The sequence below is a fragment of the Camelus dromedarius genome, chromosome 4 (assembly GCF_036321535.1).
Source record: "Camelus dromedarius isolate mCamDro1 chromosome 4, mCamDro1.pat, whole genome shotgun sequence".
Lineage (NCBI taxonomy): Eukaryota > Metazoa > Chordata > Mammalia > Artiodactyla > Camelidae > Camelus > Camelus dromedarius.
Window position 1 is genome coordinate 77,447,777 of NC_087439.1, and position 288,358 is coordinate 77,736,134.

Sequence of the window (288,358 nt, forward strand, 5' to 3'; positions counted from 1 at the left end):
CCTCTGTTAAGTCAAGCAGTCAAGCAGTTCCTAAGCAGCAGCATAGCTCCTATGCTAACTTACCATGCTCATTTGTAGAGTCCAATGAGTCCAGATGGACTTCGATAGTTGGGCTCTACTCAGGTCACAGCAGGCAATGTAAGCGTCATGCTCACATCAGTCTCCCTTGCCCTATCCCCAAGTCCACGAGGGCAATGCAGAGGAGACCCAGGTTAATGCAATGCACTCAGCTTATGGAAACTCCTAACTTTATAAGGGAATTGTTGACAAACTTGCCCAACATTCACCCGTGAGGAAGACACTACCTAATTGTTTCGAATGTAAGCAAATCTCCTTCACAAGTAGGTGTAGTTTTCTATCCTTAGATGTCTCTTGGGGGGAGTGATATCTTCATAAAGGAGACATGTCTTTAAAGCTCTCTGGAGGGAGTGACTATTTTATCTTTCCAGGGATGTGTGCTCTTACAACCACTCTTAAATTGCCTTCTAGCCTCAGAACATGCACAGAAATAAATGTCAGATCAGGGAGAATGATGACCCAATACCATCTTCCTCTCAAATATGGATGTGATGACACCATTAAGATGAACTTTATATTAGATGCTTGGTGAAGTGGTATAAATGACGCTGGGCTCCTGGAATTCTCATGAAACTGAGCTACTATATCAGTCCTGGCTACTTATCTCCTAACTTTAAACTGAGAACAGAATTTCTGTTGTGAAGTCATTTTTATTTTGAGTTTCTTTTACTCAAAGCAGAACCTAATCTTTACTGATGCAATGGTGGGTTTTTTTTTTTTTGTCCCTTCTTTAAAAATATGTCAAAATAACATAATCGAGTATCAGTGTACTTGCAAAGTATAGAAAAATACAAAAAAAGTTACAATTCATATAACTAAAAATAATATTATTAAAAATTCAATCTAATCAGTCCTTTAAATGATATTGCAATAGTATATTTATTCATATATATTTGTCTACATTTCTTATTATTTTATAAACAAAGTGGTTGAAATCAAATATCTATGTTAAAAGATTTTTAAGACTTGAATCAAAACATCAAAATTGTTTGCTTGAAGTGAATTTCACAAAAGTTTACTAAGAATGAATGAGAGTAAGTTCTTCAAAATATTTTGTTTGTTTTATTAGATTACTAGTGAAATTGAACATCTTCATATGTTTAGTAACTATCCATATTTTTGCTGAACGCTGACACCTTAGTTTTTTGTCCATGTGTACCTTGAGGTGTATAGCTATGTCCATTTGCTTTTTCCCTTTTGCAGTTAGCTGGGTTCATGTCATGTACCTCTACCCAACCAAATGAAGGCAGAACTGGCTTAAGTTAACTCCCAGGCTTGAATTATAATTAGTTTTCCATGATCTTACCCCTTCCAAATAGATTATACCTTTGGATATACATTTTTAAACTTATATACTATCAAAACTTCGTATCTTCACGCTTCATCAGATTATGAGCATAAATCACTGTCTCTAATATATAAGGGCATCCCATCTATGCTCATGAGTAATGTATTTCTCTAGTCTGCTCACAGATGCCTGCAGCCCATGGAGTCACAGAAAGAAACACCACTTACTGCCAATGATGTCAGTGTTGCAAATGTCTTAGGTGATGCAACTCTGAGAAGATTCCTATTTCCCTGGCTTTCAAAAGCACAAAACCTTTGAGCTATCAATCCATTTCAACTTTATCATTCAAGGATCCCTCCGCGTCATTCAGCTTGATTGTTTTATCCCTATAAATTGTTTTTGATTTATTATTATATTGTTCTTTAACTTTCTGCTTACACATTTTACTTTTCATGGCACAGAAATATTCTTTGGGATCAGTGCAGGGAACTAATCCCATCATGGTCTCTGCTATTGCCTGCTCCAATAATAATTATATTTATAATAAGATAAACTATGATAATCATTTGATAGTACTTATATAACTTACTAATAACTATTGTTTTAAAACTATGCTTAATAGTTTATTATTTATAATTAATGCATTTAAACTTTATTTTTAGCTTATTTCCCTTCTGCTTCTCTAAAATATTTGTCTTATATCCAGTTATTTTTCCCTCCTCTGAGTCTAATTTGATTTTAAACTTATATTCTGTTTTTCACTCTGAAGATGCTGACAGTTTCTGGTGGGAGCTAAAAAAGAGGTTATCATTTCAGAATGAACCAAAAGAATTTATAGGGTCATTCTTTCAAATCTTCAGAAGAATCAAGGTATTGCTATTTTGCTTTAAAAAGTATAAAGAAGAACACAAGTACAGGGAAATCTTATTAATCTATCATTGCAAATGAGCCTAGATAGGATAGGCTGATCATATAAATTTGAATAATGGTAATATTCTGTCATCAGCTTTCAAGGGTACTCATTAGGTATGACAAAGTCTCTTACTTGGATATTGAGTTCCACGATATTAAGGTAATCTACTAAAATTGAAATATAGATATTACCTATTCCAACTTGAACAGTTTTTATAACAGGTTGCATGAGAAATGTGATGTAAGGATTAAAGAAATTGTGTTTGTAAAGCACTTCAAACTCAACTGAAAGATATAACTTTATAAATGCCAACTAGCCATTATTTTCATATTATTACATTTTGTTATTTTGCAATTATAACTGAACAGTGCTTGTATACAAAATTTACCTTTCAAAAAATAATTTATACAGCTAATACTTGTGAATATACATTCAATGTTAGTTTCTGATCAAAAAATCTTCTAAAGTCAACACCAGTGTCACAGTTTCATTGCCAAACAACAATTAAGAATTAAACAGTTTAAACGATGATTATTGTATTTTGAAGCAGAAAACTAGCATGTCCATTATTTCACAAGCTTAATTCCCCCTGTGATTAAAAGTCTACTAGTAGAAAATGAGATACTTAGTGACTTTCTTAATTCTTGAAGTGATAATACCCTCATTTTACAACAGAGATTAGTTAGTAACTTGGGGTCAGAATCTATTAGATACTACTGTGGATTTAAACTGGACACACCTCTCCCAATCACTATAGTATAATATAAGAAGCTCTGCATGCAGAGATCATTAATTTCACAGACTGCCTTGCCCAATAGCTGCAGTTGTTAAATTATGCCAATGTAGTCTTGGACATTTTGCTCGTTACTTGGTTAGTATATATGTTGCACTTTAAAGGCTAGCTAATAACAGTCTGTCTTCTGGAAGGGTATAAAATAAAACTAATGTGTGTTTTTAAAGTGGCATGTAAACTGACTCTTAACCTATTATAATTTACTTTATTCATTTTTCTCTTTTGCAATAAGTCTGAGTTATTCTTAAAACCTACCAATGAATTAATGGTACTATATATAGACATAAGTTTGAGGTTTTGTGATAGTTAAGCAATACTGAAGTCAATTTCCATGTATTCAACAGTAATCAAATAGGTGAGTTCACCATAGTGTTTGTGTTTGGTGTCTGACACTTGCGTAATGTTTATCTAAGGAGCTATCTCACTTTTCTGAAAAAAAAAAAACAAAAAACTGAGTGTCTTGTGGTGCAACAACTGACATTATTCATGTTTATAGTCCATGCATATCTAATATAGCATATAAACTTCAACATGATAGCTATGAGAAAAAAGAATTATCCTTTTTCCAGTTATTTTTCTGAGTCTGAACATGTTTCCATGTTTCTTCACAACACTGAAGAAGGAAGTTAAAATCATTTTATCATTTAAGAGCAAGTCAATATACTAGGTTTCTTTATAAATAAAAACTATATAAATAATTTGGAAATAAACTTGTCATTAGACTTTAAATCAAAAATATTATAAATAAAATAATGTACAAAATAAAGAAAAAGAGACAGAATAATTGCACTGGATGGGGCCTCAGAAGCCAAGATTTACCACTTACAGTAGGATTCCACTTTAAAACAACTCAACTCAACAGGTTTACTTCCAACATGAGAGTATGAGGAGGTCTTCTGAACTGCTTCCCCATAAAATTGATGAAAAGTGTATATTGGTATTTTAAAGCCTCTGTAAATGGTCCTAAGGGGTAATAACAAATGAAAAATCCATAAATATGTAAACATTCAGTTAGAAAGGTAAGAATCTGTGTCATTTGAACCAAGAACTTTCCATCCCTTTCTTCTCCCAGATCAGCATGGCAGAGACTTCACTCTGGATTGCTAAACTCAAGAAAACTAAGATCTCTTCTTCAGAACCCAGATGGAGGGTTTTCTTTCTGGGAGGAACAGGATGCCAGCATTTCTCATCTTGTCCCCACACTCTGTTGCTGAAGCAAAGCTTCAAAAAGTGTGGTAAATAGGTAGAGAATCCATTCTTATCTCTAATCCCCACTTTTGAAATGGAAGGTATACTTCGGGTATGGTATGTTGAGAATACTGGTGCCCTGATCACTCTTGCCCTAGCTTCTGAGACAGTCATTTCATGTCAGGAGAGGCAAGCCGAAAGGACTCCAGGCTGCTGCCCACCCCAACAAGTGCTCAGCTCCTAGCATAGAGGTGCCATTCACAGAGAAGCTTGGTATTGCCCTTATCCTCAGCTCCAAAGCTCAGGCTCAGAAATGTTCCAGGTTTTTAGAAGGAGAAAGTGAGTAAAAAACAGATAGACCTTGATCTCTTCATTTGCAACAGAGAGTGAAGAAGTTCAAGCCTAAAGTCACTCTCAAGGACAGTGCAGGTTGTGGTGAAATAAATGTAAGAGGAGATCCAAAATAGATGAAACTTTAGGCTAGCTACTTTTCAGCTATTCCTATAAACTTGAAGTAACAAAGCTGAAAGGAATCTTCTTAGGGTCAGAACAAAAATAAAACAGTAATCTCAACTATTCCCTGAAAGGAGCCCCCAAGCATATTGCTGAAGTGCTGCCTAGTATTCCCATTAGCTAAGAAATCAGCAGTGTGATATATGGAGAAAATACATGGGTAAGGTAAGGTAAGGTAAGGTGAAGTGAGATAAGGTAAGTTTTGTTCAGACAGGAGTTACAGTGCTGATGGCCATACATTCAATATGAATGAAACAACAATGTACCTTCAACAAAGTCTCTTTAAACAGAAAGACCTATGAAACAAGGTTATGTATTGATCGATTGACAAAAAATGCTGTGTCCTGGGGTTTAGAATTTAACCCTGTATTTCCCCTAATGGCAATAATTCAGTATTTGCTAATTCAGATTTGGGAGCAACTTTATACTAGTACCTAGTTACTACAAATAATGTGAATTAACTGTAAGCAAAATGTAGTTTTTTAAAAAAATTTGCATGCATATGCTTTAAAACTTAGAAATTCAAAGACAATTTTTTTATCAGCAGGGATTTTACGAACGTGTTTTATTTAGGTCAGACTTACGGCATGTATTTCCACTGACTTTCAATATATTTGATTATGTGTTTTTACACAGCATTTTCCCTCAAATAACCTTTAATCACTGATATATGTTATTTTTAAATTAGTATAAAGAAAAATGTATAACTAATTTAAATACACGTGGGAAATATGCAGTCCAATTGCATAAAGCATTTTGAGAGCAACTGGCAAGAGCAGACATTCAAATTTCAACTCATTATTTAATATACGAAAATGTTCTTTATTTTAGAGTAAAATTGTATTCATTGAAATTTTAAGGAAATGATGAAGAAACATGGGCTGTCCTGATTTGTCTAACAATTAATATATTAATTCATTGTGAAATACAGCTTTATTGCCTGTTATTTTAAAATAGTACAACTTCATACATCGAAATGTAAAGCAAAAGGGCTAATATTTGGAATAAAATGTTTCTATAATTTTTGAGATTTAGTGAGTATTACATAGATATAAGCTTACAAAATTAACTGTGGAAAAAAAGTTAATTTTCTATTAGAATAGAAACATTAATTTGCGTAAAGTGTTACCTAAAAAGTTACATTAAGGGAGCAAAGATAACCAAGACTAAAAGATAGTACCTTATCTGAAAGGCTCTCAGATTTCCTCTATTTTATTTTTTAAAAGTCTTCATAAACAGGCATGGAAAACACATGTAAATGTTTTGATTCTGGTTTAGTAACTAAGCTTTAATTCAATATTTTTAGTTTTAGTTTTATTTTCATTCATTTTTTTAATTTTATTTTAACTTTCCCCTGAGGTGTATTTGCACACAAGTTGGTCAGCTAGATAAATGAGACTCATTACGGATAGCAGCAGTCTCCTGTTACTCTCTCTCCCTCTTCCAAAAGAAATGACTTTCATTTCTTTTAGCTGGAGAATTTGATATTTGCCTCCATTTCTTTAAATTATATACTTGAATTTTCAAATCTTGATTTTTCAGATTTAGATATTAACTTTGACTTTCCCTTCCAGAAAAACTGAATATAGCTGTCTTTCTTCTTTTATTCCCCTCACTTTATTGATGGCTTCCACTTTCTTTAACAAAGTTCACTCTACAATTGGATTAAATTGTTCCCAAATTCATTATATTTCCTTCCATGGAAAAGAAAATATGCTTATGTCATTCCACTCCTCATGAGACCTGTGTGGGACAGGCTCTTGTGCCAATAGCTAGAGAAGAATGTCTATTAAAATTGTTTTATTCTAAGAGCAAAAAAATGTTTGGGAAAAGCATAACATTAGCAGCATTCTCCATGCTATGTTCCTTCAAATGTGGTATTTTGATTTAAACAGGTTGCTTTTTTTAAAAAGGTAAGCTAAGATATAAATAGGACAGGAACTGAGCTTGGTGTGAGGAAGAGAGATCTCATGATCCTATCACAGTCAATGTATAAATTAGGCACTCAGTAAATACTTTCTGCGCCCATGAATAAATTGAAGAATGCTCTAGTGAAATTAGTACTAATTCAACATGTACCTTTCAAAGTAGTATATTCTATATTTATTAAATGGTATTGGTATTCATTAACTTATTTTTATAAATCTTGAAGTTTGATTAGCTATATGTTTTTAAAATTGTGTTCCTATTAAATTTTTAATCTTTCCATAAGATTCATCAGTCCAAGATTTCATCATAAATTCATCAGTTCACCAGTTCATCAATTATGCAGTCTTATAACTCAGGTATTGTTTAGTATTCTCTTCCAGATTTTTAAATTTAATTTAGTTTGTGAATGTGTTTGCATTTAAGAACTACATGTTACAAATAAGACTTTTGCCTTTTAAATTTGAAAGCTTTAAGAAAGAAAAAAATGCTATACATGTATTTTACCCAGATGATTGACCAAAGATGTTGGCATTCTCTGTCTAGATAGGCTTTAAACATTTTGGTTTAGCTTAAGATCTAAATAAAAAATGTGTCACTGTTTTTATTACTATTCATTAAATGTTTTCATGTGCATTAGAAAAGGCTAGATTTTTAAAATAAGGCCATTCTTTGGTGTGTCTCAATTCATAATTACCCTTAAAATGACAGCTCTGTTGGTTTGAATCCCTTGATACTAAACACATATGCCAGACACCTCATACTCTTCACAAACAATAAAGTCTGCACTTCAGCTGTCAGGTCAGCAACTGTCTATACAACATCCGCTTTGCTGTCTGCCATGGGCTGCCAAATTCCCATACAGTGCAGTCACACAGAAGTTCCTCAGCTTAAAAAAACAAAAAACAAAAAACTCCCTAATTTATATTGTAATACTCTTAACTGTGCTAATGCCAGTAAAACAAAGTTGAGATTCAGTTTTTATAATAATTCTTTTAACTTTCTTAACATTTTCTCCATTAAAGTGCAGTTTCAAAATATTTTCTTAAAACATTTCCTTTAACTCAGTATTCAAGTGAGCACTCCTTTAGGTAACTGTAAATAAGTAAAGCAAACTATGAAAAAATAAGAGAAAGTGTTAGCCAGTAGGCAACTGAATAATCATTGCATTCTGTAAATATAAGCCACTCTATGGCATATTTGGAGAACAAGAATTTCAGATGAATATATGATAAAAGGTATTTGATTTATTTCATCTCGTTTTCTTTATTGTAGTAGCAATAATTATGTGCTTGTCACCAGCACTGCATTTATCTCCTTCTTTCTGCCATTTTGGCCACCCTGAGGCTGAATTTCATAAATAATAATCAACCTGGCTAATGTGAGATTGTCTCTTGTTAAGGTAGTTAAAGAAGATATGCAATCTCCACATTCTCTCTTAACTCAAATAGGTCTGTGTGTTCAGGGATGTATATACCCAATAAAGGCTAGGATATATGAATTACTGTCACAAGAAAAGTGGAGAATATTAACTATTTCAAATGAACTAAGAAACAGATGGAGCCATTAAAACTTTAAGAAGTGGCCAAATATTATTAATTCATATAGTAGTATTCATTATATCACTACTGATCATACCAGATTCCTTTTTATAGTATTAGATGTGATGTGCAAGGCTGTAGAGTTTTCAACAAATTGCCTTATGAAGAAATCTCCCACTGCTCTAATGAAGTAACTGAAGTATCAAAAAGGATACCTACCGCTGACCTCAGAATTTGTTACCTGCCACTGTATTTTAGGAAAATGTATCTTCCTGTGTATCATGTTCTACTGCTTGATACAAAAGAGACAGCAGAAATATTAATCCAAATAATACAAAAAAGGGTTTGTTTATTTATTTATTTATTTCCTTCCAGTTCTATATAAAAAAGTCATTGTTTGGTTTCAAATAAGTAGGTATTGTTCTGCCATGTTGGCGTGCTAGTGTTACAGGATAATAAAAATTGGAGTAATTAGAAGTAATTACTTCTAGTTGGTTTTGTATAGGTTGCCTAGGAAATGAATGACAGTTCCAAATGTGTGATAGCATTATGAATAGTGGGAATAGGGTGTTATTACTGTACTTAATATGATTTAGTGAGTCTACTATGTATAAAATGTTGTTTAAATGGTTTATATACATTTCCTTTAATCTTTCCAATAAATCCAAAGATAGATACTGCTATTATTCTTTTATGTTTAATAGTCATGATCAGATAACCAAGCAAAATTTTCAGCAATTAAGATGCATGAAATATCTGAATCACTGAATTCCAAATATACATAAAAATATTAGTTATAGCTATTTTTCTTAACTCCAAAATTGTCATTTGGCAGGGCCAATTAATAATGAACATATATTTAATGACCCAGCAATAGTCACTTCTTGTCACTTTCTGAGAGGCTTTCCTTTTAATTATGTATTTCCACTCAACCATTGGGGAAACATTCGGCATTATTATAAAGTACCTCAAATGTCAATTTCTAAGGCTTTCCCACTGGTGTAAGGCACACCAATATTGTTCACAGTAGAATGGATGACATGTTGTTACTTGTTACTAAAAGGTTTTTCTCTAAATTTTGGTATTTAAGAAAAGTGAGACTGGTTTTCACTTCAGATACCTTAAATGAAATGTCTGCAGGCAAAGTGAGGGAGTATGTAGCAAAACAAGCTTTTAGGATCTGCTTTGATTTGCCTTCAGAAATGCTAACGCTAATGATTTACCTAATTTATGAAGTAACAGATGTTCTGAGAAAGTAGGTGAGCTGTGCTGATTTTCCATTTGATTTGGTTATGGTTGTTTCCATTATGGGATGAGGAATCGTTATCCTTTCAGAATGTTTGTACACAATTCCAAAACCTTTGAAAATTGAAAGATTGGAAAACACACATATACGCATATATGTATATACATACATATAATGAGTGATCTAAATTTTTGTGTAATATTTGGCAATAGGGTTTCATGAACTATTTATATGCTTCCAAATATTAAAGTAAATGGAAATATATGGATATATGTTTTTAGTAAAATTGCTCATATTTTTCATTTTTTATTTCACTGTATTTCTATGCTAAATAAATACTACTTAGTCAGTTTGCCTTTAAAATGTTACTCTATGGTCAGAACTGAACTTGCTTGTTCCTTTCTTTCCTTTTCATTTTTTCTTTCTTCTTTCTTTTTGCTCTTTAGGCATTTTATTCAATAAAATCAGTAACACAGGGTTGTTATAGTAAATGTAAAGCATGGTGAATGGATACTGAAATAAAACTATATTGTTTCTAATAAAAGAATTGTCTTTATTAAGAATGAAAAAGCAAGCCACAGTAAGGGCAGAGAAACAGCCAAACCTCAAGAAGGATTAGAGACAGGATGGTTAATACCTCTTAATACTTTCAAGCCTTTCCTCAGTCTCTTTCTCCACTTCTCTTTGAATATCATAGCCCTTCACATCTCCTGCCCACATGTAGTCTCAACCATATGGTAACAGAGTGTCTATCACAATAACTAGGACACAGTGAGTGCTAATTATGTGCAGAACTGTGTTCTTAATATTTCACATGTCATTGAATCCTAACAATAAGCCTATGAGGTAAATATTAATGTGATCTGGATTTTGAGAGGCAGCATATTGTGGAAATTAGAAATAGATTGCTTTGACTTAAATTCTATCCCTGCTGCTTACCAGCTGTGTTATCCTATGCAATCACATAGCATCTCGGTACCTGGCTTTCCTGTGCTGTAAAGGAGGTAATACTTCTTGAAAGTTTTATGAATGCTATATAAAAATTTGCCAAATAAAAGCATTTTAAACATGGGAAACTAAAACAGAGCCCAGGATTGTAATCCAAGCAGGCTTACATAGAGATTGTAACCTCTACTTTATACTTCTGTTCTGATCAAGAGTTATAATCACAGCATCCATGGACTCCAGTGTATGCCTCCCAAAATTATTTGAGCTCTGAGGAAAATATTAGAACATATATTTATGTATATTTCCTCTAAAACTTAACAAAGATACTGATATATATTAATATTATATATATGGCTTGCCACCAGTACTCTCATTGGCTCCATGTGACCGGCCATCATGTATCACAAGTCACAAGAGTCCCTAAATATAATTTCCACAATGTGAAGCATCCTCCATTTGCTTCTGGAGCATTGCGGTATGCCATATGTATATGCCTGGGGAAGTCTATTTAAGGACAAGTTTTACTAATTTTAACTCAACTAATTCTCAAAACATGGTCATGCAGCTTAGAAAATTCTTCAATAAAACCAGAAAGTGAATATTACAGTAAATACAAAAACGTGAAGAAACAAAAATGGATCAATTTACTATTTATCCTTATCCTAGAATATACTCTTCATCAGCTCCATTACAGTAGCAAAGAATACTAACAGCTTAAACTGCTAAATCTAGAATTTTGCAAATATTTTTGGAATAGGCATTTGGAATATGGATGATCCACTAGTATGAAGAAAGCACTACATTATTCACAAGAACTATTGCAATAAGAAAGCTAAAGCCATCTCCAGGATATCATCAACATGGCTGAATTCCTAAAATCAAGATATTTAAATATAGCAAAATCTTTACAGAAATTTAATGATGAAATGGGAATAACAATAAAAATTGTATCATGTAGAAGTACACTGAATGTTTCAGTACAAAATACTTATAAGAATAGTTACACATAAAGACACTACTCATTTTAATTTCATATACAGAAAGGTATTTCAAATTTTGTAGGTATTTTTAACTTTGAGTCATTGATGAAAAGTGGCTGTCAATGGACTACTAGTGAGAAAATATAAATAACACAAGCCTAAACTGTCCATTAAAGATAAAAGGGAAGTTCTGACAATGTTTCAGAAAAAATAAGTTGTTAAAAAGAAATTCATGCAAAGGAAAGTGTATTTTAAAAACAGGTAAGTTACAGAAAATTATTTTGCCTATTACTCCGATATCTGTAAGTTTAAGATTGTCTTTATTAATCCTGTGAAGGTTTTGTTCCATCCTTATTTGTTGTTTGTCTCTGTCTCATTCTGAACGTAGTTTGAGAGCTAAGATAGGTTGTGTACAATCACTTTTCTTCCCTCTTCTTCAGGAAAAATTTTGAAAGTTAGTCTTTCACATCACTGGTAAAATGTTCTGCATTGTCAGTTTTCTTCACAGATAATAATATTGGTCATTTATTCTAGTTGCCCTATACTTTTCCCTTAAATTCTCTTCAGCTTTTCATCCATTTTTCTTTTGCCTTTTTCTCTCCCTTTTAACTTTTTACTCTATGCTTTTAATCATTTTCAGAAATTTTATAAATCATGTATAATATATTCTTTTTCAAAATTGCCTGTTTTCTATATTAAAAATTGTCAAAGAAAGACTAATTTCTGATTCTTCAGTACAGTGTTTATCTCCTTTTATACTACAAAATATTTGAAATAAACTTATAGGGTAATGTAGTGACTGTCAATAATGGGGGACACAATAACTTAGTCTTGAGTAAAAACACATTCTCCTCAAAAAGATATAGTTTTCTCATTTAATTCCCTATTGTCTCAGATATTAATCCACAAGGTATTCTGATAGGTAAAAACATTGTACAGATTTTGCTGCAGAGCCATTAAGTTTCATATAAGCCTTTCCTGAACTAAACTGGAAACTATTTTTCCCACTACTGGCTCTTTCTAATGTGAAGATACTTTATTCCTGGATAATTTAAAGTGTATTCTCCCATTAGCAGAATTAGTGAATAAAATAATTAATACACACAATAAATTTCCCATATTCTAAAGCTTTCTCTCCCTGAAATTCTAAACAGGACTTCCTGCTATTCTTGATTCCTTCTCCCATGACAAATACTGTTTTCTGCATATTTTATACATGTATATACATATAATATTCATTTATACTGCCCTAGACCTGCACTTAAGAATTTAAGGACTGCATCACCTCACTATAAAACAGTACGCAGCAAAAAGCATCTAAAGTGCATATAATGACTCTGCCATTTAGTAAAATGCAGTATGGTAAATTGTGAACTTGGTCCTACTAACTCAGCAATCCCTCATAAGGAGAAGATAAAAGAGAAAGAAAGAAAGGAAAAAAGAGAAAGAGCACAGAGAAAGAAGCACTCGAGTGGGGAGATAATTTGACCTGGTTTCTGTCTTCTGGAAGACTGAGCCAATGATATTTAATGAACAAAATAGATACCCTCCCCGGTATTTTGGGTCAAATATGATGAATTAGCTTTAAAACATTATATGTGAAACACTATCATGGTAATATCTTAAGGCAGAAGTACAAAAAAAAATCAAAATAAGTAATATGATTAAATATGTAAACTACTTATGCAAAACCAATTATGTGAAGTCAATTAAATATGTAAAATGTAAAGATGTACTTACGCTATCATCAAATCAATATCTATATTACTTAGGTTTCTCTAGTAAAATCTGTTAATTTTTAAAAAACTGAATATTTCCTGTCATTTCAAACTTTGGTATTCCTCTCCTTTCTTCATCTTTCTGCTCAAATGTATTCTGGCAAAAATCCCAATGTGTGATCCAAAGATAATCCCAGCTGCCACATCAGAAGAAGAAGACTTGGGTATATAAAACTTTAAGAAGGAAACACCCTTCTGTTCCACTCCATAAATTTTTTAGAAGCTGACATCTAAATGTGTCAACAAAATTCCATGAGCAAGAAAAGGCAATCCCAAGAGAACCTCCAGAATACAGATAACAACAATAAAGATACCATAAGTACACCGCAGAGTATACTGTCAGCAGTAATTCCACATGTTAGAACTCTGAGGTATTTCATATATTCTGTATATCTTTCTTTGCTACTACAGTAATTTTACCTCAGACATATATTCATTATGTTAGAGTTCATCCTTTAAAACATATTTCATTTAAAGGTAAACCGAGAAACAAATCAGCTTATGATACAGTAACACCATATTTACATTAATGGGGAAATGCGTGTGGTCTCAAAAACTGTTAGCAGAAACAATTTGAAATGTAACACCAGAAAAACTTATATTTATTTTTACCTACCACTGGTGTTTCAAATGTACTTGTAGAAGAAAGGTATAAACAGTGTAATATGGTATACTCAGTTTTACAGTACTATCTAGTGGGAAATACAGAATTGTTAAATGTTAATGACTAACAACTGTAAGTGTGTGTGTGTGTATGCACATATATATTTATTAACATTGACCTCTTCATATAAAATTATATCAAAGGGAAAGCTAAAAAATTGTTGGACAATTATAAAACTGGAATTTCTTCATGAAATCATGCAATATTAAGAATACATTTATAATTACTTATATATAAAACTGGAACAATCAGTTAAGTGTAGTTTAAAAAAATTAGTTATTTTTTTTCACTTTCGTGTTCAGTGCCAAGAACATATATACTCTTGGGTTTGGTCTTCTCTAGCTAGAGAAAGATGTTTGTAAAACACTAAGTATTTCATCAGAGAATGAATATAAAGACCCCGAACTTGGATTACAACATTATTTATCTGCCTAACATTAATTACTACTTTATTAGTTATATAGAAATAGTTTATCAAGTTATTTGTTGACTATAAAGAATAATAGGCCAATAATCTTAAGTAAATGTTGCAGTGAATAAAATTCATACAGGCAAATTAGACCCCTTCACTCACTATCACAAATAACCTACAAAAAAAGTGCACTCTACAAATTAAAACCCTTGATTTGGGCTTTACCATTTACTTTCTGGAGGGGTTATTTAACCTGTTTATTGTCTACATATGTGCTCTATTTCCTTGATTCATACTAAAGCAAAAATTGATTTTAACATCTTGATACCATGATGGAGGGACTTTTGAATAATGTGATTTGAGGAGGTTTGGAGGGTATTTTGTGTGAGGGAAGTAAGATATATTGACTATTTGATGACTAGAAGCAGAATGTGGTAATTATTAGTGCTATTTACCAAATATTGGTTATTTCCCCCTGTTGAGCAATTCATAGGATTTCACTTCATGGACATTCTGTGACTAAGGGGTGCACTATAGGTAGTTCTGGTCACTGAGCCGTAGATGACTGGAGCATAGAAATGCTGGTATGCCATACTCTGCAGCTTTCTTTTCTCTTTACCAGAGCAACTGATAATATCGTCTGGGGTCTTACTTCCATAAACCCTTATGAACAATAACATCATATTGTTTTGATCATTTTCAACATGATTGGTAGAAAATGTCATCTTATTATACTATCAATTTGAACCTTTTTATCATGAGTAAGGTTGAGTGTTTTTAGAAGTTTTGAAGTTTGTATATTTTATCTTGAAATGGTTCATTCATATCACTTATCTAGTCTTTTTGTATGTTTCTTGGTAACTTGTATAAAATGGAAATATGGTATGCAAATATTTCTCCAACTTTATTATTTATTTGACATAGTCTTGCTGACTTTTAAGTCATAGACTTATTTTAAGGCTTACAGTTTTTCTTTTTTTTTGCTTACAATGCCTTCCCTCATTAAAACATTATAAGTGAAGTCTCTCAAGAATTCTTTTTCCATTTTTGTGATTCTGTATTAAATTTAAATTTTTGATAAATCAGGAATTAAATTTAGAATAAATAGGTGATATGCTTCATTTTTTATTTATTTAAATCTTCTTTCAGTAACATTTTAAACATTTCTTCATATGTATATTGAACATTTCTTGTTGAACTTACATGTTATGTTTTCCTTCCAATAATAAATAGAGTATTTTTCACGATTTTGTTTTTTGTTTGATTCTTTAAGAAGAATATTGTTTGGGTATTCCAGCAAAAAGTATATAACAATACTAATACTAATTGAAATGCCCCATGGGTTTTGCTATAAAGCACAATACTAACTTTTGAGTAAACACAGAGATAGGTAGATAGGCAAGTACATAGGTTCATAGAAGGACAGAGACCTAGTACATACATACACACACACACAGAAGAAAAACAGAAAAAGAGATGATCATATGATATTTTGACATTTTATATATCTGTAATATATTTTTACCCTAAATTATCACTGTATTCCTAGTAGGAGCACTGCATGAATATGCTGCATTATTCCTTGTGGATATTTGATTTAGTAATGTATATCCTTTATCATAACTGATATTTGCCTATCACTGCTGTTTTTGCCATATTTGTGTGTATGAGTGTAATTAAATGAGTGTTCTATTTACTTCACAGAATGTGTTGGAACTGTTCTGTTCTCTTTAGTGGCATTATTTATAAAGTACTGGACCTATCGCTTCCTAAAAGATACGGTAAAATTCACTTTGAAATTAAATTTTGCACTCTCACCAGCAAGGGATTAATATTCATGTTTCCCTATACCCTTACAAGCATTTGGTATTGTCATTTTTTCTGATTTTAGCTATTCTATTGTCTGTCATGGTATCTTGTTGTTTTTAATTAATAATTTCCTAAAGATAAATGATGTTAAGTATCTTTTCATATGTTTGCTTGATATCTGTATATATTTTCTGGTGAAGTTTGTCCAAATATTTCATGCGTTTTTAAAACTTAGGTCATGTGTTTTTCATTGGGTTTTAATAGTTCTTTGTATATAAATTCCTTATCAGATATGTATTTTGCAAGTATTTTCTTGAAGATGGTGGTTTGCTTCTTTATTCTCTTAAAAGTGTTTTAGAAGAAAAATTTTAGTTTTAATACAAGTCCAAAATTCACTGATCATGTTTTTGGCTATATATAAAAACTTATACCCTAATTCAAGTTCTTATAGTTTTGATTTTTTTAATTAAAGACTTCTTTTTTAAAAGCGGTTTTAAGTTCACAGTAAAATTGAGAGAAAGACTATGTAGTCATCCCCATTATCAACATCACTCACCAAAATGGTACATTTTTCTTCAAGAATGAACCTACATTGAAGCATCATAATCATTCTGAGTCCATAGTTTACATTATAGTTCATTCTTAGTGTGGTACAATCAGTGGGTTTGGACAAATATATAATGACATATATCCATCATTATACTAACACAGAGTATTTTACTGCTCTAAAAATCCTCTGGACTCAACCTATTCATATCTCCACATCCCATTTATGTAAAACTTATATACTAAATTTATAATTAAAATTTGTATAGTAAACCTATATAGTGCAATCTTGTTATAATCACTTATTAGTTCTAGGAGGTTTTAGTGAATTCTTTGGGATTTTCTACATAGAAAATCATGTCATTATGAATAAAGACAGTTTTATTTCTTCTTCCTCAGTCTGTATACATTTTATTTTTGTTCCTTGTCTTATTGAATTAGCTATGACTTCCAGTCCATATTGAATAGGGATAGTAAGAGGGAATTCTCTTACACCCAATCATAAAGGGAAAGTATGATTTCTAACTATTAAGTGTGATGTTTGCTGAAGACTTTTTTGTGGATTTATTAAGTGGAGGAATCTCCCATCTATTCCTAGTTTACTAAAAGTTTATTTTTGTGCATGTTTGTTTCATCAAATATTTTTCTTTGTATATTGATATAATCAAATGATTTTTCATCTTTAGCCTGTTGATGTGATGGAATACATTAATTGATTTTCAAATGTTGAAACAACCTTATATATCTGGAATAAATCACACTTGGTTGTGGTGTAAAACTATTTTATACAACTTTGGGTTTATTTCACTAATATCTTGTTGAAGAATTTTGCATTTATGCTCATAAGAAATATTGATATATAGTTGTCCTTCATTTTAGCATCTTGGTTTTGTTATTAGCATAATGTTGGACTCTCAGAATGAGTTAGGAAGCACTCCCTCTGCTTTTATTTCCTGAAAGAGATGCTTTCTCTTCCAGGAACAAGATGCTTCTTATTTCTCTCCCCCCAAAAAAAAGATATCTTTTATTGCTACTCCTCCCTAAGAAGCAGTAGATTTTTGCCTTGGTCATTAAGGGCAAGAAGGTTCCAGCCTTCTATCCACTGGCTGAGAGATTTCTTCTTATTAGAGAAAAGTCAAGTAATTGGTGGTGTTTTATCTACTCACTGTTTACAATTACTATTTTTATAATGTCTGTATTTTAATGATTTCTATTTCCAAATCAGAACTACAGCAGTCGTTTAGTCTGAGATCCACAATTACAGTTATTATAGGTCAGGAATTAATGACCAGCTTGGCTGGACAATTCCACTCAGGGCTTCTTAAGATGTTGCACTCAAGTCAGCCAGGCTGTAGCCCTTTGAAGGCTTCACTGGAGTTGGAGGATCTCCTTCCAAGGTAACTCATTCACATGTTTCACCAAGTTTGGTGCTAAATGTTGGTTTATACTCCTGGGCTTCTCCACAGAGCTATTTGAGTTTCCTCACCAGCTGATGACTGGTTTCCCCAAAATTTAGTGGTCCAATTTCTTTATTCCTAACTTAGTACCAGTTTTTCCATTTACTTCATGGTTGATTGAAGTTGGCTCAATTGCAGTTTCTTAATGAACGACTCAGAAAAACCAAATCTCATGAGTTCTTGCATATCAGAAATGTCCAACAATGTGGATAATTTCCGTCACATTTTTTTTCATTCAGTGCTTTAAAAATATGGCCCAACTGCTTACTAGTTTACTAGTATACTGTTTAATATATTGTGAAGAAGTATGAAATTAGTCTTGCATTTCTCATCTTTCAAGTCAAATGTCTGTTAGTATGAGGGTCACTCTGCATTTTTTTACCCCTCTAAAGTACAGGGTGCTGTTCACTTCAAGTTTTAAATCTTTTAGTTTCTAAAATCTATCTTGCATTTTACCTTTGACTGTTTTTTTCTACCACATTATCTCAGTAATATACTCCTAAGGCATTGATGATTGATGATGTGCATATCTGATCTTCTAGTTAACTATTTCTATCATATTTGCTCTGATAATTTTAAAGTCTTTAATCATTTTCAATTTACTTTCTCATTTTCTTTTCTATTATCTCATCTGTTCTTTCATGTCCATTACTATGTTCTAATACTGTCTATTCTAATTTGTACTTGCTATAAAAAAGGCCTTCTTTTCTGGAATTCTTCTTTTCTTTCCTGAATTCTGCCAACCATATTTCATATCCTCTTGTCTCACCTTATTTTCTCTTAGGTCTTATAAATCTGATGAACTTTTGTATTCTATGTGTAGTGGATTCGATATTGTTCTCCCCAAATTCATGCCCACACAGAATTTCAGAATTTGAACTTGTATGGAAATAAGATGCAGATGTCTTTAAGACGAGGTTATATTGGATTAGAGGGGGCCTTATAAGAATGGTGATTTTCCTTATAAGAAGGGGACAAATACTGAGACATAGGCAGAGAAGGCCATGTGAAGATGGACACAGTGATTAGAATGATAAGGCTATAGTTTAGGATTGCTGGGACACATTACAAGTTAGAAAAACACAATGGAGTTAGCCCTGCCACCACCTTGATTTCAGATTTCTATACTGAGTCCTTCTGTGGGTGAGTAAATTCCTGTTGTTTTTAAGCTACCAAGTCTGCGGTGATTTGTTACTGAAGCCCTAGGGAGCTAAAATACTGCATGTGATGCCTTTTATCTTTTTTTAAATGCATGGAGTATTGTTGGCACAATACTTTTAATCTTTTCTCTGATATTATTAATCTGTTGAGTTTTATAGTTCTATTTGTCTCTCTTCCTTTTTTCTTTTTAAAAATCTGTTACTTTAAAATGTACTGTGATTTATTTTCAATTTATTAACCATCACTTGGTGAAGTGAGAGCCTGCGTATTCAAGAAGGTCTCCCTGTTTACTTTTTAATTGAATTACAATTTATTTGGGTATAAAATTTCCTTTTGTTTTTCTTAAAATATTTTTACTTTGCTCCAGTTCTAGCACTCATGTTTTTTCACTGCAAGTTTATCTTAGTCAATTTTATTTGTGTTTTTCCTGTTCTAATAATAGCAGGAAATCTTCTTTCCCATGAAGTTGAATAACACCAATATCTACCTTCATGTAAATCGTTCTCTATTTATTCTAGAATATTATGTAATTTTCCTCCTACAATTTCAGCTCTTTCTTCATTTCAAAAATGTGTTTTTCTTTCCCTAATGTATCTGTGAATATACAGTATTTTCAATTAGTCCTATTCTCTTCACAGTACTATTGATTATGTTCAGATGGATCTTCTTATTCATAGCTTCCAATGAATTCCACTAAAACACAGGTATTGTGTGACAATTTGCTCTATATTACAGAACAGGTGACTATGATTAATAATTTTAATTATGATCACAGCTCCTCTTCTACTCTTGATTCTGTTTGGCCTTTTAAGTAAGAAGAATCATTTATAACAAGTCATATATTCTATTCTAAATCTACCCTTCATCCTTCTTTTTAGTATGAAACTAGGTATATGGCTAATCAGATATTAGAGACATATAGTGCTGTTCAGGATTCACAGCTGCTGTCCTTATGCAGATTATGGTCAAGGAGGGGATTAAGGACTTGATCCAAAGACTTTCCTCAATGAAGACAGTCAACAGAGTCAAAAATCACAGAAATAAATACCACTTCTGAGGAGGCAGCAAGGTAACTGCCACTAAACCTGAAGTGTCTCCTCTTATTTTCTAGTTGCTTACCAAGCCCGTTTAGATTATGTACTATTCTTTCTTAATTTCGATTTTTAATTGACAACAACCTCTCACTCCTTAGTATACGTAAGAGTACCTCTGACCTTTTCAAACTGAAATAACATAATTTAGTGATTCCATGAAAATAAATAAGAAATATTAATCCGAAAGTTTGATTTGGTATGGTGGATGGTTTGCAGTAGATAGCACATGATGTGAAATAGTTCAAATAAGATGAGGTTACAGTTATTCAGGTGTGAGAAATGACACTTAAATTAGAGTGGCAGTATCCAGGACAGGAAGAGATGATAGAACCACTGCGTTTGACTGATGAATCCATTCGCAAATCAAGAGCTCTATTATTAGACACAATTTTTAGACATTATTGGTAGTTACTAGACACAAGATGCCTAATGTTAAGAACTAACCCAGAATAGTCTGCCTTCTAAAACACTGGAACTTTTTGTAAGTGCGGCAATGCCTATTTTGGGAATTTCACTCTTGGTATTCTTGAAACCAGCGCAATATTGCAGAAATCTAACACATCAACTGTGGTAAACAGACTCCAGTTTTGTTTGTACATCAGCTTAGAACTGGCTCCGTACTGAGCATTTCTTATTCAGGTAACAGGAATTCTACTTTGTTTTTGTGAACCCCCAGTCTACATATTTCTAGAATTGGCAATCGTAATACCCTACTGCTTGTTATAACACTGGGCACATGACCAAATAGAGGTTGAAGATGTTTAAACATCTTCCTGCCCACAGGATTTGGTCAAAATTGTAGACACATAATACAAAGACTATTAGAATATTTTACTGGAAATTTTAAACCAAATTCAGAGACTGCTTTCTCTTTGAGTAACTCTTTAATTTTCTTATATTCCCGAACCAGTATTATTCATTCCTTCAATGCTTAGAGGAAATCCCCAAAAATGAGAAGACTGAAAAAGACAAACTGATGACTAGAGTAAAAAATGGCAGTAATCTGATGACTGAAGCAAGATGCTATGTTGATGGCTTTGAAGATGGAAAAAGGTGTGTGATCCAAGGAATGCATTTGGAGAAGATGAAAATAGCAAGATAATGGATTATCCCTTAGAATCTCCAAAGAGAAGTAGCCCTCCTGAACACCCTGGCTTAAGCTCAGGGAAACTGATTTCAGAGTTCTGGTCTCCAGAACTGTAAGATAGATAGATAGATAGATAGATAGATAGATAGATAGATAATAGATAGATAGATAGATAGATAGATAGATAGATAGACAGACAGGCAGACGGAACACAGCTTTAATAGCAAGGTTATACTAAATTTTAATGATGGATTAGATTGTTTACCATAACTTTCTATACTTTTGAAACTTCTGTTTTTTAATGATGTAGGGATTTTCTATTCCTTGAAACTTTGCTCTATAGCTTTAGAATTTTATTGGATGGTGTTAAATTTTCAATATTTCTACCAATATGAAATCTTTTGAATATACTTTGATGAGTGTTACAATTATGCACCTCTATATGGTGTGATTCTGATTTTCTTTATTAAATAAACTATCAATCTCTTGTGACATTCCAACTAGAGGAGCCAATCAGTCAACATTCCTGACTGGAATTCTAGAGGATATTCATGATTCCTTATGAGTTTGTATATATAAATTCTGAAGTGCAACTTCACAGAGCAGAAACAGATGAAGAGGTCAGGTTGTTATAAGCTAATGAGAAATAAATTGCTATAATCAGTGACCTAACATTGCCTGAAGGATTTCTTTCTACAGTAATGGATTTAGCTGGCAAAGGGTCTTAATGTTGCTGTTTAAAAGTCTTGTTTGGCATTTATAATATTATTCTAAAGCTTGATTGCATCATGGACAAGTTAATCCATAACAAAGCACTTGCCTGAAGTGATTTGATTTTAATGTTTCATGAGTAGCCAGTTGTATGCGACTAGAAGTGTAATTGGCTTACTTCCTACCAGTAGGATGACTTCTTTTTGTTCTTTTATGAATCAGTTTTTGCTCTGGTCTTGTGGGCGATACCATATCATATGCTTTTTGTTTTTCGGGGTTTTTTTATTTTTCTGGGTTTTGTTTTTTGCTGTAAGAAAAAATGTTTACAGCTCATAAATCTACTAATTTAAACACACTTTTGACAATTATTCATTGATGATTTACTTCAAAACTTAAACATTGTTTTCTAGGATCAATAGGGTACTTCTTATTTGTTGACTTTTTTAGTTACTCATTTAAAATATTTTCTTTGCACCTAGAGGTGATAAAAATAATTCTGCTATAGATTAAAATTAAAAAACAAATAAAACAAAAACTTAAATGAAGAGGTTATTACAGCAGTCATAGGAAACTATGATTTCATTGTAATATAATCAGTATAAATAATACTGTAAATAATGTCATATATTTCCATTTTTACTCCTATTAGGCACACAGTAGGAATGCAGTTTCTGGTCCTCTTGGATGGATTATATAATTATATCTCTTCAACAAACAGGAAATTTGTTGAGGTAATTCACTCTTGCATTCTATTGCACTGATAAAGTGATGGTCAATGTTTCAGATGGCAATTGCTGTGTCAGCCAGGGTCTATGAGAATGAGCTGTAGAGAAGAATTTCTAATTGATCTGCAGTCAACATGTAGCCTGATTGAAAAGCAAACGTTTATTGTTATGAGCCACAGAGATCTCATTTTTTTTTAAATTACTACAGCACAACCTAGATTATTCTACCTAATAGATCCATTATAGATAGATAGATAGAATTATTTTAATCATGTAAACTGAGAGGATTAATCTTTTCCCAGGTACCTAATTTGAGATTTAGTCTACTTAGGCTTTGCTCTTTGTCTTCTAAATGCAGACTTGAAATAATAGCATATAAGGTGTTATTTCACATGACATAACTCTAACCTTTCCCATTTTAGTTTATCCTTTCTTATAGTTCATTATGTATATGGAAGCATAATAGGATACACTGTATAAAAAGAAAACCGTCATGGAACTCATAAATCCAAAATCAGGAGAAAGCACAGGGTCATACATGAGATGTCTAAAAAATATCCCCTTCCTTCAAAACTAGGGAGGTGCACTGACAAAATTTAGTAAATTACTCTACTGATATTATTTTAAGGGCTTCTATAAATAGCTCTACAAATTTACACAAAGAAAAATTTCAAGTTTATTTTGGAGGATGAATAGAAAAGCATAATTTGAGACCTAGAATGTACTTTATAACATTTAATAGATATCTCTTTTACTGATTTGGGCTGCACTTATATATTTTCAGCCTTGTTAAACCTATAAAAATACTGGTTGAAACATCAATAAAATAAGTAAACTTTAATATATAAATACATTTTTATTTGGAAAGAATTTCTACATAAAATATTTAAAATGATGTTAGATAAGGAATATACATGAATGGGATAATATTAATTAGAAAGTCTGTGTGTATTGTTTGTTTGTTTTCTACCTATCATAGATGTTATAAAGGTAATGTAAATCATTATGATTAAAATTTTCTCCCAGGTTCTGACACTGACTTGTGTTCTGCTAGAAGGACTGTAATGTAAAATTTTGGAAAATAAAAATTTAAATTATAAAGAAATGATTGTTTGATAAAAGAGCCACAGATTTTGTTTTCCTTTTTAGCACAGAGAACGAGTGAAGAGTGAGGAGTAATTTTTATCAAATGAGTGTTTACAAAGAATTATGGCCTTATAAATTTTATCCTTATATAAAATTGACATAATTTTATATATCATGCCAGTGATTTTTAATTTGTTATTAATCTAGGATGAGGGGTGGAACTGCAAGATGCATTTAATACATGTGTGTGCTGCCACCTGAATTGGTTATCCAACTAGTCATATAAATTCTGGGCAGAAACCATGTGAATGTGTTCACATACACATAAAGAGGAATCTTCTTTTATATGAATTGCTTTTAGAATTTATTTATATTCTTTTAATATAGAAAGGTCAAAATGTATTACTTTTTGTCCAAAATGTAAATAGAGCCACAAATAACAAAAAGTTATAAAATTTTCTTTGTCATGTGATAAATAAGAGATAATTTTATTTTAAAAATTACTTAATATCAATTGTCCCATTAAACTTGGAAAAAGAGAAAAATAAAATTGAGAATCTGCCTGGTAACTTTTATCTATTTCTAAAACTCAGCAAACATCATTTCGATTTCCAGTAGCCTCCAATTTATTTTAACTAGATGCGAATCTGTTTTCATATGATTTTCAAAGGCATATATATCCTAGGAGTCATGAAAGACAAAAATCAGCTACTGCAGAAGGGCTAAGCAGCCAAGGCAGTGAGGGAAGATGAGAGTATGGTCTTAGCCAAAGTGGAAAGCCCACTGAAGTAATCCCTCCAGTGAATATCGAAACCTGCCCACTGCGGCCTTCAAGAGAGCAAGTTGGTGCTAAATGATCTTCCTGGGAGTGTTTTCAGTAACATCAGCAGAAAATATCTGAGCAAACCAAAGGGAGGGTTGGAATTCTGGCACCTCCACTGTATATGCCTTAATGGCAAATAAAGTGTGATGCAGAGGATTTCTCTTTCAAAGACTGAATCATTTGAACAAGCTACTTCCTGTTAGTGTTCAGGTTTAATGGCCAGGAGATTGCCTTAAAGATAATAAAAGCATGTGGCTTTCTTTGTTGGGACTGACATTACTTTGCATAACAAACCAAAACGAAACCAAAATTAACAAACAAACAAACAAACAAACAAACAAATCCCCTTAAAAATTTTAAGACTTTTATTGAATTTGCATTTAATGAGTAATACATGGTCTCAGATGTTGTTTCTGCCTTGGAGTCTCCTGTACACCAAGTCCTTGCCTTAAAAGCTTAATTTTGCTAATGAAATAGTGAACTAAAGATCCAGTGATTTGCCATTTGCCCATGGATGTCATCCAGATAATGGCTCTTTACAAGTTGGTATTAGTATTTGGTATTAGTATTTATTTGCTATTAGTATTTGTGAGGAGGAAGTACACAGTCCTGTGAGGCACAGGGAGGTCACTGGCAAATCCAGTTTCTTCCAGTCCTGGTTACTCCTCTAAATTTATTACCAACTGTGTTTTTCACCCACTCTTTCTGAGCTTATATTAATTTTACCTTTGGCCCCAAAGTGTGGGTGTTCCAACTCTGAAGGGCATACAAATTTTGAAATCTCACTTTTTTTCTGGTTTCAAGATAAAAGGGCAACCATTAACTGGGTATATTTCCTTATCTCTGTAATTTCACAGGGACCAGTATAATGAAATTTATCTTGTTTATGTATAAATTCAAAAAAAGCTGAGAGAATTACCCAACTAACTCCATTATTTTGGTATGTTTATAGTAAACCCCCTTTATAAAGATCCAGTCTCCATTGTCACGTGTTCTGCCTCTCATGAAACTGAAAATGATAGGTTAGCCAACAACTTTTCACCATATCACAGTGGGAAAGACTCACTGGGTGAATTTCACCCTGACACAGCGAATTCTACATATTCGGGTATGTTACCTGCAATACAATTCGTCCCGATTTCTATTCAGGACTATTTTTTTTTTTTAATTAAAAGGATTTGGAATATAATTATGGTTTAAATTTGTTTCTGTTTTTTTAACTGAAGATCCCAGAGTTAGGAAAAAAGTCTCTAACTCAAATAAGAGTCTTAGAGAAGGCTTCTGGTTGTACTGGTTTGGATCATGGGCCAACTACTTGATAAATAAATTAGCAATCCCAGTGCTCAGTAAAACAGAAGGAAGTGCCATGTGTTTGGGAGTTTCCCCAGGCATCACTACTTTTCCTCCTCTCCCAGAAAGGATAATTGTGTTTTTCATTAGCATACAGAGGGATAAAACGTTGAAAAGCATGAAAAATGATGTCTACTAGATTGTTATGTCTCTCCACTGTATATTTAGTTTGTATTTATTTGTTTTAAGCAGAAAGTTTAAAAACTACATTTTAATATATTGTGAGGATGGTAAGAAAGATAGCTGTCAAAAATGGGAAATTATTTATTTTTATTTCATTTTAAATTTATTAATGCTTCCAAGCATGTTAAGATTATTAATGCTTATGAATGCTTAAAACCACAAATTTTGAGAATTTAATAGTAACACTTAACACAAGGTTATATATGTAGTCTGTGTCAGTTAGATAATAATTTGTTAATATTTATATACCAATTTCCAGTTTTTAACATTTTCCTTTTTGTCTAAAATGTCCTATATTCTATTAAAAGTTCACCTCTGCAATGAAATTTTTCTGAAATTTTGGTTTAATTACTTATCCCTGGCTTAATTGCTGTTTCTTCAACCACCTATTATGCTAGATCATCATATTGCATTTTCAATATTTTATGAGTAGACTTTTATAATTTTTCCTATTATCTAATTATTTATTTTTGTTAGTCATTTATGTTCATCAACACTGAACTCTGGGAAAGTTTTCGGTTAAATCTCAGTGCTACTTTCATATCTGCTCTCATTCAATTTTATTTATTTTTTCAAACTAAAAGTATTCTAATTATATTTATAAGGCCAGTAGGTTTAAAAATAATGGTTACTAACTGTCTGAGGCCATAGGTACCTAAAACAGGAAATATATTACCAACAGTTTAGATTATTATCAATGGAAGGACAAGTATATTTTTATCAACTCTTCTGTGGCATATTAAGTATAATAAATCAAATAAATAACACATTAGGAGTAATCTCAAAAAAGCAGTTATTTTAAGAAAGAAGTTATCAGGTAAAATAATATATATCAAGAAAGTTGATTTTGAAATATAATTCTTGTAACACAAGTGCTTCTTAAAGGAAATGCCAAGACTGAGGCAACAGCAGTATTTTGGTTTGCAGTCAGAGTAACTGCAAAACCACAGTTAAAGCTATCCTTCAATATAAAGTATTAGTAATGAATTACATCATATGGGGATTTTTAAAAATAAGGTATCTAAAGTTTATGCATGTTTGTGTATATATAATAGATATTTATACATGTGTATGCATACACACACATATAGAAACACATAACAGACAAGCACTTACATGAAGAGGATGAAATGTAGTACCCAGAACTTCAATAGATCATGAAATTTATATGCTTACGTCCAATTCTGTCATCTGACAATTCTTCATAACCCAAAGGACATGTATTTTACCAGAGTCTGAAATGTAAATGAAGTTCTGACAGTCTTAGATCAAAGATGGAGGTTAAGGGTAGAAAGCTTATTCAGTAAGTCTCCAAGGAAGAAGTCAGAGTTATATAAACAGCTAAAGAAAATACTTCCACATCACAAACCGGGCTAAATTTATCCTTGGCAGGAGGACTCAAAGGTAGCCTTAAGCCAAGGCTGTAAATTGGTTAAGAGACTTGCATTTAGTTAACACATTTGACATTAGGATGTTCTACGTAGTACCCATAGCAAATCTCCTTGATAAGGTATGAGCCAAAAGAAATTACCATCAAAAGGATTTTGACTCCTTAGTCCCCAGAGACAGGATCTTTAAATGCTTATTTGAATTACTTACTGATTCCAAATTCAGAAGAAGCAAGTTAATACTTATATTAATGAAAAGACTGAATTAGAGATGGCTGACTAAAATCCATTAAAAAAGCAATCAACTTTGAAGTCTACTTTTAGATCCTGTTGTTAAGAGAAAGAAAAAGGGGAAATCTATGATTTAATTCTCGCTTTTTTATTAAAATTTAGAGTGTAATATATCATGTCCATTAAGAACCAGTGTAAAAGACAGTCATCTTAATTGTATTAAATAAAAATGCTTCCATTTACTCAGTTGAAAAAGAATCTTTTATTATGTGTATATATCATTGAAAAATATAAAACTTTAGGTATGGAATAAAATTGGAATAAAATAATACAAATATCAAAATTTAGAAGTCATATGAATACAGATATTGCATCTTATATATCCATACATGGCATTTTCTGTATACATGGATGCCAATCAGTGTATATAGGTAGGTTCATTTATGTGGTAGAACGTAAAGAAACCTATTTTAAGATATGGAGCTCTTCTCACATACCGTGAAGTTCCTTAGCTAAATCTCAGTTTTGTCTGTAGTCAAAATGATAGAAGTGCTATTTCATGTCTGATTGTTTCAGGAATGGTATCACTTACCAAAATACTCTGGATTCAAGATATGCTTAGTATAAATATTGTGAAATTAAATAACAGAATGATTCCCTGTATCTATTTTGTTTTCAGAAAGAAATATGATTTAGTAATAACTCAGTTCTTCCTTTTACATTTAAGTAATAGCAATTAGGGTTGTTCAGAAATCAAAGAGTAGGTTCCTTCTCAAGTCCATGCTAAGTTCCAGGTTTTAAGATGGTTCAGTGAGCACAAGCTGTGGTCACACTATCTTGTGCCAAACACAGAAGTGAACAAAAATAAGTATAGCCTAAGTGACTATTCAAACCAGGAAAATTCTCAGGTGGACAGACAGTGTAGAATTCCAGTGGAGCTGAAAGCAAGCAAGGTAGAGTGAAATAGCCCTGAGAATGGCAGTCAGAGCCTATGGGAGAAACCATGGCCCAAGATGGACACAATAGAGAGACAGCTTAGCTTAGCTCCTGGGGTTGTGGGAGCTGAGAGTAGAAGAAGGTAAGAGGCAGAAGGCACAGGACAGGGTTTGCACATGTAAATTTTCTCCTGAGACAAGACAACTCCCAGAGGAGACCCTGTCTGTAGGCACAAGCATTGCCTATCTGATGGGTAATGCCAAGAAGGACTGTAGCAAGTGAGCAGTAGTATTATTAGACAAAACAATGTAAGGGAAGAGTCCATACATTTAATGCTGGTAAAAAGGCAAGCCAACAGTAAATACAGACTATATAATACAATTTAACACAACATATTAAAATAACAAAATACAATGTGATTAAATTGTTGAGAAAAATATCACAAATCCACAACCATAGTGCTCTCTCTCTCAAATAAACAAATCAAGACAAGTAGTGTTTGGGAAACTTAATAATAATAATAAAATAATTTCAAGGTAATACATTAATTTATTCATTCAAAACATTTACTGAGCACCTACTGTATACTAGATGGCATTGTAGAGCACTGTGGAGACTACAGAGCATAAGATGACCTTCACTGTAACGAGCAGACATTATACAGCTGTGTGGTTAAGGATACAGACTATTAAGTCAGTTATCCTGGGATCATATGTTATAATGTAAAGGTAGTTAAGTTACTTACACTTCTTGAGGTACAGTGTCCCATCTATAAAATAGGATTCATTATGGTATTGACCTCACAGAGTAATTGATCAAACAAGATAATATACTTAAAGTTGTTAGAATAAGAATCTTCCCATGATGAACACTTCATAAGCTTATATGTCAAGTTTTCTTTTCAGCACTTACACATACATATATACATATGCTTTTGTGTGCATAAATATATGCACAGTACTTAGTTTTCTATATGTAATACCTAAATAAATGCACAATATAGTTCTGTTAACCAAATGTATATAGCAAGGGTAAAAATAGCCATATTCTGATTCAAATGAAATATGGTAACAAATCAACACCCAAAATACACCGAAATTTTACCAAGTGTTTAAAAATACTACACATGAAACAAATTGACTTTTAAATCACCCAGGTACTGTGATATAGATAAAGAACAATTTTACTGTATGTCTGTCAAGCAATGTGGAACGGCTGGAGGATGGACAGTCTGTGGGGAGGGAAAGGGCATGAGGTAAATAATAAGATCATCAGAGGACAAGCTTTCATAATGAGAAGGAAGATCGAGATAATACTGCCGGTTAAAAATGAATAGGAAACATTTATTGGATGTGAATACTTACCATGCATTTAGGGAGACAATGTTTTATATAAATTGACCTATTCAATTATCAAAAATTTTAATAAGTTGGGTACTATTATTACCTCCATGTTACTGATGAGGAAATGAAGACACATATAGATTATCTAACAGGCTCAGAGGCACAGTGAATTTATGTGATATACTCAGAGGCAACATACTGTGGAAAATGGCAGGGTTAAGCTAAGATACCAACACAGGTAGTCTGGCTCTAAAGATCTCTCTCTCTTAATCACTGTGATAAACAGCTACTTATTCTAATACATAAATTCTTTATTATATACATTCACAAAACTTGCTTTCGAAGCAGAAACTGTCACTTTGCTCTGCTTTTACTATGATAGGCACTTCCACAGTCCAAGAAAAAAAAATTTTATACTAAGGAAAACAAATAATAATAATGTTATCTAATCTGGTTCTGGTCTCCAGAAAACAAATCTCTGACCTTGTTCCACAGACTTCGACCTCTTAGAAATAACAACTTTTTTCCTGATTTTGTTCTGTCTCGATATATTTGTGAATATAATAAACATCTGTGAAAGTTGCTCTTTTCCTGCTATGAACAGAATGATAAAAACCTGGTATGTTTGGCATTTTTTTTTCTTTTCTTAAGATTGTTCTTTTAAAATAGTTTTAATTTAGAAAACCAATCCTTTTGAACTTTAACTCATTTTCATTCTTTGTTGATGATGTTTGTTTCCTCAGATATTCCTAATTGAATCTTTTATCTTTGCCTTCCTTTGGCTATGTCTACGTCTGGCTGTGTGTGTGTGTGTGTGTGTGTGTGTCTGTAGGTGAGTGCTGAGAAAAACAAATTGGGATCAGAAAGTTTAAGGCCCAGTTTTGGGCAAGAAATATTAAGAATAAAATAATATATGTTCCATCATTTAATCTTTATGAAAAGTCACAATTTTGATATAGATCAAGAGCTTTGGGGGCATGAAAATACTTTGCTCCTTTAAGTGCTATGTAGTAAATTGCCTCTCTTTGTGAGATTAAGAAAGATGAATCTCTTGATTTAAGAGAAATTGCCTTAAGTGATTAATCACACGTGCGAAAATTCACAAAAATTAAATTTACCATGCTCCATTATTTACAATACATTGCAGACCTGTTTTGTCTTCCTAGTAACTAATGTAAATGTATAAGGGACTTTTTTGTCAACTCCTTTTACTTCACAGCCTGTCTTTAAACATTTGTGTATAACCTTTAACCCTTAGAACTGTGTTAACTTTAACCATTCATAAACATGTCTATGGTAGAAACTAAAGTTTCTCAGCAAGAATTCCAGTTCTCCCCTTTCTGGACACGAGGCATTTTTAAGAGTCTTCCTCTGTTACAGTGAGCTGATATAACAAGTGTCACCCTAGACACAAGCATTTAATTCTGATAGTCTGCAGCCACAGTGGAAACCCACCAGGATAAGGAAGTGAAACGGTGTCCTTCTGTGGCAGATGGTTACCCTGAATATCACATGGAATTGCAGCTGTCTATACAGAAGCAATAAATACACTTTTGTTATTTAAACCATTGAGTTCTGGGGTTGTTTGTCATAGCAGTTTAACTGTCTATCTTCACTTGTAGATTATTTATAGAATTTCCTCAAGCTATAAAAACATTTATTGTTGGAAAGAATGTTAGTTTAAGAAAAATACATCCTGTTATTCATTTAAGTTGTAGATGACCTCTCTAGTGGCTTAAAAAATAAGTCTTTGTCTCCTATGTTCTCTGACCATAAACTTTGTTAAAAAAAAACCTCTGAGCAGGAAATTAGGGATTAGCAGTTCAAAGCAGTGATCACTTATGCTACTACTAGAATAAAAAACAGAGAGATACCACTGGGTATATCTGATCTACACACAACTGTGGAATTTGGTAAATTATACAAGAGATAAACTTGATAGATATAGGCCCCACACACATACACAAAGACATAGATGCACACCAGTATTCAAAAGCTCTACCTTTTAAATATAACAATGTATCTAAACATATTTTCCTCCCATATTTTTAACTGTATTGTTAAGTCTAAGTGAGTGGACATTTGTAATAGAAGTGCTAAGTAAAGATTTTTGGAAAAAAAGATTTACTGCAAATTATTATTTATTTATTTTTTAACAATGTTTGTGTCATTTTTTTTTTAAATGTTTGTGTCATGGACTTCTTTGTGGATCTTTGAAGCCTAAGAACTCTTTTTTAAGAATAATGGTTTTAAACGCCTATGATTAAAATTATAGGATTACAAAGAAAATTGTATTGAATTAGATTAGGATTACAATTAGATTGAACTGGAGTTACCAAGTTTTAAAAACAAATGTGTAATAGCCTGTGCTTCTTTCTTAACCCACTAACAATATCTATCGTATGCCTAGTAACACCACAATTTCAAGAGTAGTGATATCCATAAAGCATTTAAAAATATTCCACCTCTTTGGAATATAAAATTACCTGTGCTTTCAATACGTGACAAATCCAAAGTGTTGGTAATATCACCATGTGTTTTTGTTTATACATGTGCCTAAAGTAAATGCACACTTTTGATGTAGCTCAGTGAACATAAAATATATTTTAATGTGTTCAATTATTCAGCTCTGTGTATCAAAACACTATAACTTAGTGGCTTCAAAATAATTATATTTTATCTCTCAGAATTCTTTGGTTGACTGGACTCAGCTGAGTAGATTCTTGCTTGTATCTCTCATCTAATCAGAGGTCAGATGGGGGTATGGTCTTCTGAAGGCTAGTGAGAGCCCAGTGCAGACTGGTTTGCCTATTATTCAGGCTTGGTTTCCTCTGTCATGATGACTGCATTCCAGCAGGGAACCTTCTGAGAACAGGTTCTAAAACCTTAGCAAAAGTTGAACTGTTCTTAAAACCAGTGTCAGAAAACTCAAAGTTTTACTTACACCCCAATCTATAGGTCAAGCAAACCACTGAATCTTTTCTAGAGTGAAGAAGAGAAAAATTAAGATCCATATATCAATAGAAGCAATTTTAAAGCACTTGCAGTCATCTTGTTCTATCACACTACGCAAGTTCACACATGCCTTAAATTCTATCATGGACAATGAGCTTAAGAAAACCTGATGTAAAGGAGGATGTAGTCATAAATTAAAGTTAAAACTAGCAAGCTACTTTGTAAAACTTTCAAGTTTTAGAATTGGCAGTAGGAAAGGGAAATTAAAGAATAATAAGTAAGATCTTCTAAGGAATAAATTGGTATGAGGTGATTGTTGAAAATAACAGCACTCTGTACTTCTAGTTGTACTGTTATGAGGGAACAGTGGACAAATAAAGCAACCTAAAGTTAGAAGAGTGAAATATGTACTTGATTATCAGTACCCGCGAGAAGAAAATAGCTATTAGGAAAATAAGAGGGAAAAATACCAACTTAACCAAACCAAAGTTAAAGATACAATAGAGATTAAAACAGCAAAGAAACATAAAAATTAAATATAATGTAAACTAAAGGAATAAATCACTGTTTTATTGTGTTACTCCATAACAAAGAAGCTGAAGTTTCATAATAAAAGACTAAATGATCATTCTGGGGAGAAACTGTGTAATGTTATGCACTTCTCAAGAACAGTCACTTGACTAGAAAACAAGTTTGAAAATAAGTGTCTGGGCAATATGTCAGCTTAGATATTTTTAAAGACTTGAGACTTGAGGACTTTAAAGGCTTGAATTTGTGTGTACTGTCAATGAAATACAAAATGCTACAACCATCTTGAGAAATAATTTGGCGATTTCTAACAAAGTTAAACATACACTTACTATATGAACCAGGAATATCATTCCTAGGTATTTGTAAAAGTGGTATGAAAAATGTCTGTCAATGCAAAGACTTCTACTCTAATGTTCATTCAGCTTCATTTAGATACAATCCCATGTTTGTCAAATTATACATGGAAAAGCAAATATTTTTATATCCATATAGCAGAATAGTCAGCAATTCAGAAGGACAAATTACTGACACATACAACAGTTTTGATTAACCTCAAAAGCATTATGTACAGTGGAAGAAGGTAGAAAAAAAGGCCAAATATTGTATGATTCCATTTATAATAAGTTTGAGAAAAGTCAAAACTATAGCAACAGAGAATTGATCAGATATTACCTAGAACCAGATATAGAAGAGGATTGACTATAATGATGATGAAAATGTTCTACACCATGATTGTGCTATATAAAAATTCAATAATAGAGTAAAATCAAATCTACTTAACTGTATCCTTTAATACATACTCATGTTTATATATATATATATATATATATGAATTATATATATGGATAATCATATATTTATATATATACAAACACTTCTGCCCTCTCTCCTCACTCACTTGCCCAATTGGAGAGTTAGAAAAGTAGAAACTTGGCATTTATATTCAAAGCCTTTCCTCTCCCCTTCTCCTATTGGGAAAGAGATGCTCACAAAGGGATCCATTCTACCTAATAGGAGGGGACAGCATTTGCTCCTGTGGAGGAAGGCCTGCTTAGGCCCGGATCTGCCTAATCCTAGAGTTAGTATTATGGAATCCATTTGCCACAGCTATAAACTATAATCATTCTCAAATATTATACTTATCACCAATAAAAGTGATATTTAAATAGTTACCTGCTTTATTCATTCTAATCTTCAAATGGATCAAAATCAGAGGAGGGAAGAGATCTTGTGTAAGCTTGGCCACTCTCAAATTCTTCTAACATTTAATATATAAATTTGGCATTAAAGACTTTTTAAATTAGAATTTAGGAAGCAAACTATGAAGAGTATCTCTTAGTGGCCCAGTGCAAGCATGTGTGTGAATGTATCTACAAATATATATGTATATGTACATATATATTTAAGTTGGATTTAAATTGATTAAAATTGTAGTAAGAAGGAAGAAAGGGTTAAGGCTAAGGTGCTATCGCCAGTTTGCTGAGCAAACAGTTGAAGCAATGTACTGTTGACAATTCTTAGCATTTATGTGCTATCTCCACGCAGGTAATACACTTACATGACTCTAAATATTCCAAGTCCAAAAGAGAAAATTACAGTAATAGATGAAAAGAATAAGAAGTTTAAAATATTGGAATTTGAAGAGGAAAGCTAAAAATAATAACTCTATTATTAGAGACTCTAATGAGTGTTACCACATGGAAGTAACAACCTGTATTTAAAATGCAGTAAAAATGGGTATTGACAATAAAATGGATTGATCCTATAGCTTTTTCAGAGGCCAACCCAAATGCTCTTCATGAAGTCTTTTGAGGTCTAGCTCAAAATAACTTTAATGCTGATTCTTTGTACAAACTTTATAGCTTTTATAGCAAGATATCTTGTATAATAGTGATTTATGTCCATACTATATAACCTCTATCTAACTTCAAGAGGTTATAATGCATATTCCAATAAAATAAATCATGACCTAATAAAAACTCACTGATAAATGCAAATGTGTAGGTCAATTTTTTCCCTAAATTTAAGTGTTTATGATTGATTCTTTTTAGCTCCTTGAAAGAATATTAAGGAGTACAATAAATTTAAGCTAAATTGGTAAGCATAATAATGTCAAAAAACTTATAAAGCTTAAGTGATAAATGACTCAATGAGAAGTTGAATTCAAAATGTGTTAAAGTGGAACAATCTCATCAATGTAGGTAAGGAATCTTATTATCATTTGGAAATATTTATGTAATCTGGAACTTAAAGTTTGACATAAATGTAAAATACTTGACAATTATAGGGATGCATTTTTAAAATGTGTAAAAATGCTAATTATCTTTTTTTTTTTGATTGGTCCACACTTACATGTCTAAGTTTTATATAATTCTCAAGAAAAAATTCATTTTGAAATATTTAAAAAATCCTTAACATTTAATAAATTTTAATAAAAACTCTCAACATATCATTTTATCTGAATATGTAACTCAGCTGTGAAACAGAAACATTTGAAACAATGCTGATGTTATGTGAAGACAAGTCATTACAAACTTGAGAAGATAGTTTGTGTGTGACCCATGCCACTGTAGTCTCAGAGTGAGGCAAAAATTGCAGAACAGAAGCAAATTAAGACATCTACTATCTGATATTATGTTTATAGTTATTTCTGATAGTAATTTTTTGTTCTTGACATTCATTTTTAATTTAAAAAAATGAGCTCTGAGATCTCAACTACATGATGTTGAAACATCAGATAATTGTTTCTAAATTCCCCAAAGAGTATTACAAAGCACAAAACAGGATTTAATTTAGACTTATTACTAATACTGTTCAGTGCTCCATCTTCATATTCCATAATAATACATAAATCTATGTTACAGGATATTATTCTTGAGTATATGAATAAAAACTATTTCTATAAAACAAGCTTTATAATTCTATAAAACATATTTCTGTGAGACATTAACAGACATCCAAAGTGGAGGTGCTCTTGAAAGAACTCCATAAATTTACCTAACTTGAATGTTTGTGTGATTATAAGTCAAGAAGGAGCTCAAAGTAAATTTTCAATGCCATTTGCTACAATGTATGCACTTAAGAAAACCAGTATCTCATTTTCACTTATTTACATGTGGCAAGTAGTTAAAAAAAATTCCTTTCGTATAACTGGATAAAAGATTGTCTTCCTAAAGTGGTTGCTATTTTGAAATACCTTAAGAAAGCTCATCAAAGTTGGAGACTTTTGATATCATCAATTAATACCAACAATACAAAATTGTTTATGACAGATTATATCTAAACATAGTTTAGATAGCAGAAATTATATTTCTATTTCTGTTTTTTTTCGATTCAAAACACAGAATAAAGAAAAAAGATAAAATATTAAGATGACATTCTCTGTTCTACTTTTCCTTAAAGTTAGAGCACTAATGAGTTGTTCAGGGCCTTTCTCATCACCTTTAATTCCCTTGTCTCCTTGTCTTTTGACTGTGCTTTTTGGCAAATCTTCAACTCTCTATTAAGCCAAACATATGAGTTCTCTTAAACTTTTGCAGCTGAATAGTACAGAGAAGAAAAAAAATATAGCAAGGGCGGTAAGTACCAGTGAGAATCTATAGCCTGTGACAATAGTAATTATTCCCATTTGCCATGGTTTTCCCTTAGTACCCATTTAATGCCTCCTCACTTGCTTTTCACTTGGTTTTTTAAAAGGAGGTTTTCTGGATGAAAAGCCCTAATCTTGTTCTACCATCTAGAAACCTATCTATATCCTTTTTATTCTAACTAAAGTCTAGCATCTCTATCCCCCACACATGCCCAGGGCTAATTTTTTGTTTATAGACTTTCTTTTTTAAGGTAGTTTTAGATACACAGCAAAATTAGAAGGAAAGTAGAGACATTTCCCGTATATACCCTCAAAACACACATGCATAGGCTTGCCAATACAAACATCCCCCACCAGAATGGCACATTTGTTACAACTGATGAACATACACTGACTCATCATTATCATCCAAATTCCCTAGTTTACATTATGATTCACCCTTGGTGGTATACATTTTGACATATGCATAATGACATGTATTGACTATTATAGTATCATACAGAGCAGTTTTACTGACCTAAAAATCCTCTGTATTTAGCTTATTCAGCTCCCCCTCCTCCCTAAATTCTAGAAACTACTGATCTTTTTACTCCACAGTTTTGCCTTTTCTACAATGTCATATAGTTGGAATCAAACAGTGTGTAGCCTTTTCAAATTGGGCTTCTTTTACTAGTGTATTTAAGGTTCTCCCATGTCTTCTATGATTTGACAGATCATTTATTTTTACTCCTGAATAATATTTCATTGCCTGGATATACCACAGTTTTTTCATCCATTCATCTGCTGAAGAAGTCTTGTTACATCCAAGTTTTGACAGTTATTAATAAAGCTACTATAAACATTCATGAGCAGACTTTATGTGGACATGAGATTTGAATTCCTTTGGATAAACACCAAGAAATGTAATTACTGAAACATATGGTAAGAGTATGTTTGGAAGTATGCCGATCACTTCCAAAGTGACTGTACCACTTTGCATTTCTGCCAGCAATGAATGAGAGTTCCTATTGCTCCAAATCCTCTCCTGCATTTGGTGTTGTCAGTGTTCCTGGATTTTTGGTGTCAGTGTCCTGTATTTTTGCCATTTTAATACGTGTGTCGTAATGTCTTATTGTTGATTTAATTTGCATTTCCCTGAGGACACATGATGTGGAACATCTTTTCATGTTCTTATTTGCCATCTGTATAGCTTCTTCAATGAGGTATCTGCTGAGGTCTTTGACCCATTTTTAAATTTCTTTTTTTTTTATTGTCGAGTTTTAAGGAGTTTTTGCATATTTTGCATAACAGTCTTTTACCAGATACTTATTTTGCAAATATTTTCTTCCAGTCTGTGGCTTATCCTCTTACTCTCTTGATATTGACTTTCATAGAGCAGAAGTTTTTTGTTTGTTTGTTTGTTTGTTTGTTTGTTTAAGGAAGTCCAGTTTATCAATTATTTCTTTAGCATGTGTATCCATGTCTCTTAGCCTGTGTATTCAGGGGTCTACCTCACCCCTTTGCCTACTGGAGTGAGCTGCCCACAGGATCTTGCCTTTGGTATCATATCTAAAAAAAGTCACTAACTCAAGGTCCTGTTATAGGATTTTTATATTTTTGTGTTTACATGGTCAGGTCTATAAATGATTTTGATTTAATTTTTGTGAAAGGTGAAAAGTCTGTGTATAGATTCATCTTTTCTTCTGCATGTGCATTTCCAGTCATTCCAGTACTATTCATCAAAAAGACTATCCTTGCTCCATTATAGTGCCAATTTGCTCCTAAAATTCTATCTTATTGCATGAGTGTGATAATTAAAAAATAAAATTTGGGGAATCCTAGGTATTTACAGCAATTGAGATTTATCCCTGCTAGAACTGTATTTACCTCCCTGAACCAAAATGACAATGTTTTAAAAAGTAGGTAACTGAATAAAATAAGAGTTCTATCAGGATGTAAGTAGGGATATGGTAGGAATAGATGCTGAATAAGCAAACAGAAATGTCAGCACACTTTCAGAATTCTTTTTCCTAATTCAAGTAGGCTATATTATTCCATATCACCTAAAGAATAAAATTTATAAAAGATTTTGATCTGATACTAGCTGACTTCTCAACATACAGAATTGCTGACTTTTTCTTAAAAAGTTCCTACTCTTCCTTGCCTCCATGCTATTTACACATTGGTTTGGGTTACAATCAGGGACTTCTTTCTCCCTGGTTTGGTTGGAAATTTCCTTTCTCATTCATGACTTATACTTGCTGGAACCACCTTTTAAAAGTCCAAGGGTGATCCTTCATTCTTCTCCCATAGTACCCTGTTTATCAAATCACAATCACATTTATGTGATTACAATTATATAATCACAATCAATGTTCAACTTATTTGCCTGTCTTTTCCAATTTTGTGAATTTTTTGAGTACAAGAATACTATCATTTACTCATAACTCTCACATACCAAGCTCAGTTTTGACACACATAGTAGGCTGTCAATTTTAGGGCAATAAATATTTCCTAACTCCTGCTTTGAAAGTAAAACTTAGCTAGGGACTGAGAACTCAAAGACATTTAAGAAATAGTCCCTGCACTCTTTGGTGAAAGAAACGATGAATGAATTAATTGGAACTAGTTGACGATTGTTTCTATTTGAAGTACTGGCCGTAGGGTATTGTTGTTGTGGTTTTTGCTGTCTTGGAGACAATTTTCAATTCCTTTCTCAGTGACTAGATATACTCTCCTGTAGTCGACCTTGCAGAAATGTGTATACATATTAGCTTAGTCAGAAGCAGAGTGAGCTTTGAGTATTAGCATTCTGGAGCTTCTAACATCTTTTATAAACCCTTTCTTTCAAAGTGTTAAAATCATAATAAATGAACTGCCAACATTTCAATCATTTCAGCATTATGTGAGTACAGCACAAGGTGATTCTGTGAGTATAAAAACAAAATTGGGTTGGAGGCTGACAATGGGAGTATATATTATATGATGTGCAAAATTCTTGCAAAACAGTTATAAATGAAAGATACCCTTAGAGATTCTTTTAGAAATAGAAAGAAAATATCAATGGAAGATACCAAGTCTATCTTAAAGGATTCTTGGTTGAATCCACAGTTAAAAAGAACAAAAACAACAAAAATTTCCTATAAGATAAAAATTTGAGTGCAGCAGTAGGACATTTTATCTACCAGTTCTAAACAGTGTAGGACATGCTGCATTATATAGATTATGTTGTAATAGTTTAATTGCATGTGTCCCAGTCCTTAAGAATGAAGCTTAGTTTTCTTTTCATCACTGTGTTCATAATAACTAATAAGTTGTCTGGCACATGGTGGGTTTCATTTTATGTTTGTTCAATGTATAGAAATATGAATGAGTACAAACATTCAGAAATCTAAATTTTGAATTCCCCATAAGTATAAAAGTAGTATTTTAGAAATTGCACTAGAATTTCAATTTCTTTATATCAAAATTATAAATCATAATTAGAAGACAGTGAGAACTGAGTACTGAGACTATAAAAGTCAGGCAAAGTAGATGGCACAAGAGGAAAACAAAAAATAAAGTAAATTCTAAACCTTAGCCTACAATCTAATAAAATATGCAATAAAGAAGGAAACTAAAATATTTGTAGTAATTGTTCCAAACAATATATTGCTTAAAAAAAGAATTATGTAAAAATAAAATAGTTAAAATAAGCTGGTTCTACATAAACATTAAAAATTAAAATATTTGGTTAAAAAGTATGTCTCCATTCAATGATTTATTCTTAACTTCATGAATCTTAAAACAAAATAAGCTGGTTCTACATAAACATTAAAAGTTAAAATATTTCGTTAAAAAGTATGTCTCCATTCAATGATTTATTCTTAACTTCATGAATCTTATAAACAACTAAAATTAACTAGTAAATGAAATGAAATCAGCTGAAGAGGGAATTGGAAGTTACATGTAATGGTAGCGTACCTTCTATCAGACCAACTACTCCACAGATAACAACTAAAAACTCTAGACAAAATATAGAAACCTGAATGCAATGTTGGGTGACCAAAGGGAAGCGGATTTGAAATGTTATACTACACTTGGAGAAAGGAAAACTATGGGTATATTTACATATTTAAAGTTTCTTGTCTGAAAATCGGCAACAATCAGCACTATGTAGGGCAGAAAAATCGTGAATTGACACTATCAGATAGACATTATTCCCACTCATTTAAACAACCAGAGATGAGTGCTGCATTGAATATAGCAGATGAAAATTAAGGTGAAAATGTAAGATGGAACATATAGCAAATTTAGGATAAAAACTGTGCTTAGTCTCCTCATTATCCCCACTTTGCATTTAAATTGGGTGTAAATTCTGGCTGATCCCTGAACTATGTGTGTAAAGAGTAACTCCAAAAAGCCCACCTAAGGCTAGAGAAACAAACTTAAAATTTCTTTGCATTGCAAGGGAGACAGAGTTTAAATTGAGTCCAGCCTGGTTAAATGACTATAAAAAATAAAGAGAAATAAAAACATTTTTTGGAGAAAGAATATCACTCAAAATATCTACCATAAAACACAGATATCACTAAAGATAAGAAAAATGGGAAAATATCAAAAATAACTCAGGGAAAAGCTACATAAGAACAATTCTGAGATTATTCAGATATTTTAATTAAAAGACAAATATTTTAAAGCATATTACATAACATGGCTTAAGGATACAAAAGAAGAAATGTTTGTAGTAACTGAACAAACAGGAATTCTCAGAAGAGAAACAGAAATTATAAAAATGAACCAAACTGAAATTCTACATCTGAAGAGGAATTAATGTAGTGCAAAATACATAAGAAGACAATTCACGAACTGAGACATGAAAATAAGGAAACAATAAAAAGAAAAAAAAAAAACATAAGGGATATGTGGGGTGTAATGCAAGTATCTAGCATATGAGTAATTGGATTACCAGAAAATGAATAGGATGTGAGCAATATGTTACAGAGACAAAAGCTGAATATTTTTTTCAAAACTGGAAAAAATCAAATCACAGATATAATGGGTATTACCAACATAAATACAAAGAAACAACATCAAAGAATATCAAGTAGTGTTATAATACAAGGACAATTTTCTTTTTAAAAAAACAACCACAGGATTAAAAAATATCACCTTCAGAGGAACAATGATAAAATTGACAAATGTCTTCTCAGCATAAAGAATTGAATCCAGAAATAAAAATGGAATAAAAACTTAAACTGCTCAATGAATATAACTGCCAAACTCTAATATGCCCAAAATTAAATTAAATGTAAATAGATTAATGGGGGAGGTTATGCATGTGTTGGGGGAGGAAGAATATGGGAAATTTCTGAAACCTCCCTTCAGTTTTGCTGTGAGTCTTAAAGTGCTTTAAAAAAATTCTGTGTTAATATATGTTCAGGTTTCTTTAATACAGTACTGCTCGAAGCTTTTAATGTGTATTGTTTATCTGATGTCGGGATATGTCATGCAGTATCTCCTGGAATTACTTGCTTATTATGCCTTTTTAAATTTCTCAAGGATATTTTTTCAGAATTAGTCTCATATCAATTTCTAATTGTGTGTAGTTGAGAATTAGAAGTAAAGCTATAATATTATATTTATCTGAAATGTGCTGACAGATAGCGCTTGTGTATTGAACTGATGCTAAATGCCTTGCTAAATTAAAGAAGCATCATTCACATTCCTACTAAGTCTAAATAACCAGCTTGCCATTAGCTCACCAGTTTTTTTTTTCTTCACAATAGTCTGGCAATAATGGAAGAACATTTCATCTGTTTGACAAAGCCAAGTTATACATAAGATCTGTGTTTTATATTATTAAACATAATAGGAAAACTGTTCTAAACACAGATTGACTCCAAATACCCAAAGAAATAACAATTTGCATGTTTTCATATTCAGACATGACTTTTCAAACAAATACGCCAAAAGGTTTCTGTTGGAAAATGTGACAGTTTTTTTGCTACAAAATGATTGGATCATTGCCCTAAGATGCAGGTGAGTACTGCTTGAGACAGAAAACTGACAAAATGCTATTTATGTCACTGCTCCTTTCTGAGCCAGTCATCAAGAGTAAAGATTTGATATATCACATAACTGCTAAGATTTGATCACATCTACCTATCTCACCTGTCAAAAACTCAACCTGAATAATGAGGGGGAAAAAATGATGTGCATTGAACAAGTTTTCCCAAGAAAAACAGACCAGCCACAGAAGTATGGCCCTACAGGATACTTGTTTTATTATTTTCTCTAGAATTGAACAAGGTCCAAATAGGAAACAGGTGGCACACTCTAATTAAGATAATTCAAGAAAGTTTAATAAAGGGACTATTTACAAAAGTATAGGTGGATATAGGAATAATACAATCACTCAGGCTGCTAAATAGCAAAGTGTTCTTATCCCTAGGCCCAGAGGCACAGGGACAGTTTGGTTACTGAAACAGAGTAGGAAAGACTACTTTGAAAGGTATATGATATAGTCAAGCGATGCACCCCAGTGCAACAGCACATGCATGTTACTATGGAAATAAAGAAGTTACTATGGAAATAAAGACCCTAGCCTTACTCATTCCTTTCTCTCATCTCATGTAGGAGCTTCCTTTGGAAGAACCCAAAGGAATCCTAAGGGTTCGACTACCCATTTACATCTATCACCTACAGTAAAGAGCGGGTGAATAAGGATAAAACTAAAGGGACTGATGGAAGATAAACTATAGTGATTGAATAGTCTCCTTTAAAATCCATCATATGTTCAACTAAATGAACAAAGGAAAATTACTTTGAATTCCATCATTCTGTAATCCCCTTAAGTATAGGAATGCTAATTTCTTTTCTCCTTTTTTCTTTATTTTTTTCTATTTTTTCTCTATTCTTTCATGGTCTCTCATGCTCTGTTCTGACTTCAGATGTTTGGTATGACTAATTATTTGTTTTCTGATTTATTTTCTATTATCTGGCTTGGATTGAAGTAATCAGATAAAAAGTTAAAAATAAAAAACAGTAGTTTCAGACTACCAATCAAAGCTTCATCACCAAATTTAACAGGGTTAAGTTAGGGCTGTGAGTTAAAGAAGACCTGAAAAACCTTGGAATTTTAGTAGTTTTCTTAGCCTTTCACCTTCAAACCCCTTTATGAATAATTTAGGCATGTTGGGTTTTTATGAAATGGTATGTATTTTGTGATGTTTTACATATATAATAAAATTGTTGCTTATCTATTTTCAGAAATTATTTTGATTACATGTATAAACATATATGCGCTATGCATCCATATTCAGAATGTGAAATTTAGTTACATGTAAGGATAAGTAATTCATTACTTTTGAAATTACTGAATTAATTTACCTCATTATTTGAAGCCTCTCTTTCTACTTCAATGACCACTCATATTTCATATATTAAAATATTCCTGACAACTAAGTGTTCTATTTTATTAAGTTTTTTATCACCTGCCTTCCCCAAGTGACACTGTCTAGGCCAGATGCTTGCTGAAAAAAAAAATGCCTTAGCACTTTTATCTCTCCCATTTTCCCACCACTCTGCAACAGGAATGGTGATCCCACTCTCTATCTACACAGCACTGTATGCAAGTGGGAGCTAGGTACATACTGTTCTACTATTGGAGAGTTTATTTATTGGTTTGGGCATTATGTTCAGTATTGATAGTAATTCTTTAAAAGATTCAATGGTCTGTGATTTATGTCGACAATGTTTAGGATGATCTTAATTCCAGATCACCCCAAACTATTTTGGCTCAGCCAGGACGATGCCCATTTATAGACTTCACAGTCTAATTATTAATAGTGATACAGTCCCCTCTCACTTTCAGGAGTCCCCAGGTTTGGATAGTAAAGTATATGATAACCATATTTAAAGATTTTTAAAAATTTTAATAGATATTACATAAAATAGTTGATGGTCATAAACATTCAAGGAATGCTGGGTAAAGAAATCTGAATTTTTAATTGATTTACTTTTCATTTTTTAAAGGTATTTTCTGAGAATTCACTATGATAATACACATTGTGATTCAACCTTTTTTCCAAAGGTTAATTTGGTATGACACATTAGCCAGTTTTATTTCACACAGGAATTTTGTTCCAGGTAGCGTCTCTGTACTGATGTATAACACTTCAGGATATAATGACCTAGTGGGAGTTGTGGGAACACATATCTGCTTTGTTCCTAGACATGTCCCTTATCCTTATGCTTTCTAGTCCTTCTGCTACATTTTGGCCAGTACTTCATTTCTGCCAGTCCCTACTGTATGCAGCTAGGGTGACCACATAATTTTATCATTCAAACAGGAAAATGTTTGAGAGTAAAAGGAAACACAATGAATAATTAAACAGAGACAAAAAGCTCAACCCAGGACTGTCCCAAGCAAACTATGACACATGGTCAGCCTATGTGTGCAGCACATTTAGAAATCTAGTATCTGCATACTAGATAGATGAGGGGAGGAAAGTACCTTAAATAAATTAACTCATGTCTTATAATTGGCTTCTTCCAAATTGATTTATTTCTGTTTAGGTTGTTTAGCTTTGACAGATTCCCTTTGGGTACTATGAACTAGAGCTAAATACCATGCTATGTGTATTCTGATGTACAAGATATGCTCATGAACATGCTGCCTCATTTAAAAAACTCTTATTTAGAAAGGCTCTGTATAGGGTGCTCAGGTAAAGGTACAACTTATTTTTAATACCAAGATTAATTAACATTCCAAAAGGTGAACAAAACAATCACATCAATATATGGATTATATATATAGAAATATCTTAACTTCAACATATTTTCTATTTTGTGTACATCACCACCACCATTTATTAACAAATCTAAAACAGATGAATGTGTTAAGCATTTTCAGAGTCCATTAAACAAACTAATCCTAGCCTAAACATCACAGATTAAAGGATGAAAATTATACTCACCTTAATGCCAAAAAACTGGACAAAATCAATAATAAATTCTGGCCTGGGAATGACATTTACTAACACACTGATGCTATCTTTAGTAGAATTCTAGCCTGAAGAAAAATGGGTCCAATTGTTAGGAATTTATCACATTAGTTAACTTTGTTTAAAAATGTGTAACAATACTCTTAATAAATAAAATTTTAAAAATTAAAAAGATGCATATATTAACTGCCATATTTTAACCCCCCAATTTTTAAAACCTTGCTCTAAATTCTTGAACACAGTTTTGCTTAATTAGTATTCCTATGGAAAATCTAATATATCATTACCAAATACAGATTTAATTCAAGATCGATTAGTTATGTATAAAAATGTATATATTCATTAGATGAATATAGCTGATATATTAAAAAAATAAGTCAGTAAAACAAAGAGAACCCAAATGGAATATTAGGAAACTAAAATGCTTCAGGTGCACAAGCCTCATTAAAGGTTATTAAGAGTGAAAACAGATTGCTTTTAAATGGTGGCAGTTTTTTCCTAACAAGCTCCCACTGACTAAAACACAACTAATAGTGAATCAAATGTTCAGGTCTTTTAGCCAAACTGTCAGTTTGTTTAAAGGCTATATACTTATTAAGGCAATACAAAATCTGGTGCTGCACTGATCACTGCCTTATAGAATGTCAACTTCTGAATACTGCCAGTCTCTAGAAAAGGACTACTGGGTCAGGGTTCATGAGAGGTTAACTTCATACTCTTTTCTAAGAGTAGGGTTCAATACATGTGAAAAATAAAAAAATATATGAATCAATGGCATGGAGTTTTACAATTGTAAATATAGTCAAATTTCTACTGTAATATTTTTTCCATTTCAATTGTTAAAGAACAATACTTTAAATATGTTTTTTGAAATACTGTGATAATACTTATTTGCAGATAGTTCACTGAAATTCCACGGTGTAGACATGGATCAACAAAACATTATAAAGATACAATGTATGGGTAAATAACTTTAAATAAGAGATTTAATTAAATATATATAAATTATATATATATGACATATGTGAGTAAAATATTCTATACATGAATATCCATCTATCTACCTACCTATCTATCCTAAGATGTAAACAAAGGATTCTGCAGATCCTAATTCTACTGGAGAGAGAAAGAAAAAGAAAGAGGTAGAGGGAACTATATGAGAACTCAATTTGTTTTCTAGATGCTAACACTCATAAATAGCTCTTCAGAATTCCAAATCTATACATTGCCTATATACATTGCCATCAACTAAGACATACGTATCTGGATTCTGCAAATCTAGTATCCTTCACTCCCTATATAATTTCAGAGAAGAAACAGGGTCATGTTTAATTGGCTTAACAACATTGCTTTTATTTTTTCCTCTAACTGACAAATAAAAAATAATTGTTTTTCTTCTCTTCACACATGGTTAATAGAATCATCTACCAGGAATAATGATGTCAAATTAAATATAATTTTGAAAAGAGAATAATGTTAAAGAATGTAATGATTAAGTAAGCTAATGATTCTGTATATTTTCCAATCATTTGGATTTTATGTTGGCTGGGTTGTGTAGGATGGACAGCTGCGTTGGATGTTTTCTTATCAGTGTTCTGCAGTATAGCAAACAGGATGTTTCATTTGACAAGTCAGAAGAAGAAACCCTTCAATGTACATGGGACTCTGGAAACTTACAAAATGAGAATACTGAAAACATCTGAAAGTCACTGAAAAAGTCTCTGAAATACTTACTTTGTTAAGCACAAAAAAAAAGTAAAACTTGCAGGGAAAAAAGGTAAGAAGAATTTACAGCACCACAATATATTCTTTGGAAAACATATATTCTATAAGAACAATATCTGTCTATTGTTGAAAATTTGAAAATTATATGAATGAACTGAAAACCAAATAATATCTCCATCTAGCTTTTTTTCAAAGAAATCAGCCATTGGCAATTTTATGCATTAATTCTCAATTTATCATTTGTCTCTATAATGAAATTTTACTAGCTCCTTATTATCTCATACAAATATTATTTAATCAATTTATTTAGCTTGTATCCTATTCTTAGACAATGATGTTCATTTTTATAATTTTAAAGAAATGAGAAGTTTCATTTTAAAAAAAGGTTTACACATGTATGTGATTATTTTTCGAAAACATTTCTAGACATGATCACATTTTAAGAGTTTTGACACATATTGCTACATTGGCCTTTAAAAAGAGTGTGCTAATTTAAACTGAGATCATATTTCTTGCACCTTTACACATATCAGGTATTTATTTAATGTGAAATGTTATATTACATAGTGCAAAAAATGGAATCCTGTTATTTAAATTTGTATCACTGATTTTTTCATGATGATGAATGTCTGTGTCTTGTCCAAGTATAGTTCCCCTCTTGAAATGATCTGCCTATCCCACCCGTTTATTTAATTTAGAAGGCCTTTTTTCTTATATAAAATTTAATCATACCGTAATATATGTAATCCCTTTTTGTATGTGTCTTGTAATTATATTTTCTGAACTTGTCTTTTCTATTTTGCCTTGCATTTTACTATTTCTGTAATCATATGGATTATTTATGTTTGTAGTTTGTAGTTTTTATTGTTTCCTGTGAAATATCATAAATGTGTATACATAGACACATGTATAATAACAAAAACAAATCTTTGTACTTAGAGAAACAGAATATTATCAATAGTTTTGAACTCATTATGTACCCCATTCTACTTGCATCCTTGTCCATCCCTCATGGTATAAACGCTACCCTGAATCACTGACAATCCTAAGACAATCATAAGACATGACATGAATCATACGACAATTGCATCTTAATCATTACCTAATTTTCTGTATAGATTTCCTATATTTGCATGTTTTCCTAAGTAATACAATGCTTGTCTTTAAAATATAACATAAGTGAAACTAGGACAGGTATGTAGTTTATAAGGCCCAGTGAAAATAAAAATTGTGTGGATCTTTATTCAGAGCTCACTGAGAATTCTAAGATGGTGACAGCAGAACCTTAAACCAAGAGTGGAGCCTTGTGAGTCTACACAGGTCACACATCCAGGCAGAAGGCCTTGAGTGAAGGCATACCATAGTTCCCAGGTGGCCTGATATTTTTGTTTCTGTTTTTGAGCCCTTCTAGTCAAACTTTAATAAATTCATCAATGAACTCAGAGAGTCATTTTCAGTGATGTAATTGCTAAGAACATATCAAATTTTTTTTAACCCATTAAACTCTTAATGAAAACTTGGATTATTTCCTGGGTTTTTGACTTGCCTCTACCACAGGTCTATATTTATATGTGCAAATGTTTCTTCAGTGTACATAATTAGGAATAACCTGGTCTCTAACATTTGAGGGACCTGGAGCAAAAGTAAAAATGGAGGCCAAATTACTCTATGATAATTATTTCCAGGTTACAAATAAATGTAACAAACTGTTCAACTAAATATCTGCTATTATCTTATCTTAAAAATATATTTTTAGCTGTACAGCTCCATGTAAATCAATGAAGTTAGAATACTCCTCACAAAAATAAACTCAAAATGGCTTAAAGACAAACATAAAACAAGATACTGTAAACCTCTTAGAAGAAAACATAAGTAAAACATTATCTGACATAAATCTTAGCAATGTTTGCCCAGGGCAGTCTACCCAGACAATAGAAATAAAAGCAAAAATTAACAAATGGGACCTAATAAAATATATAAGCTTTTGCACAGCCAAGGAAACCAAAAGCAAAACAAAAAGACAACCTATAGAATGGGAGAAAGTATTTGCAAAAGATAAGACTGACAAGGGCTTAATTACCAAAATATATAAACAGTTCATACAACTTAATAATAAAAAGACAAAACACCCAATCCAAAAATGGGCAAAGACCTAAACAAGCAATTCTCCAATAAAGACACACAAATAGCCAATAAGAACATGAAAAAATGCTCAGTATCACTAATTATCAGAGAAATGCAAATCAAAACTACAATGAAGTTATCACCTCACACCAGTCAGAATGGCCATCATTCAAAAGTCCACAAATGACAAATGCTGGAGAAGGTGTGGAGAAAAGGGAACCCTCCTACACTCCTGGTGGAAATGTAGTTTGGTGAAACCATTATGGAAAACAGTTTGGAGATTTCTCAAAAGATTAAAAATAGACTTTACCATATGATCCAGCAATCCCACTCTTGGGCATATATTCAGAGAGAACCTTAATTCAAAAAACACATGCACCCCAATGTTCATAGCAGCACTATTTATAAAACCCAAGGCAGGGAAACAACCTAAATGTCCACTGACAGATGACTGGATAAAGAAACTGTGGTATATTTATACAATGGAATACTACTCAGCCATAAAAAAACAATAAAATAATGCCATTTGCAGCAACATGGATGGACCTGGAGATTATCATTCTAAGTGAAGTAAGCCAGAAAGACAAAGAAAAATACCATATGATACCACTTATGTGTGAAATCTTAAAAAAATAGGAGACAAATGAACTTACTTACAAAATAGAAACAGACTCACAGACATAGAAAACAAACTGACAGGTACCGGGGGGAAAGGAAGTGGGAAGGGATAAATTGGGAGTTTGAGATTTGCAGATACTAACTAATACATATATAAAATAGATAAACAACAAGCTAATACTGTATAGCACAGGGAACTATATTCAATATCTTGTAGTAACTTCTGGTGAAAAAGAATATGAAAACAAATATATGTGTGTTCATGTATATGACTGAAGCATTATGCTCTACACCACAAATTGACACAACATTGTAAGCTGATTATACTTATATATATTATATACATATATCAAAAATCTTTTTTATTATTACAGAGTATTTCTTATTTGCCACGTATAACTCTTACAAATATCACACTAAATCATGAGTACTTCTGGAACCACAAATTAGAACATGATGGAAAGAACATGGTTGCCCAAAACTATTGGGAATTTACTATATTACTGTCATCTAAACAAAAGGACAAGTTACTGTATTTTCCTTAACTAAATCGCATCTGCTGCTCAAATGCTCCCCCGACTCAGAAGCAATGTCTGTCTCCCTTGGTAGCTAGCATCCCAGTCCATAAACCACACAGCTAACTTTAATTTTGTTGAAGCACAGGACAAGAGACAGGAGATAACTTTATCTTTAAGTTTCAAAGTGTTAGTCATGAGATTTCACGTTTGCCTGGAGATTTAGCTACTGGATAGTCTATATGATTTAAGATGAAAGCTTTGGATCATTGGTACCATTTTTGGTCTCTTGGAGAAATTAGAGACTAACAGTATTAGGTTGTCTTCCAGGTGGGGCTGGAGACTAAATGTCAGCCACCTGGGGATATGTGTTGAGTCCCAATAAAAACCTCTGGACATCAAAGGCTTAAGTGAGCTTCCCTGGGTGGCAACACTCCAGGCATACTGTCACACATTGCGACTAAGAAGAGTTACTGCTGTCCATGATTCATGAGGAGAAGACAATTGGAAGCTAAGCTCCATGTTTAGACTCCTCCTGAACTCTGCTCCATATTTCTTTTTTTTTTGGCTAATTTTAATGCTTATCTTCTGATAATAAACTGAAACTATGAGTATTATAACAACTTTCAGTGAATTATGTGAGTCCATCTAACAAATTATTGAACCTGAGGGTGGTTCAAAGAACCCCCAAAATTGTCAGAAGTGAGGGAAGTCTTGTATAGAGACTGTGCCCTCAAATTTTGTTGTTTGGCTAAACTCTTTACCATAGCTTCTGCAGCACTCTTCAGAAAGTCATGACTTTCAGATTCAGAGGGTTTTTTTGGTTCTAGTAATACTTAGTTGGATATAGTTCTGCTGAGATTCAATAGATAAGATGTCTTCCTCACGAAAAATAATCATTGTTAAGTTACCCATAAATTAGCCATAGGTTCAGCTGACAAGGAGGTTAAACTGAGCCACCTGTCTTGGGTGAAGTGTCCCCCAAGTCAAGGAAGTAAATGCATCAATAAAGGGGATAAATAAGTTGTAGGCCAGCTGTTTTCACAGCAGAATTTAAATCTATTCCTCCCATTCAGTAGTGAGAATTTAATGTATCTGCTATAGCTCTTAATTCTTGGTATCAGTAGCCAATAAGGTAACCACTGTTTCACAAAATCAAACAAATAAATATATTTGAGGCTTCTGTGAGAGACAACCTATGGGACTGGCTGAACTATTGGTTTTTACAGTGTTTTTGCTTTATATCCATTATGTTAATCTCTTCAAAGTGAAAGCAATCAATATTATTTTCATTCACAAATGACCACTATGCTCAACAGTATTACTTCTCACTCTCAGCAAATTCCATATTATAAACTATTATAAATAGTTATAAATAAGTTATTCTATAATAGAAAATTATTATTCATAAAGTGAAGCAAAAATATTCATAAAGCAAGGTTGGTAATTACTAATTATAGTCTTGTTAAGATGAAGGTTTATAACATTTTGCCTTTCACAGAATGTTTCTCATAAACATATGTCCACTGCCTTGGGTTAACCTGCATTCTAAGAAGTATCTAACATTTGAATCATTTTTCTTCCTCTGTAAGTCAATAGCAATTAAGTACAAATTAGTATTCGTTGTCTGAAACGCTTCAGATAAATAGATCAGAATCATAAGGAGAAAAATATTTTATAGCAACATTCAAACCATTAAATTTCAAAATACAAAACCTTCTGAGGCTTTGATAAAGACCCTGTCTTCCCCCCATGGTAGATGATCTTTGGTTAGGATTATAAAGATGACCTGAATGGTGACCCATCTTAGTGACTCTGAGAAGAGTACCTCTTCCTTGAAAGGTTTTAGAGAGAACTAAGATCAGGAAGGATTCCTTAGCCTTTCTTGGCACTGGACATATTATCCTCAGCCAATCTGAATAAAACATAAACATCCTATTTCCACATCCTGCAAATTTGTAAGTACCTTGAGATACCTCAAAAGCTGTTAAGGTGAGGGGATTGGATCAAACAAGTAAAAAAAAAAAAAAAAAATCCTAAAACACCAAGCAAATAAACTGATATATAAAGGAATAACAACTATTTAAAGAAACTAAAGAAGACAAATCAAACTTAAAATTAGAATATGGTACGGATAAAACACAGTTTGAAGAAAAAAGGATTAAGCAAGCATTGTGCTTTTCAGTTGCTCTAGTATACTCCTGGAATAACATACACAATATAGAAAAAGAAACTTTGTAGTAATTAAAAAATCCTATAATCAACCAAGATATTTATCTGGCAAAGTTAATAAAAAGAGGATATTGAAGGACTCAGAAACTTAACAAGCACTGATTTCTATTTAAAGAAAGTAAATGCAATTAATAATGAAAATATAATAACAATAAATAATAACAGATGATTCTGATGTTTACTATCTGTTAGGCACCTAAGTAATTTTTTTAATATCTTAATTTATTTAATCCCAACACTACCTTTGGTTAGATAGTAATAATTCGGACACTGAATAAACTTTCTGGTAGGCTTATGCCTAGCTGTTGGGCCCATATTCTTACTTAAAAAAAAAAAAAAAACACATAGTAGTAATTTTTAACAAATACTTCAATATAGGTAATATAATGAGCATAGATGGTTTTCACAAACTAGTTGTACAGCTACAGTACATTCATGAAAGCAATTGAACATATAATGTGATTAATTTTATTGGATAATATGTGATATAATATGATAAATATAATCAGAATGATTAAATATAAAATTTGAAGTATGTGTAGGAAAATCCAGTAATAGTTTGAAATTAAAATATGTAAACTGTTTTAAGAAAAACCTAGGAATTGAAAGGAAAGCCGTTGTGGAATTCAAAAAGGAAAATGTTTCTGATGTCCTATACCATTATAGAAATAAAAATGAGCAAATACAATGTCTTTGTAGAACAGAATATTTGTTGTTTAATACTTACTAAAAATGTTTTTTGTTTTACTTTTATTATTAGGAATCAGAATGAAATCACTACAAAATTCAAAAGCAAAGTAAAAATTTCAATTTCACAGTGGATAAAAGAGATAAGGATAACATAACAAGTATGCACATGGTTCTTTTTTTTTTTTTAACACTTAACAAAACTTCCACCCAACTTAATAGCAGGAACTTCAGAAAAGAAAAAAAGCAACTAAATATCCATTAACATATTATACATATTCATTTTCTTTATTAATTGGGGAAACGCAAATTAAAACTTACAGTAAGTTACCATTTATATCTAGTGGCTAGGAAAACACTTAAGAAATGAGAACATATTCAGTATTGGTGAGGAATTATAAAATTATGGTAGGAGTGTAAATACTGATTGCAATTTTGGTAAATAATTTTTAATTTTCTTGTAAGTTTTAACATTTTAATATTATTATAAATTGAATGTGTCCCCAAAATTCATATGTTGACATCCTAGACCCAATTACCTCAGAATACAATCTGATTTAGAGATGGGGTCTTTACAGAAGTAATTAAGTTACAATAAGGTCACTAGGATATTCCCTAATCCAATATGGCTGGTACTCTCATAAGAAGGGGAAATTTAGACTCGCATACAGATAGAAGACAATGTAAAGAGAAACAGTAAAAACATCTACAAGCCAAGAAAAGAGGTCTAGAACTTATGAACCCCTCAGAGCCCTCAGAAGGAAAAAAAGCTATCTACACCTTATACTGAATTTCTAACCTCTCTCAAGAACCGTGAGAAAATAAATTTAAACTGTTTCAGCCAGCCAGTTTATGGTACTTTGTTACAGCAGCCTCAGAAAACTAATACATATACCCAACAATTATATGCTATACATATTGCCCAAGAGCAAGAGTTGTTACACTGAGTCTCATGGGCCAAATAGGCACTCATTCATCTATCATTGTCCATGCCTCTTTCTCACCACAATGACAGGAACGAATAGCAGTGACAGACACCCTAAGTCAGGCGAAGCTGAAAATATTTACTATCTTGACCTTTCAGAAAATCTTGAAAACAGGAGCAGTGAAATATTTCTGTGATTTGGAAAATAGAAAAATAAGTATAATAACTCAAATTTCACAGACAACAGAATGGATGGGTAAATTATGCTATATATCCAGTGCTATACTCAGAAATTAATAACTACCTCTCCTCCCCAAAATTAATGTACACGTGTGTATAAAACTTCATTATACATTTTCCTGACATAAAGAGTATATATACAGCACAAATTGTAATGAATATATGATATACTTCATTGTAATTTCCACAGTCAGTTGAACTCACAGAATGCCCGTTTTCATTTTTACTCCTTTTTTTTTATATCTGTATGAAAACTTGGCGACAATCCATGAGTAAGTGGTTCCTACGTGAATGTTGATGTTTTTGTTTACACCAAAAAGTCAAAAGTGAAACATTACTATGTGGTTTATGTTCCATAATATTGAAACAACAATGTGTTTTAAAAATACTGAAAATGTAGTCATTAAACTTTTTATGCTACTCACGAAGTAATAGCTACTGGCCAATATAGTTTAAAGTTTAATCTGAATTGTTAACATTTTACCCATCATTTTCTTAAGCTGAAGCAATAAACATAACAAATGAAGCTCTAATTTGTAGCATTGGCCAGTTTTCTTGGTATAGATATTCCCACCATGGCCTACTTCAACTCTACACACGTCTGTGATCCTGAGGATTCCCATTTTCTCTCAAGCCTTTTCCAATTTGTTAACAATATTCGCTGAATCCTTCTTGCAGATTTCTGGCTGCATCTGTCCCAGGTAAACAAGTGCCCATGTCTATTTCTTCCTGATTTCAGGTTAGCTGGTCTTTTACCTCCATCTCTAGTGGATTCAAGAAAGCTTGTGGATGTGTAGATTGTCCTGTTTGCTGCTGTTGAGAGGGGGGGTGTGATGTTCTTTCCAGCTTATTATATCCTTAACAGACACTGGAAGCCTGGTTAGGTTCTTTCAGTAGCTTTCCCTATTAAGTGACGTTTTCTGAGGTCTTGCTCCACCTTCACCCTGCTTCTAGAGGAAAAACTTTCCTTTTTCAGCTAACATATGACACATTTAATCAAGGCTAGATATTTTAATAGGCAAGGGAGTAAGTGGACAGGACATAGGTTACTGCCATAAATATCTCATCTTTTTCTACAAAAAAAAAAATTTCAAAGTAGCACATGATGCATTTCGTTTTAAAACCTTCCATTTCTCCTATATATCTTGTGAATCCTTTGGCATGATAAATTGTATTTTTATAGTTCAATCCGTGGCCATGTTTTTGTTGTCAATAATACAATTAGAACACTGCTTGGTGCTGAGAGGACGATAAAGGTGAAAAATCACATAGTCTCTGTTCTCCAAAAAATTGTATTAATTTGGTATTATAATATTAATACATGTTCATCCTAATGAGGCTCCTGAATACATACCAATATTGCATATGTGCAGTAATTTGGTTTAAATAGCCATACTTTTATTTACTAGTGTTACACATTTTTTGCATTCAATATACTTAGTTTCATCTAATCACTACATTAAATTATCATCAAATTATGCCTGCCTCTGTTGTAGAGTCTTAAATGCAAACATCTGCAGTATTGTTTTACTGCTATTTCATGCTATAATAAACATGTCAAAACAATACTGTCTTTCTTCCACATATACCTCAAACTAGTATTTATCTCCAGTTGCTACCTTAGAGTGTCAGTAGTGAAAAAGCAAATTAAAATCACTTGTTTTCAAAGAAAGCAGAAAAACAGAATTATTGTCATGGATGTATTTTTAGTTGAATTTTATATTTCTTGAAAAATTAATAATTTTATTTTGAAAATTCTATTAACAACTATCTCAAGGAGACCAATCAGTCCTCCATGCTGCACTGTGTTGGTAATTAACAGTTGTGAATATCATAACCTTTGAAGTTTCTCCAATCCTTCCACATTAGCACTTTCAAAGGTTTTCAGTAATGACAATGTATCAAACCACTGTGACTGAGAGACTGCTAAAATGATAGAATAATCCTAGGATTTTATATATGGATTTGGATGTTTCACTAAATTTAAGTAAATTTAGCTTAAAATGAAGTATGTCTTTCAATAAATAAATTCTGCTCTTAATTATAGCATATGACACAGGAAAAATCTGGCTCTGGATATCACTGGAATACAACTAGAGATGAATTCATTAATGTCACATTTTAGCATCTGCATTAACTATTGGTTAGAAAGTAGCTCACATATTGTATTCAGTTTTGAAGTTTTGCGTATCTTTCAGTTAATTTATTCCTTTTTATTTTATGTTTTGTTGCTATTACAAATGGATTTTATCAATTTAATATTCCAATTATTTTCTGCTGATATATAAAAATAAAGTTGATTCTGTTTTATTGATGTTGTATCCTGAAAACTTGCTAAATTCACTTACTTCATTTGGCAGGTTTCTTAAGGTTATCTACATAAACAACTATGATGTCTGCAAAAAGTTTAATTCTCCCCTCTCCTATTAGTATGCTTTTTTCTTTTTCATGCCTTATTTTAATGACTAAAACACACAATACCATGCTTAATAGAAATGGTAAAAGTACACATCCTGCCTTTACCCTAATGTTAGTTAGAAAGTGGCTCATATTTTGCTATTAAATATGAAGATGGATGTAGGTCTCTGCAGATCTCTTACATGAAATGAAGGAAGTTCTACTCAAAGGTAGATGATCTTTCCTCATGAATGAGGGCTGAATTTTGACAAATGCTTTCTCTGCAACTTGTGAAAAATCATATGGCTTCTTGTCTTTATTCTGTGAATTTGATGAAAAATTGATTGCTTTTCTAAAAGTGCTAAAGCAAGCTTGTATTTTTGCAATGAATCCCACTCAGTCATGACACATTATCTGTTTATATATCACTGGATTCCATTTGCTATTTGTTAAGGATGCCTGCATTTATATTCATGATGGAAACTGATCTATAATATTTTTTCTTTCCTCCCTTTTTTGTAATGATTTCTCAGGTTTTAGTGCTGGGATTACACTGACCTTCTAAAACTCACTAGGAAGTATTTACTCCTCCAAAATTTTCCCAAAAAGCTTGTATAAAATTGTTCTTCTTTATTTCTAAAATATCTGATAGAAATCACCAGTGAGAACTTGGGCCTGAAGTTTTATTTGTAAGAAATTTATTTTTGTAATAAAATCAAATTAATAGAGATAGAACTCTTTTTCTCTTTTATATTGTAATCTTGTGTGTTCATTTAAGTGTGAAATGTCTTTATATCATTTACATTGTCAAAATTGGTTGACTACCGGTTGTCAGCCTAAAAAAATAATTCTGCCTTCTTTCATAGGAAAAGAGTTGTAGCTGTGCGAATGGTTATATGAATAGTGGGTCCATGTGCCCCACTTTTGGTCATGTCCAATTTAAATTTAAAGCATTCCACTAGCTAGTCCTCTATTTCCTCTTGCCTAGGGATTGATTGCAAATGGAAAGATGGCTCCACTCCAATCAATCTTGAGGTTTAGCAAAATGTTCTAGTAGGTGATATAAGAACATAAGTCACTGGTTGCATTTATAAAAAAGAAAAGAAAGAAATACACATATCTTATGTAACCAATATTTCTTGCAATTTTTTGTTTCATTAGCTTAGTCCTAGGCCCATAACAACCCTATTATAACAAAGGATCACTTTTCCCCATTCAATCACATGAACCACCAGAGCAAAATAAGATTATAGCAAAAACTGAGAAAGCACACATATCTAGACTGATTTATGAAAAGTACCACTTTTGCTTAGTCATGTAAGTATTTCCTTCTCTATGCACAAGTATTCTATCTAGTCCCAGATCAGGAAATGGAGAGTTGAAAATTTTACACAACTATTTTCTGAAGTTGCAAATGTGATGACTTCAGGAATTACATTTAAAATTTATTATGTATTGGATATAACTTTACCTCTTAAGGTAACAGTTAGTCATTTAGCTGAACCACCAAAAACAAACAAACAAAAAACAAACTCCTTTTATCTATGCCCTTTTTAAGGTAAATGGAAAGGTCCAGAGTCCATTTTGTTAATATCACACAAATCGGCCTCACAAATAGTCATGCTCCACTTGTTCAGCTTGTCTATTTTTGTACAGACACATGTATACTCTGGTACACAAAGGACATTGTAAGTTGTATGCTTAGAAACTGATCAAAGAAAAAAGATTCTGTTCTAAATTAAAATTTGTTTCCTAAACTTCTAGAATTTTTATAAAAAAGATATGCTGAAGGAAAAAAGGAAGTTTTATAATATCTTAGGTAACATAAAAATATTGATACTTACACATATATATACCATCTTTAAAAATATAAAATTTAAAATTTCATGTTTTAATCTCTGTGGAAACTAAAATAATATAGGCAGTTATTTTTCAGTTTAATTGTAAAAATAGATATAAAAGAAAAATGACACCAATAAAACAAAGGAAAAAGAAAGTTAATGAATATGCAAAACAATATCTTTATGTATTGCATTCTTTGTTTAACATACTATTTGGGAAAACAATATTTATGAGAAATTTCTGGAAATTTTTAGGAGTGGAAAATATTGGAAGATTTCCCAAGGAAAAAAATTGTTGCTAACAAGGACACACCAATATTTATTATGTTTCCTACTAATTTTCCTGAAAGAAATACTTGTCAAATATCAAATACTCAAGAACAAGAGCAATTATTTAACAAATGATTACAAAATGTGTTGTTTCTGACAATGCTTTAAAATAACTCATGACACCAAGGAGCCATTTATCCAGAAATGCTTAAAAGTCTTGGTTTGACATAATGATCACCTCATGGTCCAAAGTGGCTAAGGTTTTCCCTTTTAAAAAAAGATCTCCTGAGAAGAAAGAACAAGTTTTACAATAACACATTCTTTCATGAGTGTATAAAGTTTTAACCTTAACCAATGCTAAATCAAGCCAGCTTAAGTATGATCAGAAAGTATAATGAATTTACTGAAAGTATTTGAAGAGTAAATGTCTATTGTTGCTGATTCTTATTTCTACTGAATTTATTATTTACTCTTTTCAGCAGAGAAACTGTTATGTGAAATATTCAGAAGAATGGATATGTGAAACATTCCTAAAAATATAATTTTATAGTACATTTATTTTCTTAGAGTGTCCTGAAGACATAAAATTGGTATCAGGAAGATAATGTTATAAGGAACACACAAACAGCATCACAGAAAAGCAAAACAAGGAAGAGAGTCACAAGCAGAAAAGTCCTTTTTGATCTGTACAATTATGATGATGGCTGTCTTGAAAAAGACCCAACTCATGATGTCATGGAATCAACAATATACTGATACCTTATGAATTGTTTTCATTCTGAAAACTCATGAAATCTCAGTATAACTTATCTCTAAGGCATTACCTCAGACACAATACCCAACAGATGAGATACACTATATACCCACAATTTGCCACATTGCCTACAAGAACTAAGATAATATATTTAAAGTGTCTATTACAGTAGCTAGTATATGATTATTACAATAAAAATAATAATTTCTAATACCTAAACAGTGCTTTCATATGCTTCACACTTACAGGAATAAAAGGCATATTCATTTATTCCACCCAGCAAAACTACATGGTAATACTGTTATTATTATATTGGTGAAGTAATTGAGAGTCATAGCTTTAAGTAACTGCCCCAAATTACATATCACATAGATATTTAAAATAGAGCTGGGATTCAAAGCTATTTAAACAAATATCAGAGCCCATAAAAAAGTCACTAATAAAGAAAACAATATGATGGGACTCATACTCATTCTTGCCATTGTCCTTCCAGGAAATGTGTACACTGGCTCTTGCATACAACTACTGCAATTATTGTTTGTGTGTATGAGGGTTTAATTCCTTCTAAGAAACATACAAGCAGCCTCCTGCCAGTGTAATTCAGCTTTTTGCCCTTTATAATAGCAATAAAATAGAAAAACTCATATTTAAGGTAAATATGCTACGAGATTTAATTTTTACTTTTCATCAACAACAATCAAAAATAACATCTCAGTGTTTAGAATTCAGCATTTCATGAAGTTTTTTTTTCCATTTTGTTCATAAAGTTGTATCGCATCCCTCTGCTTCCTTTTATACAGTTTGATCTTTATAACTGCATGAGAACATTAACATATGCAAAGTGACTTACCTTAAAACTTTGAATTCTTAAAATACTGTAGATTCCATTTACTGTGCTTATTATTATAAGGATTAATATAATACGTACATGTCCATACACAATTATATTAAAGTCTAAACATAAAATGTAAATATTCATGTTTCAATGCTTCAGACATCAAATAAAATTACTGAAAAAAAGTTAATGCATTAGGCTTAAAATAGTAAATAGGGAATTTTTTCCTTTCAACTTTTACACAAATAACACAATAGGTAAATTATTCATAATAAGTGAATAGCTAATTGAACGTGTTGTTCAAGATATTCATTCATAAGCCACATTTAGTAAATAAATTTCATAGAGCACACTACATAGAATTGCCCTTATGTGCAACAGATTTCAATTGACTAAATCTGACATTGTAATGGGACTTGGAAGTTCTTCATGGTAGGATTTTATTTCTATATATATCAGAAATTAAAGGAACGACTTCTAATTAAAAAAAAAATGTTTCTACTGCATAGGCAGAAAAATCTCCAAAATGGCTCAGTGAGACCCTGGAAGTTCTGGTTTTTACCTACAAAACATGTATATAGTAGTTGAGATATAAGCATCTTGCTTTAATAAATTTTAAAATTATATTTTCTCATAATACGTTTTTGAAAAAATATTTTTTCCAGTAAAACATCCCAAGAGAAAATCATTTTGCATTTTTGTAATATTGTATGATATTTCCTACTTTAGAACTGACCATGCATAAAACATAATAAGCCATCTTCAACATACCAATTATCCCTCAAAAAAGTACTTTGAAACTAGAAATTATGAAATCTAACATTTTAAAATGTATTTAATGATGATATGGAAGACAATTCACAAGATATAAATTGGTTCAATAGTTCTCTCTCAAATTTAAAGACGTAAAAACATTAGAACAACAATTAGTAGCAAGCAGAAACAACTGGTCTTGATTCAAAAGGAAATGAAGGCTATTTGTTAGAGAGAGTCCTTGAAATTATGCCTATGAAAACTACTTTCTTGAAGACAACTATCAATTAGCTGAAAGTGTATCCTTTAATCCATTATATATCAGCTAAGAGCTTACCCTGGCAACATATATTGTTATGCATAAATGTTAATTAAATTATTAAAGGAGTGAATATTAATTGAAACTAAACTAGTGAACAAATAAATGATCATTCCCTCAAGAGGCTTAAAATCTGCAGAGAAAACAAATATTTAAAATCAACTACCGTTCCCAGGAAGAATAACATATTTGATTGATGGAATAATAAATTTTATATAGTAATTTCTTGTATTTTTGTAATTGTAATCCTTAACTAAAAGGTAGTGAAGAAATCTTAGTGGTATGGTGGGGCTTTGAGGATATGAGAACATAAAATCTTAGTTACTCAGTGTATTCCACATGTGATTCCATTCTCCATCACAGGTCTACTAATCTCAAAGGGTCAGTGCAGGAGGACTATTGCTCTCATAGCTCCCAGAGACATGCCCTGAACATTCTTGTAGTCTCGGTTTGTTGTTTCTCCTTTGGTTAGCACATGTGAGCTAAATGTTAGATATGAGCTTTTTTAAATTTATTATTTACTATTTATTATTTATATTAACTTTGTTTATAACTTGTTTGGTATTTATTCCTAAAAAGTTTAGGGTTTCAAAATGAGGCATTATTAAGGTAGAAGCAAATGTAAATCTAGCATGGGAAAGAAAATTACTGGCATTGCCTCCAATGGTTCTATATTTAGTAACTGAGATGACTGTGATATGATGTAGAGACCATGAGAAGGATGTTCCGGTTCACTGGGAAATGTAATAAATTTGGATTTCTATAGTTTGTCACTGAGAAATTGCTAATCCATTCTTGAGAAATTATGGCTTAAGATACACATTTAGGCTTTTAGCTAGAAAGACATTGCATTTAGAAACGTGAATATGGATTTAAGCCACTGCCACTCAAAATATGAGTACATAATGTAGTCTAGGGTAAGAGTTTGGGGAAAAAGTGGTTCTGAAGCTAGAAACATGTTGAATGCTTATATTTACAGAAAACATGAGAATGAGAACTTTTGGGGAATCAAAGAGAAAGAGATGTTTGCTGATTAGACCAAACATTACACATAATTTACAATGGCCAAGAAAAGATAGGAGACGTTTTATCAGAACGATTTGAAGATGGGGTAGTGAAGCTTCAAGTGAAAAAAATTTAATAAAAAAGTGTTGTGTTGTCAACTAGATTGCAGGAAAATATTGTGTCATGAGACCTATTAGAAAATGAATATTGCCTATCATATCTTCACAGAAACACATCCACTAGTTCTTGTTTGAAGATGAAATGCTGGAATCTCCAGTATTTTAGCTGACACAATTGCTGCCAAGAAATGACAAGTTTATTAGAAGCGAATGACTATAGAGAATAGATTTTTTTTAACAAATGGCATTTTATGGAGAATGTTATAACAAGCCATTTTACATATGCATATGAGCATGACACCACATTTTACTTAAGAATTATTCCACCTTGGCAAAGATTCCCTCTTTCATCCCTTAAATGCGATACAATTATCTGTACAAATATTACTATGGGGCTTTTTTTCTGATGGCTTAAAGGTCACTGCAGAATATAATTATATGGCAAAAAAAGGAATGCATCATTTCTGATCGTATTTAAAACAACGACAGAGAATTGACTTGTTCATAGATGTTAGTGAAGTTAGTGCCCTTGCTTAAGGCATGCACGAGAGACTGAGAGTACTCAAGGACTCTTGACATTTTTCTCATTTAACAGATACATCACTTTTATTCCATTTGCTTATTCTATTAACACAACTTATTAGATTTGTTGTTAATGGATGACTGCCTTTCTAGAAATTCTTATGTTTCTGATTAAACCTCCAATTAGAGAATTGAAAAAATATTTTCCCACTGGTCAGTTTTTCCTGTACGTTAATATTCACCACCACCTATAGGTAATTCATTTTAAAACAAACTATAAAGTAGAGGACCTTAATAATTCAAGCTCTGAATTTTTTAAACAAAAATATGTGCGAATACCTGTTTAGTTATGTTTCTATCTTGTTCTCTGAAGATTTTTGGCATATCTTTTACATAGCTGGCCATTTATTCTATAAATACAGTTTCTCTATTTCTCTTAAAAATAACTTTTTATAAATAATGGAATATACATATAAACTATAGATATATACATGTGAGGTACAAATAAAGCATGGTTTTACTGTTTTCATATTAAGGCTATAACAGCTTCTTAAAATAGCAATTATCTACAATTTGGATTATGAATTGCTTTTAAATGCAGTACTTCAGCTAACAATTCCTTTCTTGAAAAGTGAGCCCCCTAACCTTTTTAAGAGTGAGATTGACAAAAGATCAAATAACGATAAAGTACTTCTTAAAGCTTTTAGGGATCTCCCTCTTTGTTTAATGATGATGTTTATTTTATCCTTGTGCATATCAGTTAGATGATACCAATACTGCATTTATGGAATATTTCTTAAAGGTCTTTTTTTGATTGTCAAATTACGAAGTATGAATAAAGAAAGAAAGCCAGACATGAGCATCTATACTAGAGGAAAACAAACAAAAAAGTCAAACAGATACCCAGGTTTCAGGCCTTTGATGGCCTTCATTTAGAGAAAGTAAAATTTTTGGAGCCCCTTATCCTGAGTGCAGGGGTACTGTTATTTTCTGGGTTGCTCCTTCTCCCTTCCTCTCCCCTTGCCTGATGCTCATTTCAATCTAAATGCCTAACATATCAAAAGTAAAAAAAAGCAAGTAGGATTTTATCAGACTGAAAAAAACTTGTGTGCAACAACAAAAGAAAATCAAAAAATGAAAAGGCAACCTAGAGAATGGAAGAATAGTTTTACAGATCTTATATTCAGAGAATTCACACAACCCAATATCAAAAAGGCAAACAATCAGATTAAATAATGGGTGGAGAAACTGAATAGACATTTTTTTCCAAAGAAGACATACAAATAGCCAACAGGTACATGAAAAGGTGCTCAACATTACAAATCATCAGGAAATGCAAATTAAAGCCACAGAGATATATCACCTCAGACCTATTAGAATGGCTATTATCAAAAAGACAAGAGATGACAACTGTTGGCAAGGACGTGGAGTAAAGGGAATCCATGTACATTGTTGGTGGGGATGTAAATTGGTGCAGCCACTATGAAAAATAGTATGGAAGCACCTCAAAAAGTTAAAAATAGAACTACCATGTAGTTCAATAATTCCACTTCTTGGTATACTTCAGAAGGAAACAAAATCACTATTTCAAAAGATATATGCATTTCCATGTTCTTTGCAGAATTATTCACAATAGGCAACACAGGGAAACAACCTAATTGTCCATCACCAGATCAAAGAAGAAAATATCATTAATATATATGTGTGCATATACACACATGCACACATATATAGACACACAGTAGAAATTACTCAACTATAAAAAAAGGAAATTCTGCCTTTGCAACAACATGGGTGGACCTTGGAGATACTATGATAAGTGAAATAAGTTGGACAGAGAAAAACAAATACTGTATGACCTCATTTTAACACACACTCACCCACCCACACACTCACACACACAAAACGAACAACAACAAAAAAATTCATTGATTCAAAGAATAGATTGTTGGTTGCCAGAAATGGAGGTAAGGAATGAAATGGGTGAAAGCAGTCAAAAGGTACAAGTTTCCAGTTATAAGATAAATAAGTTCTGGGGATGTAATGTACAGCATGGTTATTATAGTTAACAATACTATATAGCTTATCTGAAAGTTGGTAACAGTAGACCAGAAAAGTTTTCATTACAAGAAAAAAAAAAACTGTAATTATGTGAAGTGATAAATGACAACTAAATTATGTAGTATATTTATCAAATCAATATATTGTATACTTAAAACTAATACAATGTTAATGTCAATTATATCTCAGTAAAACTGGAATATATCTCAATAAAACTGGAAAAAGACACTACCAGGCATCACTTCAAGTTATCACAAAAATTTTTTATGTATAATGTACAGGATACAATTTTTAAAAATAATCAGTCATGCAAAGAAATTTTAAATAGTCATGCAAAGAAGTAACATGAGGAAACATCCAAGAAAAATGGAAGTTTAACAGAACCAGAAACACAGGGGACCCAGGTAAAAAGATGATCAAATTGTACTTTAGAATAGCTATGACCTTTTACAGTATAAAAATAGCATAAAGTATGATTGACAATATTTTCAGAAAACTAAATAATATTACAGATAAAAATTTTAGAACTGAAATCTGTAATAACTCAACAGATTGCTTTAAAGGCAACTTAAAAGAGATTTAGTGACTTTAAAAAAAAACAGTTCTCAATACCTCCAGGTAGCAATTGTGTATGTGAAAAATAGCATCCATATGGTTGATCAGAATTAAAAAGTCAATTAGGATTAAAAAGTAAACTCAACAAACTGGCTGGATAAATTCAATATACAAAAATTATGTGTATTTATATGTCCTACAACATATATATTTTAAAAGAATATATACCATTTAAGTAGAAACCCCAAAAAAAACAAATAAAAAGGAATACTCAGACTAATCCACAGAAAACAATGTAATATTATTAAAATAAGTTTAAAAATACTAAGTAAAAGGATAGATGAACTAAATTCATAGATGAAAAGTATGACAAAAAGTAATACCATTTTCTCCAAATTGTTTGGTTTGAATGTATTTTGAATTAAAATTCCAGGAAATTATGTTTGGCAATTAAGCAAATTCTAAAGCTTAGTGTAAGAAGACAAAGGACCCAGAATAACAAAGAAAATATTAAAGAAGAAACAGGAGAAAGAAAAGAAGAAAGGGTTGCTACACTGAGTAAGAAGATGTATTGTAACATTATAATAGTGGAGACAGTTTAGTCTTACTGTAAGACTAGGCATACACCAACAGAATGCTGTAGAGAATCCAAAGAATGACTCATGCAATCTTGACACTTGATTTGACAAAGATGGACCTTCACAGCAGTGTCCAAACAGAGGTCTTTCCATTAAAACAGTCTGAATAAATTGTAATATCACTATGAAAAAAATTAAGAAGCTAGACCATTACCTCACAGCATACACAAAATCACTTCCCAATGAGTTTTGTATTTTATTGTTATCTCTCAATATCTTATATCATTACCATCTTAAAATCTCAGTCCACCCTATTAGATAATGGCAGATCACATGAAACCAAGATGTACTGTCCCAGCTACAGGCATCCTGTATCACCCAGCTTAAACTGGCAGCTGTCTACAGAAGCACTAGTGAGCCTGGTTGAGGCCAGAAGAATCCCTAAGCCCAAAGTTACGACACTTAGTTTCAAGACAAATAGATGGTTGTTGTTTAAGGCCAATATTATATTGGGGTGGTATGCTATGCAGTAAAAGCTAAATAATAATATTAAACTCACTTTTTATTAAAAACTCAGACTGTTTTTTTAAAGGTAAAATTTTACAATATATAAAAAAAAAAGTACCTTTTATTCACTAGAGTGTAAATTGGTAAAACTTCTGAAAAGTTTTAGACATGTTTTATGAGATATATGTATATATTCATATATACCATGATACTATAAATTTGGATATATATATTCATTCCTGTATGACCTGACAATACCACTTAGATTTATACATCCAAAATGTACATATATGCACCAAATACTACACACCAAGATGTTCACAACAGCAACCCAAACATTAATGATAAATTATGGATTCACATACAGTATAATACTATACAGCAATTAAATAAACTATAGCTATCAAAACACAATAGCTTTCTCCCATTTATATGATTTTGAGAAAAGTAGACATTAGAATTTATTCCATACTTTATACAAGGTTCAAAAATAATCAAAACTAACCTAGTTATTTAGAAATCAGGATAGAGTTTATAGGAGAAATTAGTGTTATATGAAAGGATTATGAGGGTTTTTTTATAATTCTGATAACATTCTCTTTTTTTTCATGTAGATAACTGTTTATATGGATTCCCTTTAGGAAAATTATTGAAATGTGCTCTTACAATTTATACACTATATTTCCTATATAAATTTTTAATTGAACACAATCTAGTGAGACTCATAGTTTGCTAGAAAGATAAAAGTTTCATCTTACTGTAATACCTGAATGTGTGCTACTGCATTAAGAAAGTATCGTTTATAAACCACATTCTAGATTCAGACCATAAAAACAGTTTTTGTACCTCAGAAAGCTCTGCTGTTGTTTTATTCCACCTTCACGTTTGGAAGTTTTCAGAATGGTTTTTTTTTTCTTAATTTAGATTCTGCCTTCATCGTTTCTCCAGGAAAATCATCTTTGTTAACATAATCACATCTCCCTCCAAATGTGTTCCCTACTTGTCTTTATTAAGTCAGTCATAAATGTTTGAGTGTCTATGACAGGCCAGACATTTTCTACGAACAGACAGATAAAAAGATTTGCCTTCATTGTGCTCATGTTCCAGTGGAGCAAAAGAGACATCTAATACGTATGGAAAGACAATCATGATGTGAATTTTTTAAAGTCTTAACAATCTTCCTATTTCCCTTTTATAGAATGAAGATTATTAGAAGCAGATTATCTTCTTGTTTCTGAGATGCTGTAACATCTATCCCTATGGCATATTGGGTTATTGTTCCCGACTCCACTCTCCCTCTATAATAGGATAATACATCCATGACTACTGTGCTGTCAATTGCCTGTGCTTTCTGTGGAAAAGTTCATTTTTCCCACCTCCTTAAACTCTATGCTTGGTTAGTATAACATGTTTTGGCTAATCTGTAAATAAATACAGTTTGCTATTTCCCAGTAGAAACATAAAATTAAACTGCATGATAAAGCTCTGCTTTTCTTGCTCCTGTCTTTCAATTTGAAAATACGTTTCCTAGATAATAGTTATTACTTCCATCAATGTTTATAAAAAAGAATATTTGAGGAGATGAGTCCGTCTCAACAGAACCCAGTTAAGCACAGCTGAGCTCTGTTGACCTGCCATGCAGGTGAACCACAGAACTTCATGTAACATGAGCATATAAGCAACAAGTTTTTATTATATGCCAAAAAGATTAAAGGGTTATTTACTTCTGCATCAGAAGTTGACTATCTCATATTGCATAAATAACAACATGAAAACTAATTTGAAACTAGGACTGCTGAGGTACCAACTCTATCCTTTCCTTTCAAAATTTTAAAAAATATTTCTTACCCTTTGTAAACACCCTTTTATTTCACTTGAGCTACCCCAAAAGAAATATTTTAACATTATATAATTTTTTTTATTGCTTTACATTTCTGAAATTCTTCAAGGATTTTATGTTGAATATTTGTGTCTGGCTAAGATTTAAAACAAAGTTTTCACAAACTTGTTGGAGAAAAAAAAATTTCCATAGATGTAATTAGCTGTGTGAACTCATCCACTTTATAGGATATTGTTGAAAAGGCACTTTTAGCTTAGCTGTCATTCACTACTGTAAATCTGTATGTATTTATATCATTTGCATAATATAAGAAATTCAGAAGCTTTCATTACTCATTCGTGGAAACACAAAGAACATATTTACACAGTTGTAGGTAATATGGTGCTTAAAGAAGCCAGTAAAGTAGAAAATTAAAAATCAGAATTTTTCTGGTTAATTTGATCTCAAGGAATCATGTTGTTGATCACTCTATTGATGAATTAATACAAGAAAAGTGAATAATCTATTTTTCTATTACTCAGTACCTTACAATCAGTGTGTTTACCTAGATAGAACACAGACCCATCTAATTTTATTTTACTGTAGCTCTTTTTCTTTGACTCTTCTGTCCCTAAATACAGACTGTTTTGTGACTGTTCTTTCACCTTTTAGAAATAGTCAACCAGGCTTCACTGTGATTCTGATTGCTTGTATTAAGCTTTTCTGTGTGATCATGTATCCCGTATACAGCATAATTCTCTTCAACAGGCGCAGCTAATTAAGTTCTGTCATCAAGGACACTGCAGCCAAGAGCTAATTTAAAAATTAAATGCTGAAAACAGAACAACATAATTTACTCTACAATTAAACGATTAGACATGAAGGAGCTGTAGCATATTTTGTCTGATTTTATGACATTAGAAAATCTTCACAATGAATTTTAACATTTTTCTTTCTAACACTGGACCTTTTAGTTTAACCTCTTAAGCTGTTTGTCTAATATGACTAGCTTTAGATATTTTCCATTTGCGAGCTTTAAACTCTGTATATGTAAGTTAAAACTTAAGGGGCCTCTCGGCAATATTGTTTCACAGATATTGTCCATCACCTATAAACATGTTTCCATGCTGATGTGAATTTGGAAGTCCTGTAGTAGTAACACCAGAACACGCTGCTTGGCTGTGTGTTCCCCTTACAAACTCACTCTTTTCCCTTCTGTCACAATACATTTTATTTTCTCCTCCCTCAGGAATCAAGGATGCCTAAAAACATCTCTTTAGTATATTTTGTTGTCTGTCAAAATTGGAAAAATGCAGGGACTGTCCAGTTCACTGTGTTTGTTAAGTTTTCATTTTAGCTAGTTTTCTGAAGTGACTGTATATGGACTGGGACTTATAAAGGGGGAAAAGTTCATGAATTTTGGTTTTATTTGAGAGCTATCAATGACATAATGATAGCGAAAGTTTTAATGTTGGGTTAGTATCATTCTATATCAAAGGCTAAGTTAGTCTTTTCATTGATTGGCCACATATTGTCTGAAACAATCCTTTTGTATGTGGTAATGAGAGCATGGTAGGAAATATGAACATTTATTTTATATACCAGTTAACAAAGAATGAGATATGAAATATTCATAGTTACATACCAATATGATTACAAATAAAATCTGTCCCTAGACACAGCTGATAGTAACTGTTAAGCCAAAGTTATTTTTAATACAAGATAGGGTCCTATATTGTTTACAACAAGACAATTAAAGTCAGGTTATTTAATACTGCCTGAGGACCAGTTTGTCCTTTACAACATTAACATGTAATATGAATGAAGTTCGATTCTAGAAGATGTAAGTATCATTAAAACAATCTTATTACTAAACTCTAGTAATCCAGGTAATGTTAATCTTTAGGGAAAAAAATAAGCCACATAATCATTAAAAAATGCTTAATCTTAAAAAGTGTTATTTTTACTACCACCAAACTATGTTTCAACAACTTTATAACAAATTGCTTTTATTTCTTATTAGGTTTAGCTTTACTGAGATCTTTCTCTCTCATATGACTTTTACGGAAAAGACTTTGTTTACTTAAGTTTGTGATCCCGAAAAAGTTTAACTTCAAAACTATTTCCTATTCAGATGGTATTTTTGTAAATCATCAAAAATATTTTTATTGGGTTGCTTATATTTAGATTTACTCCTTTTTCCAGTATTATTTTCCTAGCTGATATTAGCTGAGCCATTGCAATACTGCAGGTTTCATTAAATTAATTATTTAATCTTAGCGACTTAACAAAATAACTAAGTGCAAGTGAATGCTCAAAAGGATGCCTTCAGGCATCAACCCATGGGTCCAATATCTTCAACACTTGACTTCCAAGGTTGTCAAAGAAGAGGAAAGCGACAATGGAGGAACTCTCACACACTCACTTTAAAATTGTTCCAAAGTGACATAACTCATTATATTCACTTCTCACTGGTACTGTATCAAATTACAAACTTATGGCTTTAAACAACACAAATTTATTATTTTACAGTACTGTTAGAAGTCCTGACAACTCCAATGGGGCTGCATTCCTTTCTGGAAGCTATAGAGTATAATCAGTTTTCTTACCTTATCCAGCTTCTAAAATCTTCCTGCACTTCATAGTTCCCATCCATTTTCAAAGCCAGTAACAATTAGCCAAGTCTTTGCCAATACACCTTCTCTCTGGGTTGACTCTCCAGTCTCCTTCTTCCCCATTTAAGAATGCTTGTGATTACATTGGTCCCACTTGGTTATTAAGGTCAGCTGATCAGTGATCTTAATTCCACTTGTAACCTAAATTTGCCCTTTGGCATGCAACCTAAATATATACAAGTCCTAGAAATTAGGATGTATATATCTTTGTAGGGCCATTAGTCTGCCTACAGACTCAGTTTTACCCATTTGGGCTGTTTAAACCTCATAACTTATACCCACCTACAGAAGCCATGAAACATAGTTTATGTTTGGGCAATTGCTTCCCAACAATAAATCTATACTGTATAAAATGGACATAAGAAGTAGACAACCAGCTTTCTCTGCTATAGAAGTCAATTGTTCTATATCCTATAGGCAAGCCATTACACCCAAACCATCCCATTAAGTGCCCTCAGTATACAAACTCCAAACTCCTAATTTTCTATAACATTATTTTACTCAGACCACATATACTCTTCTCCATTCCCTTATGATTCCAGAGGAGCTCCACTTCTGACACTTGTGTTAGATATATGTGCATTGTTACCTGGAATAAAGTCAACATTTTTTGAATTCCCTACAAACATAACATTGGAGTGTTTTGTTCTATTTTTCCTCTTTTGTCCTCTCTCTTTCAAAAGATGTTCTCAATGCCTATTCTGTTTAACAGACTGTGCTGAGATGCATTGTTATTACTGGAGGTTCATTAGCCTGGTGGTAGAGTGTTGGAGAGGGTGTTCCCTAACCTGATTAAGTTCAGCCTTTGGAGTGCATGTTGGACCTGTGTCTTGGGGGATAGATGACCTTCATAAGTGTTCTGTCCATCCTCCAGAGATAGAGCTTTTTTTTCTCTTTTACTCTTTTTACCTTCCCCAGCTACAGCAGGTAACCTCTACTTTTCCTGTTCTACGTCCAGGAAAAAAGCAGATTAAGGCTCTCCCGTCCCCATTCATGAGATAGGGAGGCTGCGGCTAGGTGAAGTCTCCTTCCCCAGCTAGCTAGCTGTAGTATTCCACCTTGCCTTCTGATGATATCCTTCCCCTAGAAAGTAAGGCTTTTGTTTAACGAGAGGAGAGGTCTGGGTGGATTTCATGGTAGTTGCCCTTCCTCTCCTCAGCCAGTACCAGAGTTTCTCTGGATTCTTTCCATTCTCCTTATGAGAACCTACTGTGATTCCTGGAGGAAAAGCCTACAAAGAGTGAGGGCCTCCCATGAATGTGGTCCCCAGGAAAGCGTCTCACTCTTACATTAGCCCACATTCAATTTCCACTAACTTGTCAAAATTGCTGCTTTAATGTCTGCACAGCTTTGGCATTCAGTAAGGCATTGAACGGCTTCTGTTCCAGATAAGTAAATGCTCAAGTTTTGTTTCTCCCTGTAGGTGCCCATCTTTCCAAATTCTCAGTTGGTGGCCTGGCCTGTAACCTGAGCTCTCTGATATGGGCCCAAGAAAAGTAATTGGTTTCTGGTTTCTTCTGCTATTTCTTACTGTAAGGGCAGATTTGACCTCTTCCTAGCTCCTTATATGTACAAGCTGAGGTAGGTACCCTGAAACAAGTTTTTCATGATAATTGCGGATTTTAGAATTTTTTTCAAAAAATACTTTTTCCACAGTAAGATCTTGAAATCATGTGGAATATCTTTTTATTGTGAATATAAATTACTTTTTATATAATGATTAGGAAATGATTTGTTAATGATTTTCCCAAACCATTTGCCATTAACCTATGAAACATATAAACTCTTTCTTAAGCGTACTAAGTTTTCTTTCTGCATTATCAAATATCTTTCTTTTCATTTCTTTTTTTTAAGATTGTTTTCTTCATTGGCTATAATGCATTCTTATTCCTTTTTGAGCCATGTCTTGTGTCTTAGTCAGGATTCCCCAGGGAAACAGAATCAAGAGGATATATATGTATAGAGAAAGAGATTTAAGATTCCTTACAGGGAATTGGCTCATACAACTATGGGGGCTGACAAGTCCCAAGATCTGTAGTTGGCAAGCTAGAGACTTAGGAGAGCAATGGGCTAGTTCATCAACTATCTTTCATTAATCTTTTTTCCTACTTTTCCTCAGTAGCATATACGTTTAATTATTGTAACTTATAAAGAGTTTAGAAAAGTGATATGGAAAGTTTTCATTCCATTACACTTTTTCAAAAAATCTTATCAGTTTTTAATAGATAAAATTTACAACCATCTTGAAAATTAACCTCTCACAAAGTCTTTGAGGTAATTAAATATAAGATCACATTATATTACTTAATTTAATTCAAGAAATATTTCATATATCTGAATAATTTTGCAGATAATCGTAATTTCTGCACATGTATTTTTGGATTACTCTTCTTAATTATTTATGCTACTTTAAAAATGTTCTTCCATTATGTTTTATATGATTATATTACATATGAGAGCAAATTTTTATATATTTACTACTGGATTCTTTACTAACTGTGATATCCATTTTCAATTCACCTTTTTATATTGAAGGAATACCTGTTCCCAAAATGGAGACTAAATTTATGCACCAAGACAGAGAACAGTACATGAAAATTAGATAGTGAATATAACTCAAGCACATTCTTTGAGGAAACAAAGCAGAACAAAAACAGAAATGTTCTATGGATTTTACTAAGCATTATTTCACTTTCATTAGGGCAGGAAATTTTTTTTTCTTTTCTTTTTGACAGGTAAGAAAATTTTTTTAAAAATTGAAATATAGTCAGTTTACAATGTTGTGTCAATTTGTGGTGTACAGCATAACAGTTTAGTCATACATACACATACATCATTTTCATATTAGGACAGGAAATATTTTTTACCAGATAAAAAGATAGTTGCAATCATACATATGCTTAAATTTACTATGAATATCAACAAATCTAATAGAAATGTACAAAACTATAATGCAATTAAACTGCTGTTATATATAAGTTTTAATGTAACCTTAATGTTTCCAAAACTTTGTTCTATTTTCTTGAAGTTGAAATGCAAATTATCTTATATGGAAAATTATACAAGATAGGAAAACATAATTGTTCTGTGAAAATTTTTATTTCATAATATTTAATTACTTTAAAACTACCGTATGTTATACATAGAGTGACCCATGGAGGATCAGTCTCCTCGTTTCACTTACCCATTGTTTTCTGTGATACCTCAATATTTGGTTGTACTTTTAGAACAGCACTATCATTTTTTCTTTCTGCTTCTTGCCAAGTAATTTAAGAATTTAATATAAACTCAGGACTTCATAAAATTAAACGGCTTATCCTCTGGCTCTCTTGTAGAGCTCCTACACCACAGGCTTTATCAGGCAATACTCTACATAATGATGCCACAGCATTGATCTGACTTGCTTGACTTACAGAACTCTCACTATTCATTTTGAATAATACAGTATTCAGCAGAATTTTAAAAACTAACATTTTTTAATGTCTAAACTAATTCATTAGTGAAATAAACCAGACAGAGAAAGACAAATACCAAATGATATCACTTATATGTGGAATCTAAAAAATAACACAAATGAATGTAAATGAAAACAGAAACAGACTGATAGATATAGAAGACAAATTTGTGGTTACCAAAGAGGAGAGAGAAGGGAGGAGCACCAAATTAGGAGTATTGGGTTAACAGATACAAACTACTATGTGTAAAATAAATAAGCAAGAAAGATATATTGTATAGTATAGGGAATTATAGCCATTACCTTATAATAACTTATAATGGAGTATAATCTGAAAAAATACTGAATTACTATGTTGTACACATGAAACTAATATAATTGTAAATTAACTACACTTCAATAAAAATAAATAAGTAAACTAGTTCATATTATGAATTGGTTTATAAGTATCTTTTGGGAGATCATAGCTAACAGTCAATTAGTTTGCTATAGATTTGACTGCCTTTGATAGACTTAAATTTTATATTATTTAGTTCTTGATATTTTGCAAATATTCATGACTTTCTAAAAATATATATTTATCATTTTATCTTTAGAACTGGCTATGGACTGAATGTTTGTGTCACTCTAAAGTTTATATGTTGAAGTCTAAATCCCCAATGTGATGGTATTTGGAGATAGAACTTTCAGGGGGTGATTAGGTCATGGGAGTGGAGCCCTTATGAATGGGATTAGTGCCATTATAAGAAGAGACAGGAGAAAGATGATTCTGTCTACCATGAGAAGATACAATGAGCAGACTGCAGTCTGAGAACCAGGAAGGGGATACTCACCAGACATCAGGTCTGTGGCACCTTGATCTTGGAATTCCCAGCCTCTAGAACTGTGAGAAATAAATTACTGTTTAAGCCACCCAGTCTATGGTATTTTGTTATAGCAGCCTGAACTAAGTCAGAACAATTGGACTATTACGACCACATGACCATTTTAACATGTTTTGTCATTCCAACTAACATCAAAAATTTAAAGAATAAAAGACATAAAAAATCAAAAGGCATTAAACAATTATATATTTTTAAACTTTCCATTTTTACTTAGCTTATGCCACATTTCTGTCTTCAAATATAATAGTAATCAATACAGATATACTCACATTGAAAGTGAGAATCATTGTCTGAGGTAGTGATTTGAAGCAAAATTTATAAAGAAAATCCAAGTAGCACACTACATTCTCCACTTGTCCTATGTAAGACAACCAGGACTATTTGAAATAGAAGGCCTCATTCTTGAATTCTATTAAAAAGAATGCTAGTACATATTGTTCAAATTACTCTAAGTTGAAATAGAATAATTGCAGCCCATCTAATGGGTTCACATTCTCCTTGATTTATTCTCTATTGCTAACTCTCAGTATTAAAAAGATAGGAGCCTTTCAGGGGCGACAACTGCTAGGGTTATTACTTTTCCTTATTGTATGATTTATTTTGTGGAACTATTTCCCTCTTTCCCACTATAATATAGCACACATAAACATTATCAGCATTTGACTACATTTTATAAGAGAATAAGTTAATTTATAGACTCTTAAAAAAGTATTAAACATAGTTTCACTCTTTGAAGCCATTTAGCCAAGATAAAATGTAATGATGTGTTATTATTATCTATTGTGTACTAGATGCAATTTTTCTATTTTAATCTCAGCTTGAATGATCATATAGTATTTTGTCCAAAGACCCATCAGAAATGGAAAAGTTCTGTTATTTATTTGTTCTGGATGCTGTGATAATTGGTATAAACTACTAGCACTGTCCTTGAAAAACTGAAGTGAAAAACAATACAACTTTTTGTTTCTGCTAGCTAACTTCCTCTAGAGCAGGAGTCAGTAAACTTTTTCTGTGAAGAGTCAGGTAACAAATGATTTATGCTTGGTGGATCATGAAATCTTTGTTGTAACTATTCCACTTGGGAATTGTAGTGTGAAATCAGATATAGGCAATATGGAAACAAACTGGCATGTCTGTATTCCAATAAAACTTTATTTATAAAAATAGATGGTGGATTTTATCCATGGCTTGTAATTTGCCAATGCCTAGACCCTATACATTCCTGTCTACTCTATTTTATTTATACCATTTCTTTTACTTTCTCATGGCTTTATTTATTCAACTATATATTGAAATCTCTCAAAGTTACACTTTTCATCCAAGTATCTCCCCAGTACCCAAACTTGTATTTTCAACTGTATTCTCAGCATCCTTACTTTGGTGTCTTAAATTAAATATATCCAAAGCTAAAAACTTGATACATTTTTATTTAAAGCTGCTCCTTCTAAATTGGAAATAAATGGAAACCACATCCTTCAACTGTTCAGACTGAAAACACTAGTTATCCTTTTGCCTTCCTTTTTCTCCCACTGCACATCCAACTGACCAGAAAATTCTATAAGTTCTTCCCTTACAATATATCCAGAATCTTAACTTTCCTCTTCACCTCGTTATCACTCTGATTTTAACCACTGTCTCCTCTCCAATGTATTATAATATCTTCCTAATTTTGACAGATATAATAGTAAGTTTAGAATTGAATACTGTAATCTGAAGTATCTGCCAAATATCAAACGGGAGATATTCGGAAGAAAGTTAGATTTCTGTATGTGATAAAATCTGTTACATATCCTAAAGTGGTTATCACCCGATAGCAGGATAAATGACCTTTAGATTGGCATTTTTTTCTTTATACTTTCCTATTTAATTTTCAAAATTGTCTGCATAGGATAGTTCTTGTTATGTAAAGAAGAAAAACACAAATGTGTCTTTTTTTGTAGAAGAACGGAAAGAATAAAAAGCGAAGACGGTAAATGAGAACTAATCTATGAGAATGTATAGTTATCAAGAGCAGAAGACATAAAATTATAGATACAAAATTGAGGTAGAATTATTCTTGAATGTGATCTCATTTGTTTAAATATTGGAACATCTTTTTAAAATTTTAGTTAGTGCATTCATTATACATGGAATTTCAAGATATTTTATTTGAATTATGCTATTTATAAAAATACAGCCTTTACCAATTATTGATTTCAGGTTAGATCTCACACACACACACACACACACAAAATAAATTTACTGAAATACAAATTAAACAAATTATAAATGTGTCATTTATAGTTTGAAATTTCATGATATTTTCCTTTTTTAATAGACTCCTGCTTTAGTGTTGATTTAGGGTAGTTTCTTCTTCTAAGATGCAATTACTGTTTTCCTAGATCATACATTAGGTTCATCACGTATCCTAATCCTCTAGATTAGTTTCCTGGTATTGTTTCAATATGTGACACTGAACTCACCTGAAAAGTTCTAGGACTCATTGTAGGTGAGATGTAGTAACAGTATGCTAAAGATGAATCAAGTTTAGATATGGATACTGAAATCAAGACCTAACTAGAAGAAAGGAGGAAAATAACCATTTAAATTTTTTCAAACAATATGAATATAGTTATTAACAGGAAGAATTTTGCTATGAAAAAAAATCAATGATTTTGTTTCACTTTTATCATTTCTATAAATATGAATCACTACATTAAGGAAGAGATGAATGAATGAATTTTAATACACTTTTGCTCAAAGATGAATGTTAAGAAGACTAAGTGAAAGAATAAAAACCACATAATATAAGCAATACATTGCCTGTATCAATACCCAAATCTAATCTGACAGTGTTATTTTAAAAAATAGATACTCAATTCAAAACTCAGGATGGTTGAGGATGACATTTAAAATAAGTAAATTTTCCATAAAAATGAATCAAGTAGCTGTCTAGACATTCACTCAACTAAACCCAATCTCCAGTGATTATGCATGTGACAGTTAAGTCACCCAGTGATATTTTGGATTAAATGGCTTTTTTATTATTATTCTTTTCAGCTATATTCTTCAAATAGAGTGAATTCTCACCTTTTTCATGATTTTTATGCTCTGTTTTATTCCTCAATTATTTATTTATTGCCACCATCTTACCTCAGGTTACTATTAGATAATATATTATCAAAGATAATCTTTTTTTTCTTTTCCATTAGAATTTATTACAAGATATTAAATATAGTTCCCTATGCTATACAATAAGACCTTGTTGTTTACAAAGATAACCTTTTAAGTATGATTTGACAGGTTATGGTACTTCTTTTGATTACAATTTGCAAAGCCCAAGATAGAGTGTTTACAAGAAAAGGGCATCTTTATATTCACAGGTTCTTTTGCAAGACAAAGAGCTACCAGTTACTACCCCACATGACTTTCAAAGTAGACAAGCAGAAAGAGGGAGACAAATAAATAACATGGATGCCAGGAGATGCCCCAATTATTCTACATTTTAGTTGATACAATATAAGCTTCTAGTTGAAGAAGCTTTTATCTCTTTTGACAATTTACTTTAAATTGTGAACCACATATATTCTGATCCAACCTTGTAAACAGTGGAAGAGAGATAACTTGTGACATAAAAGGCATGGTGGAGTTTTAGGATTCTGCCACTTCCTCTTATTCCTACTCAGATTTCTGGGAAAACCTTTGTACTAAATAGTGTAATAAACTGATATCAAAAGTCCAACTTGGAAGCACATGGTCATCGTGATTCTAAAAGTAGTTTAGTATGAAATTAAAAAAAAAAACACTATACATATCGATGACAGTACCTTGCATATGTCACAGGAACATGAAGTCACAGAGTAGTGTTATTAATAGTCCCAAATACGTGAATATGAATCCCACTGTTTTCAATGGAAAACTATGTGATTTTGACACTTCAAAATTTGTTGAAATCTCAATTTCTTCACATGGTAGATATAAACAACAATACTTACTTCATAGTTGAAGATAAGTACCTATTAATTTCTGGGTTCATTGTAAGAGTAAATAAGTATTTGTTTCCTCCACTCTCTCTGTCACACAATTCTAGTGTCTCACAAACTCATTCCTATGTCACAGATCTAGGTATTTTAGACTTTGACAGCAGAGATCTCTGCAGAAATTAGGCAATATAATATGAGGGCCAACTTTTGGCTCTACTACTTATGTCCCGTATTACGTTAACATATGATGGGAGGAGGAACCGCCTTTGTTCCCTCATATGTGTAGTAAAGATAATATTACCAGCTGACCAGTCTGTGGATTAAAAGCATGTAACATGCTTTGCACAGTCCCTGGCTTATTATTAAGTGCTAATGCATGTCTATTTTTATTACTCTTATACTCAGAAATTTTGTTCTATAGTTTACTCTCTTTTCAAGTATGGGCTGCTTTAATGAAGTGAGGTTTTTTTTCCAGCCTCAGAAAATTTTCTAGAATCTATTTTTATAAGATTAATCTACTAATTTGAAGAAAGGAAATCTAAGGCATAGGGCTTATTCAAATTTGTGACGTTTGTTTGTTTTGTATTTCTTAGCCATTCCAGAAATGGAGTTTCAGAAAGGATCCTGTTTACCTTCTCCAAAATGATTTATATTTTAATACCAACCAATCCAGAGAAGATCCCATGACAAACAGCCAATTCTTTTCCATCATACAGACCCCATGAATTTGATCTTGAGGCAAGTGAGGCAGGGCTAATATGTCCTGTTGTACCAGATAGCCCACTGGATATATTTGAAGAGCATGGTTTTTAGTAGTGCTTAATCTGACATGCCAAGAAGGGCATATGGAGGAAGAACCTAGGAAAGATGGGCTGCCTGACAGCTGAGATCATTTAAATTTAAATCCAATATTAATAACTTTACCCTATGCTCAGTGGTACCAAAGATTACTAACATTAAATGAATTCCTAAGTAGGGGCTTGCCTATTCATGTCTGTCCAACAGCACCTTCTATCTCTGAAGAGTCAGGTTAAGTAGACTTTCTTAAGAGGACAAATCTTTGGGTGGGAAATAGTCTAGACATAGGATGTTTTCCAGGTTATTCTTGCTAGGCTTTAAACAACATTAAAGCAAATTTTAAGAATGTGTGTACATATATACGTACATGCATATGTGTCCATTTGTACACATATGCATATTTCATATAGGTATGTATAGCTTCTTTCAGGTTATATACATTTTGCAAAATGCCTTATTATCCCTAATATAAGTTCTGGCCACTCACTCATCCTAAGTGACACACTGAACCTTTATCATAGTCTAGAAGCCTTCCTTTCAATTTCCCTATGTATAAACATTTAAAAGGAGAAATTTGATTTGTATCATCAGCATTGTTCTATGTAGGCAGGTATACACCAGCATAATATGCCACATAATATTCAATGTATTCTAATTGGCATTGGACTTGACATTCCACCAAGGATAATCTCTCACCTAAAAATTGTCAAACTAAAGTTTTAAACAGCATAAAGCTGTGACAAGCCATGAACACATAAATAGACATGAGACAGTGAGGCATATAATATAAGGGATATAAGCTAAGGTTTGAAGTTTGTAATACTTTCCTATTAATTTTAAGAAATTAATCACTAGAATTACCCCAAATTACTTATACATCCTCAACTGTAAAAAAAGACATTCAATCACTACAAGAATTTGAATAAACCTTCTAACCCTTCTGTTTTGTGGTGTTTTTCCTAGGCCTACTAGTGGATGGATCAGTTCCTGTGTCCAAATTAATCCCTCAGTTTCCTGGCAGAGAAAGGATACATCTATGCTCTGTGAATATTATTGGGTTCAGAGAACATTAGGGGCAGTGTTTAAGGAGTTGTTGGAAAACAAATAGAAGACAGAAAGAAAAGTGAAGAAGTTGCTAAAGACTGCATGTATTTCTCATTATTGTCCACTTATACCCCAACAATATTTATGTAATTTAACAAAGCCATGAGGGGCAATAGCCCCAACCTCATAAATCACTGTATTGCCACTTGAAAAACTGTATACAAGAGGAACAGCAAGGTTTAGTGAGTTTTTAAATCATAATCAAACTTCCATGATTAAATATAAAACAGGCTCTTAAATCTTACAAAAACTGTGCTCTAGGTTTACTGATTCAAACTATGATTTTCCTTAGGATATTCTTCCCTAACTATGCTGTTTACGAAGGATAGCAGGGTATCTAGCAAGTCTACACGTGCACAGATATTGGAAAAATTTTATTTCTACTGCCTTTCCCCTCTTCACTGTTGATATTCTTCTTCCCGACTTACAGATACTAAATCTAACATGTAATATATAAAGTAAAAACTAAGGTATGATTTCAACAACTTGTGCAAATCATTTTCAAATACGTTCTTCTGTGGTCTATACAGTCAACATACGTATCTGTCATTCAATTCTCCTAATATCATAAAAAGGAAGAGAGCTGTTCTTGTGGTATTTTATGTACCCTGAAAAAAAGGTATATGATAGGGATTGATTCTTTTTGCTTCTATTCTATCCAGTGATCACAGCAATAAGTTTTTCCAAGTAACCGCTTTATAGTTTAAAAACTTCTGTATCTATGCTTTTGATTCTTTTAGCCTTTTTAAGAAAGAAAGGCTAATATTATAACCTCATTTTTAAAGAAGAAAAGATACAGGAGATTGAAATAGGGTAAATGACTTATACGGTGCCACATGGCTATTGAGGATAAACTAGGGACTAGAAACCTTCCTCTCCACTATCCCAGCTCCTTCAATCAAAAATGCTGTCTTACCCAGCATCCTGCTTGTGAAATAGAAATTTCATACCTATATATGTGAATCAACTCATACCTGCTGCTTGAAAATCTTCAGTCTTTGTTATAGTTATCATAATTAATTTATCATAAAAATTAAGTAGAAAAATATAAATAATTTTTAGATATAAAATAGTAATACTAATCACGCACTAAGTACAGAACATATGTCACAATCCAATATTAATTCTTCAAGTTAAGTCTTCTTAGATACATAAAAAAATCACATTACACAATTAATGCTGGATTGTTAACTCCATTTTGTTATGAAATATGAAATAAAATTCCACGTATTAAAAATCGCAAAGATGATTCTATTAAAATGAGTTACAGAGAAATAATCTATGAAATTATATATGTGTAAATATGTTGAATATATGAGTTCTCCATATAAAATTTAGGAAATTGAGTGTTTTTGAGGGATTCCATATAAATTTATCAGCACATACTAATTAATTAAATAAACATACTTTAAATTAGAAATTCTGGGAAAGATACATACAAAGTACATAAAAACCAATTAGACAATGTCCACTTGAATTTTAGAGTTGTCCAAAGTATATCTAAAAATTTGTAGCTTGGCTCTCATTCTAAATAAGACTTGGAAATATTCTAAAATTGTTTATGCCAAAAAGCAAGCAGGACTCCTTTAGTTCAATCATGCATAAAATATAAAAACTTAGCCAGAGCTTTGGATTTTGCTCTGTGGAATTTGTCCATCCATAAGCTAAAGGTTGTATTTTCCAGAGTGTATCCATTAAGTGTAAATTTAATCAGCATACCCAATATTTGCAACAAGGGCATTTCAGAGCGCTAAGAACACCCTACCTGATTAGTTGATCTTAAAGGATGCTTCACCCTTAGTCCTCCAAATGACCACCCTAAGGAAAGCACATTTGCTGTGGAGGTGTATCTTTAGATTATATTCGTACACAACATAAATGAATGACCTGATCCCAATTACACTGAATTCCCCTCAGAAATCTCAGAGCTTGTCAAAGCGAAACATAATATTGGCAAAGGCACCTTTGTTTTTTTCCAGATTTTTTTCCAAGCAGATTGTTGTGCTTAACCAAAGTAAAAGCAAACATACGGCATTGAGAGATACATGAAAAGACTGTACTCTAGAACGCCTGACGATCTTTCTTCCCTCTGCCTGCCTCCTGCCACGTTTTCCTGCTATGGCTTAAGGCTGTGCCTCTTGAACGTGAAATACATTTGTGGAGAACAAGAAGTTCATCACAAAGACTGATCACAAGAACTGCCATCCTAATTCACAGGCCCAGGCCTTTTCAGTAGTGTCAGCTGTCCATGGAGACTCCCAAAGTCTGACGTCAAAGTCCCCGCCTGGAGCTATTTTTCCTTCCATGTTGGCTGGTTTCATAAAATGTCAAATGTAACAAGCCTGCTGGGGTGAGAAGTAATTTAGTCTCAACAAATTTGTGCTTCATTGGCATTTCTTCCTTGTTATTGTTTTATCATTAGGTTTTTGTTAATGAGGCTTGGAGTGGCTCCAGGCTTATTATGCAATATTGGAAATGTAAAACGTTTTCTGGAGATGTTTGGTGTCCTGACATTCAGACATTAGCCCTCAAGAGAGCAGTAGTAAAATGACTTAAGTGCTATAAAAATGAATACAAATAAACACATTTATTCTGCCTTCTTATTAAAGACTATCCCAACCAGTATTTTTCTGACAGACCTATCCTGGCTTGATCCAAAACATTAGAACCCACTGTAAAGATCAGCAAGCCATAGAAGGCAAAACATGTGTTCAGAACTCTGGAATCCAGCAGCCTTGGCCACTCTGCTCTGGAATAAAGAGGGAAGCAAATGGTTTGCTGGGGTTTCTTAAAGTGTCACTCTACAAGCACTGAACTATCTTCCTGAAAGGTACTTTAGCAGAACCGGCTCCATGTTTATTGCAAGATACATGGTGGAAAAATAGCCTCCCCAGGACAAACATTTTGTTCATGATATATGGAAATGGTTGACAAGAGTCACCATTCATGTTTAGGAGTATTTATTTCACATGCGAATCCTCAATGAGTATCGATGAACAGTTGTCTTTACTTTGCTCTTTATACAAAACACATAGGGAAAACTCTCAATTTTATTTAATTCTTCAATCTAATACTTTCATTCTAAGATGAGAATTGTCTGTAGGGAATAAATGAGTCAACAGCAATCAGCCATGTTTCAAGTGACAATATGATGCTAAAATTGGAAGCAGTGGCTAAGTTACTATAATTTTCTTATATTTTTCTTAAAGACTTAGCTAACTCAGAGCAAGTGAGTTCCTTTAGTGCTTCAGTGTCCTTTATCTGTAAAGGCAAAACCTTAGCATATAGTATTTTAAGATTGAGGCATAAGACACACAGAGAAATGAGTCACAGGTGTGAACATTGTTTTGACTATCACTCCTGCTGAGAACTGAGACAGGAAGCATGGCTTATTAAGGAGTTATTCTGTGAACTGAGACTTGGCTTGGCTTTCTTCTCCATTGTAGGTCTTGAATAACTCAGCCAAGACATATAACTTCCCTGTCTTCAGTTTCCTTAACTGTAGCATGTTGAAAGGGCCCTAAATGAACACAGAATTCCTCCTGAAATCAATACTTTTTCATTCTAATTATTTTTAAATAAAGTTTAAAGGAAATATTTTGAGCCTAGTAGGAGTAGATCCTGAGTTTGCCTAACTTAGGCTGTGACCTTAAAAAATTCATACACTAAAAGCACCTCATTTTATAGAATATAGTTAGCTTTAGGACTACTCTATTCTGAAGAAAATCTATCTCCGATGACTGCCTACAGATATCCCCATTGATCAAGTATCTATGAATAATATAAAACAGATATTCAAAATAGAGGATGGAAAATATATACGCTCTGCCTACTTCTCCTCCATAAAAACCTACCTCATCACCACGCTGAAAATCAAATTTTTGGTGAAAGTCAAATCATGAATTGGAACTTGCCTAACTATAACAATAAAGAAAGAAATGATCAATTAAATTATCTTAGTTTCTTTTATTAATATTTATAATAATAGATCTATATCTGAGCGTGCTTCTGGCCAGAAAAATTATATATCTAGGGTTATTTGGATGTACTCAAATAATGCCATCACTTACTATCTCTATTTACTTGTCTTGCAATAATCTAGTCCCTAGATATTAGTGTGTTGTATAACACCACCACAATTTACAATCACTAGTTTTGAAATTCTGTTACTTAATCTTTTCTTTTATTATCTACCAAGTACAGTACTAACTATGACTATAGGAGGTAGATCAAAGCAGTCAGTGGAGATCCTGCAATAGTTGTAAACATGGACATCCAAGAACAGAATTAGGTTTTAAACAGTTGCAGAGGTATCCCAAAACAAAACAAAAAATACTGATTTCTTGAATTTGAATGTTGAATTGTTCATCCTTTAATGACAGTCTAATACTTTACGAATATCCTTCTAACCTTTAGGGGAATAGCAAGATTCATAAATTCTGCCTCCATAAAGAAGAAACAGAAAACCCTGGTCACCACAGAGCTAATATAAACCACTCAAGCATATGACTTGAAAGGCAGTGCACGAAGACGCTGGTTCTGTGTTAGGTATCCATTTGGTTGCAAGGAGAGTAGCAGAAATATCTGGCTTTTGATTTCATCAATGGCCGCAAGCTCTACTCCCTAATGTGCTGGTGCTGGCGCTAGTGGCAGTGGGACTAAGTCAAGCTCTGGGCTGCAAACATGAACATCTAGCCACTAGTGGTAGTTAGTGGGTTTGTGTTGCTGTCCTTTCTGCCGCTTCTGTACTTACCCTGGAGCACTCTTTCCTTGGCATTTCTAACTATTACAGTATCTCTACAAGATTCTTTCAATAAACTTTTCTGTTTAATCAACCAGCATCATCTACTAATATGCCTGTTGATAACAGTGACTAGAAGTATTATGATTACTTTTCCTCAACATATTAAACTTCACAAAAACAAAAGTTCCTCTGGAATCAGAGTGCTTAGGTTCAAATCCTAGTGCTGAAAAGCAATAGATACGTGATTTTAGATAGTGCCTTCATCTCGCTATTTAGTTTCTTCATATGAAAGCTGAAATAATAAATCTCATGGATGGATTTAGTATGACTTATTATGAAGTAATACTGGTTAAGTGTTAGCATAGTGATTGGGATATACAAAGCACTTAATCAAAATTAGTTAGCTGATAAAATAAGAAAAGTAGTAATAACAATATAGTGTGCCAGTCAATAATGGAAATCCATACCTGTATATTTAAATATTCTGTTTTTCATAAATGTAGCTATAATTAAGATTAGATATTCAATTCAAACTTCTTAGGACTATATTATTTTACAGCTTTTTTTTTTCTCTGCAGCTGCTTTGAGGTTATTTATAAAATTCCCATTTTATCCCAACTACCCCACCAAATATGAATCTCTTTTCTTTAGGACTTTTGTAGATTCTATATTAAAATGGAAAATAAAAAACGTATAACTAAGCTTGGTAATATTTTTTGTCCAGCAAGAATTTTTAAAAACTTAGAAAACTCAATTAAAACACACTTAAAAATTTGCAATCAAACTATTTATACATAAAAATTAAATAGATAATGGAGCCCTTGATAACATCTATGAATCTGAAAGCTTAGAGATTAGCCTATTGATTTTAAAGGAAAAATACAACAAAATAAAAAGCAACAAAAATGCACATAAGTATATGTTCACCTACACAGTACTTAATTTCATTTGCTTCATCATTTAAATAAAAATTATTTATATGACATTTATATTAAATTTAAACCTTACTGAACAGAATCAAGAATCTGGTATGAAGCATAATCTAGTAGAGAAGAAATGTTATGGAATCTGGGTATTTAGTTCTTTATGTCAATATAGACTATCAGCAGACATTTAAAATAGATTCTGAAAATGCATTGCTTTATTTATGAAATTTTTTATCCTTAATATCTAGTTCAAAGTTCTAAGATAATAATATCAGTAATTAACCTTAGTCCTAGTTATACTTTTGTTACCTGTTAAAAACCAACATGTTTTGATGCTTGACCTAGGGAGCTATTGCTATTAAAATTCTCTTATTTAAAATAACTCAGTTTACAAATGTCAAAAAAAATTTTTTTCTTTTCTTTTAAGGCTTCTGTCTAGTGCATCATACATTATAAATGTAGAGGTAAATGAGTGATTAACGTATTCCCTAAACTATTGTAACTAGAACATTTTATGCTATAATTAAAAGTTTATCTGCTACAATTCAAGTAATGAAACTGTAAAGTAATGGGAATTACACAATAGAAAATCAGCCTTATTGTGATAGAAAAACAACAAAAAAAGAGTCTCTGGATTTTTGCTCAAGGCAAAAACATAAGAATGAGTACTCAAGGGCACCAACAAACTGATGGAATATTTCCCCTAAGTATTATTACCTTCCAGGTCACCTGTCTTTTATGTTCTTTGTATGTCATTTTTTAGGTCATTTAAGTTTTTAATTGAAAAATACTTTATAATTCTCAAGAATGTTTCTTCATGTTAGACTTTTCTGTGCTATTATATTTTGATTTCTAATAAAGGTGAATTATTTTGAAATTGAAGTGAGAAAATACTGAGAAATTCATAGCCTGCTCCTTTCCTCAGCGGACAGTATTTTTGACTTCATAGATCTCTATAGCCTAATGAAATCCATTTTACCTTTTAAACTACTAGAATTTCTTGCTCAAATTTTATTAATTTTCTAACTTCACATTAATTCTCTATTTTATTATTTAAAATTACACTCATTTCTCTCACCTACCCAAATTGTGAGCCATTAATAGGGAAAATCTGTGTATTATCCTTCTTACTTAATGCAGAGGTTGACACATGCAAGGCACAAAATTTTTAGAATAATAGATAGATAAATAAATAATTGGATGATCACATACTTGTAGTAAATAGCCTGAAAGTTTATTTATGGGCAAAATCTCAACAAGAGCCACTAAACTTAAAAATCCATACTATATTTTGATGCTTACATGAAAATAAAATAAGGCATATTCCAATTTCAGGTTCTTCACATTTATTCTAGATAAGCTTTTTGTTTCCATCTTTTAAAAAATGTCAAATTTATGTGTTTTGGTTTTTGTAATACTGAAATGGGACCTATGTACTATTGAAAAGAAAATGATTTAATGATAGATGAGCTAGATTATTTTCTCTTTTAAATGCATCCTGGAGAGCAACAAGTGTATAAGCTCCATTTATTCCATCAAGACACCATTTTACAGTACTATTGAGTAATTATTTTCTGAATGAAAACAAAAATGAAAATCACTTTAATCTATATGTATAGGCCAGAAAGATCTTTTAGAATTGGAAAAATATTAATATACTAAACATATGTGTATTTATACACACACACAAACACATACTTTTTTTTTAATTAAACCGAATCAAACACAAACTTTGTCAATGAAAGCATGGGTAATGAAGGCAAACTTATAAAAGGACTCACTGATTCCCAGATAATAAAATCAGTATTGCCAGTCACACTTTTTCATCAAATCAGCCTGAAAAATTCAAAGACTATCAGTGTTTCTTCCTTTACCTCTGTGTAAAGGGAGGACGGCAAAACAAAACTGTTAGACTAAAATTGAAGTGAAACATAAAAGGCTCAGACCGATAGTGACCATCAAATGTTTCTCCTCCTTATTTCTCCTCCCATTTATGTTCTCATTCTGTGTATCTTCTGTAACAAACATAACTGTAAGAAGGGTAGGCAACACTAGCTAGACTAAGCAGCAAACACTTTTATTCGAATAATGTTAGGAACTCAAGAGCTGATGGCAAACTAAAAGACCGGGCTTTGGAAACAGGTAAAAAAAAAAACCAAAAGCTTGTCAGGAAACATTACTAACCATGCTTAATGGAAACCATCTGATGAGGACTCTGCCCTAACACTGTAGAATGCTCCTACTGGGCTTTGGGATTGCATTCAATGAAAACCCCTTCATCTGCAATAAATGAATCCTAACCACTCATGCCTCCAACTCTATATTCAAAATTTTAAAGGGGGAGCAACTGATTGGCTGATACCATGTCACATGCGCAAAGCTTTGTCATCAGGGACAGAGAAATGAAAGTTAGTCCTACTTTCACTACCGTAGTGAAATGATAATGATAATACACAAATTGGAGAGTATCTCAATGGTAGGTATATTAATTTTTCTATGGCTACTGTAACAAATTATCACAAATTTAGTGGTCAAAAGCAACAAAAATCCATTATCTTACAGTAATGGGAGTCAAAAGTCCAAAATCATTGTCACTGGACTAAAGTTAAGGATTTTGCAGGAAATTATTTTTTCTGAAATCTCTAAGGGGAGAATCTGTTTCCTTGCCTTTTTCAGTATCCAGTTGTTGTAATGTTTGGTTTGTGGCTCCCTCCTCACATTCGTCTAGCATCCTTTTTCTCTTATTCTCTCTCCAACTACTTACTCTGATACTCTTGCTTTTTGCTCATGAGGACACATGTGTTATATTGGCCCATCTAGGTAATCCAAGATAATCTCATCTGAAATTTCTTAACAATTTTATCTGAAATGATCTTTTTACCGTATATATGGTAAAATTTGCAGGTTGTGCGGATTAGGACATTGACATATTTGGGACCATTATTCAGCCTAACACAGCATGTAATTAGATAAGTAGAGACAACAACAGGTGCTAATAATACTGCCATTTTAAACTCTCATCATTAAATGCCTTGATGAAAAAGATCATGCATATATCTCTGTATCCTCACACCTAACAAGATAACTAGCATATCATAGGGAATAATATGTGTTTAGATGACTAAATGAATGAATAAATGAATGAGTGATTTAATGAATTAATGAATAAAGATGCAAAGATAAGATCTCCAGTTTATAGGAGATTTTGGACTTTCAAATTAATTTTGATAAGGACCAATGGTTCTACATGGACTCTACACATTTGATTTCTAGTGAAAATATTATGACCCACATGAGTTTCCTAAGACTGTTAATATTTGAAATAAAATATGAATGAGGACTATAATCATAATCTCTGGCATTTCTCTTGATATTTGATATCTTCCATAGATTGTGCTCTTCAAAAGCAGAGGCATTTGGGATTTATGAGGCTTATTAGGGATCCTCACATTTTAAGAGAGATATCAGAAAGCAGTATCAGGCTAAGACGGAAGTCACACTGAGATACAGCTCTGACAAAGCCTCAGAAAAACTACAGGGAATTGTGGAGTGTGCATTGTCTGTTCAAGTGTCCCACATAAAGCCAAAGAATTTTAATGTAGCCTAGTAAAAGAAGTAATTAATTAATTAAAACTACTTTAATTAATTAATGTTTTGGAAGTATGGTTGACATAATATTGTGTTAGTTTCAAGTGTACAGCAAAGTGATTCATATATATACATCTCCACATATTTTTTTTGATTCTTTTCCATTATAGGTTATTATAAGACATTGAATATTGTTCCCTGTTTTATACACTAAATCCTTGTTATGTATCTCACATAGTTCTTGTTACATAGTAGCTATTCAATAAATGATGAATTTCACACACACACAAATACACACACACACAATTCAACCTAGATTATAATGTATTATATATGAATAAACTGAGATGTAATGTCATCTGTATTTAACACTTCTACCCCTATGTAATAAAGTTTTTTTTTTAAAGCTGTCATGATTAAATTTTGTGGTTTTCGACTAGGACCAGTCTGTTCCCCTTCTTGAACAACTGTAACTACTTCCCTTTTGTTCTCTCATACTCAGAGCCCTAAAGACCCTAGGGCCAGTTATCAGACAGTTAGGGACCACCCTTATGCCCTAGAGTCCAGGAAATTACTCAAATCAGCCAATCCACAGGGAGTCCTGGAAACCTATCTAAAGTTACCCCGCTTGTACATAAGCTGCCTCCTACAGTTCCATCTTCCTATTACTCAGTCTGGAGGTAGAACCCCTATGAGGTCTTGCCTGGCAGCCTTCTTTTGTTCAGAGTTGTAACAAAGGTCTGCCTTTCATCTATTCAGTGTCTTTGTCCTTCATGCAAAAGAATTTTTCTGTCTTATTAAACAATTGGTATATGAGCAGAATGGCATTGCCATTACCACTAACTCTTTGATAGCTTTGTGAGAGGGACTGCTCTTGGCTTACTAATTGGTTCCAGACCACCTTGACAATGGCTTGGGACAGAACTGCCCTCTGTTGGGCAGGCTGAACTTTAACCTTGATGTCTGCTGGGGAGCCCCTTTTGATTGAGCGAATAGCAGTGAAGTTCATAAGGTATACAGACAGCACTGCCAGCATCATCAAACATGGAACACAGTGGAATGTTACCACTTTCCAATCCTAAACTAGGATGTCCCTGATAAAGAATGGCACCAACGAGTCAGTATACTTGGCCAAACTTCAGGCAGTCATATTAACACTGGCACCATCCGCACATTTGTACAAATTTCTGTGTCATTGCCTAAGAGTTTTTTTTCTCTTAGGGTAAAGAACTATGAGACTCTCTTGCTTCACAGATACCCAAAATATAAATCAAAGTTACATATGCCTATGTATAATAAGGCCACAATGCAAGGCCTCTGTTGGACCTTTTTGGAGTATGAGTCACTACTGATGCTGACCAAGGCACCCATTTCATTTCTAAAAATACACAATAGGCTACTTTAAAAGTCATTTGTTGGAAATTTTATCTCCCAGATAGGTCCCAGGCAGCTGATTTAACTGAGAGACTTAATGGGTTCCTCAAAGAACTTCTGTTTAACTTAGAAAATGACACATGGACTCCTAAATAGGTCTGTATCTTGTCCCAGAACTTCATCTTTCTTAATCCAAGGCCCCTTGCCAACTCATACGTAATATCAACTTTTAAAAATCCTCCCATTGCCCTTTCCTATATTTAAAGTTGGATAAGTCCTCCATAAACACTCCTGGTTCTCTGCTGAAACATATAATTTTACACTCCTATGTCTTAAGGAAATTCTTGTAGAGGTTACTACCACCTGTGCCATTCTAAAACTTAATGAAGATTATTGCTTTGCTCAGGGGGCAACTGGCTCATACTGGTCTATGCTCCCATTCCCCACCGCCTTCTTCTACCCTCCTCCCTCCAACTTGCCACCAGAACCATCTTCTCTCCTGGAGTCTCTAACCATGACCACAGCCACCTCCTTCCTTTGTTACCAACAAATACCATTAACTTTAATGTATACCTTACTGAAGTATCAGTTCATATGAACAATGTAACTGCTGTACCCCACCTTGACCCAAGGAATACAGCAAGATAATATTGTCATGAAACATATAACTCATTCTTTTAAAACACTTTACAACCTCCCCAAGATACTGTTAGAGACCTCAGAAATTTCAGATTGTTTTCTTGGCTAATGCCATATAATAAGACAAGCTTATGGGCTGGCTTACAAGAATTCATACTTCTACTTGTTTTTTCTCCTTTTTACTCTCATAATAAAAAGTTTTCTACACTGTTTAGGACAACTTGTACACTGATTTGGACAACTTGTTCTCTGCTTTATGGCCACTCAAATTATCTAAAATAATCAGGCTCAAAATTTAAGTCAAGACATCAAGGGGTCAATATAAGCATTTTTGTTTATTTAAAAGCTGTTTTGATAGAGTTTTGAGGCCAGGTCTAGAGACCAACCAGTTCTTTTTTGAGAAGTAGATTAAATTCACACTGCACCCACTTCCATCACTGGGCTCTCACAGTCCAGGCCACTATGCACCTGCCCTAACTGCCTCAGGGTCAAGTATCAGACACCTGTGGAGAGTCCCTATGCTGTGGGGCCTGAGAAATCATTCACATTAGCCTGGAAAACCTCGCTGAACCCACCCAGATTGCTATACATAAACTGTCCCCTATGGCTCCAGCTTGCTGTCATCGTATCTTCAGATGCAACCTTCTATATAGGGCCCTGCCAGGAAGTCTTGGAACTATTAGTAATAGGGTTCTGATTTTCTTCTATCCAGTTATCTTTGTATTGCATCCCTCTATGAAAAGAATATTTAAATTTCATAAAAAGATATACAGACATTTTACTGTTCCTCCCACTAAAGTTGGAGAATACATCCCTGTCCCTATACTTTGTTGCTAGTTGGACCTCTATGAACAAAAGCATGTTGGTGGAAGTGACAGCATGCCAGTTTTGAGTCTAACACTTCCTTAAGAAACATTTGATGTTTCAATCATGCTCTTTTGTCACCATCATATGAAAAGCTACCCTGGGATAGCTGCAATTCCTTTAGGCATAATGAACTTAGGTGGAGCCAAGCCTCGCTAGCCAAGCTCAGCTGGATCTATACCTTGAAATAGAGCCATCTAACTTCATTAAAGCTGAGATGTTTCAGCTGACCACAGATAAATGAGAAGTAAATGCTTATTTTGCATGCCAATGAAATTTGTGGTCATTTCTGGCAATTGATACAATTATGACTACACATGTAACTAAGTCCTTTAATTTATATTTGAAAAGAGAAAGGCCTGCAACTTTAGAAATCTGGTCTGGGGTAGCACTGGACAACCATAGCTGACCAAAATCTGAATCTATCTTCTCTTTCTTCATTTCTATAGACTGAAAATATTCTGCAGAAGTAAGAGTAGTTCAACATAACTGGGATGATATCAAATGACACTAAATGATCTTCTTTCCACAGTGAATTTGCAGGCACAAGTGCTTGAAATAAACTATAAATTTGTCAAAGATTCTTTAGTAGTGGTGATCACACTGCAGCCAGGTACGGCTGTTTTATCAAAGCAGACATGATATAGTTCCCTTTCATGTGAGTTAGGGCATCATTTCTCAAACCTGTGGTGAAAGCAATTGATCATTATTCATTGAGAATCAATTGTCTCAAGGTGGAACGTCTGAAGGAACTAGGATGGACTGTGATTGGACCCTGGAAACATCTATAATCACTGATTTCCAGCAGAAGCTGCTCCAGTGGCAGGTAGAGCCCTTCTATAGATTATTTTGAAGTTACAGTATTTCCCAGGTTTGTCAGTAGCATCCGTTCAGGAGAAATTTATTATTTATTTCTTTTCTTATAGGATATTTCTTTCTTTATGGGTCCTCACATGAAAGTAAAAAGGAGATACTGATGCTTCAGTAAGTATGGTAGAAATTCAGAAACAAACAAACAAAAAACTCATGTAGTGCCAGTCAGTATCACCAGAGGTTTTCTGGAAATTATGTAATTTGATATGGGTCTTACAGGGTAGTTGAATATGAAGTCAAAGGGTGTGGGGAGAAAAAATAGGCTAAGAAAAGCAAGAATTTAAATTGTCGGTTTAAAAATCTGTGATTAGAAAATCTAGACTGTCTCAAGTGTTAAGGTAAAGAAAGACTGGAAGTTAAATTTTGAAAGTAATTAAATTTTCATCATGTGCATTAATGCATATAATGCATATATTAATAGACTGTATTAATATTATACCATGAAACCACAGTTTTTAAAAAAACAGTTTGATCATGTTATGCTAAAATAATAAAAAGTAAATTAAATATAAAAAATCAATGAAATTTTGATATAAGAATTGTGATGGGGTTAATTAAAGAGACATATATTAAAGCCATGACAGAATCACTGAATTTCATAATTGGAAAGTATCTAAGGACATTTATTTCAACTAATTAAACATTGTTTAAATCTCTTCTACAATAGATCTAGCATTTGGTTGTGCCTTGTTCTTGAAAACCCCTAGGGACCACTCCCATCATTTTTTCTCATTCGGCTCATCCTTTGAACATTTCCTGCTCTGATATGGTCCGAAATCCTAGTTCAATACTGAGTCCTCTGTAATTTTATCTTGTGCAAGCTGTATACCAATATTTCTCTCAACTATTCATTTTGTGATACAGTATTATGTCCCTGTACAAATAGTCCTATTTACTATGTTTTTTTGAAAGTAGAGTGTTCATACTCAAACTTAAGACTTATGGCTTAACATATCTGGAGGGGAGTTCTCCTCCTCATTATTCTAAATATTTTATTTCAATTTGCATAACATCTTTTTCTTGGCCACAATATATCATCTAAGATTGAATTAAGTCATAAGGTTTAATTCTTTTTCACAGTGCTATCTTTAAGAAAAGTTCTCCTTTATTTACATGTAAAGTTGGTATTTTGTAAACAACTACAGAACTTACCCTTACACCTGTTAAATTTGTACTTGTGACTTAAATCTCTGCAAACTGCCTGCCATTGTTACAATGACATTTGTTATCAAATGTAAAAATCACACTTTTATGTGGTGTGTACAAAGTTAATAGGAATATTTTCTAAATTTTTGTCAAAATATTGAAAAATATTGAGTAGAAAAAATTGTAAAAGAATGACATTTAATTTGAAAGCAATTTATGACCAATTGGATTAAAATCTAAATTTTGCTAAGGAACAATGTACTAGTTAGAATGCAATTTGAAAAATGGAATGAAAGGATATCAAAAAGTTCCTGGAAAATAAAGAGGAAAAAGTAAAATAAATTTCTTCATTTAATCACTACACTTAAAGTCAGTGCTACAGACCTTAGTCTCTGGCTCACACATTCACAAGTAAGTACGTCCCATACACTACCCAGTATTGCTACACAGTTTCTTCCCTCCTGTTAGTTTTCTCTCCCTGTCTAGAGAGAAAATTCCTCAAGGGTAGAGGACATGAACTATAGATTATTGATAATGTCACAGTACCCAGGACAAGCCTGGGCATATAGCATCTGCAAATCACATGTTGATTGATATAACAAAATATCTCATTAAGCTTTATGTTTAAAATTATGTTCATGTTAATCAATAGTTAAGGCCTTTTAAAATTTTGGCAATATATTTCTGCATTCACTTTTTAAAACATGGTAGTATAAAGAATAAAATAGCTTAAGATATTCAAAATATTTAGGCTAGTTTCAAATATATAAAAGCAGATAGAACACGAAAGACAACAAATCTATTAAATGAGCCAGAATATCAAGTTACAGCTTCACAAGCTATTAGAAACTGTGTGGATCCTCTCTCAGCTGAAGTGACTAACTCTAGGTGTCGCAGCATCCTGCTGACAGCTAAGCTCTTACATGACAGTAGTGATTAAACATCATCCAGAAATTTTCTCATTTCATCAAATTGAATCATAATTTTCAAGGCAAATAAAAGATTCATTTGTCGCAAATATTCATAGAGCTGTCCTCAAATGATACCATGAGATTAGATTCCTTCAAACCAAACTTGGAGAGGATGGATTCAAAATCTCAATATAATTTGTCTAAAATGAAAATTAACTCTCTATCCATCTTCCAAGTAATGATAGGAAAAACTGTCTATGGCCACCCTCTTGCCAGATTTTCTCTTCAAGATATGCATATAATAAAATATACAATGTTTTTAAAATGTCTCCTCTAAGAACTTAATTCTTTCCAACTGTGGGGTAAACTAAGGAGCCTCCTATCCTCCTGTGTCATTTCATAAGATGTTGATTTCATTTTTTTTTCAAAAAAAAATAAAGTAATAAGAATTGTAAGAACACAAATAATAAATTGATAGGATTAGAAATAAAAGCTGCAAATACTGTTATGTTGTCTTTTTTATGGCTGAATAGTATTCCATTGTATAAATCTAGCACACCTTCTTTATCCAGTCATCTGTTGATAGACATTTAGGCTGTTTCCATGTCTTGGCTATTGTAAATAGTGCTGCTATGAACATTGGGGTGCAGGTGTCTTTTTGAAGCAGGGTTCCTTCTGGAAACATGCCCAGGAGCAGGATGACTGGGTTGTATGGTAAGTCTATTCCTAGTCTTTGTAAAATAATAAAAAAATGTTAAAAAAAAAAAAAGAAAGAAAGAAAAGCTGTGTGTAAATAAAGGAAATGAGCCTTTCCAATCTTTCAGGCTGATAAATGATTGAAATTTTCCTTTGCACCTACTTGAGAAACAAATTTAAGGAGCCAAAGTCATCATTTTAGGTTCAGTTCAATTCTATCTGCTGGAAGTCCAAAACAGTGCTGAGAGTGGCTACTACTTAGTAGTCCAGATGCTACTTAGAATTGATGCATTCATTTTGTATCACAAAGTTTTCAATGAACATCTATCATATAACATGTGCTGTGTATTACTTGGTGAAACAGTCAGGGAATAAGAAAAGCATGGTTTATTTGCTAATTAATTTAACAAAGATTTGTTTAACTAAGCACTTTTATAAGTGCTGGGGATAATGATTTAACAAAGCAAACAAATTTTTCTGTACACCAGAAACTGACACATTGTAACTGACTATACTTTAATTTTAAAAATAATGAATTTTTAAAAACCAACAAAGTAAACAAATTTTTGTGTATTTTATATTTTAGTGGAGGAGGGAAGACAGAGAAAAATTATAATAGTTATGGAGTGACAAATGCTATGAAGAAAATGAAGCTGTGGGATGAATCAGAGTCCATATATTCCTCCATTATTTTAACAAACATTTATTAAACACATGCTATAACCCAAGTACTTTTTAGGCAAGTAAAACCCGTCAGTTAAAAATAGTAACAAAAACAACAACAGCAACAACAAACCAAATACCCTTAATACAATTTATTGGAAGGAGAAAAGCAATAAATAAAAATAAGCAAATAATATATGATGTTAGGAGATGAAATGTGCTATGGTAAGTTCCTAATATGCAATGTCAAAGGAGAAGAGGAGTTGATCTTGTCAACAAATGAGACAGCCCAAAATGTTGATGGAAGCTCAAAACAGACCTCTGCCACATTTCAGCTCTGCTCAGGTTTGGCCCTAGAGTCAGCAGTAATTCCTCCCAACAGGCAGAGCGGTGAATAGTGAACTCAGTCACTTTGCACAGAAGGAGAAGTAGCAAGAGGTACAGGTATGTATATATATTGATTTCTTGATTGTGTCAGTGACTTAGCTCACTGGTCAGAGGTCTCAAATAAAAAAGACTGATAAATCAGGGCTAAAACAGTCTGGGAGAGAGGTTGTGGTTGATCAAATGGAAATGGATACAAAGCAAGCAGATATGTGTAACTAATGTTTACCTCCATCAAAGAGAATCCATTTCCATGGGAGATCTTTTCAACAAGGTAGACAGGTTGATTATTCCAGTGTTTTCATAATGAGTTCATGACCAAAGTGGTCACTGTAGACGTGAATAAGGCTGTGCATGGATGACTTTGTCCTCAGCAACGCTAATCTAGTTGCTACCACTGCTAAATGCCCAACCTGACAATAGTAGAGACTGTTGCAGAATCTTCCATCTAACATTATTTCTTGGGAACTCCATTCAGTCACTTGGTGACAGGTCAATTAAATATGACCACTTCTGCAATGGAGGAAACAGTGATTATTCCTTTCCAGAAAAAAAAAAAATTCACACTCTGTATATGCATTTGCCTTCCTTGTCCACAATGCTTCCATCTTGAGAGCTTACAAAATGCCTATGATATCTCAATAGAATATGTCATGTGACTTTACCTTACAAAAAAGGCCACTGAGATTAGAGAGGAGTAAAGAAGGGGCTGCTGGGGAGAGTACATGAAATTGTAGGGATAAACTGGGCTAGATTATGGAAGGCTTTATAGGCTCTTGAGTGAATTGTTTTCCTTTCATTCTAACTGTGATGGAAAGTACTGAAAGATTTTGATGGGTGGGGTAACATGATCCGGTTTATGTTTAGAAACTTTCTTCTGGTTGCTATCTGAAAAACAGATTGCGAGGATTGAAACAGAAGTGAGAACAGTTACACAAAAAATGGTGAATGTAAAACTATTAAAAATTAAGACAGGAAAGGAACTTGGCAGATTTGAATGTTTTATGCATACTAAGCACTGTGCTGGGTATTTACATAAATTACCTAATATGTTTAATAATGTCTAAATTAGTTGACTTGTTGCAGGAGCATATTACAATTGAAAGTTTCAATTGTATATAAATTAGTGAAGTGTGTATGAAGATAGAACACAAATACATAGCTGAAAATAAGTGCCACCTAAAACTTTCAGAATTACTCTTACAAAGATTAAGGTTCAGTACAAAAATTAATGAAATGATATTATCTCAATATGCAAATATGAATAAGTGGTTATGCTCAGTATTAGCATAGCAAAAGATTATTATAATAAGCTCTATTATCTGAATTAATGAATGACTCACCACACTTGATAAGGTCACATGGAGTCTCAATGCATCTCTTAACACAATTGTATCATTCAGCTCTATGAATCTCCTTAGTTAATTAATTATGTATATTTTAACAAGAAATGAAAATCACAAAGAGACTACGGTAAGTTGCCTGTGGAAATCAGACAAAAATCAAGAGAAAAACTATTCCTGATTTAGTGTATTACCAAACTTTTTTTAATATTTTCCAATGATTCACCATGTAGATATTTAACGATGGATAAGATAGTTAAACATTTCTTTGATATAAATCCTCACATTTTATTTCCTAGTTAAGGTTCCTCAAATTTCTTGTCTCACAAGGATAGTGATTAATAAAATTACATATGAAATGACCACATGTATAAGATCTATGATGTCCTCACTTGCTGAATAACTATATTTGATTATTGTTTTACTCTCTACCTCTGTAAAATGAATATAGATCATTCCCTAAAAGGAAAATAGTTTTCCTTGGAAATAAATCCATGCACAATTTTTTCAAATCATTGTTGCAGATAGAACCTGGAAGCAAAACATATTACAATGCCAAATGTGTTTCTCAAGAGACCAAACAAATTAAATCTTCAGCAGGGAAGCTACATAAAGACTGGATTGCAACAGCCACATTCTGCAGCCAGATTTAAAGCCCTACTCATAGTTAGACAAAACTGTATGGTCCAATCAAATCATTTTATTATTCTTGCTAATTACCCTAAAACCACTGACCTTTTTGAAGTATTTTTATTTTTCTATTAAACATAAGTAGTTAAAAATAACCATGATTGAAGTCATCATTACCAACTTCTTAGCCATTATGTACATTAAAAATCATTTATTCACCCTAAACGGAGGAAATTGCAGACACAGGTTACGGCATAGGGCAAAGAGGTTGCTGCCTACTGGGGAAAAAAGATGCTATCTAGGGACCAAACAAATAATTCAAAAAGAATCCCTGTTCAGTATATAACTTTTAAAACTGCAGTTCTCAGATTTTGTGCCAAAGTACACTAGAGCATCACGATGAATTAACAGGGGCACTGTGGGATATATAAAAATTTCGAGGAAAACAGTGACACCTATTGGACATCATGCAAATTACAACCATTAGCTTGTTTGGATTGAACTACTTAATAAACAGAATTGTTAGCCTTTTGTTTTGTTTTTATTTGATTTTCAGGAAAAAATATCGAGACTCTAAAGGTGCCGTGACTTGAGAGATTTGGGAACCACTGTTTTATATTAATTTGAGGAAGACGTGCAGTGAAACCTCCAACTTGACCAGTAGCATGCCAGGGTCAATTTAAAAACAGAGTTACAGTATTTTTTAAAATATATCCTTTCCTTCAAAGATATCCAAAATGTGTTACTTAATTGTTAATACGGGCAATACCAAAAATAAAATAATAGACTAGGATCCTTAGCAAGTACCAAGAAAGGAATAAGCCAATACAATTTAGGTAGCGGAATATGGAGAATTAAACCATTTCTGTTTCTTAACCTCTTAAATTCGTCATGTGGCACTTGGTATTGTCTAAATTATCTCTTCAGATTATTGAAACACTCAAGGCTCTCAAAAGACCTCAGAAGAAGATGGAGATTAATAAATGTTAACTTGAGTGTGTGTCTGTGTGTCTATGTATATGTATATATATCTATATCTATATCTATACATCTATATCTATATCTATATCTATATATCTAAGAGGCTTAGGACAGCCTGTACATTGCCAAAATTTAAGGTAGGATCTTCCTTTATCTGGGACAATTCAAACTTTACTTATCTCAAATATCAGAGTATATATCCACAATATCTCTTAGAGATTTTAAAATGAAAAAGAAGATTCTTTCTTCAGTAAGTGACATAAATGCAAAGTTTACTGTCAACCAACCCAATATTGACATTACTTCAGAACCAAGAGAGTATTTTATTACTACTAAGAAATAATAACAACACAATGACCCATTACATAGGATTTAAATGTTAGTCATTATAGGCATTCTAAGATTCAATATACTTTATTTGTGCAGGTTATCTAGCTCATCTCTGTTGCTAATGAAAATTATTTCATTTTATACTACTTTACTTTTCACTTATAAGTAACAACTTATTTAAAATTAGCATATAATTATTTTTGAATTTACATTATAACATCATTAGAAGTAATACTAAATTTGCTGGTCATGGAAACACTATGCCAACACTAATGATCAAAATAAATGCACTTCAACAAAGAGTTTGTGAGGCTTAATTTCTGCCTTCTTTCTGTTACACTCTCATATTTGAGAACTTCAGATTGATTTTTCAAAAAGTATGTATTGACAAATGATATAATACTTTAGTTTATGCTAATTAAATGACATACTACAAATGATATTTTATAACTTCCATAAACTTTTTCATTAACACTCCAGACTCCTGCTGTTTTCAGCAATAAGAGCAAATACTTTGGATGCCAGAAAATTAAAACACTTTGAAAAATCATATAAAAGCACTAAGTTTTTATTATCATTAGAAAAGACATCTCACTTTTTCTCATATATATTGATTAGAAGTATCACACAAAATGTACATGTGACATGCAAAAATAAAAATATCATGAAGTTATTAATAACTTTATATAACAAATTTGAAAATGTAGATAAAACTGCAAAATCCTAGAAAAAAATATTGACACTAGCACAAAAAATAGAATTTTAAAATATTTGTATAACTATTAAAGAATTTGAATCAGCATTTAAATCCACATGCTTACCATTCCATGCCTAGATATCTTCACCAATAAATTCAACAATGTAATTAAGGAAGAAATACTACCAAGTATATACAAATTCTCCAAGATGAGAATAAAAGAAGAAAATTTGACAAATTATTTTATTATGCCTACATTACTTTGGTGTCCTAAATGTAATATATAAATGAGAGGCCATTGCAGAAACATAAATCCAAACAATCTATCATATATAGAGGTGTAAAACTCCTAAACAAAATATTGCAAATTAAATCCAGTGACATGAGAAAGCAAATAGTACATCAAGAAAATGCTGGTTTTATTCCAGGTATGAAAGACTATTTTCAGATTCAAAAATATGATCACGGCAACAAGTAAATACCCATCAATAATTACTTTAAATATGAATGAACTAAACGCTACAATCAAATGATACAGAATGGTGGAATGGATACAAAAAAGGGAAGATGACCTATTTATATGCTGCCTACAAGAGACTCATTTCAGACCTGAAGACACACATAGACTAAAACTGAGAGGATGCAAAAAGGTATTCCATGCAAGTGGCAACAAAATAAAGCCATGTACCAATACTTATATCAGACAAAATAGACTTTAAAACAAAGACTGTAAGAAAAGACAAAGAAGGACATTTCATAATGATCAAAGGATCAATCCAAAGAGAAATTATAACAATTACAAATATATAAGCTCAAAACATAGGAAAACCTAAATACATAAAACAAATATTAACAAAAAGAAACAGAGAAATTGACAGTAATACAATAATAGTAGATTTAAACACTCCACTTACATCAATTGATAGGTCATCAGACAGAAAATCAAGAAGAAAACACTGATCTTAAATGACACATTAGATGATCAGATAAACTTAATACATATATATAGAATAGTCCATCTAAAAACAGCAAGATAGACTTTTCAAGTGCACATGGAACATTCTCCAGGATAGATCACACACTAGACCACAAAACAAGTCTCAATACATTGTTTTTTAAAAAATCATATCTAGCATCTCTTCTGACCACGTTACAAGACTAGAAATCAACTACAAGAAAAAAAAATTCCCAAAACAAACACATAGAGGTTAAACAATAAGCAACTACATAACTAATGGATCACTGAAGAAATCAAAGAAGAAATCTGAAAAATCTGGAGACAAATGAAAACTAAAATACAATGATCCAAAATCTATTCAACACAGAAAAAGCAGTTCTAAGAGGAAAAGTTATAACCTACCTCAGAAAATAATGAAAATCTGAAATAAACAATTTAACCTCATACCTAAAAGAACTAGAAAAGGAAAAACAAACAAAACCAAAAGTTAGTAAAAGGAAAGAAATCATAAACATCAGTGAAGAAATAATAGAGACTAAAAAAGCTACAGAAAAGATCAATGAAACTAAGTGTTGGTTCTTTGAAAAGATTTTTTTTTAATTGATAAACCTTTAACCAGACTCATTAAGAAAAAAAGAGAGACTCTAGCCCAAATCAATAAAATCAGAAACAGAAGGGAATAACTTACAACTGACACTACAGAAATACATAGGATCATAAAAAATTACTCAAAAATTACATACCAATAAAATGGATAACTTAGAAAAAAATGGATAAATTCCTAGAAATATACAACTTCCAAAGAGTGAAACATGGAGAAACACAAAATATGAGCAGATCCACTACGTAATAAAACTGAAACAGTAATTAAAATAAAAACCTCCTGACAAGCAGAAGGCCAGGACCAGATGGCCTCATGGGTGAATTTTAGCAAACATTTAAAGGAAATTTAACACCTATCCTTCTCAAAATATTCCAAAATTTGCAGAGGAAAGAGTACCACTGAACTCATTCTACATGCCAGCATCACCCAGATACAAAATCCAGATGAAAATATTACAAAATAAGAAAATGACAGACTAATATCACTGATGAACAGAGATGCAAAAATTCTCAACAGAATATTGGTACATTCAGTTTGGAAACAGAAAAAATTCTGGTGATGGATAGTAGTGCACAACAATGTGAATGTACTTAGTGCCACATAATTATACACTTAAAAGTGATTAAAATGGTAAATTTTATAGTATGTATATTTTACTACAAGAAAAGAGTACTTCAAGTAGAAAAGAAGATGATATAAGATGATTATTTGTACCTATGAAAAGAAGTTAACTGTGCCAAAAAGAGTAAAAAATGAAATTAGAGACTTTTTTTCTTTAGTTCTATAAAAGAAGTGACTAAAGTAAAAATAAAGCAAAGTATTATAGAGTTTAAAACATAGGTAGAAGTAAAATTAATGACAATAAATACAAAAAATGATGAAGTAAGGATTGAAAATCATTGTGAGTTTGTTACATTAAATGGGAAAGGACATGGTATTATTTGAAGGAAAATTGTGATAAAGTAAAAGTATATATTGTAAACATTAGGATGACCACTAAAACATAACAAGAGAAGTGTAACTAATTAGCCTATAATGGTGATAAAATTAAATAATAGAAAATACTTACTTCAAAGAAAAAAAAAAAGCCACCAAAAGGGAAAAAAAAGCACAAGGGGACAACTGCCCTTTAAGAAGTAGCAAAATGGTAGATTTAAAATAAACTATAATATAAATCAAATTACACCCCCAATTAAAAGGAGAAAATTGTTAGATTGTAAAAAAGTAAGATACAAATACATATGGTCAGCATGAAACTTATTAAAATGGGTTCCACACTGCTAGTAGAAATATACAATCTTACAACCACTTCGGAAATTACTTTATCAGTCACTTAAACCATTAAAAATATACCTTAAATATGTCCCATAAATTCCATTCATAGGTACTTATCAAAATTAAGTGAAACCATATGTCCACATAAAGATTTGTATGTGAATGTTTATAGCAGCTTTATTTGTATTATCCAAAATCTGGAAAGAGACCAAATGCTACTTAACTGCAAATTGTGGTAAATATATATAATGGAATATTACTCAGCAAGAAAAGATAATAAATGATATACTCAATAACATGGCTGTATCTCACAATAATTATATTAACTAATATAAGTCAGACAAAGAGTATCTATGGTTATAATGTATTATTCTGTTTATGAAAATTCTAAAAAATGCTAACTAATCTACTTTGACAGAAAGCAGATCAGTGGTTGTATACAGGCAGGGGAGTGGAGAGTGAATACCAAGGGGGCAGGAGGAAATGCTTTGAGGATAACTTTTTTTTGAATCTTCATTGTGAAGGTGATTTCATGGCTATATCTGTATGCCAGAACTTATCAAATTGTACTCTTTCAAAATGTGCAGTTTCTTGAATATCCATTATATTTTAATAAAGATAGAACTTAACTGCACAAATGCCAAAGCCCAGCTCAAACATCAAATTTAAATTTAAGTATTATTCAAATTTTTTTCAGAAAATATAACAATATTTTCCAAGTAATCCTAAGAGTCTAGATTAACACTGATGTTGAAGTCAAATAAGAACAGTCTAAGAAATGAGAATACTGGGCAATTTAACTCATAGATGTAGAGAAAAAAATTTAAACAACATATTGATAAAATAGATTAATATGTGTATTTTAAAATAAGAAGAAAATTAGGAAAATGTCTTTATGATATCTGTGTAAAGAAGAATCTCATATAAAGGTCACAAGAGACATCAACTAAAAATAATGACAAACTCACACAGTAAGAATATAAACTTCTATTCATAGGACATAAAGTGGAAAGATAATGTATAAAAATATAAAGACATAAAGTAGAAAGCCACAAACTGGAGATGTTTTCAATAATATAACAATTAGTATCCAGAACATATAAAAATTCTTACAAATTAATAAGTGGAAAACAATCCAATATCAAAGAATTGGGCAAAAGAATAAGCAAGCATTTCAAAAAAAGAACAGCTATGAATGGTTAAATATAAGAAACAATTCTCAAGCATAAGAAATGCAAAATTTAAAACAGCAAATTCCACTTTGCACCTATTAGCTTGGCAAAAATTATTGTGTGATTATACCAAGTGTTGATAAGATGAGGAGCTATGTGGGCAACAATACAATGATAGTGGTAGTCTAAATAGACACAACTTTAGAAAATGCATTCTCTAGTAACTTTGAACTTGTGATGATCCTATCACCTTCCAATTTTTCTGTAGTTTAAAACCTAAGAAAAACTCTTGCACATGGGTTTTAAATACATGTTAAATAAACTTTATAGCAACTTAATTTTTGTAACAGCAAAAACTAGAAATAATAAATGTCTATAGACAGGAGAATCAATAAATAAATTGAAAAGTTATATATCGAAATACCATGCAGAAAGAAAATAAGCAAATTACAGACATCCAATACATGACTGGATACTAGGACCATAACGTTAAGTGAGAAAATCAAAACACAGAATAATAAAACTAAAATCTACTATTTTATTTTAAAATCTTAAAAAAAAAAACTATATATACTTATGAAAACATACGATAAAACAAAAAGTTTCAAAACAAACAAACAAAAAAAACGGAAGAAATACAAAATTCAGGGAAGATGTTGCAATAGGGAACTTCAAATGTCAGTGTTCTAGTTATCAAAGAAGATGATGTATTCATGGGAGGTATGTTAATATGATTATTGTTATTCACACTTAACATATGCAATAGAAAGTTATTTTGTATTTTTAAATATTTCATAATACAGAGAAACATGCATGTGTCTTTTTTCATTCTATCCTCACTAATATACTCAGATGTGGTTAATACCTATATTACTGAAAAAGAAATAAATGCACAGAATCGCTTATGTCACGTAACTAATTAGAATGAGATTGAAATTAGTAACTTTTCCAGCAAAATAAAGCTTTGCAGTGAGCATGTGTTTTTGAGAAATGGTAAAACATGAGGTAATCTGATAACATGGACATTTCCCTAGACTACTTTGTGGAATTGATTCAATGCCATGGTGGACTCAAAAAATAGCATTTTTACCAATCTTGAACATGACTCTTCAAGGAGAATGGAACTAGTCACTCCAAAATACATCTCTTTGGCATATTTTGGCATAAGGATTACCCTAACTGTAATTTTTTCTTTTTTTTTCTTAATTAAAGTATAGTCAATTTACAATGTTGTGTTAATTTCTGGTGTATAGCCCAGTGATTCATTCATATATATATATATATATTCCTTTTCATATTTTTTCATTATAGGCCATTACAAATTATTGAATATAATTCCCTGTGCTATACAGTAGGACCTTGTTGCTTTTCTATTTCGTATATAGTAGTTAGTATCTGTAAATCCTGAACTCCAGTTTATCCCTCAGCCACCCTCCTTTCCCCTAGTAACCAAGTTTGTTTTCTATGTGAGTCTGTTTCTGTCTGTGAGTCTTATTCTGTCTAAATAAGCTCATTTGTGTTTTTTTTTTCTTTTTTCTTTTATTATCCACATGAGTGATATCATATGGTATTTTTCTTTTCTTTCTGGCTTACTTCACTTAGTATGACAATCTCCAGATCCATCCACATTGCTGCAAATGACTTTATTTTATTTTTTTCTTGCTAAGTAGTATTCCATTGCATATATATATCACAATTTCTTAATCCAGTCATCTGTTGATGGACATTTAGGTTGCTTCCATGTCTTGGCTATTGTAAATAGAGCTGCTGCAAACACTGAGGTGCATATGTCTTTTCAAATTGAAGTTTTCTCTGGATATATGCCCAGGAGTGGGATTACTGGATCATAAGGTAAGTCTATTTTCAGGTTGTAAGTCATCTCCATACTGTTTTCCATAATGACTGCACCAAGCTATATTCCCATAAAACAGTATCAGAGGATTCCCTTTTTTCCACATCCTCTCCAGCAATAAAATCAGAACACTCCCAAAAACCATACACAAAAATAAACTCAAAATGATTTAAAGACTTAAATATAAGACCAGAAACCATAAACCTCCTAGAAGAGAACATAGGCAAAACATTCTCTGATATGAATCATAAAAATGTTCTCCTAAGGCAGTCTACCAAGTTAATAGAAATAAAAGCAAAAATAAACAAATGGGACCTAATTAAATTTACAAGCTTTTGCACACTAAAGGAAACTATAAATAAAATGAAAAATCAACGTATGGAATGGGAAAATATATTTACAAATGATTCAACAGACAAGGACTTAATTTCCAGAATATACAAATGGTTGATACAACTCAATAATAAAAAAAAACAAACAACCCTGTCCAAAAATGGGCAGAAGACCTAAACAAATATTTGTATGAAGACATACAAATGGCCAATAAGCACATGAAAAAATGCTCAATATTGCTAATTATCAGAGAAATGCAAATCAAAACTACATTGAAGTATCACCTCACACTGGTCAGAATGGCCATCAGTAAAATGTCCACAAATACTAAACATACCATTTTCAAGAAACAGCAGACACAGAAGTTCTGAAGTTTCTAGTAGAAGTTACTATTTCATAAGAGATATTTATACTTATAAGGAAAATCTCCTTTTGTAGGGCATCTCCCTCTCTGTACCAGGAAGAGGAAAATTACTAAATTTCTAGAAAATCTTATCAATGGAGAAGGCAACTGACTCAAATCTGCGTAACAAACACACCCTTGTTTACTGTGCTTTGCCTAGTAACCTCCCATAACTCGCTTCCCTCCCTGTCAACATCTTCCTTTGTCTTTAGCTTGAGATGGCATTTAAGGTGGTGGCTTGGACAGTGTTTCAGGGAATTGCTTCCTTTTCTGAGGTATCTCCCAAATAAATAGAAAGTGCATGTTAGTAAAAGACTGTTTTTCTCCTGTTAATCTGTCTTTTATTATAGGGGTGCCCTCAGCCAAGAACTTAGAAGGATAGAGGGAAAATTATTTTTCCTCTCCTACCCTCTGATATATAAGTATTATGAAATAAAATATATTGATTCTGGCATTATGGGTGGGGGTGAGAGTGATGTAGAGTTGGTCCCATTTAGTTCCATATGTGGACAGGTTCATGAGTCATTCCTCCCATGCCATCACCATCCCATTAGACACTTTTTCTTTCTTATCATTATTCTGAGACTTTAAAAGTATTGGTGGCAGTTTGGTGGAAGTAAAGTTTGCCCATATAAGGTAATTTGAATTTGGATGGAGCAAAGTCACAAGACATGCATGAGTGTCATCCCTATTGAACAGTCAATGGACAATCTTCTTAGTGCTTATGAAGGAAAGGATGCTGAAAGAAAAGTCATTAACTCAGGAACACTTGGCAAAGGTATAGTATGATGCTCATATAAGGTAAACTAGATAGTTTATGTTCACTGACTTGATGTCCATGCAATTCATAGGCTGGGGAGATCAATGGTTCTTACAAAACAGTGGTTGACAGTTTCTGGTGATGCTCACTTCATTATGTATAGCAAAGTCCTGCAGGACTGGCTACCTCTTTTCACTACCTACAAGCCCCTCTCCTTCATTATGTTCTCTTGTTTTCCATCCCAAACTTAGGGCCCAGGAATTCCTTTTCAATAAATATCACAGGTAGGAGCTTTATTCCTACTCATAATGTAGTTTCCCTTTGTTCACTGTGCCACTTCTCAAGGCAATAAGCAAAGAATGTTCTTAGTTGAGCCACTGTAGGAAAACAAACTAATAAAAGAAAATGCTAAACGTAATTGTTTGGATTATCCCTTCACATTACAATCTAAGATTTCCTCTAGCATTTCATTTATAGGTGTAACTGTGTCACTAACTGTTCACAGCAAAACAAATGGTAAGGTGCTTTTGTTGAATAAACTGAAACCAGAATGGGATTTTTCTGGACTTTTTGTGTTATTGTTGATATAAATTTAAGATATTTTACAAATGTAACTTTATTCTTGAAATAACAATCACTTTTTAGTTCATTTTACTTAATATTGACATTATTTTATAAATAATAGCACTCTATTTACTATGTAATAGTAGCCTCTTCCTAGTAAAAAGATGATTTAAACATGAGAAAAAAGAAGCAAATACTTATTGAGTTAATGCCATATGCCACAAGTGGTAGATGCTTTTATATATGATATTGTATTGAATTTTATCCTGAAAACAAAGCAAAAAGAGCTTTATTTCACATATAAAGACTACAAATCCCAGAAAGAATAAATCCTATATTCAAGGTAAAAGAGCTATTAAGTGGCAAAATTAAGTGACTGATTGATTCTGAAAACCATGTATCACTCTATAACCCTACTTATAACATAGGGCTAAATGTGAAGGAATGTAAATCAATGTCTATTGCTTGATTATTGTTTTATATAACCAGCTTGAAACATTTCATCCCTTGTATACAAAGTAGAACTATTCCTATAACTAGTTTTAAATCTCTGTAAAATAGTACAGCTATATAAAGTTCAATAAACAATGCAGATTCCAACCATAAATAACAATCATTTTATTGGTTTTTATATTTGCAGTGATTTTTAAGTATGATAGTAGTTACTCTAATTCACAGTAATTAACAGTGTTTTCCTATGCCATTCTTAAAGTATTTCATACAGGTGATTGTTTCTGCAATTTTGTTTCATACAAATTAACTTACAACTTATTTTGAAATGCAAATTGATGCTACTAATCACCACAGACTTAACTTACACATTTTAACATGCATTTTAAGTGGCACTATAGCTTTGGTAAAATATAGCTAAATTTTGGACATTTTCCCACAACCCTCCTGAAAGCAAATATATCAAATATCCATTAATATGTTTTTTACATCCTTAAAAAAATGTGTGATTAATATTAATTTTTAAACTGAGTTTTTAAAATGACTCCAGAGAAAGAGGATATTGATACAGCCAAAACAGCTCTAACAGCTGTTAAAATTTTACCAGGTAAAATGTCCATTTGAATTCACCTCTTCAAAAATAATTTCAGTAATATTGAACTATATGCATCTAAGGAGTGACTACTTAAAAAATTAAAGTTGTACTATAGCTCTCAGAAAACTTTTGAATTAGGAGTTAAATCCAAATTAGTCAAGTGTTCCTAGTGATTAATTAGAAGAAGATTTGGAAGTGCTAATTGTGCCACTGGGGAATATTTAAAGATGTTTCTGCACTTGCTTTGAAGTTTTGTCAAAGTAAGTGACATGGAAAATATTTGTATGTGTGATGCCTAGATATATAAGCAATATCACAATTTAAAATAATATTATAATAAAAGCAGCACGGTTATGATTCTAACTAAACTTAATCAAATTGATCCTAGAAACCAAATTTTTTAAGTATATCTCTATTATTTTACTGTAAACTGGGTTTATCAGTTTAAATAACTATTAACTTATTTAAGATTCTTTAAGATTCAGGGATATGTCTAAATCAGCTCTACTAAGGAAATAATTGCTGAAGAGTTATAGTTTGTGAACCATGTTGTTCTACCATATATATTAGCTTTGAGGGGAGTTTTGACAGTCAAAAATATAAAAACTGAAGTTCTAAGAGTCTGGGTGTTAAAAAGTATAGGTATAGTTGTAAAACTCTCTCTATATAAAAGAATGACAAATAAAGGATTTTGTTTGTTTTCCTACTAACAAATGAGGACTGAACTCAGGATTTCTCCCGCTCAAACTTACTATAACTGGAATCCTTCACTGTTTCATTGCAAAATTCTAGCAGCTATAATTTCCAGAATCCTTTTTGGGTAAAGTTAAAGAAAACCTCAGGTGAATTACTGGTTAATTCCCTCAGAAAAAAACAGATGTATAAAAATAATTATACTATTTTATTTGTAGCATATATTCCCTCTCTTTGTAAACCAAGTCCTTTGGTTTTCCTAACTATACAACAGAATTTTTAAAACTAAATGTAAATATATTGGCAAAGTACTTGGTTTCCATTCAGGAGAATTATATTAGTTTCCTATTACTGCTGTAATGAATTTCCACAATGCGATGACTTAAAACAACAAAACTTTATTATGTTATAGTTTTGTAAGTCAGAAGTCTAAAGTGGGTCCCTACAGGTGTATACTAGGCTTTAGCGGGACATCCATTTCCTTGCCTTTTTTAGCTCCTAAAGTCTATCTATATTCCTTGGCTCATGACTCTTCCTCAGTCTTCAAAGCCAGCATGGTAGTATCTTTTCTCCTTTCTGACCTCTTGCCTCCCTTTTAAAAAGACCCTTGTAATTACATCAGGCTTACATGACATAATCTCTCTAACTCAAGATCCTTAACTTAATCATATCTGTAAAGTTCCTTTTGCCATATAAGTTAGCATATTCAGATTCTGAGGATTCAGATATAAACATCTTTGGTGGGTCTGTTCAGTCTACTTCAAGAATCATTAAAATTATTTTAAAAGAAATGCTTTTTTCTAATTTCCATGACCATTACACAACATTGCCCATGACAGCTCTAATACAAACCTGTGCTTATAAATTCAAATTGCCAAACATGCAACTTTTCATTTTGCCCTTATATTTGAAAATTTAGGTTTTTATCTCTACAATGCTTAAAAACACACAATTTATCTCCATTGCAACAGTAATAGCGATATCTTTAGGGTGCTCTTCCACCAAGTATTAGTGAAGTTCATTTTTGCTACATAACAATATTTAAAGTCACAAGATCCCCAAAGATTCTTCAAATTTGGCTGGAATTTATCTAAATATGTAAACTTGATTTTTCCCATTTATCATTAAATGTGAGCATATACTTCATTTGAATGAATATACCTAAATGATCATCTTGCTTTTTAAAATATGCAGTGGTTGTTATGAAGAATTTGTTTTCTAAAAATATTTAGTTCAGTTCTGTTCAAATGGTAATTATTCAGGACCAACTATGTAGCAGGCACTATATTGGCTATAAGAAAAACAAAAACAATACATTATAGAGCTAACAGTCTATTCAATAAGGGTGAAAAAAACTGCAAAAGCTTAAGTACATTAGGATCATAATATATGCTAAAGTAGCATAAAGAGGAAAATCAGCTCATAGGAAGAAAAGGGAATATCAGAGGAAGCATTACAAAGCAAGTAATAGTTGAATTAGACATTAAGTAACAAGTAAATATTAGTCAAGCAAAGAATACCAACTCAGATAAATGGGGCAGCTTGGGACAAGTCAAGGAAACATAAGAGGAAATTAAAAGTTAAGTACAAGTATTTCCATATAACTTACCTCAGAAAAGAGCACTAGGTTTAGATGGTTATCTTGGGAAATTCAAGAGCATGTAATACTTTTGATAGCATATAATACTAATGATCTATAAATTGTTCTAAAATATTTTTAAATATAAAAATGTCCTAATTTTTTAATAAAATAAGGAAAACACTGACTCTTAAATATGATACAAATAATTTAAAAAAGAAAGCTATAAAGCAATATGGTGAATAAATGATGCAAAAATATTAAATAGAATACACATAAGGAAAACACAATGGCACATTAATTAAACAACACAGAATGATCAAGTGAGATTAAATCCAATAATTGAAAGTTGAATCAATCTTAGGAAATCCATTAGTATTATATAACATAATAATGAATCTAAGAGGGGAAAAAGCATATATGTATTGCCATAGCTGCTTAAATTATTTCAACAATATTTTAACAAACATTACTGATATTTTTTAAGTACAAAAATAAAAAAAATTGAGGGAATTTTATTGCTAGTTAATATCTTACACTCATAGAATATTAGAGACATTTTCACTAAAATAAAAAAAGGTGAACTACTATCTCTGCTACTGTTCAACGTATTCTAGAGGTATTAGTCAATGAAATTAGATTAAAAAAAATAACCTTCACACATTGCTAGCGGAAATGTAAACTGACAAAACTGCTCTGGAGAAGAATTTAGCAATACCAAACAAACCTCATATGAATTTAACTTTGGACCAAGAAATCCCATTTGTAAGAGTCTATAGTGAAGATATACCTCCAACAATAAAAATTTCATAAGGAGAAATTATTCAGACTTATAACCTTGTTTATAATTGCAAAATACTGCAAAATATTGGAAATTCAGGTAAATGCCTGTATGTGGAGGAGTAATGAATCAAGATATAGTCACAAAAGACTATGCTATGTAGTGTAAAATAGGACATCTCTATTAACTGATACAAAGTTATTACAAGAACATACTGATAAATGAAAACAAAAGTGGGAAGGAGAAACAGCAATACAGAATCTGTAGCATGTTACCTATCATGTAAGAAGAAAAAGCATATAAAATATTTTTTATTTACTTTTGTAAAATAAATCACATGTACAAGAAATAAGAAATGAGATTTATTACCTACACAAGATGTTTGCGAATAAGGTGGAAGAAAGTGGGTCTGTGGGATGCAGCAAAAGCAGTGCTTTTTAATTTTAATTTATAAAAGCTTTTTGAAATTTGTAGCATTAAATACTTACATTAGATAAGAAAAAAGGTTTCAAATTCTTAATTCTAACTTTTTATCCTCTAACTAAAGAAAATAGAAAAAGCAAAGCAAAATTAATCTAAGGAATTGCACAGTAAGATTATCTCAAGATTCAAAAAAATTTTTGTGAAATATTTTCCTTATAAAATTTCATTATTAAAAATTTATTATTTTTATACCATCTTTTAAATTTCTTTAAAATTAGTTTGCTTGATTAAAATAATTATCCTTAACATTTTCTTTAAAATTAATTAAAAATTAATATTGCATTCTAATTATTTTTCTAAATTGTTTTTCCTTTACTATTTTGATACTAAAATGCAAAGAATCAAATATATTTATTAATAGCATTACCATTAATATTCATATGTGTTTATATTTAAAGATCATCTTTCAACTCAATTTTTATCAAAAATATGTAGTATATTTGATATATCATTATTAAAACATTTAAAAATCATTCCTAATTTTGATATAAATTTATAAATATCACTATATTTTATTTTTTACTTAAAGGGCAAATTAAATCAAAGAGGAGGACATGTCAGACTCCTGAGGCGACCTTGTCAAATTATTTTATTCATCTTCCTTTTTCTAAAAACCAAACTATCTTCTAAAAATAAAAAAAAATGAAATTTCATTCCTGAATTGCAAGAACATGTTTGTTGCTCTTATATTTTCCTAAATTCCAGTCCTACAGGTTTCATTATGTATGTATGTATGTACATATGTATGGTTTAATAGAATCACTTATTTTGTTTTACAAGTTGAAGTCTCAAGTCAAATTTTAATATCCATATAATCATTAAATATATTTAGTTTAATTATATGAAACTAAAATGGAGTCACATTAACATTAGCTTAAATTAAATTATGTTAATAGTAGATACTTAATTGAATATATAAGTAATATATATTATAAAAATGAAACTTTATCACTGCCTTGAAGTTTATAGTAACTATTTCCTCTAGTCTTGATTGTTACATTCTTCAAAGTAAAACTTTTCAAATATTTTGCAGATTTTATTTTTATGGACAGCAAATTCTTCATTTCTTGTCCATCACTGATGTTTTGTTAAATCTCTCATTATACCAAATGAACTATTTTCAACCATTAAACCTTGCTCTTACTGCCTTTCTCATACTCTTTATTTATGTGAGACATGCTGTCAAAAAAATAATACTAGATGATAATACTGCTATTTACAAGGTTTTAATTTATATTTAAATCTAGCATGCATATTTGCAACTTTTTCAAGGAAATAAATTAGTACTTTGGAAAGTGAAATTATTCCTTTATGCATTTCCACCCCTTGTATATATTCTGCTACCTGTTTCTTATCCAAGGATTGGTTTCCTTTAGAGATGCCTGAAAAACAAAACGGTAATGTTTTTCACTTGACTTCTGAGAGTACAATGTCTTAGCAGTGTTCATGTTTCAGGCATTTGACAATATATACAGTGTCACTTGTTTCTTCAAAGGAATGTTATTATACAAGTTCTTCTTAATTCATTCTTTAAACATCTTCATGTTATTTTTATTAGGCATTTTTGCAAAATAAGCATATTGCTATGTATAGGTACATACAAAATTTGCAAAATCTCCCTATCTCATATACATAAATAATAATATCCCTTTAGAAATGTCACAGTTATTGGAGTTGTTAAAAGTGGTCAGACTCCTCTTTTCTTGATATTTCATTTATTTAGCTGGTCAATAAATTTTCAGAGGATGGCAGTGGTCAGTTACAGTATAGTAGCATACTCCCTTTTGCTATGATGCATTCTGGGAATAATTAACCAACAAACTATGTAATTTTGAAAAAATTAACCAACCCCTATATACAATAATATCCTCAAACAAAATGAAAAAGTGGGATCATAATAGTATATATCCCTTTGTTAAAATGAATAACCCATATTCATTGGTTTGTTATGTGAACTAAATTATTTCATATTAGCATATTACTATATATCTCCTTTTTATTGTTTGTTTTCTCATTTATTTACTTATTTTTTAAATTGAAATATAGTTGATGTAGAATTATTATGTTAGTTTTAGGTGTACAACATAATGATTTGCCATTTAAATACATTACAAAATTATAACCATAATAAGTCTAGTAACCACCTTGTCCCCATACAAAGTTATTACAACATTATTGACTATATTCCTTAATGCTGTATGTTACATCTCTGTGACTTATTTATAACTGAAATTTGTGCATCTTAATCCTCTTCACCCATTTCACCCAACCCCCACACTCTTTTCTCCTTTGGTAACCACCAATTTTTTTCTCTGTATCTATGAGTCTGTTTTCATTTTGTGCTGTTTGCTTAAATGTTTTGTTTTTTAGATTCCACAGATAAGTGAGATAGTATGGTACTTGTCTTTTTCTGGCATCATGTGACTGCTCTGGGCTAATTAGCTGCAAGGGCAGGCTCTCCATGCAGATGGCTATGCAACCCAGCAGCATGCAGCTGCTATAGGCCCACTAGTGGATGGAGGAAGCACCCCCTCCGCTAACAGGTCAGAGGGAGGATTCCAAAATGGTATTTTCCAGTACTGGTGTCAACATGGTAGAATGAGATCCCCAAAATGGCTTCTGTCTCCAGGGGAAGGAGGTCCCAGCTGTCCCTGCCTCAACAGGAGGCCCTCCAAAATCAGCAAGTGCGTCTGACCCAGGCTCCTTTCAAACCACTGTGTCTGCGCTGGGACCTGGAGTATGGGAAATTTTGCACACATCCTTTAACAGTGGAGTCTCTGTTTCCTAGTCTTCCAGCTCTCTCAAATATAAGCTCCACTGGTTTTCAAAGCCAGATATTCTGAAGTCTCCTCTTCCTGGTGCAGAACCCCCAGGTTGAGAAGCCCAATTTGGGGAGCTCAAACACCTTGCTCTGTGGGGAGGACCTCTGTGGTTATGGGTCACCAACCTAGAGGTGTGGTTCCTGACTAGATCGCATCTCCGCCCCCTGCCCTTCTCCTTGTAGCTCCTGCTTTATGTCTTCAGTTGTGAAAAAATAATGCTCTGCTAGTCTTCAGGTTGTTCTCGTAGACAGTTGCTCTGTAAGTAGTTGTAATTTTAATGTGCTCATGGGAGGAAGTGTGTTCAGGAGCTTCCTGCTCTGCTATCTTGATCTCACTGCTCCTCCCTGTTTGTAATTAAATAATTTTTAGGAGCTGTAAAATTATGAGTTACATGATTTTTCAGAACTTTTTCTGCAATGTTCTACCCTCAGAACATGACATGTTGGGCTTTCTCACTTTTTCTTGTCAAATATTAGCTCCAGAGAGATCTCTTTTAACCAACCTACGTAACTTAGCCTTAACTAGCTTTATGTTTGTGTGTATGCATGTATGTGTGTGTATGTGTATGTATATGTGTGTGTGTGTGTGTGTGTGTGAACACATGATATCAATTCTTTTGGCTATATACCTAGGAGTAAAATTCCTGGGCCATATGATAACTCTGGTTCACAATATGAGGAACTGTCACACTATTTTTCAAAGAAACTGAAAATTTCATATTCCCATAAACAATGAAAGAGAGTTCCAAATTCACCACATTCTCATCAACACTTGTTACTATCTATATTTTAATTAAATCAATACTAATTGATGTAAGAAGTATTTCATTGTGGCTTTCATTTGCATTTTAAAGCAAATAATTGAATATTGAACATCCAGTTGAACATATTTTCTTTCTTGTGCTCTGGGTCATTAGTATAACTACTTCAGAGAAATGTGTATTCAAATCCTTCGTCCACTTTTCAATTGGGTTACTTGTCTTTCTATTATTGAGTTGCTAGAGCTCTTTATCTATATTGAATATCTTCATACTATTTATGCTCTGCAAATTTTTCCCATCTGTTGACTGTGTTTTCACTCTCTTAATATCATTTGCAGCATAAAAGTTTTTAATTTTTATGCAGTGCAATTTATCTATTTCCTTCCTTTCTTCCTCTCCTTCTTCCTTCCTTCCTTCCTTCCCTTCTTTCTCACTTGTGCTTTTGCTGTCATATCTAAGAAACTATTGCCTAACCCAAAGTCACAAAGATTTACTCCTACAATTCTAAGAGTTTCACAGTTTTAGCTCTTAAATTTAGGCCTATAATCCATATCGAGCAAATGTTTGTAGCTGGTATAAAGAAAGAGTTCCAATTTCATTCTTTTTCACAGGGATATTTGGTTGTCCTAGCACCATTTGTTGAAAAATTTGTTGTTGCCCCATCAAACTGTCTCAGAAATCTTGTAAAAAATAACTGAACATAGAAATATGAGTTTATTTTTAGAATTTCACTTATACTCCATTGGTCTATATGTCCATCCTCATGCCACATCACACTTTCTTTATTACTGTAGCTGTGTAGTAAGTTTTAAAATTGGAGAACTTGAGACCTCCAAACTCGTTCTTGTTTTTTAAGGCTATTTTAGATATTCTGATCCCTTTCATTTCCATATAAATTTTAATATTTCCTTGTCAATTTCTGCAAAAAACAAGTTGGACTTCTGGTAGAAATTAAGTTGAATCTATAGATCAATGAACACACAAATATTTATTTATCTTATTAAACCCAAGATTTTGAGCAAAACAATCTTAGTCTTTATAATATAACAGTAATGTCAATATGAATCACAGAGATTTTTATAGCTTTGTTATATTTTGTTTCAGGTATAGTAACAGTATGAATATTCTACCAAAGGAATATATTTTAAGTTTGTACATATTAAATATATTTAAAATGAAAATAAAGAAGTAATTTATAAAAGTGAAAAACAGACAGTGAGGATTATTTTTTCTTTAAAAAAATCATCATTCAAGCTTGAGAAACATTATTTTGATGTGCTCATGGGAGGTTAAAGGTCACTTCTAATGGATAGAATTGAGAAAAAAAATCAATGGAAAAGAGAATATGTTATATGTTCAGAAAGAAATGGTCTGATATTTATGTGAAGCTTTGGAGAGTCTGTGTAGAATGGAGGATCTGTTCCCAGGCAAATTACAGTGATTAAAAAAAAAAAAGTGAAGCACAGATATATGGCAGGCTAGGAAGCCCTAAGTTCCTATTTTCCCATAGGAAGAAACATCAAAAAACAAACAAACAAACAAAAAAACAAACAACTAGAGTCTGTCTGAAACAACTTTGTTGGAGCTCTAGAAAACAATCAAGGGTTTATAGAAAGCACAAGAACACCTAATTAAGAAAAGGCCACCTTCAGAACGGTAGAAAAATTTTGTGACATTTTACTTAACTACTCTCCCACCAAACCAACCTCAGTAGCAGTCTTGGTCTTGGCCTTAAATGGTGGCAGCCTAGGGTTCCCCATTCCCTCCTTCCAAAAGAAGGGAATAGAGAAGACTTTATTTGCAAATTATTATGCACATCTCTTTCAACATGTCAGGGATACTTGAAGGATGGACTTGCTCACAAAATTCAAAAGCAGGTAGGAAAACTGGTTAAGGACTGCATGTAAATGCTATAAGGGGACTATAAACCCACTCCTGGGCAAGAGATTCCAGGTAGAGACATACAATAGACCATATGAGATCTGGAAAAGAAGCTTTGGTGAAACTTTTTGGAAGAGATGGAAATAACCCAAATGTACGTCAACAGATGAATGAATCAATAAAATGTATCATATATACAGTGACCCTTGAACAATGTGGGTTTGAACTGCACAGATCCACTTATATGTGAATATTTTTCAGTAGTACTTACTACAGTACTACATGGTCAGTGGTTGGTTGAATCTGAGGATGTGAAGGAACTGTGGATACTAAGCTCAGACTATAAGTTATACTTAGATTATCCCCTTCGTTTTTCAAGAGTTGACTGTACAATGAAATATTATTCAGACTTAGAAGGAAAGGAAATTCTGACATACGCTACAACATGGATGAACCTTGAAGACATCAAGCTAAGTGAAATCAGCCAGACACAAAAGGACAAATCTTATGTGATACTGCTTACATGAGGTAACTAAAGTGGTCAAATTCAGAGACAAAAAGTAGAATAAAGGTTTCCAGAGGCTAATGGTGAGTGGGGAATGGGGGAGTTACTGTTTAATGAGTAAAAACTTTCTATTTAGGATGATGAAAAGTTCTAGAAACAGATAGTCATGATAGTTGCACAACACTGTGAATGCACGTAATGCCACTGAACTGTACCCTTAAACATGGTTAAAATGATACATTTCAAATCATGTATATTTTATCACAAAATTTTAAAAGTCACCTAAGAAATACGGAGCATGATCTGGAAGTATGTACTCCATTTGACTGGAGCATGGAGGAGGGAACAGCAAACGGAAGAGGATAGGATGGAAAGATTCAATTCATGGTTTGAAAGTCTTGAATGCCAGACAGAGCAGCACATTGTTTATAGACAGTAGAATACCAGTGAACATTTATTTGCATTGAAAGGATATGATTTGGGTTGTGCGTTTAGAAGATTAATCTGACTGTATTGCAAAGGATGTCTTAACATCTTTACTTTAGTAATGAGGTATGCCACAGTAAATTATTTATTAGGTATCCATATGTTTATACAAGTACAATCAAAAGGAATGACATGCTTGTCATCTACATCTTTGGTAAGCATTTCTTTTTTTTTTTTTTTCATTTGACCATCTCAGGTTATAAGCATGTATTCACCAATATCCAAGTTTACAAGTATTTACTCATGATTCCTAGGAAAAGTCATTTAAGTAAATAAACAAATAAGAGATAGGTGGAGGGAGAGAGCAAAAGAGAGAAGGAAGGAAGGAAGGACAACCAATGATACAAAATTTTCACCAAAAAAAAAAAAAATAGCTGTATATATTTTGACTCTCTGCAATCTAAAATATAAAGTGCTATACAAAAAGATATTTTAAAAAGTAAAATAAAGGTTCAGTCTTGTCCTATAACACCAGCTCCTATAACCTTACTGATTTGCTTCAACTCTGGCAAATGTATTGCTGTTTGTCTTTCACATTTGCCTGAAGTGTCCCCTTAGGTGACTATGAATTCACAAAATGTGGTGAAAAGTCTGTTGCTCTCTATCTCTTCCTTTTACAACACAAAGTATCATTAAATGTAAACCATTACTGTGCTACAAATTGCAATCTTTTAATACTATTAAAGATGCAATTTTCAGGTATTTATCAGTTCTGCAGCAGTAAACCAAGACTAGAATATCACAGTTATTTCTGTAAAATATTAATGTTGCATCTTATGGGGAGAAAAGAATGCCAAGGAAAGATTTTGAAAGGCTATTTTATCCTGTTTCTATGAGTTTTATTATTTTTATAATTACACCAAACTAGTAAAAACAATTTACAAATTAGCAAGGGTTGATCATGATCTTCACAGTAAAACAGCAGTTTTATACAATCAAATTTAATGAAAAGAATTAAGAAGAAAGCAGCAGCATGCATAATAGCTCGTAAATGAGAAAAGTGTTCACCTAGAAGAAAGAAAAGCTGCATGTTAGAGCAATTTGGTGCCAAAACATAAACATTACTCCCTTTTTCTTCAGCATATAGAAATATGAGGAGGTTTACTATTCTTTCTCATTAGGAAAGAAAAAGAGTAGACAAAGAACTTAATTTCTCAAATTTTCTATAATAGCTCATTTCAAAGAGTAATTTCAGAAAATAAATAAAAACAGAGAAAGTTCAAAATAAATATGAATTTGCCATCTAAATTTTGAACATGTTAATGATCAGCATGAACTATATATATTTACTTCTTGGATAAAGCCACTGGTTAACATGCACATTTTAAATCTGATAAAAAGGACTAATTTTTCCAAGATGGTTTATACTATAATAGACAATATGACAATAAAGTGTGTTTATAAATACAGGCTTAGATTCTTTTAGTCACAGAGAAGCATGTGATTTGAGTCTGGATCATTCAGTGGTTGGTTGAACTGGTAGGTCTGGACATGCATAACTTCACATGGGCCCCTTCAATCAATATCAAGTTTTTCAAAGAAACAATGGAACAATGAGGAATTAAGATCAGCAAAATACTCATGTGTTGCCTCAAGAAATATGAATTAATATGACACAAAAAGAGAGTTTAAGGAAAGATTCAATTGACTATGTATTGATAAATCATCTATGCAATAGGAGCTATGTTTATGTCTAAGTATGTATACATATATTAGATTTTATCTTAATTTCAAGTTCACAGCTGGTAGGAGTAACAACATGTCATTGGAATGTATTGCAATATGTTGTGACATTGTGATAAGTGCAAAAACAGAAGTAGGTTTCCGAGGTACTGAGATAGTGTTGAAGAGAGAATGCTGATTTCTGGGACGAAGGTTAAACCAGGAGAAGATCAAGTGAATGAATGATTAAAAAAAAGTTTCTGCAAATCCCAAACTCAAACTACTGTATGTAAACAGATAAACAACAAGGTTCTACTGTATAGCACTGGGAACTATACTCAATGTTTTGTAATAATATGTAATAAAAAAGAATATGAAAAATAATATGTCTATATATATGTATGTGTAACTGACTATACTGTACACCAAAAACTAACACAACATTGTAAATCAACAATACTCCAATTAAAAAAAGTTTCTAAAAATGTAACTGTGTATGGGAAGGAAATATGGGCTAGTGAAGACAAAGAGTAAGTATTGTCAGCAAGCACTATGGATTGCCTAGAAAAATATAATACCACTGGCATTACTGTAGTGTAAAGTGAGGGGGAGAAAATGCTATGAGGAGGAAGAAATTGAATGGGGCCAGCATGTGAATTTATTTGTATGACATGTGAAATTCTGGGACTTTGTCTCACAGACAAAAGGGAAGCATCAGAGACTTGAACAGAGAAAATATATTATTAAAATTATGGTTCATAAAATTACTTTGGAGGTGAGGTAGGGAAGGGACTAAGGTGCTGAGACTAAAGCAAGAAGAGGAATAAGTGGCTACTGCAATATTCCAGTACACATATGGAGAAGGGCTCTATCAGGTAGTGCTACAGATAAACAGAGAAAAAGATGGACAATGGAAATAATTTGGAAGAAAACAGAGCAGGGATTAGTTTATACAGAAGTATACAAGAAAAGGAAATAAGTAAAGAATCAATTTCAGGTTTTAGAATTTGAAGTGTGGGAGTTGATGCTATCAATGAAATACAAGATGTAGCAACGGAATAGAAGAGGATAGTCCGGCGTGGGTAGGATTTAATAAGTTAATATTGGAGTATATTGAGTTTTAGGTTACCAGGGGTATCAAAATACCAATGTCCATGGTAAGTTAAGTAAGATGTCTGAGATCTTCAAGATCTTCAAATTAAACAACATGTTGATTTTAGGGTTAACCAGTCAATCACTGGATCATTAAATGTTTGTAGAGGTAAAAGTATAAAGCAAAGATAGTGGTACTTCTAGGGTAAAGAGAAGGGTGCAATGTCAGGGAGGGCACCAACAGGTGCTTCTGAGCCTCTGACATTGTTCTATTTCTTGGCTCACATTATAGATTACATAGGTGTTTTCTTTATAGATGTTTACTGCACTGTGTATTCATGTTTATGCATTTTTCAGTTTGTGCATTCTATCTGGCAAGAAGAAAAGTTTTAAGATGAAGTTAGAATTATATTATTTTCTAGTGACCAATGGGTTGGTTTCATCATGAGACATGTACATTTATATATTGATGTTCATTTGCAGGTACATGTTTTTATATGTAGTTTCCAATGGTATAAAACTGATTCTATTTTATTCGTTAGGAGTATAAACATTAATGGAATCTAGAAACTCTATGATGCATATAAAGAAAATATTTGAAGATAGATATTTTAGTAATGTATTAATTATAGGCTTAGTGTAGAAGCAATCCAATGAAAATATTATTTAATGCCCAGATAAGTAATGATGATGATGATAGACAGATAGATAGATAAATAAATAAAAAACAAACCTATGTTTACTGGTGATTTTTCCCAAATGTAGGTTGAAATCAATGAGGTCTCTAAAGTTTAAGTCCTAGTAATACTAACAAGCCAAACTCAGTGATCTTAGAAGCAGAATATAATTGAGGACAGGCTAATTACTAACAGATTGTTCTTACTGATGTGAAGGAAATCTAAATCTACGACAGAATTTCTGAGTTTATAAAAAAGTATAAAAGCATGTGTGATGTAAGTTATGACAGAAAGAAATGGTGAGGAATGTAAGTAGAAGGGAGGGTGTTATTCTGTCATACAATTTCTCCATTAAAAATTATTTGTATGATATAATTTTAAACCTAAGTACATAGTTTTTGCTTATCAGTATCAGTAGGTCTGGTGTGATGGGAAACAAGATCTGAGAAGGAGATTTTCGTGTAAGAAGTTAATTGGTGACTAGCCTAAAATCAAAACCTGTAAGGAAATACAGACAATAGAATCAGACAGAGAGAAATCTTGTGATTATTTTATGAAGGCACAACAAAGGTTCTACAGCAGGTGATCCCACAAGGATTCTGGAGCCAGGATGGTCCTTTAGAGTTGTCCCTTGAGACAAATGAAACAGGGAAAACCAATATACCCAGCGTTGAATAGTCACTAAAGAGGCTGCTCATGGGGGAGGATTTGACATTGAGTGAGATGGTTCTCTTAGCCTGAGGAATTTAGTGCTAAGCCATCAATAGCCAAACTTCCCAGAAACTGAGGGAATATGCCTTAGATCTGAAAGGGGTCTTCAGGCGCCCACTATAATCAATGAAACCTGATTTCAGATTTAAAAATAAACACTTAAGTAAATAAAGAAGACCAATGCATGACATGTTAGATATATTCTTAAGGTTAACATGGTGATATTTACTTTCAATATCTCAGGAGTTGCTTTGCTAATGTCCTGAATGATAAAGGTCTTTTAATTGTTTTGTATGGTTTCAGTATTATCAGTTTGCTACTATTTTCCAGTTATATTTGTAAGGCCCAATATCTTTCTTTTTCTTATTACAGTTGCATAAATACCATCAAATTGATGAAACAGCTAAGTGCAAAAATAAGGGTGAGTCTTTTGTCCTCTGTAATAACCTCCCTTATGCTAGATTTCTGATTTATTGGCCTTTATTGACAGAAGAAAACACATTTTGTGAGCATGTCAGCCAAAGATAGCATTTACAGCTTCTAAATAATTAGGTATTGATTAATTTCACCAGAAATATATAGGCAATTTTTTTCAAGCTTTCCCATTCTTAAAGATCATATAATTTCAACTAGCAAAATCACAAAACAGAGCCTCATTCTTAATAACTACTCCTATTGCCTATCTTCCACAATTACACGTGTGAGCTGCAGTTGCCCCAATGAGCACATGGATTATGTTCCAGTTTTGTTAAGCTTCCTAGATCTTCATTCTTATATAGGTAAGAGTTAGAAGAAAGGAGTTGCAGCTTCTTCTTCCAAACTTTATATAGTTGCAAAAGAATATATGCATTGAGAAATGTCTAATATCCAAGAAAGATGTGACAAGCTACACACCACTAGGAAAAAATAACAGCAGACCCCAAATACTACCACTCTCAGATGGGAGAGGTAGATATTTTTTAGCAGATACTCATAAGGTCCGTGCCATCATCTGGAGTTGATGGTCACACTCCTGCTTGAGTAATATCCTTTCCATCACTATGGTGGATATTAGGGAGGAAATTATGCTTTATTTTCTATATTTTGGATATTAAGAACCATCAATAGTAGCATTTTGGTGATATATGGACAGATATATAGAGAGGAATAGATATAAATCTATAGATACGCAAGTAATGACCAGTGTAAGACATAGATATTATGATTTCTCTTGCTAGAAATCAATCAAAAATTTCTAGACATCACATAATGTTTGGCATGCTAGTGGTTAAAATGTTGGCTGACCTTCAAAGATTTCTGTGCTCTTAAAATATTAGCATTGAGCTGCTTTCGTTCCACTGCAAAACAAAACAAAAGAAAATACTTCCCTGAATTTGCCTAAGCAGTAATCATTAAAAAAGGTGATTCTAATCTCCCAACTCAAGATGTTTATCTTGTTGTCCTTGTTGTTTAATAATCCTGTTAGCAATAAGTCCAGCAGTTTTGAAAGTTAATAATCACTCTGTCCCCTCTTCTAATTCTTAAAGTGGCCAGTGGGACATATCTTCCCATCTGCTTCTCTATGTTAATATAAAAATTACAGATATTTCTCTCTCTATATATATAGATATAGTGTATAAGATTAGATAGAGATGCTTATACATACATATGCATGCATTGTTCTTTCTTAAGAAAAGCATAATCATATGTTTATACACATAATCATATTAGACTGCAACTTACTTTAAGACATAGAGCTCTGGGGAGAAAAAAAAAAAAGACATAGAGCTCTGGCAAGCATTAGGCAGGTAGATATAAAGCATTAACACATACCCCAAAGCACTCAATTTAACAGGGCAGGGAAATCTATAAGCAAATTCTTGTACATCATAAAAAAGCGTATCTAAAAGTTGGTCAGTATTACCCAGAATATAATTTGGTGAGGAAAAATAATTTCACTACTAAGACCAGGAATACTATCATCAGAGTTAAATTAAAATTTATAATAGATGCCATCTAGTCATTTTGTTACCATCAGAGTTAAATTAAAATTTATGATAAATGCTATTTAGTCATTTTTTTATGTAACTGATAAGGTCTGAAAAATGAGGCAAACCTACCCACGAACATTTGCTGGCACTAAAGGCAGGATGGTTCTGAATGTCTATCAATTTTTCCTTTTTCCTCCAAAGTAAATGAATTAATAAAAACTTTTTTTAAACATGCCTTCAGCCTTCTGCTTATTAATGTACTACTTTCAACAAGGCTATACAAAGTTCAGTTAGGTTTCTGTACTTTGGTATGGTGTACTAAATTTTCAAAACAAACTAGTTTCTTTTAATGTATAATTGATTGTGAGGATCAAATGTTGAGAGTTCACCATTCATTCAAATGGCACAAATACTCAGAGTGCCTCTCATACCATGCACTTATCTGGGCCTCATGATTCAGTGAACAAGTCTAGTGGAAAACAGAGACAATAAATAAGATATTCAAATAAAATTTTTGTATATTATACGGTGATAAGTGATGAGAAGTAAAATATAAGAAGGGAATTGGGAAAGGGAGTTTGTGAGGTGATGCAATTTTAGATAGGAAAGCCAGGGAAATGACTTTCTGAGAAATTGGAGCAGAAGGAATTAGCAGTACAGATATCTTGGAAGAGATGGAGCTTGGGAGTGAGGAGTTCCAGCTGAGGGAAACAAGTCCAAATGCTCAGGGCTATGAGCACTGGCTAGTGATTTCCAGAAGCAGCTCTGATAACACAGACTAGAAGCTGTTCAGAACAAAAGGCCACCTTCTTCCCTTTTCCCATGTAACTATGGGGAGTGATGGTACTGTACTGAGAAGGATGCGAAACTGGAGAAAGGGAACTTGGGAAGTTATTGTTTTGATGTGTCTGAGTCAGGTTTGATTCCCATGGCACAAAACTGTACTGAACAGTGTATTGTCTTATTTTATATTACACCAGAACTTTAAAGTATATGGCTTCTGGAAGTGGAGGGATGCAAAAAAGGCCTGGTGAAACTTAACTCCATTCTACACTACAAGAGTAATTTCTAACATCAAAGTACTTGAACCCATCAAAGTACCAATGTTTTCTACTTGTTTATGCACAGCAGAACTTCTACATGTATGTTACTCATTCGCACATAGGTGCATCCTTGACTGATGAATTAAACTAAAAGAAATTACTGAATTGGACAACCGTTCTTTCCTTTATAATGATCCAATGGCCAATATCAAAACTGCTCATCAGACAGAGTGTGAAAAAGGGCATCAGCACTGGTGCTTGCCCCTACGGTGACTGAGTGTGATTCTAGAAAGGTAACTCCTCAGGATGACACAACCTCTTCATACTAACAACCTCCCCAGACTGACAGAGCCAAGGTCCATGACGTCGTGAATGAAACACAGGTATGATTTCAATCCCCTGGTTAAGCATCTTTGTGCACAGTACAGCCTGCCCCAGTGTGCACATCAGCACTGATGAGACTGATTCCCTGGGAGGGGTCATCAGGACAGCACACCTGGCGTATTATTTGCCTTCCATATTTCCAAATGGGTCAGTCACTAAGAGGCGCTTATCTGTTCTCCTATTGAAGTTAATATAGTCAGAAACTGTCTCAGGTTGTTCCCTTCCTTCCTCATTTTTTTTTTTTTTTTTGGATAGGAGCCTCTGGTTATTCTATTTGCCTTTATCTCTGATTAATATTTTCACATATGTTTCACATATATTAAAATGATGTTTTATTTGTATTAATAAATTTCCATTTCTTTATTATCTAATGTTTTAAGAAATCTATATATAGGTGTGAATGTTTAAATTCAGTATTATTCAGTGTATGTAAAAATAATGAGATGCTAAGGCTCAGTCAGAATTAAATATGCTTGATACAGAATGCACTACATGATGTTGGTACAATAAAGTTAAGGTACGGTTCAGGAATCATTTTATATTTTGTATTACCTAAACATTTTCAGAACCAAAACCTGGAGTATGCTTCATATTTTCCCTTCATTAAGTTTGCCACTGCCTTTGAAAATTCACCTTATATTTCATAGTTACGAATTAAACAAGGGAACATTTCAACTTCTTTTGAAACATTTATTATGAGTTTGGAAATGCCTCTCTCTGATATTCTGTTGCATTCTTCGAGGTTGATAGAAATTTAATAAGGTACAAACGTGGAAAATAAGTGAAAATAATTAGTTACAGATATATTATAAGGTATTTGTTCATACACACTGAAGGTGACATTGAACATACGACCCCTGACACTGGATGATACTCTTTTCAATGTTCAAAGTGCTGTGTATTCAGTCAAACAATGTGAAATGACACTTTCCTAATGTAGTTCTATTTATGTTCTTTCCTAGTTAAATTGTTATAAATTTAGGGGCTCTAGATGTATTTGTAGCAATTGCCAGCAACTGAGTGATTTCTATGACTAAGTTCTTTAAAACATATAGATAATATTTGATTTAAGAGTGAATTTATTGAATTTATTTATCTAGTTTTATTGCTTTCTTGAGATTAACTTCAGTCCAGAGATAATTACATTAACATTCTCACTAATTTTTAAATTTCCTTTGTTGTCTGTGATTAACTGCTTTAATTGAAATTTCACAAATAATTACCAATATGTGAATATTCTCTATTGTACTGTACACTATATATGTATTTTTAAAAGATTATATTTCCTTCATGAATCACTAGTATTTCATAATATTGTGTTAGCATGGAATCATTTAAAACTCAACAAGGAGGGATTGTAAACAAAGAATAAGAACATGGCAAAGCTCAAGAGCTAAACTCAGAAAAAGGGCAAGAACACAGATGGGTTAGGTAGCAAACCACCACAAAATATATATCACTGCAACCACTGAACACCTCCAGAGCCGTCAGACAGACAACCACACTAGATGGTCACCAGCACTACCATATCATTACCCTCCCTTTGTCTGCATTGCTATAACAATGCAACATTACTTGCTCAAGAGCAAACATCTCAGGTGTGAACATGTGATTGCCTGAACATAGATGGGCAAAGTGATTTTGTTTCGATATATGGCTTGTGGTAAAAGAAGAGACCTTTTCCCTTTTGTTTCCATATGTTGGGAATAAATAACAACTTCTTCCTCAGCCTGATTTCATAACCAATACAAAAATAGACAAAGTTTTCAAACAGATGGAGATTTAATACCAGTAATCATGGTTTGATTGTGTGGCAACTATAATGAAAAAGAATATGAAAATGAATATATGCATGTATATGTGAGACTGAAACACTATGCTGTACATCAGAAACTGACACAAATTGACACAACATTGAAAACTGAGTATACTTCAATGTTTTTTTTTTTAAAAAGGGATTTTTAAATGTTTCACTCTAGAATCAGACATATTTGCCCACCTATGAAAGGTAAGAGCCACCTGTTCCCACACGGCAGAGAGTGGGAAAAAATATGTGTCCTCTTTGCAAGTAAAAAATTCTTAAGGTGAGATTGAGGAAAGGGCAGAATCGGGTATTATGCTTAGTAAAATACTTATCATTTACTTTAGACCTCTTAAGTCTTTTCTCAGTTAAAAGTTTTGATTGTAACTTAATTAAACATCCAATTAGGTAGAATCTACCTAATTATTTAGCCATTTTTTCATAACTTCTTCTAAACTTTTCCACTTATATCTGGCATTATATTACTATTAAAGAATGTCCCCACATACATACATGATCTTGCTGAATTCAGATCTTAAAAGGATTCTTTTGTTAAATCATTTAGCTGAATTTTTCACTTTTCTTATACGTTTGCTTTATGTATTTATTTAACAAACCTTATATAGTGCTTACTATGTGTTAGACATAATATGTAAACACACTTCAGCATTAACTCATTTCTTCCTCAAAACAACCCTATTAGGTAATTATATTATTATTTTCATTTTCAGTTTAGGAACTTGAAGTACAAAGGATTAAGTAATATGGGCTCAAGGGCAGAATTCAAAAGGGTGATCTAGGTCTGGAGGCCAAACTCCTGAATACTCTGCTATGCTGCCTAAAATTTGATAGATTTTAATAAAGAAGGTAAGTGTATTATCTGCATTTAACACCTTTCAATTCATAGCCAAAGTGATGTTCTGTTTCAGAAAGAATTTTAAATTTCCTAAATAAAATGCACCTAGAGTCTCAAAGAATCATTTTTCTTTTCTTTAGTGTAGTGAGTTAGCTACAAATTTGGATTTAAATTCATTTGGCTGCCAGACTAACACTGACTCTTATCTGGGCATTTCTCATTCTTATTCTTCTTGCCCCTTGGCCATGGCTAATCGATCCAAGTAGAGAAAACTGACCAAACCTGGATCAATGGGATTATCTACTTTGGGAATTTGAAAATTGAAAAGGAGATGCACAGAGAGAGAAGTGCATTTGTTGGAGGTGAATTATTTCACAAGAGGAACACAGACAGAATGTTCATTAGCTCCCCTGAGTTTCCCTGAATACTCTTTCCTTAATCTTATTTCATTCCACATAAGAATGAGGGCTATTACAATAAGTTAAAAATGCTCTAAATCTCAATTACTACCAAAGTAGAAAATAAAATGCATTACTTTCTTAGAGAAACTACAGAGATTAATGCTAGCATCAATCGCTTAACATATGCAAGTATGGTATCTTTCATTACGTTCAATTTTCCATCTTAACAAACAACAAAGACTTCCACGTATTTGAAATGCTTGCCTAAATGTAATCAAGTGAAGAATCTGAAAGGGACTTTTGTTCCAGTTATAGTCTCCTTGCTGAAGTCCTAATATCTGCAATGTACTTTATCTTCCAAAAGCATTTTTCTACCATCTGACACATACGGACTACCAGAAGCAGTTACTTTTGCCTGGTGGAAACACCAATACCCTTGCCAATCCGTTTTGAGGATAGCTCACTCTCTGTCCCCATGCCACATGGGCCCTGATAACCTCACTGTTAAAAAGGACATCATAGTTGTCTCCCAGATTGATGTCAGTTTTAGTTCAGAACACCTGGAAGGAAAGCAGTAGTAATTACCTTTGCATGTCTTAATAAGAGAGATGTGTGACAGAGGATGGGATAAAATAAAATTCACTGCGTTATATAACATTCTAAGAGCCCAAATATGACCTGACAATAACAGACATTTTGCCACACATATACCATACAATTAAGAAGGAAAACTATCAGACGGGCCACTTTGAATTGGGAAGGCACACTTTCTGTACTTGAATCTGTTGATCTGTTCTATTGACCAAGCAACTGCATAGCTGCAGTATTTTAGTGAGACGTAGAATAAGAGAACCTCCAGCTAGTTCAGTTCATGGCACAAGTGCCTCTGACAACAGCCATTATGAGCAGCAGAAGCCAATGAAATTCGAAGTTTCTGCAGCAGAAATTGAGTCCTATATGGAGGCAAATTTCAGTAGGATAAGAGGGGTCTAGATTTTTGACGTAGAGTTAGCAGATATCTCAGCCCAGCCGGTAACTGTTCTCCCCTTGAGAAATGGGTATCAGTTAGCTACCAGGCTCCAGTGGAGATAAAATGAAAAATGTCGAGCTACCAAGTGACCATGCAACCTGTTTCACCTCCATAATTAGTCCATCTCATCCATTTAAATCACATCATTGTATTTTCTCAATGGCCCAAACTCTAGTGTTAGCATTGAATTTTGCTCTCAGCCTGATCGTCTCGAAGGCACAGATGTGCTGCATGGACAATTCGCTCACGGTAGCAATGTGCTTGTTCCTGCTGATCTGACTTCAACTCATAACTATGGGCTCAAAGTGAATTCCCTATGATCACTTGACAGAAGACGATCTGTTTAACAAGTGCTGTATCTTTACCACTTAAACAGTACCTGATCCACAGTGAATTCTCAATATATATTTGTTGAAGTAATCAATATGCTAATTAACTTCAATTTAATAACTTAAATAGTCCCTTAAGTCACTCTGTCTCCTAAGGTAAATTTTCCAGGGCTTTTGTTCCCTTTCCTTGACACTCTTTATAATGAATTCTGGTCCTTTCTCTTCTATCTATACCCTCGTCTCCTTCCCACAATCCCCTGGCCCAGAAATAGTAGGCTTGGGGCTTTTGACTTTTCTTCTGATTCCAGGGTTATGACTAAATCATGTGTACAGAAGCATAAGGAAAGGAAAACAAACTCACATTTAAGGAAATAAAAATTGGAGATATAGAAGGAAGGAAAGGGGCTGTCCACAATATCCTTTTATTCTCTGAGTTTGAGAAACTACATATAGTAGTTGAGAGTGCATTCATTCTTAGATCATTATAAGATAGTAAAAACAAATAAAGAGGTTCTGTAGATAGTATATTCGGGTAAGTATCACTGAATCATTGACAGTATGAGGTGAACTTCACTGGCCTTGTTCAATCAGAATTAAGAGCGATGCCACAGTGGATAAAGCTGAGGGCACAGGAGTATCATTAGGATAAGTTTTACTGCTATTTTACCAGTCATCCAATCATGAAATCTCTACTCACTATTTTTAAACTATTTACAAATGTCAATCTTGCTGTCTAGGGAATGGCTGGTTATGAAGTATTCACTGTAACTGTCACATTTAACTGCCAATGACACTAAAATGAAAGCCTGCTCTTAATTACTGTCTTTTCTCATTTCTCATTTGCCATGCTTCTGTCCAGGAAGGTAAATTACAGAGTCTCCAATATCAAAAGAGTACATGAAACGTAAGGTGATTATTGAGAATTCAGAGAAATACCTGAATATTCGGAAGTCAGTAATATGGGTTAGGGTTAGAAAACTGGGGAGTGGATTTAGTGAGATCACACTGGTAAGGACTGATTGTTAATTTGACACAAATAACATCAGATAACGTCTATTGACATTCAAAGAAAAACAACTGAAAAAGAAAATAAATCGTAAAAGAAATTCAAATTCCTGAGGAAAAAACATTTATCAAATAATTTATTTAAGTAGAAGGGATCTAAAGTAGGTCAAAATTTATTTCTGGATGCCTACAAACATTAAACTTTAGTAAACAGTATGAAAAACAGCAAAATCACTAAACTGTATAAAATGATTTCCATAAAATCAAAAGAATAGATACATGGGAGAGAAGTAAATAACATCCAGTCCCCCAAAATTATTTCTTCAACCATTATACCAGTAATATGTGTTAGTTACACGGTCTATCCTCTGTGGGGAGCTCAAGAGTAATTTATTTTGTTCAAACTCACATTTTATAGGATTCACAAACTGCAGAAATGCTGATGTAGGTCATTGCCAAGTATATAAGCAGGTTTCCATGCTAGAAGAGGTAGCTTTTAGTTTAAGGAGATTATAAGTAGAACAGCTCAATTATCTTGGCTCACTTGGAACTTTCTTCCACATAGCACACATTGTTCTTTAGTCCTTTCATGCAGATCTACCTTTGGGCAGGCCTGGAGGCTTTCCCTTAAGGAGACCCCTTCCCTCGCAGCCTTGCACAGATGAATAAGATTAGAAAATGCTCTGAATAAAACAAGAAATATAATGCCCAATTCTCCTTAAAGAAACTTTGCCCCATGCCATGGTGGGATAGGAACATATTTCAACCTTTTTATTCTTAATACTAGTAGAGTTAGTGAGATTCTGAGAACTAAAATTAGCATATAAACATATAATAAAGAAGCCAAAATAGTTATTTGACCTTGTTTTTCCCTTACGCAAAAAGGGCCATAAAATTACTTTTGAGATGAAAAGATGAATTGATCCAGTCCTCTTTGCAGGGAGAAGAAAACAGAGTGATTTAGAACTAGAGACTATCTAGTACTGAAGAATTTATCCCCTGTGATCCAATCATAATAAAGTCAACACATCAAAATTTGATGATTCGGAATTTTTGCCAAAAGAACTAATTAACCACTCTTAGTTTCTAAAAAGTAGGTTTTTGACAAATAATAAATGAGATATAATAGCTTAAATAAAATTAGTAATAGAATATATGAGAAGTTCAAGTGATTTAGCAAAATAAAAATATGGCTAACATTTAACATTTTTGCTTGCTTAGAATTTTATAATTTTGAACATCTAATTTTAGTTATAACATGGATAAAGGGAAGGACAGGATCCACTGTATTAGGTGATAACAGCATTAGGTTCTAAACATGAGCAAAGTTTAGGCTATGTGTAACCTCTATCAGAATTCTAATTTTTAATTTGTCTTAACTTGTGGAAACATGGTACCTAATTTATTGGGCACACTCTCCTGGGCTTAACTGCTTGATGAGAGGTTATATTTTAAAGTGAAAATAGTGAGGATTTAGAACTCAAGAAAATCTAGGTTTGAACTTCAGGTCTAGTGCTTATGTTATGTGTAATTTTTGGTTTTCTCTTTGCCTCAGCAAAATAGGATCAATAATACCTCTTTTAATAGATCAGAAATATTGTATGTACAGTTCTGGACTCAAAATAATCACTCAGTAAATAGTAACTCTAACTGTTATTATCAGTCTTGCTCTAAATTTGTTAGCTCCTTTTTTAGGAACTACATCTTTGCTTCGATTTACAGTGTTCAACTTCAGCCTTGTGCTTCAGTTCCCCAATAATGGGGCCTTAGACTTATATACTAATTTATTAGTAGGGTTTGTGCCATATATCCTTCCACCTACTTCTGTCAGGGTTTTCAACAATCACCAGATAACACTGAGGCTTTCCACAAGAGAGAGCAGATTTTTGTTCATGAATTTAAATCTCCCAGTTGCCTTCCCCCCTGCACCTGTTGCCAAGGATTTCAATTCCCATCTTCAGACTTTCTAGATCTTTACCAGTTGTCTAATAAATGAACATTAGTCTTGACAACCCTATCTCTTGAACCTACACTTCATGAAGCTTTGGTTCTATTTGGAACTTTTCATCATAGTTCTTATTCTCTTTCATTTTCTTCCTTCTAGGAACTTGTATCTATACTATGAGTCTCTTTTCCTACCCTCAGAATGACCATGGCTTCTGCTCACCACTGTAGTTAAAAAATTTCAGTCTATGCATTAACTGCCTGTACCATTTACAGTATTTACTCCAGTCTTTCTTACTCTACTTCCCCATCTATTGACTAAAGCTCAGTTCTGATGAAAATGAAGTCCAATGAATGAGAAGCAACAAACCATCAGAAGCAAGAAATAAACTTTTGCAATCAATCAATCAATCAATAGAAAAGGGAAAAGAAAAAAAGAAAGAAATCATGAAGTAAAAAAAAAAAATAACAACTCTACTTTTTAAAAAAGTAAATCCCTTAAATATGTCTTCAGAAGTAGGGAATTACTAAGAAATGTACTATGTAGATGGTTAAGGAGTTTGACTTGCATGTGATCTCATTAACAGTTAATGTTACACTAAAAGGAAGAACATGAGCTTCATTTTGAACACATGAAACTTGAACTTACAGTAAGGCCTTCTAGTGAGATGTAGCTCTCTCTCTAGACGGACGATAGAGACCTGGAGCACGCAGTTGAGATCTAGCAGCACAAAAATCAACAGGTGAAATAAGTCAATATAAAGTCATAAAAATAAATGAGTTTAGAGAATCTGGGACCTAGCATATTTTTAGGGGCTGACAGAAGGATGAATATTACACAGTAGTGAAGTCTTAGGAAAATGTACGTATTGGCCAGAAACCATTGTAAGATAATAGTCCCCTTTTATTGAGACTTCATTAGCACACATACACAATTTTTAGTAATGAAAGCTAGTAATTAAACATATAGTAAAAGGAGTTATGGAAGAAAGAATGCAATGAAGCAAAATTTACTATTTTTGTGTTACTCTTTAAAGAAGATTTGTTTGTACTTTAACAGGGAATAGTCAATCTTGTTATTCGGTTGTATAAGTGAAATATAGCTTCAATCTATTTCCTTAATATTGATTTGTAGAGAATATATTTTCCCTTGCCCTTTATATTTTTTAAAAATAGGATTTGGAATATAAAAACCAATAATGTTGTTACTTGTTATAACAATTGCATGAGAAAATTAATTCAAGATTAATAGTGGTATTCAAAGGAGGATGAGGTTGTATAAAAATAATTGTTTATTGATTTATTTTGATTTAACTACATAAAATAGCCACCTTAAATCTTTAGTTCAAATGAATACATTAGTTTTTGGGTTTTTTTCCTGGAGTATGTGGGGTTTTTTTAAAATATATTTTGAGTTAAAAGGAAAGAAACTAAAAGAGAGACAGAGAAATAACGGTATTTTCTTCCACTTTAAAATATTTTATAATTTGATTGATTTTCAATGTCATTTGTCACACTATTCTATTTTCTAATAATATAAAAAGACTACTTTTGGTTAATTCCTAAATTTCTACTATACCTAAAGCTCTGTATTTGTAAGGCAGTCTTAACTTCTAGTTTGAGCATTGACACTCATATAAGTTTACTTTAATTGGCTTATTGTTGTTGTTGTTTGGCCAAAGACAAAAACAAATCTTTTGTCAATTATAATTCTTCTTTAGTGAAATATCAAAAATGTCACATTTTCTACCTTTACATTCTCCAACCAGCCTCAAAATAAGGACATAAAATCTTACTCCATTCTTCTTGCAAAAGTTGCATAAGCAGTATCAACAACTTGGGAGTTTATCAATAAGCATTACTACTTAGAAAGCCTCACTCGAAAAGCTCAGTGTGTCATATACATGTCAGAATTCTCAGTTTAAGAGGCTATTGACTGACCCATTATTTTTTCTTACTAGGCTTGCTTTCTGTTAAGAAAATCATCAGTTTTAATAATAAATTCATCTTAAATTTTATTTTATATGACACTCTCAGTGTTATTGCAATAAAAACAGCAAAATCACAAATAACTCATATTTGAATAATGACTAACATGTGTGATAGCTTATTATGTGCCAGGAACATGTGTTTTACATGTATAACTAACCTAATCCTAACAACCCGCTTATGAAATATTATTATAATTTTTCTCATTTTTAAAAATAAAAAAGCTGGAGTACTGACAAGTTAAATAACTCTCCCCAAGTCAGAGACTTAGTAAGTAGAAAAGCAAGAATTCAAATTAGGAAATCTGACTGCCAAACAAGTGCTCTCTTTCACTCTCTTTAATCCTTGATCATAACTAATATTCAGCCAAACTCTCTGAGGAGATTATTTAGAGCAAGAAGCCATCCATCCATCTCACCTGTCACACCAGTGCTTCAGATGGCTTTAAACAGTGCATACTGACCACAGTGGTGCTCAAGAGCCTCCTTGTTGACCATTTATTGTATCCAGATGGAGGTAACAGTACATTCTCTCTTTTACCTTAAAGCCACTTTTCTCATCCCTAATCTATTGGTTATATTATTCCCCTATATGGGGACTAAGAATAGGGAAATGTACAACTCATTACTGATGTATTACTAAAAGAAAACAGATGAGAACAACAGGAGAGAATTTTGATTTGTAGGTTTGAATATCCTGATATGTATGTAGGTTTTTTGGTTTTTTGAGGGTTTTTTTTGTTTCATTCTGCTCATTTGGGGAACAAACTCAATTGCTTGAGCCCAGCGTATGGATAATATTTAGGCACGTAGTTGTTTCATTTGTCTCTAATACTTAGAAAAATAGGTATATTATCCTCATCACCACCTCTTTTCACCAATATCAATTAAAAGTATCCACAATGTAAAATTTACCATAATTCCTGCCTTTATTAGAAATGAAATAGAGGTCTAACATACTAAAGTGTAATAAACATAGTGTAAAAACCTGTAGTAACCTCAGAATCTGGAGATGCAGTTTTAAATTTTCATGCTTTTGTTGGCAGTGAGGAACTGGATGAAAAACAGTAAATAACAGAGAAACAGATTTCATAAGAACAAAGATAATTGTGGGTTGAATGTGTAAAATTATTATTTAAGGACTATTTAAATATATCTATTATATAATACAACTCTTGCAAGTTCACGTGTTAGCATATGCTTATATATTTCAACATGGTTTATTTTCACATTTTTTAATATCCACATTAATGCCATGGGAACCATAGAAAAATTTCTATTATTTTTACAATCAAGGCACATTGCTTGCCTCAAACAAGATAACAGAACAAATCACAGTTAATTATAAAATATGATTTTTACGTCATTTGACAGCAAAAATCTATAGTGTGAAATATCTACATACTTTCTATTCTAATATTCTATTGAATAAAGTATATTTATAAGTTCAAAATAACTGAATTTTTTAAGCTTTATCAACGGCAGATAAAATCAATGTGTTCATCTTTCAGGAATTCATACTTAGGTAGGTTTACGACAGGTGGATAATAGAAAAGTAGCACACATACTTGACTATTCATTTAAGACTAACTAAGTCCATTTGAAGCTTTCTAAGGTTGAGAGATCTTCACTGACTTGTAAGTATAGATTATCAAATATCATAGTAGAAGTAACAGACCATGAGCAGCGTCTGATTCTTTTCAAGTGCATATAATCATAATTATTTCTGAGTCTTGGGTCAAAGAGCTGTTCATCACTTTTCTGGCTTATTGAGGAATCTTTTAAAATAATAAGTAATACATCATTCTTGTTAGTAGTTATAAAGAAATCAAATGAAGTAAATTCTGCTAGTAATTTTTTGATAGTATATTATCTAGAGCATCTTGCCTTTCATTCTTGTCATTTTGTCTCTCAATGGAGATCTCATATTTCAGAAATCTAGGTCACTCACTCAACTTCTTTTATTGTGTACTATAATAATATATTATACTGTATTTTTCTCCTTTTAATTTACCATTATTACTGTTTTGTACAAAGTGTTAATGAGAGCATTAGTATAAAAGATAAAACTTCTTTTCTGTCAAAAAATAAATTCCTTTTACTATGATACACTATTATAAAAAGTAAAAACTAGCAGATAAGGGAAAAAACTTCCTTCAAGAAATTAAAAAGTAGAATCTAATCCTAAAAATACACAGGAAAGATATCCAGACTTTCAAGTAGACCAACCTCAACTTCTGAAAATACAATCATTTACTTTTATGAAATATTTATGTTTATAAATTCACTGATATGAAATAAAAACGGAGAGTTGAAATACACATGTTAAACACAAACTGTTTCATCTACGAAGACTTAAAGGAGATAAATATACTAATAAAGAGGAAGCCTTGCACAGGGCACAGTCACTACCAGTGGTAGTGAAAATTGGTATACCTTCACTGAGAAGCAATTCTGCAATTTATATCAAAGAGTTTTAAAACATGTCCATTACTCTTTTACATAATAATTCCACCTTGAAGACTTTTTTTTCCAATTGAACTACAGTCAGTTACAATGTGTCTATTTCTGGTGTATAGCACAGTGTCCCAGTCTTGCATATACATACATATATTTGTTTTCATATTCTTTTTCATTAAAGGTTATTACAAGATATTGAATAAAGTTTCCTGTGCCAAACAGAAGAAATTTTTTTCAACCTTGAAGACTCCTGATCAGTGAAATAATTTAAGGTATGGAAATAATAAAACAATAAAAAGTTCTAAATGTCCAATATCATGCTAGGGGAATATTAAGTTAAACTATGGTCAAAGAATGCAATTGAATATTATAAACAGCATGGCTTAAAAAAAATTAAGGACTGGAAAACACCTTGCCTATAACATTAGTTGAAAACATAGGCATAATGAAAAGTATATACAACAATATCAATTATGTAAAACAACTGGAAAAACTAAAGAAGAAATTAGTAACAGTGGTTGCCTTTGGTTACAAATAGTGAGTTTTTTCATTTTACATTTCCTATGATTTCTAAATATTACATATATCACATATTACTTTTACATTAAACAGTAAAAAATTATATCAAAACACGAGTGATGAGAGAAAAAATAGGTAAGCTGGACATCACCAAAAATAACAACTTTTGTGTGGAAAAAACACCAACAAGAACGTGAATAGAAAATCCACAGAATTGGAGAACACTTGAAAATCTTATATCTGATATGGGACTCACATCCTTAATATATGAAGAATTACAACTCCAAATAGTCAAAAAACCCAATAATCTTCACAGACTTTTCTCCAAAGAAGCTATATGATTAAGAACCACAGAAGATACTCAACATCATTAGTCATCAGGGAAATGTGATAAATACCAAATGAAATACCACTTCACACTCTAGGACAGCTATAATAAAAAAGGGAGTTATTAAGTGTTGGTAAGGACGTAGAGAAACCAGCACCCTCACACCTGTTCATAACGTAAAATCATACAGCTGCTTTGGAAAACCATCTGGCAGCTCCTTAAACAGTTAAATATAGTTATCATGACATGTACGTCTGTAAAACACTTGTACACAAATGTTTATAGAAGCATTATTCTTAACAGCATTCTTTAAAAAGTGGAAACAACCCTGAATCCAGCAACTGATAAATGGATAAATAAAATGTGGTATAGTCATACAGTGCAATACTATTCAGCAATAAAAAGAAACAAAGTAGTGATACATGCTATAATATGGTAAATCTTGAAAACAGGCTAAGTGAAAGAATCCAGTCACAGAGGAACACATACTGAATGGTTCTATTTCAACAGAGGACAGAAAAGTAAACAACTACTTATATTAGATATTGTGAAAACTATACACAAATTGGAGGGCATACCAAGAGCTAACTCTCCACTGATCAGTTTCATTAGGGAACCATTATCTTTCATAATCTATCTAAAGATAAGCTTAAGCCCATGGTCTAGAGTGGTATTGAGTAAAGTCAATCTCATTAAATATTTTTATTTCCCATATAGTCTAGAGAATATAATTTACCTAGAATTCACTTTGCTGATGTCAACCCAAATGCTATTGAAATAAAGGCATGCTTTTTTTTGGTAAGAAAAAATCATTTAGATAAAATTAAATTAATTTTAATTCTTTCATAATCGAATATATTCTCAGTTTTATTTGATTTAATCATTATAGAAAAAGATAAGTATAAATTATACAATAATTTTTACAATAATTGATGTATACTTCAAATGACAACTTTTTTGAACACTGTCTTCCCTTTATCTTTGAGAAGTGGGCATAGTAAGGTTATTCCTTTATTTTGTACATTTCTGTGTGTTAGAGAAAGCATCATTGAAAAAAAAGTGTCAAGGCAACACCTACATTGCCAGATCTTCATGACCTTTCAAGAAGTCAGCTTTGCCCTTAAACAAATTTGAAGAATGAGGTAATTACACCAACTTGAAAGCTCACAATGTAAGTTAATCCAGAGAATGACTAGTCAGGTTCCTTCAGTTAGAAAGAACAATGAAATGAACATATATTTTACAAACCAATAATATTTTAAACCTTATTTTGGCAACGCTAACAAAGAGCACAGAATCTCAAAATTTAACTCTTTCAACTAAATGTGTAGTTTATTAGCCAATAGTACTTACTTTTAGAATAAAGTAATAGTTACTACCCATAATCCCTGGGAAGTAAGTAGCCCTCTCCACACTGAGATGAATGCAAAAAAGACAGAAGTGTCTTGAAATGGGTATGTATTTTTAAAATTGTCAGGCCATTTGGATTTTTGCAACAATTAATCATTTTATTGTTCATTCTCTTACATTTGGTTCTAGTTTCTTTGAAATGTGACTCAAAAAGCATTGACCACACAGACCCACTTTGTTCTTAGTATAATTTTCTCCCCATCTTAAAATAAAGACTTTCCATCAGTGAAACTGAATGCTTCTTCCTAAACATTAACAAAGTTATTCATTTTGAATCAGAAATGTCATTCAGCTTCTTCCACTGTAAATATCTAAATATTCAAACTTATTCAGTGTTTGCACTTAGAGTGAATTAGTTATGATGAAATCAGTATAGAAACACCTTTTGAACATCTTATTCTAACAACTCCTAAGTGTCACCAACATTGTGACATAAACTTTGGTTCGCACACTTACATAGTCAGGAGATCGGAGTAGATACGCTTCAAGCAGACTTTACTGTTTCTTAAATAAGGTTTCAAAACTTTCTTCACTTTATGTTGTATTAAAAATAGTAGACATAGGCCATAAAAATATTCATGCTTCTCTCTGTTTTCAAGCACTCAATTAATATAAATGGACTTTCTCCCAAGTTGAATACATTGTATTAGGTTCTACATAGTATATGGCTTTTTTCTCAACAAATACATAGGGTATTTTAAAAGAAATGACCATTAAAATTTGCATAGCAATATTCCTCCTTAACAGAAAACAAATATCCCTTTATATCACATGAAAGTGTTACTAATCAATTTCACATTGCTGGACAAAGCCCATTGCATTAGTTATCTACTGCTGTCATAACAACTTACCACAACTTAGTGATTTAAAAAAAGACAGATTTATTATCATTATGTTTTAATCTTACTTTATTTTATTTTTCTGATGTTGAATTGTTACAGTCCTGCCAGAAGAGCCATAGAAGAGTCATACATATATAGTATCAGATTTGAGCCATTCATTGAGTTGGGGAATGAACCTAGAGGATTAAATAAAATTTGAGAAAATCTGTGAGAAAGGAAAGAGTGGTCTCTGATAGTCAGAAGGTGACAAATAGCTACAACTCCATTTTTGCTACAAGCTCACCTGGCACTCCCAACTAGATCAAGATGGTCACCTGTTAAATATAAACAATTTCATAAAACACCTCTGAGAAAACTGTTCTCTGACCATGATGGAGCAAGGCAAAAGTAAGACCACTCTATAATCAAGTCTGAACAAAGACATAAACAACATTTTGCAAACCACAGGAATATCCAAACCCTTTATCCTGGCTAAAATCAGTAACTATTGCTTCTTTACAAATTGCCACTTTAGCCTTGCTCAATTCTTATCATTTTCTAGACAATAATTAAGATTCTCAATTATAGAAGTACCCTTGCTTCTTAATGCTATCTAATGCAAAGCAAATCCTCTTTCCTTGACTCCTGGTCAAAATCAGACAACACAATCCCAAATCCTGTAATATTCTTTTACTGAAACACCTCATGTTCTACCATAGTGGGCATCTTCCCTTTGTAAGGTGTCAAAAACCCAATACTATTCTACTACAGGTGTTTTCTTGGTGATTGTGGCTGCAAAATATCAATTTCTGCCATTTACTGTTATCTACCTATGCACAATTTGATGCTTTATAGGATTGTAAGATAATGAGAATGAACAAAAAGTTTATGATATGGAATTCCTTTTAATAAAATTTATAGACATATTTTATCCATCACTTTCAGTTTTTCCTGGGTTAGGTAAATATATAGATTATAAGTAGATAAATGGACAGATAGATCATAGATAATAGATAAACAGATAAATGGATGGATGGATGGAGAGATAGATAGATAGTCTGTGTTAGAAAATACACTGCCACCAAAATTATTTTGTTAGCAATTTTGACTATTTTAATCAACAGTATTTTGCATTGGGCCCTGAACATCACTTAAGTTAGTTTTATAATATCCATCACAGCATTTTTTTCATCATTATTTTTCTGTATTGGATGTTTCTTAATTGTGTTTTTATGTTATGTGTTAGGTGACTTCAATTAAGCTTACATATTTGTTGGCGTTTGATAATGTAACAAATTTTCTTGCGTGGAATTTATCCTAACTTCACATTGCACTAATCAAAATTACATTGATTTGCTTAGATTAATGGCTGGCATTCAAAATGTCCTTGCACATCAGTGAAAGAGGTTGACTTTTATGAAAGTGCTGTGGTCAAAGACAACTTTGTTTTACCTGTGGATTTCCAAGAACTAAGCCTCTCACCACCCATCTCTTTATCTTTTACCACTAAATTCTGTAAGTCAGGGAATAGCAATGTTTAATTTTTTTAAGGATTTCATTTTTGCATAATCCAGGATAACAAATATAATAGTTCTCTTATACTGACAAGTAATAAAAAACAGTTAATAATGTTAGGTTCCTAATTCATTTTAAAGGAAAACACTAATAATGAGATGAGTAAGGAAAAAAAATGCATGAGTGTCAAGGTAATTAGATAGTAAAAATGTTATACAGTTGACCCCTGAACAACACAAGGGTTAATTCAAATATAATTTATAGTTGGTCCTCCATATCCAAGGTTCTGCTGTATCTGTGTATCCAACCCACCACAAACTGTGTAGTACTGTAATATTTACTACTGAAAAATATCCACTTATAAGTGGATTGTTCAAAAGTCAACAATATTTAAGGAAATATTTGGTCTATTTCTCTTTTCTTTCATCAAGAATTACGAGCTCTTAGAAGGCAGGGACAAGTTTTTCTAAACTTCAAATATTATGGTGAATTTATTTCAGATAGGGAATGCAGGAAACAGATTTAACTGTAAAATATGATGAAAAGTAAAAAAAAAAAGGTTCTATTCATGTTAAAATTCAACTATTATTAAATAACAATTATGTTTTTAGGCTTTTCTTTCAACGTTAGTCAGTCATTGAGTTCATATTAATTCTCAGTTATAACATTCACATATTTATATCCACTTTTCCATTTTTCTCCCTCTACCTATAGATGCAAGTTCTATGATTTATAAGTTAATGACTGACACAGTGAGAGGGAGAAGAGACTATACTTTTCCTGCAAGGGGTTGAATTTTGGGATGCCAAATTGATCTTTCTGGTACTACATTGGATCTGTTACCAATCATGTGACTTTTTACAATTCACTGAAGATCTATGGGCTTTAGAATCCTCACTTATAAAATGGGAATGAAAATATGTTGTGTTCACTGTTGAACACATTGAGGAAATATAATAAAGTATTACATAACATTATATGATATAGAAACAAACTTAGACAACATTTTCTAACAATAATTTTTCAATCTTGTACTTTTTTCTACTATAAATTCTACACATTTCAAACATTTCCTCACAATCTATAACAACAAATTTGTCTTGATGTATTTTTCAATGTAACCATGTGTGGATTTTTTAGAATGAAAAACAGATCCATATAGGAGAGGTTTTCAAGAAACTGTGCGTACCCATTCTCTTTATTAACACATATATATTACTCCAAGGTAAGATGTGCGTTGTTCTTAAATTAGCAGAAAATTAAAGATATTTATATATTCATCATTATTAATTTAATGATTCAAATTTGATACTCTTTTCTCTTGAGGAAAAGAGAAGGAATCAAGTAGAATAGAATTTATACAGGACACAAGAACAGTTTTATGCATGTGAAATACAAGATTAATCTCTCTCAGAGACCTCAGAATTGAGGAAAGCTAAAATCTGAACGAAGATGTATCATTTCCTAATGTTCTTTGAAGGGAGAATAATCTAGTCCTATTCAACTTTCATTTGAGCAGGTATTTAAAAAGGAAAAACTATGTTGAGAAATATTCATACTTTGGACTTGGCTTTTGCATAACAGCTTAAGAAAAGAATAAATTCTTTATTCTTGAGGAGTGGATGTGTGGAGAGACTCAAGTTATAAAGAACAGATAGAGGTTATCTAAAACTTAATCCTTGGGAAAATACGTTCTCATATTAACTAGAACCTTGAAAAATTAACAAAAATAAATAAATAATGTTTAACTGAATTCTTCCAATACATAAAACAACAAAAAAAAAAATTCTGTTTAGTGAAACTAATACTACGCAGGGAATTCTGAGATTCTTGGTGCACATGTAAGTATTTACTGATAAACAGAGAAAATAGACATATAACTACAGAAAATACATGATTTTTTTTCTTTTTAAGTCCAGCTGCATAAATATTCACTATGCATATATTCAAAAATAAAAACTGTACTTCTAAGGGTCATTCATTTTGGTATAAAATCCTTACTCAGCCTAACAAACATAGGTCAAGATTCTATAAACAAAAAACAAGATCATGGAAACTAAATCCCATTAATTTGGGGTGGGCAGTCAAAATTAAGGTTATGAGTTTATTTTATTTCTCTAAAACATTACTCTTACCTCACCAAAAATTGCAATTTGGGGAAAGAACGGGATCTTTATTCTTACATATTATCAAAACTCATTAAGTCACTGACTATTTTAAATAATTTCAGTTCTCTTTTTAATAAAAGTTGTGATTTTTTTCATTGGAAAACTTTTTTCTTGATCAACACATTATTTTCTATTGAGACAGAAATTACATTTTTAATGTTTTCCACAGACATTTGATCCTGTCCAAAATGTCTGTAAGACACTTGGTCTACCCCAAAAGGTCCTTGAAATTTGGTCTTATCAAGAACATTCATAAGCATGTTTGATCCATGCCAAATGGTTTTGGAGAGGACCAAATATCAATCAAGGACCTTCTGGTGGATGTAAATGTCTTACAAACACTTTAGACAGGACCAAATTTCCTTTAAATGTATTTTATGATATGAAATTTTCTTTGCAAAATCGAAAAGAATAAATAAGAGTGTTACATTTTCACACATTTAGAAACAGTAATTTTCCTGGAATTAAATTTTTTTTAAAAATTGTTAATATTTTAAAATCTGAATAGCATTCCCATGTTAAAAATATATATAAAGACCTACAACAATATTTTATATATTTTAAAACCTAGATCCAATGCAGAGGTTAAACTGTAGAGGTTAAATCTTAGGGGAAGTCTAGATACTGCCTTCATGTGCCTTATCAAAGCTATGAAGTAGGTTAATACCACAGTGATCTAAATGATAAAAGGAAAATTACTTGCTATTCCAAAATAGTTCTGACCTTTGATAACTCAATTCTTTTTACCCTACATATTGAAACAAACCCAATATGGGACTCGCATCAAATTACTAGAATCTGAAGAATGTATTATTTGTTGAGTGTTTCTTTTCTAAGTGCTTTTTTATTTTGCCATGGTTCACTCTATCAAATGGCTTGGAGATTAACAACAGGGTTTTGCGGGTTAGAAACAGAAGCTCTGAAGTCCTGAATCTACTACTGAGGAAGCTGTAACCTTGAGGAGTTCACCTCTTCTTTCTGTGTCTACATACACGTGTCTGTAAAAAGAGGATGGTGCAGTCCTCCCTCAGTATCCTCAGGGGCTTGGTTCCAGGACCTCCTCAGATACTAAAACCCAGAGATGCTCAAGTCCCTTATATAAAATGGCATAATGGCCCTCCATATCTACCAGTTCTGCATCTATGGGTTCTACCAACCAAAGTAAGTAATTAGACATAAGTTGAAAAATTATTATAAATAATTATATATATATATATATATATATATATATAAAGTATTAAAGACAGTACCATTATAAGCACTTTTTATACATTAACATTACTATACCATCATTACTACCACTATTAACGCTATCTCAAAAAGATTAAAATATATATTTGTTTGCATGCCCCATAACTACCTCAAACTTGAATTGTTCCAAATTAAACTTAATTTCCCCTCAGAGGGCCTGTCTTTCAAACACCTATATTTCTGACATTGGGCCGACATCTCCCCAGTTACTCAAATTTAATATTTTAGTGACATTTATTTAAAAACTTCCTTTGAATTTTTTGTGCTTTTATTATCATGTTACACATTCACACAGTTTGAAGAGTCAAACAGATCTATAATGCTTCCCTTCTCTTTTCATACTTAACCTTCTAAAAGTAATCTTTAAAAATCTTTCAGCTATTTACCTTGGAACTTCTGTAGATAAAAATAAATTGCTTTAGTATTGCTTCTAACTTTCAAGGCTTAGGAATTTCTTACCCACTTTTTAACGTGGGAATTGAGGTTTAACTCTCTACACCGTGCACTTGGCAAACAGAGACATGCACAGATCTAGCCCATGTTGGTTCTCTCTTGCTTTATTCCTTGGTTTAAGTGGCACCTCTACCAACTGCTAGTGAGAAAGTGTGCAGGGAAGAGAGATGAGTTCCAGACCTTGCATATCTTAATGCACTATCATATTACTTTCATATTTAATTAATAGGTGTAGAAATCTAGTGGAAATAATTTTACTTCATTGTTTTGAAGCACTGTTCCAACTTATAATAGTCTCTAGTGTAGCTGATTATTTACTCTCTGTATTTACTATGTTTTTATTTTATTCTGCAGAGGCTTGCCAAATCTTTCTCTCAATGTTCTGAAATTTCATGGCAACATGCCTTGGCTTGCTCCCAATTTCATCCACTTTATTGGGTACTCAATGGGCTCTTTCAATCTGGAAACATATATTCTTCAAGTTTAGGAAATTATCTTGATTCATCATTAATGACTCCTTCCTTTCCATTTTCTTTGATCTTTCTGTCACTCATATTATTTGGAAATTAAAATAGAACTACTCATTATATCTTTTATTTCCTATTTTCCACATTCTTCTCCCTGCAATATTTCCTCATTTTATTCTCTAAACGTTTTTTTGAGTTTTTAAATATACATTTTAATTTTGAAGAGCTCACTTTTATGTTTCAGATATTCTTCTTCAAAAGCAACCTATTCTTGTTCAAAAATTCATTAAATTAACAAGAATTCAGTAAATTAACTTATCTCTCAAAGATAGTAAAGATTTATCTATACGATCTTTCTTCCAAGTTGCCTTTCCTTTCTTGTTGTTCATTAGTTTTGATCTTTGTATTTTACACTAGAAAATTCCCACAGACATATGATGACCCTTTACTGTCTGTTCCGACAGACATATGATGACACTTTATTGTCTATTCTAAGGAAGGGGCACTGAAAAATTTGTTGAAAGTTCTGTGCCCAAGAGTATTAACTGTCAACTATGGAACTCAGCACACGGTAACCAGGATAAGCTTTGTCATTGGAGACACACCAATTTAAGTATTTTTAGGTATTTTTTTCCTGGGCTTTTCAGATTTCCCAGAAAAGACTCTCCCACTGTCCTGCCTGAAAGGTTTAAGTCTGGTTGCCAATATTCTGTGAGCTCAAAGCAGAAGAAGACAGGAATATCAACACTTAGAAAGTAAACTCTCATGTAATTCCCCTGATTTTAGTATAGTATCCTTGTATTCAATGGTGCTTAATTTGTCCTAGGTTACAGATTCTTTTATCTTTTTCCACAGTGATTCTCCACCTTCCACAAATGCAAATGAGTGGAAAGCTATCTGTGGTAAACTGTAAAAGCTATACTTAAAAGATTAATAAGGAACGTCACCTACAAGAGATTGTTACACTTTTAGTTCAGAGAAAATCTGAATATATAAATAAGCATTACGAGTATTTATTTTTTAAAAAATAAAATCATGTTAACAGTGAATGTGAGAGGCATTCTCATCAAAGTAAGAAGACCAAGATGCCTGCTATCATTCTTAATGGTCACTATTATGGTGAAGTGTTAGTCATTACAATAAGACATGAAAAAAATGTCCATCAAAAAAGATGTTGCTTGGTCACTGAAGCAGAAAAAAGGGAAGCAAAAAAGCAAATAAAATCAATTTATCTACAAGCCCTGCTAAAGGATAGAGAATCTTAGTCTGTGCTGAAGAATTACTAAGAAACATATGAGTGAAAGGCATTTGATTTCAATGAATGTAAAATCTATTTGGAAAATAAAATTTTATTATATATAAATCAAGTAGAGAATTTTTAAACAGAGTTCAGAGGAGTTAGAGAAGTCTTCATAGAATATTAAAGACATAAGAGTTGAGACATATCATAGTTGGTTATAGTACAGGCATAAGAATTCAGAAATTAAAAAATGAGCACAAAGCTTGTGGCAGAAAGTATACTGGAATTCTGCACTAAACAGGGTGTTGCTACTCAATAATGGGATGAAGTTGCATATATTAGGTATGTACAAAATTAGAAGCAGAGTAGATGAGCCTTCATATTAAGATAACTCTATTTGTCCTTTAGCATGAAAATGATGTAATGGAAGTAATGCTTAATCAGTGTTGATCCAGCAGTAACGTGAAGAACAGGTAAGGAAGAAATTAACATCAAGGTATCGAAGAACAAGTAGAGGAAATGCCTGAATAAAAAGGGGATCTCTAGTTCTACATGGAGTCTCAGAGTCCACCATCCCAATATCTGTTTTGCTACATATTTGAAATTCAGTTTCAAAACTGAACTATTCTCTTTGACGTGTTTCGTGCATCTACTTTTATCTACTTTCTCATTCTCATTACCTGCCTTTATTGTTCATTATCTCAGTTTTACTTTCATCTCATAATTTAGATTTGATGCCCTGCTTAAAACTATGAACCTGACTCTTCTCGATATTTCTAGTTCCCCTCCTTAGTAATGCTCTTCATCTACACACTTTGACTAGAATAGGAATCCTGATGTCCCGCTGCCACCCTTTCAAGAACTGATCAATTCCTAGCCTGCCTTGGACATATGGATATAACCAAATTGAGGGATCTGGAAAAAAGTACATTAGTTTCCTGGTGCCAAGTTAATATAATAATCATTTTTTAAAGCCTACCTATTGAGTACTCAAATATAAATTACGAAACACTCACTACAATTCTTAATGTTTGTGAGGCAGTGTAGAACAAAAGTCAATCTTAAAAAATAATTATGTCATAAAAAAGAAAACATTTAATTCACTCAGGGAAAAAATATCTGAAAACGAGGATATATAATTATATTGCAAAAGATAACACCCTAAAATAAATTGACTTCAGTAAAAAAAAAAAAAGATACGATGGTTTAGAGCTTTTTAAAAAGCTCCTAAGGCTCTAAATCATAAATCTGGAATACAGATGCCAGATTCCAGATGGTTCACGTAAATGATTGCATAGAACATGCATGATGCCTGGAGTCTAGGTTTCTGAGCTTTCCTGGTAAGTGTAGTTTTAAACCATTCTTTATCACCTAAGTGTTTAGTTTTTAAAAGGGCAGCTATTATTTCTCCCTTAGAAACATACTGTAAGAATAAAGGCATATGTTTTCATTAGCCACATAAATGTTTCCATGATATACAATATGTCAAACTAATAGGCTCATCTCATTTTATTGTATAGATTTACAGAATTGTATGCTCTTCCTATTAGAATACAATGATAAGAACTATACTCAATATCTTGTAATAACCTTAAAAGAATATGAAAATGAACATATGTATATATATGCATGACTGGGGCATTACGCCGTACACCAGAAATTGGCACATTGTAACTGACTATACTTCAATATAAAAAGGAATAGTTTGCATTTTATAGCATTTGCCATATGACAAGCACTCTTCTAAATGCTTTATATACATTAACTAATTCAAGCCTCACAACAAATTTAAGGAAGTAGGAGCCATTGTTGCTCTTCCAAAGGAAGACACTGAGAAACAGATTAATCCATTTTAAAAATCACACAGCGAATAGGTATTGCAATAGAAATAAAAATCAAGCAGTCTGACTTTAAAGTTTGCATTCTCTCCCACCAAGTTACTATTGTGAGTGCAGAGAAAATGTGTGTTTGGTCACCACCGACAACCCAGTATGAGACTAGCCCAGTAGGCAATCTGTAAAAATTTACTAAGTGTAACAAATCAAAGACACTGTTTGATCCTCTGACTCTTTATTATTTATATTATCATTAATGATATTCATGGATTTAAAAAAAAATCAAATACAATGAAATTATATTAAATGAAATGTTAAATATACCTCCTAAATCTTTTTATGCCTTTTCAGGAATAACAACTGTGAACAATTTATTTTTAAATTTTCTTTTGAGGAACCATTAAAAGTTTAAATAATATATTGAAGCCTTTCTTTTGCTTTATCAACTTAAAGAAAATATATATACATATATGCATGCATATATATTATATATATGTCTGTGTATGTATATATGTACGTGGATGTATGTGTGTCACACATGTTTGTCTGTGTATGCATAAACAAATAGATTTTGTAGTATTTATTGGGGTGGGAGAAGAGCATTGGTAAATGTCTTGAATATGTGAATGTCTAAAAAATTTCTTTACTTACACTCACACTTGACTGATAAGACATTAATATCATGTTCATAGGCACTTGCCATAGGGACTTTGAAGGCATTGCTTTTGTGATATCTAGCGTTCAGTGTTGCTCATGACAAACTGCTTTAAATATGATTCTTACTCCTTGTTATGTTAACTTTCTCTGGAAGGTTCTAAGATATTATTTATATCATACTATAATACGTCAAGAATTTCATTAGTGTCTATTTTATTTCCCTTTTCTTGTTTCTCCTTCCACCCTGAAATTACTGTTATTAGGATGTTGAAACTCAAGAATCTATGCTACATTTTGCTACACATATTGTTAGCCTTTACTCAGAACTCCTTTGACTTTATTTCTAGGCTTCCAGCTTGACAATTGTTATTATAATATAAAATTATGTTTAGTAAACAATTTTTAACCTCCAAAGACATTTTTTCTTTGTTTCTTTTGTTTTGCAGCACTTTCTTCCTTTTGCTTAAAATACCCTCTCAAATAATAGTAATAGAGTTCTCTCTTCTTTACTGAACTATTCATAATTTTCTGTGTAGAAATTTATTGGTTCATCTTGATCTCTTGTGTACTAGCAATTCTTATTATCCACTTACATACTGATTTTTAATAATGGACTAATTTTATTTGTATAGGGAGTCAACTTATCTTTGTAGTTCAGCAGGCCTGTTTTCTAGACACTTTCTCTTAAATGGAGAGTTAAGTCAGTTTTCACTCTAAGGAGTCTAAGCAGAAAACGGTAAGCAGCCTAGGCACCCTTATAAAGTTCAAGATAAAGAAATCTTTAATTTGAAAATGGATCTGCTTAGTAGATTTCCATATGAAACAAAGATGCCCATTTTCCCCCTTATCCCACTCAAAAGGAAAACACCTACATAAATTATGTATTTATTTTAGAGAGAAGTTTAAGTGCTTTATATTAGGGAGAAGAAACTGTTGCTAACAACAGAACTAAACATAGTAAGAAGCTATGCAGTCTTAGCCTTTTGTTGCTGCTATAATAAAATACCACAGATTGGGTAGCTTATAAACACCACAAATTCATTTCTCACACTTCCAGAGGCAAAAGTCCATGATCAGGGTGCTAGCACAGTTGGGTGGGGGCCCTCTTTCAGCCAAAAGACTGCTGACTTCTCTCTTCTCACAGGGTGGAAGGGGCAAGGGGTCTCTCTGAATTATCTTTTATTTAAAAAAAACTCATTCTTGACCTCATCACCCACTAAAGACTCCACCACTTAATATCATCACATTAAGGAATAGGATTTCAATTTATGAATTACGAATTTGGGAGGTTCAACAAAGACATCCAAACCATAGCATAGAGGATTAAGAGTCCAGCTATTTTCAATGCATATTAAATTAATAACCCTGATGACTTTCTAATCACTCATTCCTTTAGGTACATTGTATTTATTGCTTCTAAGTTGATATTTTCACAGCTGCCTGGGAAGAATCAATTAGTTCTATAATTGGTATTTTTTCTATGGAGGTCTCAGTCAATTTAATTGTTTATTTTCCATTGTAAAGAAAATCCTCCAAACATTTGGCATCCTTTGACCTTTTCCAGGATTCTTTGATCTAATTTAAATATAATTTATTTTATTCAACAGGAGCTGAGAGGTAGGGTGGGATGGGGGTCCAAACTAGAAGCATTTTCAAACTCTCATTTTAAACCAGAATTCAACAGCATTCTCACTTAAATCAAGGTAACAGTATCTGTACAGTTCTCAATGTATGTCAACAGTAGAACTGCCCCACTTTTCCATGCTTCTATGAATTATTTAGAATAACACAATTAGATTGAGAGATGTTAACTTGAAATCCAAAGTATATCATACCCAGAAGAGGGTGGTAGAAAAAAAGATTGTGCAATATATAGCATAACTTGTATTAAAGGTCGGTCATGTGTTTTTTTTAATCCACTATGTGAAATAAAGGGTGAATGATGGCTTTATTTTATAATATGTGTGTATGTATATATAGAGAGAGATATATACTATAACAATTATTTTCAAAGATTAAAGAGGGAAAGAAATATAAAGATGTATTAGTGGCTCAAAGACATGCAATTCATTTACTATAAACTTTAGAGGTCATTTGCATTATCTGAGTCTATGATCTATGCATTCAGTAAAGAAGAGCATTTAATTCAGTTCACAAATAAAAGGAAATAAAATAATGGATGTTAATGGCAAGCAATTTGCATCTATATAACAATTATAAACCAAATACACAGAGAAGGATTAATTCCAAAAAAGATTTTTATGTCTGAAGTCTCAAATAAAAAGAAAAAATAATAATTAAGATTCTAGGAATATCATTCTTAGCTGAAGATAAATTGTCAGCCTACTCACAGAAACAAACCCTATCAACTTTATTGGTAGTTTAAAATACCAGTGCTGGGGGTGGTAGAAAAAAAATTGTCTAATATTACCAAAAATACTCATAAAAAATAAATAGCTTTCAAAAGTGTGGTGCATATCCAGACTTGATGGCAAGAAATAGATTTTCAGTTTAAAATAAAACTTAGAATTTAAGTATAAGTATCTCCTTCATATATGTGATATAATAAGAACATGTGGAAGAATAGATTCCTTTATCCCAAAATGAAAGTATGTTTATTTTCCCAGACTTTCTGAACAGTCTCCATGTTTCACACTTTCAAGTCAAAGTTAGCATAATATTTTATTTGTTACCGAAAGTTACACTCATGGATTTAGTAGAGTACTCACAAGCATAATACCAGATTCTTCAAATATGTCTCCCTTCATTCACTCGCAGATACCAGCAAAGCAACTGAGGAAAAAATATCAATGGGTTGGAAGGAAAAATACGAATTTCACCATCCCTTTCTTTAATTCTAGGATCCTCAAAACACAATTCTTAAGAAAGTACTAAACAATGTTTTCATTTCAATACTGAATTTTCTTTTAATATTTAATACAATCAGAGATCTACAAATTAAAAAAAAAAATCATCAATGCAGGCCTATTCTTCAAAATTGGCCTGATGTTATATTCTGTTTACTACTGTGAATATAAAGCTTTTTATATCTTTGTCCTCTTTATTTTTTCTATTTCCTTTTTTCATTTTCATCTGCACATAGCCATTCCCTACATTAATTTTACAAACATGTGTTGAGCACCTACGGTATCCCAAGTTCTGAACTAGAATAAAATGTAGTGCTTTCTCTCAAAGAAAATGTAGTTTAACAGGATACACCACTGCTCTCATTCCACCACTGCAAAAGGTGGTAAAATGTAGTCATGAATGTAATTTGTGTTCAATTAATTTCAACTGATGGAGACAATCAGACTACCTATTAAATAATTGATATACTGCCTATTCCTTAAATGGAAGGTTAGACTTCATGAAAATCCAGGACAGACAGTGCTTAGGGAAGCTGGAATATAACTCAGGAAAATGGAATCTCAGCCCTAACACTCAAATTATTTTCATTGACCCTAGCAGCAATCTAAATTTAGATCCCTATTCTAGTAATCTTGCTTTTACACAACATTTCTCTTTTAACTCATTTTCCACATCTATTCAGCAAACCAGTCCTCTGTTAATCTAGTCCAATCTCCTGAGAGGAAGAATCAAGTAAACAAATAGCATCCTTCCTGTGCTTATATTTGTGATTGAAGGATCTAGTTTCAGGAAAGTTTCCTTAGAATCATATTAAGTTGCGAAGAATTCATAACCTCAGCCTGCCCAAGACACTGGAAGGAGATCTCATGCTTACAGAGCCACAGTCAATCTCATACTTTCCAAGAATAAAAGCTACCTATGTAATACTGTTTGACTAATCATTACTTATGAATTCACTTAGAATCCTCTCTGTTCTCCTCTAGGTATACATTTCCTTGCTTGGTTTGCACAACCCTCTAAAATCTATCACCACCCCCTTGGAAAGTGTCCATTGTACTAGACAAGTTTTAATTAATAAATTATAAAGGCTTTCTGGTCATTTTCACTTACAAGCTCCCACCAGTCTTAAGTCATTTTGAGGCTGTTATAAATAGGGAAAACAGGAAAACATACCTACAGTCTACACTACTCACACAGTATAAACAAGCTTGGGTAGCTCCCTCTTGTATTGCATTAAAAATACTATGTTACAGGTATAGCTATGTTCTCTGAAAAAGCATACTGTGAAAAACTACACTTGAACAAAAAGCAATTGCTTAATGATTTGTTGTTTGGATTTGGGAAGAACTTGTGAGACAATTTGTATTGAGCTCAAGGACAAACTGGCTACTGGAGTTATTTCTGTTTTCCTCCTTCAAATTGCATTTCTCCACAGTTATATATGACTGAATTATTTGGTTAAAAATTCTTTAAAATCCTGTGGTGAAAACAGATATTGTAAAATAACAATGAAGAAAAAAACCCTAATGTGAACATTCCAATAGCTGTCTGCATTACACAAAATCATAAAGTTTAAAAGTTAATCACCAACTAAAATCCATCCAAAGGAGTCCCATGAAAATAAATGTATTAAGATTAACAATTGGTATATTTGTAATGTGGAAACTATTATGACACAAATTATTTAGGTATTAAAAAAGACAAGTCACAATAATCATCAAAATTATATTTTATACCTTTACAAAAGATTTTTAGATTAAGCTGCAATTTGTTCCTCAAGAGATTACCATATATATCAAACTTTTGAATTTGACCTCTAAAATGTGTTGCTATTTCAAAAAATGTATGTTTCTGTCAAAAGTTCGTTGTAAATATATCACAACTACAAGAAGAAGTAGTGCTATCTTAATCTAAGGGGATAAATGGATTTATAATGATCTGAAGTCAGTTAAGCCTAAACATCTTATATCTCAGAATAAATAAAACATTTTGAAGGGTCTTGCTTTAAATTTGGGTTAAAAATGGGGGGATGGTATTTAATATATCTTCTAGCATTCAAATTTATGATTTTTGAAAATTGCTTTTTGACAATCCTGCAGCTATAAATAGGTAACATGCAAATACTGATCTATTCTAATTTTATGCTTTCTGCATTTAGTTTTCCTTTCAAAGTTACAGGTCATAGACTTCTTTGAGACTGTGATCAAAATGCTTGGCCCTTACCACAGAGAAATGCAAATAAGTATACCTTCTCAAAACTTTGCATATAATTGATGGAGATCATGTTGTAGACCATTAGAATTATATGCATGCAGATGCATGGACACTAGGTTAAATATTCCTGTTTGAGAACTTTATATTTAAGGATACAGCTATCCAACACTCATGGCAAACTTTTCTTTCTTTTATTCAGCACTCACTCAACAAAAACATATTGCCTGTCTTTATATTAGTTAGGACTCTCATGGCAGAAAATCCAACTCAGACTCATTCACGTAAAAAGGTAATATAACTTAAAAGTCCAAGAAGACTTTCCATTATCAGATGCAAGACCTCTAACAACATTACAGGAACTTCCTCTTTCCATATACTAACCTTTTTTTTTTCTAGGTAAAACTCCATTTCTACACAACTCTCTTTTCAAGGTAAAAGGTAGCTGTGGTAGCTTCATACTTTCTACACTCTCAGATTCCATTTTCACTCTCGAGGGAAAGAGTGAAATTATTTTTCCAGGAAGTTACCTCAACATTTTTATGCATCCCATTGGCTCTGGTTATAAAACCATTTATTGTGGTTACACTCTGATTTTCCAAGCCTGCATACCCATCATTACTCCTATATATCTTCAAGGTTAGGGACAGAGTCAACTGCATCAGGAACACTTGAAAGAGGATATTAACACCCACAGGTAATTTGACTACAATTTTCAGAGACAAGAATGAATGGATGTGAAAAGTAAAAAATGAATAAATATACTCATATTTACTCTATTGCAAATATGCCCTTCAGTAATAAAAACAAAATCCCAGACCTCAAGAAGTTTCTGGCTACTCACAGATAACAAATAATACAAAAACAAACACCTAAATAACAGGCCAGTGAATTCTCATATTACTGAATAATTTCTGAAACGTCCTAACTGGTGACCCTGCCCTCCAGTTCAAACTTTCTCCAAATATTATTTTTAGTGTAGCCAAATCTTCATTATAAAGCTAATCCAGATATGTTGTTTAAATAAAAACTCTTCCAATCAATATAAACTACTCGAATAAAACTTACCTTTTCAAGTATATGATCAGTACTAACGTTTCATAGTCACTCTGTAGTTTTTAGACAAGGTTATCCTAGAATTAATGTTATTTAAGGACCTTTATCAGTTATTCCTTGCCAAACTCCCCAACCTCATCTTTTCTTCACTCACAATTTCTGATAAAATACCAAAATTCTGTGACTGACCTCTGAGACCCATTCTGTCCTTCAAACACATACTCATAATATTCATTAACTTTTTTGCTTTTCTCTTTAGAAACCCTTAAACACTCCTCCTTTGTGGTCATCTCTACCCTAAGAATAATTCTACTGATGCATGCCACTTCTAAATCTCTTTACTTTTTTTCTGACAGATTCCCCCAAAGTTATTGATGAGAATCTTAAATAATTAAGGTGCAAGGCAGTTCATGTTCTGAAACCCCCAATTCTACCTACTCTGGAAAAATGTTGACTTTCTGGAAGCTTTAGCCATGGAGACATTTTATTCCCTCATTTACACCAACATTTGTTCCCATTTAAATACAAGTTTTGTTGTTACGGAGACGTGTGCTTAAATCACAATTCCTCCTTCAGTAGCTATGTGGTATGCATAGCTTTTCTATTTCTTCATCTCTATAATGGAAAAAATTATAATTTGCTAATCCACAGAATCATCGTAATATTTATATGAAACACTATATGTGAAAAAGCATGTAAATAATAGTTGCATAGTCAGTTTTTAATTTTTTTCCTCCTCATTCCGATTTGCATCAACTTCACTCACCGTTTGCATCAATTTATTGCCAATGACCTTATGGGAATTCCCTAAGCCACCTCTTTAACTTATTCATGGGCATTCAGTCACCATCTACTAGTAATGTAAATCTTGATTTTTTTTTAACTTTTTGTAGAGTTCAAGTTTTATTTTTTTGTTTTCTGAAACAACTGTAATTCACTTTTCCAGACAGACCCTGCACTCCATAATTTTGTAAACACTGATGAGCAAAGCTTAGGGGGGAAGAAAAGGACTAATCTTGGTGCAGATCCAATAGACAAGCTGTTGGTGACACAATATGATATATATTTTTTTAATTACATAGCCCAAACTTAGAGTAATGTGTTATTAATCCATTGTGTGATTTTCTTATTACATATGTAGTACAGAGTGAAAAAACAATCAACCAACTTTGGGGCTAGGGGTCAGTTGTCCTGGAGTATAACGCATGGATATACTCAGGAAAACTGATCTACTGAGAAGTAAGTGGGCCCTGGTCATGTGAAAAAAGGAGAAGAGTAGAGCAGGAACCTGTCCTCGTAAGAAATCCTTGGAAATTTTTGTTCCTACGTAGTAGGTGTGATTTGTCATTACTTACATCCATTATATACACAAACAATACAGCCTGGTGTTTCTTAACTGCTGGTTGGTCAGTCATGAAATAGACAAGGACCCCATTCCTTCCTCTGATGCTCAAGTAGTATTAGCCCAATAAGTCTTGCAAATCAGCAATCTTACATAATTCACAGAAACATCCTGAAAAGATTGGAGCAAATAAAAAACAGCACACCAGGAAGTAAATATAGACAGCTAGGAAAGCCTTATATATGCATTAATTTCCAGCAATAAAGCCAGTAAGGGCTTGTAGCTTTTAATCTGGAGTGGGATACTCCTTAAGAACCATGACCTGCATTCATTAAATTATTCAGTACAATCTTATGGAGTACCTACTACATACCAGGCATTGTTCTGAGATAATGATCAGATTCTGCCAAGAGAACCTGCCACCCACATTAACTTTGGCTGAAATATGTTTCTCTCTCTCTCGCCCCTTACTAAGAAATGTTGCTACCTAAAGAGGGCAGGGGTGTCATCTGATCCACCATAACCTGACACTGATTAAAAGGGACGCGAATTGGATACATCAACTTCTCCCCTGTGTGATGACTTAGTTTTGGCACTGATCTTATTTTTTTATTTCCAACTGTTCACTCGACCCAAAAATCTATTATGTATTCAATTATTCAACCATTTTACTCTTATGGTCTGATACTGGGTTCTTTCTCCTAATAAGTTATCTTGTGATTATAAAATCTGGCCCTTTAACAAGGCTAATTAAACTATTCATATTTATTAGATATGAAATGACACGTTTGAAAGTGTGTGTATGTGTGTGCACTGAATATGAGTGAATTGCATATTCAGGGAAACTCTGGAATTAATTTACCTCCCTCTACATTATAAATTTAGATAGTCCAAAAATATCAGCCAGCTAGAGTAATGATAATAACATGAGCTTTGTTCAGAAAACAATGTTTCAGTTAAATTTAAGGTCTCATTCCTTCCAAACCTATGTAACAGAACAAATAATTTACTCTCTTAAAACTCAGTTTCTCATCTCTGAAATTTCTTTGGTTATGATTCTGAGAGTCAATGTATTAGTTTCCTAGGATTGCCATAGTGAAACTCTCTTCCAGTTTGTGATAATTGGCAATTTCTGCCACTTCTTAGCTTGTGGTAGTGTAACTTCAATTTCTGCTTCTGTGTTCACATGGCATTCTCCTGTGTGCCTATGTAGCTGTGTTCCAATTTCCTTCTTCCTATAATGACACTAGTCATCTTGGATTTAGGGCCCATTATAGTCCAGTATGACCTCATCTTAACTTGAATACATCTGCAAAGACCCTATTTCTAAATAAGGTCACAGTCACAGGTTTGGTGTGACATGAATCCGTGGGGAAAACAATTTGACCCATATAAGATAACATAGGAAAAATACCAAATATTGTGACTAAACATAGTAGATGCTAAATTAATATGTACATTTCTCCATCTCTTCACTAACTCCTGTCAAAAAAGAAAGAAAATCCTACTTCTATCCAATATTCTTTTGGTTTAAACCATAGTCTCCTATCAAAATTAGAATATTCACATACTGTTACTAGTGCTTCTCAGCCTTAAGCATGAATTTTTTTAATCAAGATTTTTCTTTAGGAATCTAAGGCTAGGTTAAAAAAGGAGGTGAACGAGGAAATGGAATGGAAACACCAAATCCTAGTCTGCTTTCTGATTTTGTACACAGCTGTTATTTGGGAAAACACTTAAAGTACTGGTTCTCTGTTTCTTTAAGTTTTCTTATAACTGCCACCAGAAGGCTTACAGAATTACCCTAATGTTTATGTATATTTCTTTAGACTCTAAAGGATCATTAATTTATCCCAAATTTTCAACATTTATAAGTAAACTATATATAAATAATACAAATTCTAAAAAATTCCCTGAGAAACATCTTGCCAAAGGATGGCATGTATATAGACTGGAAGAAAGTGTGGGCAAACGACTATCTGCCAAAGAACTCATATCAAGAATGCATAAAGAACTCTTAACCCTCAAGAGTAAACATTTTTTAAAAATCCAATTAGAAAATGGACAAAAGACATCAATAAACATTTTATAGAAGACGACGTACAGATGGCAAATCAGTCATGAAATGATGTTCAGCATCATTAACTATTAGGGAAATACAGATTAAAATAATGTTATCATTTCACTCATCAAAATAACTAAAATAAAAACACTAACAACACCAAATGCTGCAAGGATATAGAGAAACTGAATCACTCAGATATTGCTTGTAGAAATATAAAATGGTAAGGCCACTCTGGAAATAGTTTAGAAGGTTCTTCTAAAACAAAGTATACAACTCCATGCAACCCAGTAAAATGCACTCTTACACATTATTCTGAAGAAATAAAAATGTGTTTTCAAGCAAAAACCTGCACATGAATGCAGGTATGAATGATGAGGAGCTTTATTCATAATAGCCAAAACCCAGAAACAACACAGATGCCCTTCAAAAGGTGAATGATTAAACAAACTATGGTCTATCTATATCATGGAATACTGCTCTGCAATAAAAATGAATGTGTTATTGACAAACACAATAAATTGGATGAATTTTCAGGAAATAGGGTGGAGTGAAAAAAATACAATTCTAATTGTTCACACACTATAAGATTCCATTTATTTGAAAGGATAGTTACAGAAATAGAGAATAGATTAGCCGTTTCCAGAGGTCAGGGTCAGGGGAATTGAGAAGGGAATGGGTATGGCTTTAAAAAGACAAGAAGTATCCTTGTGATGATGGTTTGTTTAGTAGACCAAATCAATGTCAATGTCAACAGTGTTAACGACAGGTTGTAACACTGTTGTACTATAGTTTCACAAGATGTTATCACTGGGAGAAACTGGGTAAGGAATACATGGCTCTCTCTATATGATTTCTTACAACTGAATATGTATCCACAATTATGACAAAATACTTTAAAGTTTTGATTTAAAAAGTGTTGAATAAGAAATCAGTCTATTTTAGTATATCAAAGAAGGCATTTAACTAGATTAATTTACTTAAATTGGTGTTTCCTTTCAGACAAATTTAAACCACCTGCTTTTCAAATAAAAATTAGCACATTTTTGTACTTTGTTTAAAATTGACTCTACTATCTGAAGAATAATTTCTACCTTAACACATATTGCATTTTATCAAAAATTTTAACTTGTCTATCTCCTTTGACAGGCTGTTTTCATGAACACTATCTTCTGTATCCTAAATACCTAGAATAGTGGCTAGCATTTAGCAGAATCAATGAATTTATATCAAATGACTGAATAAATTATAGGCTGTCAACTCAGTATTGCAACCAGCAGTAGATAATTAAATTGATGAATTTGTTAGGGGTAAAACAAAAGACAATCATCTAACTGAATAGCATCTCCTTCCCCTCCATTATGACCCCTATTTGCTTAATATAGACATTAGTTGATTAATTCCTTTCTTCTCTACACAGTTGGGTACACATTTAGAGGAGTCTCCATACCTCATGTAAATTTGGAGGTCAAATCGATCTGGACAACTCAGGATGCAGTAGACTCTACAGTGACCACGCTATATATGGATATATATATAATATATTATATTTGTGTATGTATTATTTATGTATTTTACACTCCCAACTTAAAATTGATCAAGCCAGTCTGAAGATAAAAACAAATTCCATAACCTTCCATTGATAAGGATAAATAATGACTTCCTAAGGATATAATCACTTTTTTGTATGGGTAAAATTGTAGTCATTACATAAAACTAAAATTTCAAAACACTAGTTAAAACTGTGTTAAGTGAATGTGTGTGTCTCTGTGTATATAGTACATAATTTTCTTTACAAGCATCTTTTTTAGTTCCAAAAGAATGTCACCAAAAGTAAGATTTATGTACTCCCTGATTTGGTGCCCAACTTTTAACAAGCAAAAGCATAGTCAGTATGCCTCCTGGTATTATATATGTACACACACACAACACACACACACACACACGCATACACACATAAAATTGACCATTAAGTATTTTTATTTCTTGGAATTGCAAACAGATTATTTTATCACCAACCATAAGTATATAGGGGAAAATTATGAAAGGTATTGAAATGGAACAAAAAATTACTGAGTGTCCTCAGAGGAAAACTGTGCATTGTTTAGAGTACATTCTACAAGGTTATCTGATTCTATGGAGCTTTGCCTTTGTATAATTTTCTTCAGGCTACTTACAGCCCTGTAAGTTGCAGAAAAACGGAAAGCAATGCAAATAATTATTGTTCATAGTCATAGAAGTAAAAGCTTGTCCAATAAAGAAACACTTGATCCCTCTAATACACCCCATAGAAAAAAACAGTTTTGCATCTATTTGTAAGTTTCTGGCCTATATAAGACAATGGTTTTTAAATTTTCCTTTGAGTTGGTTGAAACAGCTTACTGGTTCTCTCATTAATCAATAAAATATTTGGCATATGCTCATTTTATATTTATATATGTCATGATGTTTTACCTATTTTTAGATGTTATATTTAATAAATATAAACAAAAATTAATGCATAAACATCTAAAGTATAATAATTACAAACTATATTAGGCCTGCTTTCTGATTTGACATTCAACTATAAGTTTGGTAAGTATAGCTAAAACCACAATATCTCTACACATTCACCAGAATAGATATTAATTAATTAATTAATTAACTAAAAACCCTAATAATACCATGTATTAGAGAAATGCATTAGTTCTCATATAGTCTTTGTAGGAATGTAAAATGGCACAACCATTTAGAATAGGCAGTTCCTTACAAAAATAAATACACATCTACCTGGTGACATAGCAATGTCATTTTTAAGAATTTATTCAAGGGAAATGACACATAAAAACACAAAATAGTTCATAGCTGCCTTATTCATAATGGCAAAAAACTGGAATATCCCAGATGTCCATCAATAGAAGACTGTATAAGCGGTGGCAATTCATACACTGGAACTCTATTCAGCAATATGAAGAAATAATCTATTTACACAACAACAACAAGGATAAATCTAAAATTATGCTGAATGAATGAAAGAAACAAGACATTAAAAAACAAAGTGTATGATTCCAGTTATATAAAGTTTTAGATTGGAACTTGACCATGATGTATATTTCAACCTGACCTGATATTTTTCAATAGGAGAAAGGCCTCAGTCTCCAACCTCTGGATTGAGAATATTGTTTCACAATGTGAAAGGTATATTGCATTTGCTTGGGTTTGGCATGTGACTAATATGAAATAAAATCAGATTTGCCTAGATTTAACATTCATAAATAGTAGTTTGTTTTGGAAAGTAAATTTGGAATCTCTAGTACCTGATTAGATATCTCTACACATAAACAGAATCTCTAAGGCAGTAACTTGTACTGTAATTTTTAGTTAGGGCATGAGGGGAAAAGAATAGAGCTCAGTACAGTTTTCTTTTGCATCCAAACTGCTCTTGGATTTTGAATTTTAAAGTATTAAATGGGAGAATAAGAAAGCACCTGGAATTATTTCTGAAGTGAATGCTGGTTTCTAGAGGTACAACATCACCCATCTTTAAGTTTCTCTGGCCTTGAAGATAGTGTCATCCCAAGTATACGTTAAAAACCCTCCCTGCCCCACGTTACCCTCCGAAATAAATCCCCACAAAATAAAACACCCAAAGTAGAAAAGCCCTAACCTAATAACACAAAGTTCAAACAATACTGATCAGATGACCATAAAGTTTGGAAGAAAAACTGAAAGAATTAACCAGTAGTATGTACACATCTTGCTGCAAATGAGCACAATGTGGTAACGTGGGTAAATATGGAGTGAAATCTAAAGGAGGCTTGTAAAGGATCTTGGCACAGAGCAGGCTGAAAACTATCCACCACTTTGGGTCCTTTCTTTCACCACAATAGGAAAGGAGGCTGGGGGAAATAATTAAAGAAAATATCTGGCTAAGTTGTTCCCCATTCCCCTCTCCCTTGTCCCTGAATCACAATTTTCTAAAATAAGAAAAATTAGATGTGAAAAGAAGACAAATTTGCAGCTATGGAACAGTAGTAATAATGAAATGAAAATACATGGTGAAGTACAAAATAAAAATGTCAATACATTTCAGGGAGTTGGTCTCACCCATTTTATCAAAAACATAGCTGGTTCCCATAAAAGCAGTAGGAAGAAGCAGAAGAAGTACTTTTCAAAGGTGATCACAGGTATTGATACTTAACAAGCTGAGACAGAAGTTTCAGAGAAAATTTTCAGACTAAGGCTGCCCAGGATAACACATTCCCACTCACCCAGACCTTAAATAAATGTAGCTCTCTAGCTCAAGTGCTAACATGAAATTATAAAAGTTTCTCCCAAGTTCCTAGATAACCAAAGAAGGTATAATCATACTATTATGAAAATAAAGTCATTTAATTTCAGAAATTTTTCACGAAATAATTTAACTTCAAAGAATCCTACTATCTGAGTAGGAATTTATTTTTTTAATAACTTATAATCGACCACCCACAAGAAAAAGTTAACCTCAGATTCATCAAATATAGAAACAGAAGACAGTAGAACAACCAACATTTGCTGAATTTGGGAAAAAGATGTGGTGCCTAAGTTCTACATGTGACTACATTTCTCCATGTGTCAAAGCAACATAAAGACATTTTCAAATTCTTTCTTTTGTACTCTTTGTGATTCATATCATTACCACAGTCTACTGAATAGTACGGTATTTATATGCCCTTCTTCAAAAATCTTCTCTGGATTGAAATCTAGCCAAGCAAAATATGATTCATATGAGGCAAATAAGATCTTATCAAAGTGAGTACATATCCACTAAAACAACCTAGAAGTAATGACAACCCACTAGAAACGAGCTCGTCTAGCAACTATGTCTTGCTTTCTAGACACCATTTCCTACTAAAAAGAATCAGAGATTATTGAGAATAGACTGATAAGAAACCTGGGCAGGGAAAATACAATCATATTAAGTGTAGTAGTTCCAGAAAACAAGGAAGTACCACTCACCCAACGCCGCCCAGTGGATTTGTGTGAAAGGAACACAGATGCCAGCTTGAAGCAGCTCCCACTCCACTGGTCAAATATGTGACAATAAGCATAGCCGAAAACAAACAAAAAAATAAAAACCTCATAGAAATACCTGTCAAACAAAAGGGAGAAATACAAAATAGGTAGGAAATCCTTTCTTTCTGAAAAAAAAGCCATCTATTAATAGAAAACTATGATTTAGCAATCCCAAACTTAATAACTGATTCAGTAAGAAGTCTTCAATAGATGCTAAAACCACTAGGTGTAGCCATTACACACCTGCCTTGAGAGACCTGGGCACTCCCAGTGTGAAGCAGAGACCCACCAAGAAGCAGCAGTCGCTCTAGGTCTAACAGCAGTAGCAGCATCCTCGTCCCTACTCTAAGCCCACTCCTGGGCCAAGTGTTACACCTCATTCTCTACAAAAACATGTCCCTTCCTCTTAGACAATGGGAGCAGCTGTGGCAAAAAGAAATGAGGCCCCTAAAGGAGACCAGAGCAAAGAATGCAGCATCAGATTTCCCCAAGTCGATTTCCCTCTATTCTTCTAACCCCAGCCACTCCAGCGCATGAATCTTCTTTTCCAAAAATGAGAACAGAAACTCAGTAGCTGCGGGCAATCAGCAAGGGTCACTTAGCACTAACAACTTGTGCTCCATTACAAGACCTGCCCTAGTGATTGGTCAGTAATTCCCATGAAGAGGCACCCAGATGCTGCAAACTACCCATGTGAGTTTTGCCCTGAAAGTTATAACTATTTTGCCAGAAAGAAACCAACATTTAGAATGCCTAGTAAATAAAGTGTCCACTAAATGGAATATAAGACAGACTCAAAAGGTTAGAAAAGAAGAGATTTACCTACAAGGGGTATGTAACTACAAAAAATGGGTATGTGACTTTAACTCCTTCAGGAGGAAAGGCAGCTCCTGAATTTATGTGCATTATAAGAGAAGCAAGGAATACTCTTTTTTTTTCCCTTCAGGGAATCCATTAAGAGTCCTATGGGGGATTAATGGAACTAAAGAATGCAAATTTGACTGTCCTCACAAGAAAAGGACCTCTGTCCACGTTGTCAAAGAATCAGCTATCTCCCATTATCATCTCAGTTACGCCCTTCTTTTTCAAGAGCTTACAAACTGGCTCCTACAATGTGACTGCAGCCAATCACAAGATGGTCTAGAAGTTGTACGTCTTGTGGTGAAAATAGTATGATAAATTCCCCGAACATACTCTTTGGTAGTAGGAAGAGATCATGGTAGGAGAACCAAAAAAGCAACTTGAAGAAATGGAAAAACTGACTTAAAGAAGAAATTGAAATGTAATTTAAGAGAGGGAAACAAATCCTGTAGCTCAAATATTGGCCAGCTATTATTGTGAAGATTAAACTTAAGAGATTTAATTGGTTTTGAAAACTTGTAAGACTAAGAATACACAGCTCAAGCAGACCAGTGAAACATGGTGAGGGACTTAGCTGATAAAGACAAAAGAGTTCAGAAGCATTCTGTAGACAAAAATATTCAAAACAAGAAGTTATGAGTCTCTATTGTAGAGCATAAAGATGGTGTGGAACGACCCTTTGAGACAAAATAGTGCCTGAATTTTAAGATTCTCCTGAAAAGTAAGCCTTAACTGCCAACACTTCTATTGGCAAGACGGATATCAGGTTGTCTCTGGAAAAGGGGTGACAGTGTCAGGGGACCAACTGTAAGCTGATGGGGAATGATAACATGGCTAATGGCTCTGATTTTTTTGAATTAGATTTCAACGGTTGCTGACACTTTTTGATCCACCCCTGGAGCAAATGGCTAAGAAATTGTCCCCAGAGCAGTGATCCCACAGAGTGAAGCCAGACCAGGCCATTCAGACCTTCCAGATCCTTGGTAGAATTACTCATCCTGAACGTGCTTAAGTTCCAGGAGCACTGGTCCTCTGACAAGTCTAGAGTGGATGAGCACAAACTCCCTCATTGGCCTTGGCAAGGATGAGATTTCCATTGACCAGCAGGCAAAGAAAACTTAAAAAGCTAAAGAGCAAATTTTAAAATGTAAGAGGAGAGCCCCATCTAATATCACTATGTTATTAACCACAGAAAATCACACCACTTGATAGTCAACTCTTTTCTTTCCAACCAGTTTCCTGAATCATTATTCTAAAATCCTTGAAATTAATATTCTCATGTAAATACCTTAATTCACCATTTAATAACAATCACAGTAATAATATTAACAGTGATAATAATAGTTAATAATAATAATATACCTAAAATTCAAGAGTACTTATTCTTTATTAAGTTTTTTACACCAAAGAAAAGTTAAAGTATCAATTAATGGTTATTTAAAATATATATGAGAAAAGACAAACATACAAAGCCATTCATATACCACTGTTTTCTAAACTCAATGCTTTTGAAATACAAAACAATTTTCACTACCTCCAAAAGTCAGTTTATTGAAACAAATTAATTTTTAAGTTGGTTTATAAGTCTTTTCACTCAGTTTTGTTTACAAGTGTAAACAAAATAGATTCTTCAGTCCCATATCAGAACTTTGTTTTTTGAAATGTTTACTTCTCAAAGCAGTACATAGTTTTTTTTTTAAGTAATGTCAGTAACTATGGGAAGCCTATCTAAATCACGTGAATTGAGTATGGTTGCTTCTTTAGAAATACTTGTCATTTGGGGTTATCTATACTAAGACTCATGTATTAAAAAGCAAAACACTAATGTGCAAAATGTGGGGTTTGAGAACAGGAAGACTAAGAAAGGCTTAATTAGAAAAATTAATAGAAGATTAAGTAATAAAGAAAAATTAATAAAGAAGAATATTTTTAGAACTTCTCATGAATTATCTAATCTTTAAAATTACCCTGTGTGAAAATATTTATATCATGATTTTGATGAAGAATATAAGATGCAGAGAACCCATATTTTGAGGATGACTCTGAGGATACAATCTTAATTGAATGAGTTGATATATCCCAAAAGAACCCAAATATGCTTCATGGAATAACATATTCTATATCTTTCAATTTTTTCATTCTATCCTTAGCACATTGTCTCACATACTTTGCCATTAATAAACTATGATAGAGAAAAGTGGAAGGTTGAAGTAGCTTGGAAAGAATAGGAGATAAATATATATGAAAACATGATCTCTGGAGTTAGAAAGGTTCACTAGGTAGATTAATTTTCAAACCACCCTGTTTTCTAAAATACAATAAGATTTGCAAAATGTCTTTAAACAAATAAACTGGCTAACATTACAATTTCTAACATCATATTTTACTCTAGGCTTAATTTTAATTACCACTTTTTTGAAGTGTTTTTCTTCATCATGGTATTTGCAGTTTATAAGTTGATCAACTAAATTAGTAATTAAACAGCATAATATACCAAATATAAAAATGTAAATAGTATGTGCTAAAATATTTTTTGGTTATCCATTCTTCTAAGGCAATATGTTAGTATTTACTAATAATTACTATCTATGAATAAAAATAAAGATCATTTACTAAAGAGATCAACAAATATTATAACAGGCACCCAGCCAGTTTAAAAGGTGAGTAACTCATGTATGCTTAAATCTCAGGCCACAGAATCAATCAGTTGTACCAGGAAAATAATCTGAATTCTAACTTCTGGCACCTATTTAAGCTATGTGACTGTATCTGGTTAATAGTCCACTAACAATAATCCACAAGAAATTTTCCATCACATTTGCATAAAAGGAATGATTAAATTGAAACCATTTTTCTATTATTGCTAAGGCTGAGTTATCTCTGGTAGTTTGGATGTATACTAGTAGATGTTTCTGATTTTCATAAAGAGAAAGTGGTCAAAGGTTTATCTTCAAGTCTCCTAAACAATGGCAATGCAGAACACAATTATATTTAAAATCATTTTCAACTGCCGAACTGGAGATATATATGTATATCTAGAATTATATCTATATTCAGAATTACTTTTTTCTTAGTTTTAATAACTCTTACAAATTTGTACATTAGAGATTTTAAAATGTACCCATGTCAAGATTAATATGAATTCAACTTCTGCTTCTAGTACAGAATTTCTAAAACAAAAATGTATGTTAAAAAACAAAGAACTTTGTTACTCTTACGCTAGAGTCAAAATAAAATGTGGCAGAAAAATAAACAATTAAATGAGTAAATTAATCTTACTCTGACAAAGAAAAAGTATTCTTATGCCATGTCTCCTTTCTAATGGTACTTTTACTTTGGAGAAAAGATGAAAGAAGAGACTGACAGAATAGCTGTTTTAGATAAAGTCCTCTTTTCTCTCCAATCCAATTTTTATTTGATCTAATCTATTTTATTGAATGATGATACTTACATTAAATCAGGTTGCTATGGAAATAACAGTGAGATCAGGCATTTACATGGCATGACATTACCTGACTTATTTCCCCTTAATTTAATAGGACATAAATTGAATTTGAATGTAAGATGCCTAAGAAAATCTATCACTAGTTTTTGTGGTTTAATTTCTGTATAGGGCCCTTTTACTTAACAATAATAATAAATTAGTGTCATAGTAAGACCAGTTTGATAATCATTCCTGTAATCTATTGTCCTTGATTAAGAAAGCATCTGTCAATGTATTTATCTACACATGACTGCTTTGTACATTTTGCTATAATCAAAAGATGTAACAAAAAGATATATTTCTATCTTCATAAAGTTTACAATTAGTAGACAAAATAAATGTATAGAAAAGATATAGCAACTAGAGATTTTAAAAGTTCAAACTATTAAAATGGATCAAAAAATATGGGGGCAGGAAATCTACCAGCTTGTTAGTAGGTGAGTTTAGAGAAGTTTAAAATATTCATGCTTCCAATAGTCCACTCTGGATATGCTGAGAATGTCTAAACAACATTCAAGATTGTTTGGGTTCCTAAAAGTATTTAAAACAAGTAATGGTTACAACAATGGAATTTCATATAGCATTTAATAACTATGAATGTTTTAAAATATTATACAATCAAGATGGTTAGGATATAGAAACACTTTAGAAATCAATTCAATCACTTCATATTCCAAGAAAACTTGAAGACCAAAAAGTTACTACTTGTCCAAGATGATCAAGTTACTTAGCAACAAATATAAGAATACAAATCACATGATTTAGAAATAGACCAGGCTATGTGCTATGTACTACTTATTTAATTCCCACAATATTCTGTGAATTTTTCATACATGAGGAAAATAAGATTCAGAGATTTAGGCCACCAGCTGAGATAACATAACCAGTGAATGGCAGAACCTAGACTGAATTATGGTTATCTAATTTGGAATCCTAAGCTCTGCTTGCTAGATAATTCATGTATTTAAAGGTATCAGCTTGCTTTTATGTTTCCATTTCTGAAATAAATGAAATGTTTCATTCTGGGTATTCATAGTGGTCAAAGAATTATGATTAAGGATATAATAGGGAGTTCTATCACACTTTAAAGATTTTTCTTCTGTCTTGGAAAAACAAATTCTAGCCTTTTCCCTCTAAGAGAGATGAAAGGATCTATCAACAGTCACAGAAATGCAAAGTGCAAAGCTTAATTATTGCTTTGGACAGTCCAAAATCTAATGTGGAGACATTTTTATGGAGATAATATGTTTCAAAATATATTAGACCAAAAACTCTTTCTTGAGGCTTTTTGAATGACAAATTTCCTGAAGCTGAAGTACAAGAAAGGGTGATTGTGAATCAGACAGTCTACAAAATGCCCTTTTCCAAGTGTCATATTTTAGCAGCCTCTCCATACTCAAACCATTGCACTCTGGCCCTTTAATTAAAAGGCATATCAGGAAGAAAAAATTGAGAAAAATGACAAATTGATGTTAAAATTCCTTCTTGAATTCACTCATGATGAGGTTCGTGTCCATGCCTTAAAACACCTGCTAAGTCTTTTAACATCACTGATCTTACGAAGTAGATAGCACTATTTACTGTTAGGACATAGCAAGTGTGATAAGAGTAGTAACACTTTATTAAGCAGGATTTACAGCAATGAAACCAATCTGTTTGGACACTTTGAGTGTACCTTACGAGGCAAACTAAGGTGACTGATGTCAGTTTGTTCATTGTCTACTCTAGGTGAGCATGTAATGGTGCGTGCAGAGAGCTGACACTTCCATTTATTTTCCTAAGTCATCTGAAATTTCTGTATTTTCTTTCACATACCTTTGTTGAGTAAATAAAGAATTGGACAGAATGATTGAACTGATTATTTTAGAAGATGTATATTTTACTGTTTATTCTCTCCTAATTTTAAAACAATCCAACATAATGAGCAAAATGTGTAAGTAATTAACCAAAGGAATTTTCATTTTGTTCTTGATAAAATCTCCTTCAGCTTAAATTTGGAGTATAACAAAGTCCTTCAATATATTACCTTTATTTTGATTCTCTTTGGAATCAAATTCACAACATTTTTACTTCTTATATTTTTATTCTAAAGTCTCCTACCTGGTTTTCCCACTTCTGGATTTTTTTTACTTCCAACTCAAATAGTGCATGTGGACAGATTAATAACCCTAAAACATAGCTCTAAACCTGTCACTCTTCTATTGATATTTCTTCGATGGCTGCCATATCCTAAAATAAAATTCAAATTCCCCAGTTTGACATTCACAGGGCTCTGTTTGGCCTCAAACTGCCCTATCAGTAATAACTTCTACTTCCTCCCCTCTCTTTACTTATTCCCCAGTCTGACTGAACCCCTCAACCTTTCAAGACTGTCTTCATATTTATTTCTCCCACAATGTCTTATTTCACAATCAGGTTCAAATATTAAGGACACCTTGTACATAGTTAGTAGTGGCCTCTTATTTTTTCTTGAAAGCTCAAAAGTTTGTTTTGATGGTAATAAAAAAGAGTGAAAGACGTGAAAAAATATATATTTTGGAAGTAAAATTGTCAGGAGCTAGCAATTGATTAGAAAAGGTAAAAGTCTGTGATAACTTCCAGATTTCTAACTCATTTACTCTGATAATACTATTGCTGGTAACTTTATGGAATATAAAGAAAACCACTGGGTGGAGGAGGGTGGGGCTGGGTCACAGACAGATGCGATGAGCTCAGTATGAGGTAGGACAGGTTTGAACAATCTACAGGACATAGGAATAGTGGGCAGCTGGATTCATCAGCCTTAGCTCCAAAATAGGTCAGGCATAGAAAGTCAGGGTTGGATCATTTACAATAACTATAGGTCAAACACTGAGAGGGAATGAGATCACTCAAAGGAAGTATAATAGAGAGGAAAGAATGAAAAGGCTCATAGAAGACCCTAAGGTTTATTAGAGCAAAAGGAGAAACTGAAGAAAGAGACTAAGAATAAATCCTAGTAAGGAATGTCAATGTCAAGGAAGATAAAGAAGCAAAAACAAAACAAAAAACACTAAGAAACAATAAGTCATTCATTAGTCAATATAGCTTAGATTGATGCCAAGAAATAAAAAACCAAGAGGTGTTTATTAAATTTGTCCATAAAGAGACCATCAGTGTCTTTTTCAAGAGAAGTTTCTGTGGAGTGACGTCAGCAAGGCACATTGCAATTAGAAGAGACGTGATTGGCACTGGGGAGTAAAGACCAGGAGTTTGAACTACTCTTTCAAGGAGCTCAATTTAGAAGGGAATGATACAGAATGTAACTAGAAAGAGATGAGGATATTGTTATTTATTAATTTACCCATTGTAGTACAGGAGACATAAATGTATTTATACTCAGGGAGAAAAAACAAGGAAGAGATAAAGATATGAAGATATTGGAGAAAAAGAGACAAATGTATATGACTAATGAAAACCTATATTTGTTTTTAAAATTCGTTTTAAAAATGTATGTGTATATATGTGTGTGTGTGTATGCACATATACATATATAATTGCATGTGCATGTTTTTATGGGCACACATTTATACATGTGTATGTTAAGATACATAGGTCCATCTTTTATTTTGTCATTGTATAGAAACAGTCCAGAAAGATGTATAACAAATTGCTAAGATTTGTAATCTATGGAGCTAGAGATTGGAGGAAATTCTTGTGGGATATTTACCTTATAAATTCTCCCTTTTTTCTTGTTCTCTATTATTGTAATAACAATAAACTAAAAGAGTTTAGCAAGAATAAAATGAGTCTTTTAGGATTAAGAAATAGGACAAACACTTTTGGAATTTTTAAAATATAAATCTAGGCCTTTAGTCCAGGGAGCTCTTCATTTAGTAAAGTGGGTTCCTAACACCTGTTTTAAAAATATAATGTTCCACAGGTGCACTGCATGGCCAGGGAAAGAGAGAGAACTACTGCTCATCTAGACAAATGAACATAAATCCAGAAAGAACAAATCATTTGAATGTAATAGCTATGTAGCAGATTTAGATTTGTGGAATAAAATCACTTTTTTTTCCAACTATAATTGTCTTAATGACCTATGGTAAAATGAATCACAATGATGTTCCTCACTCATTGAATGAATGAATGAATGAATGAAAGGAAGATGGTACAAGTAATAATTTCTTAATACACATTACCACCATGCTTTTGGGCATGGTATTAGCAACTATGAACAAACAACAAGGAAGAAAGACCTGTTAGAATAACTCTAAAGCAGAACATGCTTGACATTTTAGAGCATAAGGTAGTAATGATAATGTTGACCTAAAATGAGTCTTTCAACATTGAAATAAAGGATTGCTCTTGGGTATTGAGTGACATGCAAAAATTATACCTCAGAATCCTAGTCTATTAATTATGAAGTGTGTGTGTGTGTGTGTGTGTGTGTGTGTGTGTGTGTGGTGTGTAGGGGAAACCAGGATTAAATGAAGAGAAGTTTTCCAGAAAAATTTCAGCGTTTAACATTGTAACTCAGATGGCAGATAATACCTAACAATTCTTAATACTGCCTTTAAGGACTACCTTGCTTCATATGGTTCATCTGTGAGAAAGTGAATGTTTTGAATATCACATAATATACATGTTCCTATTTAGTAAAAGCAACATTCTAGTGGTGTAACTGCAATTCACGGCTCATGAGAATTTATTCATTTGTATTATGTAGCTCCTTCTTTTAAATGATCTAACTAGCATTCTATGTTTAAAAGAATATGTAACAGTCAGACTGCTTGAGATTTTAATTTTCTTTTTTACAGTTTAGTGTTCCTAGTATAGATCTTTCATCGCCTTTGAACTTCTGTCCATTGCTATATGCAGATAGGTCTATTTTATCTTCATTCTACTTTTTACACGTAAACTAGGCTACCTTTACACTTGAGATAATGACAGAATCAATGTTATGGTCATATCCTTAGAAAGGATCTGTGATTTTAAGCATTATTTTCTCATGAGATGTTATTAAAAATTAGATTCAATATTTAAGAGTAAAAAAGAACTTTCAAAATGTAAAAATTCCTCACAGTTTGGTTTGCAATTTTGCTTTTAGATTTCAGTTCTCCGTGAATAATATGTTAAAAACTCCCTTGAGCTACAGGAAAGAGCAATATATCAAAGATACAAATATGAACAGTGTAAAATATAAACTAGTGAAAATTATAAGCAAAATCACATTTGGAGTTAATAAAGACCAAGAGCAGTTCTTTATTCAATGTTACCGAAACAAAAAAAAGAAAGAAAAAAGAAAATGTCAGCCCCATTGATCCACTGGGTGAATCCCATACATTCAACATATTGCTGACTCTTTTATATACTCTAATAATCTGACAATCCAAACATACTAATTAGCAGTAATTATCTAATTGTAGTTCATAAAAGTCTTAAATATTATAATGCTAAATGCCAGAATGTCATTAGTCTCATTTTCAACATATTTATTGTAACTTTTATAGCTAGACACAAAAGAGGTAAGAAAATGTTTCTAAATTTTCAAGTATTTCAGGTATACTAAACTTTAACTGAGATAATTCACATTACAATTCATCAAAGTACTGAATTTTCCCCAAGCCTCATTAAAATGATAAGTGGTTTTCAATAGGGAATACACCACATCAGCAATTTTATCTATATTTATTATAAATGATACATACATATGTAATTAAATAACACTTTACCTTCCACTAACCCAGCTTACTAGCTCCTTTTATTAAAAAGTATGTAGAAATTATATTTCCACACTGACAACATGTAAGTAATTTGCTTAGACTTTATTCATCAAAATTACTAACTGGAATTATTATTTCTCTTTGGATCTGTCTTCCCTGAATTTATCTTTCTATGAGACTCCTGACCTCTCTTCTATATTTTTAAGTTTTGGCTGAAGAATGAAGATACCCCTGAAACATAAAAGCCATTTTAGAGGGAGCAGGTGTTTGAACATTATTGAAGGTCATTTTGTCACTGAAATGAGCCTCTCTTTCGTTTCAAAAATGATAATCAGTGTCTTGAGTACAGCTATTTTTTGACTAGAAAGTAAGAAAACATTTGCATTTCCAAGTTCTCACTCCTGCTATTCTAATTTGATTGAAAGATGGGAATTAAGATTTATTTACATGATTCAGTCCCCTGTCATTTTCCCTGTTAATAAGCCTAGACTAGGAAATATGTGTATGTTTACATGTGAGTGTGTTTGTGTGTGTATTCACATATGTTATTCTCACAGAATGGTTCAAACTCATGAGAAGTGCTTGCTGTCATGTTTTTGATGACTGTATTCAGATAATGGATGACAGGGCTTAATGAAAACATTCTCCATATAATAGTAACCCCGAGCTGTCATTGCTTTAGGGCAAGAGTCCTGCAGGGGTAGAAATCTAGTGATCAGTTGATATGACAAGAGAGATTAGATTTAGGAGAGATCAATAGAACAATTCTGTTCCACAAATTTTATTATTATCTTTCCACTAGCTTAGCTGAAATATAGAATCCGATTGATTCATTTTATTACTGTGTCCTCAAACATAGGTCCCTAAACAGTGTGTAAAGCATACAGAAGGCATTAACCTTAATCAACGCAACCACCTAAGTAAATTCTATACATTTTATTAATACTTTAATTAACTTTAAGGTTTATTCTATGTAAAACTGTCATTTGTGTTAGGACTCCTTTATGGTATAATCCACGTAAGACAGAGATAGTTAATAGTAGCTACTCTCAGCTTTTTAAATTTTACCAGTGAAATCATACTTCTGAAAAAGAACTGTACAGTGTTGAATATTGTGAAAGCAAGAATGTATATGAGTCTATCAAGCTGAAAGATTTTCCTCTATTCCTAGTTTACTGAATTTTAAATATTCTTTGTATGTTTTGGAATACAGTCCTTTATCAAATGTGTTTTTTGTAAACATTTTCTCCCAATCTGTGCTTGTCTCATTTTCCTTACATTGTCTTTTGCATAGAATTTTTAATTTTTAAAAGTCCAGCTCATCAATAATTTCTTTCAGGGATTGTGCCTTTGGTGTTGTACCTAAAGTCACTGCAACACCCAATGTCATCCAGTTTTTTTATTATGTTATTTTCTAGGAATTTTATAGTTTTGTGTTTTACTCTAAGTCTGCGATGCATTTGGAGTTATTTGAAGATTTTAGTTACTGATTCATTGTTACTAACTCAATGCTGTTCCTATAATTGTTTTATTCATTTCAGTATACTCATAAATAACACTAACATGAAATGATAAGGCATAATTATTCCTCTCCTGCAATAATCCTGTCTTCATATACCTCATAGGTCCATTCCCTACTGTTATACAAAATATTTTGTCATTATTAATAACTGTGACACCACCAAAATCTCAATTTCAAGCATCTCAAATCACTACTTTTCTTTTCAGCTGATACTATCCAGTACTTCCATATTAACAATATTTCAACCTCACTGGGACTCATAATTCATTGACTACTTTTTTTCAATGTCTCAAAGGCTTATGTTAACTTCTTTCACATATATTCTAAAATATCTTGCATGTTTCTCAGTTCATTTTAAGTAACTGACTAAATGAACATCGTTATTAATTCTAACTTTATTTTCCCAGCTTATTTACCCTTGTAGCTGCATGTGGACAGAGCCAACAAAAACTATGCTGATTGGCCTGTTGCTTCACCCCTCAAAAAAAAAAATCCTTTTTACCACCACTTAAACCAGAACCCTATTTACCTACTTCTATGAAAAATCCTTAAAGTCATTAATACTCACTGTCTTAATTCCTTTTTGAATCTCCAATCAGGTTTTTTCAGCATGTCTACTTTCCTCTCTCCCATACAAGTAGACTCCACCCCTACCACCACTGTGCTGAAACATGTCTAATGTTTTAGTGACCTACAGGGTGCTAAATTCAATGGCAAAGTCTCAGTCCCCCTCTTTCAGAATAAAACCCTTAAAAAATAGCCTAAAACTGCTATCTTTGTAAATTTTATTTTGTTATAATTTAAAACAAAATGAGATTTTTAAAATATTTATTCTGGTTCATGATGAAATTCAGGTAAACTATGCATCACTACCACCATTTTGCCAGAGTTCCTCACTGTCATTCTTGAACAATTACTTTTCAAATATTAAAATTCTAAGTTGGCAATTATTTTCTTTGTCATTTGAAAACATGATTCAATTGTCTTCCAATTTGTACTGTTTCTGTTTACAAGACAGCTATCAAATTTGTTGTTTATTTGAATATAATCTGTTTTATTCATGTGGTTGCTTTTAAGATGTTCTATCTGTCTTTGACTTTTGGCAATTTTATTAAAATGTGGTTAGTTCTGGATTTTTAAAATTTTTCTTTCTTCAGTTTGTCAGGCTTGAATCTTCAATAGCTGATTTAATGTATGTAATTTTATGTGTCAACTTTATGTTGTGTAAACTTGTTTTATGTGTAAATTTGATAGGCCAAGGGGTGCCCAAACATTTGGCCAAAGTTTATTCTGGATGCATTTGTGAGTGTGTTTCTGGATGAGACTAACATTTGAATCAGTAGTCTGAATTAAACAAAATGCCCTCCCTAATGTGAGTGGGCCTCATCTAATTAACTGCAGACTTTAGCTGAACAGAATAAAAAGGCTGAATAAGCAGCCTTCTTTTTTAAATGCTGAGCAGTCAAAAAGTCATGTTTTATTATATCTGAAGAATTTCATAATTCAAGCAACAAAACTGTACATTTTACAGTCACATTCTATTTGTAAACAGTTAAAACCCATTGTCTTCTTTTGCATCATAGGACACAGAATCAAAGCAATGAAATGATAGCAAATTCTGTACCTGCTTGATTATCTTTAAATGGGACTTCAGTCTTTTCCAGCCTTTGGACATTTTGAAACATCAGCTCTTCTTGGGTCTTGAGCCTGCTAGCTTTCATACTGGAACATGGTACACCATCCACATTCCTGGTTCTCAGACATTCAATCAGACTGAAACTACCCATCTGTCTTCCTGGGTCTCCAGCTTGCTGACTAGAGATCTTGGGAATTGTCAGCTTCCATAATCACTTGAGCCAATTCCTTAGAATCTCTCTCTATCCTCTCTCTCTACCAACATTTCTTCTCTTGGTTCTATTTCTTTCATACTTTTCCTTCTGGGACTCCTATGTACATTCATAAGTCATTATTATACACTCTATGTTTCTTATGATCCTGTATTTTTTTCTCTAAGTCTTCCAATGTTTAATTCTGGATAACTTTTGGCCACTCATTTTCTAATTAATTCTTTACTGGTATATAATTTTAAAATATATATCCTGAATTCCAAAATTTTGTCTGTTATATAACCATTTCTAGAATTTTCACTTGGTTCATATTAAGTTTTCATTTCTCTGTTCAAATTCTCAGTTTGAGTTTTTAATCATCTTATACATAGTAAGCATAGTTATTTTAAGCCCTATATTTGCTAACTTCAATATATATATTTCCCCAATGAGCTATTTCAGTTGTCATTTTTTCTAGCTTTATTCCTAGTTTCCTTATCTTTTTTATGAGCCTGGATATTTTTTACTATGTGCCAGACATTGTATTTATAATATTTGTAGAAATACTACTAGGCCAAGAATAATGTTATTTTCCTTTAAAAGGAGAAACTTTTCAAGGACTAAAAGAATTCAAAGCCAGCTTGCAGCTTCTGCAGGTGCTTTTCTGCATCCACATTATTTATATTCTGAAGAAGAGCCATTTTACTTACATTCTGGACTCTCAACCTATGTGTTCTGAAATTGTCAAATTCCTCCAGGGAAAAAAATGACCATAAATACTAAGCTCATTTTCTTAAGTCAATATTCTCCTCCAACTCATGGCCTACTACTTATTCACTTTCTTGACTATTGTCTGATGCTTTTAAGTAAATATTTTATATGTCACTGAGATTTTCTTGTGTTTCACAATTTAAGGTAAGGTCTAACCCTTCGAGTTCAAAATTATACAATATAGAAGTCCTGATTTAATATTTTTAGAAATATTAAGACTTAGAGATATGATTCCCTTTTGAAAGATGAGGAACATGTGGATTAGAAGGATTAACTGATCATTCTGAGGTAATATAGCTAAGTGGAAAAATTGATTTATATCTGAATTTAAAATCTGTGCTCTTTTTCTTTACTTTTATATAAAGCACACATATGAAGTGTCTACTGGGCTGTAGGATCAATTTTAAATGCTTTACAAATATCAAGTCTTTAATCCACTAAGGATAAAATGAGATGTTACTATCCCACTTACAGATAAGGCAACTGAAAAAACAGATAGTTAAGTACATAGCAGAGCTAAAGTTTTCACATAGGTAGTCTTGTTCTTAACCCATGTTTTTAATCACTTTTTCCACAGAATAAAATATTTCCTTTAAAGTATAATGAAAGATGGTAAGAATAGGAGGATCAGAACCTGGAACATTATGAATTTCGTTTCAAAATATCTTTCCATACAATCAATAATTCAACAAGCATAAATTAAAAATTCACTGTATGCATACCACCGTACTACAAACTTCTCTTTACTTGGAAACTATGTGTATGTGTGAGTGTGTATGTTGGATATAGTAAAAACATAGTTCAAATGAAATAATTATCAGAGAAACTTCATGTGTAAATAAAACATTTATTAAGTATGTACTATGAAAACAAAGTACACACTAAAGACTTTTGGGCATATAGATGACATCATGAGCAAGTACATTTTCTCCACTGAGATAATCCACACTGCAGTTGAGAAAACACAACAGAAATATTTTAAATGTTAAGTAACCGTGAAAAAAATTACACAGTCTGTGTCACAACAGAGTATGTTATTAATTAATGAGTTTCCATAGCTCTCATACTTTCAAAATGAGAGAGAGAATAGCTAACATCAATAAGAAAAAATAATGAGTAAAACATTCACAATGGTAATAATAGTGCCTTTTAATATATATTTTATAACTTACAGAGCATTTTCAAAAACAAGCAGATTTATGTATTTATTTGGTGGTAGTTGGTTTCTTCAGGAAAATACATTGTCTGGCATATAGCAGAGTTTCAGTAAACTTTTATTGATCAACTTAAAAGAAGGAACTAAGTGAAAACATAAAAGTAAAAAAGGACAAAAAGTATTTGAAAGTCTGTGAGCACTGTTTTCCTATCTTAGTTGTATAAAATAGTAGATTGTTTTTACTTCCTCTCTACTTAATTCAATGAATATGTATGTAATGTAAACAGGCAACTAACCTTCACGAAAATTTTTTACTTTATTTGCTTACTATAAAGGTTGAAAAATGCATTTAATATTCAATTTTAACTCAGATTGTGACACATAAGATTCTCACTCTTGTCAGTCTTCCCTATCTTTCTGTCTAAATTTTCTTTACATTTCTTAATCACAGATACATTATTAATAAAATAAAATAATTGGTTAAGGTGTGGACATGGGATTTTTTATATTTTTCAATTATTAAGAAAGATTCAGGAATTTTACAGTCTTCAACAATAAAACTAAACATGTCTTACAGTATAAACCATCTAGTTAAAATATCTTAAGCTATAAATATATTATCTATAGTGAAGTCATAGTATTTTAAGAGTTATCAAATTGCATATACTTACATTAGACATCCAGAAAATTTTGGAGGAAAGGTAGCTTTAAATATCTAATCAGTGATTATCAGAGAAATGCAAATCAAAACTACAGTGAGGTATCACCTCACACCAGTCAGAATGGCCATCATTCAAAAGTCCACAAACAATAAAAGCTGGAGAGGGTGTGGAGAAAAGGCAACCCTCGTACGCTGTGGGCGGGAATGTAATTCGGTGCAGCCATTATGGAAAACAGAATGTGATTCCTCAAAAAACTAAAAACAGACTTGCCATATGATCCAGCAATCCCATTCCTGAGCATATATCTGGAGGGAACTCTAATTTGGAAAGATTCATGGACCCCAATGTTCATAGCAGCACTATTTACAATAGCCAAGACATGAAAACAACCTAAATGTCCACTGACAGATGACTGGACAGCGAAGTTGTGGTATACTTATACAATGGAATACTACTCAGTCAAAAAAAACCAACACAATAATGCCATTTGCAAGCAACATGGATGGACCTAGATATCGTCATTCTAAGTTAAGCCAGAAAGAGAAAGAAAAATAGCATATGATATCATTCATATATGGAACCTAAAAAAAAAAAAAGAGAAAAAAAGACGACACTAATGAACTTACCCACAAAGCAGAAACAGACTCACAGACATAGTAAACAATCTTATGATTATCAGGGGAAAGAGGGTAGGGAGGGATGAATTTGGGAGTTTGAGATTTGCGAATGTTAGCCACTATACATAAAAATAGATTTTAAAAAAACAAGTTTCTTCTGTATATCACAGGGAACTATATTCAATATCTTGTAATAATCTTAAATGAAAAAGAACATGAAAACAAATATATATATGTACATGCATGACTGGGACATTGTGTTTACACCAGAAACTGACACACTGTAACTGACTGTACTTCAATAAAAAACAAAATTTAAAAAATCCTTATTTTACATAAGAAGTAACGGAAGCCCAGAAAGAGTAAGTGATTTACCAATTTCTCATAGCTACTTAGCATTTAGAAAGGGATTATCTCACTTCAATATAGGATTCTTCCCAACTAAAAAGATACAGCACTCCTCTATTTTATGTGTCACTATTTTACATGTATTTTTTATGTTGAAATATTTGCTGTGCTTTCATCGTATCTAAATTTCAAAGCTTTTAAATGAAATATGAATCTGGGTTATAATATACTCTGAGATTAATTAATAAACTCAAATGTGGATGATACTTTTTGAGCACAATATTCCCCCATTTGAGATAATCATCCTAAACCAGTTGATACAGGATAGCAGTGACTTGTACAATAAAATATTTATTTAACAAGAACATATATAACCTTTACTGATACTCTTCTAAGCACCTTATAAATAATAATTTATGTAATTTTCATAATACCCTCTGAGCGTTTGTAGAGTTAACATTTTATAGATGGGGATCCAAAGACAGAAAAGATAAATAACTTGTCCAAGTTACTACAGTTAGTAACTAGAGGAATCAAAGTTCTATGTCTAAACCACTACTTTTAAGCTGCACTTCTGTTTATCTTAACATTTAAACTTCTCTAACCCATATTTTGCCACCTCACCCCACTTGTTGCCAGGATTTTATAAAACATCAAATGGTAAGATTTTCCATAAAAATATAATTTTTTAAGACAAAAGGAGACGTTTTGCCAATGGTCAGTGAAAACTATGGCTAACACCCATGTTGAACTTTCTAACATGCAAATGTTGACATAGCACATGAGACTCTCGGAAGTAAATAGTAGCAAATACAATGTACATTTTAAGTTTATATGGGAATTATACCTCTCTAGGATATGGTATTCAGTTGGGACTCATCTTTCTCAGAATTCTCCGTGTCATGTCCCCATAAATGAATGTTTGGATGGCCATGTGGAAAATTTAGGAACAAATATAAATGCCAGAAATTTCTGTTTTAGAGATTAAAAGTATAATCCCAAAACTAAAAATATTGCCACTTAAAGCTGTCAAAACATTTTGTTACTCAACTGTTTGCTCTGCTTAAAATAGTATAAGGACAAATGATTCAATTTTAATACTGGCTTTTATTGTGTTGAATTAATAATTCAGAGAAAGTGGCTGATGAGCACCTGGTGCAGAAAGTATTTCCTGATGAGTAGATCTCCTAGTGTGTGCTGGTTGAGATTTAGAAGTTCCCAGGAACCCTAAATAATTCGTGCAGCTGACTAGCATGCATCGCACACTTTTTCCTTCAACCCTTCTTTATTCCTTTTTATCCTGGTTTAGGTAGAGAAAAGTCTCATTGTTTAGTAACACATAGATTTTACTTTGATGAGAGATTCTAATTTTAAGTAGGAGCAAGTTTTGTTTTTCTTGCAGATGCTCCATTCTGAAGAATTTGAGTATTAAACCTAGTCTTAAAAAAGAAGTGAAAACGCAGTCACCAATATACTTTATGGAGAACCAGGTTCAACTGTCTCTGAGGGCTTGGCCTCCATCAAATGAGGACTCAGAAAGGATAGAAGTGAGACAGTGTAGGAGTTTAAGAACACAGGAAAACCAAGGATTACAAAATGTTCCAAATACTCATCTGAGCCTGTAAGTGCTAAAAGATACTCAGTAGGAAGGGTACAGTAATATTATCACTATCCTATAGACTTTGTAACTATTTCTGAAGGGTTCCTGATGTTTTATCCTTTTGAAGTATAGGACATATCCAACCCTTGAGACATGCTGTACAAAACAGAAAACTTACACCTTACAGTGCTCTTGTCCCATTTCCATGAATCATATAAAGTCGTCATAAAAAGAACATTTGAAGATGACCTGATTATTTGATATTTTGGAATGCAGACACTAGTTAGTTAATTAACAACATTTGTCTGTGTATTACCCTTACCAGGTTCAGACATTTTCAGATTAATTATCTTCCTTTACCATAAGAGAAAGAAGCAGTTAAACACAATCTACAAAGTCAATAGGGAAAACACTGTCCCCATTTTATAGACAAGTTCTGAAGTGCTTAGGGATGTTACCTTATTATCCATTATATTTAATGAAAAAATAAAAAAGCAAGGGACAAGGAGGAAAATAGAACAGGTCTCATTCTTTTCAGGTCAAGTGGATGTTTAGTCTGTCACTGAAAAATATGTTCCTAGGGAATGCCATTTTTTTTTTTGAGAGGAGAAATGTCAATAGGAAAAAAAATGCAGCCTTTATAGCAACACCAACTCAGATAATTTCTCAGTACTACTCTAGTAACAACTTGATCATCTTTGAGCCTGTTCTTGGTATCAAAATTCCTAGAAGCACCATTCTAAGGAACACTGTATAAAAAAGACACTTAGTAAATGCTGATCACAAGTTATATATGAAAATTCAATACCTTTTCTTATATGTTTTAATTATTTATTATATATAAAATTTTAAAATACTACTTTTGGCTTTCAAAATTTTATATAATCATCTAAACAGAATCAGAAGGTGCAAATTATACTCTCCAAAAAGAACCCATGAAACAAAATATAAAAAGTGTATTTTATACTTATAGAGAAACTTAGAATATTTTCAGACATACTAAAATTGGTACTATCATAAAGTGTGTGTGTGTGCATGCGTGTATGTACCTGTGTGTGTATGACTGTTTATACCAGCATGGTAGTGGGGATAAATGTAAAATTATATGTTGTACATAAATTCATTAATAACAAAATGCAGTCAAAATTTCTTGATAATAGTATATTGAAAAATAATGACTATTGAAAGTCAGCCCTCAGTAAAAGAAAAAAGTAAAAAAAGAAAAAGAATGACAATCAATTTTTGGAGAAATTAATTAATTCAATGTCATTGATATGGTTCACATTACATTCTATTTGGGGGCAAAATTTTAAAAGTATACTTTTTTATAATTGTACAAGGGAAACGATAAAAAAGTCCTTTTTCAGAGAGGAAAGGTTAATAAGAGACTCAGTCAGAAGATTCTGCACATATAGACAAAAAACAGTACTGATAACATATGGTAAATAATTGTGAGCATTGTCACAAGAGCCTTAGAAACAGAACAGAATTGTCAGTCACCTCCAAAACTGCAATTCAAATTCACATTACATTAGGAAATATAATAAATTCGGCTAATGCAGTGTAAATAGAACTGCTGGTGCACGTTCCTAAAATATATGTGGGGTAATTTAGATTTTAATTTAATTAGTTGTTTAAAATCGGACAATTTCTCCCTCAAAATTTGGGGCTGTCAAAAGTTAACAACCATCTTCCTTAACCTAGCAAACTAAAAAGGATACTGAATAATTCTGAATGGCACTGACTCTTCTGTAGGAATGATATGAACCATGGCATTTGATTTTTTATGTAAAATATGAAGGCATCCACAGACATGAATGATGCATAATATGGAAAGATGACACAAAAATTAAAATATTATTGATGAAATAAAAACTTGAGAGAAATGTCACTAACTTTATTTTCATAGATTTTCAATATGCTTAGCCCAGGAGTAAATTTTGTATTTCTTCAAGTTGACAAAACTTTTAAGACAGGTAAAAAAAATAAAGCATTTACTGAGTGTCTTCTGTATTATTCAAACAAAATATCTACAAGAAAAAAGAGGCCCTTCAATTCCTGGTGCTAGCATATTCTTTCACTTCTCTTTTCTAGCTATTTCATGACAGGAATCACACTCATGCAACCACCAGTTATACCAAGAAATAGAATTTTTCCAGCACATCAAATTCCTATTTATGAGCTCTCAAAGCAACTACCCTCGCGAATGTGCTCACTACTCTAATTTCTACTCCCATAGTTTGTCTATTTTAAATTTCATATGAATAGGATCATACTGTATGTATTGTTTTGGATTTGGATACTTTTGTTCTTATTGTGAGATTAATTCATGTTAACAGAGATGAGTATTTTTGTTCACTTTTGTCACTGTGTTATTCCACTGCATAAATGTACCATAATTTATTGATACACTGTAGTATTTATGGGCCCTTGGGTTTTGTCTGTTTGGGGGTTATGAGCATGTTTGTACAGCTCTTTTGGTGAACATATGTACATTTCTGGGGAGGTTTAAATCTAAGAGTGAGATTATTGGTTCACTTATCAAGTTCACTGACCTTTCTGTCTGCTATATATAATGTGCTGTTAATCACAATATTATAATATTCAGTTTATTTTCATCTCAGTCATTGGAGTTTTCACCCCTGTTAGTTTGATTTTAGTCATATATATACATATATTTCATGTCTCTACTTATTGTTTTGAACAGAAAGCACACAGTTATCATAATGCATTCAATGTCCCCGTCTACTAATTCTAACATCCATATCAACTATAAGCTGTTTTTCATTGACTTCTTTTTCTTTTTCTTAAGGATCCTATTTCCTTCTTCTTTGCATTCCTTATAATCTTTGATTGGATGTCAGACATAGTGAATTTTATCTCTTTAGTGGATTTTTGTTTTATTCTTGAGCTTTGGTCTGGACACAGTTAAGTTACTTGAAATTCTGACAATTTTGGATCTTGCTTTTAAAATTTATTAGGTAGAACCAGAGCAGCTCTCAGTCTAGGATTTGTTATTCTACGCAATTAAGTCAAGACTCATATGAGTACTCTACACAATGCCCCTTGAATTATAAGATTTTCCTGTCTGGCTCTAGGAGCAGACACTCTTCCCAGCCTTGTGTGACCACCGAGTACTGTTCCCTCTAATTCCATCAGATGGTTCTTTTCCCAGTCCCAGGAAGCTTCCTTATATGCATGCACTCGTCAATACGCTGCTAAATTTTTAAATATTCATGAGCAGGGAAGAGACAATGATCCACCTATGTCCCTGGTTATCTCTCTGAGGAGCTCTCTATTTGATTCACTTGTAAGTATGCATACAAAAATAAGGTCATACAATATAAACACCTTTATAATATTACATAGTATATAGGTACCACAATTCATTTTTAGTTTTTTCCTTATAAAAATAATATCAAAGTATTTCATTGTGTGTGTGTTTATTATTTTAGTACATCTTTGGATTAAGTAACAATGTACTAATTGAGCAAGAAAATAGAGGATCTGAATAATCAGCAAATTCAGTCAAATAGAAATACACAGAATTTTGTATATTGCAGTTAAAGTATATGCATACTTCTTATATCCATAATAAATTTACAAAAGTCAGTCTGTTATTTGGCTATAAAAATTCTTATGACTTCATAATAAAAACAGAAACAAACATCAAAAAATTTTCAAGAACATATCAATCTCAATGCTAGAATACTGCCTACCAAATTACTCCTGTATTAATCACTATATCTCATCTAAAATTAAAAGTTAAAAGATAAGACTTCATATCAAAACTTATGCTATGGTAATGAATCAGAGATATAATTTGAGGTATACTTTGTTTTATATTTGCTTATCAATGTATCTTAATATAGTATCAGAAAAGAAAGCAATGTTTTAACAGGATGTTTCTTTTGTGCACTTTATAATAGCAAAAATATGTAAAATATCTAGAAGTGCAAAAGTTGGAGACTGCTTAAATTGATCATTGCACAAACATTTAAAAACGGATAATAAGGGAATCATTAAAAGGATTTTTTTATCTAAATTTATTAACATGGAACAATGTTCAATAATATAAATAGGTAGGTGAAAATGATGTCAAATGGTCATTGTACAATCCCATTGTAAACAAAACTGCATGGATGTTTACAGATGTAAATGTGTGTATGAGTGTGTGCAAAGAAAGATACTAAAAAAAATGTCCAGCAAATAATTAGCAGATTAATAGCTTACAAAGATAATGGCAATTTTTGTATTAGCCCTTATACATTTTTGGATTATGGAGTCTTTATAAAAGATTCAAATTTTTATAAGAGCAAACAATAAAACTATTTTAATAAAATAAATCTCAAATTAGTTTCCAACAGACATAAGCTCTCCTAAATAACTATCTACATGTTATTAGTAAATGTATACTTTTAAATATATTGTTTAATATTTTGCATATCTTTCTAATTGGATATTATTTAAATATTTGGGAGAAGTCATAATTAACTTCCCTGACTAGCAATACTTAATACTTTAAAAGATGTGCTAGTGAGAAAATGTAGATTCATTTTATCTTTTTCTTTTACCAAGTAAAATTATTACTTAACTTTTTTATGTGTGTGTTACTCTGGAGTTTGTTCAGGGCATATGTTAGCAGTGTAAGAAAGTGCCAGGAAATAAACTTCCTATGCAGCTATGTATAAGCTTGTTTCTAAAGATACAAGATTGTTTATCTTTCTGTAAAATTGTCATTGGAATATGGATAGGTACTTCATTAGATTGCTTTGGGTAGTATGAACATTTTAACAATTTTCTTTTTTTTTTTTGCTTTTATTTCTATTGCCTAGGTAGAGTGCCCTAGGAGAACACTGCTGAGATTTATGTCAGATAATGTTTTGCCTATATTTTCTTCTAAGAGATTTATAGAGGCTTGTCTTATGTGTAAATCTTTAAGCCATTTTGAATTTATTTTTGTGTATGGTGTGAGGGAGTATTCTAACTTCACTGATTTACATGCAGCTGCCCAGCTTTCCCAACACCATTTGCTGAAGAGACTGTCATTACTCCATTGTATGGTCTTGCCTCCTTCGTCAAGATTAATTGAACAAAAGTTTGTGGGTTTATTTCTGAGCTCTCTATTCTGTTCCTCTGATCCATTATGTCTGTTTTTATACCAGTACTATGCTGTTTTCTTTACTGTAGCTCGGTAGTATTATCTGAAGTCTGGGAAGGTTCAAGCTCCAGCTTCATTCTTTTTCTTCATTATTGCTATGGCAATTCTGGTTTTTGTTTTTTGTTTGTTTGTTTGTTTTGTGATTCCATATAAATTTTCTTTTATTTAAAATATACTAAAAGTAATCCCGAAACCAGGCATTAAGTTGAAAAATAATTGCCATAAAATGAAAATTTTAAATTATATAATTGTTTTTGAAGAGTATACGTGTGAATATGGCTTACCAATAATAAGAAAACACCTAAAAATGGTAAAAGGATTTAATGAATTGAAAAAATTCATTCAAAGTAAAATAGGGCTTCACTGTATTAATATGAAAATCCAAAGCTAACAAAACCTGCTTTTTCTATTAATATTTAAAACAAATATTCCATTATATTGCAACATACTAAACTGGTTAATAATGAAACAGAATTATCAATGCTATAAACCTAAATGTTTTTCATCAATAGTACAGTTGTTGTTATTGATCCATGTATCAATGAACATCCATTAAATTTGTTAAATGATTTTTTATTTAATTTTTCTTATACAGTTAACAAAATGTATAATAGTACTGATTTTTATCAATGTATACTAAAACCACAAATACAATGACAAAGATTTGTTTTTACATTTCTGCTTCTCAAGCAGGGAAGGGAAAACAATTTTGCTACTTTATAGACTAGTCCCTAATTAACAGACCCTAAGTGGAAAGAATATTTCCTATTATGTATGACAGTATCAGTAAAAGAATGATTATATTCACAATGTTGAACCATAACATAGGGTAAAATAAGCACAAAATAATATTCAAATATGTTGTATAGCATAAATGTACCACAAATAATCATTAAGAGAAACAGTTTCAGGTCTTTGAAGTTTAGAAAAATAAACTTCAAGTAAGTTTATAGGAAATAAAGTGAGAAGTTTATGAAAAAGGAAATAAAGAACTCCTGAGTATCTCTGAGACTTGTTTTTCTTGTGTTTGAGGAAACCAGACTTCCACTGTCTGATGATCCCTTAGTCTCAGCTGAGGCAGCTGCCTTGCAAGAAATGCCTAATATCCTTAAGACCAACCCCACCACAACTTGTCGCCTCTGTCCCTGTAATGAGTATGGTAATTCAGCATGTTCTAGCATATGGTTCAGAGACCCCCTTCAGCATCCCTGAGATGCTGCCAGGGGGTCCATGAAGTAAAAACTCTTTTCATAATAATAATAATACCTTATTTGTCCTGTTTGCTCTCATTTAGTAAATTAGCTCCAAGAAGTTGAAACTGGCTCTATTTGCTTGGTTTATTGGTTGAAACATGGACTCAGTTGTGATCTTCCTTTAATGAGTTGTGAAATTTGAATTTCTTTTTGGATAATCTTAAAGAGAGTTTCTCAAAGTATGGTTCTCAGATCTGTAAGGTTCCTCAGTCTTTTTTAGGACGTCTATGATAACTATTTTCACAACAATAGTAATAGTATTTTCCACTAGGTTGACATTCATAGTGATAGTGAAAAAGTAATGATGGGTGTATGGATAGAATGTGTCCCTCTAAAATTCACATGTTGAAATCCTAACTTCCAGTGTGATGGTATCAGGAGGTGGGGCCATAGGGAGGAAATTAATTCATAAGAGTAGAGCCCTCATGAATGGGATTAACACCATTAATTTCATAAAAAAGACCTCATAGAGATCTATTTTCCTCTTTCCACCATGTGAAAATACAAGGAGAAGTCAATTGTCTGCAAACTGAAAGACGGCTCTCATTAGAACATGCTGGCACTCTGCACATTTCCATTCTCCAGAACTGTGACGATTACATTTCTGTTGGTTCTTTTGCTAAAGCAGCCTGAGCTGACTAAGATATGTGGGTAAAATTGCTGGTACATTACCTAAATGAAGGAAGCATCATACCCAGTACTAGTAGGCATTATATTCTTTACCTCTACGTACTCCCATGGTGGGCGGGAGGGTAGTTTCACTTAAGAATGTCCTTGTTAAAGCAATAAAAATGTAATTGTATTGAATGTTGACCACTGAATACACATCTTTATAATATTCTGTGTGACAAAATGAGAAGTGTAGATAAAACACTCTAGTTGAATACTGAAGTGTAATTATTTGAACTGTGTGATGAACTACCAGCTGTTTGACTTTGTGATACATATTTAAATTTCCTGTACTTAAGTTTCCTTGTCATTTAAGTAGGGATAAAGTAATATCTTTTTAATAAAATTGTTACTGGGATTAGGTTGAAGAAATGCATATAAAGAAACTCTTGGGGCAGAATAGATTGTATCTGCCCAAACTGTAAAGAACAGTAATGGCTGTCTTGTGTTAAGTACATGCCTGATAGTCTGAAAGCTACACACCTATTTTCTCATTTTGTAATTGTAAAAAACTCTATAAAAATAGGTACTGTCATCAGTCCCATTTTAAAGAAAATGATGGTGCTTCAGTATTGAATGGCTTATGACCCAGGCATTCTTAATTCCTTAGCCCATTCATGGAAACTGCATGTTACACAATCTCTCAGCATTATTAACCAAACTTTTTTGTTTGTTTTTCAAATTCTGTGCCATCCTAGGTGAGGAAGAATGTATGAACTTTTTATGTCAATTACATCTATGAGCTGATGACTCAGTTTTAGTGTTTTACAAATTTCCAAGTGGTTTGGTTTTGGTGAACTGAGATTTTTCTTGTTCTAGCTCCACTGTCCCCAACATTAGCGATACCGGCACTGAGATTCAATACATGATATGATATCCTATGTTTTCAGGTAAATTTCACCAGATCAGTGCCATTTTAAAGTAGAAAGTTGAAAAAAAAAAAGTTCCTTAGTGATTCCTACCTTAATTCCAAATTAACTTAGAAAACATAGAAATGATTCTAGTATTTTCCTTATATATACCTAATCATTGGGAAAGATATTTTGACTTTATTGAACACATTTTATCTTCAATTTTTACTTCTCTCTTTTCTATTGCTCCTTCTTTTTCTTCAGAAATGTGAGGGTCTGGCAGGCCCTCTTTCTCTATTCCTTTTAGAAAAAATATTGTTTTAAGTTTTTTATTTCTCATTGCCAAAAATATGTCATTGATCTAGTCCTATCTACACAACCTCTTTCAAAATCACCAATTCAATTTCTATAATTCTATCACCAGTTTTTCTCCCCAAACTAGAAGCATCCACATACATATTTTTCCCATTCATCTCTTTTATTCACTGGACCACAAGTTTGACTGATTGCTATACACATTCAAAAGAAAAAAAATTAGGAGTCTTCTGAGACTCAGGTTTTACTTGTCTTTCCATTATCTGTGTCAGTGATCATGACAAAATATTTTATCAAGGCCATGACACATAATAAGTGCTCAAGAAATGTAAATTATGACCATTAATATGATAGTTTTTTTGTCTAATGTTCCATCTATCTATCACAATATAACAAATCATCCCCGAAATAAGTGGTATAAAGGAAAACTATTTTATCATGCTCACAGTTTCTATAAGTCGGAAATTTGACATGGACACAGCAATGATGTCTGATCTCTGCTTCACAGTATCTGGGACAAAAACCAGGAAGACTACAATACTTGCTGATGACTGAGAGAGTTGGAAAATGGAATCATTTAGAGCATTCTTCACTCACTCATGCCCGGGGCATAAGCTAGGATGACTCAAGGGCAAGGCTCAACAAAGACTGCCTACTGCATTGATCTGTAGTCTCTGTATTTCTGGGGCATCTTATGACATGGTGGGTGGGTCTCAAGAGGGAAATCTCAAAGGAATTTTCCAAAGACAATCAGGTAGAAAATATAAGGATTTATATGACCTAAACTTAGAAGTCACATGGTGTCACTTCACCCTACACTACTTACACTAAACTATTATGACAGTGTTTCTCAAGCATTCAGTTGGAAAGCTATTTATTACTTAGATTGCTGGACCCCTCCCCGACACTAACAAACCAACTCAGATTCAAAGGTAGGGCATATAAACCCCAGCTCTTGAGGGAAGGAGACTCAAAGAATTTGAGATCATGTTTGAAATTTACCTTAAATAACTGCTCAATAATTATAATAATAATTAAATATTAACAATAACACCTAACATTCACACTGGATTCCAGTGAAAAATGGTGATTCCCTTACATTCCCTATAATCCATTTTTCTATTCAGTGAAATAAGTAGGAATAGGTGGCCTAATACATTTACATCCCTTCAATCTCTAAAATATTACTCTTTGTGATTTAAAAGGGACATTTGATTCAAACAGTTATCAAAATGCAAAATGCTATTCACACAGTATGCTTTCTAAAAACACAATTCACAATTATTCATAATCTGCCTAATGAATATATACCCTTGTTCCTTTTCTATCAGATTTAGGGAAGCTGATTAGTCCTGCTACTCTTCTCCAAAGAGTAGAATATTAAGTATATCTGATGATCAGACTTTTCCATTCTTCTGTTTCACCGTATCCTTTTAACAAGCATGACCATACACACATGAACAAACATATACACACACACAAATACTATTTCAAAAATTTAATAACTTTCAGAATATTTCTTGGAACAAAATATTCTGTTTTTTAAAGGACAATGTTATTGAATTTAGCTAAATTAAATATCTCCAAAGTCAATTTTTCTTTTGATGATCAACTCTTAACCACAGCGTGAAAGATTTGAAATTAGCAAAAGGTAAACTTCCTTTCATACTTTACATGAAGGTCAGATTAAAGCAAAACAGCCAGCTTTCTTTCTCTTTCACAATAAAAGCAGTAGTAAGTAATCACGATTCACTTAATGTTGACAATTCAAATGCTACTTGAGATTGTTTAAAATTTCCACTTAAACAATGTATCAAATAAGAACGTTATTAATGCCTAATAAATCTGCTCAGCAAACTGATTTTTTAATGCCTTATTTGGATGGATTTGTATTTTGAAGCCATATTTGAAAGAAGGTTTTAGCCTAAGCCATATTTTTGCTACTTGTAAACAATAAAAAAGAAATTTCAATAATGTATATTCATGTTATCATGAAACAATTAATATGCTTGATTAGGTTTTCAGTTAATTCCTGATGATATATGCATAAACACATATGATTTTCATGCATATGAGAGCTGAAGTCCAAAAGTACATCCAATGACATAGGCTCTAGAAAGATTAGAATCAATGTCCGTACAAATATTTTCAGAGATAGAGTTCCCTATACAAAAGTTTAAAGAAAGTATTTTTAAATGGCATTCTCTCCCCAGAGATACTCCTGTTTTTGGTTTGTGTTTTTATCAAAGAAAGTCTTCTCAGAATGTTTTAAAGGCAGCCACACATAAAAGTCAAAACATACTATCCTCTAAAGTGAAAAAGAATAGAGCTAACACAAATTATATATGTAATGTTAAGTCTTACTGGACTCTTTCTACAACGTTGACGCATTTGTCAGGTATGTGGCAATTTGCTTAATCACTTGAATAGTTAGAAATTAGTAGAAATATATGTTAAAATTGCTATTTGAGGGGGGAGCATTTGTCTATATATTAATGTTAAATAATATCATTATTATATTTATCTTATTTTCCTCTGCTGATGTTCAGATTTGCTTTCTCTTTTTTTTCTTTTTAACTTTCATTAGTTTTAGAATGGCAGTAGTTCTGAAATATTCCCTGAAGGGCCTATTAACATATAGATTGTTAGGCCCCACCTCCAGAGTTTTGGATTCAGTAAGACTCAAGTGGAGCCTGAGGATTTGTATTTCTAACAAACTTGCAGATGATGCTGGCGATGTAGTTCCTGGGACCAAATATTAAGAAGAGTTGTACTATGGTATGTTTTGTATTTACTGATTTGGTATTAGCAGATATTCTTACATCTTTGAGTTGATATCTTTTACCAGTTTTGGCAAATTCTTCGCAATTATATTGCCAAGTATTTCTTCTGCCCCATTCTCTTACCTCTCTACTTCTGGGATTCTAATTATATGTGTGGTGCAATTTTCCTCTGTGTACCATTTCTATTCTGCTCTCATTTTTTTTTAACCTTTTTCTATTTGTATTTCTTAGTTTGTATATTTTCTATTTATCTGTCTCCCATTTTATCATCTTGTGATCTGCTGGATCAGATCTTTTCTTTAACATTTTGAGTTCATAATTTGCTATGTTATTATTTTCCTGGTACAAAAACTTCCACCTCATGTTAAAAATTCCAGTTATCTGCTGAAATTCTCCATATCTTCAATTTTACCCTTATTTTCTTTAAGTTTAAACATATTAACAATAGTTATTTCAAAGTCCTTTCTAGCTAACTTCAATACCTGCATCACATGTGGTCACGACTACTCTGTGTGTTTTTTTTCTTCCTGTCTTCAGTCATATCTTTCAGTGTGCCACCACCAAAACAAAGAATAAGAGAGCATATCACTTCTATGATAATCCTGCCAAATATGCATAATCTTAATACAATCATAAGAAAATACCAGACTAAAAAGCATGTTGTGGGGCATTTTACATAGTAAACGGCCCCTCCCACTCATGTTGAAAGAATAAAACTGTTTCTGATTAATGAGATAAAGAAACATTACAACTAAAAGCAATTAATTACTTATGTAATTTGAATCATTAAGTCACAAACTCTAATAATACATGTTGGGTTTTGATTGTGATTCCATTCAATTTACAAATCATTAAGAAAATTTTGACATATTTAGCATATTGCGTTACCTCAGAAAATATAGGATAGCTATCTAGACATACTGTTTTTGTGTGTGCTTTCTATTTTCCTCAATTCTTTTCTTCATATATTATATTTCTCTTACATAATGCTTATGCAAAGTATTTTATGGTTTTGGCTATTTTTATAATCAGAATTCTGTTTCCATTACAATTTCAAATTGGATTTTACTCTGCATATGAAAGTTACTGATTACTTTTTTTAGCTTCAAAATGGTCACACTTACTCTTTTTATTTTACTTTATAAGATCAAGTTCACAGGGAAACAAAATTATTAGTCCTTTTAGATCTAAACTCAAATAAGTAACTGTTATCACACCTTTTACAGGTTGACACTTAAGAAACACTGCAATATATCTAAATTCATAAATACAACATAGTATGTATGGAGCTTAAATAATTTTCATGTGTATAAACTGGAGGACATCATTGAGAGTAGAATATTGGTAGCAGAAAATTTGCTCCTAAAATGCTTTTCTTCTTTATTTTTATATCTATGTTATATTAAAGTTCTTAATTTTGTGGAGCAAATATATGAATGATTTTATTTCTCTCCTAATCACTACTTTCACCCTTCTCTGTTCTAAAGGATATTTGAGCAAATCTGTGGTGACATTCAGTTATTAACACTGAAACCACACCATATTAAACTTCTGTTCTCATATTTCTTAAAAAGCTTCGAATTTCTTCTTCCAAAGAAGTCTGTAACTGTGTCAATGTATTGGAGTGTGTGTGTGTGTGTGTACGTGTAAACAAGAAATTGGACATGTCTGGCACTAGGATATCTCTTATCTTATCATTTTCAAGACTTACATTATGCAATTCAGTGTTATAAGGCAGAGACAGGAAGAGGAAATAAAAACAACGGGGATCTTTATCTTTCTCAACCTGACTTAATCCAGAGTTAGTATCAATTGTGGCAGCTTGCATAGCTGTGAAATCCAGAGGTCTCCTCAAGATGATCTGGCAGGTCAGCCGAAGCAGTGCTCACTCCATCCTTCACCCCTCTGTTACAGATGATCTTCTTACACAGCAGCAGGCAACTCTGCCATTCTGGGCAGGATATTTCTTTGCTTAATAGCCATTCGCAAAGCTCTTGTCCCTTTTTACTTGTAATATTTCTTCAAATCTTGTTCTTCTTCAGTGGGAGCCAAAGGAGCCATTGATCACCTCTTCAGCATCATCTAATAATTTTAGAAAGCCAGGGTGTGGTTGTTCTCTATTCTCTTTATTCTCAGACACACTAAATTATAACCCCTTCTTGCTATGCTATTATCAGCTAATCCATCAACCATGCTATTTTCCAACAGCTTTAAGTGACAATTTAGTACAAGTATATACACTTTTAGAAGCTATTAGCCTTGCTCTTCCAATCCTTCTTACTTAAGAATCATTCTGAAATGGCAGAGCAAGGACCTCCATAAATTACTCATCCATAAAAACACTGAGAACAGTGGCAAATATTGTAAATTATAGAAGTCAACTTTTTTCTTACACAACTCTGAGTATTAATCAAAGGCTTCCAATAATCCAAGGAGCACTTATATATAAAACTGGTTGAATTGGTTTAATATTTGTTATTTTGCTACTTCTATTCCCATCTCCCTTTCCCTAGTTACCTGGAAGCTTTGAACCCAGCAGCAATCACAACCACAAGATGATTATTTTAAGTTGTTCTCTTAAGTTCAGACACATTCTCACCACCCTACAATATTACTTCCCCCCCACCAAAGTTTAATGTTTTTGACATCATCTTTTACATCTTTTTGTTCTGTATATTCCTGAACTACTTATTGTGGATACAGATGATTTTACTACCTTTGACTTTTAGCCTTCCTCCTAGCTTTTTAAGTGGTTGATCTACTACCTTTACTATATGTTTTCCATTATCAGTGAGACTATTTCTTTGGGCTTAACGGATGCACACTACTATATATAAAATAGATAAACAACAAGAACCTACTGTACAGCACAGGGAACTATATTCAGTATCCTGTAACAAGCTATAATAGAAAAGAATTTGAAAATATGTGTGTGTGTATGTATATATATATATATACATATATATATGCATGTATATGTAAAACTGAATGACTTTGCTGTACACCTGAAACTAACACTATAAATCAACCACACTTCAATAAAATAAAATTTAAAAAAAGATATACACACAGAAAAAAGAGAAAGAAATCTAAACATACAATTAAGATAGTCATAAAATCACAACAGGGCAAAGTAAGAATAATGAAACAAAAAAAGACCTACAAAAATGACTAGATAACAATGAACAAAATGGTACATATCTATCAATAATCAATTTAATTCTAAATGTACTAAAGGCTCCAATCAAAAGACATAAAGTGGCTAAATGGATTTAAAAAAAAAGCAAGACCTATATATATATTGCCTACAAGAGACTCACTTCAGATCTAGAGACATACAGATTGAAAGTGATGGACTGGAAAAAGATATCCCATGCAAACAGAAATGAAAAGAAAGCCGGGGTAGCAATACTTATCTCAGACAAAATAGGCTTTAAAACAAAAGTGTAACAGGAGTCAAAGAGGAACTTTACATGATGATAAAGAGGTCAACCCAATAGGAAGATATAACAACTGAAAATACATATACACACAACATAGAAGCACCTAAATTTTAAAAAGCAAACATTAATAAACAAACATTAATAAATAAATGAATAAGTAAGTGGAGAAACTGATAGTAATACAATACTACAAGGGGACTTTAATACTCCTTTGCATCAATGGACAGTTCATCTAAATAGAAAATCAATAAGGAAACATTGGTTTTAAATGACACAGTATATAAAATGTAATTAATAGATGTATGGATAACTTTTCATCCAAAAACAGTAGAATACACATTTTTTTCAAGTGTACATGGATTGATCATGTTATGCCACAAAAACATGTCTCAATAAATTTAAGAAGACTGAAATCACATCAAGCATCTTTTTCAACTAAATGGTATGAAACTAGAAATCAACTTTAAGAAGAAAAATGAAAAAATAATAACACATCAAGATTGTAAAGCATGCTACTAAACATCCAAGGGCTCAATGGATAAATCAAAGAAAAAATAAAAACTACTTTGAGACAAAAGAAAATGAAAACACAACTTGAAAAATCTTTGGGACAAGGGAAAAGCAATCCTAAGAGGAAATTTCATAGTGTTACAAGCCTATCTCAAGAAACAAGAAAAATCTCAAATGTAACAGTCTAACTTTATACCTAACGGAACAAGAAAAATGTACAAAGTCTAAAATTTGTAGAAGAAAAAAAAAATAAAGATCAGAGCAGAAATAAATGAAACAGAAACCAAAAAGCAAAAAAAAAAAAAAAGATCAATGGAATTAAGAGCTGATTTTTGAAAAGATAAAAATGATAAACCTTAACTCAAACTCATCAGAAACAAAAAAAAAAAAAAAAAAAAAAAGAGAGAGAGGGCCCAAATAAAACCAAAATAGAAAAAGAAGTTATAACCAACACCACAGAAATACAAAGGATCATAACAGGTTAAATGAACAATTACATGCCAGTAAAATGGATAATCTAGAAGAAATAAATAAATTCCTAGAAATGTAAAATCTTCCAAGACTGACTCAGGAAGAAATAGACAATATAAACAGAATGACTGAAACTGAACCAGTATTTTAAAAAAATTCTAACCACACAAAAGCCCAGTATCAGACAGTGTCATGGAGGAATTCTAGCAAACATTTAAAGATGACTTAACATCTATCCTACTCAAACTATCCCAAAAAATTTGATATAGGGGAATGCTTCTGAACTCATTCTATGACTCCATCATCCTGATACCAAAATCAAACAAATACCACAAAAAAAATTATAGGACAATATCACTGATGAACAGAGACGCAAAAATCCTCAACAAAATATTACTAAACCAAAGTAAACAATACATTAAAAGGATCATACACCATGATCAAGTGGGATTTATTCCAGGGATTCAATGATGGCACAATACCTGCAAATCAGTCAACATAATACACCACATTAACAAAATGAACAAAAATCATATGATCATCTTAATAGATGGAGAAAAAGCTTTCAAAAAAATTCAACATCCATTTATAATAAAAACTCTCAACAAAGTGGGTGTAGTATATAACCCAGCAATTTCACCGCTGGGTATTTACCTGAAGAAAACAAAAACACTAATTAGAAAAGTTGTATGCACCCTTATGTTCACTGCAGCATTATTTGCAATACCCAAGATACAGAAGCAAACTAAGTGTTCATCAAGAGGTGAATGAATAAGAATATGTGGTATGACATATACAATGAAATATATATTACTCAGTCACAAAAATATGAAACATTGCTATTTGCAACACACTGATGGATCTAGAGGGTAATTATGCTAAGTGAAATAAGGAAGACAGTATAAGGCAAATACTGCAAGATCTCACTTATATGTGGAATCTGTAAAAGAAAACAAACCAAACAAAATAAAAATAGACTCACAGATACAGAGGAAAAACAGGTGGTTGCCAGAGGGGTGGAGGCCAAGGGGTGGGAAATAGGTAAAGGCTGTTAAGAGGTACAAATCTCTAGTTACAAAATAAATAAGCCCAGGGATGTAACATACACCATAAGGGATATGGTCAATAATATTGGAATCGGGACAGATAACCAGACCTATCACTGTGATCATTTCCTAATGTATCCAAATATCTAATCACTATGTAGTACACCTGAAACTAGCATAATATTGTAGGTCAAATATACATATATATACACATATATATACATACACACACATATATATATACATACACACATAAATTTAGGAAAGAAATTATGAATGAACATGTCCCAAATTTGATTTTTTTAATTAATCTACATATGTAAGAAGGTCAATGAGTTCCAGGTAAGATAAAATCAAAGAGATCTCTACCAATACACTTTATAATCATTGTCATTGAAAGACAAAGGCAGAAAGACAGTTTCAAAGGTAGCAAGAGAAAAACTATTATCATAGTACAAACGATTCTTACTAAGATTAATAGCTGACTTCTCATCAGAAATCTTGGAGGCCAGAAAGCAGTGTGATGACACATTCAAACTTCTGAAAGGAAAACACCATCAACCATGAATTATATATCCAGAAAAAAATACCCTTCAAACATGAAGGAGAAATTAAGACATTACCAGATAAATAAAAATGGAGACTGTCACTCGCAAATCCACCATAAAAAAAAATTACAAAGGAAGTCTTTTGAGAGAAAATGAAAAGAACCTAGATAGTACCTCAAGTTTTCTGAGGAAACAAAAAACACTGGTAAATGTAACCACATAAGTAAATATAAAAGTATACATGTACTTTTTTTAACAGTTATGTTCTTCTATTTGACTTAAATGACGATTGAAAAAAGCAAAAATTATTAACTATGTTAATGGATTCATTACATAGAAAAATATAATTTGTATTAAAATAAGAGCACAAAAAAACAGCACAAAGGGTAGGGAATGAAGGTTATTAGAGAAAAGTTTTTTATAAACTATTGAAATTTTAGTATTAATTGTTGTTTTAATTATAACTAGACTGCTTCAAGTTAAGAAACCCAAGGGAAACCATTAAGAAAATAACTTTAAAATATACAGTAAAAGAAACAACCAGGGAAATTAAAACTGGGAAGGCACAAAATAAATATCAAACCCAACATTTCTTACTATGTTTGCCCCTCTCGCAGCACCAGTAATCAACTAGCAGGATAGTATAAGTCATCTTTCCATTCTTGAAGACACTCAGTATCTAAGAGTGATTCTCCTTAGCTCTCTGCTTCCCTTTGCTTGTAATAGGTACTAATCAACCCCTTACCTGCCATTCTCCCACTCTGATCAGAAAGGATCTAATTAGACACATTATTACCATAAAACCAAGAAATCAAAAATGTCTCTTTGTTTTTCAATTAATAAACTTTATTTTTAGAGCAGTTTTTGGTTCAAGCATAACAGAGTGGGAAGTATGGAGAATTTTCATATAACCTCTGTCCTATACATGGCCAACCACCCCCACTATGGACACTCAATACCACAGTAAAACATTTGTTACAACTGGTGAACCTACATTAATACTTTATTAAAATTTGAAGTCCATATTTCTGTTTTATACATTCTGTAAGTTTTGACAAATGTGACACATATCTGCCACTGTAGTATCATACAGAATAGTTTCACTGTGGCAAAAGTCCTCTATGCTCCACCTATTCATCCATGCCTCTTCCCTAACACCTGGCAATCTCTAATATTTTTACTGTCTCCACAGTTTGCCTCTCATCCTTTTTTTGTTTACCAATACTCTCCTCATCTACAATGTGGTCAGAAATTTGGTTGATTATACTAAAGTTGAGTCTACAGGCTTTTAATTGACACTGAGGGCAAAGTGTGCAGTCCTGGTTGTTAATGATTCACTTTAGTTCAAATGAGGTACTCAGTACCTCTTGTCTTCAGTTATAAAATCTACTCAAAACTTTGAAGACAAAGAGATAAATTATATTCCACTACCTGTTATGAAAGCATGTTCTTTTTATTGTATAAAGTACTACATACTTTGATTAACATTTACAAAAGACAAGAAATTAAAGAAAACAAAATCAACCAAAGACTTGCTATGAAGAGATAACTATACATATTTGACTCTTAGTGGCCAGCCAGCATACTGAATACTTTATAGAAATATCCATAAAATTTCACCAATTTCAGGACCCACTCTTAGATTATGTTCATTTTATTCCACCAATCAAGTTGCTTTTTTCAAGGGCCATGATTTCACATTCTATGTAGTTTAAAACATCACTTAATATCTGCAATAGAAACATCTTCACAAAAATTATATAGCCAGAAATTGATAATAGTTGTATATACTATTTAGGTAAATATTTGCTTGTGTTTATTTACTCATTAATGTTTTTAAATATAAAATAATGCTATTGATCCAATAGCTTAAAATTTTTAAAAAGTAATAAATGTTTTATTTTGTATAAATATATGCTAACCACTTTATAAAACTTACATCATTTCAAATATCATTAATATGTGAAGTCTGAGGTAGGTGTTATTTATTGTTTAGTTATAATTATATTATAATTATTGAAAACATAAATTAACACTGAGAAAAGAATTAGTGAGGTTAAATAGTTTGCTGAAGAACACACAGTGTTAAGGGAAAAAAGCAGTATCCATTTCTGTAAGAAATCATCTGTAGGATTTTCACCTCTGTGTTAAGAAACTACCATTCTAGTATTTCTGGAATAAATATTTTTGGTACACACATCTCAATTAATATATTGCTGGATTATATTGACTGCTGTATATTTATATGTGAGTTACCAATATTTATAATTGAGATACATACTGATAATTTGTTTCATTTATTTGTGTGTTTGAAGTCTTAAAGGTTAAATTTTTTTCACATGTGAGATTTAAATTATATTTAAAATTTCATTGAAATTTACTTATGGGCAATAGTTAAGTTTTACAATTGAATATTCTTTTCATAAAGAAAATTATGATCAGAAGGGAAATTATTTCCTGATAAAGTTTATCTACTGAAAGAAACCCTACAGAAAATATGCTAATAAATTTGAAATACAAGACACATTTCCCTTAAATTGTGAAGACTACAAGGTCCCCAGTACTCACTAATACAAAATTACCACTACTCATTGTATCTGTGCACTAAGGTGTTCAAGGTCCAAAATAGCAGAGAAAGAAAAGAAAAAAAAAATACATTAAGTTTGCATATAACAAATTCTTGTTATTCACAGACAATATGATAAAGAACACATGAAATCTGTAAACAAACTGTGCAAAAAAAATCAAGTCTGCAGAATATAATACACACAAAACCAGTGCAATTATGCTTTACATAACATAAACAGAACTTCTAATCCAAAAATGTATCATATATATACTAACAACACAACTGAATTATACCAGAGAATAGAGCTAATAAAAATGAGTAACTCCGGGGAAAAAATAGAGTTTTGTTAACAGACACAAATAAGATTTTAAGAAACAGAAATACCATGTTTACAGAAAAGGAGACAAAATAACTATTTGGGATTGAGAAGCAATAGGAAAAGAATGAAATTAAGACTTTGGGTTATTAAATAAATAAACAGACAAATCAATCAATCAATCAACAAATAAATAAACCTGCCTGAATATAACACCAAAAACTTTTAAATACTTAGAAGGAAATTTAGGATAGTTTTATAAATTCAAGAATACATCTATAAATTTAAAGATGAAGAATCTGCTACATACAAACTGAAATTAAAAAGTAAAATATTGATATATTTTAATAGAATAAAAAATGTAAACCACTGGTTAACTGAAAAACATCATCAACAAAATAAAAAAGTAAACCACACACTGGAAAATACATCTGAAACACATAAACCCAATAAAGGATAAGTTAGAATATAAACAACTCTATAAATCAGTAAGAAGAGACAATAACTCTAGCAATCAAGGTTTAGTCAGGAAAAAATACACTATGTATTTCAAGTATAAAGGATTTGATATAGGGAATTTGGTAATTTTTCTCTCACATCTCTTTGGCAAAATTTAACCCAGAAAGCTAGTTAATACATTTTCAAGAATGAATTATTTTCAAGGCAAGACAGTTGAGTAAAGATAGTCTTCTATAAATGGTGTTGGGATAACTGGACATACACATGCAAATTTTAAAAAAATCTAGACACAGATCTTGAACACATCATAAAAATTAACTCAAAATGCATCACAGACCTAAATGTAAAATATAAAACTCTCAGAATATAACATATGAAAAACCTAGATGACCTTGGGTATGGTGATGCCTTTTCAGATACACCACCAAAGACTCAATCCATGAAAAAATTATTGATTAGCTTGATTTCACTGAAACTGAACATTTCTGCTTTGCAAAGTCAATGGCAAGAGAATATAAATACAAGCCACTGATAGGGAGAAAATATTTGCAAAGACACATCTGATAAAAGACCATTATCTAAAATATACAAAGAGCTCTTAAAATTCAATAGAAAAACAATCCAATTAAAAATAAGTCAATCCTGAACAGAGGCCTCCCCAAAGAAGATACACATACGGCAAATAAATGCATGAAAAGCTGCTGCACATTATATGTCACAGGAAAATGCAAATTAAAATAACAATAAGATTCCACTACATGCCTCTTAGAATGCCCTAAATTCAGAACATTGACAATAAGAAATGTCGACAGGGATGTGGAGCAACAGGAATTCTCATTTGTTGCATGGAATGCAATATGATATAGCTACTTTGAAAGCCAGTTTGGTGGTCTCTTACGAAATTAAACATACTCTTAACATACAATCTGGTAATTGTACTCCTTGGTATTTACCTACAGTTCTTAAAAAGTTATGTCCACACAAAAATCTGCACAAGTTGTTCAAAGCAGCTTTATTTATATTTGCTAAAACTGGGGAGCAACCAAGATGCCCTTCAATAGGTGGATTGATAAATAATCTGTGGTACATCCAGACAATATAATACTTTCGGGCATTAAAAAGAAATAAAAAACAATAAAAATTAAGAACTATCAAGCTATGATAAAACACTGAGAAATCTTAACTTCACATAACTAAGTGAACTAAACAAATGTGAAAAGGCAACATACTGTATGATTCCAACTATACGACATCTGGAAAAGGTAAAACTATGAAGTCAGCAAAAAGCTGGCCACAGGTTGGGGGTGAGGGTAATGATGAATAGGTGAAACACAGAGGATTTTTAGAGAAGTAAAAATATTCAGTATGATACTATAATGTGGATATATGTCACTATATATTTGTCCATATCCACAGAATGTACAACACCAAGAATGAATCATGACATATACTATGGACTTTGGGTGAGTATTATTGTGTCAATGAGGTTCATCAATTGTAACAAATGTACCACTCTATAGAAGGATGTTGACAATGAGCATGGCTATGCATGTGTGGAGGCAGGAGGTATATGCTGAATCTCTGTACCTTCCTCTAAATGTTGCTAAAACTTTTAAAATATGAATCATTTTTTAGAACTGCAATGATAAAAGCAAAACTTAAAAGATAATTGTTGAACTTAGTGGTTCAGGTTTGATCTAGCAAATCCCAAACACATCTGTTCTGAAATTAAACTATGCCTTAGTTTTTTAGATTACATTAACATTATATTTGGAAGAAATTTAAATTGTAATAAGTGTTAAAATATTTTCCTCACTTTTAATAGTGACAAGAATATAGGTTACCCATGACTTACAACTTGTATCTAGATACTACCATCACCTTTCAGGACACGGACTCATATTTTATAATCAAATCTTGAGAATGTTTCATGGCTCATGGTCACAAGGTTTGTATTTTTACACTATCCCAATAGGGGTTAGTGTTCATATATTTATAAAATCTGATCCTTCTAAATGATCCTTCTTTTCTAATTTTTTTGTGAAACATTATTTGAATTTTACACATTCCTATATGTATTTATCTCTAAATTAAAAGTTTAAGTAGACTGTGGGATATAAAAGCACAAATCCCTCCTGATTAAAATTTTAAAACCTCAGATATACACATTTGTTGGCATTTTAAATCTACTTTCTTCTATATTATTGCACATATTCTTAAAAAGAATTCCTCCCCCCACCCCCGCCTCCTGGGAAAGTAATATTGGTGGCAGCCATTTTGCAGACGGTGTTATGAGTATCTAGTTTTATGATGGATAAGGAGTAAATGGAACATTTCATCTGTTCTTTTAATTACAGCATAGCAGCAGCTTATAGTGAGTTCAGTTCACTTTCCAAGAAATTTAAGTAAAGGTTAATTTTAATGGGAATGTAAATTTTGCCTAATTTTCAAATTACCTTGTTCAATTCATGTGGCTCAGTTTAAACTTGCTAAAGAAATATTGCCTTTTAAGTTATTTGAGAATACCTTTAAGAATTTTTCTTCAGAAAGCTGCCTGGACTCTAATTTTATGGTTAATTTCTTTCTCGTATAAACTTCAAAGTTTAGAACATAAAGATCCATTTTCTCCTGAATTGTTAGTGTTTACTCCTATTAATGATAATAGAAGTCTTAATTTGTACTTTGTGATTATAGGCACTTGGTTCCAAATTCATTAACAAGTATTTTTAACACAAATTACACAGAATAGATATAATGGTCACAGAGCTTTTCAAATTGTTCAAATGTTTGTGGCAAAATTTTGAAGTTGAAAAAAATGAGATTGTAATTCTGAATTATAGTAATGTTTAATGTTATGCTGCTAAATTCATTTTTTAGCTCTGTAAAACCAGATTTGAAGTGCTATCGTATAATGAAGAATGTGCATAACAATAAAATTATGTCAAATGTAGGATGTGACAATATGAAGGGGGAATTTTATTTTCTAAGTTGTGTGCACATGTTTTTCAAAAATGTTTTACAAGCATCCATCATATAGTCCATGGTATAATTAAAATTACTTGAAATCTATTTAAAGCACACATTTCCTATCAAGTAGGTTCCTAAACAAATACATTTGGTTCATTTCACTTAAGGGTAAAATTGACTAACAAATAAAAAGTTTTATATATTTTAGTATCTTCTTTGTAATGTGATTCAAAATCACATCCATTTCCAAAGTCTTATATTTCAGTATCTAAAATTTGAGGAAAAGTATACAGCTTTTAATTCCTGATATATCCCATTTATCTCCCCATTAAAGTTAAAAATATTCACATAGTAACTGACATATACATATAATATATTTAAATATATTTAGGTATACAGCTAACCCCTGAACAATGAGAGGGTTAATCTTCATATAATTTATAGCTGGCCCTCCCTATCTGTCATTGCTCCACATACTCAGATTCAACCAACCAGGGACAACTCAGTACTGTAATATTTACTATGGAAAAATATCCCTGGTAAGTGCACCCTCAGAGTTCAAGCCCACGTTTGTTCAAGGGTCAACTGTATTACATATATACACAATGAAGCATACTATTTTACATATATACAAGAAAAAACTATCATATATATCCTATATACACTATACAAAGATATACACACACTGGTTTTCATGTTTGCTTAAGGCATCTGTACTAAAAATAAAATTTGATAAATGCCCCTGGGAAATCTGAATGGAGTCTACCTTATTTAATGGGCAATTTTTTTAATGTTTCTGAAAAATGAAATTATGAGATATTTAAAAAGTTTTAATAAGTCTTACCAGTTTAAAAAGTCTTACCAGTTTTTGACTGATGGAATTCTAACTACTGTCTTTTTAATGCTTCATCTCTAAATTAAAGAAAATCATTCCAATAGAGGATTAGTTTAATTTGCTTTAATAATTAAATCAAAATTCCTTGAAATTCGAAAGGAAAATTCTGGCTTTTTTCCAGCTTTAATGAGGTATAATTGACAAATAAAATTGTAATGTATTTCAAATATATGTTGTGATGGTCTGATTAATGTATATATTGTGAAGGATTTTCTACTGAGTTAATACATTCAGCAACTCACATATTTACATTTTTATGAGAACACAAGTTCTATTCTCTTAGCAAATTTCAATTATACGATAGATTACTATCCATTGTAGTCACCATGTTATACAACAGATCCTCAGACCTTATTTCATCTCGTAACTAAAAGTTTGTACCTTTTCACCAACCTCTCTTTATTTCCCCCATTTCCCAGCATGCTGGCAATCGTTCTCTCTGATTCTGTGAGCCTGACTTACTGTTTTAGACTTCACATACATATGACACCATACAGTGTGTGTCTTTCTCTGTCTGGCATAGATATCACATTTTCTTTATCTATTCATCTTCTGAAAGACATGTAGGTAGTTTCCAATCCTTGGCTACTACAAGTAATGCTGCTATGAACATGTGATGATCTGGAAAATCATCCGGAGGTATTTGTTTCCTTTGGCTACATACCCAGAGGTGGGACTGTGGGTCATATAGGCAGTTCTATTTCTTAATTTTTAAAAATTCTTTGAGGAACCACTATATTGGTTCCACAGTGACTGTGCTACTTTACATTCTCACCAACAACGGGCAAGAGTTTCTTTCCTTTTCTCCACATTTTCACTACCACTTGTTCTCTCATCTTTTTGATGACAGACATCCTAATAGGTGTTAGGGGATATGCCCTTGTGGTTTTAGCCTGCATTTCCCTGATGATTATTGATGTTTAGTATCTTTTCATGTATCTGCTGACCATTTATATGTGTCCTATGGAAAAATGCCTTTCAAGTCATCTGCCTATTTTTAAACTGTTTTTTTTTAAGGTTTCTGCTATAGAGTTATATAAGTTCCTTTTACATTTTGGATATAAACACCTATTGAACACATATTTTTCTCCCATTCCATAGGCTGACTTTTCTTTTTCTTAATGGTTTCCTTTGCTGTGCAGAAGCTTTTTAGTTTGATGTAGTGCCAACTGTCTGTTTTTGTTTTTGTTATCTTTATTTTTGGTGCCAAATCCAAAAAATTATTGCCACGACCAATGTCACAAAGGTTACCCTCTGTTTCCTTATAGGAGTTTTACGGTTTTAAGCCCTAGATTCAGTCCTTAATCAATTTTGAGTTGGATTTTGTGTATGATGTAAGACAGGAGTCCAATTTCATTCTTTTGCTGTTGAATAACCAGTTTTCCCACCACCACTTATTGAAGAATATTCTTTCATTGTGTATTTCTGGCTTCTTTTGTGAAAATTAATTAATCAAACATGCATGGATTTATTTGTGGGTTTTCTTTTCTGCTTCATTCGTTTATGAGTCTGTTTTTACGACAGTACTATACTGTTTTTATTGCTAATGCTTTGTAATGTATTTTGAAATCAGGCTTTGTTCTTCTTTCTCATGATTCCTTTGGCAATTCAGGATGTTTCTGTGGTTTTACATAAATTCTAGGATTTTTTTTTCTATTTTTGTGAAAAATACCATGAGAATTTTGAGAGGGACTGCACTGAATATATAAGTTGTTTTGGGTATTATGGACATTTAAAAAATATTAATTCTTCCAATCTATGAACACAGAATATTTTTCCATTTATTTGTGATTCCTTCAATTTATGTCGTGAATGTTTTATAGCTCAGCAAACAGATCTTTCACTACTTGATTAAATGTATTCCAGAGCATTTTATTATTTCTGAAACTATTGTATGTAAGATTGTTTACTTGATTTTTCCTTCCAATAGTTCATTGCTAGTGTATATAAATGCAATTGTCATGTGTACATTGAATTTATACCCTACAACATCATTGAATTCGTTGATTAGTTCTAATAATATTTTGGTGGAGTCTTTAGGGTTTTCCAATGAATATCATGTCATCTGCAAGCAGAGATCATTTTACTTCTTCCTTTTCAATTTGGAGGCTTTTCTTCTTGCCTAATTGCTCTGGTTGGAACTTGTAGCACTATGTTCAATAAAAGTGGTTAGAGGGCATCTTTGTCTTGTTCCGAATCCTTACAGGAAAAGCTTTCATCTTTTCACCATTGAGTATGTCAGTTGTGAGCCTGACATATATGTCCTATATTATGTTGAGGTACATTCATTCTATACCTAATTTCTTAAGAATTTTATCATAAGAAGATGTTGATTTTATTAAATGTTTTCTCTGCATCTATTTAGATGACCAGATGACTTTAACCTTCATTTTTTTTTAATATGGTGTATCATATTGATTGACTTATGTATCCTTGAATCTCAGGAATAAATCCCACCTAATCATAGTGTATGACTATTTAATTGCTGAATTCAGTTTGCTAATACTTTGCTGCAAATTTTTTCATGCATGTTCATCTGGGAGAGTGGTCTGTAATTACTTTTTCTTGTAGCACCCTGTCTGGTTTTGGTCTCAGAGTAATGCTGGCCTAGTAAAATGAGTTTAGGAGTGTCCCCCTCTGACCTTTTTTTTTTTTTAAGTGTTTGAGGATTTGTTTTAATTTTTCTTTAAATGTTTCGTAGACTTTATTAGTTAAACCCTCTGCTCCCGGTCTTCTCTTTGTTGGGAAATCTTTGATTACTGATTCAACCTCCTTACTAGTAATTGGTTAATTCAAATTTTCTATTTCATAAATCAGTCCTGATAGGTTGTACATCTATAAGAATTTAACAGTTTTCTAGGTGGTCCAATTTTTTTTCATGTAATTGTTCATAGTGGTCGCTTACGAACCTTAGTATTTCTGTGTTATCACTTCTGACATCTACTCCTTCACTTATTATTTGAGACTTCTCTTTTTTTTCCAATATGGTCTAGCTATAGGTCTATTAATTTTATTTACCTTTTCAAAGAATCATCTCTTAGTTTCATTGATCATTCCCATTGTCTTTCATTGATCATTTACTTCTGATCTAATCTTTATTATTTTACTCCTCTACTAACTTTGGGCTTAGTTTTACTTCTTTTTCTTTTTTCATTCGGTTATTTGAGATCTTTTTCTTAATGTAGGTGCTTATCACTATAAATTTTACTCATAGTACTACTTATGCTGCATCCCATAAGTTTTGGTATATTGTGTTTCCATTTTTATTTGTCTCTAGGTATTTTTTTTTATTTCCCTTCTGATTTCTTCTTTGACCCATTAGTTATCGAGAAGCAAGCTGTTTAATCTCCAGATATTATTAAATTTTTCAGTTTTCCTCTTGTAATTGATTTCTAGTTTCATATCACTATAATGTAGAGAGGTGCTTTATATGATTACAATATTCTTAAATTTATTAAGAATTGCTTTGTGGCCACCATCCAATTTATCCTGGAGAATGTTCCATGTATTATTGGGAAGAAGGGTATTCTCCTGCTGTTGAATGGAATGCTCTGTATCTGTCTGTTAATTTCATATGATCCAACATGTAGTTTAAGTTCAGTGTTTCCTTATAGATTTTTTCTGGATGATCCATCCATTGGTATATGCAGGATACTGAAGCCTCCTACCATTACTACATTGCTGTCTATTCCATCCTTCAGATCTTTAAGTATTTGCTTTATATATTCATATCTCCAATGTTGGGTGCATAAATATTTACAATTACACTCTCATTATGTGCAATTATATTATTAATGTATTAACATATTAATATATATTATATAACATGATTTTATATATGAATAAATTAAACTCATTTTATACATCGGTAAAATTAAACTTTCATGATACTCTTGTGATAAATTGAACCCTTTATTGTTACATAATAACCATCTTTGTCTCTCGTTGAAGATTTTGGCTTAATGTCTATTTTGTCTGATGTAAGTATAGCTACCTCTGGTTTCTCTTGCTTTCCATTTTCAGGGAATATCTTCTTCCATCCCTTTGCTCTTAGTCTATGAATGGTCTTAAAACTGACATGAGTTTCTTGTGGGCTGCATATAATTGGATCTTCTTTTCTTAACTATTCAGCCACTCTTTCTCTGTCTTTTGATTGGATAATTTAATCCATTTACATACAAAGTGATTATTGATAGGTATGGACTTACAATTTTGGCTTTTTTTAATGACCTTTGTTTCTTTCTTCCTCTCCTGTTATTTTCCTTTGTAATTTGAGGACTTTTCTGTGGGAGCATGATAAATTACTTTCTCTTTATCTTTTGTGTATTCACTGTGCCATTTTGTTCCATAGTTATCATGAAGACTAAATAAACCCTCTTATAGTTATAGCAGCCTACTTTAAGCTGTTAACAAGTTAAGTTTGAATATATATAAAAGCTCTAAATTTTAAAATCCCCGTTCACATTTTATATTTTTCAAGTTACTATTTACATGTTTTTATATTGTGTTCATTAAGAAATTATTGTAACACTTCTGTCTTTCAACCTTTATACAGTTATAAGTGATTTATCCAACATCATTATATTAGAATATTCTTAGTTTAAATATATATTTACCTTTACCAGTGAGTTTTATATGTCTGTATGTTTTTACATTACTAATTATTGCCCTTTTATTTCAGCTTGAAGAACTCCCTTTAACATTTGTTGTAAGGCTGGTCTAGTGGTAACAAACTCTTAACTTTTTGTTTGGAAAATTTTGTCTCCTTCAATTCTGAATAACCACTTTTCTGAGTAGAGTATTCTTGGTTGGAAGTTTTTTTTGTTTGTTTGTTTGTTTGTTTTGTTTTGTTTTTGTCTTTCAATACTCCCTTCTAGCCTATAAGATTTCTGCTAAAAGTCCACTGACAATCTTATGTGGGTTCTCTTGCAAACAACAAATTGCTTTTTGCTTGCTGTTATTTAGACTCTCTTAGCCTTTAACTTTTGATAATTTAATTACAGTGTATCTTGGTGTGGGTCTCTTTGGATTTATCTTTTTTTATTCTCTTTGGGCTTGCTGTAACTGGATGACTGCTTCTTTTGTAGGTTAGAGGACTTTTCAGCCATTATTTCACTGACCATACTTTCTTCCCCTGCTCCCCCTCTTCTCTTTTTATGACCTCTAATGTATATGTAGGTCTATCTGACGGTGTTCCATAAGTCCTTTAAGCTATCTTCACTCTTCTTCATTCATTCTCTTTTCACTTCTCTGATTGGATGAATTTCACTGCCCTGTCTTCAATTTCACTGATCGTTTCGTCCAATTGATATAGTATGCTGTTAAAACTCTAAATTGAATTTTTCATTTGTTATTGTATTCTTCATCTTTATGACTTCTGTTTGTTACTTTATGTTTTCTGTCTCTTCACTGACACTCTAAGTTTGCACATGCATTGCTTTCCTGACCTTAGTGAGCATCTTTATGACCATTTTGAACTCTCTATTAAGTAAATCACTTACTAGTATTTCATTAAGATCAATTTCTGAAGATTTATCTTATTCTTTTGTTTGGAACATATTCCCTCATTTCTTCTTTTTCTTTGATTACCTGTATTATTTCTGCACATTAGATATAACAACCACCTCTCCCAATCTGGACAGACTGGTTTCATATAGAATACGAACCTCATCAACCAGTCTAGCCTGAGCTCCTGCCGGCCTCTCAAACCTTTGTAATTCTCTAAACTACAGTCTTTGTTCTTAGTGGCTCCTAATAGTTGAAGGTGTGCCAAGACCATCAGTGTCCCACAGGTATTAGAGAAATGCCCATATGCTTGTTCAGGCTCCAGCAGACTACTAACTGCCTTCCCCTTCAGCTCCTCAATCCAGGTTAATTAAAAGATAACTATCAAGCAACAGTTGGGAAAGTCAGGATGTTAGACACACAGTCTAGCTCCTATCTGGGAGAAATCAGGAACTGGATGTTTTTTGCTTACTCATTCTGTGTTGAATAAGAGTGAATAGTTGCCGGAAGTACTTAGTGCTCAAAGAGAACTTCCCCTTTGTTTTGTGTGGCCCTGAGGGACTCATAAATGGCAAGTTTCATCAGTTCCCAGAGCTAGGTGATTGGGAGCCAGTTCCTCAGGTGGCAGCCTTAGAAGTTAGATTGGCAGGTGTATGGTCCAAACCCTTCATGCCACAGGGAGAAGCTGGGAGTTGAGGGATCCCTTCCAATTTGCATGGTGCTGTGCCAAGGGATGGGTTTGTGAGGAGAGTATGTCTCAGCCTTTCCTACTCGTTTCAATGTGGATATTTCCTCAATCACATGATGTGTAGGAATCACTCAGCTAGTTTATGAATTTCTCTCAAACGGAACTGTTCTATGTATATCTGTCTGTTCAGTGCATTCCGGGAAAAGGAAAATTCTGAAGCCCCTCATGTCGATATCTTTGTAACATTTCTCACAACTTCTTAATTATGGACTTGCAATATTCCTTACCATGGCCCACCTGCTGCTCTCATGATAACTGCCAGAAAATTCTAACTTTTGCTCATCTATCAAAGGTGGTATAAATAACATCTTTGTTCAGGATTCTTAAAGATTAGGAAAATATATGTAAACAATTTGTATCCATTTTGTACTTAATAAATGAAATATATTACTGTTTATTTTAAAATTCTTATTACATGGTAATCACTAAAAGGATATTGAAAATACTACATAGGCAAAATCCAGAAAACTGGTAATCACATAACCCAAAAATAAACATTAATAATATTCTGTAAATGTATACTAATTATCTCATCATATAATGGCTATAGTTATATAGACTTAATAAACAAAAAAATCAAACTTTTTCATATTCATTCTTTTAAAACAGCATTTTATTTACAGTCATTATATGCTTTCATATCAATTCTTTGATCTCTTAATAAATATACCATTTTATGTTCTTCATTTCATAAACTCTATCTTTCAAACTCATTTTTCAATATAACAGATTCAGAGCTAAACAATAACCACATATCTAACATCATAACCTAAAAGCAAGTAACAGAACGGAAAGTTTATATTGACATTTTTAGTGAAATCTGTAGAGTGAAATACTGTGCAGGAGCTAAACGAATAATATGGTTTATATTTAATTAGCTTTTTCCCCCAACTTCATGAATTGAAAGCTTAAATAATTAAATTTCAGCTCTTTTTTTTTTTTGATAGTTTTTTAAAGCTCCAAATTTCCCTCTAAGTACTGTTAGCTATATTCTACAAATTTTATTATTGCTTTGGCATGAACATTTGTGTCCTCCCAAATATGTGTTGAAATCCTAACCCCCGAGGTGATAGTATTAGAAGGTGGGACCTTTGGGAGGTGATTAGGCCATGAGAGTGAATCCTTTATGAGTGAGATTATTACCATTATAAAAAAAGGTTTCAGAGATATCCCTTCCTCTTACTATCAAATGAGTTTACAGTGAGAAGACTGTCATCTATGAACCAAGAAAAGTGTCCTCTACACACACCAAATCTTATGGCTCCAAATCTTGGAATACTCAGCCTCAAGAAGTATGAGAAATAAATTTATTTATAAGTCATTCAATGTATGGGATTTTTGTTGTAGCAACCTGAATAAGTTTAGGATTATTTGTTCTATTTCTGTAAAAAATGTCTTCAGATCCTAGGGTCACAAGAATGGTCCAACATATGCAAATCAATCAATGTGATAAACCACATTAACAAGAGAATGGAGAGAAATCACATGATTATCTCAATAGATGCAGAAAAAGCATTTGATAAAATTCAATATCCATACATGACAAAAGCTCTTAGCAAAGTGGGTACAGAGGGAACATATCTCAACATAATAAAAGCCATTTACAACAAACCCACAGCTAACATAATACTCAGTGGTGAAAAGTTGAAAACCTTCCCACTAAAATCTGGAACAAGACAAAAATGCCCACTCTCACCACTTCTACTCAACATAGTATTGGAAGTCCCAGTCATAGCAATCAGACAAGAAAAAGAAATAAAAGGTATCCAGATTGGAAGGGAAAAGGTAAAGCTATCACTTTATGCAGATGACATGATACTATACATTAAAAACCCTACTAAAGACTCCATACAAAAATTATTAGAGCTGATAAATGAATTCAGCAAAGTAGTAGGTGACAAGAATAACATACAGAAATCTTTTGCATTTCTTTAGAGTATCAATGAATTATCAGAAAAGTAAAAACAAATATATGTTTTTAAAAACCTCATCAAAAAGTAAATAAAATAAAATACTTAGGAATAAACCTGACCATAGGTAAAAGACTTAAACACTAAGAACTATAAAACATTGAGAAAGGAAACTGAAGATGATTTAAAGAAATGGAAAGATATGCTCTTGGATTGGAAGAATTAATATTGTTTAAAAAAGCCATACTTAGAAAAATACCTGGCATATATTATGAGCTACATGAGTTTTTAGCTACTTTACTGCTCTACTATCATTATTATAATTATTATTATATGACTCTTCCTTATTCTATTCCCGAAAATCAACCTGAACTTGCAATATTTGTGAAGTCATTATAACTTTTGATGTTGGCATTAGCAAATGGCTATAATTTGGTTGAATAATTAGTGGACTAGCAATGAAGAAATCTGAATCTACTCTAGTTTCAATACATTAACAAACTCACCTAACCTATTTGTTCCTTCAAATTTATCATAAAAAATGAGTAAACAGTACCTGTCCTGACTATTCCATAAGAACATAAAATAGACCAAAAGTGATTTTAAAATAAAGAAATGTAATTTGTGGCATGGCAAAGCAAAATAATTTGAGCAACATCTTACATATACTGTATTTGACTCATAACTTGATGATTATAAATGACTGTAAAAAGAAAGCAGATTACTAAAGACAGGGATTGATCAGAAATCATAATACATGGTCTCCAAAACCAACCATCAATTTACATATTGGGTAAACATGCACAGGCGAATAATCACCATGACCCTAATATCCTATTAATAAAGAGGAGATAAACATACTTATCTGCCTCAGTTAGAAGGTTGTGAGAGTCACATCAAATTAGAGAATAAACTGAAATTTATTTTTTTACTAAAATACATTACCAATAAAGGTTGTTATAAATATGCTTTTCTGAATTTATCAGTTTTTATTGGAGAGTTAGATATGGATGCATCCATGAGCAAATGGTGTTATATCTGCTTCTGGGATATTAAAAAGGTCATTATCTAACTGCATGGTATGTAAGTATATAATCATCTCCAGAAACAAATTATCACATTTGGAAATATGTGTGGATATACATAAAGACCAACAACATACTGAATTATTTTCAACCTCAGTAGTATTAATTTGCTGAAGATTTTTGTGCCTATTTATTTCTGTCAATCAGTTGTCTTTAATGTTCTGTCAAGGAAATTCATTTAACCTATTAAAAAGTTAATGCTTTGGAAACTTTAGTCAAAGATGTCATTACAATGTTACATGACAATAATAGTCTATTCTTCTTTCTTCCTTAATTTATTTTATCTCCTGCCTTTGATCAAACTAGGTAAAGCACATAATATAGGGATTGATGGTTTCATCATATTACCATATTTCAAGAAAGTACACATCATTATCTGAATGTTTATGTCCCTCCAAAATCCGTGTGTTGAAATCCTAATGCCCAATGTGGTAGTGTTGGTGAATGGAGCCTTTGGGAGGTGGTTAAGTCATAAACATGGAACCCTCATGAATGGGATGAGTGCCTTATAAAGGAGGCTCCAGAGAAAAATCCAGCCCCTTCCAACATGTGAGAGCACAAGAAGTCATTAGCTATAAATCAGAAGATAGCCTTCATTAAAATGCAACCATGCTGATGCCTTTATCTTGGACTTCGCAGGCTCCAGAGCTGTGAGAAATACATTTCTGTTGTTTATAAGCTACCTAGTCTGTGGTATTTCATGATAGCAACCCAAAAAAAGACAGTATGTAGCACAAATCAAAGAAGTAGATTGCTCTTCACACCAATAAATGTATAGGATGGAGGGAAATGAAGGTAATACTTCTGTGAAATCAAATGTGGGTCCCTACAAAACTATTAAGAAAATGAGCATTTCAAGTCTTTGCTTCCTTAAAGTATTCCTAAATTCTGAAATTAAATATAAATATGATGTAGGGTACAAAAATAATAGTATACACACTTTGACGTAATTTAACCTAACGATTATAGTAGGTGTATGCATATAGCAAAAATTGATAAATGCATTTAATGTAAATATAAGTGAATGTATATATTTGTATTTTCTTTATTAAACATTAAGATAAATACTTAAATTTTTTTGAGATGTGATTTCTGGACACTACATGAATATATTTATCAAAAGTCAGAAACTATGAAAAACCAAACAAAAATAGAAAATATTAATTTTCTCAGTAATCTAGAACATAGGTTGGCAAACTACAATCTTCAGGTTGGCAGCAGTCTTACTGGAATACAGACATGTCCATTTATTTAGGCCTTGTTTATGGCTTCTGACATAATCAAGGGCAAAACCGAGTAGTTGCAAGAGACATTTTATGTCCCACAAGTATAAAATATTTACCCATTAAGGGAAAGTTTTCAGATTACTGATCTAGAAGTCATACTTGATTTCAGAGATTGTATACACGCATAAATACGACACATTCATCAATAAGAGCATTTCAAATACAAGACAAAAATATTTCTTTAGAATAAAAATATTTTCTTCCTTCTGGTCATGCTTCAAAAGAAAGAATATAAGGGATTAGAAGGGTCAGATACATCAGAGGAGAAAAATGCACTATATTTACTTTACTTGGTGAACCAAAAGATTATCACAGTGGGTAATTTATGTCAGAGAAGAATGAGCTCCTTAATAAAATAGAGGATTTTATTTGTGAAAATGTATTTATTGACTTCCATAGTATTTATGAGTATATCCTACTTGTACTTCCATGGATTAAATCCAGGAAGAAGAAATTCAACAGAGAAGGAACACAGCCATAAATAGTGATTCAAAAAGTCACTATTTGTGTGAATGTGTATAAAAGATGAACTGTTTCATATACATATATATATGAACATAGTCTTACATTAAAGAAAAAATAGGCAAGAGAAAGTTTGACAAAGGCATGAGGCGTCTTGGAATTCCTCCTACCTGACACTGTACCTAGTACCAAGGGAAGCTAGAAAAGAATATAATAAAAGGCTATTTCAGATTCAGTGCAATCCTATTGCAGTGAGGCAGAAATGGCTTATTATTTATTCCTAGTGAGTCACCTTGATACTATTTCCAGGGAACCCACTAGACTAATTGGAAGTACTCAGGATCAACTTTGGAATGCATGTCTTTACATACTGAAAGAATAATTGGGACAGGGGTAGATTGTTCAGAAATGACCCTTTCCAGTTCCATGCCCATAAAGCTAAAGGTATAACTGCAGAAACATTTTTAATAGATTTGAAATTATGTCTTTTTTAACAGAACTATTACTATTACTCTTACAAATTCATGGAAAAGGAATACATATATATGAGTATACACATATACATGCACTCACTTTCACGTGTTATTATACGTACTTTTATTTATTTTTTTGTGATTCCATATTATTCAATCACATATTGTATCTTAATCTATTTGATTTTCCTTTACAGAAAAAAATAAGTTCTTTTTTTCCACCAGTATATACAATGAACCACTAAATAATCTTATGATTACTGTAAATGGACCTACAGCTAAAGGGCATATAAACTCAAAAGATTTTTGACACTATTTCCAAGTTATTCCCCAGAAATATTAGACCATTCTGTATCCTCGCCAACAATGAGTGATAACACCTGTTTCCTCACACTCATGGAATGATATAGTTAGAAAGAAAAGCTATTAAGTCAGTAGGCACAACAAAAAAAAATAATGATACAACCCAGATATAACTATACTGAGTCAAGTACATAACACTAATGTCATGCTAAAATTTTATGAACTGGAAAACTAACATTAAACATGAAATTATAATGAAAGTGGAAAGAGAAATGGGAATTAGAGTTGGTAATTAGAGAACAATGTTGTAAGAATTTAACTTTAGTTAAAAGTATTTTCATACCACAGCATATTAATGATAATGGTATCTTATTATTAAGCATATTTATAATTATCAAATTATTTGTATGATCTACAACAACATCGAGAACCAAGAATCAATGCTGAGCCATATAAGAAGCTTCAGGGCAATTTTGTTTTGTTTTGTTTAAATCTTACTTCATAAAGGTCTGAATATAATGGATAGTAAAAGTAACAAGTCCATGAACTAGTCAGCCTAACCTCAGTAGACCTTGGTTTCCTCATACTCTGCAATGAGAATAATAGTATATCTCGCATAATAGTGTAAGTACACTATGTAAGGTGAGTGAGATAATGCATACATATCTTTAGCACAGTGTCTGGTACATAAAAATAGCTTATATTTAAGCTAATATTCATTAAATTATATTTCACACATTTTTTAACTCTCTACATGAACTAGCTCATTGATTCACACAAAAAGGTGCTATGGAATAGGTATTATGATCTGCCACACTTTATAGATGAGAAAGCAAAAGCATAAGGAGATTAATTTGTCATATCACATAGCAAGGAAGTGACATTGCTTAAGTGGACTAGCTGGTCTAATTTTAGAGCTTTGACTCCAAATCTCTGTTCTTTACTGCCTCTTGCAGTAATCACTGGGCATATACCTTTTTAAATAAATGTGAATCTGCAAATTGAAATTTTTGTAATATCTGTCATATAAATTTAATCATATGTATTATTATTTTGGTTATTTCATGTTTCAGCAAGCTGCATACATAACTTAATTTGAATTAACTGTCTTTTTGAAAATGTTTGAAACAGAATTTTCCAAATCATAGTAGCTTTGGAGGAAAAAACCTCCTTATGAGTTTCACAAAGGTAACAATTGATTCTAATTGTTTAGTTGCAATATTCTTAGGAACCAGATAGTAACTTCATCTTCCAGAATTAATAACTTCAATAACATCACAAAGTCTGATTCTTAATGGGTGAATATTCTCTAAATAACTGGATTCCTATTCAAAGTAATTATTTGCATAATTTGGTGTTGGCTCCAAGTGAACACATGTTTTAAGATAGGTGTTATCATCTAAAATGTTAGTCTTAAAGAGTCTTCAGGATAGATGGGGCAAAATTCAGCACAGGACAATGTGCAACATGGTGATGAAACAGCCCCCCACACTGAGGAACCCAGGACTTGGAATTGAAGAAATTTAGTTGAAACACCATCCATATCCTACTTCAGTTTTCTTGCTTAGTAATATTGGTGAAATAATTTACCATGGTAAGATTTTTCTTTTCATTAGATATCCAAATTCATTTATCAATAATTTTACTTTTATGGAAGACAGATGTTCAATATAATAGTGACTACAATTCCAGATAAATGAGCAGCCTATTTTCACTTATCACACTTGTCACTGTTTCCGAGAGGGCACTGTATACTTCCAGTTTCACTCTGCTAATAGCATGCAGTTGAACCTGTCAAGTTAAAGGCTTACTGAAGAATTTGAAGACTAGAGCTTATACTCTGCTTATGTCTCTCTGGTTCAAAGACACTAGGCAAGTCAACCTCTCAAAACTTCAGTTACATCATCTGTAAAATTAGTTAATAAGGGTATCCACCCATGTGAGTATTACAGGAATTAAATGAGATAACATATGTAAACAACTTGGTCTGGCATCTGATTTAAAATTAATGTCAAAGTATAGCTGTCATTAATTTTAGTAATAATGCCTTGTATTTAATATAACCAACAAGAATTACTTATATTTTAATTTAGCACTGCCTATGAAGAAGACATAGTAATAAATCATAATTTTATTTATCCTTCAAAGTTAATTGTACCCTACCTTCTAGGGATTGATAAAATACACATTCATACATGCACACAAATGCTTATCTCACCAGCTTGGTAAAGTGTGGTTTATCTTTTTCTAGTTTCTACATAAGTGGATGCTTGTTTTGAGGAAATTAATTCCACAAATTTGTGAAGCAAATTTCTAAATGTATTAATTCTAGAAACATCACTGTTAACTTTGTCATACTGACATTATATATTCGTATTTCTTGGAGAGGAGGGAGGATTCTTCAATGCTTTGTGTTGTCTGCACCCATTTTAGGCAGATGAAAAACAATAAAAGAAATTGTTCTAGAGCAAGGGAACAGTGTGGCCAGGTGATTTAGAATAAAACAAAACATACAGGAGTCATTCAAAGAAGTTCACTGAAACTGGAACATTGAGTTCATGAAAGAAAAGAATTGAGTTGTGGAGCTGGACATAAAGATCACGTGTACAAACAGCAATTATTAGAAGCCAAGTTGAACTATTTGAATTTTACCTAAGATCACTTGGATGTCACTGAAAGGTTTTAAATTAGGAATTAATATAATTAGATCTCCTTTTTGAAAGATTTCAATGGTTCAAGAATAGATGAGAGGAGAATAATGCTAAAAGTTAAGAATGAAAATGGTCTGGTTTGGGTGTACAATGGCAGGAGTAAGACAGTAATTAATGGGAAGTGAAGGTTGGTCACTCAAGTTTCTGCTTTTGGTAATTCATAATAAAATTTACTGAATTAAGGAACACTTGAAGAGAGGACGGTTTAGGGAAACAAAAATGAATTCAGTTTGGGACACATTGAACTTAAGATCCCTGTTCGTGTTTATCAAGACAGGCTAGTTTATGTTGAAGAAATAAGCAAAGCCTTGAGGGGAGGGTACAGCTCAGGTGGTAGAGCACATGCTTAGTATGCATGAGGTCCTAGGTTCAATCCCAAGTACCTTCTCCAAATATAAATAACTAAATAAGCCTAATTACCTCCCCCTCTTAAAAAATAATAAGCAAAACCTGAAATATCCATAGCTTAACCCATAAACACTGTTAACAATTGTAAAGAGTTTGAGATTTTACCCTATTTTCAAATTAACCAATTAGGATGCCACAGTGACACAGATGGATGAGGATTTCTGTGTTAGAGACAAAGGAAACTAGTACTCATGGCACAGCAAGCATGAGGAACCTCAGGTTCACATGGGTTTTCCTTGCTCCACAAGCCCCATGGGGGCATGGATGGATGCAGTGCACACAGTGGATTCATGTCAAAGCTGAGGAATTCCAAGTTTAGGAAACCCGTCATCTTTAAAGAAGACCACCAACCAGCTAACCCTCCCTGCAGAGGCAGATATTATTTTTATCTTGCTGGTCAATAAATAGATCTGTCCTCTTGCCCAGAGGGAGATACCACCTCCAGTTTGCAAGGCTGTTTACTACCAAAAAAAAAAAAAAATCTTTGAAAAGACAGAATAGAGAAAAAGTTTGTCACAAGACATATGACAAGAGAATTCTTCCCCAATAAAAATTTATTTTTCCTTCATGCAAAGTCCTATATTTGTACATCATATCTAGGCTACTTCTTCTTGTTGCTATGACATATTTAAACAAAAGAGACTAAAGAAAGTTTTTTGATGCCCATATCAAAGAATAATGGGAAATATAAATGAGTTATTTTATTCATATTCTTTGTTGGTTCATGGTGGGAAGTTTTAAGTGAGAGAAAGAAATCATATTTTCCTGTTCATCTTAGAATCAAAGATACCAAAAAAAAACCCAAAAACACAAGGTAAAAAAGTTTAAACTGTGTACTTTTCTCTGCATAGAAATATTCCAAAGTGACAAGGAACTTATCCTGAGGTGGGAATGATGAAGTTTCTAGACAATGATGCCTAGTGACACAGAGCACAAAGTGAGGTTGTGTCAGTTTCATGTCTTTAGACCCAGTCCCTTGGCAACTTATCCCAAACTGGTTGCATAACAACTGCATAAAGGGAGACTACTTCTCTTCCTATCTTGGCTGCAGGAGTAGTGAGGTAACAATGACTCACTGGCCCTTAGAGCCAAGTGAAAGAAGCTTTACCATGTGTATTGAAGCAACTACCGAGTAAAGCAGACAAACTGGGGATTCAGATACAGGTTACAGCTACTGAGAGAACCTTATCCAAGTGGAACTCACTCAATCAGGGCGGTTCTGTATGGCCTGGATTGTCAGTGTCATCATGATTCTAGGGTCTGGAGTCAAAGTACTTCAAATTGTTTCCCAAGTTTGATTACCTCACAGATCTATCTCACACAAGGATAAAATTGCATCACTTAATTAAGCAGGATGAGCAGAGTCTTCTTTTAAGTCCATTTTATTTTTAAGTACTTAAATTCTTTATGTACACAAGTCTAGAGCAAGCAATTATGGATGAGTTCTTAAATAATTTTGTTTGTAATAAGTTGCCCAAAGTAACACAAAAACAAACAAAAAGAATACTCTTAACCCTACCAGTCTCAGTCCATAAACCAACTTACAACCTAAGATCACCTCCTCTTATACAAAAATGTCACAGAAGTAAAACCGATGTCAATAGGAAGGATTAATGCAACATGACATTCAGATATATGAAAATTGATACCTGAACCCAATTATCAATTTATGTTTGGTATACTAAGCACATAAAAATAATTTGAGGAAGATTTTTAAATTACTCATTAGATAAAACTGAATATTAAAACAGAAAATTAGAAATATCTTTACGAAGGCAAAAGGAAATATTTACTTGGTGGTGTGTTGAGTTGAAATAACCAATTTAATAAAGCACCAGTTTACAGAATTCTCAAAAATGAAGCAAATATAAGTATACAGAATATTCAATATATAATTAAATCACATAGACTATATAGAAATATATATTTATATACTATAATTTTTTTAATGTCAAACCTTCAAATTCTAGGAATGTCACAAGCATTCATTTACTCAGGCTCAAAATCTGATTTCAACTTCTTTCTTAAATTAAATTTTTATTTTAAAATAGTTTTAGACTTACAGAAATTATTGCAGAGTACAGAGACTGATCCCTCATATACCTGACACCTAGACTTAAGTACTATATCTTACATTTACTACCACTAATAAACCAATATTGATGTATACCTATTGCATTAGTCAGGGTTCTTCAGAGAAAATATAAAGAGATGTATTATAAGGAAACAACTCACGCAAACATGGAGGCCGAGAAGTCCCAAGATCTGCAGTAGGCAAGCTGGAGACCCAAGAGAGCAGATGTGTAGTTCCAGTCCATGTCTGAAGGCCTGAGAACCAGGAGAGACAATGGTATAACTTCTAGTCCCAAAGTCAGCAGGTCCCAGGCCCAAAACCAATAGATGTTTCAGCCTGAGTCCAAAGGCTGGAAAAGATCAAGGTCATAGCTCAAACATGAGGAGCTCCCTCTTACTCAGCCTCTTTGTTCTATTCACGTTTTCAACTGATCGGTTAAAGCCCATCCACTTTAAAGAGGACAATCTGTTTTATTCAGTCTGCAGATTCAAGGTTAATATCATCCAGACCACCTAGTAGACACACTCAGAATAATGCTTGACCAAATGGGCACCTGATGGCCTTTACAAATAAACACATAAAATTAACCATTACACTTACTAACCAAAGTCCACATGTTACCCAGATTTCTTTAGTTTTTACCTAAGGTTCTATGATCCCAGATCCCCACTCAGGACACCACATTACATTTAGTTTTCATATATTCTCTTGGATCTTGGGAGTTTCATACACTTTCCATGTTTGGATGACAAATTTAAGGTATACTGGGCAAGTATATTCTTCTCTTTATAGATACTGTTTGGAAGGAAGTCACTAGACACTGCCCAAGCTTAAAGAGAAACCTACATAAATTATTTGGAATTCTTCGGCAAGGTAGATTTTCTATTCTTCTATTCTCATTTGTTTATTTAATCACTTATTTATTTCATACCCTAGTTTACAGATATTTACAGATATTTATTTTATTTACAGATTTATTTTATATCCTAGTTTATAATTAAATACTATTTTATTTATTTTATTGCTTAGATTGGTCTATCATTGGGAGCTCTTTCGGTTGGCTCCTGTGTCCCTTTGACAGACTCCCATCATTGTGTTGTTATTTTCTGAGCACTTCCTTACAAGTTCTCACTAAGGTGCTCTGGCTTATTGTATGTATTTTTGGCCCCTGTCCTAGAACTTGCCATTTCTCAAAAAGCCTGGTTGTTTTTACTGGGGACTAGTATAAGAAACCAGTATCTGGGAGTTGCTTCTAGGCCCTCTTAGTGGAAAAAACAAGAAATTACATGGGCAAATAATAAGCCATGTATATAAACATATCTATAATTATTTTTATATGTAATAATCTGTCCCTATCTTACCTTAAACATGAGTTCAAACTGATATCTCCAATTCTAATCCATTACCAGATAGATTATTCTAACTTCCTTTCCTTGCTTCTCTGTAAACTCCCATTCCAGTGAGAAACCTGGATCCCTCCATCTGCCATCCATATACTCAATTGTTCAGTTCTAGTATGTATGTATAGCAGTTATCAGAAATAATCCATATCCCATGAAAAATAACTCTACCAACTAAAGTACAGAGCTTATGTACAGTTGTTATGCTTTAGTTGTATAGATTCCACTCAGGTCCCAAATTACTAGATCCACCCTATCTTCCATCCCTTCAGTGCAACTGTTTCATACATTTGTAATACAGTTAATTTCTTTTCCTACATTCTCTATTCATCCTGAGAATCCTAGCCTCCTAAAACTATTTTTTAAATTTGCACAGAATACAGATCACTTTTCTTGTTGTGAATTTCTATGGATTTTGACAAATACATAATGCCAAATATTCATCATTATAGTATCGTACAGTATATAGTATAGTACAGAATATTTCCACCATCCAAAAAAAGTCCCTGTGTTTCACCTATTCAACTCATTACCCCACCGTGAGCCTTTGGCAACCACTGATCCGCTTACCCTCTCTATAGCTTACCTTTTTCCAGAACACCACAGAATTGGAATCATAGTTATCTTCTAGACCAATTAAGAATGAAAAAAAATATTTTATTTTATCTTCATTTATTTCGTCTCAGTTTCTTTTTTCTATAGATTCCAATTCCTGACTAGATCATATTTTTTCTGTCTGAAAACTTCTAAGATTTCTTGCAGGACATTCCGCTATTAAGGAATTCCCTCAGATTTTCGTCTGTCTGGGACAGTATCCATTCTCTTTACCCTCTTACATTTTCACTGGATATTGGATTCCAGATTGATCTCTACTTTTCTTTAATACTTAAATATTTCACTCCACTATTTTTTTTTTTCTTAAATGGTTTATGATGAGAAGTTTACTTTAATTCTCATCCTTGTTCCTTTAAGGTTAAATGTTTTTTCTTCTGGTTTCTTTCAAGATTCTTTTTTTCTTTGGTTTTGCAGTTTTGACTACGATATGCCTAAATCTGTTTTGTTTGTTTTGTCATTACTGTTTCAGCTGTGTTATTATTTTAAGATTCATGATGTTTCCTTTTCACTTATGAGCACCATGAGGGTGGCCCACGAGCTGGGTTCCGGTCTGAGTGGGTGGATTGCCGAGCAAAGCTGGCTGGGCTCCACTGGAGCCCACTCTGCTGCTTCGGGTGTGTAATGCCGGGTAAACGGCGGAACTGCTACGCAGGCAGCAAGGGGACGGGTGGCTGTGAGGTACACAGGGACCGGAGGGAAAGGCAGAAACGGGCGCAAGTCTCAGCTGACCCATACTTACAAGACACAGCTGCACCACGAAAGCCATGACGGCCAGGACTCCTCAGCTGAGAGGCCACGAGTCTCTGGCAGCAGGGCCATAAGCGGCTTGGGTCTCAGTTTTCCCGCCGCCCGGTCTCGTCAGGGGAGCAGCGGGGCCCGGCCGGCCCCAGGCCGAAGGCCAGGTGGGTGGAGCCAGGCCCTGGCGCCCCCAGGCCTGACAGGTACAGTCTGGCCGGGAGCCGGCTTGGCGGGCACTTGCCACATGTGTCTTGCGATTCTCGTCATCCAGGATGCCCTTGGCCCGTCCTGGTGTCTGGGCCCTGTAGACCAATTCACCGGCGGAGGTCCTGGAAGCCACGGCGCCTCCACCAAATTCCGAGCCCGCACGGACACAAAGGCACCGCCTCCCCTGGAGTCAGATCTCGCGAGATCTCTTAAGTCCTGCCAGCCCTGGACCGAGGCTCCTTAAAAGAGAAAATCCTGGGAATCCTGATTATCAAGGAGACCCACGTCCCTTACAGCAGGGAGGCCCTGTGAGATCTGACTCTCACGACCTTTCTGGGTCCTGAGAAATTATTTTGTCCTGGGCTGGTAGAGCTATATGTTGAAAACTGTGTTTTCCATATGTTGAAAAATACCTTAAAGGACACTAACATGTCCGTGGGTTATTTTCTTCATAGAAAAGAAAACAAATCTACGTGTGAGTATTTAATTCATATTTTCATTACATTCCTAAGAATATTTTTCTTGCTGGAACATATAACTGTTCTTGCTTTTGGCAAATACAGCACAAATGCAGGGACACGTTATATGTAGTATGAAAACAGTTGCTAATGCCTTCACAATGGTTCATCAACCGTCTGGAACCCCCAGAGATTTATTTCTCTAGATACTTCGTGGAATACAGTTTATTAAACTTGGTAAACTTGCCTGTCTCTCAAGTGCTGTTATAAGATGCTTGAAAAATTCTTTGATTGCATTTTAAAACTGTATTTGAAGAATGAAGAAAAACATGCTAGCACGAAATAAAAATGAAACTGCTCTGAGGGCAAGTTGGAGCCAGGAACAGCATAATAAGACCAAAACTTGAGCCATCATTGACCAAAAGGATTAAAAGAACAACTGCGGGTCAAGAAATAATTATTTTTTGATGGTGACCACTTAAGGGCTTTTTAATGATTACCAACTGAATCAAAGACATAACAATCAGCAAATCAAGCCACCTGCAATATAACCCATTAGTGAAAGATTTATGTTCAAATGCACACACATGCACATACACACATAGTGGTTTAGAAATTAGAACCAACTCAGAAAATAAAGAGAAAAATGTCTTACCTGGTTAGAAAGTAACCTTAATTCTTTTAGGTCCATTTAGAAATATGATCAAATGTGCAGAAAAGAAAAATAAGCAAAATGTATCTGATTAAATTCTATCTTCAACATGAAGCAGATGTTTAAGTTAGATATTTTCTGCCATTTTTTTTTTCTTTTCTGTGACAAATGAGTGAGAATAGCTCTTGAGGGAAATCCATTTCCAAAATGCATTCATTAGGGCTTTACTCAAGTGCAAGGGAAGAAGATGAAGTGACAAGTCAATTTTAATGTAATATGAGTTTGAAAGGATTTTTTTTCCACCTTGAGTAATTATGAGACTAATTTACCAATGCTCACTCTATTATGAGGCCTAGAAAACTCCTGATTATTTATTAAAATAAAAGAGCACTATTTTTAGGAGCACAATATTTGAAGTCCTAAGTTTGAATTGAGGAACTTAACAGTATTTATGCTCCAAGTCAAAATCTGTTATGTTTTGAGAGAGAGAAAAACAGACAGAAAAAATGCATTCACTCATCACTGTCGTTCAGCAAAAAAAAAAAAAAAAAAAAACTACTTCAAATTTTCTGTCTTCAACAAAAGCTAGCTAAATTATATTTAGAAACTTGTTTAATCCTATTAGTCTTTTCTTCATATATATGAAATGGGATTATTAATGTTTAGCTTATACAGTTGATATGAGGAGTAAATGAAGTAAGGCACTATCTAAAAATAGATACTCAGTATATACCATTCCTCTACTCCTTTTAGAAACAAAAATTTAATGACAAGATTTCGTCCACTTCAACCACTCACAAATATCTCATTATCAAGCAAAATATGCCTACTTCTATGATTCTCAAAGGTTGTAACTTTCCTTTGTGAACACAAAATGCTGTCTTTTCTGTGCTTTTTATTACCATTAAAATTGTTGTTTCTTGTGTTTTTAATCATACTTTGAAAAACAACATTAAGCATCAATTAGTGTCAGATGCTGGGCAGGCATTGGCAAAAATAAGAGAAAATTAAAAGAACTCAATGCCTGAGTTAGTTGAGTTCACATTTCATTTAAACATATGCAAATTAATACCTTAGAAAGAGAATATAATGTGAAAATGTGTGCAATTATATTTGAAACTCCCCACAGAATTTATACCCACAGATACACATGATAATTCCCACACAAAGCCAATCAACTTTCTAGCACCTCAAATCTTTCATGTCCTGCCTTCCAAAATATCCATTCTTCAGTCTCATTGAAGCAGCTTGTTTCTTCACCTCTCTTCATTTGTCTAGTCATGAAATTCATCCCAGATTAGTTTATCCCTTACGGCCATTCACTTTAATGATACTCTGATTAGAACCTTCAGTCCCCTCATGCTTCTGGATAAGCCCTGTACTTCAAGATGATAATATTTATACCATGCTGCAGAGGGGTTTAATTTACTTCCCAGGCATTACAGGGCCATTTTTAAAAATATCTATTTAAAATTTACTAAAAGTAAAACTTAACTACAGATACTGGGGATACAAAGATAAACAATGTAGGTTGTTTTATTATTTACCTTGTATTTATCATTTAACCTGTCAAAAGATAAGTTTTCTCAGTTTTAAAAATGAGATTATTAATACTTACATTGCTTCAGTTGCATGAATATTAAAACAAGGAATAGATGTGAGACACCTGGCAGATAGTCAGATTTAATATTTGTATTATTCCTGTTATTATTAATATTAATCTAGGTATTTCAATCACAGGGGCAGCACAATCATCCTGAAATGTACATACTAATGAGAAAGCAAATAAGGCCATGTTTACCCTTTATTTTAAATGCTTACTACACACCTGCTCATCTACTTTTCTTATCTATCTGCAAGTCATTACAGATATGACCATGTATGGTATAATTACCTAACATTGTAACATTATTGTACATTTTCCAGAGGAACAATTTGTAGGAAGAGAATGTAAAGGTTCAGGAATTCTAATGTTCTAGGGATTTGGCACTTCTCCCAGAAGTGTTACAAATAAACACCTGAACACTTTCCCCTTCAGAACCAGTAAGTTTAAACAGAATTCTATTTAGGTTTTTGAATTGTGACATATGTTAATCCCAATGAGCATCTCTGCATGAAAGGAATGTTAGCAGAATTTTAACATGTTATTATCAGGATAAATTGCCACTTTGCAGTAAAAATGCTATAAATATGCTGAACTTTGGGAGTTTAAGCCTGTAAAAAAAATTCATCAAACTATTGTTTGATTATCTGAGACCAACCATTATGCATTAAGGGAATAACACCTCACATATATTTGTAATTCATATGCAAATACAATATTGTCCATATTATATAATACAATTTTATATTAAAATATTTTAATAATGTAGAATTCTTTTTATTTGCAAGTGGTATCAAATAGTAAAACTTATTTACAAACTAATGTGGTTTAAAATGTATTGGAAATTAAAATTTCAATTAAGAACCAGTAGATTAAAGAGTTTGCCATTAATTTTGACATTTATTAAATACATTTTAAATATAGAGAATGATACAGAGATTTTTTTTTTCAAAGGATGTTTATCTCTCAGGGTTTCACTATTTAACAGTCATACCAATACTTTAATATACAGAACCAGAATCAGCAGTCTAAAAAAAGCTGTCCCCGTCTCAATGTGAAAGATGGAGGTGGCTTAGGCTCAGTGTTTCAGTACTTAAATTTGGGTTCCTCTTTCACATAAAAGAAGGAGAAAAAGAAGTAGGAAGAAATAAGCAAGAAGAAAGAAAGGGAGTGAGAGAGAAAGTGGGGGAGGGAGAGAAGGAAGACAAAATTGAGAGAAAACTTGGTCAGCTACTTAGAAAGCATTCCCTTCCCTGACCACAGTAATGAAACAAATACAATTACAGTCACTGATCTGTTAAAACAAATAATGACCCATCATGCTCAAGACATTGTGTTTGGCGTTACTCTTATTTTTTCTTCCTTAATCAAAGAGCCCCCAGTTTAAGTTATCATGGAGGAGAATTGGTCACTGAATGTGTGGAAAGCACCTCCTCCCTCTCTCAGGTCCCTAGGAGAGTCAGCCGCTGCTCTGTAGGTATAGTCCCAGCCAGACCCATCATGGTGATTTGAATGGTATTCTGAGATCCCTCCAATATCACTATTATAACTCCTCAAAAAGTATAAAATAAGAAAAATAATTTTTATAATTTGTGTGGTTTTTATATCATTGGGAGTAGGAGAGATTAACATACACAGGGAAGGAAACAATGATGTGTGTTATTTCAAGTAAATGGAAGTTTTAATTTGTTCCTCTTTGCAAAGTGAATTCACCTTCATGGGATGTGAAGACAGGCACCACTGGTGTTACCAATAAAGGTGTAGATAAATCATTCTTGAGCGTTTGATACTGCTCAATAGAATATCTTCTGAATTAGACATTTTAGGGAAAAAGTAGGTTATCATGAGTTGGAGATGGAAGGAGACACTGTTCCAAAATAAGATGTTTAGCCTTACAACAATTTAAGAATTAACTACAAATATTATCTCCACTTTAAAATAAGTAAACTGAAGCAGAAAACTTTTAGAGAGTATTTTTATTCTAATGATTATGGGGGCAACACTGTGGATAAAGAATTCGTTTGAAAAACAATCAGATGAAGGAAAAGATCTTAAGTTTAATTGTATATGATGTTGATGATGGTGATGGTGACACAGATTCTTGCTCTGATATTTATATGAGAAGGAGAAATAGATGCTCCAGATTATTAAGCTTTTATCTACAGAGAAATAAAATAACTCTTGTGGTAATACAATGCATATAAAATCTGTCAATAAGGACAACTGAACTCCTTTACTGAAATTAAAATATTTTTAATGAAATTGAATTTATTCACTTAAGTCACAAAAAGAATTCACTGACTTGAGAAGTAGAGAATAAAAAGTTTTCTCTAAACTGGATTCACAATACAAGGTAAAGTATATATATCTACCCATATATACATAAAAATATTTTTGAAATATGTCCACACATTTGTTTACATATATGTTCCATATATACCCCCACGTATCGCATTCAAAGTACCACTCTTTATTTTTGTTTCTAAATAGTAAATTATCTGAGCCAAATCCTATCCTGCTCAATTAGACAGGGGTGAACGTGCTCCTGGTAAAAATTGCCCAGCTCCAACCTGTACCACCCTCACCAGGGTTTGTGGGCCTCCGGAGACTTCTGCGTGTTCCCAGAAAGATGAATCCTTCCTTTGCCTCAAGCCCACCCCTTGCAGACTGAAGGAATGAACACTGGGAAGGCCACCTCTGTGCACTGTGTCACCCCAAACTCTCTGCCCAGCCACTCCAAAATGTTTATGAGAAATTTTGACCTGGAAACTTCGAAATGAAAGAAAAGAATATGAGTAGCAAAATCACAGAAGAGAAAAAACACATGTTAATTGTTCACACATGAGCAACATTGTTCTTACATTTATTTTTAGTGTTCTTCACCAATTATTCTCCTTAGCCTTTGTAATTTAATTTCCTTTTTCGGTATGCTACCCAAAACGTACTGAAGGTCACTGAAAACCTTCTGAATACTAAATCTTACCTTTCCCTGGATTACTGGATCTTTCTGAAATTTTTAACCTTATGACTATACCTCTGTAATTTTTCCACTCTCTGGACATTTCTTGCAAAGGATTATCCTACTTTTAATGAATTGTCCTGTTCTTTCTCTGTTCTCTCACTAAGGAATCTGATTGATTTTTACCAATTTTACCAATCTCTGTCTATACTAATTTATTCCATACCATTATCTCTAGACCTAAATGCTCTCCAAAAGGTCAGTCACAAATTGCAAACTCCAATTAGCTTCAGGTGTAATTGTGCAGGAGTCACTTCACTTTTAACAAATGAAAAAAAAAAAAAAAAAGACAAAAAGTCATTCTGTGCATAGTGTATGTGTGTATGTGTGTGTTGTATAAACAGTGAATTTAGGTGAAGGGTTTACTGAAGTTCCTTATACTATTCTTGCAATTTGTCTGTGAGTTTGAAATTATATCAGTATAAAAATTTACCAAAACAAACATCAATTGAATTTGTACTTCTTTCACTCACATATCTGTAAATAGCTTTCCATATCTCTCATAATCTGGATTTGAAATTATACCCATTATGAGCCAAGGGTCTAACATTAGATTGTTTCAAATCCTGGTTGTTCCATTTACAACCAATAGGACCCTTGCCTATGTGCTAAACCTCTCTAAATTGTATCCTTTCTGTACAATAAGGGCAATACTAGTATTTATTATATAGGATTATTGTAAAGCTTAAGGGAGATAACCCATGTAAAATGGTTAGCTTATAGTAAGAACATAACTATCAGTTTATACAGTTATTAATATTATTTCCCCTTGTAATTTATAATCAGTTGCCACATTTGGGAATCCTACCTCTGCAATACCATTATTCCTTTTCTCAATATATTCACAATATACGGTTTTATTCTGTGAGTATTATTACAAAGATTTTTATTACTCCCTGCCTCCAAACATGTTATTTATAGCTGCTAGATTAATTGTCCTATACTGCAATTCAAACTGTGTATTTTCCTTTGCTGATGACCCTTTATTATTTCCCTATTACCTCCCAAATCATGTCAAGGGCCTCTGCTCGGCACTTGAAGGCTTCCAAAATATGGCACCAATATACTTCACGCTATTAATAGCTTCCATTATTCTCTACAACTGTCTAATAGCACTGTCAGGCCAGCTGAGACTCTACACACGTCTCCTGCTTTCCTGCTCTGCCCCATTCTCATGCTGTGCCGAACCTGTCTTTTGTCTTGACTCCTCTCCCTACTTGGGTTTCTTCTGTCCGAATCCTTTCCACAGGCACTAAATAAGGTTACATTAAGGCAACTTGTGTGCAAGATAAACCTCCAAATGTCAGTAGATTAGCACAATAGTTTATTTCTTATTTGTGGGAAGCCCCCAGATAGGTGCCCCCGCTTAGAAGGCAGCTCTTACACAGGGTAATTCAGGGATCCAGGCTCCTTCAGTCATGTGGTTCTGCCATTTCAGTTCATTACTTCCAAGGTTACTGTGCTCATCTGCATCAAGTCAGTGGAGAGAAAGGAATGTGAATGGTTTTGTGGGCCAGACTTGGTCCACACAGTGTTTGCTCTCATTCTATTGTCAACGACTTACTCACATGGTTACACTTGACTTTGATGGCATCCGGCAGTGTAACCTAATTGTGTATCCAGAAAAAAAAAAGAAACAGGTCTTGGCAAATACTCTCTGCCATACTACGTTCTGGGTACATTTCAAATACTCTCTTTACTATGAAACTCTTCCTATACTTCCTGGGAGGATGTCACCTACAATCCGTAATACATACGTGTGAGCACAAAAACAGATTTACATTTCTCAATTTGAGATTAGTTATTTATTACAAGATGTTAGTAGTAAAAAAAATTGTGTTAAAATTATTATTAAAGTAGATTATAAAACAATATCATGCATCCTCTTCATGAAATCTGTATAGAACACAGTATGTATTCATCTGTATAGAATAAGATATGTAGTCATACAGAGTGGCAAAAAGATGAGTTAATTAATCTCTTAAGATCCTTTCTGACCCTCTAATCCTAATGATTTAAATGCTTTTGAAAAGATACTTCCAAGTGTCATTTTATTTTCTAGTGTGACAACGTCTACAACATGTATTAGGTTTTTAAGCTTTCCAAATGGCAATGCAATTGGCATTTCCATAGAGTACATGCTTTAACCAATGTTCACATTATTTCACTGAATTGAAGAGAACTAAATAAAATTGAAGATTACAGTCTCCCTATCTTACTATGGAGAAGTAAACATCATTGGAATTTAATAATCAAAATCTTATTGCCCACATTTTAAAATTATGCTGTGAAAGCCAACTGTATTGCAAACTGAATCAGAAACATGGAGTATAATGGTCCTTAACAGACAATACTGTACTTGGTGTTTTTACTAGCTCCACAGATAGCTTTCTCCAGATGTTGCCAGGCAACAACAGCTCATATAAAGAGATTTCTTGTTCATAAACTAAACCTTGTTCGTAATGCAATGAGAGCCAAGATTTTTACCACCTCTACAGGTGGAATTACATGTAAAATAACTTCAGTCATAATCTCAAAGAAAAGAATCAGTATATGCATTTTTGTTTAAAATATGACTATGACAGTGACCAGGGTAGAGAGATCTGTAATTGAAATGCATGTTGTCTGTCTCAAGGAAAAAAATAGGAGACTTCAGAAAGAAATTATTATTAATTCTTCTATAAATATATAAACATTACATTATATGAAAAGGAAATTAATCAGAAACAAATGTAGTGGCCCTTGTGATGAATTATTAGCCTTACAGTTAAAATTTCAGAGTAGTTTATTCTAAAGGATGCATGATCTGGCAGAATTTTGCATTTGGAAATAATGCATTCACATGAACACTGGAGTACAGATAAATGAAATACAAAATATAGAAAAAGAAATTTACAATTTTCCCATATTTTGGGCCATATATTGAGTGGTAGCCATGAATATGTAACCAACATGTTTGGGGAATATTCTTCAAAATATCATACAGTGGAATAATCATTTTTTAAATGATATCCAGCAATAATTTAAATATACACATGGCCTATTATCCCTCTTTGTGTGTGTGTGCGTATGTGTGTTCTGTTTGCATGAAAACTTGTTTATAAGAAAACTTTGAAAATTTCTAGAAAATTTTGCATATTTCTATTTATAGGAAAATATTACATGTCCTTGTCAGATAAAGAACTGCAGAAGGAAATAGGTCAACTGAGAGGAGAAATGGGGACATTCTTGAGTGTGAGTCAGGAAAATGCAAATATAATATGTTGAATAGGATTCTAGGTACAGAAAAACTTTTTAAAATATTTACCATGATGACTGTGTATTTATAACTTTTAAAATTCCTGATATTTTAAGCACTTTACTTATTTTGTTATTTAGATGCCAGTTTATTCATATCCTGCCTTCCATCTTTTCATATGCACATAATTTCAAATGCAACTCTTCACCCATGTTCATCCATAAACTTATTCTTCATAATTACAATCAGTCCTCTGTTATCTAACTTGGCAGGGAACTGTTGTGTTCTCATTCTTCAAATTTTTTCTGGCTCTAATCTAAATCATACATAGATTACTAATTTTCAAAGTATAATACTACAAAAATTAACATTAAAATGATGCTAAGTAAAATTACTACTTTTCAGATGAAGAGAGCTTTACAGATTTAATTGATTTAATCATTTTTAAAAGCTTAGAATGTGTGTGGCAATAATTTAGTGTGTTTAAAGTTACTGTCTTTTTCCTCAGGAAGCATATAGTGTTTTGGTTATGTATTATATAATTTCAAAATAGAGTAAAAATTGCAAAGACAGAAAGTGTACATGCCCATTGTAGGAAAAACTCTATTCTCCAAAGAGATTTATCACAATGACATTCTTTACATTATTGCAAAATCAAATCATACTATCAGTCTTTGTTGTCCTGAAGCCTCTATCATATTTCATAGTATTCTTTGTGTTGTACAGTTTCATAGTTTTGTTTCCATCTAGTCACAAATGTCTTTTGAAGACAGTGAGTATGTAGAAAATTTTCATTTTACTGAGGAATGTGTTTTAATTTTCCAAACTTTGAAACAAGTGAGAAGAGTGTGTGTGTGTGTGTGTGTGAGAGAGAGAGAGAGAAAATGAGAGAGAGGAAGATAGGTGTCACAGTCTCTCGTAACCTAATCTACGTGGGAAGTCACATTCCATCATTTTTGCTGTAATTTTTTTTTTCATTAGAAGCAACTCTCTAGCTCTAGCCCACACTCTACAGGAAAGAATTGTACAAAAGCATGAATCCCAGGAGGTGGTGATCATTGGAAGTCATCTTAGAAATGCTATCAGAATTTATATTTGATTTCATTTCGGTAATATTTCCATATTTTATGCTCTTAGTCATTGGCTTTAACTGTATTTACATTTGAAAGTGTTTTTACCTTGTTTAATTTTAGTTCTTTTTCATTTTAGTTTAGTTTTGCTTTTGTCACCACTTACTTAAAAAATATTACACTCTGTTAACATTTTTGTTAATTTTGATTATTTTCATTACATTTTTCTTTACGTCATCTTTTTTAATGACAATTTCCTGTTAATCTTTTGTTCTGGTAGCTTTTTAAAAGGCAGGCAAGAAGCACAGTAAAGTAAGGAACATTTAAGAACAGTCTGCCTACACAAAAAATTAGGAATACAAGGGAATATGTTAGTTCTATAATAGTCCTTCCAGATTCCCTATTTTGAGCTCTAACATGGCTTCCAAATACATTTCCTCCTATTTTTTCTGCTTTTGAATCATATTTTATTAAAGTTTTGATTCATGAACATCTTCTGAATTCTACTAAAAACTTTCATCTTTCCTTCATTAGTTTATATTTTCTGCATAACTTATTTAAAAAACTAAAATAATGGACAATCCCATCATTTCATGAGAAGGGCCAGAAATTCATGGTGTTTTTCTCATAGAATCACTGAGCAATGGGCAAAACATAAAATCAAATTGTTCCACGTCAGAAGAGATAAAGAGACAGATTGATTTAGGTAAACACCCTAATCATAATTCCCAAAGTTTTATTGTAATAAATATCCTGCTTTTACATCTGGATAAGTACAATCTTCTCCAAACTTATCTTTCTGTATTGACTTCTGTATTCTTTCAAACTATTCCAGGATTAAACTCTTAAAAATGCAAATCCTATCATGTCAACTCTTCCCACTCTTAAATCTTTATATGGTTTCCTATGGCTTTTTAGTAAATGACCAAAACCCCTGATATTCCTTTAAGATTCATGATATAGCTCAGTGCAATTTCATCTACTCCTACCACACTCCAGAACACCACTTCAATTCTGCCTCATTTATCTAGTTATATTTAATTTAATTATATTTAATTATATAATTATTTATCTAGTTATATTTATCTAGTTATATTTAATTATATTTAATTATACCTGTAGACATTTTTTAGAGCTTAAAAATTGTTTGTAAATAATTACTACTGTAGCTAATTGTTTCGTGTCTACCTCTCAATAAACACTAAACTCTCTGAGGGAGTACCATTATCTGTTCAGTTCACTGCTATGAAATTGTGTTAAGAATAATGCTTTGCACATAAGTAATATTCAATAAATATCTACTGAATTTATTAAAAAACAAAGAATCATGGACCTGAAAGAAAATGTGGTTTCAGTATTTCTGAGGGTTTTTTTTTTCCTCCTTAATTTAACAAAAAAAAAGAAAATCAAGATTAGTTGACTAACTGACAGAGAGACAGAGACTGAACCAGAATCCTAGGTAACAGGCAAAAAAAAATTTTCTAAATATTGGTCAGTGAGGTACTATTATTTAATTCTTATTAATGATGATTAATTTTATTGATAATATTGTTTATTGTTTAACATTTTTACATTGATTATCAGTTCTTAGTATTTAAAATCTTAATTTGGATTATAAACACAATAAGAAATTAAGAAACAGTGAGGATAAAGTGAGAAAATCTAACATATCCAATTAGAAAAAAAGAAAGGATGGGCCTGAGGCAATTTTAAAGAAATAATGGCAGAAAAATTTCAAGAACTAATGGAAAGAAAATAAGCTACAAATTCATCAAGACAAGAAAATTTCTGTGCAGGATATCCAAGAAGAAATTCATAAATAGATATTTCCCATTTATTTTGAAACCTCCAAAATAAATATAAGATTTTAAAATAGCCCAGGGCAGGCAGAGATTATCTTCAAATACATAACAATTATACTGAAACCTGACTTTACAGCAGCAACTGTCGAACATAGAAAACAGTGGAATCATTTGTTTAATGTATTAAGGACAACACATGGCTATAATAAAAGCTATATACAATAAAAATACATTCATGAATGAAAATGAAATAAAGGCATTTCAGAGAGGGGAAATATGGGAAAGTATGAAGTAGGTTGCTTTTCACTAAAGGAAATTCTAGATGATGTATTATCAACAAAAAAAAGGTGATTTCAGTTCAGGAGTTTGAAATGTAAGTAGAAATAAAGATACAAGTAAAGAGTAAATAAATGTGTGATAATGTCTAAATAAGAATAAAACCAATAATAATTTTATGCAATATGATAAGATAAATAAATATAATAGATAACAAGAATTATATTGTTCTAAAGAACTTGTGGGTTTTTAAAATATACTTTGTTTTCTAGATCAGTTTTAGGTTTACAGAAAAATTGCAAAGATATTATAGAAATTTCCCATACATGCCACACTCTGATTTCCCTATTACTAACATACTAGTATGACACTAGTATGACACATTTGTTGTAGTAAATGAATCAATAGCAATACATTATTATTACTAAGGTTCATACATTACTGAAATTTCCTTAGTCTTTAACATAATGCCCTTTTTCTATTCCAAGATTCCATCCACGCTACCACATCACATCCAGTCATCGTACCTTCTTAATTTCTTCTTGGCTGTGATAGCGTCTCAGCCTCGTTTTGATGACCTTGACAGTTTTAAGGAGGATTGTTCAGGCATTTTGTAGAATATCCCTCTACTGGGATTTATATGATGTTTTCCTCATGATTAAGAGACAGTTCTGGGTTTGGGGGAAGAAGACCACAGAAGTGAAGTACCATTCCTGTCATATCCTATCAAGTGTGTATACTATAAACATGGTTTATCACTGTTGATGTTGAACTTGACCTCACTGAGCTAGTGCTTGACAGGTTTCTACATGGTAATAATAATCTTTTCCCCTCCTTTCCATGCTGTATCCTTTGGAAAGCAGTCACATTTAATGAGGAGGGAGTTATGCTCCACCTCCTTGAGGAAAGAGTATCTACAAAAATTATTTGGAATTTTTCACCAAAAACTATTCTCTCCCATTTTAAATTTATTCAATAATATATGTATATTGTTAATATATGTGGGTATTTAATATTTATATGTAATGAAAAACACTGTATTTCATTGTTCAAATTTCAGCTTTGGTCATTGTAATCTCCTTCAGTTGGCTCCTTTATCCCTTTGACCTATCCCCATCACTGTGGGTTATTTTGTTTATTTGTTTTGTTTTAGTCTTTGAGTATTCACTTAATTTCAGGTACTAAAAGATCCTCCAAACTCATCTTGTATATTTCCTATCTCAGTCCTGAAATCATCCCTTTTTTCAAAAAGTCCTGCTTCCTTTTATTGGAAAATAGCGTTCGAAGCCAGTATCTAGAAGTTAGGCGTCCTCACTTCTGCTGAGATGTTCTTGCTTCTAAGCCCATTCAGCTGACTGAAAAAAAATCTATATGTATATACTAACCTATGTATAGACACACCTATATTTCTTTACATAAACCATCTGTGCCTATATTAGGCTAAAACCGAGTTCATACTAACATCTTCAACTACAGTCCATTACCACATGGATCATTCTAGTTTCCTCCAATTAATTATCTGTAAACTCCCAAAGACTGAGAAAACTAATTCCACGGTCCACCACCTATTTACGTAATTGTTCATTTTCAGTATACACATAGAGAAGTATCAGAATCGTTAACCCATACCTCTGCCAGATACAACTTTATCAGTTAGATGACAGTGCTTATTGTACAGTTTCTTTGGTTGTAGTTTTACAAACTCTACTTATTTCCAAATAAGTAGATCAGCAATTTCCCCTCTCATCTTCTTCAGTGAAGCTGCTTCATGCATTTGTAAAACAGTAAGATTATTCTGCTCTATTTTGCATTCCATTCTTGGACTTCTCAACTCCCTAATTAGTTTAAATGTATGCTTATGTTAAGTTTCTTGTCACTCTTTCTACTGTAAAGTTCAATGGTTTCTAACAAATGTGTTGTGTCATGTATCCACTATTACAGTATGTTACAGGATTGTTTCACCATCCTAAAAATTTCCTATGTCTCATCTTTTCATCCTTCCCGCCCCTTCCACTGAATGTCTGGCAGTGACTAATAGTTTTACTGTCTGTATAGTTTTGCCTCTTTAAGAATGTCATGTTATTGGAATTATTGATTATGTAGCTTTTCCAGACTGATATTTCACTTAGCACTATGCACTTAGGTTTCTCCATAGCCTGATTATTTCTTTTTATTACTGAATTATTTTCTATTGTGTGGATGTATCACAATATGTTTATCTCTCAACCTATTGAAAGACATCTTGGTTACTTCCAGTCTTTGATAATTATGAATAAAGCTGCTATAAACATTTGTGTACAGGTTTTTGTGTGACTATAAGTTTTCAAATCAGTTGGGAAAATATCTAAGAGTATGCTTGCTGGATCGAATGGTAAGATTACCTTTAGCATTGTATGAAACTGTCAAAATACCTTCTAAGGTAACTAAAATTTTACATGCCCAGAGCAATGAAAGTTTGTATTGCACTACATCCTTACCAGCATTTTGTAGTATCACAGTTTGGATTATAGTCATTCTAATAGGTGTGTGGTTGTGTCTCTTTGTTGTTTTAATTTGTATTTCTTATATATAATATTTATCATCTTTTCATGTGGTTGTTTGCCATCTATATATCTTCCAAGCTAAAGTATCTGTTCTGTTCTTTTGCACAATTTAAAAAATTTGAGTTGTTGGTGTTCTTATTCTTGAGGTTTAAGAGGTTTTTTAAAAAATATTTTGGATCCAAGACCTTTATCATAAATTAGTTTTGTTTTTACTTTTTATCTTAAAATGCTTAAACATTTATTCGACTAAATTATTTTCTATTCTTATGATCACATCAACTTGAACAACTGAATTCTGAGTGAGGAGAGAAATGCTCACTGACATCCTGTTTCATTAGTTGTTGAGTTTTTGCTTGTTTGTTTTTGCTGTAAATAAAGGCATTATACAGGGATTAAAACACCAGGAATAGTATATCCCCTTGCCACACATAAAATTCATTGTGAATTAGAATTTTAGAAAGATTTAAAATATATTTCTAAATTGTGAACATTGACATTCTGAGCTATTTCATTCGTTTTTAATCTAGATTCTTAACAGCCCATAGCAGCATTTCAGAAGCACTACAATTTCTGCCAATAACCTTTCACCAAAAAATAATTTCAGTCAGCGTTATCACTCAATGTAACCAATAGAAACCAGAAATCCACTCAAATGTCCTTCAAATAGCTAAAGATGAATTCAAGGGGATATGAAATGTAAAACTCAGAAGATGAGGCCTGACTTTGATACTTACTTGGTCTGATAGAGTAATTTTGTCTTTATAGAGATCTCACTATATAAGAAAAAGGAGGTGGAAAGGAAGCTGTAATGTGTCACCTTATCTAAATAAGGTAACTGTCATTTCTGGAGTTTTGTTTAAACTATGATAGATGTTCTTATTCAACAAAAGAATCTCTTTTCTTCCTATAAAACGGGTTTTTTAAAGGGAAAATAGTACAAGTAGTCTATATATATTTTTTTCCCCTGGAAATGCTGTGAACAGTGGAAACCTAAACCTTGATTAAAGATAGCCCAGAGTTTAGAGGGAAGATACAAATCACCCACAGGTGACCAAGGGGGTAATTTCTCTTAATGTGAGTGTCACATTGGCTTATGACTGTTTTTCACCATATGTTGTGTTATGTTTAACATTTTTCATTATATTATATTTTTAAACATTTGGTCTATATGCTATTGTAATTTAAAATAAGAAATATGTATTTGATCTTTCTTTGTTCACCTTTCTGGCACAGAGCTCCTAAAACCCTTGGAATTTCCTGATAGGAGACAATAAAGATGTCTTTTGTTATGTGAATGAGATTAGTTTTAAGGATTGGGGGCTGGTTGCCAGGACAGCCAACTCTGTGATTAGAGGGTTAGAACTTCTGGTCCCATCCCCCTGACCTCCAGAGAGGGAAGAGGGCCTGGAGATTGAGTTTAATCACCAACACCCAAATGATTTAATCAGGCATACCTAAGTAATGAAGCCTCTGTAAAAACCCAAAAGGACAGGGTTTCAGGGGCTTCCAAGTCTGAACATGTGGAGATGCTGGGAGAGTGGCAGGCTAGGAAAGGGCATGGAAGCTCCCTGCCCTTTTCACATGCCTTGTCCTATGCATCTCTTTCACCTGCTTGCAACTAAATGCCTCAAGATAAATACACATCTAAAGAAAATCAGATTTCTTATGCCTAAATTTAGTGCCTAGGTGGAGAAATAGCAGGAAATGAAATAAACAAATATTTCTGGTAAAATAAAGCACTGATTCACTTTTGTTTTTCTTTTACATAAAATGCCATTGCCATGTGAATGCAGTAGATAGATGATAGATGGATGGAAAGATAGATAGATAGATAAATAGATAGATAGATGCTAATTCTAAAGATGGAAAATATTTTAACAGTTGAGATACCGTCCACCTTATTCTTTTCCATACCTACAAATGACACTCTTTGTAATGTTTTTCAATTATTTTTGAAGTATGTAACATCAAAATCATTGCCCTTTGACATGCATTTTCATGATTAATTAGTAATATGGAATAGGACGATTTAGATTTACTTAGCATTCCTGGTAAGAGCTGAAACATTACTGATATATTGAAAACATAACAAAAAGGGCAATGTAATGTATAGCTACATACTAAGTGTATGAAAGGCATTTAATCATTCAGGATTCTGATGTGATTTTAATCTTAGTATTTAAACACTGTTTCACTTTGGCTAAAGCCTTTAAATTATGTATATATCATATGATATGACAAGGAAAACTTATATGTAAAAATATTTTTCCATCAGACCTCACAATTTCATGCTACTGCAGATTATGTATGGTCATTCTTATCTTTCGTTTCTTCAATAACAAAACTAGATAAATGAGTTGCATCTTGAAGATCATGCCCTTAGTGTTGAAAAGAGATAAAAGAATACAATCTCAGGTCTATTTCTGTAGCTTATGTAATTACAATTATGTAATTACATTACTCTTTTTTTCTTTCTCTCTCTTTTTTTCCCGTATCTCTTCTCTCTTCTTTACCTATGTTTTCTTTTTCTCCTCCTCCTCCTTTTCCTCCTTCTTCTCTCTCTCAAACACTTACATCAATGGAAGATACTGTCAGCTGCTAAAATAAAAAATAAATAAAAGATAATAAATAGAAACACAAAATATTTTAGTTTTACATAACACACACACACCATTTCAGCAGAAACATATTCAACATCTATCACTTTGAACTACTGATGTAAAACAAAATAAAAATAAAAATATGGCTTGAATCCAAGATTAAAATTCATCAATGAATACAAATCAGGGTCAATGAGAAAAAAATACAGCTGACATATATTTATGAGATTTTTCAGTTCCAAGATTAAAGAGAAAACAAGAAAGAAACAAATAAAACTTTACTTATCACATATTCCAGATCCAGAAATGGCCAGAAGCTTGTATTGATCTAATCCTTCTGGAAATGAAAATTATAAACTACAGACAAAATACAAAATAAAAGCAAATATAAAAGACATTGTTATTTAGATGTCTTAAAGATAGTTATTTAAACAGACAATTACAACGTGTTCCAGGTTTTATAGCATGTAAGAGTAAAATGTATCAAACCAACTGCACAAAGTCTAGCAGGAGAGGTGGAAGTATACTCCGTAAGGTTGCTACATGATACATGAAGGGGTATAATATTGTTGAATGCATACAGTAGTAAGGTAAACAGATATACAAAATATGCCCTAAATTCATCACTAAAAAAAAAAAGAAGAAAAAAGAAAAGAAAGAAAAGGAAAAAAGTAGCAAAGAATTATAGCTAATCCACCAACACAGGAGGTAAAATAAACTAATAAAAAATTGCTCAATTCAAAAGAAGGCAGAAAAAGAAGAAAGGAAAAAACAAAGATCAGAACAGATGGGGTAAATAGAGAACAAGAAACAAGATGGTAGATTTAAATCCAATTGTATCAGTAGTCATATTAAATGTAAATATTCTAAAAACACCAGTTAAAAAGTAGAGACATTCTGATTGAATAAAAATTAAAAACCTATTTGCTGCCTACATGAAGCTGATGTGAATTATTAGTCTGTGCTGAGCTATATTTGAAAACTGAGGCAAAAGAAAACTTGGTAATACTGGTCTTGCCTTTATTAAAAATTTGATAATTGTATAAATAGTGGTTTTCTAAATTAATTTGGGTTTTTAAAATGTTACATTAAAATATCATTTGTCTTGATTACTTGGTTTTTGGGTGCCTCTGTATATTTTTGCATTCAAGGTAACTTGCTTATTTCACCCTCATCCCTCTGCTGTTAAACATAAACACACATATAGGTTAAAAGTGAACGTAGAAAAAAGATAAACTATGCAAACTTTAATCAAAAGAAACATGCAGTGGTTACATTAATATCAGCCAAAGTAGATTTCAGAGCAAAGAATATTACCATAGATAAAAAGAATCACTTTAAAATCATATTGATGTCAGTTTGTCAAGAGGGTACAACAAACTTAGATGCTTATGTACATAATAAGAAAGCTTCAAAATACCTGCAACAAAACTGATAAAATGTAAGGAGAAAAAGACTAACCCACATTTGTAATTGGGGATAGAAAATTATTTAGGATGTGGGAGAATTGGACCACTATTAACTAATTTAATTAACACAGAACACTCCAATCAAAAGTAGAATATACATTCTCTACCTATGCACATGGAACATTTGCCTTTTTCTGGGCTTTAAAACAAGTCTCAAAATATTTAAAAGAAATCATACAAACTATGTGATCTATCCCAATGGAATTAAATCACAAATCAACAATAGAAAGCTATCTGGAAAATCACCAAATATTTGGAAACTGAGTAATATACTTTACCTAACTCAGGAGTCAAGGAAGAAATCAAAAGAAAATTAGAAAATATTTTTCAGTGAATTAATATGAAAATACATTATATCAAAATTAAATAACTATGTTAATATCTAGTCAGACTGATCACTTAAAAAGAAAGAAGACAGAAATTATCAATATCAAGAATGAGGGATTTAATACTACTGCAGATTCTACAGATAGAAAGGGTAAAAGGAGAATATTATGAAATTTTTTGTCAAAATTAATTCATCAACTTAAATGGAAAGCATAAACTATCAAAGCTCACTCAGGAAATGGATTAACTAAACAGATCAAATTGAATTTATAATTCTTTACATCACAACGTTTTTTTCTACAAAGAAAACTCAGTCATGAATTTCACCAAATATTTAAGGGTGAAACTCCACACAACTCTACACAAATTCTTTCAGGGCACTGAAGGCTATGAACTACTTCTGAATTCATTCTATGAGGTCAGCATTACTCTGATACTAAAACCAGAAAAGATACTGCAAAATAAGAAAATTACACGCCAGTTTTATTCATGAACAAAATCTCCAAAGCCATATGCTTAGCTCTACTAAGAATGTTTCCATAAATGTGGCTGTTTTCTGATTTTTAAACTTCATGAATAAATAGAATTCAACAATCCAGATTCTGTTTAGAAGCACACTTAAAATTTAATAGGAGTTTCAGCATAAATTAAAATTTGATAATTGGAAAATGGTAGTATCTTCTCATTCTGAGGCACATATATATTTTTTTCTTCAGAGTGGACTTTACTTCCTCTATGACTCTATTAGTTTTCTTAGAATTTTAATCAAATAATTATCTTTAGAGAAATCTACCTAAGATGTTTATGAATTTTTGTTTGACTTTAAAACTGAACAAATTATCCCTTACCTTCTACTGACAACACATTAAGATCTAATATTTCATAATCCAAATTATTGAGAATTAAATGCACTGAAAATGAATAGCCATGGTGTATGTTTGCATTATTCAATTGAAATGATGTAAAGACCATATGTTTAAAAGAATTGAAGAAATGATATGATGTTGTAAACTTGTCTATAATAGCACTGTTCAGTGAAAATTTAATGCAATAACATAGATTTTTTAAAGATTAATAGCTTATTAATTAAAGTTCAAACAAATAGGTGAAATTTAATTTAATAATATATTTTATTACCCCAATATTTCTAAAACAGTTCGATTTCAACATATCATTGGTGTAAAAATGATTACACATTCCTTTTGTATGTCTGGCTACAATATTAATCAGGAAAACTATAAATAATTTATAAATAAGAATTCATAAGTATGCTTCTGGCAAAAATATTTTTTAATTAAAAAAACTTACATAACTTATTTGTCATATTTTACTAACTACATATTGAGAAATAGTGCAACCTAATGGTTTTAACGGTTAAGAGCCTGGTGTCTAAAGCTGAATTATCTCAGATCCCACCTTCAAAGTTTACTAGCTGATGCCCATTGGCCTCAGTTTTCTTTCTTTAAAATCAATATTAATAATAGTACATAAATCCTAGGTCATTGTGTAGATTAAACAAGTCAAGCTAGTACATGTAAATTATCAGACTAATATTTGACTCATAATTAGCTTATGCAAGTAATAATTATTATATTTATTTATGAATACAAAGTATTTTTCCCCTGAGGACTCTTAAAATACAAGCAACATTAATAACCAAGAAAGCCCTCAAAAACTAATAACAAGCAACAAAAACTATTACTCCTTCCAATGTTACATATAAAAAAAAAACTTAAAATACATAGTGTCCTGTACGTATCTTTTATATATTCTTAGGTTTTTCTTGTCTTTCAAACAGTTCCAAAGCATAATTTGCCTATATACTTTTATATTTCTCTTTCTCCTCTTGTTGCTTCTTTACTTCCTAAGGAATATTGAAAATGTTGCACAACCAGTCTGTATTTCTGCCTTTTTAAGAACAGAAAATTCTAGCAGGAGAGGTCCTTGAAAGTTCAAAGAATAATTTTGTCAGATCTTGTTTGGACACCGGTTCTGGGAAAGAATGATATTGTCAATTCTATGCACAGCTTGTTCAGCCACATTCTGTGCTAGACTAAAACATAGCTAGTATTTGTATTTAATGAGATGGTTTGTCTTATTTCAAAGCCCAGGTGTCGTCACTTTTAAAATATATTCTAAGCCTTGGTGCACTTACAAATAAAAGAGATGGATAAGAGTGAGGAAAATTTTTCTTTATCCCTTTTGTTGACGTTGCAAGTATTCCGAGTTTAGTGGTTTTTAGAATATGGCATTTTGGTGTTCACTTAGCTATTTGAAATGGCAATAGGAAACTGGAAATTGTAGTAAATCATGTTGTTTAACTTTAATAATAATCTTCATTGTCTCAACTGATAACTTATTAGGCTAACATATTCCTTAAAATATAAAAAAAGGAACTACCTCTTACTCTATCTGCTCTTCATATTCGCAACTTGTCAGTTTTTTAGAAGTGGAATTATTTGTAAGAGTACCAACTGAGTTAGGGACAGAAAAAGACTAGGAAAATTAAATGTGGGGTACATGACAACCAGGATGAGCAGACCTAGAGCAGACCTGCAAAGTAACTGGGTAAGTAAAACATTGCCTCCAACAGAAAGATTAATTTTGTACCTAGTTATAATTCACATTTATTCTAAAACAGAAGGATAATTATGACCAATCAGGACTGAAATCAGAGATAAAAAATCTCAGTGTATTTTACCAGACATGCTTTAAAAAAGTGACAGTTTCTGCCAAAAAAAAAAAAAAAAAAGAAGAAGAAGAAGAAGAAGAAGAAAAAGAAGAAGAAGAAGAGCAAAATTTACTCTGCTAAAATTTCACTGGACTCTCTCTACTCTCCCTTCCTCTGGCTCTAAGGTATAATCTAACCCATAGAAATTTAGGGCATATTTAAGAAACTGGTAACCATCCTTCTTAAGCTGCAATCAATCTTAGATTGGCAAATGGCGTTTCATTGCCAGAAAATAAAGCCACTTCATAATGAATAAAACCTGATTACATTCATTTATTTAATCTCTATAGAAGATATTACAAATACAGATTTTTTAAAATTGTATTTTGAAAACAGCTTGTTAATAGCTCTTAGGATATGGGATACTATCTACTCTTTGTTACATAGAGTGACAAAAATTATTATTTATCAGTGTACAAGAAAAATCAATGGAAAGGAAAACTACTAAACAAATAAAGAATGGGAAACCAAGTAAATTATATTTATTTCCATACGATTTTTATATAAACAGTAGTTTTAATCCTTTCAAAAATCATGGACCCTTTTTGATACTCTCCCCAGAAAAATTCACTTAGGCTTATGCATCCAAATTTTTGCATATAATTTCAAGGGACTAGCAGTCCATCCATGGGCCCTAGTTTGAAAATATTTGTTCTATTAAAATGAGGTAAAGGTGTGTTTGTACCTTCAATGAGGAAGATGAATGAGCCCCATTCTCTGAAGACAGAATGTTGTGACTGCATAAAGCTAAATTCACTGCAATCTGCACTGTGTGATATTTCAGTTGACATATAATAGAGCAGTTAATATGTCAAAATTCCAAGACCTTTTGTGAGGGAGAAAATATTTAGACTCATCACAGAACTGCAGTTGCTAACAGTTGCTATAATTTGCCTCAGTTGAGTGGATGTCTAGACAAAACAGCCATATGACAGAGTTTTAGTGGACAGATTCCTTTCAGAATGGTATATACTTTTTTAACTTTAATTCACTTGCATAAAACTATGTGGCATATCATTCTGAGGGCAATGCTATTGCTACTGTAAGTTCTGCTGCCCAGAAATTGTATAAAATCTTATAGAGAACCATATGTTTCTTTTTTTTCCTTATGTTAAAACACAATATGGCAATCTGAGAACGTGTGCTAATAGATAGAAATACATTTATGGGGTCTTTTAGAGTCATCAGAAAGTTTATTCAGTATATCATAATAAAAAATTAAAGATTTAAAATTAGTTATGATAATTTTGAATGCAATCTAGTCAGACAGTTTAATGTCTCATGTAGATTTTCTCCTCTGGACTCTGGATTCCAGCCATATAATAACTCTTTGTTATATGCACTGGTATCATTCTGACAAATTAACAGAGATTACACCTGTGACCCAGGGTTGACCTAAAGCTAAATGATGTAATTTTTAAAGTTTATCTTCAAAACCCTCTTACTCTTTCACTGTCCCTTGCAGCATCCTATTCTCTGAGTTCGTCAACCCCACAGCTGCCTCATCCCTCTTCCTAGGAGGGAAGTTATGTTCTGACTCGACTCTATGCAGTAAACAAAGTCCCCACTGATCCCAGTGCTATCGGTTTCCAGGTGAATGAACGTGGCTGTGTTACTTCCATTCTGAGAATCATTCTGCTCTGTTGTGGAAAGGGTAAAACACCACCAGGTTGTTAAGGTAAAATGAGACAATATTTGGAAGACAGTTAGAATTATGTTTCTGTTGGAAGAACTTGTCAGTTAATAAAACATAACAAATTATGTCTTCCTTGGAGAATTGGTTGTTTAGGTCTTCTGCCCATTTTTGGATTGGGTTGTTTGTTATTTTCTTATTAAGTCATATGAGCTGCTTATATATACTGTAGATCAAGCCATTGTCGGTTTCATTTGCAAAAATTTTTTCTCATTCCATAGGTTGTCTTTTTGTTTTACTTATGGTTTCCTTTGCTGTGCAGAAGCTTGTAAGTTTCATTAGGTCCCATTTGTTTATTCTTGCTTTCATTTCTACTGCTTGAGTAGATTGTTCTAGGAGAGCATTTTTGAGATACGTATGTCAGATAATGTTTTGCCTATATTTTATTCTACGAGATTTATTGTATCTTGTCTTATATTTAAGTCTTTGATCCATTTTGAGTTTATTTTTGTGTTTTTGGTGTAAGGGAGTGTTCTAGCTTCATTGCTTTACATGCTGCTGTCCAGTTTTCCCAACACCATTTACTGAAGAGACTGTCTTTATTCCATTGTGAATTCTTGCCTCCTTAGTCGAAGATTAGTTGACCAAAAGTTTGTGGGTTCATTTCTGGGCTCTCTATTCTGATCAACAGGCACATGAAAAAATACTCAATATCACTAATTATCAGAGAAATGCAAATCAAAACTACAATGAGGTATCACCTCACACCAGTCAGAATGGCCATTATTCAAAAATCCACAAATGACAAATGCTGGAGAGGCTGTGGAGAAAAGGGAATCCTCCTAAACTGCTGGTGGGAATGCAGTTTGGTGCAACCACTGTGGAAAACAGTATGGAGATTCCTCAAAAGACTAGGAATAGACTTACCATATGACCCAGGAAACCCACTCCTGGGCATATATCCAGAAGGAACCCTACTTCAAAATGACACCTGCACCCCAACGTTCATAGCAGCACTATTTACAATAGCCAAGACATGGAAACAGCCTAAATGTCCATCAACAGATGACTGGATAAAGAAGAAGTGGTATATTTATACAATGGAATACTACTCAGTCATAAAAACCGACAACATAACGCCATTTGCAGCAACATGCATGCTCCTGGAGAATGTCATTCTAAGTGAAGTAAGCCAGAAAGAGAAAGAAAAATACCATATGAGATCACTCGTATGTAGAATCTAAAAAAAGAAAACACAAACAAAGCATAAATACAAAACAGAACTAGACTCATAGACATAGAATACAAACTTGTGGTTGCCAAGAGGGCAGAGGGTGGGAAGGGATAGACTGGGATTTCAAAATTGTAGAATAGATAAACAAGATTATACTGTATAGCACAGGGAAATATATACAAGATCTTATGGTAGCTCACAGGGAAAAAAATGTGACAATGAATATATATATGTTCATGTATAACTGAAAAATTGTGCTCTACACAGGAATTTGACACAACATTGTAAAATGATTATAAATCAATAAAAAATGTTAAAAAAAAGAAAAATAAATAAATAAAATTCTAAAAAAATTAAAAAAAAACATAACGAATTAGAACTCATATTGAGTTATTTGCTTTTAAACGGAAGTCTTTTAAGACCAAAAGAATGAGGTTTCAGGAAGAAATGACTAGACTGTAGTACAGAAATGTTGCTGTAAGAGAACTTTCAGGGTCCCTCAGACTATACCCTGTTTGGCTTACTTTGCCAAAGGTCTGCAGATATGGGTCTGACTAAATAATGTATGAAATATTCATAAAAATAGCTTAATAAAATAGATTAAATTCTAGAACTTATTTTTCAGGTTCAAATTATTATTTTTGGCCTACCCATTGACAACATTTAAAACTTTATCCTTTGAGAAATGGGGAAAGAAAACAAGAAAATGGAACATGTATAACACACTGGCTTGGACTTGCAGAATAAGCTTTTCAAAGAAGAAAGGGAGAGATAACTTCACATAAATGTATTAAAAATATATAATCAATCTCACATTATTGTAACAGTGATCAACCATTATGTTCATTGGCTGTGGCTTGATAAACTTTGCTTTTCAAAATCTAAATTCTTACCTGCTTAACAAAAATACTGATTATTTCAAGTTACTCTGGAAGAGACATATGTTCACATAATATATGGGAAAATGCATATGAAATTAATTACCGTCATAAGCAAGGAATTAAAAGATATCAGCAACCATGAAAAAGGCCTCAAATTTTTGGTGAAATCTTAAATATAAAACTTCAACTAAGTGCCTGAATATTTTAAATCTGTCATGGTATTTAATCCTTCAATGCTCTGTCATAGATGTTATTATTCATTTCAGGTTTTACGATAATAAGGATCATGTACAAATATTAAAGAAAGGCAAATTGAAAGAGAAAATTTATACAGTACGTATATATTTACTTGTGAAATCTCATTTCTAACACCTTTTCAGTAACTCTAACTGTGAAATAAAGAAGGCAACAGCTCATGAGGCATATTTTCAATCATCTTGAAATGCCCTTTACCCTAGTAATTTACTTTCTAGCTCCGCATGCATTTTAAATGACTACTTTGCTGAAACGTGAAAGATGTTAAAGAGTAAAATGAACATATCATGCGCTAAAGAAGAATGTGAAGAGAAATTGAGGTCATTCAAATTATTGGTAAGAGGCTTATAACTCATAATGATGATCATGACAATGAAAAGATGGCCGGGAAATTGGCAGGCAACCATGAGCAAGTTGATTGCATAAGAATGATGTCATTTCCTTGATTGGACAGCACAGACCTTATGGAAGCACTTGTCACTGCTCTAAGTGACATTTCCCAATGTCAAGTCAGAACATAAACCAATCATAAATTTCTCATAACAAGTGGTCGGTAATGGCAAATTGAGAAATATTAATAAGGCTTTTATTGGTCCCAGATTTTTTTCTAAATTGATCATTTTAGTCTCTAAGTACATAAGTCATGTTTTCAGAGTATTCTAATTGCCTAAATATGGTCTCTGTATCTATTCAGATAAAATCTAATTTATCATCTCTACCCTAAATCATAGTGGAATTTCTACTTTCTCCCCTCTAAGTTCTGCTATTCCTATATTTTCCCAGAAGACTTAAATGATTTTAATATTTATCACAATGCTATTTGAGCTTAAAAGTTCCCTTTGCTGTTATTGTGGAAAATAGATAATAAAAAGCATTGCAGGACACATTGCAAACAAGGATATTTTATTAACTTGGGTTAGAATGATTCTCACTGGAGTTCAAGTTATAGTAACAAAGAACTACCTAAAAACATTTGCCTAAGATAAAAATAACTCCAAGAACTGTCATAGGCCAGTAAACTGAGTCTGAGAACGTTAAGCAGTTTTCCTACGGTGTTAGAATAAAACTTCAATAAATTCAGAAACCATGAGGAACTCTTTGGATTTTCTGACTTCATCATTATTTTATTTATCTCTCCTGATAAATACACTTGTTTCATCTGACTACAAAATTTATAACCTGTCATTTCTGAAATGTTATTTTGGATAACAGAAAACTCAGAGGTAAATTTAATGCTCAATCACAACAATTATATTAAGATTTTGGTGCATCATGTTTTGATATTGTATTTCTAGTTTATATGCTTTTAATTTATATGTGTACTATAATGTGTAATTACAAATATTTTGGGAAGCAAACTGTTAAAATAAATACATACAATGGCAGCATCTGCGTAACTTACTTTGTGCTTGAATCAAAAATAAGTAATTGTTATTATCACCAGCCTACCCAAGTTTGTCATTTTAAATAAATGACCTTTCTGTCCATTTTGGGGGAACAATACTATATTTTACCAAATTTTTTTTTCTGTGTAGTGTATTTTCTGGAATATAGAGAAAAACTGTCTAATTTTTAATATAATATAATCTGGGTAGAAGTTTTCAAAGAGTTCTGAGTACTGAAATTAATAAGAAAACCTTTTTAAAAATTATTTGTATGCCTTTCAAGACTCCTATTTTCATCCACATACATTTAGCAAAGATCTCTGCACTTATATCCTTTAATCCTTCATAAATTAGTACCTCAGTTCCTTAATTATATTTGAGAAACTTTTCATAACTCCTTCCAATTTGCCCGCATTTGAAATCAACATCAAAATCAAGTAGAAAAATTTCTAATACCACAAATTCAGGAAAAATTTTCCACTTGTTGGATTGATTTTTTTTCAGTTCTAATATAGTGTCCACTGTGTTTGCTTAGGTCTCTTTTGGTATTTTTACTTATCAGGTATTTCCATTTATTACCTAACTGTGTTTCTAGAAAGATAATTTTATTTCTGCCCTAAGTCTAATAATTTTAACCACACTTTATCTTGCTATCTGCCTATATCTTAGCTTAGTAGTATTGCAGATATTTTACTCTGATAATTCTTTCTAATCTCTCTGCTCTAAAGTGGAAAGCATTTTTTAAATCTTACACACACTACTTTTTTAAATCAGTGGGAAAATCCTTTTTTCTCAAAGAATATTGCCATTATTCGTAGGATTATTTAAGTAATATTGCAGAGAAACATGATTCAGATTTGTCCAGGCATGGTTACAAGTGAAGGAATTCCTGAAGGCAAGTCAAATTCTGGCTGATTTTAATATGACTTTATATAAATAAGAGAAAGAAAAACAAAGACACCATCTGTATCATTTAGTATTTGCTGCATAGAAAACAAAACTGAAACTAGTGGCTAAAAATAGTAAATGTTAGGTCAGGATCCTGTGAGTGGGAAATTTGACCTAGTCTTAGCTGGGCGTTCCTTTACCACTCTCACTATAGTTCAATCATGCAGGTTCAGTCTTCTGGTAGATAAGCTGGCATTTGGCTTGGGAATTGGGGCAGCTGGGCCGCATGTGTCCAAGATCTAACAGGCTATCTTCATTTCACAACTGTGTTTCAAAAGCAATGAAAAAGGGCATGCACCAATGGCTGTGTTCCAACAGTAACAAGAAAAGGCATGCACCAATGAGCAAGCTGTGTCACATTCACAAATGTCTCATTAGTCACAGCAAGTCGCATGATAAAACCCAAATTCCAAGAGAGAGTTAGAACTCACTTCTTGATAGAAGAATGACGAAGCCATCTTACAAAGGACTAAATCATAATACAGCTGAACAACACGGGTTTGAACCATATGGTTCCACTTATATGCAGATATTTCTCAGTAGTAAATACTACAGTACTATGTGGTCAGAGATTGATTGAATCTCCAGATGTGGAGGAACTGAGGATACAGAGGGCCAGCTATAAATGATACATGGATTAACACCCTCCCCTTGTTCTGTAAATCATAATCTATTAAACTTTCTTTGTCCCTAGTTTTCTCTTTTTTGCTTCCCCTCATTCATCCCCATCCATTTAAGGGATAGCTTTCATTAGAATTTCAGTGGAATTCTTTCAGAGATTTCTCTTTGAACACATAATATTTTCAAAATTTACAAGAAGATAAGAGCATTACTTAATTGATAGTCAACCAGTTAAGACATTCTTTGCACACACAAAAAGTGCTCTGCATGCAGAGATTTTTAACTGTGGCCCTGAACATTTTAAAAACATTTAATTCATGGTATCCCAATAGGATCAGCAAGTCAGAGCACTGCTTTCTGTTGTTATCACAAAAAGACTAAAACTCCATAATGTTTTTGTCATTTGAATGTAATTTTGACTTTCACAATTATGGTATTTTTATTATATGCCTAATTAACTGTGACTGATCAGAATTATGATGTATCAAAGTCCAAAGGCAAGAAAAAAAGTGGTTGTCTGTATTGGAAGACTCTGTCAAATATTTAAATTATAATTGATACAACTATATGTATAAATGAGTCACTATGCTGTACACCAGAAATGAACAAAACATTGTAAATTGATTATACCTCAATTAAAAAAATAACTGACACTTCATATGAGGGCTTTGGGGTAAGGGCACAGAAGCTGAAAGTCTGGAGAAAGCAAGGCATCTAGATTAGTGAGGCTCAAAATAAATAAGATGGCTTTTAAACTAAAAGAAAATGCAATTTCTTCTTAGAGAAGTAACTATGTGGGATGCTTTTATCACATTTAAGAAACATTTAAACAAACATATAAAAAAACTCTAAAGTTAAATAAATATTGAAAGCATTATTATTAGATTAGGCTGTGAAACTTGTTTTCTAGTGAAAATCATCTCATTGACTTGTAACAATGACTTGTTACATTGACTTGTAACAAGGACTTGCAGCAGGTGTTTCTAAAGGTGTGTAAATGTATACATTCAAAATGGCCTTTACACAATAGATAATAATGATAGATATTGGAATAATAATTTGAAAGATTTTCACATACTTTTATTGCCCCTGGTTAAATTCTCTACCATTTACTATCAACTAAGGGAAGAAGAAAGAATATGTTTACATCTTGGCAATATTTACCTGATGTGTTATTCAAGATTCTCCAGAGAAACAGAACCTATAGAATATACATATAGGAAGAGATCTATTGTAAGAAACTGGCTTATGCAATTATGGAAACAGAGATGCCCCCACAACCTTCCATCTGCAAACTGGAGACCCAGAAAAGCTGAGAACCAGAGAAGATGACAGTTTAGTTTCCCATCTGGTAGGAAGTCCTGAGAACTGGGAACATGCTGAATAGTCAAAGACCCATGTCCCAGCTCAGGTAATCAGACAGAGAGGGTCAGATTCTTCCTTCCTTCCTCTTTGTTCTTTTTAGGCTCTGTATGGATTGGATTGTGCCCTCTTATGTTGGGGAGAGCTAACTGCTTTACTGAGTCTTCACATTCAAATGTGAATTTCATCTGAAAATACCCTCATAGACATACCTAGAAATAATGTGTAGCCAAGTACCTAGACACCCTGTGATCCAGTTATATTGACACATAAAATTAACCATTACACTTCACTTCCCCAAAGATTTCTTGGCAGGAATCCAAGGGGTAAGATATAGATGTATTGTACAATTGTTCATCTGTTAACATGTTTTACGGCTCTGTGCCTGCCTGACTTGTAGAAGACTGTTTCTGAGATTATGTAATACAATGTCTTTTCTCAGAATAATTAATAAAATAATACAAAAATAGGGTACAGATAGCATTATATTTTCTTATTTCCTTCATATTAAAAAAATTTACAATACCATGAGTAAACACCCATTATTATGGGTATTTATGTAAAAATTTTATAAAGTAACTTTAATGTCATGTTTATCCCTATAATTCACTGAACACAAGATTCTAGCATCTTTATGAAAAACACAATCCAATATACCCATTTTCAAAATGTTTAAACCACATATATCTCCTAACCTGAATGTTTTTACAGTCTAGAGTGCTACTAGGATCATTGGGATAATCACTAATATCCTTAGTTGCAGGTCAAGTTGTAAATTTTTTTTCCTAAAATTTATCAATAGATGCACTCTTAAAATTGTATAAAGACACATTCCTAAGTATATAAAGAAAACTTGCACATATTAAATTAAAGTGCATGATACAGAATTATAAAAGAATGGAAATACATATTAATAGTAAACTATGAAACACAGTAAGTTACTCTACATTATTTTTGGAATACCACAAGCTCCTACTTAAAAAAAGTCCTAGACAATAGTGGAAGTATAACTTTCCTATCAGAAGTAAGTAATAGGATTATTTTTTTTAATGTGATAAATACTTTAACAGGGATTCAAAATGATGTGTACCATGGAGTCTTTATATGCTTAAGTACTTCCATTCATCTATGCTACTCATTAAAAATGTATTTCATATGACCAGAAGCAATTTTAAATAAACTCACAAGACTAAGATTTGGTGGTTCAGTGGCATAATTTTAATTGCCTTAATTCAGAGATAAGTCCTATTTCCCAGGAGAGTACTTATTTCTATTACTTGATAAAAATGATAAATCTATTAATTTGTATCATTGCAAACAGTGTTTTTTATCAGATAATGTATCAACATATAATATGCTGTACAACAAAATCCTGAAGGCAAAACAGAGTGAAAACTTTTATTTGGCAGATTTTGTTTTTGCACTGACTTTCACATTAATATGCAACCTAAATAATCTTTTTTCATCATCAAAACCCTTTGGCAAAACAGTAACCAAATCTCAATACCTTCACAAAGAAGGTTTTATTTATCATATATAAAGAAAATAAGAATGAAATTAGAGTAATATATTTGAAATATGGAACCCTTGCCTATGAAAGGAGATGCTCAGGAGCATAAGCTTCTGGTATTGTTAAAAGCTACGTGTGAAATCATAGGGCATTGGGAAGAATCTTCTATAATATTCTGTTTGCATCTTGTCTGCATAAAAATAATGTAATTTCAAGGAAAAGAGAAAGAATGTAAATAAATCTACAAAAATTTCAAGATAACAGAGGATAAACACTTGGTCTAAAGAAGAAAAAAAAAAACAGAATGTGGGAAAATTCAGATGTAAAGACATTCTATTATCTAAAATGTTGGGTGACATCTTATGATTTTTCCAAGGTGATGGCCATATCTCAAATACCTGTGAGACCAGAGAAAGGGTTTAAATGAATGAATCCAGCCAGACATATGATGGAACATGGCAACTGGCTCAGAATCAACAAAATAGGGATTTGTGGGGAAAAAAACTGGAAAAATAACCCCCTTGCTAGGTGGCAGCAATTGTTACATTGCAAAACCGTGTGTCCATTGTAGTCATAGTTTCTGATTTGCCAAGGGAATTTCAAAATCTAGATTTTTATATGAAATATACTTTTACATTAAATATCTAACTTTTCAAATGATGGTAAAAATTTACTATTTGTGTCAACATAAAACAAACCTTATGGTGAACAGTCTCGACTTCTGATCTACACACTAAAAGTGGTCTGGGAATGATTATATTGCTTACCATGAAAGTTTCAATAATTTATTCTGGTGAATTTTGCATGGCATCTAAAAGTTATCCCATCCTTTTGGCTCTAAGAAGATGTTTTGGTTCAGTTAAAGTAGAAATGTCACGTCCTTTGGGGTTGCCAAAGTCAAATTAGTTAGTGAATGTGTGTGTGTGTGTGTGTGTGTGTGTGTGTCTGTGTCTGTATGGAGAAGCTAACATAAAATAGTTTGAAGATGATATATATCTCCTGTAAGTGCTTATTTAGTGAATTTCTGGTGATAGCCATAGGATTCTGGGCTTTTTTCTACAAAGTAGTCAACAATAAGCAAGGAAGCACAACTCCTGAGAAACTTCAATAAGCAATACAACATTCCTGTTGTCTCAAAACAGGACATAATCGTGCTTAGAACAGGAGACTGGGGACAAATTAATGATGCTATCTTTTTGTTCTTACAATTAATATTCTAAAAATTTTACTTTGTTTGAAAACAACAAAATATAATTTCCTAAAAAGGAAGCACTGTGTTCTTTATAACCTATGAAACTCAAACACGGTTGGACTCCCATTGTGTGTTGTTATTCAGAGGTTTACCCTAGGCCAAGTCCATATTCACATGAAGACATTTGCACAAAGGGTAGGGGTATGTGTTAGATGGTATTCACTGAAACTGAAACTCCATGAAAGCAGATTTCTCTTCTATAGAGCCATTGCCATAGCTTTTGTATCCTGACAGAATTACAGGGTCCTCTTACAGACATGTCATGATGACACATCAATGATGTCCTCAATGGAAATAAAATTGGCATTTATAGTGGGTCCTAATTGTCATTAACCAAAGAGATTATAGTACTATATTTAACAGGAATTAAAGAAACCGTTTTTAATGTTCATGATGCTACCCATAACAGAGGCTAGAAAGCTGTTGCCAACAGGATATATTTTATTCTTGCAGCATCTTACCCAGCACAGTGGCTGCAAGGTTGTGTGTGTTCAGATGCATGTAAATGGAACAAAAGAATGAACCCTACAGAAGGAATAAGTGAGCAGAATACAGGATATACCAATGTTCCACATCTTTAAATCATTTCAAACACTCTTTTTCTCTATCAGACTGCAAGGTGTTACAGCCTGATGCTGTTTAGAAATTCTGCAGGAAGAGACCCTTATGCAACATAAAATATTCTGAATGTAGCTCAGGTTTTGTCTGTCATAGCAGTCACATTTGCCTTGAGGAGGCCATTTTTGTGAATTCATTTTTATTTTTTTATTTTTTTGTTTTGTTATCAGCCAGGGAAGCTCAGAAACTGAGTTATCATTGAAAGGTCTATAATAGCAGGATAACTCTATGAGGAATGAAATGTACACCCATAAATGAGAGAGCCTGAGACCCCCTAACCTTCCTCTCACTAACATCAGTAGGCCTTGGCCACCTGAGTATTTGAGGGCAGCAAAAGCAAAAACAAAGAAACACGCTAAACCAGCAGTGACAACAACAAAGACAAAACAAAAAACCTAGTAAGAAGTTAGCAAAATATTGCAAAGGTCAATATTATATGCCAATTATAAGTACCATAGTTTTCAAACATATCTTACTGAGCGAGATTATATTTGTCATTAGTTACAAAAATGAATGATATTTTGAGGACAGAGCTGTTTTTGGCATAAATTAAGAATTATCGAGGTACAATTTTCTACCAATGACTAGTGGAACAATTTCAGCCAAATCTTTGTTCTTGTGGTTTACAGACCAACAGATATGTCCTTGGAAGGCCACAGTTCCCTTGAGTTCATTAATTTAACTAGTAACTCTGAATGTTAGAAAGCTAGTATAAAGAACCTTGTTTACCCAATTATCAAAAATCCTTTCCTTTGAGTTGGGGCTCTGTTCTTACAGAAGTTCTCATAACTTGGGATGATTGCTATTATACTTATTATTTTTCTTTTCTGTAACTGCCATTCTGAACCTCTTTTTCTAAAACCTTGCAAGGCTATAGGCTCATTATATTAACTCCTAATTATAATTGCTACATTCTACTCCCACGCATTGAGAAGCTTGTAACAACTTACGACATTTTGTTGTACTTATTTATCTGTCATTTGCCTTTGAGTCAATTGGAAAGAACTACATGCTGAAAAGTGCTTCTGATGATACCTCCATGTCCTTATCACAATATCACATAATAGCTGCATGCGAGGAATGGAATCCCAACAGAGAAAACTGTGCCTTTATATGTCTTGAAGTAGGGTAAAAGCTTTTTTGAGTTAAAAATCAATAATTCTACAGATTTATGATGAATAGGACAGAGGCAAGTCCCACATTGTTTTTGGCACCCTGGAAAGATAGTAAGAAAACTTGTTATCAAATGAATTGTAGGCATCTGGAGAACATTGACTCAATTTCTCAAGACCTAGAGTAATACAATTCTAAGTTTTAAAATCCCCCAAACTCCAGCTCATACCTTTCAAGCAGTATAGTGAAGAAGCTGGGCACTTCAATACAGTACTTGCTTAAGCATTTGAGCAGATGAAATGGTGTTACTTTAAAAAGTCTTTATCCTGCCTATAGGATTTCCTATAGCTGACCCCAAAGGAGAAATACATGGGCCACATATATGTCAGAGCCTTTGAGTTATAAAACAAAGGGTCAAGCTTGCCACCTACATTCTTAACATTTAAAGATTTCCATAAATAATACAGAATTTTATTTGTATTTCAGGACCAATGGCTTCATAATGGCTTCATTTTGAATTATTTACCTTCTAGTTTCCATCCAAAGAAATCATGATACAATTAACAGGTAAAGAAAAACATTTTGATTATTCATTCAATAGGTTTTCCAACACCCACCCTTAACCTCTTAAACTAAATTGAAAAAAAAAATCATCTGAAAGCTACATAGATTAACTATTATATCAATTCATTACGCTTAAAACTGTCTTCAAGAAACAAAATATATAACATTATGTCTTTGCCTTTTATTGAGGCAATACCTTAAAAATAGCAATATAAATAATGCTTCTGATCTTTTTTAAAAGAGCTATTGAAGTTATTTTCCTATAAACTAATGTCTCATATATACGATTCATTGCTATGTCCCTTATTATTTATATTAGAAAACATTGTATTGTATTTCCCTGGTCCACTTCCATAAATTAATAATGAGGTGACATAGCATATTACATTCCCTCATGTGCTTCAATTTCCAGGAGGCCCAAAACTTTGATTTATATTCAGACCCATACGTAGTTAGTCTTAGCCTGCTTTCTGATTCATTACCTAGCTCTTGTTCTCTTCCCTTGTTTTAATGATATGTAATGCATTTCAGACTTTTGGCAAAACCTACTTTTAATTGTTACGGGAGTGGAAAAAAAAAAGGAATAAAGCAACTAAAAATCTGATATGCCCCCCAAATAAACATGATTTTAAGATAAATGCAAACAGTGGACATGAGTGAGCCAGTAAGAAGGTAAACTGTATGCCAAAGTATTTTAATGAGACTATGAATTTTCTTGAGTTATTCGAAATTTAAAAGTAGTTATATTCATCAATCATTTACTGAATATTCACTGTGTGGAAATTACCATGTAAAACAGTTTGGTAAAGAGTCCAGAACCAGAAGTCAGAAAAAGTAGTTTCTTTCTGACTCTACCAGTTTTTTGGCTTTAGAGAAACAGATTTGCTGAGCTTTGGGTTAATTGGCTATAGAAGGTGGGGCCCTAAACTCCCTCTCAATTTAAGCAGTTTATCGTTGATTTGGGGACATACTTCTTATTTTTTGTAAGCTTATGAACATAATTAAGACATATGTGCTAGTCACTTTTACATGAAGCAAAAATTTTAGTTTTAATTTTAAAAATAAAAATTTTAAGTAAAAATGATGTTTTTGGCACATAAAGCCTCTTACCTATTAGTTCTGTCTCAGGAGTTCCTGGACTAAAGGACTCGTCTGCATTTTCAAAGATGGTTAGAATTTCAATGAAAGAATATGCAGTGGATGGCATTAAACAAAGAGTAAATAATATGAGAAGTACAGAGTAGCAAAAGTTATCTGACATAATTGTAGGACTATAATAAGAAATTTTAAGTTCTAAGCACTAAGCACATTAAATTACCTCCTACTTAAATAAAATAAAATACTAAGATTAAAATAAACCTAAAAATACCCCAAAACTTCTGGTATTAAACCTGATGCACCTTTATAAGTATGTGGTTATCATCTGCTTATAAAGTATCCTACACAAATGCTTAGTTTAAATATTTGATAATTCAGAATTGCATATTTGTGATGTAATAATCACATAGCTGAAACTGCTGGATGAGTATTGTAAATACATTTTATGGATCTTTCATAGATAAGACTCTGCTTATTATTACATGAATGTGGACCAAAAACTTCAAGGAAAGAAACAGAATTAGAAATTGATGTCCGAAGCATCTTTTACACTTCAAGCATTCCACTAGCCAAAGCTGATTTATTTTGATTTATTTTTCTAAGTTCTGGTAGATGTGAAATATTTGTTTCTGCTAGCTTTTTAAGTTGAGAGTGGAAGAATCATATTTATTCTATAAGTATAATTTCTGACTGCAAAGACTTTGCTTTAATATTATGGCCAGTTAAGCAAAACCTTTTCAGAGGAAAGGAAGATGGTAGGCCCCCCTCCCCCAGCATTTTATCAGTTAGCATTTGCTGCGTTAAAAAGTATTCCAAAAACTTAGTAACTTAAAAGATAAACTATATCACTAATTTGTGATGCTTTGGGTCAACTGGGCAGTTCTTTTCTGGTCCACACTCAGCTGGTCTCAACTTTATTTGCTCATCAATATGATGAAAACTGGGAAGCAGGAAAAGGATTTGCTGATCCTGGCTGGGCTCTCTCACATCTCTGGGGCCTCCTCTCAGACAAGTGTGCTGACTCTGCTTTCTACCTAGTCTCTCAACCTACAACAGCCTAATCTGGACTGAGCAGGGTCTCGAGAGAATAGACCATTCACGAACCCAGACAGACTTCCAGGGATAGGAAAATAGACTCCTGGTCTTCACAGGAGGAGTGGCAAAGTAACCTTGGGATGTTTATCGATACAGGGTAGCACTTATGCCATCTCCCAATGGAGTGAATCATGTTTATATTTTATCTTAGTATCCCTGTTAATTCTTAAGGATAGTTTTAATTCTTAAGGACAATTCTTAATAAACAGTTTTAATATTTCTTTTTTATCCAATTGCCATGATCAATGCTAGGCATATAAGAAGCATTCTTTTTAATGAGAGCAAAAGGATAAATTATACAGTTAATATGTTTCCCCTTCCAAAAGGTAGAGTTGGAGCCATGTAGACTATTATTTCATAACCAGCACCACATATTGTGTATCTCCTTTATACAATGCACTAGGGATGATTTCAGGTGTAGCTAGCCCATAGTTTGTACCTCTCAGGATAGAGACAATGACAGAGACATTACCCATAGGAAGATAAAAAAGTACCATATCATTAAAGAGTTCAGACTTTCACACAGTAAGCTTGGTTAATTCCATCAAGGGCAATTGCCTTTACAAATGTGTCTGAAGATATTCTATTAATGGCTTTCCTCTTTCCTCTGTTCTAATTCTTGTTCATTTGCTGCAGGTAAATCTAACTACTTGCTTCTCTGTAATATATTTTTCTATTCCTTTGTTCTTTTATTTTATGCTCTATTCCCTTGACTTATTTCCTTTATTGTTATTTATTTCATTGTATCTAGTTAAGGCTAATTGTTTTACAAATAAAAAAGGAAACCATTTAAAAAGTAAAAAACAGAAACAGACTCACAGACATAGAAAACAAACATGGTTACTAGTGGGGGGAAAGGAGGTGGGAAGGGATAAATTGGGAGTTTGAGATTTGCAGACACTAACTACTATGTATAAAATAGATAAACAACAAGTTAATACTGTATACCACAGGGAACTATATTCAATATCTTGTAGTAACTTATGGTTAAAAAGAATATGAAAATGAATGCATGTGTTTTCCTATATGACTGAAGTATTGTGCTGTACACCAGAAACTGACACAAAACTGTAAACTGATTATACTTCAATAAAAATATATTTTAAAAAAGTAAAAAAAGAAGAGTTATGTTTGAAAATTAAACTATACACATTGAAAATAGATGACATAAAACTCTAAAGCTCTTGAAAATATCCATATTCAGAAGCTCCAGAAAGTATCCAGCTAACTCTCCATTCTCCTCTGATGAAGCCTCCTTCCCTTCAGAAAGAGAATCATTTGAATTGGATGAACATGTATCATTCAATGTTTCTTAAATTCACACAAGGATTATAGCATATTTCCCTATCATACATGGGGAATAAATATAAATTTTGTACATATTGGGAACTATTATTTATAATATTATTTCTGAAAGATTAATATATTCACATTTCCAATCATGATATCTACTGCAGAACATTTAATCTACAACTGGGTTTTTAATTTTGTGGCTGACAATAGCAAATACATCTTTTGTTCTAAGTATTATTAAGTTTTCCTTAGTATTACAATCTCATGCACTCAAAGGTAAATAATCACTCAGAAGGGACAAATGAGATGGTGAAATTATTTTCCCTTGACATTTAGAGATAACAAACAAAACTCAGTTTCAGTAATCGTGATCCATTTAATACCATAGTTAGAAGATTGATATTTAGTGATTTGTCAACTGGCATTTGCAAACAGAACAAAAGTTTTCTTTCCATATTTTAGATTCAGGTTGAAGAAATCAAATTAAGATTTTAAAATAATGTAAAATAGAAAAGTAGTTTACTGATAATTGAGAAAAATAATGTTTCCAAGGGATAATTTACATTTTTTTTCTTAGGCAGCTAAATTTTGTAATAAATAAATCAGGTGAAATTATTGCTGCTAAATTTTCTTTGCTACAACAGATATGTTGTAATTACAATTGAAATCCTTGAATTTTTCCAAACAAAATATTACGTAGTTAACTTGGTACAATATTTATTATTGTTTTTGTTGTAATTCACTTCTACTGAATAGAGCAAGATAATAGGAGAATAGTAAAATGTAAGTACTAGTTCTAACTCTGACATCAAATAGCTTGTGCTTTTAGCTTAGATTTTAGAGAAATTCTTACCACCTAAGAATGTTCTGAATCAAATGGGAAAATACCTATTATAAATGATGAATACACAGGTATAATGCAAATGATTTTAGGTTAAATTCTCAGTGCTCATCATTGTCAATTAGTTTACCCATTTCTACAACTTTAGGCCACCTTTTGAAGTCTATTAATTGTCTCAAATATGTATCGGCCATCATTAGCAATTACAGGTAAAAGACAAGAAATAATGGGCTTAAGGAAATTTGTCAGCACTGTCGGGGAGATAGAAAGGGAGACATATGAAAGGATTTGGTGTTAATAAATTAAAATTTACAGTTACCACATTTTTTTCATCTTGCTTATACATAACTTATAATATCTTTACAATCACAAATCCCACCAGTATATCACTCCTGAATGTAATTAAATCCCTCTTCTCTCTTTATGCATTTTTAGACAACTTTGATCTGACAACAACTTCCACATTTGAAGGCAATATTACCATGGACATTATTATCTTTTAGTCATAAAATTTTTCTATATCATTTTTACAAAATGACCAGAATACTGCATCCATTTTCTGCTATTACTTCCCAATATTTTGGATTTGTCTCCTATTTCTCTACCTATGGAATTCTCACTCTGGCAAAGACTTACCGGATCATCTACTAATACAAAGAAGTTAAGATCTCAGAAAGAAAATTGCAATTTGGGAGGAATTCAGAGACGTGGATTTGGAAACAGAAAGCAATGATTAATTTCTAGGCTCTGATTTGGGAATTTGAAATTTAAAAATAATTTTATTGCTACTTCAAAACCTCTCATCGCTTTAAGGAACACAGATTCAAGAGCAATGACAATAAAGTAAGAAAAAGAATGAAAGTCACATTTGAATTGGATAGGTCAATATACACAAGATGCATATTTCACAAGAAATGTATTTCAGACCGAATGAGTAACATAAACAAAGGCACAGAGGTGTGAGACTCCATGACATTTTGAGAAAATAGCAAATAGAACGGCCAGAGTATTGCAGAGAATTAACAGGGGAAAGACTATTCAAAATATGTGTCTGGAGTATAAGATGGTATATACTGAAAGTGGCCTCATACATAGTAGAAGTTTTAATTTATTCTGAATTTAAAGGAAAAGCTCAAAAATCTATAAAGGTGGGACTAAACAACCATAACTGAGTTTAGAAAAAAATTTAAGGGTCACCCTGATGCAACACAGAAAAATAAAGTTTCAAGAGAGATGAGATCAGAGTATCATTCAGTCGACTGAAATAGTCAAAATGAGGTATTACTGAAACAGGGCTATCAATAGGTCTCATCCAGAAGAGTGGTTCTGAAGCCAGTGTTTTCCTCAAATGTCTGAGAGTGCTTTTTAAAATACATCCAGTTCCCACCATAAAAGGAACGAAGTCAGTGATGGGGCTCTGCAGTCTGTGGTTGCAAAAGTTGTCCAGAGGAGTCTAATGCAACCAGCCAGATACCAGTCTTTAGCCCAGCAATTGAGAACCAATGAACTAGCATCAGAGTAATCAGACAGCACTGCTGGTCTAGGCTACTAAACTGAGACAGACTGGGGGGCTAAATCTAAATCTGTGGGACAGAGAGAGATAGTCTATCAGTGCCACCTGCTGTAATCTCAGAGCCATGCACTTGCCTGTTCTGGCCTAGACTAAGTCAGGGACTGTGGGGATAGAGAGGGGTTGAATCTAAGAATTAACTAAGAGAGGAAATCAGCAAGTCTTAACCAGTAATCAGAAATGAAACCTCTGGAAAAGGATTCAAAGGTGGATGACTCCTTGTTCCCTGTTTAATGGCTTAAACAACTAGATGGTGGAAGATGTTAACTAAGAAACAGAAGGCAGAAGGCATGCCTTGAGAGTATCAGTAAGCAAAAACAAAGCTGGAATATAAACTGTGAACGAAAATACGGCAAGCTTTATCAGTAAACAGAATGCTAAAGCCATCAAGTCATCAGCAGCTTCCCCCCCCCCAACCCCCCCAGTGAAGACAAGCCTGCAGCCCAGCCTCTGCAGCCACTCACAATAGTGCACCCTGAGGGGATTCAGAATAAGAAAGGACAGGATACTGGCCCTAGATAGCTAAGTGCTTGTCAATTGAATGAATTCAGTGGGCCCAAATGTTTGCTTCCTCCCATACATAGAAAAGCACTAAATTCTTTAACTTGAGATGCCTGGGTTTCTTTAGTTAATGTTTAACTTTAATGTTCCAACTACCTGGTCTTTGTTGTAAAACTCGCATGTATCCTAGCTCCTCCCCATCCTCTTCGGAGCAGTCCCTCCGAGCAATCTGAGAGGCTGTCATCCTGGGCGAGTTCTCAGAATTGTCCACCGAATAAAACATAACTCTCAACTTTTAGGCTGTGCATTTATTTCAGTCAACAAAACTAAATTTGTCGATGTAAGAGGAAGGTGGAGGTGGGCTGGTGAGAGAAGGCGCTGATGGATGAAAGGACTGGCAGAGCAGGAAAGATATGGGATTAAGAGACCAGTGGAGGCGTTAGCCTTATAAAGGCACACAAATACCTCATTTGAAACCCAAAAGGGAAAGATACAAAACAACAATACAGAGATAAACAGAAAGGAAATTGGGTGATTTCCTGAGACATTTCTGCAATGAGGTAAGAGTCATTGCTTTACCTAAGGCAATGGTTCTCAAACTTACATGTGCTCTAGAATCTCTAGGAAGATTTATTAAAACATATACAGCCAGACCCCACTCGCAGAGATTTTAATTCAGTGTATCTAGGGTAGAGTGTGAGAATTTACATTTCTAAAATGTTCCCAGGTAAGGCTGTTCTCTGCCACACTTGGAGAACCACAGGCTTAGAATATGCAGGAATCAAAGGTCATGATCCTTTCCTTATATCTTTAGTCTTTTAGGGTAGAAAAAAATCTCAAAACCCACCTGACAAGGGAGGTTCACAGACCTGCGTCTGAAGATAATGATTGCTAATATGATGAGTGATTTGGAGCAACTCTAGAAAAGGGATTTGAAAATTTTTTTCATTAAAGGGCAGATAGTAAATATTTTTGACTTTGTGGTCTCTGTTGCAACTACTCATTTTGCCCTCAGGTTAAGTCCTAGAACAATATTCAACCAAGCAGGCATGGCTAGATTCCATTAAAACTTTATTTACAAAAAACAAGGAGGCCAGATTTGTCCTGTAGAATGTTGTTTTCCATTGTTCTAGAGTAGAGAAGGTTAAAAGACCTTTTAGGTTAGTGTGTTAGATAATTTCTCAATATGATTTTGAAGTGGACATACTATTTAAAGTAATTTATGGACCGTGGAAACCAGGTACTAAAGCAGTAAACAGAGGTTATAGAAAACAAGAATGGAAATAAAATGCCACAACTGAGACAGGATGGAAGGGGGCAGGGCACAGCCATTCAAGGAATGCTACAGCAATTAACATCAAAATGGTGAAAGATTCAACCCTCTGAAGGCCTTGAGGCTCAGGATGATGGGAGATTTAACTTCTAGCAGAGTTTGGGCTTCATTATATGCTCATTGTTATATATTAGCATGGTAAATAACATGCCCACAGGCACCGTGGCAGTCCCAAGGCTAGCCACAAAAGGTCAAAGAGTGGGAAATGGCCAACTTCCTGGGAATCCCAGCCCCTCCCCCAGGCTACTTAGACTGGTCCTTCCACTTATTAGCATATGAAGCCACTGAGCCCATAAAAACTAGCAACACAGCACCTCGCAGCTGCCTCTCTCTCCCTCTTTCTAGAGACCCGAATTCTGTCTGTGGAATGTGCACCTACTTTTAATCTGAACACCCAACCCCCACACCTCGTGGCCTTTCTTTTGCCTTTCAATGTACCTCTCTGAATAAATCTGCCTTTACTCAACTGTGGCTCCCTCTTGAATTCTTTCCTGTGCGAAGCCAAGGACCCACACTTGGTGGGGCACATCCTGGGGCCCAACCAAAGCCTGGAACACAGCCTTCCTCACACCCCACATCTGTTTTCCTACCTCACAACTATATTAAACAATCTCAACAGAGGAGAAACTGAAAAGAGAAGTAACAAAATAGAACCAAAAGGGGGCCTGTCCTGGCAAAACATTACCCAGGAATATACAAGATTTAAGGCAAAGCATGTCGCTTCTTTTAGACAGGCTTTTAGGAATCAAGGTAAGAAGGGTAAGAATTGTTCTCCTTATGTAATTCATTGTGAGTTCTAATAACACAAGAAGTGAGTTTAGAATGGAGACTAGCAAACGAGGAAAAAGGGCCAGTAAGAAGCAATGGTGCCTGGATTGAAAGAAGAGAGAGGAGAGAGTGGACAGTAAAGCTGAAAACAAGGCTACTCTCTTTGATAGGAGATTAATAATCCTGGGATTTATAGAATATAGATTGAAAAACAGACAGGAGAGAGAGGATATTGAGAGACAAGTATGAACAGAAGAACTATGAATAGAATTTGAGACACCAGCCTCGAATAATATGCTCGCTGTTGGTTTTTTTTAAGGAATTTGTTAATATTAGATGACACTCAATTTTGTGAGCCCTGGGTGATTAATCTGAGCAAGATTATGGAAAGTGTATTTTACAACATTTCGGTAGAAAAAGGATGGTGTCTCTAAATGAGAAAATAACACGAACTTAATTTAGAAATTGTACATATCTAAACCGGTTCAATTAAAGGGGCATTAATATTTTGAGGAGCTGACACTAGGCATCTTTTATTTACCGACAAGATGTGACGGTAGGAAACCAGCTGACTAGACTGCTTATTAAGGGATTGCATCTCAAGATAAAAATGGTTTATTATACATTTTATAAATTTTATTTTTAATTTGATAGCATTCGTTTTGCATGATATAGTTTTATGATCATGAACATGTCACTTTTATTGTATAAGCATAGCTTCTGAAATTATTTTGTAGGTTTTGCTTCCCAGACTAGACAGTTCATTGGCTGCTATTATTTGACTACAGCTTTCAGTCACATTGATAACCAAGTTATTATTATTTTTCTGAGTATGTAAATATCTAGTTAAGTACTACCTTAAACTTTTAAGTTTTATGATAGATAAATAACAAAACTCTATAGCCTCAGATAAGTTTCCTGCACTTGACTCGCAGAATAACCTATTGGCACAGAGCACAAGTATAATTCCAAAGACTCTTTTTATCATCCCTTGTCTGTGTGTAAATTATTTTGTGTGAATAATAAAGCACATTTGAGTTGACTATTTAGTCATGCATATTTGGGACTCATCTAAGGATGTTTAATATGATGGTACCAAATAAATTACTTTCAGGGTTGTGAGTGAGATTATGTTTATACGTGCACTCATACTTGTTTTTTCTGTTTGTTGTTTTTGATTCATTTTAACAAAGAAGGAATCAGTAGGGCTGATGTTTTGTTTTCGCTTCAGCAGTGTTGGCCAGCAATGATCAATTACATTTTGATTCAAATTTTTAACACAGATTGCATTGTTTGAAATCACTGAGCAATCACTCAGTTCCATGGTGTCCCATGGGCAGTCCATTACAGATAAATTTAGGAATGGAAGTAACATGATGAAAGGCGTATCTTAGCTTACACATCAACATCTGGTTGTTTCCTTTCTTCCTTCTTTGTTTTCCTCCGTTTCTTACTTCTTTCCTTCTTTCGTTGGTCCTTTTTCCTTACTTTCCTTTTTTCTTTTTGCTGTAATAATCAGTAGGGAGGCCATGAAGTGGTGTAACGTAACAGTAATTTTTATGGGAATCAATTATAGACTCAGATACATAGAAAGTAACAGAGAAAGTGAGTTTGATTGCTCTTTTGTTTGTCAGGGTAGCTGGGCCAAGTTAAAGCAACCTTAGTTTGTTTGCTAAAAATTATCACTCTCTCAGTAGAGCTAGACATATAATTAATTTAAGATATGGAAAGCAGTGTTTCCGGAAACTATATAAGCTCTCCTAATACCCTGAATATTGAAAATATATGCATTCACCCATATCAGATTCCTGCCTCACTGCTTATTAGTGTACTAATAAGCTACTGCGATACTGAGAGTTTTACTGTAGCATCACAAAGGTCATGTGTGCATAATGAGTATGCCCCAAATTGCTGTCATATCCTTAGTCATCTAAGCAGCCAGGTATAACTTCTGTTCATATATTGTAATCCTTGTTTTACCTATTTAGAATTTACTTCTGAATTCACATTTTTGGACTTGAGGGAAAGAGAAGAGGATACAAATAATGGTTCACAAGCATTTCAGTTATTTGACAGAGAAGCCTAAATCTCTAAAAAATATTTAGAAACAGAAAAACATTTTTTGAGGGTAATTCATGATTTTATTAGGGAAAAAAATGCAGCTCCAACGTCAATGTTTTTGATCTTTTTGGAGCAGAAATAAATAATTAAACAACATATTTAAACATTTTATGGTCTGTTGCTGGTAGATTTTGGCATATGTTACATAACCAACAATATGTACATCCAAGATGCCTGAATGGCATAAGAACCTACCAATAGTTCTACTGCCCAGCTGAAGAAGCACAGAACAAGAGGCATGTAGAAGAGAAGGGGGAAAATTAGATAATCTGAAATAAGGGATAAAGTATTTGTTCCATGCTTTCCTCCCTACTTCCTTCCCTCTCTTCCTTCTGGTCCTTCTTCCTCCCACTAAGCAGTTAAATCCTAGTGTTTGGTGGCAGAAAAAAGGGGTGAATTAAGTGTATCAGATTAAGATAAGCTGGAAAACATCCAAGACAACCAGAGATAACAGATCAGGAGGATAGATCCTAGACAGGCAGAAGAAACAACATTACGAAGAGTGGCAGAACTGGTACCAAAAATGATGCACGATGGCAGGTGAAGCTTAGGCAAGTCTCCTAGCTCTTTCTAATAACTCCCCTATACCCTCAGTCTTCCCTGAACTACAGCTTCTCAACTCCAGTGAAATTTGACTGTCTCCTAAGGGCACTGCGTTTCCGGTTCAGCCTTCTCCAGGAGAGGCTGCAGATTCTCAAATGCTGCTAATGTACCAGGATTGAGTAGTGAGTTGATTATGTTGCTGCATGCTATTCAATGTCACTTCCAAATACCCTCCTCTCTCATTTTAAAAATAAGGTGAAAAAGCAATTTTCCTTTGAGACTTTTGCAATCTGACCCCATCCCCCTCTCCCATTCCATTTCCACAAGGAATCTATTTCTGATCATTATCAACCTTTTGTAAACTCCCTCTCATGTATTAATAATTTCAGAAAAAGGATTTTATTTTTCTACTCCTCTGAACCTACTGTGTCAGTCATGTTGTCTACCATCCCCATGCATGATCCATCCCTCTCCACGATTGATCAGTTGCTTGAACTTCTTATTTTCAATTACCTTTCTTAAAAGCACTACTCTATAGCCAAAAGTCAAGACATGGAAATCAAGAAATCAAGTATGGAAATCACCACAATCAAGATTTGGAAAATTTCCTCCTGCTCCTTTGTAGTCAGTTATCTTCCCTCACCTCCAACCCTTGGCAAGCACTTGAGGCACAGAGTATACTAACTGACAAGAGCCATACCATATATAAAAGTAGAACTCTAATCCACAGACTGCAGCAAACCATCCAGAAAGCCAAACCAAAACCTCTGGAGCAGTAAGTTTGGAACAGCCAGGACTTGATCTTAAATGTGTTTTGATCTTACTTTTTAACTGAAATATTGTGGACATAAAATATTTCATTAGTTTCAGGTATACAACATAGTGGTTTGACATTTAAATTCATTACAAAGTGATAGGTCTAGTAACCATCTGTCTCTATACAAAATTATTACAATATTACTAACATATTTCTTATGCTATATATTACATCCTTGTGATTTATTTATTTTATACTTGTAAGTTTAACCTCTTAATCCTATTCACCCCAGTAAAGGATCCCAAGGCTGGGAAGTCCAATATGGGATTGGAGGGACCCACAGCTCCTTGGAGAGTACCTCTGGGTTTGTGATATCCCTCGTGTTTGTGAGTTGCCAACCTGGGGGTGTGGGTTTTGACTAGACTGCATCTCTGCTTTTCCTGTCTAACTCCTTATTGGCTCCTTCTTTGTATCTTTATTTGTGGACAATCTTTTCCGCTGGTCTTCAGGTTGTTCTCATAGATAGACGATATGTAAGTAGTTGTAATTTTGATCTGCCTTTGGGAGGAGGTGAGCTCAGGGTCATCCTACTCTTCCATCTTGACCCTTCCCCCTGAACACCATATTTTTCTTTGATTTTATTTTTTCATTTATAATTAAGAAGAGGAACTAAGACACTAATTGAAAGCTTTTAGTTCTTGGATGGAGTCTATTGAAGGTTAGACTTCGAAGCAAATTGATAAGACAGTGAACCATATTTTTCACTGAGCAATGACTCATTTCCCCACATAGGGAAAGTATAAACACCTGCGTAGTGAGAGAGATAGAGGTGAATCTCTATGCAAGCATTAGGAGATCTCTCAAAGAGTAGGGATTGATGAATATGAATTACTATTCTGAACCTGTGTTTACAATGGCACCTTAAGCATTCTTGGCTGTGCAAACCTCTACTTAGAATCTCTAGTTTCTATTAGGAGGTCAGAAGTCTTCTGCTGTGGGAGGTTTGGAAGGAGGTTTATTCACTTAACACATTTTTCAAAAATTCTGATTATATGACAAACATTGTTATAGGTAATTGAAGTCTATCAATGAAAACAACAGACAAGATCCCTACACTAATGGTGCTTACATTCTAGAGATCAAGGTTTCAAATATTCTTCAATCAAATTTTAAACTAATCTTCATATTTTTGGTCTAAATCCCCACTTCTGGAGATTTCTTTCCAAGTCATGAGCCCTTTTGGAGCTTCTACCTTGTAAATCTATTTGCTTTTCATTGTCTTCTCTTCCTGCAGACTTAACTATCAGCTTTCTCTTATCAGCTAAGACAGGTCACATTCTCCGTATAATTTCATCTTCATAATTTTGCTAAAATTCTTACTGTTATAGTCTATAAAAGCTTCTATTGGTTGATTTTTAAATTAAATCTCTTAAAATGTTATTTGAACTAACAATGTATATACAGTCCAACATTTCTACATATAAATCTAAAGAACGTTTGCTTCAGTATACTTTAAACAATATGTGTAGTTTCAGGTTTTACATGGATTATATATAATTGTTCCATAATTAAGTAGTGACTTTTTTTCAAAGGACTAATTATAAATTCTCTAGGTTTTCAATGTTGATACTTCTAAGAACCAAGTTTTAATTTCAGTATGCGATTATATTAGTGGAGTTTTTCAGCAGAGAGATGAATGCTAAGCTAGGATGGTTTGTATTAGTTTTCAAAAGAAAAGGATGGAGGCAATCTTACACTGTGATCTCATTTAAAATACAAATACAGAATTCATTTTCAGATTGATGATACCAGTTGCAACATTAATAACTTCACAAATCAGCTAACATAGATTTCTCTGTCCATGAATGGTTTTGAGAGAAGGTTTTTTTTTTTTTCTAAAATGCATTTTCACTATAATGTATTATTCAGAATGAGCAATTTTAACTTAATAAAAAGAATGGTGACATTTGCCCTCTCAGGACTAGAGTGAACCATCTTAGCTAAAAGAAAATATTTTTTTACAGCTATAGCCAGATGTTTGAATCACTAGCATAGCAAATGGATAGTTATTGCCATAATGAATTCTTTAGACTCTTATAAACAATAACTTTTTAATACAAGTTATATTATGATCAATTTCTAAAATTAACTAAATTATTAAGAAAAATGTTCTAAGTATTCTATTAGACAATTGTTCAAAAATTTCTTCCCTCCTTTATTTCCAGAGAATGTATATTCTTCCTTATTTTTTGACATTGGGCTCAACAATGTGACTTGCCTGGGCCAACTGGATGTTAGAAGATGTGAATCCAGCAAACACTTGAAATGTGTTTATACAACAGATTTGCCCTTTTGTAGTTCTGTCATAGTCATAAGAAACTATTCCCTTGGGCAGCTGCTGATATTTCAGTCTGCACCCCAGAAATGAAAGTGTGTAGGGCACATCCCGCAGTGGGAAACATTGCTAACACAGCATCAAAACTTGAAGCAGAATCACACCAGTAGGCCCACAGTCTGTGGTGTGAAACATATGCTTGTATTTTATGCTACTAAGATTTTATGGACATTTGCTATTAAATTGAAACAGAGATGTGGGGTGTTGGTGTAACAAAAATTAAATAGGTTTTGAGATTGACCAGTGAGTGATAAGGACACTTCTACAGGGATTAGGAAAAAAAATGGCTAAGGAACTGTTAAGAAAAATTACTACCTAAATTGTAATATAGTGGTAAAACATTTGTCAAACTATAGCCTACTGCACCTTGTCAAATAGGGTATGTGTATTTTGAACTTGTAGATGTGGACTTAGTGGTTTACAGGAAGAATATTAAGTGTGTGCTGGCTCTTATTATCTGCATTTTGACAAGATATTGCCTGAAGTAGAAGAATTAAATGTAAATATAAGTCCACATATTCTTAAATTCGAGGGGTTGGAAAATAGAAATTTCTCACCTCTAATTCCTTGAGCCAGTAAAAGATCCTCAAATCAAAGACAAATGGAGAAAGCTTAGGGGCAAAAGCCATATCCAGGATGGTACAAATAAAGTTCAAAAAAATTAAAAGTTTGGCTGTATCACTCTTCATGAAGATCTAAAAGTTAAAAGTTGGTATGCTTTCAGCTATGCTGAAGGATTCTTATAAAGAAATACCCATAAAAGAGAGATACATGAGTCATGCCTCAAAAAAAATTGGTAACATAATTTATGGCACATAGACTTGATGGGGTTACAGATATTGAAGACATAAAGCTTTGAGAGAGCTGTGTTAGAAAAAGTTTTGTTGGTGTGAACTAAATTAAAATTACATATATTTGAGATAGGAAAGCACCTCTGAGCCTAGAACTTTCTATGAGAAAGAAGCAGGCTGGAAAAGTTGCTCAGCATCACAAATAAAAAGTAAATTTTTTAATGCCTTCTTCAAATGTGGCCAAGGAAGAAGATGTAAAAGAAAAGTGCTTTCAGTCGGCAAAGCCGAGAGCCATGGAGAATAACGGACTGTTGGGTTGCTTCCAGGGAGCAGAACCAGGATAGAAAAACCCAGCAATATATGTCCAGCATGATTTCAGAATTTCCATAGATGATTCTGTTCTTTGTATTTCCCTCTTTTCTAATTTTCTCAGTTATCCCTCTTAATCTATGTACATTTCACCATATTTTAGTTTGAGTATGTGGGAGAACATATGAGAATTGATAACTTGATTTGAGCTTCATGGTCAAAAAGAGCCACTTTGAGAATTTATATAAATTACAAGATTCTGGAATTCAAGTCATATGCCATTATTGGCTGAGATTTGGGGAGGATCTTGGGATGTAGTGGTATATTTTTCATATGGAACAGACATGAATATTTATGAAGACTGTGTTAGATTAGATTATTGTTGAAAATGTTTCTTCTCTCTTACCTCCCCAGCTTCACAGGAGGAGTATGCTTTCCTGTCTTTTTGATTTTTGGACTCAGCCTATGACTTGATTAGCCAAGGAAATGCTAGCAGACAAAAGACAAAGGCTTAAAATCTACCTTAGTGTTGGAATTTCTTCTCTTGTGTGGCTGCCATTACCACTGAGAAGACCTCCTAGAGGGGTGGTACCTCCTTAGCTGTAAACAAACACTTTAGGTAGGAGTTCCCAGACATGATAACTTGAAACAAAGCCACTTCAGACAAACTGAATATCCATGAGCAACGTAAGTGCTTATTGCATGCCACCAAGATGCTGTAAATGTTGGTTGTACAGCAATAGTTCAAAAATACAGGGAAATATGAAAAAGCAACATCAGCAAGACGACAGTATAGGAGTTTCCAGTGCTTGTTCCCTCCCAGACACATCAATTTGAACAACTATCCAAGCACAAAAATACCTTCGCAAGCTATAAGGATTTCAAATGAGAGATTACAGCATCTGGGTGGAGTGAAAAAATAAAACCAGATACCTGGAAGAGGATAGAAAAGACAGTTCCACATTACCCCTGTCACCCCTCACCCATGCCCAGGCAGCCCAGCCCAAGGAGAGACACCCTCCTTGCAGGGGAGCACCAGGCATCCACCAGGTCTGGGCCAGTCCCCACAGACCCAGCCTTCAGGACAGTTCCTGCAGATCTGGGTGCTTCATGCTGTACACCCTAAACATATTCAATATTTCTTTTAAAATATGTAAATAAATAAAAAATTATTTCACCATGTCAAAATATTAGTGGTGCTCATGTTTAAATATGAGGGCATAAATAATTTTTTTGTTTTTTATATATTTTTACATATATTTTGCACAGTATTTAGTATTTTCATAGTGTTTATTTTTTCATAGTGTTTAAAATATAAGAATTCACACGCAAATTGTATTGTTTGTGTATGTGTTCAAACACCCAAAAGCTCCACTTAATTGATGATATACTTTTTAAAGTAGACCACCTATTGTGACTACTCAGATGAATAAATGTTTCATACTTTTCAGTATAAGTAAATTTTATTTACTAATCTTTTGAAAAAGTATTAAACCATATCACACATGCTTTATGATATATGATATAATTATATGATATCAATGACTATAAAATCCTATTATCCTAAAAAATTTATTTCCTTAATTCTATCCTCTAAGCTAACCTACTGTATATTATTGTTCTCAGATTAAAAAAAAGCATTTTGTGCCTATGATCCAGCAATCCCACACCTGGGCATATATCCAAAGGGAACTTTAATTCAAAAAGTACATACACCCTAATGTTCATAGCAGCACTATTTATAATAGACAAGACATAGAACAACCTAAATGTCCATCAACAGATGACTGGATAAAGAAGTTGTGGTGTATTTATACAATGGAATTCTACTCAGCCATAAAAAAGAATAAAATAATGCCATCTGCAGCAACATGGATGGACCTGGAGACTGTCATTCTAAGTGAAGTAAGCCGGAAAGAGAAAGAAAAATACCATATAATAGCACTTACATGTGGAATCTGAAAAAAAAAAAAAAAAAAAAAAAAAAGACAAATGAACTTATTTACAAAACAGAAACAGGCTCACAAACATAGAAAATAAACTTATGGTTACCGGCGGGGGAAGGGGGTGGAAAGGGATAAATTGGGAGTTTGAGATTTGTAGATACTAACTAATATATATAAAATGGATAAACAACAAATTCATACCGTATAGCACAGGGAACTATATTCAATATCTTATAGTAATTTATGGTGAAAAAGAATATGAAAACAAATATATGTGTGTTCATGTATGACTGAAGCATTATGCTGTACACCGGAAATTAACACAACATTGTAAACTGTGTGTGTGTGTGTGTGTGTGTGGCTATAGCAAGGAAGAGACTGATGCTAATAGAACTAGAAATGAAGAAAAATAAAGTGTTGAAGGTCAGATAAGACTTCTTAAAAGAAGTACAAATCCAGCTTCTGGGACTAGTCCACCATGTTCAACATCTTGAATTCCTGTGAATGTTTAGAGATGATTCCCAAAATATTTCTTTTCACAAATGTACTATGTGCTTCTACTTCAATCTGGGTACAAATGAACCTAACCAACCCAACAGAACTGAAGTTCTGAGTTTATATTCTGTTTCCCAAACTCAGGAGATAGGAGATGCCTCTATTCATTCAGAATTCAAAACAAAATTCTCTAAGGCACTATTGATTGATGGGTTCAATTACTCTTCTTTACAACTCCCAAAGACAAAGTTTAATAATTTTATAATATGACATATATATATAGAATAAAAATGATTATTATCAAATTATTTTATATATGTATTTTGAACTCTCAATCAGAATGTTCAGAAGGAGAAAATAGAAAAATTTTTTCTCAAACATTAAGAAGATTTGGGCTCTAATCAACCCCAACATTTTTTCAGTTTGTTAGGAATGATACAATTTGAAAGAAAAAGTCTTAAGGAAGGTAGATATACTATAATAAAATATGCTTTCTTACGATAGATACGGATAGAGATGCTTTAATCATTTTTCAATGCAGGCAGTAGGAATTTGTTCCAAATATCCTGAATCAAGTCAAATTGGGTAGTTTTGAAGACATTCAGAGACTCTGAAAACCTCCAACAATTTTATTGGGAAACATAAGCTGGTTTAATTTGGGTGTTAAATATGTTAACTTTTAATAAGACTTTGGTGCCTCCTTCTAAAGGAACACTTTCATTCAAAAGACATATACAATTTGGAAATATTGTTAGTATTATTTCTTTATGTTAAAAGTTGTAAAATCATTGGATTGAAGTAAGTGACAGAAATGTATTTTTAAAAATATATCTAACTTTAAGTATGCTCAATAAATGTTACAGAATTCTCAAGTATGATGTTTTAAAGTATCAAACTTATTCTCCTTTAAGTAAAACTATAGAAAAATGTAGGACAGACAGACTCAAAGCTTATTTCATATTGGAATAAATAATGAAGCAAAAGAGATTTTAAACATTTGTATTACCTTATTGTGGGGGTTAAAAAAGGAAAGTGCATTTAAGAGAAGTGAAAGCAGAAGACGAGGATGGAAAAACTAAGGTGATGTTTTGGATGTCCAACTTTCAGCACTATGGAACTGAGGAAAACCAAAAAGGATGTGCCCAAAACAGCTCAGTCTTGGACTGAATCCTGGTTATGGGGGAGGGCTGGCGCGGTGTAGATAAAGGTCCAGGCCCCGTGCTTGGAAGATACAGTCCCGTGGGGCCCCCTCAACAACGTTATCCTATGGAGAGTGCTTACAAAGCTTTAGCTTTTGCTTGAACTTTATAATCTTTCATTCCAGGGAGAAGAAAGGGGAAATTTTCCATGCACAATGTTACTTCACTTGCTAAGGTATTTAACGGCCAGTTTATCCAAAGTCCTTTTTCTCTTTTAGTTTCTATTGCCTAACAGAAGATTCTGAAGAAAGATAGGAGTGAACTTTTCAGATCTCAGAAATGGTATATATGATTTGAATTATGCTCTCATTTATATCTTCAATATTAACCAAGGCCAAATATGTGCCAGGTCCCATATATAATAATATGAGGATCAAGAGAGAGATTAAAATATTGATCACATTTAAGAAGTTTCTAGTCTACAAGTAGAATTCTATGTTTACTATTTATTCATTTTAAACATTACCTCAGTTGTCTTATTTCTAAAATGTGTGGTTTGGAATGTTAAATTTAAACCACTCATCCAAACATTACATTTAATTATTTGAATGCAAATGAAATTTCATCATTCTGATCGTGAAGGGGAAAAGGATTTTTTTTTAAAACTGAATACTTGCTGCCTTTAGAAAGAAAACACAACACAGCATATAAAAATTTTGACTGTGATTTCTTGAATATATGTAAGAACACTTGACTGTCCTTTATGATTGTATTACCGCATTCTGTTGATTCTTATTTTGCAGTCGGCTTTATTCCTTTGAAAACTATGTAAGTTTAAAAAGCTAATGCTCTAATCCGTTCTTAGAAACAATGATCAGTACATATATGTAAATTTTTAAATGTGCAGTATACTGTATATATATATTTACATGCAATATAATGTATAAGTGCAGTTGAACTGTAGTCATTCTACCTAATAAAACTGAAAAAGAAAAAAATACAGTTTTAGAAATCTTCATTTATTGTATACCTACAGCGGAATTTTAATTGGCTTCTAAAACATGAAATGTGAACATGGAAAAAACAAGAGGGTCAATTTCTATGACAATTTTCTCTCAGATGGAACTAAAAATATTTATTAAGGAAGCCACTAGACACAAATATTAAGTCATTATGTTGTACACGTAAACTAATGTAATGTTATATGTCAATTATGCCTCAATTTAAAAAAAAGCACTGAAGAATTTTGCTTTTGCATATATCTTACGTCAGTTATGCTGAATTCATCACACTTCTTGCAAATGTATCCATAATTTATATAGTCCATTTACACTAGCAGTTAGCTCTCTGACTTATGAATATATAAAAAATCCAGTAAGTGATTAAATCAAGCAGGCATATGGACAAATGGATTAAGAAAATACATTTTATATAGGCTAAAATATATGGTTGAAGGCAACATTTTATAGTTTCAATTGGAAATCTCAAGAAGCAATTCTTTTTCCCAGTAAGTAAATTTGAACTGCTATAAAGCCCAGAGCTAGAGATATGTGTTATGTTGTTTAAATGACCTCTGAAAGATGATAAATTCTTTGCACCTTTGTGTCTCTCCAAAAACCCATGAAATCTTCTAGGAAATAGTTCAAAAAATAAGATGAAGCTATGTAGTTGAAAGTTAAAATATTGCTTGTTTAAATTTCTCACATCTAACCTAAAAACTTTTTATATGACATTTTATTGTTTCCCACAGAAACCATGTTCATTGTGCACCCAAAGTTACTACGTTTCTTTTAAAATATGGCTGGGGATCATAGTATGGAAATGTGTAAATGTAATGCAGAATGTACTGTGAAGAAGACTATGCTTTGAAGAAGGTTCTCTTGGGATTCTAAATTCATATAATAGCTACATTAGGTAGCAGTTACAAGACAGAGTCTAAAATTGGGCCAACAACTGAAAGATTTAGAATTTGAAGTTGTGAACACTGTATCACAAACTTGTTATTGCTTTTTTAACTACTCAGGGTTAGTCCATTTAGTCCTTGTTTCTCTGCTGAATGCCACTTAGTTGGTAACTAAATTTGTTTCAAGTTATATTCAGTTATAAAGTTATCTATAGTAGGTGACTTATGCCAGATGTTAAGCATTAAGGTTTATAAGCTTCCAAAATGTCACAACCAACCTAGAGTAAATTTTAATTGTATTTTAATATATTTTCTATAATTTCGTTTTAATGCTAACAAACTGATGAGATACCAGTGTGTTGACTCAGTGAGACTCAGCGCTGAGAGTTTTGACAAATACAATGGAAGATAAAACAAGTTGTCCTTCTATCTGCCAGTAAGCTATTGTCTAAAAGGGAATGTTAGACATATACATTTGAATTCAAGATAGATATTCTTAAATTCAAATTAACATATATTAATGTAATGTATGGGAAATCTGAAGATAAAAATATTTTTAGTTGGAGTAATCAAGTATAGAGTTAGGAAGAAGACTGTACTTAAACTTATCTTGAAAGATAACATCAGACAAATGGAGTTTGGTGAGGGGACGGAAATGAGTTACTCCAGACAAGCAACAGAAAAGGGGGTCCAGAAATTATGAGAATATGCAGCATGTTATTGGGTCCT

At 32.6% G+C, this 288,358-nt stretch overlaps 1 long non-coding RNA gene across 1 annotated transcript; it reads right to left on the reverse strand.

Annotated features, from left to right (window-relative positions):
- Positions 1–4,023: 4,023 nt before the first annotated feature.
- On the reverse strand, positions 4,024–228,789 carry LOC135321221 (uncharacterized). Its single transcript, XR_010380788.1, has 4 exons — positions 228,769–228,789; positions 137,817–137,888; positions 76,603–76,652; positions 4,024–4,035 (listed from the first exon to the last, which is right to left on the reverse strand). It is a non-coding gene; the product is annotated as an uncharacterized LOC135321221 (long non-coding RNA).
- Between the last annotated feature and the right edge of the window lie 59,569 nt (positions 228,790–288,358).